The following is a 288358-nucleotide window of genomic DNA, read 5'->3' on the forward strand; positions in this document are numbered from 1 at the left end:
TCCGACCCAGAGAGTTCCAGCAACTCTCCCATTTGGTGGAATTCTAAGGCCGGATCTTTTATATACTAGTTGCTCTTTTAAACCACAGCTTTTTTCTGTGCCGTAGGGCAGACAGATCTGTTCCTGGCCCCTCAGTGCTGGCCTTCCCCAGTGCGGTTCACAGGGGTGGCGCTTCCTTTCATTACCACGTCTCCATCTCTCTTACCATTTTTATGTGCTCTGTTGTACAGAAGCCAGTCTGTCAGCCCTCAGTTCTTTAGGAGGAATTGCTCCATAAAGAGGTGTAGATTTGGTGTGTCCGTGGAAGAGGTGAGTTCAGGGTCTTCCTACAATGCCATCCTGGACCAGACTCAGTATTTTTATGAAACTCAAATGCAAAACAAGAAAAATTGTCAAGTAATCCACAGAATGTTCTATGTTTATGAAGAAAAAGAGAGCCAATGAATTCAATGTACATTTTAAACTATTTAATAGAGGTATTTGTTGTGTACATTGTTTTAGTTTAATATAAACACAACATTTTTTTTTTTCTGGAAACAACCTGAGTGGAAAATGAAATCGGAACTGAAGAGATTTTAATGCATAAAAACAATTCTCAAAATATAAGCAATGATCCCCAGCTGGGGAGTTTCTCTGAAGTTCAGGGTTCAGACCCAGGACAGGAATGAGGGAAAACTCCCTGTAGGTCAAAAGCTCTGCTGAAGTCATAGGACTGTATTTGTGGGCCCTTAATCAGAGTGAGCTTTCTCAAACACCCCCGGAAGGAGGTCTGGCTGCTCAGGCAGTTTTGCTTTACGTCAGCTGTCAAAGAAGAAAGCAAAAGTCTTGTTTAATTTTGTTAAATGGAATGGATAGCACAGTAGGAACAAAAATAACATCAAGTAGTCTCTCTATCAAAATTAGAATAATATTCTCCCATATCTGTTACTTCAGTGATAAGGCAATGAAAACAATTTTAGTCACAGCTGTGCCTTAACTGAGTCACAACTTCTTATTTATTTGTAATAATTATTTGGAACATTTGAAATGCATAATTCAAATCCAGAATCAGTGTGAGAAGTTAAGATCATGTTTGTCCCCTAAAATTATTTCCTTCTCTGGGGGTCACCAAAGATGAGTCACCTTGGTAAAGTCATCAAGCTTACTTTAGATGGCATCCAATATTCTCAGAGTCTTACCTAAGGGTGAATTTACACGTGTAGATGAATTTTTCTAAGACTTCCTAGGTATTTGAATGTGTCATCCAAACCATGTATTTTTCTTAATCTCTACTCTGTATCTACCTGAACTAAGACTTCCCTTAGTGACAATGCCGCTTAAAAGTGATCGGGCCAAGCAGACATCCATACGTACCAGGATAGCCACCGACATAAATAGGATTGCTGGTGTCTGCCGAGGTGGACTGGGTGTGTGGACTCTCAGCACGAACTGCATTCCCATCAACAGTCAGAACCAAGCGGTGTTTGCTCTTCTGAGCTTGAAGCGTGTGCCATTTTCCATCGCAGAGAGTAGTGGTAGCTTTGGGCTTGTATGTGGCTGTTATCCTACCGGCACCATTGTTAACATGAAACAAGATCTAAACCAGCAAGACACAGGCAAATACCTTGGTGAAATCTTCCATATTTAAGGAACATAATCCATTTATATAATGTTCTTGAAGCGGATAAAATCCAAAATTCTGCTAAAAAGGAAGGCAAACTATGAAAAACAGTGATTTTGAAAAATAGCCTCTTAAAGGATTCAGATTTTATTACTCCCCGAATTATAGAAAGGACCGATGACCACCTCCGTGGGAATAAGCCTGAGCCACTGTTTTTGCATTACGTCCTCAAATCAGTGGCTCATTTTCAGGATAGCAGAAGCTGACGGGCTGACTGAGGGGTCAGTTCGCAGCAGCCGGCTAGCACCTGTGGAGGGACATTTACTCGCTATCTTCCGACAGACTGGAGATACTCTACCACAGCAGGTGCTAACACAGAAAAATCTACGACCTGCAACAAAAGATGGCAGGGAAGACGTGCGAGTGTCCTGCTGTCAGGTTCTTATGCTGTACGCGAGGTGGCCCAGTGTACTGTGAGGTAGACTGTAACGAAGTATAGGTGTAGATTATAAGCCCTTGGGCGACAGCTAAGCAAAGTTTTAAAGGAAAAATAAGCTAATAATAGAGGTAAAATATACATCAGAAATTACTTTTTTGGGAACTGTTACACTTCTGATAATATTTTTCAGATGTCACATTTTTTCAAAATTCTTTTGAAGTACAGATGAGGAAGAATTTGGCTGTAAGCCACAGCGTAGAGAGGCAAGCAGTATGATGTAGAGGCAGCTTGGTGTAGACGTGAGGATGAAATAAGGGGGCGAAGAGGTGAAGGGGAAGGTATTTTCTTATATCCTCCTCATCCCCATTCTAGCGTGTCATGTCCTAGGAGCCAGAAACCCAGTGGGGAATAAGCAGAGTTACTAGAAACAAGCAAATGAGATTGGGAAAAATCTAGAGCACAAAGACTTGTTCCTCCTTGCAGGAGGCAGTAGCTTAAGAAGATTCAAGCATTTTAGTCCCAGAGCAACACAAGTTGACCACAGCGCAAGAGAAATGGTGCAAAGTGCAGTTAGGTAGAGAGGACTTGAGAGACCTCTTCCACCCCCATGGCCTAGGAGTGGTCTAGCAGAAACTCCCCAGTTCTCATAGGACCCTCGGGGGGACGAAGAAGATGGCTGAAGAGGAAGAGGTAGTAGTGCCCCTGACCGGTGCGAAGCCTGATCTTCAAGGGATGTTGGCCAGATCTCCAGGATCAGTCCCCACACACCGGTGACGCTGGACCTCAGACCATTCATTACAACTTGCCGGGGACAACTGGCCTAGTGCACAGAAGACGGAGGAGACTCAAGGCATACCTTGACTCCTGTCAGGAGAGAGCTTGCAGAAAAGAAAAAGGACAAGGAAGACTCTCTTCCTTCACATCTTGCCTGCACCCAGATGGCCCTAGCGGGGTGAGGAAGGAACATGAGAACCAGGAGAAACTCTGGAAGCAGTTTTGAAGCAAAAGAGACTAAGGTACTGCTAATTGTTAACTTTAGAAGGACTAGAGGCTGCAAAGAGCAAAATAGTTACAGAAAAAAATTGTTTTTTGCATTAAAAAAAATAGATGATGGTATATCCTTCCCATAGAATACTCTGCAATAAAATGAAATGAACTGTTGGTCCAACAACCCAGATCAACTACCAGGAAATGGCGGCTGCGTGTAAAAAGCCAATCTCAAGAGGATATAGCCCGCATCATATGGTTTATAGAACAGTCATGAAATAACAGAACTGCAGGACAGATTCGTGGCTGCCCAGGGTTAGGGAGCGAGTTGGTGTGGATATGAAGGGGTGGCTCCACGGAGCATGTGGTAATGGTACAGTTAAGTGTCTTGACTGTGAGGGTGGATACATAAAGCTAAACAAGATACATGTGATGACATTGTCTAGTGCTACACACACACACACGTACACGTGCAACTAGTATAACAAAAAAGTCTAGATTGTGCCGATGTCGGCTCATGGCTGTGATGTTGTGTGAGAGTTACGCAAGCTGCTGGTGCTGGAGGAGCCTGGGGGAGGGTGCAAGAGGGCCTCCCTGTACGTGTTACTGTACCTTGCTCTCAATCTATAACTATTTCCAAAGAACAAGTTAACAAATATTAGGGAGGGTAAGAGCATCAGGCTGGCAACTTTCAGATGATGTATTATGGCTGTAATGTTGCTTCAATTTCAAGTTTTGTTTGTCATTTGTAATCTCCTTAGGATTAGTTGAACCTTTTCTCCACTCCGTTGAAATGGATCACTGGAAATTTGGATCTGGTTATTTCTACTGTTTCGCAGTTGCTCTGTTTCGGACACTGGGGCAAGCGGGAAGCCCATCGGGATCAAGCACCTACCTTGCCATTTACCATCTCTAATCCAATGGCATCTACTTTGGCGCTGCTGATCCCCAGGAGGACTCCGTTCTCAGAGGTGGTACGGAATTCCAGGGTGATGTTTACATCTGATTGGACTTTGTAGCCTTCCTTGACTGAAAAATACAAACATAACCCCCAGTTAGGGGTGAGCCTGGCCCAAGAAGGCTCAGGGTCAAAGAGGTCAGGGGCTGGCTGGCTGGGTGAGCATTTGGGCTCCTGGCTCAGGAGGCCTGGCTCTAGCTCCTTCTCTGGATCCAGCTCCATCCTCACCAGCAAGTCACTTCCACCCTCAGAGCCTTGGCTTCCTCATCTGTAAGACGAAGCGAGGCTGTTAAAGAAGACATCACCATCCTCAGGGCTAAGCCAGACCGGAGTTGAGGCCGACCCATCCTCTCATCTAGAGCCACAGAGGGAAAAAGCCAGAAGGATTTGATCTGTATGATCCCATCGTCATCTGGCCAGGAATAGCGCACTCTGCGCTCCCAGTACGGGGCAAGTCGTCACTTACTGAGCAGATGAGCATCCAACTGGGTTTTTTTTAAAGTGGGAATTTAATGAAATGGATATTTTATTTAGGTGATGGGAAAGCTGAAAAAACAAACTAAGGGTATGTAGCAGGCAATCGTTCAGTCCAGGGTTAAAGGGGAATTGGGAGCAGGTGCGGTTATCAGAACTGGAAAACACCGAGTGAGAGATGTGTGCTAGCTGTTGCCCTCTGCCCGCCTGCCCCTGATCTTCCACCACGGCCTCCCTGTAAGCCACAGAAATGTGGTTCCCTGCGGTAGGAAACAGAACAGAGGGCGAGAGGAGCACGATCCCAGGGCAGATAGGAGGTTAAGAGCAAATCAAGGACCTTAAATGGAGAGGGAATGCCACATACATTACAAAGGCTAGTTCTAAGCCTTAAGGAATTTACATTCTAAGGCATTTTAGACATTTAAATTCCTCTACTTAGGGTCATTATTTTCAACAGTCTCAATGGGGTCAGTTTCTTCATCAAACCTGACTTGTATTTGGCTGGCTGGTCTAGCTATTTTATGCTCATTTTTGTCAAAGTCCGTTATTTGGCAGTGACAATATGCCTTACATACATTTAGGGGTAGGGGAAGCACAGATGAAACCAGCACCGCATGTGTGCCCTCTGCCGGGAGGTGCGGCCCCGCTGCTGGGAGCAAGCCTGCGTCAGGCCATCTGGAGAGCGGCGAGGGAGAAGGCTTTTATATTAGAAATTGAGAAATTCGGATAAACTGGAACGCTTAACTAATAGTGCTCTTGCTGCAGCCTTGGCCAGGAGTCCTGTCCTAGTATTTCATTCTTGGATCCATAGCCAAGTGCAGGCTAAGCCCAGAGTTCTTTCGTATTGATAATACGTACCAAGAGCTGCATATCCACTTCCATCAAAGAAAGTTCCTTCCTGGGCCACTGCATAACACCTGGTTACTGCAAATGCAGACACTGGGTTGTCCTTGTCCAGCTGTTTGCCATTCACTGTCACCTCCCCAATGCAGGCGGGGACACTGTGGGTAATCTAAACCAAATGACAGGACAATAGATGTCTAAGTATAACAAGAAGGGCCAGGGTCAGTTTTTCCTATACTTCAACAAAACATTAAAATATTAGCTTTTGGTTTTTAAAATCGAATTTCCACAATAGTTTCCATAAATATCCAACTGAAAGAAAGCTGCTCGCTAGTAGCATCTTGGCTAATAATGCAGTAAGGGTGTTTTCTATGATTTGGATTAAGTAGTATGAAAATCAAGAATGCTGGGTTTTCTAATCTGCAAATATAAATCCACTGGCTTTCCCGAATCGTACCAGGGCTAATGGCTGTGGAAAGGGAAATGGTCATTAACTAACAGGCAGGAAAGGCTGGCTGAGCTTCAAGGGCTTCCAGGCGAAGCCCAAACAGATAAGCTGGGGACAAGGTTTAAAAGGTTTCTATCAGGCAGCCAAGCCCCAGGCTCAAGCAAGATAATTTAACAAACATTTTCCCTTACTAAAGATAAAAAGACAGAAGCGCAGCCACAATAAAGGTGAAATGGGCCCCGTACAGAAAATGCTGCTCACATTTCCAATGTTCCTGGCCCTGTACTCCGAGGGAAGGCCTCCCAGGTACAGCTTTCCTTCCACATCCAACATGGTACCATCCCCCACAGCGGTCACCGTGGGGGATTCCTGGCCATCAACCGTCATGAAGCCCTTTCTTTTAAAGTGCTCTGTCTTGACCTAGAACGAAATGAGAATATCCAGTTTTTAAGGAATCTGAGAAAACACTAACAGATGTTTGTTTGCAACATTTGTTCATCATAGCTGTAAATAACATGAATGAGCTCCTAAAGGATGGCTCCGATTTTTACACAGTCGGTGCCGAGAAGCCGGAGCCTGGCAGGAGACGGGCAGGCACAGGTAAAGCGCACCTTAGAACAGCAAGTACTCCTGAGTCTTAGTTACAAGAAAGCAGACGCCACGGTCTAGGGGTTGGCTCACTCACGCCACAGGTGGGCTTCATTTATTTCTCATCAGGTCGAGAACATTTTTGGTACCTTTCACTCATTCCCCAGTGTCTGCCGGGTGCCTGTTAGGTGTCAGGCACGGAGGGTAGCCCTGGTGATACTTCAGGACGTCGCAAAGGTCCCAGCCTGCAAGGAGCTTATGTTCTACAGGGGAGCCACTGGACACAAAGCAAGCTAGGTCATCTCACGACAGTGAACTGGATGGACTAAAACTTAGCGTGAGCGATCACAAGCTTCCCGAGAGCGTACCGTGTGCCACCTGCCGTCACTGATCAGTGCAGGGTGGGTGACCTTTGTTCTGCCTTTCCCGAGATCGAACAGGAAGTGAAGGTGGCCCCCGTGCAGCTGGAGCGTGGCGTAATCAACCTGGTTCTGATGAGCCATGTAGTAAATCAGACCGCTGGAGGCAAATGTTCGGATCCTTAGCTGAACTGAGAGCCTGGAGGAAAACAAGAGCTCAGCCCTCAGAAAGGAATAAACTTTAACTTTTACTTTTAAAAATAGCTTCAGAGAGAGAACCCAATAATTGTTTCAACCTTTATATTGAACATCTCGGCAGAGAGTCATTCATTATTCGTTCATCCATCCGTCCATCCAATTAATGATTACCCCTTATGTATATGTGCCAGGAACGTTCTAGATGCTGAGGCTGAAGCAGTGAACAAAGAGGAATGTCCTTTCTCCCACAAAACTAATACTTGGAATCTGTCAGAGGAAGTTGGGTCACGAGAGGCGAACTGGTGGTTCCATTAAGTAGTCAGGCAGGCAGCTCCGAAAAGATGGTATTTCCGCTGAGCTCTGAATGACAGGAGCAAGCCCCACAAAGCCCAGCAGGAGAGACCTGCAGTTCGTTTTCGGACAGCACAGAGTCTGTGAAAGCAGTGGCCTCATTTGGCTGGGCGGCCTCCCACAGGAGCAGGCACAGCCTCACCAGAGCGCTCAGGGGCGGGACAGGAGAGTGTGGCTCTGCCCTCGTGGGTGAGGGGCTCCGGGAGGCAGTATTTAGATCTGAAGTGCAGTGGGGAGTCGGTACTGAGGGAGGTGGGCATGGCTTGAATTACATCTTCAAAGGAACCTGTGATGTGAAGAAGCCATCGATGAGGCCAGGGTGTCAGCAGGCTTTAGGCGGGCTGCTGTTGCCACAGTCCACAGAGGCCAGGTCGTGGTGCCTTCGACCAGGGCTTGTGGGGGATGTCGAGGGGATGAACTAATTCATGAAATGTTCCAGAGGAAGAAGCAATAGGACTTGCAGATGGGCTGAATTTGGAGAGGGAGGGAACAAAAGTAACCATCTCTAGGTTAGGGCCCTAGGCACTCAGGGCAATGGTGCTGATGTCTACAGAAATGGCAAAGATGGGGACAGTGGGTTTGGGGGAAGACTGAATTCTCTTTGGGTATGTTGGTGTGGAGAAGCCCGTCCCAATCCACAGGAAAGTGTGGAGGGGCCAGCCAGGTATACACCTCCAGAGTCCTAAGCAGAGGCCCGGGCTAGGCAGGTGGGTGCTCATGCAAATAGAGGGTATTTTAAAGCCACTGAAATATGGAAGTTCGCCTGGGAGAATACACAGAAGAGGCCCTGGGCCTTCTCTGATGGAAGAGGAGCCCGCAAAAGAGACTGAGCAGGGATGGGCAGGGAGAGTAGGAAATCAGGAGTGTGTGGGGTAAAGACAGCCAAGTGCATGGGTAGTGCTGAGGGCCCAGCAAGGAAAGCCTTGTGGGATGTGGGCACAGCAGGTCTGGGATAACTGTGGCAAGAGCAACCGAGAAGTGAGGGGAGGCTGACTGGGTGGGTAGAGAGGAAATGAGAGGGGAAAAGGCAGACTGCCACAGGAGGCAGGTTTTTGTTTTGTTTTGTTTTGTTTTGTTTTGTTTTGTTTTGTTTTGTTTTAAAGCAACTCTTTCAAGAAGTCTTGAAATACAGCCAGGATACTGTGGGGGTAGAGGGGATGTGGAGTTGCTTGGAGTTTTTTTAAGGTAGGAACTACCAGAGAGGAAATGGTTACCAGCATAAACACAGTGCTGGGGTTTAAATCCTAGTTCTGCTGTGTGCCCTCAGCAGGTGACTTAACTCCCCTGTACCTCCATTTCGTCATGTGTAAAATAAAGAGCACACCTTCCTCACAGGATAATTTTGAGGACTGAGTTGGAGTATATGTATTCGATACTGAGGCAGTCTGTGGCACAAATGTTTGCTCCTCTTGTTAACACTGATGCTGATGAGGGCGATGGCTCTGAGAGAGGGGATGGGCTCCAGAGGGCAAGCGAGAGGGGGAGTAGCACCCCTCCTCTGTGGTAGTAGGGGAAGAGGTGCAAGGGTGGGGACAAAGGCAGGGGGTGCTCTTTTTGGTAGCGGACAGATGAGGGAGTTCTCTTGTTCACTGAGGCAGTTATCGGCTGGGGCATGGAGAGAGGCTGTGGAAATGTACAGAGTTTTGACATGAGAGGTAAAGCAGCATGAACATATTAGAGAACTGTGTCGGCTGCCTGTGTCATCTGGAGGTTCCATCTGAGATCGCTGGCTTCACTTCCAACCAGGGAGGAAAGAGATACTTCTCCAGCCTTGACCAACAGTTTGGGTTCTGGCACAGAGTAGCCAAGTAGGAGTTCTACCCAGGGCCAGTTCACAAACGAACACCTGTAATAATGACTCTGAGCCCATCTGGGTCTGGGATAAACTGTGCTGGGGGGCTGCAGGGGGAGTGGTGAGAAAGCATGAGGGCTTTGAGGTCTTCATACAGTTGAGGAGCTGCTGGAATGGGAAGTAACAATAGAAGTGAGGAGGAGGGGGTTGATTAATAGAATGCTTCCAACAGAGATCTGGGAGGTGGGATGGATATTTACGAAGTAGGCCAGGGTGGGACCATGGGGAGAGGATGGCTGAGGAAAAGCCCTCTGACAGACAGACGCCAGAGGACTTGGAAGGTCAGATGTGGGGCGGCTGAATTCATGGAGAATGATGGCCCGAGCTGTGGAACAAAGACACTGAGTCAAGGTCTAAAGCCAGTGTGATGGGGCAGTGATCATAGGGGGCGGTAACAACGGGTGCAGTCTGAAGGGTTTGGAGAAGAGGAGGAATGTGGAATCTGGAGGAACCCTGGCCAGTCCCAGGCCTTCTCTGTGGGATGTGAGCTGGCTTAGCCTAGGAAGGGTCCGTGGGGCCAAGCAGGTGTGAGGGCGAGAAGGACCAGGCAGACTGGTGTGGGTGTGGCACCAGGGAGCTTGAGGGGCGCAGTGAGAGAGTCTGGGGGGGACAGTTTGATCAGATTAGTAAGTGCTTACAATGGAGTGGGGTTGAAAGTCCAGATGATGATAGGTCCAGAGGACTTAAGATTCTAGAACAAGAGTGATTTAGAGAGATACCTACCTGTGTTCTTTCCTACACTCCTACAGAGAGGCAGCAACTGGCCTTCACCAAGAAGGGGTAAGGACAAACCACAGGAACCCGACTGAACCACATTTAAGCCTCTGCTGTGCACAAAGGCTGCCTTCCTGTTCTCTGCCTTCTCACCGCTGGATCCCTCCCGGGTCCTTTCTCCGTGAGACGCCTGAGGAAGACTTTGGAACAATACCCACCTCTTTCTGACAGCCAGCTGATTGAAAGGCAACACGAAATGGCTGCTTTGCGTGAGGCCAAACTGGTGAGCATGGGGGATATACTCTGGGGCTCTGTCCACAGCACACTGTTCCTGTAAGAGATGCAGACGGACTCTCAGCCACACAGAGCCACGGCGGCCACGAACACGTACGAGGTTTTCCACGAAAAAAACATCTCTGCAGAGCATCAACAGCTACATGTGGGCACAGACTTAGTCTTTGCTTTAAATAATTTACTTGCTATCTCTTTATTTCTGAGAAGGCAATTAGAGCTTCTTTCTCCTCAGTCCCACTCAAGTTTGCTTAAAATTCCCATGCATTTTCATCAGGGGAAGGGCCGGAGGGTATCGGCGGCTGCAGGAGCAGCTACGGCACGTGCACCAGGAAACTGGCAGTGGCCACAGGCCCCTGGCCCTGCCGCGTCTCTGAGGGGGACGTCTCTAATTGCCCCCGGGTGGTAGCAAGGTACAGCGCAGAGGAGCCAGTGTGGGAGGGGTCTGCTCGGGAACCTGCGTGCGGACAGCGCCCTCCACACAGTGAGTCCGAACCACGTGAGGCCACAGACTCACGTTTCTGGCTTGGGGGGGGAGGAGGGGTGGATGCTACCAAGAGAGCTGGCTTGAACTCAACGATTGGCTCTGCTTGGAAGGTACTGCTCTTTGCGTGACTGCACCACCATCTACATAATTAGAGTGCGTGCTTTTAACCAAGGAAATGGACAAATCAGAAAAGGGAAAAGAGAATGAAAACCATTAACTGCCATTAAAAATATTTGGCCAATACATACACAATGGAACATTACTCAGCCGTCAAAAAGAATGAGATCTTACCATTGGCAATGACATGGGTAGTGAAGTAAGTCAGAGAAAGACAAATACTATATGATTTCACTTATGCGGAATTAAACAAAACATGAACATATGGGAAGGGAGAAAAAAATCATAAGAAACTCTTAATGATAGAGAACAAACTGAGGGTTGCTGGAGGGGAGGTTTGTGGGGGATGGGCTAGATGGGGGATGGGCATTGAGGGCATCTGATGTGATGAGTACTGAGTGTCATATGCAACTGATAAATTGTTGAACACTACATCTGAAACTAATGATGTACTATATGTTGGCTAATTGAATTTTAAAAAAAGTAAGGAAAGCCCCTCTTACGAGACTTGGTAAAGGCTGGGACTCCGGCGGGAGCTCACTGTCCTCTCCATGAAGAGCCAGCTTTGGCCTTTCCGAAAGCAAGCAGGTGTCCAAGTCCACCTGTTCGTTGCCAGCCGCGCTCGTGAAATCCAAATGTCTAGATACAAAGTATTTACAAAATTAAGATACTACAAGTCAACACGTGAACCAAAGTCACTTGATTATTGAACACTAAAATCCATGAAAAACCATTAATCTATTACTCTTAGGGTAACCAAACTGACCATCTTCCACAGCGACTAGAAGTCTGTATATCCTATCTTCTATATCCTGTCCTTTGATTCTTTGGCCCACCCCACTCCAGCCCCTCCCATGTTGTCCACCTGGCCACCATCCGGCAAGAGCTGGCTCAAATGCCGTCAGCTCCTCCTGCAGCCTGGGCTGGGCGTAGGGAAAGATTCTGGCTCTGGCTCTCACAGTAGTGCACACTGGCTTCAGTTAAACACTGATTTCTTTCTTTCTCACAGGTTTACATCTACCAGGAAGTCATGAAGTACACTTGTCCTAATTCCCTTTACTCTGCTGCCCTTGCAACACGTCCCGTCTGCATCTACCCCCTTAGCACTTTCTGAGGACATGGTCGTGAACAGAACAGAAACGTTTCTGCCCTATGGAATCCCCAGCCTCATGGCTTTCAGGAGGAAGAAGATGCCAAATCAGTTAGTGTATTTATAAACAGAGAACTGGGTGAATAAATAAATCAACTGTACAGATAAGTAAACCAAGGCTCTGACATTAGAATTGTGCTGCAATTCAATGCAATGTTTTATTCTTTTAAATTTCAAGGACACCGTGACCATCAAAGTTCCAAGTCCTTGTTCAAGGTCTTGAGGCAAAATCCGCAGCCCAGCTAGGAGGGGAGCTGCGGTCTCCTGATGCTCAGCGCATGGTCAGTTTCTCCCCTGCAGACTCTGGTCCCGCACCCCCCACCTCCAGGTCATAGCACAGCCTTTGTCCCAGCAGCACTCTTACCTAGGCACAGGGTGAGTGAGGAAGAAATAACTGTCCATGGGCACATGTCAGCTCTCTTCCTCACCATGAGCTCCACAAAAGAAACAGACTAACAGTTCTTAATTAGACAGTCATTGTTTCAGGAGGAGCCATTAATAATCTGAAGCCGCAAGGAGCCCAGCTGTAAAGGTTCCTTAAAGCAGTGAGCTCAAGACAGCAAGAAACTTGCATCACAAAACCTCTGTATTCCCTGGAATGCTTGTCAAAAGTGTATTTGACCTCTGATGTTTATTGATAGTCCTATGGAACTAATGTTCAATGGTTTGGGTTTTTAATTCTAGGATTACCAGATCTACCCCTCATTCTAATCCAATAAAATCCATTTGGGTGACTGTTGTGAATGGGGTTCACTTGTTATTCAGAAACGTAGGATTTTAGGCAACCTCAAAAGCAAAATCAGATAGCAGGCGAGCATCAGTAGTCCGCAATAAAACATTTCTAGGAAGTGCAAACACATGTCGAGAGCACAGTTACACTTACTCCATGTTAAAGATCAGGTTTTTGATACAGCCATGGAATGATCTTCTCATCTTGAGCACGGATGTCCCCTCCCCATCTGGAATGCCCCCTAAGTACAGCTTGGATACGTTTATTGCCCTGCTTTCTGCTGAGGGGCCCAACTTCATTTCTACAGGATTCATCTCATCCATTTGGACAGTGATAACTCTAAAAGGTCAAAAGAAAAAAAAAGCTTTTAAATATAATGAAACATAACTGCCTGTTTTAATATATAATTCCACAAGTTCATACTGAATGAGGAAAGTTCATACTGAAAGATAAATTTTAACATGACACTATGTGACTAAAAAGGTGAATCTTGAAAATGAAAACTTACAATTGAACATTCTCCCCAAATGAATGGGTGTTATTAAATACTGTTCAGTTCAATTGCTTTTTGGAAGGTATTGTTCTTTTACTTTATCTGTGATGAAATGTCCAGCATGCTTTTAAAATACTCAGTCTACAGTTTTGGAGGGAAATACATAGGTAAGTTGATACACCACTATTTTACTATTTTACTATTTGTATTTTACTGTTTCTTATGTTACTATTTTTCCATTTGCTATTTAGTATTAATGTTATTTACTAACACCATGGTACTATTTACCACAGAAGTAATCTGATCTAAAACAATGTATACTGGGCCCCAGAAAAGAGTAGGGTTAAGGTTTTTCAATTTTGAAAATTCCACAAGTATCTTATTTCAAAGTAGATGAAATTAATTTCCAGGGAGGTATTCTAGCAAGGTTCCAGAATTATTTTGGAGGTATAAAATCTCTGAATGCTCATGCCTTCACACTAATCATCCAATCACTTCACTGCAAAGAGTGTCCTAACAAGGCTCCCGTTGGTGAGGTCACCATGCCCTTGTACACAGATACCTCCCGGTCCTTATCAAGGAAATGGAATGCTCTCGTCCGTCGCCATATGTGCCCTTGGGAGCACGCAGGAGAGCTCTTCTCAGGCTTGTCCCATCCCCAGAGTTAACGTGCACTTCAATGTGGCCTTCAATCAGCATGATGGAAAAGAAGGGCTGGGAAGGTTGCTAAGAGATTTCAGGTAGAAAAAACATTACTATGTGATTTTTTAAATTATTATTTTATGAAGATAACGTGGGAATATTAACAAGTAAGTAATTTATTAAGAATATCACCATCTCCATCTAACACAACTCTTTTATATTTTGTATATGACTTCCTAATCTCTACTTATATAACTTATATTCGGCATTATGCTCGTAACACTAACCATATCAAAGATTTCATTTCTACATAGCCTTCATACTTTTTATTGCCACATTATGTGCCAACCAATAGATACATTGAGTATTGATTAATGTGTTATTAAAAATTTAGTTTCCAATTTTTTGTTACCATACATAACACTTTTTGCCTGTGAAATTGTTTTAAATGTTTCTAAAAGTGGGATTAAAAGGTTGAAGAGTTTGGAAATTATTAAAGCTCTGAGAACTATTTTGCCACATTGAAAACAGCTCCAGCAGCAGGACTGGAATAGGAGTGTTTCACAATATCGTTGTGAGCCTTGGGTGACAGAGCGGCAAACTTTGATTAGCAAATGCTCCTGTTAAGAATAGTGGAGGAAAAGTCCGTCCGTTCTTCAAAAAGTGAACCACAGAATTATTGTGTGACCTAGCGATCCCCTCCTAGGTATCTATACCCGAAAGAACTCCAGGTACTCAGACAACACTTGTACGTGAGCGTCCACAGCAGCAGCATTCATAATGGCCAAAGCGTAGCTCTGGCTCCAGCTGGCCATCGGTGAGCAAGCTATGTGACGCACACACAGCGGAGTATCACTTCGGCCACAGAAATGAAGTGCCGACACCTGCCAGTGGGGCTGAGGCTCCAAACACACTAAGTGGAAGACACGGAAGATCACATGCCGTGCGAGCCCGTTTCTGTGCCGTCTAGAGAACAGGGGGATTCACTCATAGACACAGAAGGAAGACCGGTTGTCACCAGGGCTGGGGAGGGACCGCTTCATGGCATAGGCTTCTGTTTTGGGTGATAAAAATGTTTTGGAACTAGACAGAAGAGGTGGCCTCACAACATTGTGAAAGCACTAAATGCTACTAAATTGTTCATTTTGAAATGGTTACTTTTATGTTACATGAATTTCATCTCAACTAGAAAAAAGGGAAAAGATGGGTGGAGTCCATACACCACTGTGTCATTGTTAGACCTCCACCAAGTGGCTTGGGAGACACGAGGGGTCTAGAGACCGGTGTTCCAGTCCTGGGTCTGGCCTAGATCGGCTGTGTGACCCTGGGCAGGTTAACAAAGTTCTCTGAACCCATCTCCTCAGCAGAACGTCGGAAGCAGCGTTCACCCCGTGGTGTGGGTGTGACCGTTGGGGAGCAGCGTCTGTAAAGCGTCGCGCGCGGTGGAGGACAGCGCGGGGTGGGCTGCGGTCGCGGGACCTCTACTTCGGTAACACAATAAATCAGCATTCAGTAAAGCCTCCTCGGATTACGTGATCTATGTACGCGCGAGCAGAGGAAAGAGTAAATATCATCTATGCTCTTAAAATGGAATCTAAATATGGAAAACCATCGACTTTTCTCTCTTCTCCTATGGCTGGTCCACCATGTTTATCACAGGCCACATTTCTCTTTCTGTCCTACTTGTAGATAAGGAGAGTTGTGCTTCATGGAGCAGTATGCCAAAAACCTCTACAGAACTTACGGATCTACTGTCGTGGCCTTAGAATAAAGAGTAACAACTGTAACGTGGAAAAAAAGCTCAATTTGTACTGTCTGGACGAGTTTGAAAAGAATTAGAGGTAGACAGCAAGTATCTTTCTTCTCAGTAGCTAGACAAGGAAAATGGATTGTGTCACACAAAGAAATCACCCATTCAGAGGGGAAAGACGTTCAGCAGTATAACTTCTGCGTATTGAAATGCACACTCATACAAACAAGTGGCCACACGGATACAGTAAATGTTCATGACTAAGTCATTTTCCATCTAGTGTTTCTTGAAGTCATTTCCTTCCTGAGCTCCCGGCTGAACAATAGCATTTGAGCCACTCACCCCATGGGCCTGCAGATGACCCTGCTTCTCCCCCTGCCTGCCCAGGGCAGCCAGGATGATGCCACTGCTGTTCTTGGTGGCAAACGTCGCCAACAATTCTGATTCTGGTGACAAAGACTTGGGTGACAGTTCAACGTAGCCGCCTTTCAAGAAGCTAACACTTCGGATAGGCTGGTCACAAAAGAGAGGAAGGAGCACCATCAGGCCCACTTGAAGGCTGAACCGCCCACCGTGGGGGTTACTGCCGGTCTCCCCGTCGTCTCTCTCCCATCCCCCCTGCTGGCTTAGATTTTGTTACTTTACTACATTGGGAAGTCAGTGGACATTTATAGAAACTCATTCCAATATTAATAAAATGTTTCCCACCTCCAGTATACAGCCTTTTCTCACTCCATAGGAATTTCTGAGTAAATCAAAGGTCGATCTGGATATTTCCAGGTTTTTGATACAGCCCACATAGCTTTTGCTGGTGACACCTTTCCTGTGGGGAGAACAACAAAATTTGGATTTTATAACTCCATTTTTGAAAGGAATAAAAATGGATCTCCAAGTAAAGAAAATCTTCTATTTGTCATTCTGCAGAAATGTCTAGGTCTCCCTCTAAGAAGGACATTGATGGTGAAGACATCAGGTCAAATGAATGCTCTCCTTAGGACCAAGGAAAGGGGTTGAATTTAATGAGTTAGACTAGATGACTACCTAGATAAAATGTTTAATATTTTAAGGGAAAGTAGTCACTGCAATTTAAATATGCTCAGTAAAACACAGGTCAGTTACAAAAGACAGTCCACAGTCATGAGGAAGCAATGGCACATAGACCGAAATCCAAGTTTCATGTAGGGTAGAGCATGGCCGTAAGCCTCCCATGGATGCAAGTGCGGGCAGTGTTAGTCCCTAGGACCACATGGCTACAGAAGTCACTGGCCGTTGTCCAACTACACAGTCCTACACTTTGTCCTGAAGGAAATAATTGCATTGGTGAAGTCTAGGATTATCCAAATCACTGTTTCTTTGACTCCATATCAGTACCATATTTTTCTTAACAGAAGTTGCCACACTGCTGGCTGGGGTGAGGCTGTCACGTGACCAAACTCTGATTTCCAAAATATGGAGATGACTGAACATCTCCAAGTTACACTCTGAAGCATCAGCTGGTCACAGGGAAACTCTGAAGTCACATGGTCTCCAGTTAGGTCCCAGCTCATTTTTCTCTCCCTCTGTGTTAAGCAATGAGCTGTAGACCAGTAGGCAACTACTTGATTGAGGATGGATTTCGACCTTTCTGGATCTCAGTTTCTTCCTTTGTAGAGGAGGAGGCTGCCCTTGATAGATACCCAAGTTCCTTCTAGCATAAAAGTCTGTGATTTGGGATATCTTCCTATAAAATGGGACCTCTTCTCCAATGTCTACATGGTGTCCATTTAGGTCCCGTAGAGATGAGCCGTGACACAGCTTGTTGCTACAGGAGTATCTAGTCCTGCTGCCACCATGTGAGGAAACGACATCTGAAATCTGGCTTCCAGTCCTGGCTCCATCTTGGCAGAGGGATAAGACCTCAGGGACAAGTGACCAACTCCCCTGAAGTTTAAGTAGAATTCATTTCCAAGACAGGGTAGGGGCATGGCGACTGTGGTGGTAAACTGCGTTCCTTGGAACTTTCAGAAATTTCTGGCCAAGAGAAGGGGTGAGGAGTGGATCTGGGGTGCTGAACTTATAGCATCCAGAGTGGCTGCACTTCTGTGTGGCGTATCAGGATTCCGTGCAAGAACTCGCTGAAGATGGGATAGTGGGCTGGGTGACTCAGTTTGGACATTTGATAATCCCACTCCCTGGAATCCATCTTGCCTTGACTGCTGGACTTTCATATAGGACTTTTTTTTTTAATGGTGTGAAAGAAACTTAGGATTTAATTTTATGTCCAGTCCAAAATTACACAACTGAGGACAATGACCCACAGACAGCTTATGTCAGTTACTAAAACTAGTCACAAAGCTAAACGTGAGTAGCGTTAAAACGATTTCATTGCCTCCTCTGCCATCTTTCTTCCAACTTCCTCATGCTAGTCTTTCAGCTTTCACATACATTATTCCCCTCATCACACAAAGGGGAAATCCAGATAAGTCTGCAGACAGCATGATTTTTTTGCCCTGAAAAAGATTCTGCTAAAATCTCTAGAGAGAACAACTTGTGATGGAAAATGAGGTCTCCAGATATTGTATAATATTAGTTAAAAGTAACGATTTCTAGGTGTTCTAAAGGCAGACAGAAAATCATTAATTTTACTACAGAAGGGTTTCTTTACATCCCAATTAATATGACACATAGTGGTTTGAGTCAAGGCAGATGTTACGGGTTAAAATTTGTCCCCCACAAAAGATGATGAAGTCCTAACCCCCAGTACCTGTGAGTGTGACCTTATTTGGAAATAGGGTCGTTACAGACGTAATCGCGTTAAGCTGAGGTCATTAGGGTAGGTCCAATATGACCCGTGTCCTTATGAAAAGGGGAAATTTGAACACAGAGAGACACACACAGAGGGAAGACAAGGTAATAAGACACAGAGCATGTTATCTACACGCTGAGGAAGGCCTGAAGTTGCCAGAAGCTAGGAGAGAGGCATGGAACAGATTCTCACAGCCCCCAGAAGGAAGCAAATCTGCTGACCGCTTTTGGACTTGTAGCCTCCAGAGCTGTGAGAGAGCTTCTGTTGTCTGTCCCCTGGCTTGTGGTGCCTTGTTAATGGCAGCCCTAGGAAACTAACGCATTCGGCAGTTACGGACATAATTATGCCATGGGATATACCTCACAGCTCTTGACCTAGGTAATCCACCCACATAAATTGGATCTTTATCTAGACGATTGAGGTCAGAAGATGCTCCTGGAGTTTCACCTTGCTTGGTTTCTCTGTAGCTGGTGTTATACGCATCAATAACTGCTAGGATTCCTAAAAAGAAGAGACAGGAAAATGAAAATCATTTTCTACATTAAGGTAAAAACAAAGTTCATTGATAAATTCTCTCTTTATAAATTCTTTCACATTCTGCACATCTGACCAGGGAGTATTCCTGGCTGTTAAAGGAGACATGAAAATCCTCTGTACGAAAGTCCATGAATCCAGAATACATATCGCTGAATGACAGCAGTTATGTGTGTGGCAGCAAAGAGAATGGACTTGATCTTTGATTCCAAATCAGTATTTAATGTTAGGTAATGCACTTGGAAACCATAAAAAAAAAATAGAATTATAAATTCCCCCAACAAAATGTGAATCCTGGCATTTAGTATTTCAAAGAAAACAATGGCTTTCCATTAGCATATCATTCAAGGGTCCCCAAGAAGCTAAAGTAAATAAAGACTGCTGATTTTGGAAGTATTTCTTTCTTCTCTTTCTCTTTCTTTCTCTCTCTAAAAAATTTTAGAGACAAGAGAGGAGGGGCAGAGGGAGAGGTAAAGAATCCCAAGCAGGCTCTACGCTCAGTGCAGAGCCCAACGTGGGGCTTGGTCTACAACCCCAAGACCGTGACCTGCGCCAAAATCAAGAGTCAGATGCTTAACCAACTGAGCCACCGAGGCGTCCCTGATTTTGGAAGGATTTCTGTCCCTGCGAGGGTGACCTGTAACATCTCATTGCCCTTCTGTGCACTTAACTTGCTTTCGGTTTCTCTGGAAGGCGATTTTGTACCAGGTTCCGCTGTTATAGCGTCTGTCTGTGATAAGGGCAAGAGGCCCCGAACCCAGGTCAACTGTGACTCTGACCCTGCCACGCACCAGCTCGATGGACAAAAAGTCTTTCTGCGAAGAAGAGAAAAGGGTTACCCAGGGCTACACTGTTCTCACAGATTCCCTTTGCCTTCAAGTTGCAGGCGGTGGAAACCTTCCAAAGTCAAACTCAGAAATGTGGATCTGGCCTAACTGTCAGAGGTCTCTGCTAGGAAACTGACGTGTCTGGGAAGACTTTCTCGAATACTACCTAGATATAAGGGAGAGAAAAACAATGTCGCCAAAATCTACAGTAAGAGAAGTGGGATCTTCGTAGCATTTTCATTTAGATCGACAAATGGGCCAGTACTAGATGGTGGAGAGAAATCACTCCCACGATAGGATAAAACTAACGCTAAATTCCTGTAGATGGAATTCAAAGAAGTGATTAGAGTGAACATGGAACACAATAGAGGAAAGTCAAAATTTAATAACAAATATCATTGATATCTGTAAGTGATAGGAAGGGTGTTTTCTACTTGGTGGTCTCCTGTATTTTGCAACGGGTCATCAGTGAATTTTTAACATAATATTTAAAATGGGGCAATATTATGGCATATGTATATCTTATATTCGTATATATGTTTAATGACTCATAAAGCAGTCAGTAAACATAAATCTCCTCATAACTATTGGACTGTATATACTTACAGTGCCATTTGAAGCGAGGTAGAGAAGAAGCCCATTGGGTGAAAAGGTACTAAACAGCATAATTATATGAGTCCCCGCAGCCCGGAGCGTTCTCTCCACAACCGAATACCCACTCCCGTCAAAATGGAAGGAAGAGTCTTCATTCTGGGGGCTGCAAAGCAGAGCAGATGAAACAGCATCTAGTCTCAGGAGGGTGGTCAAAGAGAAGAAAGGATATATTTACTGAGGTCTTCCCCTCACAAACATTGTGGGAGAGCTATTATTTCCATAATTTGATAAGTGTAAGTCATATCTTAAAATATGTTGCCATGAGATTACGCAAGGCAAATGCCAGTTGCTCTCTAAGGAAAAGAAAGTTAACGCGGTGTTCACTGTAGTTAGAAGAAAGGTCTTCACAGGATGGATAATCACTACAAATATTTCTACTTATCAAGATTTTCATTCGTTCTGATTTCCTTTAATGTCACTGTCCTTTCTTAATTCCAAAGCTTTCAGAGTAATTTTTATATTAACATTTTATCACCTTCTACTGGTTTTAAGCAATACATCAGCTAAACTGGAATAATGATGGAAAACAAATAGGTACCAACGTAGCAGAAGGACCATTTTACCCCCTCCCAAAAATCATCATTGACAACAAAAATCTCAAAAATCTGCAGGATGAGCTTACGACAAAGTTATTTAAAATAGGCCTCAGTCCTTCTCAGGTCAGTGTGTTTTGTGGCCACCCCCGTACCTCAAAAGACTGCCCTTATTCACTCTTCAAGTGCAAAGTGAGTTTATCTGGAACATCTCATAATACATTTATTTTATTTATTTTTTAATAATTTTTTATTATATTAGTCACCATACAGTACATCCCTGGTTTTTGATGTAAAGTTCCATGATTCATTACTTGCGTATAACACCCAGTGCACCATGCAATACGTGCCCTCCTTACTACCCATCACCAGTCTATCCCATTCCCCCACCCCCCTCCCCTCTGAAGCCCTCAGTTTGTTTCCCAGAGTCCATAGTCTCTCATGGTTCATTCCCCCTTCTGTTTACATTTTAAAAACATGTTTCTGGGCTTCAGAGTGAAATCTGGATTCAGGTGTTTTGCGGGGACAGGAATTTGCACTTTTCCCAGTTGAAGGGCAACTCGATTCCACATCTCCACGCAGGACACGTAACCGAACGGTGACACTGTTCCCATTAACAAAACAAAAATAGCAGCGCTTTGTGACGCCTGAGGTTTCAAGCTGATAGCTTCCCTCAGTCCAGCTTTTTCTAAAGATTTATGTCTTTTGACCTGTCTTAGAAGTGGAACTTACAGGAAATGCACTCTGCGTGAAGCAGCTGCGGCTTAATTCTCTATTCTTTCATTCTGAATCCTGTGACTTCCTGCAGGCATGTCCCATTGCTCTGTCTCTTGGCTGGTCCGTTTCATGCAACTAAGGACACAGACCCTAGAACCAGACTGCTGGGGTTCAAATCCCTGTCTCCCGATTCACTAGCTGTGTGAACTTGGAAAAGTTACCTAACATCTCTGTGCTTCATTGCCTTCCAATAAGGAAAATAACAGAAGCTCTCAGGAAGGGCTATACATGATTTAATGCATGTAAAGTTCTTTAAACAGTGCTTGGCACTGAAATGTTCCCTCCAGTTAGCTCTGATTATTCGGCTTTGTCCAGAAGTCTCTGCAGGGTCGCCTTTTGCCCATTAAAAGCTGAGCCTCAGAGATTAAGTATCTTGTCCAAGGCTACACCCAAGAAAATGGTGAAGCCGGGTTTCATACAAAACTCCAGAAATCTGTCCTGTCCCGCTGTGCACGCCCTGTCCCTCTCCAGAGCTCGGGAGTTCTCTGTTCTCAAGAATGGGAACTCTCTGCTTCTGGCTTCTCCCCATCAGCAGGGCCCGGCCACAAGAGGTGGCCACAAAGAGGGATGCATTCAAATGAAACCATGTTTGAATGTGCGTCTCTTGAGAAGGTTCTTGCCCAGGTTGATGACAATTTTCTGGGGCTTGTCCCTTTGTGGCCGAGGCTTCCGTTCTTAACCATGAGGCCCACGTGCCTCGCCAGTCAGCCCAGGTGCCTGTTCCCAGGTGGGCCCCTGCCCAGGCAAAGGATCCCGGGACAAATGAAAGCCAGGTTGACAACAGCAACCCTCTGTCCCCAGCTCTCAGCCCAGTGAGCCTTCAAGAATCACTAGGCCTCTGATGCAAGCTCTCATGACAGGGGGTCAGGCCTGCTGCACTACCCAGCAGCGCTCGGGGCAGCTGTATGAGAGTGAGTGCAGTGTCACGTGGGCCTCGGGCCTTTGATGCCACTTCACCTGTGCCTCCACGTGCCACAGCACGGAGAACGTCCTCTGTGCTTCCACAGGTGTCTCTCCTGGAGACCAGGAGACGTTGGAGGAGATCAACTCCTGGGACAAATGCTGACATCGCCAGCAGCTAGCAGGGGGCCTGGAACACAGGTGACTGGCTTGTCTCAAAGGTCCCAACACCACCTGTCCCAACATCCACTCATAACTAATACCAGAATAAAGGCCTACTAATTAAATAAAAAGGCTTTTTCCATTTTTAGATGATAACTGTTAGAATCAGTGGCTTATTGTATAATATGCTTTAAGAATTTAAGAGATCGTTCATAATTATAAACATATGCTGATAACATATAAAAAAAGTGTAAATATATCCAAAGAGGAATTAAAAAGCAAAAAAAAAAACAAAAAAAAAAACAAAAAACCACAACAACTCGATTTGTTTACTTGGTAATATAAGTCAAAGGTAAATGTCCTTTAGATTTAAAAAATAATTTTCTCAGTATGAGCATCAGTGGACCGCACAAATGATTTAATAATGGCAGATTACACATACAGGTCAAAAGCACATTGAATTCTCATCACCGATCTATAAAAATTGATTCGTTTACTAGAATTAGTTTGCTAATTCTTTGAGCTAAAGTCTCTGCCTAATAAGTAGGGAAGTTTGCCTAAAATGACGACAACGCAATTTACAAACATGGGCAGAAAGCACCAGCTTGCGTCTCTCTCTGCACCTGCCACTGTATGTTCTATGGAACATACACGACTCTGAAATGCTGCTTTTTAAAAAGTTGGGGATCAAGTGAGTTTGGGAATGCTGCAAGTCCAGCCTGTCCTGAGGACAAGGTTACTGCGTGTTAGCACATTAGAAGCTTCTGATGGCCTCATAATAAAGAAGTGCACTTAACTGTTTTAACCCAGTGTTTCCCAACCATTTATGGTCAGGAGACACCTTGCACCCTCACTTAAAAATAAGTATCCATTAATATCCTATCAAACTAGTATTCTTTAAAAAAACACACGTTAGATATGGTAGTCAATATAAGGTAGTCAGTATCAGCCAGCTGATTTGTTCAGCACCCAGAAAAACATTTAATCAAACCTTTGATTGAGCCCATGAGTCAGTCTGGTCCTAAGGTTCAGCTGGGTGGTCAGCCCTCTACAAAAAAGCCAGTTCTAGGACTCGGGTCAGGAGGGGGGCGGCACCTGCCAAGCCCTCCTTTCGGTCTGTAGCAACCTTCATCTTTCGCCGGAGGTCCAGGGTGGGTGGACGTGAGGTGGGAGGGTTTTCTTCAAAGAGAAGAAAACCGGTGGCCACAAAGAAAACTGACTTCCTCATTCCAACAAAAGAGAAGAGCTAGCAGGCATTTAATTCACTCACTGCTGCAGTTTAAGGCCGGGGGTTTTAAGATAACCCTGAAAATGACAGGTGAAACTGGGAACACTGTAACAGCTGAAGTAGGGGGACATTTTCCGTATCAGAAACGTTCGAGCTCTGTTAAGACTTTTCCTTTCCACAAGTAAGATTAATGATCTGGGGTCAATGTGGGGCCCAGAGTCCAGGGGTCAGAACAGCTTTCAAGTTAGAATCACTAAATTGCTGGGGAAACTTCCCTGCTAGAAAAACAGCACGAGGAAAAAGGGATGGGGATGTGATGGGGAGTTCTCTGCTCCCAGAGTTCTAGAGCTGGTGTCATTACCTCACTGGGTAATATCATTTTTTATCTTATTTGCCAGTTATAAAACCTTGGGTTTTACGCGTTTATTGTCAAGAAAATAATTCTGAGACATCCGCCTAAAAAGCAATGGACTGTGACAGGAAGATCAGAGGTGAACACTGGTGCAGTGTTTCACATTTATCTGGTATTTTCAAATACATCATGACATGTGTTCATTACCAGGGTGGGAGGTAGGACAACATACTTTTCATTTTCCTTTTCTGGAAGAAGAAACCAAGTCTCCACAAGGTGAAATGACTTACTACAAAGTCACCTAGAGGGATTTGGTAGGAGAGGAAGCCTGAGAAACTTAGACACCAAAGCTAATATTTTTTTCAGTCATAAGGCTCCAATAACCAAGGTTCTGGTCATGACTTTGAAAGCAAGTGAAATAAAGGGAAAGAAGCAAATAAAAGGCTCAAACCACAAAATCCCAAGTTACAAGCCCTAAGAGAAAACGGATCTGACAGTAACAAAATGAAAACTCGCCCACGAGTTTCTAAATGTAATGGGAGTTGCTTCCAACTGATCTTGTCTCAGCTCACTGTTAATTACAGATATCTATCTGGACAGAGCAGCCCATTAGACGACAGAATTATATCAGATGTTACATTTCTCTAATGGCAGAGGCAATCTATTGTCTTAATTACCAAAGCGCTAGTTATTTTTTTAGAAAGTAAAACAGGGGCTCTTGAGCTCAGTGAGAGTTATTAAATGCAGCTATTATGTCAATATCAGCCAAACGATGTCAGGTAGCTGTTCGCCATTGCCAAAGGCATTTAATTTCTCGAATTCTAGAATTTCAGAATGGGAAAGATTTATCTATAAAAACTGGCAGCACAAACAAAATTCTCATCCTTGGAGGTCTTTTCAGAATAACGATGTCCAGTGATTCACCAAAGACTTCCCTGTGGCTGAGACAGAGGTGGCTTGAGAGGGTGTGTGATGCTTCTCGGCGATAGGACCCACGATGAAAGCATACGGGCACAGTGAAAACTGCTTCGTAAAGGTTAAAAAGGATACCCGTGCTTCTGTTAGGAAATGACCTACGTCCTACCCTGTGGGGTAAGACGACCGACAGGACAAACTCTGTGCCACCTGTGATGGGCATGTGAATTCTCTAAGCAGCTCTCGGGTGTGAATGACACTGTGTATTAAATCGTGGGGCCCGTTACCTTCCAAAGCAGCCGTGACACTTGCCCTCCCGTTCAATGTAGTTCCACAGGCCGATGGACTGTCCGTTCAGGGAGGCCTCTCCCATGCAGCCTTTAAAATGAGTAACCTTCACAGCGGGAGACTTCTAATATAAACAAACAGAAGAGACATAAGCCGCGGGGGTGGGGGCGGGGAAGGAATGCACGCTCTACATGCACGAAACTCCTTCCTAGGAGCTTAAATCTAACACCCAAATTTTGAGAAAACAACATCCAGAAAAATGGCCAGGCTGTGATCACTGGATTTCCTCCCAATTATTAAGTGGAACCGTAGAATGAGTGATAACCAGACAGGATCTTAAAGATCACCTCGGTTACCAGGGTCCCTGGAGAGAAGCCCCTTTTACAGGCGAGGAAACAGATTCAGAGCATGTTGGTCAGTGGTGAGGGCCCAGCAGGGACTGACACCCTTACTGTCGGGGCACCGAACCAAATCCGGGTGACTCCGCTTGATCCAGTAAGCGGATAGCGGGTAGAGTAAAAGAAATCGCAGCGGCCTCCGTGCTAAACACGAGTTGGCATTATTCTGCCACTAGAGTTAGAACGGCAATAAGAGAAATTACAGAAATGAATGCAGAATACGGAATTTCTTGTTTCAGTCCTGGAAAAGGAACCGAATAGCAAAATGAGCCGCTGGCTTCTTTTCCATTTACGCTCTTTACTCGGCAGGGTCCTTTGCTTTAGAAAACCAGCCCAACTCTGCAAATTTACTGTCATTAAGCAAAATAATAGAAACAAGAAATAATCACCTGCCTAGGATATATGCAATAATTTAAGCATACCAGTTTTAGGTAAAAGCAGCCCGTCAGTCCTGTTCAGATGAACGTCTGGAATGTTACCTTGACCTGTCCTCCAAGCCCTCCAACAAACATGAGCGTTGAGTTGTTTATATCCAGAATGTTCGCTGTTCCAGGGGATTTACTTGTTTTTGTTGGTGGCTTCTGAGTTGCGCTCATTTCCTTTACACTCAATGAACCGATGTTTCCAAATCTAAGGGTTACAAAGAATTGCAAAAAGAACACTTTCGGAATTGCAAGTCTGTCAGTGCGTGTACACATCTGTTTCTAGACAGCCTCCAGCTGCTTCTCCCCGTGTTCCCTGCAGCGGGCCCCCACTGGTCTCCCTCTTCCAGTCTTGCCCACCCCACCCCCAGTTTACTCGCAAAACCTTGCTGAGAAGGTCTTCTAAATCGTAAGTTGCATCGTGCTACCTCCTTGCTCCGACCAGTTACAAATAATGAGTTGACTCTATTTGAAACAGTCTGCGGCCTTCAGTGTTACTCCATTTCCATAAACGACAGAGCAAAAGGCAAGAACACACCAGCAAGAACACACCACAGTATTATGGAAAAGTGGAAAGATACAGCTAAACCTTGAAAGAAGCTACTGCTGGAGAGAGGCTTTACAAGGAAGGATTTTGCTTTGTATCTGAATTTTAAGGAACCACGTTCCCCACTTAGACCCCTGCCTTCTTTCCTCTTCTGTGTGCACACCGCACCTGCCACGTGGAAGTTCTACCCTGCTGCCTCTCACCCCCTCTACCAGGGAGAACAAAGTTTACCGGGTTGGCCGCCTCACCTTTAGACCTAACATTCTAAAGGCAACAAACTTAACTTTTTTCTTCTTTTATTTTTGATTTTGGTAACAAAGCTTATTTCTTCTGTAATAAGAAAAAAAAAAAGCCCTTATTTCTATAGTGAATCTGAACCAACTATCCTTTTACTATAATCTGACTTCCCTGAAGTTTCAAAGATTATAGGGTGTGACAAATATGTTACAAATTTATAAGATACAGTTTTAAAGAGACCCTTGGAGAGAACTTTCTCTACTACCTGGTTACATAGATACTGTGCCATTTGTTGTCGTCAATTGGGAAGTCTGGAAATTCCAACCGCGTGGACCCGGAGCCCATATCCCAGAGAAAGGCCACCTTCCCTCGCCGCATCTCCACTGCCAAGAAATCAGACTGGGGCGCGGGCATGAGCTGGGATGAGTTAACGTGCCGACTGTTTGCATGACGACCAAAATATGTTAAAGAATGAGCTCCTGGAGCATTTCCTCTCTTCTTAAAAAACAAACAAACAAACAAACAAAACCTGTCTTCTGTCTTTAAATGCTCCCCTTCCTGGAGCTGGAGCATGACTCAGAGTACTGGAGACAGCTAAGCTTCGTTGGATATTAGTGTCCCACCTCCCTTGCCCCACATGGCCCTCCACAGTGCCTTCCAGAATGTTCCCCAGGAACACTCACTGGGGGTCACCAGTAGCTTACAGGGAACATGAGCGAAGGCGCTCTACTTGCTTGTTTGCCCAGTCTGAGAAGGCAGTGAGTGAACGTGAACGCGCAGTAAGACAGGAGCCAAGAGATGCCCCATCAGGGACTTGCGTGGGCTCTGCGCCTTAGCTCCCAAGAAGACATTTCAGAATTCGTGCTTGTTAACATTTTCTGCTCTCACACCCCCAAGGGTTCTGCCCCATTCCCACTGGCAACCAAGGGTATCAATGGTTTCCACAGGGGACTTGCCCCTCTGGGAGCCACCAGAATCTCGCCGGGTAGAGGAGCCTGGGTGAAGCTGGATGGTGCTGATACACCCGTTAGGGTGCACACCTCCACTCCTGATAACCACCACCAAGATCCACTTCACACACCCACGCCTACACCCGGTGACTGAAGAGGCTGCAGAAGCCATTAGGAAATGGTACCCACAGCGAGCGATGAAGATGGCAGAGGGAAGACCCCCCCTCAATATCGCAGTCCTCCTCACAGGCATTCAGTGTGTGTTTTTAATCTAATGCCCCTAGTTTAGCAAAAGCTTAGTCCCCTTAGAAGAATTAGGGATTTCACCAAGGCCCTATTTGTGTTTTTCACCAAAACCCCTGCCAATTCAGAAACTATACATGCTCCCAAGAGAGTCGTCGCTGCTCTCCGCGGTCCGTACTCACACTGGTGCTGCTCCCGAGGTAGAAGAGAAGGTTATCGGGCTCGCTTGTCTTCACGTTCAGCGTTACCGTGTTATAGTTAGTGGAAGAAATTGGAGGCTGGTAGGCCCGGATGCAATCTCTGTCTGCAGACACGGCAACTTTAATCTGTGAAAGGAAAGAGGAAGTGTCCTAATCACGCAGTGACACACGTTGGCAGCATGCCAGGAGAGCAAAAGTGCTGTTCCAGAAGCAATTTTCACTGGCAGGCAGGTTTCCTCTCCTGAGGGTGCATAATGCTTTGTGTTTCATAACGTGAGAGATCAGGTGGTGATGACGATTACTTTATTTGGTGAACTACTTAAAGATGGAAAAGTCAGTCTTGAAGTTTTAAGAGTATTTTACGTAGGAAACAGTCTCACTCATGTGAGACTTAATTCCTTAAGACAAGGAGCTTATCCAGATCACCCTGGAATCTTTACACCTGACACAGGGAGGATATTTGATGATCATGTGTCAAATAAATGAAGGGATAATCTATTTATACATTCAGCAAATATTTATAGAGCAACTTTTGCACTTACTACATGTTTCTCTAAGTAAGTATTTGCATATATTTCTTATATTAGCTTTAAAGATTATACGTGTGTGTTAATCAGAGCATTTAGAAACATCCGTCGGGCTTACGTTTACTTGGTGACTTTCTTGGAAACAAACAGAAACCAAAGCTCATGTCAACCTACAGCAATTTTCCAATATTGAGGCCACGGGTGGTGGGGGGCGGGGGATGACTGCAGAACTGATTTTTCTTAGCTAGCAGGGTTTGAGCAGATGAACATGAGACCAGAGGTCACATCTGTCCTCTGCAAGTCCCCAGTAGCGTGGCGACTGCATAGTCTCTCGAAAGTATTATTTCCCCCAAACGCCTCCCCTTTAGAGCACAAGCAATGCACGCGCTATGGATGGTCGTAAAACATTTTCTCCAGCTTGTATTTTTCCAGCTGTCAAGTGTTTGATGCATCTAGTGACCTGGATTTGTGAGCGTGTGTGTGTGTATCGGCTGTGTCGCCGGACTCCTGGACGATGAGGCTCACGGGCGCAAACTTTCTGAAGAACACTTGCATTACTGACAGCAGGCTGGGAAAGTGATGGCAGTAATGCCACACTCGGCCAAGGAAACTTGGACGTAAACACGTAGAGCACAGGCCGTACGCCACCTGAGCTAACAGCTGTGGACTGATGAGTCTAGGCTACAATTATAAATCTCCACAAAGACATGAGGTCTCTTCGCTAACATTTGGAGACAGGTTGAAGCAAAAAACAAAGAAAATGAGACTACTTAAGTATACGTAAGTGCACTGTCCCAGGCAGGAGAGAAGGTCTTTTCAAGACAAAGCATAGGCACCATAAATAAAAGTCATAAGTTGCTCTATCTATCTATCTATCCAGACATACGCACACACACCCCCCTAAGTGTGTGTGTTTGTGTGTGTGTGTGTGTGTGTGTGTGTGTGTGCTTAAGTAAATATACTTAACACAGAGTTTTAAATGTACTGTAGACAAGGCTGTGAGAAATGTGGGCGGTAAGAGCTGAGTCAGTAGACGTCCAGGGGGCTGGTGTGACAGTCCCCTCTGCAGGAGTCCCCTGAGATCGGGAGTTACCAGGAGACCCCACGAGCACAGGAGCCCACACTCACAGAAGCTGCCTGCTTCCGGGCCTGGCTGATGAGCAGTTTGATTTCTGACAGGTTTCTGTTCAGGTTTTCTTCTAATATCTTCAAAGGTTTCAACCGATCAAATAAAAGGCTGGCTTGTGCTTCTGCGTCTTTCACTCTTCTTCCGGCTAGCAGGGCTACCAAGTATCAGGTGGCGAGATAGTTGGCAGCAGGGAGGAAACAAGAAAAATGAATTATTTATTACCAATGCACTGAATAAAAGGATCAAAGCCTAGAAATTTGGTAAATACGGTTGACCCTCAAACGACTCAGGCGTGGGGGTGCTCAACCCCCATACAGTCGCAAAGCTGTGTGTCACTTCTGACTCCCCAAAAACTTCACTAGGAATAGCCTACTGTTGGCTGGAAGCCTTACCAACAACATAAATAGTCAATTAACACGGTTTGTATGTTACGTGTGTTATAGACTGTATCCTTGCAATACAGTAAGCTAGAGAAAAGATGATGTTAAGAAAAGCATAAAGAAAATACACGTTCTGTATCGTATTTATTTTTTTTTTTAAATCTGTGTCTAGTGGACCCGTGCAGTTGAAACCTGTGTTGTCCAAGGGTCGACTGTCTATGAGAAATGCGCCAGCAGCATGCACTACCCAAGGCCCTTCTCTTGCTTTATCAATGCCAATCTAGATATCAGTGCATTTTTATTCCTTAGGAATGCTGTTGGGCAACAAGACGCCATGCTACACTGGGCTAGTTGAAAATCTCACACCGTAGGCTTTCCCACTGGGAAGGGAGACCAGGACGTACTGGTCATTGAGGAGTCCTGTAGAAGTTTGTTGGTTTCTTGTAAGGTGGCGTTAACCCTGGAGAGGTCAGTGGATGTATTCAACAGCTTCTGGCTCAATCCCACGACGTCCTTTAGAGTACTTGCCGCGCTCTGATTTGCAGCTGTGGCCAACTCTTTGACTTTGGTTCCTTTGTCTCTGACACCTGAAATAAATTTATATGCAAGCATGCACTCCTGTGATCATACATGGGGAAAACCATAAACCACGATAAATGTAACTTCTCATGGGAACATATTACAGTATTTCTTATGGGATGCTGAACACAAAATGGGGCTTCTGGTTTTTAATGGAAGTAGTAAGACCACATGTCCTATGCCTTACTGCTCCCACTTAGGGACAAATGAAATAGTTTTGGTAACAATCCTCTGTATTGAAATTTCAATATGCAGTGAGATCACCTGCTAATCGTCATGTTCTCAGCGTCTTAGATATTAATAAGTGAAATTTCTTTACTTGGATTCCCTTCTATCACTCCCTTCTCATAGTCATTAAATACTTTCTTCATATAGGCCCATGTGGGGATAAGGAGGTTGGGGAATTTAAATTTGTAGGTAAGATAGGCATGTTGTAGGCTAGAGGAAGTGGTATTTGCCCACAACATCAGCTGGCTGCTAGATGGAACAGCAGCATAAAGACTGAACAGTCACTATAGATAAAATGGAATTCAGTTATTGTAGAAAATCTGGGTGATGATTTTTTTTAAAGACACTAGTATTTATGTTTAAAGTATCCAATCACAAACAGGACAGAAACGAACACTAGAAGAAGCCAGATAAAGAGTCTACAGGTGTCTTTTTACTCTTGCAACAACTTTTCTGCAGGTTTGAAATACCTCCAAATAAAAAGGTGTTTTTTTAAGGGGGGTTGTGGGGGAGGGTAGAGAGAATCTTAAGCAGACTCCATGCCCAGTATGGAGCCCGACACAGGGCTTGATCTCACAATCCTGAGACCATGACCTGAACCAAAAACAAGAGTCAGATGCTTAACTGACTGAGCCACCCAGGCACCCCTGAAAATGTCCTTTTAAGTGTTTAATCAACATAAATCATGTGTCCTTAAAAAAGAAAGAAAAGAAAAGAAACGTCCAGGTCAGAAAATGTTCCCCTGACTTAAGATTAGAAGTCAGTCCAAAGTGCCCCAAGCCCAGCTCCCCACAGCAGTTTCCATGCTTACAGGTGAATCCACGGACCTCGGGAGCTGTGAGGCATCTTGTCGGGCTTACTGAGAAAAGAAGAGAAGGTTGAGCGGGTGTAAATGATGCAGGGCTGCTGGACTCATTTGTTTTATACTTTTAAACAGTTATACTATTTCGGACTGTAATGAATAGTGCATTTCCAACCCATCCATATTAAAGTGTTTTCTGAGCTTATTTTAGAATGCTTTACTGCCTCCTGAAGGAAGAGCACCAAGCAAGAGTTCTTTAATTGCCCCCATTTATAACAAATCTAGCATTTTCCCTTAAAGCAGGAACATTCAGCTTCTTGCTGACTTCTTGAATGACCCTTTCATTGAAGCAATGTGTCAAGCCATTTTAAAAGAAATGGGGTAATTATTATGCAACACAGTACTAGAAGTCCTTGCAACAGCAATCAGACAACAAAAAGGGATAAAATGTATCCAAATCGGCAAAGAAGTCAAACTGTCTCTCTTCACAGATGACATGATACTCTATATGGAAAACCCAAAAGAATCCACGCCCAAACTATTAGAAGTTATAGAGCAATTCAGTAATGTGGCGGGATACAAAATCAATGCTCAGAAATCAGTTGCATTTCTATACACGAACAATGAGACTGAAGAAAGAGAAATTAGGGAATCCATTCCATTTACAATAGCACCAAAAATCATATGGTATCTCGGAATTAACTTAACCAAAGAGGTAAAGGATCTATATTCTAGAAACTACAAATCACTCTTGAAAGACACTGAAGAAGACACAAAAAGATGGAAAAATATTCCATGCTCATGGATCGGAGGAATAAATATAGTTAAAATGTCTATGCTACCCAGAGCAATCTACACTTTCAATGCTATCCCAATCAAAATACCAATGACATTTTTCAAAAAAACCAGAACAAACAGCCCTTAAATTTGTGCGGAACCAGAAAAGGCCCCGAATTGCCAAGGAACTGTTGAAAAGGAAAAACAAAGCTGGGGGCATCACATTGCCGGATTTCGAGCTGTACTACAAAGCTGTGATCACAAAGACAGCATGGTACTGGCACAAAAACAGACACATAGACCAATGGAACAGAATAGAGAACCCAGAAATGGACTCTCGGCTCTTTGGGCAACTAATCTTTGACAAAGCAGGAAAAAACATCCAGAGGAAAAAGGGCAGTCTCTTCAATAAATGGTGCTGGGAAAATTGGACAGCTACATGCAAAAGAATGAAACTTGACCACTCTCTCACACCATACACAAAGAGAAACTCCAAATGGATGAAAGACCTCGATGTGAGACAGGAATCCATCAAAATCCTAGAGAAGAACATAGGCAGCAACCTCTATGACATCAGCCACAGCAACTTTTTTCATGACACATCTCCAAAGGCAAGAGAAACAAAAGATAAAATGAACTTGTGGGATTTCATCAAGATAAAAAGCTTCTGCACAGCGAAAGAAACAGTCAAAAAAACTAAGAGGCAGCCCACGGAATGGGAGAAGATATTTGCAAAGGATGCTACAAATAAAAAACTGGTATCCAAGATCGACAAAGAACTTCTCAAACTCAATACGCGAGAAACAAATAAATAAAAAAATGGGCAGAAGATATGAACAGACACTTTTCCAATGATGACATACAAATGGCTAACAGACACATGAAAAAATGTTCAAAATCATTAGCCATCAGGGAAATTCAAATCAAAACCACAGTAAGATACCACCTTACGCCAGTTAGAATGGCAATAATTGACAAGGCAAGAAACAACAATTGTTGGAGAGGATGTGGAGAAAGGGGATCCCTCCTACACTGTTGGTGGGAATGCAAGTTGGTACAGCCACTCTGGAAAACAGTGTGGAGGTCCCTTAAAAAGTTACAAATAGAACTAACCTATGATCCAACAATTGCACTGCTGGGTATGTACCCCAAAGATACAGACGTAGTGAAGAGAAGGGCCATATGCACCCCAATGTTCATAGCAGCATTGTCCACAATAGCTAAATTGTGGAAGAAGCCGAGATGCCCTTCAACAGATGACTGGATTAAGAAGATGTAGTCCAGGGGCGCCTGGGTGGCTCAGTTGTTAAGCGCCTGCCTTCGGCTCAGGGCGTGATCCCAGCATTATAGGATGAGCCCCACATCGGGTTCCTCCGCTGGGAGCCTGCTTCTTCCTCTCCCACTCCCCCTGCTTGTGTTCCCTCCCTCTCTGGCTGTCTCTCTCTTTGTCAAATAAATAAATAAAATCTTAAAAAAAAAAAAAAAGATGTGGTCCATATATACAATGGAATATCATTCAGCCATCAGAAAGAACGATTACACAACATTTGCAGCAACATGGACGGGACTGGAGGAGATAATGCTAAGTGAAATAAGTCAAGCAGAGAAAGACAATTATCATATGGTTTCACTCATTTATGGAACATAAGAAATAGGAAGATTGGTAGGAGAAGGAAGGGAAGAATGAAGGGGGGGTAAACAGAAGGGGGAATGAAGCATGAGAGACTGTGGACTCTGGAAAACAAACTGAGGGCTTCGGGGGGGGGGATGGGATAGGCCGGTGATGGGTAGTAAGGAGGGCATGTATTGCATGGTGCACTGGGTGTTATATGCAAATAATGAATCATGGAACACTACATCAAAACCTAAGGATATACTGTATGGTGACTAACATAATAAAAAATTATTATTAAAAAAAATAAAAGAAATGGGGTAGCATCAAGTCTCCCAAGGTTTTTTTGCTTTTCAGAGTTTGATTCTAACAATCCAATACAGGCGTTCCTGAGTTACTTAAATAGTTATCTTCACTGCCAAATCATACTCCTCTGCCAGTAAAAACTCTATCCATCTTGGTCAGGATTTTGAGTGAGGGCTGTTATTCAGACTCACAACAGGACTTCCTTCTGCTCCTGTGTAACGGCTTTACAATGAGCAAACATTAATTAAATCAAGAACCCCCTTCCCACTTACCTCCAGGAATTGCTCTGAGTATTGAGAGTGATTCATTGGCCCGCCTAGTAATTGTATCAGCATTCTCTTGAAATCTGTTTGCTGCATTTTTCAATTCACTCAGTTTCAATGTGATATCTATTTAAAAGGGGGGAAAAGTGCCCTCTTAGGGTAGCCAACTCAATAGTTGCCTAGGCAACAGTTTCCTTCATCACTCTGACCCCTCTACAGAATCAACAGCTTTTTACAGACACCACCCCCCCCATATTGAAATTTTTCCAGCAAGACTTAGCACCACTCATTGTAGAAATTAAGAGTGTTTTTAGCTTACTAGATCTTTTTTTCTATTCTGCTTGTTGCCCTTCTCCCTAATATTTCTTCTTGAATTGCATGTCCAATTTAATTAGAGTTCAGGTGAAGACTTGTGCTTAAATCCCTCAGTCTTAATCATTCACTAACTTCCTGTCCACACATAAATTTTGTCCACCTCTCTTCTCTGGGTTGTAAAGCCCCAAAGATCGTCCTGCCCAGGAATCTTCCCCAGTGCCCCCCTGCTTCCTTGGCTGGGGCGCCTCCCCTCCCTCCACCCTCTCACCACAGGACAGGTGCTCAGCTCAGCCCCCGTCAAGTCTGATCAAAGTTGTTGGATTAAAGCGTTTACTTTTAATATTTCTGTGTGTAACACACAATCACGTCTAAATGCTGGACACATGGTTAAAAATGAATTATGGATAAGATACCTGATGAAGACGATGGTTCTGCCTAAGATTTTAATTGCCAGAAAAGTCACTATTTGGTGGCCCCTGACATACCTTTCCCCGTGTGAGCTGAAACCACAGCCCAACACTGATGCTAGAGTTTGTGTTTCATCTGCTTTATGATCAAGTGTGAGGGACTTTCTACTCCGTGAGATGATGACATCACATTTAAATTGTGTCACTCACAGAGAACCAAAGCTATGCACACATCCGGGCCCTTGGCTCAGAAAGGCATGGGAGGATCCAGGACTGGGCATGGAAGTGTTCTTAGAGGGGTGTGAGCTTTGTGTAGCCCACTGTCTACTCCTACAGGAAAGGACTTGATTAGAATATGTTAAGGTGAAAAGCGTATGTTTTTCTCACGCCACAAATCCCTGCTGCCATTTTGTGTTGTGTTTCCTGGACAGCCTCACATATGTGAAATCATTGCTTACTGAACCCTTCAGGAAAAACTCACTGCATAGGTATTTCTTGTAAAATTGATAAGTCTGTTACGATCTAAGTCAATAATGATTTAATGAGAAGCTACCATGACCCTAGCGTTATATTAGCCCTGTTTGTCAACACTGGCAAAAGAAATGCATCACACACAACACAACTCTTCACGAAACTGTGAGACAGTGCGAGACGAACAGGGCAGCAAGTGAAACCAAAGGGAACCTGACACACACTGCGAAACGGTGGCAGCCCACGAACCAAAACCTTGCATGGAGGATTCAGTTACCACAGAAGGCTTAACGAGACTTTGGAAGATTAGAGGTGCCCGCACATTAAGAGAGGTCATTAAAATAAAAATTTTAATTATGTGATGATTCTAGGACAGGAAATCGGAATGTCATTGTGACAAAGTGTTCATGTTCAGATTCCTCCAGGAAAGGAGAATGTTCCAGCAGTATGCTCAGAAAGTCTGCTTATCAGTACGGTCCAAGTTAGAAACATACCTCGATACTTTCTGCTCAGGCTGTTGCCTTCTTTTAAAAATCTGGAACTGCGCTGGAGAGCCACTTTTCCATTAGAAACAAGGGATTCTGAGAACTGGAAAACAGGACACCTTAAACATGGCCATGGTTGGGGGGAGGACGGGGCAGGCGGACTCCCGCTGGAGACGGGGCTGCAACTCTATCAGAACAGCCTCTGGTCTAGTTCCAAACATGGGAGTCCTCTGGATAATGGGTAGAGACAATTTAAATGGTCCTAATTCACGGGTGAGGAGAAAGAACACAAACTATTTTTAAATATATGAAGACGAAACCCGGACATTAAGCGAGGATTTCTCCAGAGAGAAGATGTCTCAAGTAGTATCAAGAAGCATTATCCTTTTTGTCATAAGAAACTCTGAGATTCTCCTCACTGGTCTTTGTAAAGAAGTATTTATGACCTTAAGGGGTGCCAGGGTGGCTCAGTCAGTTAAGCGGCTGACTTCAGCTCAGGTCATGATCCCAGATCAAGCCCTGCGTCGGGGCTCTCCCTCTGCCCCTCACCTGGTTCGTGCTCTCTAATAAATCAATAAAATCTTAAAAAGTATCTACGGCCCTATGAAATTAAAACTTCTATCACATGATGACAGAGCCAAACAGATCTCACCAGACAAGAATGTTGACAAGCATGAATTTAAGCCCCTGACTCTGGGCTCAGCACCTCTGGAACAATCTCCCCCAGTGCCTAGAGAAGGAAGGTGCACAGTGTGGCCCCTGGGGCAGCTCTCACCACGCTCGCTGTAGTCACCGTCTCGAGAGCATCTTTTGCCGCTTTCTCTGATTCTTCAATGAGGCTCCAAATGTTGGAATGGACGTGGCTTGTGCTGGTGGCATTCAGGGACACGTGTCTAACGCCGCCAAGGCTACTGTGTAATCAGCACATTTATAGAAGTCAGCACAAATTAAGTGGAACTTGCCCACTATTCCTGAAAGCTGCCTGGTTTCTTACGCTTAGAAAAGTTCAAGGAATAACAACATAGGGATCCCCCTCTAACTCTGAAGGTGATCTTTGAAAGCCCGTAGTTACACTGTCATGAGAACACTCAGAAGTGCTGTTCAATTAACACCCGAAGAAGGGACTATTGCTGGTTCCCCTGGTTTTAACCGTCCATCAGTTTCCACCAGCTGCCTTCAGCAGTCTCATTTCCGTTCAGACCCCCCGCGTATGGCTGGGGTACCACTGCGTGTTTGCTTTGGCTGTAATCTCTTCTTCTGCGCACTTGCTAATTTTCAAAAAGCTTCCCTAAGCATCTATAAGGATGCTGGATCTTGTTCCTCAAAAGGTATGTACCAATTTGATGAAATTCACTCGATTTTGGAAGGAGGATCAGATAATATTTCAATCATTCGAACTTCACTCTTACAAGTGGGCAAATCTCTTGTGAACTTGCCAGCTGGTAATGGTGCAATTTCACCCAGCTCAACTCTATCTGGAAAATGAAATCTGACAATTGACACATCTTTGCCTGCTGAGTAACTCACTCCATTTTCTTCCCAAGGTTATCGAGTTGAGGGATTCCCAAACCAGACACCAGTCGTAACTACTTGATTGGCAAAATCTGGTGATTTATAAGTAAAAGATATGATGATATGTAACGTCGTGTAGCATACCAAATTGCGTTTACTATTCCTACTGGGTAGTATGGGCTGTTTCTAGCTGTGTACGTAGGCAGAGGTTTTTTTTTCCTCTTTTGGGAAATAATGAAAGCTGATGAAAAGAGAAAAGCTGAGTATCTGATTCCATTTTCTATTACGGATTTCTTGGCATGTGTAGGCGGTAAGGGTCCACGTGACACGTGACCCACACGACATTCTATCATATTTTTAATTGCTTTCCTCGTGTGAGCTCATCTTTTATGGCAGCATTCCTCAAATCGGAAAGATATTTATTTTTCTCCTGCCACAAAACATACCCACACACTGCAGCACACATATTCCCAGTGGCCATGCTTTTTCTACCTATTATGGTGACAAAGTTAAAGAAATAAATTGACCAATTAAGTCACAATATTGTGTAAATCTCTGATGAGGCTGAAACACTGGCTCCTTCATTCGCTGTACATTCGATAACACGGGGATCTTTAAAACTGTGACAAAGCCCAGGTCACAATCTTTGAGTGGGAGGAGGACAAGGGGACAAAAGCATCAGTATTTTTGAAGTTCCCCAGGTTATTCCAAAATGCAGACAAGTTTGAGAGCCACTGTCCTCAAGTCATGTTTCTCCTTTAGAGCCGCTTTGTCACAAGCTGAAGACATATTTAACAAATGCTAAAAACACATGTTAAGATAACTAAGACAACAGTAGGCCTTCAGGAAATAGACAGTAAAGGGGATGGTGTCCGCCGGTGTGGGCCACCATAACCTCCATCCACACTAAGCCAACCAAATCATACGCTTCAGGAGAACAAGATTTGTAAAGAAATTAATGTCTTCATTCTGTCCAACCTAACAAAGCCCTGAGCATTTAATAGTTAATGGCTTAATACTATAGCATAATATCTGTTTTACTTCTATCCAGTTCAGTGTGCATTTTCCCATCACATGCGGAAGGATAACCACGTTACCGGACATGGGAGGAAGTCCTCCTTGCCACGTGAATAAACTAGGAGTCTTCGTTTGTAGGCAAAAGAAGACTGACTCAACATCGTGATCAAAGTAGCCACTCTTACTCTCTTTGCTCCATGGATCACCCGCCCCGGGATTCCTGCAAGGTGTGTTCTCACCTGTCCAGGGCACCTGCTAGTCTCTGGAGCTCAGCTGCGTGGTCCTCTGCTCTGTAGACAAGGTCCAGTGCTCTTCTTTGGGACATCTGCATGACCAGACCATCTACGTGGTGCCTGATTTTGGCAGTCCACAGAAGGAGCTCATCGCGGTGGCGCTCTAACTGCTACGTAGAGGGATTCAGACCGTGAGCATACATGCATCTACTGAACAATGTACGCATGTGCACGTGTGTGAGGGCTGTGAAGATTCTCCGAGCCATAACTTACTGCCAGAACATTCTGTGTCGCCTCTGCACGGGCTGTGACGGCAGCTAGCAGTCTTCTCCCTCTGGCAATGAGCGTCGAGGTCAAGTTTTGTTCTTCTTGAACACGTAGCTTCTTTTCCTGTGGCAAAAAAGTCACCTTTGAGGAAGCTTCACCAAAGCGAGCCAGCTTCTGCACGTTACTGCCGGACTCTACGTGCTTCAGTTAGTACTTGGGGCTTGTTTTCAAAGAAGCTAAAAATGGTATTATTGACAGAGGAGAGCTGGGCTCCCAGCCCTAACTGAGAAGGAAGGAGACGGTCTTTGTGAAGACTCACGTGGAATTCTTGCAGGTTGGCGTGGGCAATGCGCAGCAGGCGGTCGCTTTCCCGGGCCTCCGCCTCTGCCCCCCTCGCGAGGTCTCCCGCCGCCCGCAGCTCACTGTTGTGTTTTGAAAGGAGGCTGCTTGCTGCTGCTTTTAAGACCTCCAGCTCTTTCTGTGGCTTCCGGTAATTCTTCTGAATTTGTGACAATAAATCTTCAGCAGCCCTGTTAAATATAGACGGTGTAGGTAGTAAGTAAATGAACGACGGTGTTCCTATCGTGAACGGGCAGGGAAGGACCCTGCATTCCCATCCCTCGTGTCTTCTTGCCGTCGGAAGTGGTACATCGTCACCTCTTACAAAAGGAAGTGATTTTTCTAAGACAGCTACAGGCATGGCGTATTTACACTTTATCCTTAACAAGCAATCTTTATTCACAAAGTTCCTGACATGTTTTATTAAAGGAATTAAAAGAAATCACCTCTGTGGGTGGGGGTGCAGAAAATCGGGACCACAGTCTGTGGACGAGGACGACGGCCATCTTGCTTTTTAGTACAGCAAGAAATTGAAAAGAGGCTATTCACGGATTCGCTTCATTTGTTATTAAGTTACTGATGTATTTAGAGGACATAAGGGTTTTTCTGCAACTAGTTAAAAAATAGATTTTATAAAAACTGAAAATCCAAATGCCAGAAAGATCTAATTTGTACCACTGGAAAGAGCAAGCTTTAGGAAAGCAAAAGATAGGTTTTCTTATTCTTTTGTAAATATGCTATCAAATTACTTGCTTAGATCAATTTTGAATTTAAAGTTACACAAAATAAAATGTTCACAATATAAACCTTTGCAGGGGTTGAATATATCCAATTAACTTCCTGCTTCAATTTGTCAGGAGAACTTTGAAAAATATCAGGGAAAATGCCTTGTACGTCACCTTCAGCTTTCGCAGACATCATATTCCTGGCCTAAGACACAACAGAAAACACTTTCCCAAGGTACGTACGCTGACATCGTTGGAACACCACCAGGAATTCGAACAGTCTTACCATTTCTCATGATTTCTCATGATAATTATGATACAGGCAACAAGAACCAAAAGTACATGGGAAACATAAGTAAATCCAATATATTTCTGACGTCTGACCATGGATCCCTTCATACCATTAAAGAATCGAAGAAATTTTAAAACAGAGGTCAACTTTTCATCTATGAAGTGGCTTTACCACCTAGCCTGTGATCACAGGCAATGGCAGAGTCATCAATGACTTGATGCACATTAAAAACAAAGAGCCTCAGCAGCACTCTTCATTTCTTCCTGCAAAGGAACACATTCTTAAAAGATTTTATTTATTTGAGAAACAGAGAGGGTGCATGTGGGCATACAAGTTGGGGGAGGGGCAGAGGAGAAGCAGGCTCCCCACTGAGCACGGAGCCCCACACAGGGCTCGATCCCAGGACCCTGATATCATGACCTGAGCTGAAGGCAGACACTTAACTGAGTCCCCCAGGCACCCCAGGACACATTTCTTTAATGAAGTAGTTTTGGATAGTTCTGGGGACCCCAGCAAGGAAAACAGCTGGGAAACACAGCTAGGAATGATAAGGTAAAGCGTGCAATCAGGGGTACAGTGCACAGCCGGGACAGCAGGCTGCAGTCAGCTCTCCTTTGCCAGCCCTTGGCTGGTGTCTGCGAGTGGTCCCACTGTTCCCTAGCTGATAAGAGTGGCTCACTGCCTCGACCATTTGTGCAAGCAAAGTGGTTATGCTGAACACCTGCTCTCCTTCGCAGACTCTGAATTCGGTATGTGCTAGGTAGAGGGTGCATGTGGGGCCAGCCCCCAACAAACACCTTGGATGCTGAACTTCTAATGGGCTTCCCTGGGCAGAAACATCACACTTGCGGTACTGCATTTTCACTGCTGGGATGGAGTGTGCTGTGACCCCCCCAGGAGAGAGAGGGGGCTTGGGGAAGGCTGCATGGATTCTTCCACACTTTGCTGTGTCTCCTTCCCTGTGTATCCAGCTGTGCATCCTTAATACAGAACCTAAGAAACCTCGGCCAGGAGTCCTGAAGGCCCTAGGGAAACTCTGCGTGTGGGCGTGGTCCTGGGGACAGCAATACAAGCATGATAAGCAATTGGAAGCTGTGGTAAATAGTCTCACCTATAAGAATGCTGTACTTCAGGATAAACAGGCAGTTTTCCAAGTTATGATAAAAAAAGCAGATACATAATTCCTAAAATAATCCATGAAATTTGAAATGGCATAAATACACAGGGATTATCTATAGAAAATAGGAAAGAGGGGGCAGAGAACACATTTTAAACTCTTAATTTTTCTTTTTAAATAAAAGGTATCTTTAGTAATGATTTCACTTACAAGTGAAAGAGAGATCAGCAATCCTCTGGATAACTTTATTCCAAATAGAAACATAAGAGCTACAACAGAGAAAGGGTGGTAGAGGGCCTAGCAGGTGAGGCAGGTGGGGGGTGCGAAGGGAATATGGTGGGAGAAGGGCCACCCTGCCTTCTCCCCTTTCTCGCAAATGCTAGTTAGAAAACGAACTCCTGATGGGGAGTTAAGATGGCGGAGGAGTAGGGGACCCCTTTTTCAGCCAGTCCCCTGAGTCGAGCTGGATAGGTACCAGACCAGCCTAAACAACCACGGAATCAGCCTGAGACGCAGGAAGATGCATCTGGATCTCTACAAATGAACATCTCCAGCGCTGAGTATTGAGGTACGAAGCGGGGAGCCGTGAAACCGGGCACAGATATCGGAAGATAAACGGAAGGGGGAGGGAGCCGCCGCGTTCGGGCGCCGGGAAGCGGCAGCCACCTGCACGGGGGAGCTGGCGGACTCACAGAGGGCACCCGCGAGAGAGCGGACTGAGACCGGTGAGCCGGGAGCGCGCCACCAGGCATCTCGCGGAACACCGGAATCCCGGTGTGCTCACGGGATCCAGACTGAGACCGGGAACTCCCGGAGCGCGCGCGGGGCAGCTGGCAGCTCACCTGCACGGGGGAGCGGGCGGACTCACGGTCGACACCCGCGAAACAGCAGACTGAGACCCTGAACCAGGTGCACACGCCACCAGGCATCTCCCGGAACACCGGAATCCCGGTGTGCTCACCGGATCTAGACTGAGACCGGGAGATCCGGGAGCGCGCGCGGGGCGGCTGGCGGCTGGCGGCATTAGAAACACAAAGGACAGACACGCGGGCCCTGGAAGTGAGGGCTGGGACGCCGGGTGTGGGGCGCACATCCCGGGACGCTGCAGGGTTGAGCAGCACCAACAGTAACAGAGTTAAAGTGGCCAGAATATCAGTGGAGAACGGGCCGCAATCCCTCTGTTCTGTGACAATGCAGCCTCTGCTGCTCTGACCCTCAGCAGAGGCACAGCAAACTGCCAGAGAAAGCCGCCAGAGAACAAAAGCCTGGAAATACCGGCTCAGAGAGTGCCCATCCCCATCCCCCCTCGCAGGGGACACGGAGACTCTACCCAAACAGGGCTGCCTGAGTATCGGCGCGGCAGGCCCCTCCCCCAGAACACAGAAGGCAGGCTGAAAAATCAAGAAGCCCACAACCCAGGCGCCGGGGTGGCGCAGTCATTGAGCGCCTGTCTCCGGCTTAGGGTGTGATCCCGGCGTTCCGGAAAGGAGTCCCTCATCGGGCTCCTCCGCTGGGAGCCTGCTTCTTCCTCTCTCACTGGTTGGCTCTCTGCCACATAAATAAATAAATAAATAAATAAATAAATAAATAAATAAATAAAATCTTTAAAGAAGAAGCCCACACCCCTAAGATCCCTATAAAACAAGGGGCACGGCCTGGGACCCAGTCAATAATTTGGGCTCTGGACAACCCCGCAACCTCTCCTCATCAGAATGACAAGAGGAGAAGCCCTCCCCCCCCAGCAAAGAAAAGACAGTGAGTCTGTGGCCTCTGCCACAGAAATAATGGATATGGATGTAACCAAATTATCAGAAATGGAATTCAGAGTAACGATGGTCAAAATGATGAGCAGAATTGAAAAAAGTATTAACGAAAGGTTACTGAGAATATAGAATCCCTAAGGACAGAAATGAGAGCGAATTTGACAGAAATTAAAAATTCTATGAGCCAAATGCAGGTAAAACTAGAGGCTCTGACGGCCAGGGTCACTGAAGCAGAGGAAAGGGTTAGCGAATTGGGGGATGGGTTAATAGAGGAAAAAATGAAAATAGAAGATGGTCTTAAAAAAATCCACGCCCACGAATGTAGGTTACGGGAGATTACTGACTCAATGAAACGATCCAATGTTAGAATCATTGGCATCCCCGAGGGGGTGGAGAAAAACAGAGGTCTAGAAGAGATATTTGAACAAATTGTAGCTGAAAACTTCCCTAGTCTAGCAAGGGAAACAAACATTCGTGTTCAAGAGGCAAAGAGGACCCCTCCCAAGCTCAACCACGGCAAACCTACACCACGTCACGTCATAGTGCATTTTGCAAATATTAGATCCAAGGATACGGTATTCAAAGCGGCCAGGGCAAAGAAATTTCTCACGTACCAAGGCAAAGGCATCAGAATTACGTCAGACCTGTCTACACAGACCTGGAATGAGAGAAAGGGTTGGGGGAGCATATTTAAAGCTCTTTCAGAGAAAAATATGCAGCCAAGGATCCTTTATCCAGCAAGGCTGTCATTCAGAATTGATGGAGAAATAAAGACATTTCAGAATCCCCGGTCACTAACCAATTTCGTAACCACGAAACCAGCTCTACAGGAGATATTACGGAGGGTTCTATAAAAGTAAAAAGGCCTCAAGAGTGATACAGAACAGAAAGTCACAGCCAATACAAACAAAGACTTTACTGGCAACATGGCATCATTAAAAGCATATCTCTCAGTACTCAGTCTTAATATTAATGGCTTAAATTCTCCCATAAAATGCCACAGGGTTGCAGATTGGATAAAAAGAAATGACCCATCCATTTGCTGTCTACAAGAGACTCATTTCGAACCCAAAGATGCATTCAGACTGAGAGTAAGAGGATGGGGTACCATCTTTCACGCAAATGGACCTCAAAAGAAAGCTGGGGTAGCAATTCTCATATCAGATAAATTGGATTTTAAACTACAGACTATAGTTAGAGACGCAGAAGGGCACTATATTATTCTTAAAGGAAGTATTCAACAAGTGGATATGACAATTATAAATATATATGCCCCCAACAGGGGAGCAGCAAGATACACAAGCCAACTCTTAACCAGAATAAAGAGACATATAAATAAAAATACATTAATAGTAGGGGACCTCAACACTCCACTCTCAGAAATAGACAGAACACCCTGGCAAAAACTAAGCAAAGAATCAAAGGCTTTGAATGCCATACTCGACGAGTTGGACCTCATAGATATATATAGAACACTACACCCCAGAACCAGAGAATACTCATGCTATTCTAACAGAATAGAGAGCCCAGAAATGGACCCTCGGCTCTTTGGGCAACTAATATTTGATAAAGCAGGAAAAAACATACGGTGGGAAAAAGACAGTCTCTTCAATAAATGGTGCTGGGAAAATTGGACAGCTACATGCAAAAGAATGAAACTTGACCACTATCTCACACCATACACAAAAATAAACTCCAAATGGATGAAAGACCTCGATGTGAGACAGGAATCCATCAAAATTCTAGAGGAGAACATAGGTAGCAACCTCTACAACATCGGCCAAAGCAACCTTTTTCATGATACATCCCCAAAGGCAAGAGAAACAAAAGATAAAATGGATTTATGGGACTTCATCAAGATTAAAAGTTTCTGCACAGCCAAGGAAACAGTCAGAAAAACTAAGAGGCAGCCCACGGAATGGGAGAAGATATTTGCAAATGACACTACAGATAAAGGACTGGTATCCAAGATCTACAAAGAACTTCTCAAACTCAATACACGAGAAACAAATAAACAAATCAAAAAATGGGCAGAAGATATGAACAGACACTTTTCCAATGAAGACATACAAATGGCTAACAGACACATGAAAAAATGTTCAAAATCATTAGCCATCAAGGAAATTCAAATCAAAACCACACTGAGATACCACCTTACACCAGTTAGAATGGCAAAAATAGACAAGGCAAGAGACAACAATTGTTGGAGAGGATGTGGAGAAAGGGGATCCCTCCTACATTGTTGGTGGGAATGCAAGTTGGTACAGCCACTCTGGAAAACAGTGTGGAGGTCCCTTAAAAAGTTAAAAATTGAGCTACCCTATGATCCAGCCATTGCACTACTGGGTGTTTACCCCAAAGATACAGACGTAGTAAAGAGAAGGGCCATATGCACCCCAATGTTCATAGCAGCAATGTCCACAATAGCTAAATCGTGGAAGGAACCGAGATGCCCTTCAACAGATGACTGGATTAAGAAGTTGTGGTCCATATATACAATGGAATATTACTCAGCTATCAGAAAGAACGAGTTCTCAACATTTGCTACAACATGGACGGCACTGGAGGAGATAATGCTAAGTGAAATAAGTCAAGCAGAGAAAGACAACTATCATATGATTTCTCTCATCTATGGAACATAAGAACTAGGATGATCAGTAGGGGAAGAAAGGGATAAAGAAAGGGGGGTAATCAGAAGGGGGAATGAAACATGAGAGACTATGGACTATGAGAAACAAACTGAGGGCTTCAGAGGGGAGGGGGGTGGGGGAATGGGATAGACTGGTGATGGGTAGTAAGGAGGGCACGTATTGCATGGTGCACTGGGTGTTATACACAACTAATGAATCATCGAGCCTTACATTGGAAACCGGGGATGTACTGTATGGTGACTAACATAATAAAATAAAAAATCATTATTAAGAAAAAAAATAGCCTATTGGCTTTTAAAGAACTTAATAAAAGAAATAAAAAAAAAAAAAAAGAAAACGAACTCCTTCCAATTGGGCTACGAGCTCCAAGCGGGCAGGAAGGCTCTGTTCTCTTTTGTGTCCCCAACTCCTAGCACAATGCCTGTCACCTGAGGACTCAATCCATTTGATGAATGAATGAATGAATGAATGAACGCACAAACTGACTGTGGAAGGGTAATGGTAGGAGAGGACATCCCGACAAATGATTCCCAAGAATCTCCAGGGGATCTTCCTCTTTAATAAGCTCCTCCATCTTTAATTAGACTGGTGTGCAGCCAAGGGAAGGAACAACGAGAGGACACACAATGAGTGGGGGGCAGGAAGCAGTGGGAGCAGCCAGGGAGCCTGGGCAAGCTGGAGATGGATGGAGCTGGAATCAAATACACGACATCTATACGTAGTCCTGGAGGCAGCGGGGAGCCAAGGATGGTTGGGAGCACAGTGCAGCCGTGCTGAGCCTGGGGTAACCACCTCAAGAATGGTGGGTCCTGGGAAGACCTGCATGGAGGGGTGAACCGCCTTCCCTCCAGCTTACTTCTGTCATGCATTTCAGGTGAAGGGAGAGTGCCCACTAGAGGTCAGGGTCAGGGGAACATGATGGGGAACATGATTAGTGGAGGTCTCTGACCTGGCCACTGAAACTCTGCCCACCTGTCTTTTCTGGACTGGGTCTCCAGTGTTTCTCCCTTCTGTGTTGGGTTGGAAAATCATAGGGTTTAGAGTGGCACAGATTGAGGTGTGTGTTCTGGTTTCGTATTATCCTGGAGGTTTAACATCGGGCAAGGTACTTAGAGTCTCTGGGCCTGTTTCCCCGGCTAGCTCCTCCCCCACCTCCCAAAGCAGCTGAGAGGATTGTGTGTCAAGATGAGAGAAGTGAACCCTGTGCCCTCCCCCAGCCCAGAGCAGGTGCTCCAAGATGGCGGCCCTCTTCCTCATTTCCTGGGACCTTGCCCCCCTCTCATCTTCCCTTGTGGTGTTTCATGATTAGTTCTGGGCCCTAACCACTGTTCTAGTGATTATTTTACTAGTTCTCTCTCCATATGCCCTCTGACGTTTGTTTTTCACCTAACAAATCAACAACAATGTCAAAAATCATATTCAATGATGAAGAAAGACATAAGCTCAATTTGCAGTGTGTTGCCAGTGGGAGTGTAATGGAATCATTTTAAATCTTTAGAAAATAATTTGGAAACGCAAGTCAGGAGTCTTCAAAATGCAAATTCTATGATTTCACCTCTTATTATCTACCCTAATAAGATGATAGTGTAAAATAGAGGAAAAAAGACATTTTTGTCTAAAATGTACATCACAACATTTAAAATAGCAAAATATATTAATATAGGTTTAACATCACACTACAGGGAATGGAGCTATGAGGGCATATCGTATAACTGTGTAAACCCTACTGACGATATTTATCACAACCCAGAAGAAAGGCGGCTTGTGCTACGTTACATCAAGCAATAACTGTGAAAATACTAAGAGAAAAGCCCAAAAGGAAATACAAGCGCCTCGTGAGCATATCTCACAATTCTCTGATCTGTCCCTTCACCTGGTGGTTTTCCGTGAGAGTTTGAACAACGGAGCTAAATCATTCCGGCATAATGTCAATCTGTCTTAGAGCTTACAGCCCAGGGAACAGCCACTAAACTGTATTTTCTTCCATGACAATTTACTGCATTATGCTTGATCTTCAATAAATACAGCATCATGAGGTCCTTTTGTTTGTGCTAGGTAGAAATGTCGTTCGAAGTCACAGGGAAACCCAAGCCTATGGCACAAATATAGATAGATTGGCACCGACTGTATTTTTCTCTGTTGAGAGTGGCTTGCACCCATCACTTCATTTATTTGACAATCGTGCCTCTGTCTTTAGGACATTCTGCCCCCACTGAGAGTGTTCTTTCCTTCTGCTCCTCGCACACGACTCCCTCCCTTCAGCATTCAAGCTCCTACCTCTGATTGTGCCATGAATGGTATTCAGAAACTTACTTGAGTTCCTGTATGGCATTTTGGTGTAACTGCTTGAAATGCCTTTTCTGTATGATTTCCAGCAAAGATGTAATATTCCTTTGCATATTCTGAAGAGTGGAGCTGGGTAGCTGGAAGTCTTCATCCAAGGTCTGATTTAGAGTTGCTGCTTTTTCAATAATTTCTATGGAGACAAGTCATTAATCATGTAACAAGTCTCTCAAAAGTGGACAGCACTAAAATGGAAAAACTTAGAATCTTCTTCAGTGAGGCCAGCTTTGTTCACCCAAATTGGGTTGAACCTCAGGCCAGGCCAGGCCAGCCCATATATCCCAATGGACTCTGGTTGTCCCTTATCGAAATACTCATGGACTTGAGATTACTGGTTGATTTAATGTTGGTCTGCCCCAGTATCCATAAACTCATAAGGGCTGTGGTCGCCATGTTTACCTCAGCCTTTCCTGACCCTGCCACAAACATTTGCATATGGAAGTACTCGGTAAATACTTATGGCATGAATGAACCACCAATACTCAATACTACTCTTTTTAGTAAACACATTATTTGTTCTAATAATTTCCTTACCTTGGGCCCAAGAAAGCCTGATTTGTATTGGATTCTGTACCTTTTATATCCTTACACTAATCCAGCAAGAAAAACAAGGGTATGTTTCTGGGAGCCAGAAGCTGAAAATGGCGCTCTAAAAGCCAGATCAGGTGAGACATCCCAGTCGAGTAGGACTAAGTTACTCTAATACTGTGGGTATACTTTGGGACCACACTGAAGCCCCAAATCCTGTCAGCTCCAATTCTGGGCAAAGGGGTGGGTGTTGAGAGCTTAGCTCAGCTACACTCCATGGTGTCGCTGCCTTGGCGTCCATTTTGTTTGGCCAAGCATCCTGCAGTGACCTTAACCTGGGCAGTAGCTCCTCATGCAAGCCTGTGCCTTAGACAGCCATGGCAGGGTCACGAGCAAATGTCAGTTCTTGTTACGACTTCCCCAAGAGCACTTGTGTCCAACAGCCTCCCCTGCCCCCAGGGCCTTCTGACAATAAGGCCTCTTCGGTCAGACCTCTGTGGGGCTTACCCAAACCCTCCTGTTTTGGTTTGATTGACCAACCTTAGCCTGGGACCCCAAAAGACTCCACCAAAGAACCTCAATAAAGTCCTGTGCCCCAGGTCCCATCTTTCTGTCTCTCTCTCATTGCCTGCACCCCGCCTTGACCTTCCCTATGTGGCCCCTCAAGGCATGGCGGGTACTTCCTTCTGGATGTGTGAATAATAAACTTCCGTATTTCATTTTCTCTTGTGGTCTGTTGTGGGAGTCTGGATCACCATCCAACACCCTGTGCTCCACTTAATAAGTGTTAATTTGACAAATTCCTAGCAGATGGGGAGGCACCATGTCTACTTGATCCTTAGGAACTAAGTATAAGGCACTAGGAAGAAAATAAAGAAAGCGTCCATTTGTTGTAAAGACAAAACTCTCAATGCAAGACTATGATCCAGACAATTCGGGATCCCCAACTATGGAATATTCCAGGCCGTTGGCTCTGGGAAGTCTAGCGCAAGTCACACACATCTATTTCTATGTTTAATGAAGTGAATGGAGCTTTTCTTAGCAAAGAGGCCCAAACCAGACAGTGAGCCCAAACCAGACACTGAGCACACTACCTTGAATATTTATCTGCAGCTTCTCAGTAAACGTCATGAGGTCTTGACTCTTGTTGAGGATTCCTTCAGTCGCCCTGGTTACATTCTGGCTACTTGTTAACACTCTAGCGAGCTGACAGAACATAAAGGCCCAGGTTAGTCTGACTTGGACTAATATGCAAGCGTTGATGTTCCAGTTGTCTCTTGGAAGCAACAAAATACGTCCCAGCGTCTGGAGTAGAGCTTACGCTGCATCACGTAAGCCAAGGTGACTATTTCCGGGTGGAAATTGACTAAGGGGTTAATGAAAGAATTTACTACTCACTCTGTGTGAGAAAAGATGCTATCTTTTTTTAAAGAGCCTAACTGGCTATCAAACCACAAACTCCCACCATGTCTATTGTGAAGACCTTATATTCATTTTAGGACCCAAGGAGACAGAATATTGAAAGCACAATCTTGCTAATTTGTATGGAGCATGAGAATTTAGTCGAGGAGTGAAGAACACGGAGTCAGGCAAACTGGGTTTCGGGCCTGATCCAACCAGGCTGGAGACCTAGCAGCGCCTGAGCCTCATTGATAATACGGAGTAAGATCAACCCTTACCCCACGTGGCTTGAGGAGGATAAGGTGCCGTGATGTCTGTAAGGCCGGCAGCCCAAGGGCACAGCCTTAGCTGCCCTCTGCTGTTATTTTTATTCGGGATGTTGTAATTTGTAAAAGGAAAGGTTGTTTGTAATTTTCAGGAGCGTAAAGGAGCTAGTCTAGTTCTAAAAGTGTTTCCTAGTCAAAATCCAAAGAGAATCTTCTTTAATGGATAGAGATTTATTTTAATCAGCTTATCATTCCCTACCAAATGTTCACTCGCTGAGGTACTTAAAGCCACATTTAAACCCTTAAACTCTTTCCCCATCCTTAATTCTAAATTAACAGGAGCCAACCTAATACTTCAGGGTGTATGAGTGTGTGTGTGTGTGTGTGTGTGTGTGTGTGCATTGAGAGACAGAGACTAGATATATATAGATGCAATAGTATACATACACTATCATATATGTATCTACTTACACATAGGTGTGGGTGTGCGAACACACACGTGAAATTCAAAAGTGAAAATTATAAATTTGACAATAGGCCTCCCTTACCATCTGCGAATGAGGACATTCTTTTCTGGGTGGCAAAAACCATTCATCTGGCCTGGGCTGAACAGAATAAATAATTCTCTTCAAGTGAGCCAAACAGGCTCACTTGACATTCAAACTGCACGAATCAGCAGCATGTGGCCCGAGGCCTGAGTGTTGCTCAGAGACCACACACCCGCCAGCCCCTCGGTTCACGGGAGGAAACGGGAGGCTGATGGCGCACTGCCTGGCGATTCTTCCCTCGGCAGGTGACAGTAGAAATTAAGTCAGGATTCTCTTCCCACTAAAGCACAGAAACTGGCAGGGTGAAAACCAATTTGGTGACAAAGTACCTGGAGCATTGCTCCCGGGAGGAAGAGGCTGCCCTGATTTAATAGAACCTTCCAGACCGCCCCAATGCAATTGCTTTCAAGGGCTGGGTGGGGAGCGGGCCCTCTAGGTGAAGAATTTACCTCCCTTAGCAGATGGTCTGTTTGTTCTGCAACACCTTCAAGCTGATCTTTTGCCAGCTCCTTCTGTGGATTTTCTTTTAATAATGCTTCCTACAAAGAACAAAGCAAATTACAGCGCTTCAAAATCAATTTGCAGGCTCTTGACTAAGAATCACTTTTGTTGTTGTTGTTGTTCACAGAAAGAAATTCTTCTTTCCTTGAAATCGCATTAAGAAATAAAACGAATCACATTTACTTAAGTGTTGATTATAGTAATGTGTCTCTGTATTGCCGTTGTCTTGCATTACATTTCCTATACAGATACGAACTTAAAGTGTGGTGTGTTATGCACACCCTGATATTGCTGCAGTTCTTGGGTTTAATTTCAACATCAGAGTCACATAAGTTTTCACTATAATTGTTAACACCTTAAAAAAAAGTGCTTCCTGGGCTAAATACAAAAGTATCATATAAAGAAAAGCCTTTATGATTCCTAACAATTAAGTGCTTAATTTATGCTAACTCTCCTCTGATTTTGTTACTTATATGATTTTATGTAAGCCTTATAATGAGCCTGGGAAGGGGCTGTATTATCGTGAAGGGTCAGGGGAGTTAAGCAAGTTGCCCACGGAGGCTGTGTAGGTGGAAACAAGGGACAGTTTAAGAGTTCACCTGCATACTTCACATAAAGATAAAAAGTTGCTTAAAAAAATTTGACAAAGTGGGGGCACCGGGGTAGCTCAGTTGGTTGGGTGTCTGACTATTGATTTTCAGCTCAGGTCATCTTCTCGAGATTGTGAGATCAAGCCCCGCATTGGGCTCCCTGCTGGGTGTGGGGCCTGCTTAGGATTCTCTCTCTTCCTCTGTCTCTCTGCCCCTCCCCTGCTCTCAAAAAAAATTGACAAAGTGGTTTAAATATCAAAGAGTAAAAAATTGAATTAAGTATTTATCTTACTTGATAAATTTAAAATATAGTATTGTTTGAGTCCATAGTGAGTGGAAATTTAAAATTTAAAGAATTTTTTTTGAGAATTTTTTGTCTTTCAAAAACATTTTTTTCCATTTGAGGAAAAATAATATAAAAAACATCCCTAACCTTTCTTTATGGCCATTATGTCTATAGAGAAAAGACCACTGTAAACAAGAACGGATGGTTGAAGGAGCCAGATTCACACACCCACGCCAAAGGAAATGTTAAATCTAAGAAAAGCTTTTATCTAAAAAAAAGGCATTCAGGAATGACTACCCTTTTTATTACCACATGACACAGTGAATTGATTATCTCAAATTCTAATGTAAAGGTTTTAGGCAAAATTAAGAATCTCATTTTTCCAATTAGAAATAAAAATGCTTACAGTAGAATGCTGTCTACAAAGCCAATTTCTTACCTTCCCACCCCTTGTTTGGACCCAGACCCTGTGTGACTAAACATAAAACTATGATTTACCCCCAGAAAATTTTAGATGGACTTCTAGGGAAGAGAAACTTTCATGGCTTACAAATCCAGTTAAGAATAATGCATTTACAGAAAACACTTGATCTGTAGCATGTTCCAGCATTAAAGAAGATACCATCCGTGTTGTCACTTTTTCCCCCCTCCTGTGTTTGTATTAGGACAGCTGCTCTCAAATATCCAAAGGTCTGTCATAAAGAGGAGTGAGCGGACCCTGTCTTATCTCAAAGGCAGAAGGACAGTTGGGAGGAATTTACAGGAGACATCTACGGCACAACTCCTGAACAATTAGAGCAGTCCCACAGGGGAACAGGTTAGCGTGGGGATGGAGTCCCCAGTCACACTGCAGAGAAGCCCGGACACCAGGAATGAGGCTCCCACACTGGTGAGAGGACAGACAGAATGACAGAACTCTGCTCCTGCCCCCCCCCCCCCCATCTCTCAGGGACATAGGTTTCTACCAATCTTTGTATTCCCAATACCTACCCGGAGAGATTTCGTTGTATTTTCCAGGGTTGACAAAATTCCATGTGGGACAGGGATAATGCCAGTGAGGTTCACAGAGAGGATGGTGTCGTCAATATTCCCTAAGTCATTCAGCAGCACGCCTACACACTCATCATCACAAGCTAGAAGAAAAAGAAAGTTGAAGTCAATGCAAAGTGGTGTGCACATTTTCTCATGGATTTGCACAAGCCATTTTGCAGGAGTAATGTCCACGAGCAGAGCACGGAAAGAGGACTGCACGAACCATATCCGGTCTCATTCCCCCACCGCCTGTGTGCCGGGAGGTAAGGAGCAAATACTGAGCTTATTCTCAAACGATGACTGAACCTCAAATCAGATCGGTCACTTCCCCGGGGTCCCGCAGAAAGAAAGAACTGATGCCCAGCGAGGATCCCAGGCCTGGTGCGTGCTTTCTTCTACCGCTCGGACCTTCCCAGTGCATTCACTCTGGATCTTTGACTTGGATCAATGGCAATGAATTCCAAATACATTTCCTTTCAGAGCCTGGTCCGTCCTTTCCTCAGACAGTTTGCAGACACACCTACTTTGTCCTGCTGGTGCCATAACAGGAACACAACCGAGAGAGGGAAAGCTCTTTAAACATTGAGAGGAGGAGAATACCCACAAACGCAATCGCTTTCCAGTAGAATATGCCTCGGTTCGCATTCCTCGCATCGGAGCCCCGTGGCGCCCAGCCTGCAGACGCACTGCCCGGACCTGCGGTCGCAGTCCCCGTGCACAGAGCCTCGCGGGCTGCAGTCACACCTCTGACAGGTGCCACCCGGCGCTCGAGGGTTCCCGTGATAGCCTGAGGAGCACCTACAGAAAGGAAGATACACAGGTACGGACAGTAGTATCAACACCAGCTCCGGCCCAAGGACAGCGATCCTTTCTGCCAAGTGCAATACAAGGAACACGGGCCCATTGACTTCATTCTATGTTTTATGTAGATACTGGCTCGGAATAAGTAGTAAGATCCCGTATCCGTCAGGCACATCCAAACTGGTAAAGTCTCCCACATCAGGTTAGTAAATACGCCGGGTCTGTATGAACGCCGCGGAGGCTCCGCAGTGACTTCCGTGTGGCGCCCCCCAGCGTACCTTTCGCAGTACTGTCCTTCGTAGCCCAGAACGCAGGCGTCACAGCGGAAATCCGCATCACCTTCCAAGACGCAAGTGGGGCTGAAACTAGAAGGAAAAAAAATCATGTTTTGAATTCTCAGATCTACGACTTCAAATCTCCCTTATGAGACTTATTCATTACTGTTAGGATACACGATACTGCTCTGAAAGTGAAGGGATTACACCAGACAGACGGCCTTTTCAGGGCTGACAATCTAGTGGGGGCGAAAAGAAGGAAAACAACCACGTGATCCAGACCAGCATGTACATCTCTCGCATCCGAAAGATACTCACTGCACACCCGTCCAGTGACAACCGTGTGCACGCGGAGGGCTTGAAGAATCGACAGATTGTAGCTAAGCTGCACGATCGCACACGTGACAATGAATTAGTCGCCAACAAGAAAGCTTTCCAGGTAGAAAAGGTCTTGTTCTGCTATTCAGGGCATTATCACCTGGCTCATGAGATGGAAAGGGGACTGGCGAGCCGTACAAGACCATGAGCGAGCACGGAAAGGCGCAGCTGGACCCACGCTGGTGATTGGCGAGAGTGGAGGCAAGGAGGAACAGCGGGTGAACGCCTGCACATGGGGAGGCTGCGATCTGAAGATAAACGAATCTAAAGGCAGGGAGCCGTGTGATGCGCCATTAGAAGCAAAATGACAGAGCCACTCAAAATGTAATAGTCCTCTCAGATCCCCTCCATCAGGCATTCAGCTTTTGGCTCATTCCTTTCCACCACCTTTGCCTCCGCATTTTAAATTATCAATGCGCCTTGCGCCATCTAGAGGCTCCGATGGGTACCTGCAAGCCGCTGAGAAAAACTGCGGGGGTAGCCTGGTGTTTTGACCTGTGCGTGGATCCAGAATGTGTGACAGACAGGGTTCTCTATCAGCCCCACTTCAGTTCGGACTTTTTCTAACTCTTTAAAGACTAAAGGGACAGGCTTAGGGAAGCACAAGATATGTAGAAAGTAACGCGTGTCTGCTACGGTCTCCCAGATGCAGAGCTCACAAAGGGGTTTCTCACCCTCACAGTCGCTTCCTAACGTGTAAAACTTATTAGTGCACTTTGGGGGTGGTTTGAACCTTTTTTGATTGAAGAAGTAAAATATCCAAACAGTACACAAATGTGCAAAGTAGAAATACAAACATTTCTCCGGGCTCCTATAGCCATGGAGCTATGGATATGGATACACGCGGAGATATGAATTTTCACTGAAATAGCATATTATGTATTCAGTTACATGACTTAATTGGCCATTTCTCCAATTCTGCACATACAGATATACCTTATTCTTGTCTCGGAGTTTGTACAATCTTTCACTGTAGGTGTGCACTGCGATATATCTCAATCGATTCCCTGTATATAGGTATTTTGGTTTCCCCTGTCATTGCAGGTGAGACGAAGCAATGCGAAAATATTTCCATCTTTATACACAAATGCAAATATTTCTACCACTTAGATGACAGGAGTAGAATTGATGAGTCAAAACTTATCACACATATTTAACCCAAAAAGTTAAATAGTAGTGACTATAGATTTTAGGATGCTTGCTAGTTTAGAAGGAAGTTAACAGTGCCTCTCATTTGGCACTCACCGTCAGGTATCATTTACTTGGAGACAACAAAGGAAGATTCAAGCAATGATTACAAAACCTCCATTCAGTACACCAAAACTTGGTATACTATCTGCACCTGTTCAGAGCTTTGTCAAATAGTCTCGGCAATAATGAAATGTTATTTATGAATTACAAGTTCATCGAAACCAAAGAGGACTCACAGATATTCCATTCCACATAAAATCTCTGCTACTTTTTTGTGTCCAGATAACTCTAACTGAGCTTCACGAGTTCAAGGCAGAGCCTGGCCCCAAAGTCATCACTGTGGAGCATTTCTGCCCTTCAGCAGTCATCAGCCTGTAACAAATTCTAACCCCACTCCCTTACAGTAAACAGGAACTGAATTCTTTGTATCATTATTCATAAAATGAATAACAATCCACCTCCAGGTATGCTGGATGCAGAGGTTGGAGGGTAAAATTATTTTCTGAGAAATAAAACCTGAAAGTCCTTTCTTTACTTGGTTCCATTCAAACACCCCAATACCAATACACAGACTTTGCTTTTGAAAAGATTCTCTTCAAATGCTGTGAAAATGAGCACTTTCTCTTAAACTTAGCCTTTCTCAACACATGGAGAAGGTTAGTTAAAACTGGCCACCCCAGGAGCCTGGAAAATGAGGCCGAGGATTGGAGCAGCCCCAGCTTCGCTGGACGGGCACGCGGGCTCACCTGGCGGGGTGGCTGCGGGGACAGGCGCACGGAGAGCAGTCGCTGGGGGAGCCGGTCACCTTCCCGTAGTACCCAGGGGCGCACACGTCGCAGTGGTCCCCCGCGGTGCTGTGCCTACAGTCCTGGAGCCCGTGTTTCAAGAGGAGAGGAAAAAAATGGGAAACTGTTAGAAATCCCCTTACCCGATAATACCTAAGCAAGCCACTGTTCATGTCAGGTGGTAGCTTTTTCTTTTTTCTTTTCTTTTTCTTTTTTTTTTTTTTTTAATAGAGAAGGGAGACCTTTTTTTCCTGCATATTTTTTAAAAGAGGAAGCATTGCCAGTTCTGACCTTCATTCATTTTAATATAGCCTATAATACAGCCATTCTTCTTATGGAAAATATACACAGGGCTAAAATACATACACACCTATATGTGTGTATATATATAGATACATTATATATATATATATATATATACATTATATATATATGTGTGTGTGTGTATATACATATATATATAAAACTATGTGTGTGTGTATACACACAGGGCTCCTAAAAGCAGCCAACTTTCAGTTCCTTAAAATAGGGATCTAAAATCTATAGTAACAGAAAAATGATTTGAAGCACATCAGTTTTGCATAGTTGGGGTTCACTGATCACATGTGGGGTGTGAAAGAACAGAAGTGAACAGATAGATGATTTAGGAAACAGGGAAGAAAATGCCAGGTGTTACTGTACCATCAACAGATTTTTGTAATAATCAGATCATTTCTAGTTACGTTTGATGTCAGCATTTCCATGACAGGTCCTAGGATCCTGCCATTAAGAAAGTTTTGAAGGTAAAAGAGCAAGTTTTTGTTGAACACCTTTTCCAACGTGAAATCTGCTTTGGCCCAGTTGGGTCACTGTCCGCGCAGTCCCCGGGCACTTTATTCTGTGTCGGGTGTAGGGATAGAAAGACGGGTAACACTGGCAAACTGAAGCAGATGCTATCCCTGGCAGCAAGAGAGGCTACAGAAAGACACCTTTTTATATGTTTTATATGTTTGAAACACTATTTTTAAGTTCTTTTTGATTAAGATATATTCCAGTATTTTCTGTTTTAAAATTATATTCCTATCTCACCTGCTGGAAGTAGATTTTAGTAGGATCCCCATGGTCCCTAAAAGTGCTATCTCTTTAGAAGTAAAACTTGCAATCTCTCTCTCTTAAAAAGAGGGTTTTCAGGGCACCCGGGTGGCTCAGTGGGTTAAGCATTTGCCTTCAGCTCAGGTCATGATCCTAGGGTCCAGGGATAGAGTCCTGCATCAGGCTCCCTGCTCAGCAGGTAACCTGCTTCTCCCTTTCCTGCTCCCCCTGCTTGGGCTCTCTCTCACTCTCTGAAATAAATAAAATCTTTAAAAAAAAAAGTGTGTTAAATACTCATTTTAATGATATAATACAAATCTGATGAAAAATAAATATTAAATGAGCAAGGATTGAGCATAATTTCTGGCTGTCATTGCTAACACCAACTCCAGCATCAAAAACTCCCCAAATACACAACGGATTGTGGAGTTCCTGGTTTTCGCCATCCTGGAGAACTGAAGGCAAGCGGCCCCAGAGTGGCAGGAAAGAGGAACTTGTTAATGTGCACCGACCTATAGGATGAGTTCCTTGCTGCGGGAAGTACACAGAAAAGGCTTGTCTGTTGTTCAATTGTAAAACCATTAAGTGGTATCTCCTGGCAGGGGGTACCCAGGGATAGACACTCCAGGGTATCTTGGTGGTCCTGAGTCTCCCCACCCCTTTCCAGGTCACACTTCTGACCAATCATTTTTATGAAAATACCAAGCAAGTCCCAGTGACATGAAGCAGGGGGAACGACCTATATACTGGATGACAAAATCAGATCCAAAATGGTCTTGATGCCCACCTACATAATAATCCATAGGGAGTGCTTAAGGGACGTTGTCAAACAGAAGTGCATTGTTGCACTAAAGCACGAAAGAGACCTCACAAGTTGAAGACTGGAGAGGAAAGATAAGGTCCCCAGTTCAAAGGGCAAGGACTCAGGTGCTAAACGTGTGGAAAGAACGTAAGCGTCTTTGTGTCTAGTCAGCTCGTCAGAGGCGGCAGTGACCAGGCCGGCAGAACCCGCGGCTGTGTTCATGGCACACCTAGCGTCAGAGAGAGACCCCTGTCCACACCTGCAGTAAAGGCGCTGGGCAGGATACTTAAACAGCACGACGGTGCATGGACTCAACCATTCCAAAGAAACATCAGGCATATAAACTGAGGCTATCTGACCATGAGGCTGAAGATGCAGGGCCTGTGGATATGTGACGGAGGAATCTAACCCGTTTTGCAAGCTACTTAGTTAAGATACAGCCATTTTTCAGGCATAATCTTGACCTCGTGGTTTGTCTCAGTGGCTCCAAAGATTAGAAGTGCACCAATTCCAGGAATAACCAGGGCTGCCCAAAGATGAGCTGAGCTGCTGTGGGAGTGAGCTTCCCATGGCTGGAGGTGTGTAAACGTTCATGAAATAACTGCTTGGCGTGCTGTTGTAGTTCAGACGTAAGCCGTCTTGCAGCAGACACATCCACTGTTGTGTACTGTGAACTGTAACAGGCCCAGCTGAGAGCTCTTCTGTCAAGGTAACATCTGGCCAGCCTCTCCCCGCAGGGCTGGGAACTGTCCGACAACGCTCTTTGTTGATGCTAGGGAGACTCCTGGCCATAGTCTTTCCTGGACTGGGACACACAGGCTGTGTTCTTTCTTGGGTACGAATCAACAGGTCAGCTGCTGATCTTGGAACTTTGTTCTGGTGGATTTGGGCCAGGGAAGGCAGGGTAGTAATTTAACATCCTAGGAGTACTTAATCTCATTAAAATAGCCCACCAAGGGAAGACGCAGCATGAAAGAACTGATCAACTTCTTTAAGTGTCCATGAGACCTTTGTCCCCATGACTGGTCAAGAGACCTTCCCAGCTAATTGCATCTCGATTTAAGTTGCCTGAAATCAATTCTCCTTAAATCCTTACATGAGATTTTCTCATTTTCTCTACTAGGATTTTTTGCCTGGAGCCTGAGCTGATTAAGGCAAATACAGTTTTTAATAGTGTTGCAGCTATCTGCATCTTCATTAAGGCCATTTTCCCTGGTATGACTGGAATAATTCTTTAATTCCACCTATATAATGGAGTCAGCAAAGGTTAACACGTAGCTTTTTAAGGCAGGAAAACCACGCTGCGCTCCAGTTTCCAAATTCGCCTGCACACTGCCGTAGTTCTGCAGTGTCCCCGGCGGAAGTGACCTTTCAATTCCACAGATGAAAAACGCATCCAAATAGAAGAAGACAGCTCTAGAGGGGCTGCAGGCCCGTGGGGAACCCGCTGCCCTAATCCCCCATGCTATTCCCTGTGACTAGGCCGCGTCCAGGAGCTGTAAGCCTCCAGGGCTGTCTTTCTTGGCGGGCAGCTCATTTCCCTTCATTAAGCTATTTCACCTGAGGTGAGTTAGTCTTGGCACAATTTATGCAAGTAACCAATGTTTCTACAAGAGTTACTAAAAAAAAAAAAAAAAATTCCAGAGTAGGGAAAGAATATCAGATTATTCTAGGTTATCAGTAAGGCCTTGTCAACTTAAGCAAAATCACAGACATAAGGGTTTGTCCTCAGTCAAGGCCACAAGCCTTCCATCTGGGCCATTTGTTCCTTTTCAATGATCACAGTTCTCCTTATGTTCCTGAGACCAATCTTGGTCTAGGGTGTTAAAAAGAAAACCACAGGCCCAACATGGCAGCACTTAGGCCAAGACACCAAACCGGGGCTAAGACATAGCCTAACTACAGTTTCAACCTCCCCCAGAATTGTATTTAACCAGTCAGGGGTTTTCTGATCAGCATCAGTGAGGTAACCTGTCACATAGGCCCTTCATTCCTGAAAAGGAAAATGAGGTCATCCACCTAAAAAGACCCCTGCCATCCCCTCTATGGGAAGGTAATCTTGCCTGGAACAATCCTTTCTTTTCGCCAATAACCTCCTTGCCCCACCCTCCTCCCCCCCAAAATTTCTATTTTGTACAGCTCGTCAGAGCCCCCCCAACTTGATAGACGGGATGTTGCCCCATTCGTGAATCACTCAATAAAGCCAGTTACATCCTCAAATTTTGAATTTTGTCTTTTAATAAGGGAAAGGTGGCTGAGAAGCAAATGCATACTAAGACATCCAAGACAGTCAGTATTTTTTTTAAATGCAAGGAGAGAAATAAATTTGCAATATGGGCATTAACTTATTTTAAGACCCCCAGGTGACCCTCCCAATTCTATGACCTACATCATCTGGTTTGACCACAACCACCAATACTGCAAGTACACTTAACCCCCAAATCAATGCCCACAAATTCATGAAACTAAGACTTATAAAAGATTTTGCACTAACAACTGTCTAACCTCTTAGCCGAACCTCTCTGAAGCCTTTCTAAATGTGTATATTACATTTAGTTAAGTTTAGGCTCTAAACCAGGAACTGTATAGGACTCCGGAGCAGAAATTCAAAGGCTCAGTACCTCCTCTGAGAACCCGCACGAACCAACCTACCAGACACTTCCCAGTTTCGGGGTCACAGGCATCACTGTGGTTGTTGCAACTGCAGGGCACACAAGGGGCAAGCAGCGGGCGGGGTCCTCGGCTCCCACCTGGCGGGAGCCTCCCCCTGTGGTAACCAGGTGCACAGTCCTGAGCACATGCAAAAGGAAACGAACAAACATGATTAAACAATGGACAGAGGACTTGTCATGATTCTGACACCAGTTCTACCTCTGATCACCACTTCTGATCAATATATTCTGCGACCAGTTCTGTTGTGCCGGTGTTTCTTCCCCCCACACCAAGCAATGTTTGGACGCCAGCTGGAGGTCCCACAATTTAATTCTGACACTACCTACCCAGAGATAGCATCTGGTCTCACAGGTTAAGGGCTCAGTTCTAGAAGACTGGCCCTACCCTCCGAGTACAGGTGCCAATCACAAGTCCAGACTGTCGCCTGTGCTTCTGACAACTGGCTATCGATTGGGGGTTCCAATGACCCCCTCCTTGGGTTTGATTAATTTGCTAGAGTAGAGCTCAGAACTCGGGGAAACGTTCTAGTTCCTAGGGCACTAGTTTATTATAAAAGGATGTAACTCAGGAATAACCATGTGGGAGAGATGCCCAGGGCAAGGGAAGGGGAAGGGGCCTTGGAGCCTCCCTGCCCTCTCTAGGCATGCCATGTGTTCACCAACCAGGGAGCTCTCTGAACTCCCTTTCAGTTTTTATGGAGTCTTCCTTACATAGGTATGATTGAGATCATTGGTCCCTGGCAACTGATTCAACCTCCAGCCCCTTCCCTCTCCCCTGAGGTCTGGGGTAAGACTAAAAGTCCTCCAACCAAATGGTTGGTTCATTTGGTGACCAGCCTCCATCCTTAGATGATCTAGGAACTTTTCAAAAGTCACCTCATGAGTATAACAAAAGACACTTTTATAGATCTCATCACCTAGAAAATTCTGAGTATTTAAGAACACTGTGCTACGAAACAGGGGAATGAAGACCAAATATCGATTTCTTCTTATAAATCACAGTGTCACAACCTGAATAAACATTTCTCCAAAAAGATACATAGGCTGATAAGCACCTGAAAAGATGCTCAACACCAATGATTAGGGAACTGCAAATCAAAACTACGATGGGATCCCACCTCACGCCCACTAAGATAACTCTATGGAAAACAGAAAATAATCAGAGTTGTCAAGAATGTGGAAAAAGTGGAACACTTGTGCATTGCCGGTGGGAATATAAAATGGGGCAGTGCTGTGGGAAGCAGTATGGCAGCTACTCAAAGAGATGAAAACAGAATTACCACATGACCTAGCAATTCTTTTGAGCATAAACCCCAAAGAACTGAAATCAGGGTTTCGGTGAGATACGTGTATAGCTGTATTCATGGCAGCATTATTCACGACGGGCAAAGGGTCAACCCAAGTGTCCATTGATGGATGAATTAACAAAATGTGGTGTATACATACAATGGAATATTATTCAGCCCTAAGAAGGAAGCAAATTCTGATACATGCTACAACATGGATGAACCTTGAAGACATTAGGCTAGCCAGTCATAAGTGAGAAATACAGCGTGATTCCACTTAAATGAAGACCCAGAATAGTCGAATTCGCTAAGACCGAAAGTAGAATGGTGATTGCCAGGGGCTGTGGGGGAGGGAGACTGGGGAGTCAGTGTTTAATGGGTATAGAGTTTTAGATTTGCAAGATGAAGGATCCTGGAGATTGGTTGTACAACGATGTGAATGTACTTAGCACTACTGAACGATACACTTCAAAACGGTTAGGACCCTAAAGTTTGTTTATGCAATATTTAACCACAATTAAGTTTTTTTGAAGAGAAAACTTGTATAATTCATACAAACTCTGATCATCACTTGGGAGTTGCTCTAACAAGCCTATTTCAGCTCAGAACCAGGTAATGGATTTTTTTTAAAATTTAAATTCAATTAGCCAACGTACAGTACATCATTACAGGTAATGGATTTTAACCTCAGTCTCCCTACCTGACACGAGAATCCAGCTGTGCCAGGAGGACAGACACACTTCTCTAAGAGAGACGCCGCCTTCTGTCCCGGGTGCAACTCTCCAGCCTTCCTGCCAACCTCCATTGAAATATTTGAGATTCTGTGAAACCGTTAAGAAGTGTGAGAGGGAACATAAATATTGAGAAAGTCACTTTCTAGAAATCTAGCACATTACTTAATGAATTTGCACACACATTAAACCAGAGCTTTCCTGCCCGTTGGGGAGTAGCTCCTATCCGATTATGAAGGGAACGTGGAAGAACACATGAGTCCTGTCATTACCCAGTGGTGGGCCCAGCCCACATGTTAGGACTTAAAAATATTACACAAAGCACACCTGAAACAACTCCTGGAGTACTAGTTGGGCCATAACCTAGTGGCTTCCTTTGTGGGGTAAGTACGAAATGAGCAGCTGACGGCATTCTAGATGTGTCATGACAAAGAAATGTCGTTGAAATTTAAGGGCAGAAAACAGAATTTCTTTTGTTCCGTTTTGTTTACATTTTATCCTCATCTAAGATATCACCATTACGTACTTGTATTTTGGATAATCTAGGTCATTTTCCACACATTTCGTCATATTAATATTTAGTAAAGTTTTGGTAAGGAACCAAATATTATATTTATTACGCACACACACTAATAAAGATAGGACATAATAAGGGAGAATCAAATCTCTTTAGTTTGATTTCAAATAAAAAAAAGTTTTATATTCTAGAAGGTTCTGAGTACCTGCTCTGCTGTAATCCTTGACCGTAAGATGCTTTGATGAGGACGTACTCAATGTTGCTAAGAACAGACATAAAATCGGAGCGCGTGACAGGTTTTTCAGAAACGGAGTTAAAATACTTCCAAAAATTCTGTGGATGAGAAACACATTCAATTACACTCAGATTACAAATCCTCAGAGGCTTATGAACTTAGTCATTTTTAATAAATTTCTCTGGAAGGGAGCCCGGTCACGTGCATGACAGCGAGCGGAACCGAGGAAGCTCTCCTGTCACCTCCCGGGGCCGCAGCGGGGCCAGCCTCACGTAGGGGCGGACAGGTGTCACCTGCGCAGGACCAGCCGCACTGCCGACCGCCCAGAGTCCGCACACACTTGCCAGACCCAACAAGTCTAGAGACTTCGCACCATCACCTCCACACAGATGGAGACTTGGGCACCACGAGGAAGGATTTAAGATGCAATTTGCACCAAGGGTACATAAGCCTCGTATATGGGATGTGAATTGCTTTTACAAATCTTGCTAATAAGCCCACGGGAATTCTGATCCCCGGGTCGTCCCTCTCATATTGGCAGCGTCCAGAGCTAACCCCACACCATGAAGGGGCACGTGGGAAGGCCGACAGCCTCACCTCCTTCATCCCCACTTCCTGCTCTTGTCGCACTCCGTTCTCCGGGGCCGGCATGTCCACATAAATGACTTGCTTTCTGGTCCGGCCCCCTTTGAGGAGCACTTGGGGCTCGAGGTTGAAGGTGCCGATGCCGTCGGAAGAATAGAAGGCCACGCTGTACTTCAGGCTGCCGCCGTAAGCCAGGAGCTACGGAATCGTAAATGGTTTACTCTCGGACATGGCCCTGGTTTCAAACTATTTCATCAAAGCCTGCTGCCATTGGCAAGAAGTCCTGTGCCTTAAAAATACATCATGTGGGTGGAACCGGTTGTCTGGAATTTGTGTCTTTTTAATTCCACTTAATTATGGATTATTAGGTTGACTCAAGCCATAGGGCTTTTTTTAAGTTTTTATTTTATTTTTTTTAAGATTTTTTATTTATTTATTCAACAGAGATAGAGACAGCCAGTGAGAGGGAACACAAGCAGGGGGAGTGGGAGAGGAAGAAGCAGGCTCCTAGCGGAAGAGCCTGATGCAGGGCTCGATCCCACAACGCCGGGATCACGCCCTGAGCCGAAGGCAGATGCTTAACCGCTATGCCACCCAGGCGCCCCTTTTTTTTAAGTTTTTAAAATCATTTTTATGGAGGCATGTCTGGCACGTAAAAAGCTGTACATATTTAAGGTGCATAACTCTGTGACCCTGGGGAGGAGGCTACTCCGTGAGGCCCCCACCCCCATCAAGGCCACAGACATCCCCTGCCAGAGCTTCCTCTCCGCGGCACCGATAGGGGTCAGGGCAAAGTGACAAGTCAGTGTGGTAATGGCCCTGATTACTTTCAGGCTTCTTTGAATCTAAAAGGACCTAGAGCTCTGGGAACACTGGATACATATTGGCGTATTTTAAAGATCTGGGTAAGATTTCACACATAGATTCCAATGTTTATTTAAACAAAAAAGTAAGTGATGCCTTCAATACCCTGTTATAGTAGGTTTTCACTTTCCCCATAAATGCGTATCGATTTGTTGAGAGAACCACAGCACCTGAGCTTATATTAAGAAAAATGAAAAATGTCTGTTGAAGGACTGCATGAGGAAGGAGAAAAATAATTTGATTTGATTTTTTACATTTTTTAAGATTTTTTTTTTAAGTAATCTCTATACACAACGTGGGGCTCAAACTCATGACCCCGAGATCGAGTTGCATGCTCTTCTGACTGAGCTAGCCAGGTACCCCTAAAAGACTTCCAAATGAAATTTTAATTTTTTAAGTGTTAAACTTAAATCGGCTTTTTTCAGTGTTAAACTTCTCTACCCCACTTAGAAGAGGGACTATCCACCTCGGTTAATGGTCGGCTAACACAGTCCATCGTGATGTCAAGCGACACCTGTGTCCTCCGGGAAATGCGGACCGGCTCTGGGCCGGGTGGGGGCCTCACCTGGTCTCCCTGGAACTGGTCTGGCAGCCGCCAGTAATACGGCTCTGCGTGGACATGTCGCCTGACAGTCACGGCGTCCAGGAGGACGTCAGGGGCCTGGTAATACACCCCCTCGGTCGTGCCCCGGAGGTTGCTCTGAGAAACCACACGCAGGAGGGGCTGCCCTGCGCCCAGCGTTACCTGGTCACGGAAGGGAAGAACAACAGACCTGAGAGCACGAATTCACTCCTCACCTTTGATTCGTCAGACTCTACTCCTGTTTCACAGACGAGAGAGCTTCAGTATGAAAATGGGAGTAACAGAGACATTTCCTTCAAACGCCAGCATCTGGGTTACTAGGAAAACCGTGTGTTTTACACTAGTGCATTTAGGGCCAAACTATTGCTCTGTTGGGGCAGGATTCAGTTATAGGAAGGAAACCGTTGTGTGTTGCAGTTTTATCTTCTCTCCAAGTAAAGATTTTGATAGATTAGCTCAGGAGCCACCCCGAGGGCCCTCAGTTCCAGCTTCATGTATTTCCTCGGAAGGCAGAAGCAGAGCTCAGATTCATAACGAACCCAGATTAGCTTCCTGCAATTTCTAAAGCCGTAAGAGCAAAATTGAAAGTAAGCCCTTGACTATCTCCCCTACGGTCACCCAACTTCCATGGGGGCGGGGGGTGGGGAGAGACAGTTTAAAAACAGCACATTTCCCACGTGTGTAACTTACTGGTGTCCTCACATAACCCTCCAGCTCTGAGCAGGCTTGTGACAGCCCGAAGCAGAAGCAGGGGGTACATCCCAGAGGGTCATCAGCACGGAGGCCGTAGGTGCCAGCTCGACACTTGCTGCAATGAAGCCCAAACACATTTTCCTAAAGGAGAGAAAGCAATAGACTTGTTTATTTTTACCTGAAAAAAAGGGACACGATTTCCGAACAGAAATGAAATAAAACACAAAAATAATTTTGGACCCACAAACGTCCCTGAAGCCGCTGTTTCCCTAGGCAAGCTCCCTAACCTCCACGAACACCCACTCTCCTGGGCACCGTCAGTGATTCCCAAACGCGGCCGAGCATCAGAATCATCCCGGGAGCTTTGGGAATATATAGACGGCCCGATGAGCCTCTCCTGGAGCGAACCCGAGACGCCGCCCTGAGGCCCCAGGTGACTCTGATGACTGGGCAGGTGGGAGGCCACCAGCCAGGTGATCAGTAAGGCAGGCCCTCCTGTTCTGACATCTGTAATGAAAGCTGCTATCGCCGATGCGTAAGCCAAAAATACGTCCCCTGATGTTTCCATTACTCCCAGGCCACGGTGTCCGCATGAGCTTTCCCTCCCTCACCCCTAGTCAGTAATCCGCCCATTACTCTCTCTCTTCCGTCTCACCAGCACCTGGAAAAGGACCAGAGGAGGCAGCCGATGACCTCCTAATAACAAAGCACAATGGGGAAACCAGTGGAAATACACGGAATTAAGCATGATGTCGAATTCTTACATGCCGGGAAAATAAAAAACACGGATTGCCTTCATTCTGGCCAGCGCATACAAAAGAATAATTACTTACCAGTTAGAAAATCACAAATCTTCTTTTATTTATTTATATTTTTAAAAAATTGGGGGGGGGGGCAGAGGGAGAGAGAGAATCCCAGGCAGGCTCCATGCCCAGAGTGGAGCCCAACCTGAGGCTCCATCTCACCACCCTGAGATCATGACCCGAGCCGAAATCAAGGGTCGCACACTTCACCCAGGCGCCCCAAATCACAAATCTTCTTGAAGCCCTGCGTTATCTATTTTACCTGTATACTCGAGATAGACTGGCTGCTCAGCCGATGGGACACCTGACAGAAAACTCAGAGTGTTTTTTGATTCAGTTCTATCATCTGAAACTCGTAATAACCAGTTAGAGTTCCCTTAAAAGACCCATCCATTGTTCTAGAAGAGCTTACACAGAATTTAAACTCAAACCTAGAAGGTAGTGAGGACTACTATGAAAGTGTCTAAATCCTAGCTGCTGATTTCAGTGGTTAAATATTTCATGATTTATTTGACAGAAAGAGCGTGCAGAAGCGGGGGAGGGAGAAGCAGGCTCCCCACTGAGCAGGGAGCCCAAGGCGGGACTCCACCCCAGGACCCTGAGATCATGACCTGAGCCGAAGGCAGACGCGTAACGGCTGAGCCACTCAGGTGCCCCTGATTTAAATAGTTAAAAGCCCCAAAGTCGTAGTGATGAGTGTGAGATGGGGAGACAGCGGAACGCCGAGGGCTGTTACCTTGCAAGAGCAGCTGCCGGTTTCCTCTGCACAGCTGCACAGACTCTGTTCCTCATCACAGGTATCTGCCGATGTCCCTCGCGGGTCACAGTCACAGGCCACACAGTCTGGAAAGCCTCTGTACCCCAGGGAGCACTGATGACAGTTCGGTCCACCGAAGCCAGGCTTACATTGGCAATGGCCAGTGAGCGCATCGCACCCGGGCCTGGCCGACCCAATACCACTGCAGTTGCAGGCCTGGCAAGACAAACTCACTCAATAAATAGGTACCTTTTACATTTGCACACTGTACACATGTTGGGATTGCAGGAGAACGTGAACTGTGGGGACATTATGCAAATACGTGGGTCTCCATCACTATTGCACATGGATTCACTTTGCCGCGAGCCAACAGGAGGCAGCGTCTGCCAGGCCGGGCATCCCTGGGCACATGCACACGGGGCTGACCCTGTGACCTGAGAGTCAACCCAGCAGCAGCATCTTACAAGTCAAAGTCAAGTCTGTTTTTAAAACGCAAACTATATCCAAGTTCAACTGAGGAAAGCTACACTGAAAATAGAACCACTGAAGACTGGCTATACCCCCAGTAAAGCGACTTCTGCGCTCCTGGAAGATCATGCACATGGCAGGGTCCGTGTAAAGGGCGCTAAATAACGTCACCAAACCATCAATTCCGCAGCTGGGTTCTTGAAGAAAACAGAATACTGAGCGTTAGGGCGGCTGCTTCTTCCACCCAGATGTCTGAACCCGTACTGAGTTTTAAATATAAGCCGTGGAGCCGTTCAGCAGGTCAAGGTCAAGTGCACGGATGAAAGGGAAGGAGTGACACTTGCTCCGGCCAAGGGCTTCCCGGTTAAGAAGATGCAGGTGGCCATACGTACCTGGCATCCGAGCTCGAGGTCGTGGCCCCAGTATCCGTCCTCACATTCGTCACAGGCGGCGCCCCGAGTGTGAGGAGGGCAGATACACTCCCCCGATTCCGGATGACAAGTGTGCTGTGTGTGAGCACAGTCACAGGCTACAACAGAGGCACATGGCATTGTCAGGCATCGGGACCACCGTGCCATCGATGCTACAGGTTTGTTCCCTTTGATTAATTATCTAAACCATCCTTCTAGTTCCCAACAGAGACCTCGTGATTCCCAAGACCTGTCCATGCCTCTCGGGAGGGGGCTGTTCCTCCTTGTTGAGAGGTGTTGTGAGAAAAGGGGTAATGAGGACAGAGAAATAGAAATAGGTGAGAAGAGCAGACACGGCCGGGATTTATGGAGCATTTATTGTGTGCCAAATGGTAAGGACTCTACGCCCAACATGAAAAGTAACTTCTGGATGGAAACTATAACTAGCTTCTCTATTTTACAGATGAGGAAACTAGAGCTAAGTGAAGTAATTCATCCAGGTCCCCACAATGAGTAAAGCCTGACCAGAGAATACAGACGAATTAAGCACAGGGATCAGGAAACAGAGAAAAGGTATGAATTCCTACATGTTAAAAAGAGAAAAAGTAAAGGAACTTAACAGAATCAGAAGTCAAAGGAGAGCTCAGAGAAAAGTCTGGAAATCACTGTAAAGTCTCAGATGAGGAACTCTGGAGCTTACGTGTACAGCCACCGTCCTGGTAGGCATAGAAGCCGCGTGCACACCTGTCGCACTTCTCCCCAGCGACGCCCGGGACGCAGTGACACCGGCCTTCCGCGGTGCAGTCATCTGACACGGAGCCTGACGCGCTGCAGTCACAGGGCAGGCACCCGAGCCCCGCATCCAGCCCGTAATAGCCAGGCTGGTTCACAGGAGGGGCCGGAGCGTGGGAGCCAAAGTAGATTTTAGTTAGCCACCAATACTGACGAGCATGTTACCCAAATCAAACATCGATGTTTCATAGAATCATAAAGTGCTCATGACATCACTCCCGTCCTTTGTGAATCGAATACATACTCTGTAGGTCAGGACACCCGGCATTCAGGGGTGTTTGGGGCAGTAGCTCTTTTGGCGGTCATGAAGTCCATTTCATTTGCACCAAGGTCAAGGAATCAATTATAGACATCACTGACCACAACAGCCAATGGGCGTCTTACCAAGCACTGGTCACACTGCCGTCCAGTCACGTGGGGTTTGCAGTCACAGAGTCCAGTCTCAAGATGGCAGACATCAGACAGGGAGCCTTTTCCATGGCACTCACAGGCTAACACACACACAAGAGACATAGTTGTGCCCATTTCTGGGTATGGTTGTAGGAAGAGCCCTTAATCCCCAAAGGAAAAATGTTAAACATTCATGTTTCAAATCATAAAACTAAAAGAAAAAATTACTTTGCAATAACTTTAAATATAGTACTTTTCCGAAGAGTAAGCCAACCCAGGGTTGGTGGCAGGAACCATCACACAGAAAAACCACTGAAGCTGTTAAGATAACAATTAGGAAACGATCTTAACCAATTTCATGAATTCCTTGAAATTGTAAACACGAGCCACCAACGTTTATCAATGAATTTTCATAAAAGACATGCAGTGGAGATTTCAAAATCAATTTAGCTATCTGCTCTCATTCCAATCATGTTTGTATTTAGTATTTTAAAGCTCAGTTACAACAATCTAAATAGTTAAGATTACATTTCATAGTTTAATGTGAAACAGTTCCCTGTTCTAAGTCGTGAGTCACCTGCAGCTCCAATATACTCACCTTCAGGCCACACATTTCAGTTTTGTCTACGGTTCTAATGCTGATATTCGAAACTACAAAGTCCCCCACGTTGCAAAGTGATACAGTTTAACGGCTCCTGAAAGGTTTAATTGATCCTTACAGCACAGCTATAGATAGGCACGTCATAGAAAATATTTAAAAGCTCACTGACCAAATACCCCGGACGCGCACACTATCTTTGAGCGCGTGGACTCGGGAAACGTGCACGCTCTGTCGTCTGCTATAATGATGCAAGAAAAGAGGAGGACAACGCCACAAATTCCCTGAAGCCCAAGCACACTCCGTGGCAGCCATCTGCAGGGAGCAGCGCTGTGGTGGATGCTGGAAGGCTGAGGCCGTGGAATTCTGCCTCGGAAAGGCACTAGGTCCAAGACAGCTGCGGTGCGCTCCCTGGTGTAAGCGGACCATCTGGGACTCCCCCTGCAGGAGGCTGGGGAAGTGCCAGGGGCCCGCTCACCACTGCCCATTGCTGTAGCTTACCTTTGAACACTCAACTCACTTTCCTGTTAAACATGCCTCCTGGTGGGGCCTTGCCGACCCTGGACAGACTGCCCTTGCCAAGGCTGGTCAGTTTCTAGAGGGAGTGAATAGCTTTCATGCCAGAACTCCTATCATATGCAAACAACCCCATCCGGAGCCCACACCCACAAAGGCCTTCTTACTGGGCCCTCTCCTTTGGGCTTCACTTCCACTATCCCTGTGACCTCTCACCCCAGGGCCATGCATCAGACCATCAGGGACAGCTCCCCGGCCCCAGAGCCTGCTGAAATTATTCCAAGTAACCGATCCTAAACTCTAAACTCGTTTACCGGCCTTGCCCTTTCCTTCCTGAGGAAACCACAACAAAGGCTCTAGCCCACATCTCCCCTCCTGACCAACCTGGGGGCTTCCTGAATACCCTCCTCCCCCACCCCCAGTGCCTTGTGTGTCCCCTCCTCCTGGCCTCGGCTGGCCTTGCCACAGCTAAATAAAACCTGTATTGTCAAACACCCCTCAGCATCCAGCTATTCTCAGTTGTCCCCCGTAGAAAAGTCACACACGTTTACTCACACGCACGCGCACACACACGCACACGCTTAACTGTCTGTCCGAAGTCCCATCTCCCTGTGGCCCTCCCTTGCCCCTGGCACCTTCCCATTCAGCTTTCCCCTCCTGCCTCGTGGCTGCTAAAACCGCTCCTCCTGAGGCGTCTCCCAGGATGTCCAGGAGCAAATTCACATTCTGGGTCTCCATCTGGCTGTGTCTTCCTGAGAGATGGGCCCCGTGGCCACTCCCTCCCTTTTGAACTGAGGTGAGGGGCAACCTCTGGTTTCCTCCATCCTGTGTCTCTCCCTCCTCCGGTGCCCTACCTACCTCCCCATCTCAGGAAAAGTCAACGTTCACCATATAATCACCACAAATATTGACAATGATAAATCGTATTTATTGGACTGTCTGCGCCTGGGTCACATTCCAGTATGTTTCATTGAACCTTCATTACAAACTGAGGAGGGAAGCACTATAACTTTCTCTCTTTTTCAATGTGAAATCTGAAACTTAGAGAGATGATGTCATTTGCCACAGGTCACACAGCTATTTGTAGTTGTCTTTCTATGGTAACAATTCTAATGGTAAATAGTAATTATTACTAAAAAATTGTTTGCTGTAGGGGCGCCCGGGTGGCTCAGTCGGTTAAGCACCTGACTTCAGCTCACATCATGACCCTGGGGTCTGCAATCCGGATTGAGCCCTGTGCAGGGCTCCCTGCTCAGGAGGGAGTCCGCTTCACCCTCTCCCTCTGCCCTCCCCCCCCCCCAGCTCGTGCTCTCACTCTCTCTCTCTCTCAAATAAATAAAATCTTTAAAAAAAAGTGTTTGCTGTAAATAGTATTAATTTAAAATAGTTGCCAGTAACTGATGGCTAGGTGCTTTACATGTATTTTGATTCTCATTAGAACCCCACAATATAAAAATTATAAACCCTTAACTTATTTCATATAAGGCTCCTTTAACAGGAGAGCTTGGTGGGGTTCCTACAACCTCTCCTCTCTCGGTTGCTCCCTTGCCGCCCTGGACAACCCATTCCACATGCACCACACCCACTACCACACCGAAGCTGACGGTTCTCCGGGCTCCATTTCTTCGCTGATTCTGCTCGTCTGAATGTCCAAATGCCCCCCCAACTAACCCCTAGGAATTCCCGGGTCAGCCATATTGAATACTGGCACTTTCACTGAGGTTAACCTAGTAACATATAGTAGTATATTCACATGCAGGGCCTCTGGAAAGTCCATAGGAGGGATCCTATTATAGGCCTGACAGGATTTCTAGTGAAATATCCAGAAATAATAAGAATTCGTCTCATCAAAGCCGGGGGGGCGGGGAAGAGGAAATTAGAAAAGAATAAAACTTGTAAATGCTTGGCAACTAGAAAGAGCCTGGACAGTGTCAGTCTATACCCAGTCCAGCTGCCTGGCCACCAGCCTGAACCCAGACCCCAGTCCTGCCTACCTGACCCCTATTCCCCCGCCCCCCCAAACTCCAGTCAACATAGAGATTTTCTAGTTTCTTTTTTTGGTAAGACAGATTTATTAATAGAGAGAAAGAGAGAGAGAGAGGTAGGGAGGGGCAAAGGGAGAAGGAGAGAGAATCCCAAGCAGGCTCCCCACTGAGCACAGAGCCTGACACAGGGCTCGATGCTGGGCTTAACCTGGGGCTCAATCTCACAACCCTGAGATTAAGGCCCGAGCTGAAATCAAGAGCCGGATGCTCAACTGACTGAGCCCCCCAGTCACCCTGAGAGTTTCTAGTTTCTATCTTCACCTTTACCCCCATGACAAAGGCTTTTACTGGAAACCCCCATTAACTTTTCCAGCAAATTTCTTTTCTGGCCTTGTCTCTCCTCTAGTCCACTCTGTCCTCTGCAGCGGTTCCAGACTGGCTGTCCAACATAGATCTGGTCAGATCTACGATCAGGAACAGGGCCCCGCCCCTGTTCCAGTGACCTGGAGTCGGGGACAGACGGCGCAGCCTCCGCAGGCCAGCGCTGTCCACACCAGATGTGACCTGCTTTTCACCTGTGAGCCATGGCTCCTGCCCTGGCCCGACCCTGCCTTTCACATGGTAGCACACTCTTTCCAGACTCTGCACGTTGGGCTTGGACGACACTTTCCCACCACTTGTCAGCCCGTGGGGCATCTCCTACCCTTCAAGACTCACATCAAGTGCATTTCCTCCAGAGGCAGCCCCACACTCTCCTGGGCCCCTACGGAGCTTTGTGCAAATGCCAGGGACAGTCCTTCATCACCCTGCAGAGCTGCCCGTCCCATCAGCCCAACACTGCATGCACAGGGCTCCTGACCCCCGCAGATGCAACAGACGAACACGATCTCTAAGGTCACTTAAACTAAGACCTGGGCCAGCGACTCGGATCCAGACCCAAATCCTGTCTGTTCTGACCCTCCTCCCCCACCTCTGTTCATCACCAAGGTCTGCTTTCTACGCAAAATATGGAAGCAGTTTTGTCAATGTAGATACAATTATAAAGGAAAATGATTTTTTTGGTCATGATGAAAAGTTTTTGAATACATTTGAACAACTTGGGTATGTAAATTCCCCTTTGCAACTAATCTAAATACAGATCAAGCGTTTCTTATGAAAATTTAGCATCCTAATTAAAATAAGCTATAAAACATGCACTGAATTTTGAAGACTCAACATTAAAAAGGAAAGCAAATATCTCATTAATACTTTAAAAATGTGATTACATGACAAAATGATATTACTTTTATAATTGGGTAAAATAAGATGTATTACTATATTTCATCTTTATCTTTTTATTTATGTGGTGACTAGAAAATTTAAAATTACATGGGTCATTTACATTTATACTGGACAACATTTACATAGGAAAATAATAAACTATACTGTTTTTATTATTAACATTTAAAATAGCTATCATTTAATTCATTTCCAGAACTTTAAGTTTTTATCCCAATTACTTCTCACAAAGGCCTTCGTATATATATATAAATGTGTGCATGTATATATAATTATATATATATATATAAAACTATATCCATCTTATGTATGTGGAAATAGTGGCTCAGAGAGGTTAATAAATTGGCCTAATGTCACACAGTTGATTGTGACCAACCCCGAACTCTAACCCACATAGGTCAGACTCTGCAGCCTGAGATCCACATCCGTCTTTGCCTCCACTCCATCCCAGGTAGCCCCCCGATAGATCTGGGCCAAAATTTTTCCAGCTCCTCTGATGATACTTAACACAGTGCTTGGGAAGTAACAAATGCTTAATAAACGGCTAATGAACGAAGGAATGAATCATCAAGGTTTGCAGTAAAGATGAAAAGGAACGACATGAGTATAGTGAAAGCATTCCGTAAACTTTGAAGCTTTACACAAATGCCAGTTATCACAATTATCCTCCTATGATAACCAATTAAGGTGGCTGTGCTGCCTCCAGCTGACTGGCCGAATGCTACCAAGCCTTTTCCCTCCCTGGAGGTGTGCCTGGGAAAATACCTTTTCTGTATCGCTAGCACCCTCTTGTGTCCACATGTTGTAATAGCATATAGCAGGACTCTGCATTCATAGGAAATTATTAAAATAATGTAAAATTGCCATTTTTACTCTTTCACACCTTCAAGAGCTCTTCTTTGCATAAAAATCTGAGGGCCACATCAGCCCTAAGGCTACAAGTGTATCATCTCAGGTATAGGAAAGCCTGCTTTCTTCAGTGAGTGGTCCTAAGTGATACAGAATGTCAGGAAGGAAGGAAGCAGAGGTCTGTGGAGCAGTGGGAGAGTCAGGAGTTCAAGAACAGACTCCAGGTAGAGAGCCTTCCCATTTCCCACCCCATATCTTGAAATCCCATCTGACTCATGAGACCCCTGAGCCCGTCCCTCATAAACACTGCAGGCTCTGACCCCAGTCTGCCTTCGCCGGGTCCCGGGGAGCATGCTAGCACCCCATCATGAACCACTTCCTTCTGCAGTGGAAGGGCACCGGTATTTTCCAGGCCACCTGATCTGCTCTGTACCTAATGGATTAAGCTAAGGCAAGGCACACCAGCAAGAGTGAGGTCTTGGGTCTACCCTGGTATTAACAAAAGCACGGATCAAGATAAAGTTACCCCGCAGGCTGAGCCCTTTCTGACACGTGTAAGTAGATGGAGACTTCACATGGCCACTAGTAAGGGCTCTGACTTCACAGCCACCACACTTACCGCTGCAGTTTTTGGCAGTCACGGCGTCCCCGTAGAAGCCGTCAGCACACCTCTCGCAGTGGGCGCCATCCGTGTTCCCAATGCATTTCAGGCACTCTCCGGTGACGGAGTCACAGTGACCCTCCTCGAAGGGGTCCACATTGCCGCTGCAGTTGCAGGGAACACAGGATTCCCCGGGCACTGTTGGGTTTCCATAGTAACCGTCTGCGCATCTGCATGAAAGATTGACAGAGGGATCCAAAGGAATGCACTTCCTCTAGACATTACCCCCACCATCCAGGGATTCTCTGAATGGTTAATAAATCAGACGGAATTTTTTTCTATAAGATTTATTGGGAAGCAATGCAACAGCAAGTTGGGACATTCAGATTTGCTTCCCTCGTTGTGAAGACAGAGCGTATCCCGAATGAGCCATAAATCCCAGGGGTTGTGCACTCAGCCCCCGGGCCAGCTGGACCCGCAAGCCACGGGTGCGACGTGGCTCTCCCACGGACTTCAGCCAGAGCTGGGCACTGAGACTCACACGTGGGGAAAGACAGTGTTAGCTCTCGGGCGCCAGAAGACAGCTATTAAATCAACCCCCCCCCCCCTCACCTAGGGAACTATCCAGAGTAATGGGATATTTCAATGTGTGCACAGTAAACACTGGCTCCTCACTGTTTTCTATTGTCATCGATGAGAACTCACATGAGTTCAAGGAGCCCAAATGCTGTTCTTGAAAAATTCCCCGGGGGAGTTTTCACACCAGCTTTTTAATTGACATACTGGTTTTTCTCTATAATTATGTGAAATAATCATTACACACAAAAACTCTAAAATCACACTTATCTATACGTTTAAGAAGAAACACATATCAGTGATAATTAATTTTTTAAAAAGTTTGATGCAACTTTTGGAAATCATTTGAGTGATGCAGACAGAGTACCTCTCGCACCAAGCTCCCGAGTATCCCGGGGCGCACTGGTCACAAACCACTTCGTCCCCATCCTCTAGGTGGCAGGTGGGGCTGAAACTGTCAAAACATTACAAATGAATACAATTTTCCAATGGGTGGGGCAGAATATCTAAACATTTAAAATCCTTGTCTTTTACCACTCCTTACAAACATTCCATGGGTCTTCACTCCACAACCCCAGCCCCCAACCATGCAGCCCGCTTCACGAGCCTCTGTCCTTCCTGGACCCTGGATGCTCCCTGCTCCCTCTCCTGCTTGTCCTTCAGCCCAGAGGGTGCTTCTTCCCCTCTCTGCCTGGGTTCACCTTATCCCCTGTGCCCAACTCAGCTGCCATCTCCTCCAGGAGGCCTTCTCTGACGCTCTTCCTGGCCAAGCCGTGCTCCCATCTCTGGGTTCCCTGGCACGGGACTGCCTGCCTCAGAGCCCTGCCCACACTGGCCAGAGTGAGCTCTAGATTACACGTGACAGCCCATCGACATTCCTCAAAGGACCCCCCACTGCTGACTGAGGTCCCCTCAACCTCTATTCCTGGGTTTGGGGGGCCTGTGAGAGTGGGTATGGGGGCAATTGGGGGGCCCCTATGATTTCATCAGAGTAGCCCTGGTTGTGTTTGTTTTATACAGTGGAATTTCAAATAAAAATCCCCATGGGGGAGTTCTCTGGGCTGGGGGGAAGAAGAGTCTTAAAGGGTAAGCCTGTGAGAGAGAAATAGGTTTTCAAACCCGGGCCTGGGGGACACACAGGCCCCAGCATGGGAACAAGGCCTTGTGCATCCCTGGCTCCTTCCACCCCCTCCTGCCTTGTGCTCCAGGACCATCTGTGAGTCCACAAACAGGACCGGCTCTCTGATGCGCCGAGACTTGGCACACTCTGGTCCTTCCGCCCAGAACGCCCTTCTCTGTGGCCTTCATCCTTCCAGCCTCAGATCAGGGGCTTCCTGGCAGATTCCTACCCTCCTGGCAGTGGACATACCTCCACTGTAGCCACGACCACATGGTGGCTTCCGTGGGCCCAGCAGCCACGGATGACCACTCTGATACTCGAGCACCCACCACGACAGTGTGTAGCAGGCACTCGATACATAGCGGTTGAATCCTGAAATGAACGCAGCCCATTTTCAATGAGCCTCATGTTTACGTATTTTGGTCGTTATACCAAAAACGCCTTAAGGCCAGGAGCAAAGTTGTGTTCGTTTCTGTGTCCCCTAGTCTCCTAGCCTGCTGGCAGGCACACCAGATATGTTGAAAGAATTAATGAGCAACATTAGGCCAAGAAGAACCAAAGTATGTACACTTTCTTGCCATCATGTAACTTTGCTTATATAATTTAACACACCAAACTTGTCTTTTTAAACAAACTGAGGGCTTCGGGGACTGGGGGAATGGGATAGGCTGGTGATGGGTAGTAAGGAGGGCATGTATTGCACGGAGCACTGGGTGTTATACGCAAGTAATGAATCATGGAACTTTACATCAAAAACTAGGGATGTACTGTATGGTGACCAACATAATATAATAAAAAAATATTATTATAAAAAAAGAGAGAGAGAATTCACCCCTCCATTTTTAATCCTAATTAATTAGCACCGGGTAAGCACACTCTCCTCTCACACGAAGTCTGGCCACGCTGGGCGGCTCCACTGGTGGGCGAGCCACGCTTACTTGTTGGAGGCTGTGGAGAGGGGGCAGGCACACCGCTGGCAGTCCCCCGGAGTCCCTCGGGAGGGCAGCCCGTAGAAGCCGGGCGCGCACTGCTCACAGTGGTCCCCAGTGGTGTTGTGCTCGCACGCCTAGAACACACGCATGAAGAGAAGACTCAGTTCAGGCTTCCTTAAAGGATTCTCTGTTTCATCAAAAAACAACTTGAAGTCAGGGTGGAAAAAAAAAAAAAAAAAGCTCAAACAATTCACCAAACCCTGTTACATGAGGAGGGGTTGCCTGTTTTCAGATTCATGGAAAATTTTAATTTGCATAATCTGTATACATGGGAAGCTTTCACTTCTGCCCATGTTGGAGTAACTGCTACCAGACTTGTCCTTCTGTAGGAATGAACTAGAAAACTGGAAAACACATACTGAACAACTTCTTTCAGATGCTAGACAACAGAGGTGAGAGAAGGGAGGTGACAGGATGAAACCCCGGGATCACTTGTCTTTTTCCTGGAGACACTTAGCTTAAGTGGGCAGGGGAGAGGGGAGACCCAAGCAGGGTGTGGGGGCTCTTGTTGAGTTGAGGAGACAGAGGTCTGAGTTTGGGGAGACTAGAACTGCAGGAATTTGGGCAGAGAATCAGAGCTTCACAGAATAAGAACTCCAGAAGGCTGCACAGGAAACCCCTTCAAACAGCTACTGAATACAAGCTTCTCCTGCGTAGAGTGCATCTCCATGCGGCTAGCTGGAAAATTAAGAACTCGCGCAGAGCCCAGGGACTAGAATTGTAACCAGCCAGTGTGGGGAGTCTCTGTTAAACGCCCAGAGCACCCAGTAGAGATCCCAGAAGAAAAACCCATTCGCGCGAGGGCTACAACTGCCCCAGACTAGAAGTTACACTAGACCCACCCTAACAAAACTTAAAAACAAACCTTGAAACAATCCAGCTGACCTATGATCATTTAATGACCTGCCCAAACAAACTCAGATGTTCTTTCAAGGAAAGTAACAAAATCCAGAAACTTAGCAATGAACAGCATTCATCACACAATCAGAAACTACTGAGTATGCTTCCGCTAGTCACATCTGGGACAATTTGGATCCATGCGTCCAGACAGATAATAAGTAGGTACCTAAATAAACGTAAGAAAGGAGGCTTCTTGCTTACAGTAGAATGCTGTGTGCCAACCAAGGAGCACGGAGGACCTCATAGTAAGCGTTGGTGGGGCAAGATTCATCGGAGACTGCTAAATCTCAGGGGGAACTTTGATGATGGATATGATACTTGCATGGTCTGAAAGTGTCTCCCTCACCCTGCTTATTATTCGCAGAAGAAAAGAACAGTAAATATATAGTGGAGAAATTGACCAACAGCTGGCGTGTGTAATCAGAATTCACACCACCAGGAGGGGCAGTGGACACTGTGGGCTTCCCCCTGAGGCCACAGCCCCGCTACTGAAGGGTTCTGGCCTGAAAGGTATAACCTGAATTCACTCATGGACAAATAAGAGAAGAACCCCAAATAAGGGGCATTTTGTTTTAAAAAATTGTGTTCTTCAGGGTGCCATTATCCTAAAAGACAAAGAAGCACTGTGGGAATACTTCAGATTAAAGAAGACTAGAGAGACCTGACAATAAAATGTGATACCTGATCTCGGCGGGGGCCTGTCATGGCGGGAAAGATGCTACAACGGACATAATGGAGTCAAGTGGCAAAATGGAAAAATGGACGGTAGATTAGAAAAAGTAGTGATGGGTAGTAAGGAGGGCACGTACTGCATGGAGCACTGGGTGTTATACGCAAGTAATGAATCATGGAACTTTACATCAAAAACTTGGGATGTACTGTATGGTGACTAATATAACATAATAAAAAATTATTATTAAAAAAAAGAAAAAGTAGAATACCAAAGTTACATTTATTGAAGTTGATAATATACTGTAGTTATAGAAGAAAAAATCCTTATTCTCAGGACATACACACAGAAGTACTTAGGGATAAATGAATATAGTATATGTAACTTATTCTCAAGTGGTTTAGAAAAAACACTATGATTAGATAAACAGATAATGAGAATCACGCAGCAAATGGGGAAAATGTTAACAACAAGGTGAATCGGGTAAAAGGGGGGTGCTCTGAGTACTATTTTTCTTCCTACAACTTTTTCATACATTTAAAATGATTTCCAAATAAGTTTTTTTTTTAAATGCAGGATAATAACTACTAGATCTGAGAAGAAGCAAACAAATAAAAAGCAAATGCAACTGGTAAGGAGAAAAATCTAAAAAGCAGACAGGGGGAAAAGGCAACCCAGAGAATCACATGGATAGGAATTACTACTGATTTTTCATTTGGAATGACACAAGCCATAAGCAAACAGAACAACTTTCAAGTACTGAAAAAAAAATCTGCAAAAATCTCTTTCCAACTCAAAGGTGAAAGAAAGCCTTTTTGAGGTCAACAAAATGTGAGAGAATTTGTTGACCATCAGACCTGCGCCAAACAAATGCTAAAAACAGTTCTCTGGGAGGCAGGAACCCAGAACCAGATGAAATCCTGGATTTATACCAAGGATTGAAGAGAATCAGAAATGATAAACACAGGGAAAAATATACAAGACTTCTTTCCTTATTGAAAACATGTCTTTAGAAAGCAGAACGACACTGCATCAGGCATGCAGGACGTATGCAGGAGAAATGGGATGGGCACAGCGGGCCACGTAGGAACCGTGGCTGAGCATCAGGACAGTTGCGTGGCCCGAGGCAAAGCTGAGCCTCTTCTCCACATTCTTTCCTAAGTTCCTCTCTGGCCCGTGACTCAGTCTCCCCAGGTCCTCCCATGGCCCCCACCCCCAAGCTGATGCCACCCAGAGCTTTCTCCTGTGATCTGTACCCACCCCTGCCTGTACTCATTCACCCCACCTCCCACCTGTGGGTCCACCTTGCCACCCACTTCCCTTTACCCCCTTCTCTGAAACCACTCATTATATAAACTAACAGTTTTCATTCAACAGTTTAAATAATATTTCCAGTTTCTAAACTACATACTTTTCCATAATTCCTGAGGTTGATAAAAGTTTTCCCATAGGAAAACTTAATTTGACTTGGGACTTAATTTAATTAAAACTTAAATTTAATTTGGGACTATAAATATTTGTATTACATCCTTTTAAACAGGCTTTTACCAGTTTTTTTAAATTTATTTATTTATTTTAGAGAGAGAGAATGAGAGCACGAGTGAGAGGGAGAGAGAGTCGCAAACAGACTCGCACTGAGCACAGAACCTGATGACGTGGGGCTTGATCCCAGGACCCCGAGATCACCACCTGAGCCAAAACCAAGAGTCAGAGGCTTAACCAGACTGCACCACTCAGGTGCTCCAGGCTTTCACCAGTTTTATGTAGAGTTATCCTAGACCAGGGCTTTTACACTTGAATTGTTTACTGATCACCTGGGTTCAACGTCAATGCTGACTCAGGAGGCCTGATGTGCGGCCTGAGTTCTGCATTTCTAAAAAACTCCTGGGTGACGTGCAGGCGGCGGTCCTCAGGGGACATTTTGGTAAGAATGTCTTAGACTCTTCTTTTTCTTCCCCATTCCCTATATGACCTTGATTTTGATAATTAACCCAAATTAATTCAAAATGCAACTGGCTTTGGTAAATGGCTACATGGTTGAGCTAAAAGTATTATGCAAAAGAAGTTGTTTCATTAATATACATTTAAGTATGTCCACTTGCAAAATATCTATGATAGGATTTCTTTGCTCAAAGGGCCAGATAGGGTTTTCTTTCTCTTTGGGAAAGCCATTACTTGGTTCTGCTAAAAAAACAAAAAACAAAAAACAAAAAACTACCAAATCTGTCTCAAAGCTTTCTCGGGTCACCATCCCTTCAAGTGACCAGCCCTGTTGGTGGAGCTGGTACGTGAGGGAGAAGAATGCTCATCTCCTCAGAAGGAAAAACATTTTCTCTTGAATGAAAAAGAAGAAACATGAGGGTCCAAGATACACAACTGCCTTTTAGGTTCTTCTCTTTCCGAACAAAGGAAACTGGTCTCTCCTTGGGAGAAGAGCAGAAGGAGCTCAGAGAACAGGCGCTAATGTAAACCCTGGACTTTGGGGGTTATGATGTGTCAATGTGGGTTCCACGGCACCAAGGCATCCCTCTGGTGGGGGTGGGGGCTGTTGATAATGTGGGAGGCTGTGCGTGCGTGGGGGCAGGGATATATGAGAAATCCCTACACGCTCCTCTTGGTTTTGCTATAAACCTAAAACCATTCTTTAAAAAAGAAAAAGAAAGAAAAAAGAAAAAGATAGGTAGGGTACTAAGAACAACTGGAACCTTCTCTCTTATAACCTGTGAGTCAGGAGTTGACTCCTGGAAGCTGGACGGCTACGTACAAGGCCAGGACTAGAAATGGCTATCCAAAGGGGAGAATTCAAAGGTTTCATTTTAAAATACAATAGAAGAAAAAAAAAAGCAAAGTTAGAAGAAAAAAAAAGCAAAGTTAGATGAAACAGATAAATGATGCTACCAAGTTTTTATGTTTCCTTAAATTCCAATCTAAATTTTTATTGTTTTTGCCCCTTCAAATGTGAATGACTTAGAAAGGTAAAACTAATAACTTGACAGTGGGAAAAGCTGACAGACAGCGCCTCATCCCAGTGTCCCAGGCTAACATCCCCGACGGTGTGCACCGAGGGGCCACGCGACCTTCGCGTCTTCTTGCCTAGAATGCAAACCCTCAGGCTAATCAGGAGAGAACAGACACGCCTCTAGCTGAGGACATTCCAGAAAATGTCCAGGGCCTCTCAAAAGCGCCACATCATGAAAGACAAGGGAAAAGTAGGAGCTGTCGCAGATTCAAGGCCGCAGGTGCAATGCGGTTCTGGATTTGAGGCTGGAGAGGGGACACGAGTGGGAATTCTGATACGATCTGAGTGAAGCCCACAGCTCTGCTGACGAGATTGGACCTGCGTGAATTTCTTGATTTTGATCACCGTGCTCTGGTAATGGAAGCTACGAGCACCAGGGAAGCAGCGAGAAGGCTGCGCAGGATCTCGCCCTGCTATTTTTGTAGCCTTTCTGGAAATCGAACAGTATCTCCAAACATTTTTCAATTACAAAAATTATTATCATTTATTGTAATTAGAACTTAAAGGCCAGTTGCTACTTAGCATATTCACTTTAATGAGAGCATATATTTTTGTAAAGATATAGTAATAGCATGTACAAATACCCTTTTGCCATGGGTGCCACAATCCCACCCTGCCGACACCCCCAAGTGTTGGCAGACGCCCCTGGAACGCTGGCCTTGCAAACCCAAATGGAAAGGCACAGGCGTTAAAAAAAAGCAACAACCTCATCAGACGCTGGGAAACTGATCCCGAGGGACCAAGTGTGGGTGTAAAACATCACTTCATGTAATTCCTATAGACACTTGCTTTCTAGAACGATGGAATGAACCAAGAAAAAATGAAAGCTTTGCGTACAGAATCAAGAAAAACTAGGCTCTAGAGAGAATAAGCAATCCATGGCATCATGATGAGATCTTCTCCATGGGTCTGATAATTAATTTTCCCTAGCCCTGGGACTCAGTCAATCTCTTTCAGAAAGAGCGTGAACATTTCCCTGTATGGTGAATAGGACTCGGCCGATTAATAAAGGCATTCCCTCCATCTCTGTGCAGTAAATCCATTAGAACCCAGGAGTGTGGCCTGGCTTCCAGGCAAAAGAACCTAAAAGTATTCCTGATTGAAGTTAAAGAACAAGTCTTGCCCTGTATCTGCCCCAAAGTTCATTCTCAAGATTAATTGCATTTTTGTCAAGCCGCGTTTCAAATCCTGTTGCAGGAAAGAAGCACTTGTTTGAAGAGTTTACCCGAGCTAACAGCTATAAAGCATTATATATTGCACGAATGAGCGTATTAGAGGTTTTAGTGTTCCTTTGAGGACATACTGTGTAATACGTTAAAGAAATTTGAGCACTTTCATTTAAAAGACCTGATCCTTTTTAATCAGTGGATAATATTTTCTACCTTCATATGGCTTTCTAATCTTACCAAGTAATTTGCTGTTCTAATAAAAAAACCTGCGATGACATTATGTATCCCTTTTCCATTTTAACCAAAGTAACTTTTTTTCAAAAAAAGAGCGGGGGGGGGGGAAGCAGGAAACATATTATACATGAACTTAAGTCCGTAAATTTCCTTTGGGGTCTACAAGAGCTGGGATAATCTCCGATGGAGGGAGCATTTTTTTTTTTAACCACTCTGCACAGCACAGGGCTTTGGGATGGGGGGGGGGGAGCTCGAGATTTTAGCAACAAACTCACAAAGCAAACGCCATGGATATTACATTCAGCTGCATGGCCGTGGCATTCACAGGGTTGACAAATTCCTCCGAAGAGTATTCCATCCACGCGGTAATAGCCAGGGAGGCAGGACTGCAAGAGAAGGACAGGTGACACACTCGGGGGAAGGCGACCTAGTATGTCACGCAGATCATCTTCTTGTCAATAGGTTAGGAACGTTAACTGCTTCATTCTCTACAAGGAGAGAAACGTACTTCTTTTTCCCCCCAAACTTCTTTATCGAGGTATCATTTACATGCCATAAAAATGCACCCATTTTAAGGATATAGTTCAATGATTTTTTTTAGTAAACTTACCGAATTGTGAAACCATCACCATAATCCAGTTCATTTCTTTTTTCTTTTTAAAAGATTTATTTATTTGAGAGAGAGAGTGCACGAGCAGGGGGAGGGGCAGTGGCAGAGGGAAAGAATCCCAAGCGGACTTCCCGCTGAGTGCAGACCTCCCTACATGGGGCTCGATGTCATGACCTGAGCAGAAATCGAAAGTCGGAAGCCAAACTGACTGGGCCACCCAGGCACCCTCCTTCATTTCTTTTTGTATGTAGAAACACGCACCCCAAAGCGAGTGGCGATACACTGGGGCAGTATCCACCTGCGAGGTATCCTGCCACGGTAGCGTGAGAAATCATGGAACACTCAGCCACTCAACCAGGGTTTCAATCAAGAGGACATTTTCCTCTCAACTTGATTTTGTTTTCTTTTGGGTAAGATCCAAGTGCTCGAGTGTAGGTCCATGTCAAACTTCATCAGGTGAATTGAGCAAGCATTACAGGCGTGCCTTCCGTGGTATTCATGGACGCTGTCCCCTGCCTGGGAGGAGCGGGGGCCATCCCAGACCGTCATTCACGGCATTCTCAGGATGATGCTGAGAACCAGTCTCTCTATTTATAGACACGGAACCTGGAACATGGAGTGATTAGACCCCGTGCCCACTATGCCAATGGAAAGATTCAAAGCCGGGGATACACACCTCCCAGACCTGTGGCCACGGGGCCGCTCGGGGGCCACACCAGACATAAAACATGCCTGGAGTGTAGACTGGGGAGTATTACTTTGGAGGCCAGTATACACCCATGGGGCCATGGGACGAGGGGCGTGGATCTGGTTTTTACTCTTGTGAAAAATATTGAAATTGCATTTTCATTGTATGAGTAATATATAAATGCATTTATTCACAGTGACCTTGTGAAAGTCCCCTTAACACCTCCACGCACCACACTCCCATCAAGGACGATGGGCTAGTCTACAGATGCGCACTGAGCGGGAGCTGCCTGGGGGTCTGTGTGGTGGCTTCTGGGCTCTCAAGAATTCCAGGCCCCACAAATAGCTGCCTGATTCCTTATGTCAGCTTCTCATGAAAGAATGAGTTCTTCTGCCTGATAAAAACACTTAAAGTTATGTGTTAAGCTTTGCGCTCTTCCTTGAGCCTTCATCCCGAGCACATCAGCACATTGTCCTCTGAACCCAGCCGACCTGGAGTTCTCCAGCAGCACCTGCTCACTGCTGCCCCCTCCTGGTCTAGCTGGCCAGGGCTTCTCCATCTGCCAGCCCGCCCATTCCCACATCCCACATACTATGAGGTAGTCCTAAGGGCATTTATCCCATAAGTACACAGGACGTAGGTCCTACAGAGGCTTCCTTGGCCTAAAAATACATGTTTTAGATCTAAAAAAAAAAGTTCATGGGGTCAGAAAAGAAACAACCCTGTAAAATATTTAAAATAGAAACAGAAATATTTAATTAAAAATCTATATCATGAAGCACAGGCCAACTTTATTAACTGCAAAGTTTATAACGGATAAAAATTCATAAAAACAAATCATAAGTTACATGTTCTCACTTTGTAAAAATGATGGCCCAAAACTCACAGCCAATGACAAGTGTTCTTAATCATTGTCACGCTTAAACACGGGAGAGGCAGGACCATGTGGCAGCTAATGGCACAGATGAAGCTTGGAACCTGATATGACTACTTCTAGCTCTTTCCTACACAAAGAGGTTAGGATTGTGCCAAATCCATAGGAAGACCTCAGTAGGAGAGAGTTATTATCAATACTCATGTCCAAACAGTTTTTTAGCAACAGATTACTTTTACCGATGATTGCAAGCACATTCTCACACACTTCTTTGTGAAGTGGAGCTCACCTCAGTTACCGTAGCTGGGGGCCATAAAAAGTCTCAAAACGGGCCTGGCTTGTCTCCTGCTTTCTAGGTGGCACGCTGGTGATTTGTAAATGTCCAGATACAATCAAGTTCAATGCTCCTTAGAAATGCAAACTACGGCGAGGGCAGTGTAACTTTCCTTCCGGTTGACTAAGGCAAGAGGGCAAGACGGAAGTCGGCCATTTCCAGGTGTCCTAGGACCCCCTGGAAGAGGCACCAGATTGCCTTGAACATTGACTTCCAATATTCCTATAGCCCCCCGAACTCTGCCAAACAGGTTTTTAAAGTTAAAATTCAAGTGCGGGTCATTGTGTCACCTCTAATGTGCTTTTTTTCTGCTTAGGAAGGAACAGAAGGAAGGAGCTAGGAAGGGATGAAGAGCAGGCTTACCTCACAGGAGATCCCTGCGTAGCCTTGGGGACATTCGCAGTGCTCCACCTCGGTGGCCAGCGCCAGGTCTAGAACGTTAGGGCTGGCTGTATCCAAAGAGACCGAATCCAACCTACCGAGAGATAGGGGTCAGCACGTGACTTAGACGCCCACCTGCCAATGACATCTCACACCTTGATGAAGATGGACTCTTAAAGTTTTGTTTAAACAAAAAGGTGATGTGACTTTTGTAAGTAACTACAGATCTTCACACTAATATGATTTCTGAGAGCCGTCAGTATTCCCTGGAAGGCCTCGGCCACATTTGGTGCAATGAAGAGGAGCTGCCCAGACAGCTGTGGGAAGGGTCTGATGTTGCCCAGTCTGAGTTGAAGCACTTCAGGAAAACTAACCCGTTCAATCATCCTATCTTGAATACAGAGATTGTTCGTAAATTCTGTGTTGGCTTTAGCTGTGCATGCTTAGCGTGGCATTGCCGGAAACTGACCTTCTGGAAGTAATAACATGACCAAGGATGGGAACATTACCTTAAATAGACCATTAACCATTAAATCTAAGATCATTAACATCAGGAGGGTAAAAATCAGATGCGCGGTGGTCCAGACAATAGTGAACTTATCAGGCATTTCTCAGAAAACCACCCTGAAAGTTCCTGATCCTGGTGTCAAGACGATCTACTGAGGCACATTTGTCATGGACCACTGTTCTTACAACTTCGCTAAAATTATAGTAGTAAAAATATTTTCAAGACAGCCAGTTCCATTAGCTGTGCTCTTAAAATAATCAAGTAAAATACATTACACTGAAAATACATCATTATTAATAGATGAAGACGAGATTGAGGACTGTCAGCACGAGCTTCCCTCTCTTTCAATACACACCTGTAAAGAGCCATTTTTGCAGAATTGTAGTTGGCTCTAATCAAGAGATGTGTCACGTTGGCAAGGACAGTCATCAGCTGGTCACGATCTACCTCCCTTTTGTTATTAAAATCTCGGAAGTTCTCTGGCACAAGTCTGACCACGTTCAAGTACTCTTCATAGGGTTGTAATGACAGGCCCTCAGCCTGGGTGCTTAAAGTGAGTCCATTTCCCTAACATTTAAAACAAGAGGAAACATATTTGTCATTCAACTTCATGATCAAAAACTAAAAGCAAATTTGTATTCAGCAACACGGCTTTTCATTTGTGCTTCGGTTCTCAGAGCAAATATGTAATAGCATCATAACTCTTGGACCAGAACGATCAGAGGAGAGATGCTTTTGTTGTATTCCCCTCAGAGGGATTCAGATAGTAAAGCTAAAGGCTGGGTCCTGTGCTGGGATCTCAGAAGAGAAACAGCATGTATGTGCCCACGGTTTTCCTCGAAGCAACCAGTCCAACACCCCTCATCTTTCACTGAAGAGCAAAAGTAGATAAAGTATATAAAGATACCTCCAGCCTTCCATAAAATTGCCATTCACAAAAATGCTTTATGTCACAACTTTCCCACTTGCTGCAGGCTAGACAGGGGGGTGCATATCATTAAAGATGCCAGGAGATAGAGGTGCCTGGGTGGCTCCGTCGGTTAAGCATCTACCTTTGGCTCAGGTCATGATCCCAGGATTCTGGGATCAAGCCCCCGCTGAGTAGGGAGCCTGCTTCTCCCTCTCCTTTTGCCCCTCCCCCACTTCTTCCCTCTCTCTCTCCCTCTCTCTCTCTCTCCATCTCTCAAATAAATAAAATCTTTAAAAAAATTAAAAAATAAAGGTGCCAGTGGAGGGGGTTGGACACTGCAGACTAGAACCGGAAGTGGTTTCTTACCTTTGGGAAAATTTCTGGTGAAGCTGAGCTGGGTCTTTGAGAGATGGGGGAGGAGGGGAGTGAGGACACAGGGTTAGGGACAGTGGCTGAGGACAAAAATGGCAACCCATCTCCCGTCCCCACACTGCCAAGCACTTTTGCCTAAGCACATGTGGGAGGCAATGTGGCAGGAGGAGACAGAGGGACTCAAAGGGCTGACAGGGTACTTCCAACGTCAGAGCAAACTCCTGTCTCCCTTTGTAATGTGAAAAGATGGATCAGCTCCAGGGATTGAGGGAAGAGACGCATGTGCTGTCCTGAGGCAATTCCAGAAATGGGCCCAAAGAGAAACGTCACACTCAGTCTTGGTGGTGTCCAGATGAGGCAAAGCCCTGCTGAACGGCCACTTGACCATGTGCCCCTTGCCGCATGGAGTTGTAAACTGTCACCCAGCTAAGCCCTTCCACTCTACAGCAAAACAGTGTGAAAGCAACTACCTTAATGATCACATCAGCGTGAGACATGAGGTCGCCATCCACTGTCTCCACGGGAATAGCATAAGACACCGTGTACTTGAGGAAGCCGCCAAACGCAGTCAGCTGAAACAGGTAAGCGAGAGTGACCACGGAGGGCCCATGACCACAGCCCCTCAGTACGAGGAAGTGGTGGCCAGGACCCTTTGGGAAACAACCCGGCTGCAAGGTGTCCGGGTGGCCACGGTACATAAGGAAGTCCACAGTAAGGCAGTGAAAAGAAAGCATATTATACGAATATGTTATTTAACCAATATTACAAAAATGCAGGCTGTGATTTAAATGTACAGAAGAAAGAGGTACTCCTTCTTAGAGAGCCCAAGGTGAGGAAGCGTCAACTTCTGTGAATCACACAGGGGACGTGTGTTTCACTTCCATCATGTAGGATTTAGGATTTAGACCCATGATGATAATCCCAACATTCTGATCTCATTGCCCTGCTTGTAGGAGAACAATAAGGAACATGACTCATCAGCTAAAAGAAGGACTAAAGGCTTTTCTTCCTGGTCATATCCTTTCATGTAAAATGGAGATTTTCTTCGTGACAGGTGTGTGACAACAATATCAGGTTCAGAATCCAGTCTTTGCACCATAAAATTGGAAAAGTGATCTTAACAGAAAAAGAAATCATTGACCTTTGGTGATAAAATCACATTATAAATAGAGCACATCTTCTAGGATTATAATCTGATGGGGGAAAATAATCATTTTCAAAATAAACATTACTTAAACCTAAATCTAAATAAAATAGTTTATAAAATTAAAATATAGCCAATAAATGAAATAGAAACTTCCCAAGCTATAAGACCTGTACTACGATGAAACACATACCATTACTTCAAAACAACCAAATGCACAGGGAAAGTGAGCACAGAGCTCGAGTCACTGAGATAGATTCCACTGAGTAGATGTTCAGATCATCGGAATCTGGAGAGAAGTGGCAATATTGGGGGCACCTGGCGGCTCAGCTGGGTAAGCCTCTGCTTTGGTTCAGGTCATGATCCTGGGGTCCTGGGATTGAGCCCCGTGTTGGGCTCCCTGCTGAGCAGGGAGTGCGCTTTTCTCTCTCCCTCTGCCCCTTCCCCCTGCTCGTGCTCTCTCTCCCTCTCTCTTCTTCTCTCTCTGTGTCTCAAATAAAGAAAAGAAAAGAAGAGAAAAGGAAAGGAAAGGAAAGGAAAGGAAAGAAAAGAAAAGAAAAGAAAAGAAAAGAAAAGAAAAGAAAAGACAAGAAAAAGAAGTGGCATGATTGGTGAAGAGGAAGGGGACAACAGCAGGTTAAATCATATTAACCAAAATTCCACTTTGTAGAATCACCATTTTGCATTTTCTTAAAATGGGGAGTATTCTATCTTTGCTAAATGTGAATGTTGAGTGAGAAACAGTCCATCTTGATAATGAAACTAGCAAGACACCAGCCCCAACGCCCAGCCTGTCCCGTCCGAGTGCCTTCTACGTGCCAGGCCCTCTACCGGGCCCTGGGGCTAAGGTAAGCACAGGGCTAACTACACAAAGCAGGAATGCGCCCGACGCCTCACAGAGGCCCAAGTGATCCAGGAACGCAGAGGAAAGTAGAGAGCCTGTCATGGGAGGAGGGGACAAGACTTCCTACAACAGCCTGCCTATGACCAACGTGGCCAAGAACAAAGTTCATGGTTTAATGATGTAATGAAGTCACCCAAGGCTAAGCAAGACCATGTGAGTCAGGTGTAAGTAAATGCCGTATAATTATCTGTCAAACCCTCGAGTGACCCTGAGACGACTTAAACTGCCGACAGAAGTTCTTTCTTAATGTGCTCTGAGATCTTTGCTCAAGATGTCACTTCTGGCGATGGCCCTACCTTATTTCCGAGGTAGGCCTCCGGGGCCGACCAGTAATACTTGGAAGTCAGCCTCTGCATGACCAAGGTGTTGTTGATGCTGATCTGATGGCGTCCACCCAGTGCGTCTTGCTGAGACGGCACCTTGCTCGGACTGATCAGGTCGGTGACCAGCCACCCAGACATGTCTTTCACCTTAAAAAAAGATTCAGAATTTCAGAATATGAAATAGAAGTCCTCTGAGCTTTCCACCCAGCCCAGAACCAATCCCTACAATGAAGAAACAGACCCAGAGAGCTTAGCTAGGGACCGAGTTAACACATTGTGGCCACCAGAACCACACGACTCGTGACCCTTCTACTTGTCAAAGGACCAAGAAAATCTGAGGACGAGTCAAACACTCCCCACGTCCTCAGATCAATTATAAGCAAGTAGGCGAGCGAAATTGTCAAGGCCACGAATATATATTTTAGATTTAAAAAACAGCAAAGACCTTAATAGATGCATTGAACAAAATGTCTTTGGCTAACTCTGGTTTCTTCATCATTGTTTCCTGTTTTTTACCAAAAAGCTGAAAAGTGTATTAAAAATAACCTCCAGATCCTGTTCTCCTAATTTGTCATCTATAAGAAGATGACAAGCCATCACCCCAGCATGGTGGTCACAGGGGTTCACCTTCATTCTCAGGTACTGATTGGGATTCCCACTCCCTCCCCCATGTTGCTCCCACTCTTCACCAGCCTGCCAGGGAGGGAGGGAGGGAAGGAAAGGAGAGCCAGGGACTAGCAACCCCCTACCCTGAATTCAGCTCTCCCGAGTTGGCCTTGGGGGGCCAAGTGGTTACCATGGATGAGTCCTATGCCCTGGGTCCTCCCTAACCTCTGGCCATCACACTGGCCTCCCAGGCATTACTTGGCATCCCCCTAGGACTCCCCATTCCCAGAACAACTGAGGATACCCTGCCTGCCCTCATAATCCCTATGTTACTTGCTGTTGTTGCTACCTTCACCAGGTTCTCTGAGTTAGAAAATTCTGCATGACGTCATCTCCTGATGTGCGTCCTGGCCTGAGACCAGTGTGGAGCAGTGGGTCCCAGATCTCACCTCTGACCCCACAACCAGATGCATTTCCCCACAGAAGAAATGGAAGCACAATACATCCTACAATACCGTGACATCTATTGTTTGGCTAGGGAAATGTATGTAGGAGCAAACCCATGACCAAGAGAGACACTTTTGTGACACTTAGTAGCGGACTGCCTCTGATCTGTGCCACTGTCATTCCAAACGGCCGGGAGCAGTCGTACGGGGAAAGGCAGCCCCCGCGCTTTAGAGCACAGCTCCCAGAGAGCTCATTTGAGGTGGCACAATCTTAAATCTGGGCTCAGGGAAGGTACGCGCACCTGACTGATGGACCAAGAAAGGCTGTCACAGACATCAGAAACGCCGAAGCAGAAGCACTCTGAGCAGCCCTCGGGGTTTCTCTCCTTCAAGTTATAGAATCCTGGCTTGCAGAGGTCGCAATTGTCTCCCTCAACATTTTCCTGCATGGAGGAGAGAGAAGATTAGCTTAGAAACCAGTGTGTCTAGGTAGACAGAATAAAGTGACATGAACATGACATTAACCAGATAGGGGCTTGGTGGTTCAGAGAAACAGGTAAATAAATAGATGCTCCAAGGGGATGCAGAGCCTCATGAAGTCATTATCTCCAGAATAGATATTTCGAAATTATGACCACTCAATTTTGTGGTCAAGCATGAAGGTCAGGATCCTAGAGCTAGGTCGTTTATATTGAAATGACTTCTTTCATATTGCTTTGATCTAAATCTTCCAGTTTTGCTGATCTTTTGAGAATTTTAAAACCTGAGAAGGGCTATGTAATTGTTTGTCTTATTAATAAATGCTCAAGTTTATTTTCAGTCACTTATAACGTGCTTAAGGCTGCTTACATGGGGAGAAGCACAGAAGATATAATGGGAAGTCCTACAAATTGCGGTTATTATGGGGAAATGGATATTAATATCAGATAGCAACCCCCCCCCCACCTCCCTGGTACCCAATGACTATGTTTTTTATCATTGTCTGATTCCTTTTTAAAAGAAATCCAAAATAAGAAATCTGCCTTTAATTAACATTTCTACAAATTTGGGATTTACCTGATTCTCCTCTAAACATTAAGCTAGAACAGAATGTCAGAGAAGGGGTAATGGCCCAAGCCTAAGAAATGCGGTATTTGGTTTCACCTTGGAAGTCACAGAAATACCTCTGGGATAGATGGCCATTGCCCAGAAGGCACCCAAAAAGCAGATGGGTGCCCATCTCAGGAAGGTGTAGGGAAGCCAAGTTGTACTTAAACCTTGCTGCTTTGCTCAAGAACTGATCGCCTGAGCCTATGGAATGTGTTGCTTTCCTAGGACACCTGAAAGGAAACTCAGGGTCATCTTTAACCCCCCCCCCCCCCCCCCCCACGTACCTTACAGAGACAAGGCTCTGAGCATGGGTCCTCATTCACGCTCCCGGCCCGACTACACTCACAGCGGGTGCAGGCTGGGTAAGCCTTGTAACCAAATTGGCAGCGATCACATTTTTCTCCTGCGTAGCCTTCCTTGCATGGACATTGACCTGGCCGCTTCCCTGGGAAGAAAAGGATGGTGATGGCCCAGCAGGAGGGTAAACAGGTTAAAGCAGGGGTTGGCAAACTATTTCTGTAAATGGCCAGAGATGAACTAGTTCAAGCTTTGTGGCCAACGAATACCTGTTACAATTATTCAACTCTGCCCTGAGTGCTTGGGGGTAGCACGCAGAATACAGCAACAGATGGGCAGAGCTCTGTTCCAATAAAACTTTATTTACAGGAACAGGTGGGGTGCCAGATACGGCACACGGACCACAGTTTGTCGATCCCTGGTTTAAAAAAAGAAAACAGACATGAAAAACAGAGGCTGCAGGGAATGTCCAATGGTGCTGTGACTTTGGAAAACAGGGCACGTGATGTGATGAGCACTGGCTGTTCTGCACAGCTAATAAATCACTGAACGCTGCATCTGAAGCTAGTGATGCATTATATGTTGGCTAATTGAATTTAAATAAAAAATTTTAAAAAACAACAAAAAACGGAAACCAGTTTGGCGCTTCTTCAAAATATGAAGCATGTTACACTATGACCCAGCAATTCCACTCCGCACCACTTACCTAAGAACAATGAAAACATATATTCACAAAAAAGTTACACATGAATGTTTGTAGCAGCATTATTCATAATAACCAAAAAGTGGAAACAAATGAAATACTCATCAACTGATGAATGGCTGTATAAAATGTGGTACAAACACGATAGAGTAGTATTCAGAAAAGAAAAAAAAAGGACCAAAGGACTAATGGAAACTACAGCATGGATAAACCTTGAACACCTGATGCTAAGTGAAAGAAGCCAGTGTCAAAAGACCATACATTGCATGGTTCTATTTACATGAAATGCCCAGGATAAGCAAATCCACGGACAGAAAGTGGATCAGTGGTTGCCTAGGGCTGGGGCGGAGGGCATGGAGGGAAGTGGGGAGTGATTACCAACGGGGAAGGGGTTTCTTTATGGGATGATGGAAATGGTCTCACAGTAGGCTGTGTTGATGGTTGCATCCAAATATACCAAAAAACATTGACTCATATACTTTAAATGGGTGAATTATACTACAGTAGTGAACTGTATCACAAAATACAGCTTTTTTTTTTTTTTGAAAGCACATGGGAAGTGGTAAAGGGCAATGAATAAATGAATACTCTCTGCTTTTAATGGCAGCTCTGAAACTGTCTAGTTATATAACCTCAGCCGAGTTTCTTAACTGCTCTGAGCTACAGCTTCCTTGCCTATAAAATGCATTAAATAATTTCTATCTGCTACGGTTGAATGTTTAAATGATGTATTTCTTAAAATGCACCCAATCAAGGGTAATTCTCACTACAATCAACATCACCCTCATTCTCATTAGCATCCATTACCAGTCACGTGTAAGGATTAATTCAATTGTGTAAATTACCTTCTGCATTGTGGCTGGGCCCCACCCTTGGCACATCCTTCCCTGCTGATCAAATCCGTTTTAACTGCTAGTGACTGAGGATTTGATGAGGTCACAGAAGTCTTTGAACAGATGCGACCTTTTCAGAAGATTCTGCTATTTGCATGTCCTTTGCCAGTTTTTGAAACAGAAAGCACTCTGACATTTACAAAGTTAGCAGGAGAATTTGTTTGCTTTGTGAGATGATGTATGCAAAAGCCTTGGGAGAGCTCTTAGAGAGCTAAAGACAGGGATTGCTATTTACTGTGTCCCCATATGGCTTTAAACTGAGCCTTATGTCTTCTCTCATCAAATGCTCAATTATCTGATCAAATGTCATGTCATCACCCCAGCATTGCCCTCTTTGCACCCCATCTCCCTCCAATCACAATTCCTAATTTTGCTTCATGCCCACAGCACTCATCCCTACCCAGAGTTATATTACACATGTACTTGTTTGTTGAGTGTCTGCCTGTGAGTAGGAATTTTGATCATCTTGCTCAAGTACATATTCCTGGGCCCTAAAAAATTGCCTGACACACAGTAAGTGCTTGATAAGTATTTTGTAAACAAAAGAATCAATAGAGAATCATATCACCCAGTTTCTATCCAATGACGATAGTTCCACCAGGTACAAATCTTACACACACACACACACACACACACACACACACACACACATCAATTCAAGCACAAAAACGAATCAAAGACTTACCTTTGTGTAAGCCAGATTGGAGCTCATCTTTAATACAGACCGAACTGAGGGACCCGAAAGGGTCACAGTCACAGGGACGACAAGGGTTGTCCTCATAAGGAGACACCTGAAAGGTAGTGTTTGTCCTAGATTATCTTACCAGAATTAATAGCAATATTAGCAATAATATCAACAATAATAACCAATGACAAGGTATTGGCTTTTTATTCAAATGTGATTATTATAATGCTTTTGTATACCCGGGGAGTGTAGGTCTCAGGAAAGTAATGTGAGCTCAAGCCAGAAAGCCCCAAAAATTTTTTTGATGGGACAGCAGCTAGTATCATTAGCAGAGTGTCGCCCTTTCCCATGACCACGGTCATGTGGCTCCCCTCGCTCAGCTACCTCTCACAGCCATATAGAAGCATCACCTAGACCAGACCTCCACAGGGAGCCAGGTGACAACTACATATTAGGTCAGCTGAGGACAGATTGAGCACTTCCTACAGACAGGCAAGATACAGCTGCAATAGTTTTTGGTCACTCTTCACACACAGTATTACACAACCAAGATTACACAGCCAGTAGGGCCCCAAATCCAAGTTAAATAACAAGTGAACATCCTACTCTGAGCAAGAAGATAGGACAGATAGAGGGGGAAATGGATATCTGAAAAATGCTACTAGCAGAATAAGAATATAAAGGAAATATTACAAAAGGAAATGAGTTTCTAATATTGAAGTTGACCACCGGCGAAATCTCTTTTCCACTTTGAAAAGGCAATGAAATTCACTCTCACCTTGTAAGGTCTGTAATATCCATCAATACAGGTTTCACAATTGATTCCCATGGTGTTCTGCAGGCAATTGATGCAAACCCCCCCTCCTCGGAACTGTCCAGCAATGTTCAAACTCCTCCTCTGATTTGCAACATTTTCATCGTAGTAACAGTCTTGGGCTTTATTGTGACAATTACATTCTAGGAGGATTTTAACAGAGCAATGAATATATTTATTATGTCCTATATAAAGAAAACCCTTCCCTCCCTAAGTAAGTTTCTATGGCCATAAATTAAATTAAAATTCCAGAATAAGTAAATTGAATAGGATATGGGCAATCTTATGGGGGACAATTGGGAGTAGTCATCAACATTATACACATGCATACCCATTTGACCCTTCAACCTATCTTCTGGGATCATAATCCCGCAGAAGTACCTGCACTTATGAGTGATGTGTACAGGCTTAAACATCACATCGCTGTTTGTGTTAACAAAAGACTGGGAACAACTGAACTATCCATGGATCGTAGCCATTTTAATTATATTGTATCCATTTAAAGGAATTCAGTGGTACTGTGTTTAAAAACAGCATTTCAATAGAGAACAAACTGGTGGTGACCAGAGGGGAGGTGGGTGGGCGGGGGGTGAAACAGGGGAAGGGGATGAAGACACATTCATCGTGAGGAGCACTGAGTCATGAATGTACAGAATTGTTGAAACACTACATTATACACCTGAAACTAACATGACAGTGTGTGTTACTTATACTGGAATTAAAAAAAAAAACAAATAAATTTAAAAAATAAGAACAGCCTTTCATAATTGCTAACATGGGAAGATTTTCAAGACATACTGTTAAATATAAAGGCGATGTGTAGAAAGACATGCATAGCTTGTCAGGTTCTATGTACGAACTATGTTGGGGGTAGGAACATATTGATGTACGCTTTGTTTGCATAAAAATTTCAGGAAGAACATAGTAAGAAATAGTAAAAAGTGGGAAGGATGGAGACAGAGTGGAAGTAATACTTTCATTACATATTTTTTATATATAGGTGGATGTTGGAATCATGTGAATATATTGTCTACTTAAAAATTAAACCCAAATTAATAAAGAATACATTCATCTATGGGAAGAGCAACCCGAGATAAAATAGCAAACCCCTAAATATACAGGTGGGCCTTAATACTTTAAATCGTATTCAGGTAATATGTAACTTTGGGAACTCTTTGAATACTTAAGAAAACAAGTTACGCACTAGTCACAATGTTAAGTCATCATCAAGATAAGCATATTAAGAAGGAAAAGCACTGCATCCTTCCATCCTCAGTGGACCTACTTTCGCACGTGTTCCCAGCAGAAACAGTGCCGGGCCTCCAGGGCTGCTGGTGGTACCCAGGACAGCACCTACTGCAACTCTCTCCGCAGGTGTTATGCTCACACTGACACTGTAGTTTCTAGAAATGGGGAAGACAAAATGACATTTGGAAATTAACCTATATATTTTTCGTAACTTTATTTTTAAAAGAACTGATCACAGTCCCATATCCAGCATAACGGTACACCTGAGGACATATGGCTCCAACAAAGCAGAGGCATTATAGAGAAAAATATACACACATGACCTGGTTACAAACTGAAGTGAGGAGGAATAAAACAAAACTCAAAATAGAATGGGTTCATGAACAAAACGTTTTCCAAATAAGATGCACTGATATTCAGGGTTTATAAGCTCCTATTAATAACTTTCCTGACCTTCCTAGGTTTCAGCCTCAAAAGAGGATAATCCTATTCAAGAGTCAGAGAAGTACAAAGACTGGGGGGGAATAGCAAGTCGCTTCATATAAGTGGTTTAAGAGGAGACAGGGTGTCATATTATTCACTTAGTATTATGCTAAAATGGGTAAACTTGATTTTCTCTTGATTTAGTACCAAAAACATGGAAGAGGGAGAAAATGGGGAACCATTCTTCTAAAAAATACAAGCATAGTTTATAGCTGTGCATGGTTTTTGCTTGTCAGTCTTATAGAGAAAAGGGTTTCAAAGATCATAAGGCCACCAGATTGTATACTTGAAAATGGTTAAAATGGTAAATTTTATGTTATGGGTATTTTAACACAAAAAAATTCATAGTAAATACTTAATTAGAAATACATCTTCTTTTTTTTTTTTTAAGATTTTATTTATTTATTCGACAGAGACAGAGACAGCCAGCGAGAGAGGGAACACAAGCAGGGGGAGTGGGAGAGGAAGAAGCAGGCTCATAGCGGAGGAGCCTGATGTGGGGCTCGATCCCAGAATGCCAGGATCACGTCCTGAGCCGAAGGCAGACGCTTAACCGCTGTGCCACCCAGGCGCCCCTAGAAATACATCTTCTAAACAAAAAAAGAAATAAAAGGCATCCAAATTGGTAAGGAAGAAGTAAAGCTCTCACTATTTGCAGATGACTTGTTACTATATATGGAAAACCCCAAAGATTCCACCAAAAGACTACTAGAGCTAATAACTGAATTCAGTTAAGTTGCAGGACACTAAATAATGTACAGAAATCTGTTGCCTTGCTATAGAGTAATAAGAAGCAGCAGAAAGGGAAATTAAGAAAGCAATCCCATTTACAACTGCACCAAAACAATAAAACATCTAGGAGTAAACTTAATCAAAGAGGTGAAAGACCTATACTCTGAAAACAATAAAACACTGATGCAAGAAATTCAAGATGACACAAAAAAGTGGAAAGAAATTTCATACTCGTGGATTGGAGGAACAAATGTTAAAATGTCGATATCACCCAAAGAAATCTACAGATTTAATGCAGTCCCTATCAAAATACCAACAGCATTTTTCACAAATTAGAACAAACAATCCTACAGTTTGTGTGGAACCATTAAAGACCTCAAACGGCCAAAACAATCTTGAAAATGAAAAACAAAACTAGAGGTCTCACAATTCCAGATTTCAAGTTATATTACAAAATGGTAGTAATTAAAACAGTATGGTACTGGCATTAAAAAACAGACATATAGATCAATGGAATGGAACAGAAAACCAAGAAATAAACTCACAATTATATGGTCAATTAATCTTTGACAAAGGAGGAATGGATATAAAATGGGAAAAAGACAGTATCTTCAACAAATGGTTTTAGGAAAACTGGTCAGCTACATGCAAAAGAATGAAACTGGACCACTTTCTTCATCGTACACAAAAGTAAACTCAAAATGGATTAAAGACCCAATGTGAGACCTGACACCATAAAAATCCTTGAGGAGAGCACATGCAGTAATTTCTCTGACATAGACCATAGTAACATTCTTCTAGATATGTTTCCTGAGGCAAGGGAAATAAAATCAAAAATAAACTATTGGGACTACATCAAAATAAAAAGTTTCTGCACAGCAAAGGAAACAATCAACAAAACTAAATGGCAGCCTACTTAATGGAAGAAGACATTTGCAAATGACATATCCAATAAAGAGTTGGTATCTAAAATATATAAAAAACTGATACAACTCAACACCCAAAAAACAAATAATCCAATTAAAAAATGGGCAGAAGACACGAACAGATATTTTTCCAAAGAAGACATCCAGATGGCTAATAGACACATGAAAAGATACTCAACATCACTGATCATCAGGGAAATGCAAATCAAAACTACAGTGAGATATTACCTCATACATGTCAGAATGGCTAAAATCAACAACACAAGAAACATCAGGTGTTGGCGGGGATGCAGAGAAAGGGGAACCCTCTTGCAATATTGGTGGGAATGTAAACTGGTGCAGACACTGTGGAAAACAGTATGGAGGGTGCTTAAAAAGTTAAAAATAGAACTACCCTATGATCCAGCAATTACACTACTGGGTATTCACCCAATAAATTAAAAAATGCTAATTCAAAGGATACTCACACCCTATGTTTATTGCAGCATTATTTACAATAACCAAACTATGGAAGCAGCCTAAGTGTCCATCAATAGGTGAATGAATAAAGAAGAAGTGCTATGTATCTATACAATGGAATATTATTCAGCCATAAAAAAGAATGAAATCTTTCCTTTTGCAACATGGATGGAGCTAGAGTATAACACCAAGTGAAATAAGTCAGCCAGAGAAAAACAAATACCATATGATCTTGCTCATATGTAGAATTTAAGAAATAAAACAAAGGAGCAAAGGTAAAAAAAAAAAAAAAAAGAGAGAGAGAGAGAGAGAGGCAAAGACAGAGACAAACCAAGAAAGGAAGAGGTGTGGCATAGTCAGGATGGATGAAATAGGTGATAGAGATTAAAGAGTATGCTTATCATGATGGAAAAAAAAATCTGCTTTGTGCTGGACATACCAGGAAAATAGAAAGAGAGAAACAGATCCTCCAAAGAAAGTGGAATAAAATTGTTCAAAAAAATGAAACCAGTTAAATAATCTGAAAAATATTTCTTGTAACATAATTTTATACCTTTCAATGTCTGACTTGAATAAAACACAGTAAGGCAAACACTATAGCTATAACTTCTGTTTTAAAGTTTTAATAAACTGTAAAATACTAGAACTCACCTTTGTAGTTTCATCCCATGGGCAGCTGCTAGCATGACCGTAACAAATACACATTCCTCCAACAGATATGTCTTTGATTGAATAGTAATACTAAGGAAAAAGAAAGTGACAAACAAAAATTAAGGCCTCTTCTATTTCAGATCAAAGAAGATGTTGGGCTCTCCAATATATAGCTTAGCCATTATTGGTAACCTAAAAAATAATTAGATATAGGGGCGCCTGGGTGGCACAGTGGTTAAGCGTCTGCCTTCGGCTCAGGGCGTGATCCTGGCGTTCTGGGATCGAGCCCCACATCAGGCTCCTCCGCTATAAGCCTGCTTCTTCCTCTCCCACTCCCCCTGCTTGTGTTCCCTCTCTCGCTGGCTGTCTCTATCTCTGTCAAATAAATAAAATCTTTAAAAAATAATAATTAGATATACATATTCAATTATATTTCATGCACAAAGAATCCTTGTGTTGATCTAAAACAAATAATGCCCAAATGAGTTCATCAACAGAAACCAGAGAAGTCTAAAAGAAATTCTTAACTTGGCTGTACCTTATACCAGGCAGTCATATTCAACACCCATAACTGACAACCCTAAAAAACATTGCTACATTGAATATGGCACTATATAATTGAATATAGTACTTTATACAAAGGATAATAACTCATGACCAAGTAGAATTTTCCCCCAAAACTCAAAGTTAGTTCAATACACAAAAATCAGTAAATGTAAATCAACATATTAACAGAATAAAGGAGAAAAAAATCATTTGATCATTTCAATAGATTCACAAAAAACGTGTTACAGAATTTACCACCACTCATTAAAAAAATGGCAAGCTAGTAAAAGAGAATCTGCTCAGCCCTAGTAAAGGGAATCCATGAAAACCCAAGAGCTGGAAGTGAAAGATTAAGGGCTTTCCTCTTGCCTTCTGCTCTCACCATTTCCATCCCACATCTATGGGAGGTGCCAGCCAGTTCAATAATGCAAGAAAAAAGAAATCAAAGGCAGAAAGAGTGCACAGTAAAGCCAAACTCTCATTATTTGTAGATGATATGATTGTATACTTGGGAAAATCTATTAAAACACACACACACACACACACACACACACACACACACAAACCTAGTAGAAATCATCTGTGGCTTTAGCAATGTCTTAATATGCAAAATCAATAAACAAAAGTGGACTCTTTCTATACACTAGCAATGAAGAAATGGAAAATAAAATTTAGAAAGAAACCTATTAAGGCTCACAGGCAAAAAAATTAAGAATAAATGAATAATAGATGCATGAATAAACAAATAATAAAACTTCACTACAAAGAACTACAGAGGACCAAGACAGGTGGAGAGAGACAGCATGTTCATGGATTAGATGATCCAATATTATCAAAATGTCTTCCAAAATCCTTCCCAAATGATTTATCAATACAGTAGAATCCCAGTGAAAATGTTAGCAGGATTGGGGGGGGGGGCAGAAATTAACAAATCCATTCTAAAATTTATAAGGAGACAAAATGAACCCAGAATAGCCAAAGCTGTTGAAAAAGAGCTCAGTAGGATTATTATAGTACCTGACTTAGAGACTTAAGTCTAAAATCTACAGCAATTGAGGAAGTTTGTTATTGGCATAAAGACAAATGGTGCTAGAACAGTTGCACGCATATGCAGGGAAACAGACAGCCTTGACCTCTACCTCACACCAAACACAAAAATTAATTTGAAAGACAATAGATGTAAAAGCTAAAACTATAAAGACTATACTAGACAGAAGCATAGGATAACATCTTTGCAAACCTGGAATAAAAAAGTGGTTTTCAGAAAGGACACAGAAAGCATTAAGTATAAAAGAAAAAATAATACATTGGACTTCATTAAAATCAAAACCTCTCAAAGGTCATGGGAATGTAAATAAGCAAGCTCCAGACAGAGAAGATATTTGCAATGTTGATATCTGACAAAGGACTGTACACAAAATATATTAAAGTCTTTCATAGCTCTGCAATAAGGAGACAAATGACCCAAATGAAAAATGAACAAAAATACTCGATCAGATACCAATAAGCACAGGTTCACACGTGCCGTCAGGGAAATGCAAATTAACATCACAAGGAGCTGTCACCAATGCACACCAGAATGGCTGGTGTGAAAATGGGTTGACAACCCAAATCTGTGACGGTGTGTCACACAACAGCACTCCCACACGTTGCTGGTCTGCAAAATGGTACAACTTTCCACAAGGCTTCACAAATTCTTAAATATTAAACACACAGCTACCCTACAACTCAGTAATTCCACTCCTAGTTTATCCAAGGGATTTGAAAACATTTGTCCACACAAGCCTTGTACATTTACCATACACTTAAAATCTGTACATCTTCTCGAATGTAAATTAAAACTCAAACTTGACAATTTCCTTTTAAGTGAAAACAGCAACAACTTACTCGCTGAAGATTGGATGTGGGGTCAGACCAGTGAAGAGCAATACTGCAACATTCACTACAGAATGGCATTATGCTGGGGGGGGGGGGGGGGGGCGAGGACACGATGTCAGAACTATCCCCTAGTTTGGAAGTGCCCTTCTAAACAAAGCATATATACTGATCTTCAATGAAGTCAGAAAAAAAAAGGGCCAACCTGGGAGGACGAAGCCAATCAAAAAGAAAAGTCTATTTTCCTTAAACAAAATAAACTTCACAGTGCACAGGAGCCCTGCCATAGACTTACTCGTCGTGTAACAATAGGATCAAGGTCTCTAGGGTCACGGTGGCTGAGGGTCATGAGATCGGCGTGGAGGGTTCTAATGCGCTGTAATCGAAGGCGGATGTATCGCGCGGAAGTGAACTCCAGCAACTTGGGGGAAAGATCATCAGCGCTCGGTCTGCCGTTGATCAGTGACGTATGAATCTAAAGATGAAGACAGCAACACGAACAAATGTCAAGTTGAAGCCTGCAGAAATACAGCCCTGATTGTTTAACTTCAGGACATAATCGTTACTGATACCATCTAGTAGCAAACCAAACAACCAGATTCTTATAGAAACCCAACATTTGTTAATTATTACTTGTGAACACCACGATCACAAAATACCTTCAATTAATTCAAAGTTATGCATTCCGGTATTTCAGACAGTGCTAGAAAACTTAACGGGACCACTGGTCCCAGTGTTGAGGGTATTTGAACATGCATCATTAGGTTACGACTCCTCTGAAACAAATTCTAAATGCCCGGAACAGACTTGGGAGAGTGAGAGAAGGTGCCAGAAAGTTTTGTATACCCACTTTCTTAATCTCTGCTCCTGAAACAATGCAGGCTTGCTGCAGAATTCCTGCTGTGAAGAGTCCTCAGGAGAGCTTTTGTAGTTTTATCTCATCGAGCCAGGCACTACTAAAGAATGACTTGTTCTTTGGGGGGGCGCCTGGGTGGCTCAGTTAATTAAGCTTCTGACTCTGGATTTTGGCTCAAGTCATGATCTCAGGACTCTGAGATCCAGCCCCTCACTGGTCTCTGCACTGGGTGTGGGGCCTCCTTAAGATTCTCTCTCTCTGCACCCCCCACCCTGCTTCCTCTATTAAAAAAAAGAAGAAAAGGGGAAAAAAAGGAAAAAAAAGGAAAAGAATGCTTGTTTTTTATTGTACTCTGACTTTAACGAAGTGTGTCTGCCACTCTGGGAGTGGTGAGCTCTGAGCTGGGATACTTCACAAGCCATTTCCAATCCTCAACACCTCCAAAGGGGAGAACTTCACAGAGAAAACTAGAAACTACATCTTTTAGAGGCATTTTAGCTCCCCCTTTACTATTTCAACACATGTTCTTGCCCTCGTGTCATGGGAGAGATGCTTTAAGAGGATCTGATACAGTTACTGAGGCACAGCAGACGGAAGGCTGAAGGCTCTTCTCAAAAGGAAGAAATCAATAAGGTGAAATGTATGGGTTATGACATCAGTCATCAGGAGACTCCCGTCGATACCTTGAACACAGCTAGATGGTTAGATTAAAGAGCTCCGTAATCTGTACTAAGAGAGATCGACTTTGAGTGGTCAACGTTGGCTCTTACAACGGCTATCTTTACATCTGAGGTGAGGGCTCTGCGGTGGGCACAGTACCTCTCCATGCTCAAGCGGTACCAGTCTGGAATAGTAGGAGGTGCAGATCACTTCGTCATCAGCCCTGTAGGTGGGCGGCCCCCGTCTCGGAGTGATATTGTAACGAGTCAAGCACTCCGTGTCACTAACTGCATAATACTGCCAGGGGCTGAACGTGGTGCCGTCCAGAGAACGCTCCAAAATCCAGTTTCCAGGTCGAGGGGCGTTAGCAGCTTTGATGATGACGTAGGCGACTTGAAAGACCTGAAACAAAGAGAGTGAGAAATCTCAATCAAGAATCAGTAGCGACTGCTCAAAAATCCAAAGGCCTCTTGGCAGAATGACTGTCTGATGCCTCACTAATGCCTCCTCGTGCCTTTGAGTGTAGTTGTGTATAAATGTTGATCAGAAATAGGTCTTGTGTATGTTCTCCTGGCAGCACTGCTTTTCAAAATACACTCAAAAAAGTACTCTTACAAATACATTTGTGTTATTACAATCATCATTCACAGTTTTAATATTAACATAAGTGCTCGTTCTCCTGTTTCCAGCGTCTTTCCATCAGGATTCTGAATGATTATAGTGACATCACATTACACCAATGGCAGCTTAAGTGTATTTCTTACAGTAATTTGGAAATACGGCATCTGAATATGAGGGGGGAAAGTCAGTCCGCTATGTGTGTGCCTATTTGAATGACGTCAATCCCAAGTACGAACAATACAGAGAGCTGACAAGGATGTGGAAGAACAGGAACTCCCATGAATTGCTGACAGGAATGCAAAATGGTAAAGCCTCTTTAGAATGCAGCTGGCCGGTGTCTTTAAAAGCTAACCATATTCTTCCCATACAACCCAGCAACCGCACTCCTTGGTATTTACCTAAATGAATGGAAAATTTCCAAAGGTGAATGGATGGACAAAGTGTGATACTTCTGTACACTAAAATGTCATTCAGTGATAAAAAGAAATAAGCTCTCACACTACAAAAAGATACAGAAGAACCTTAAATGCATGTTGCTAAGCGAAAGAGCCAATCTGAAAACGCTACATACTATATAATTCCACACATACGGCATTCTGGATAGGGTAAAAATACAGAGACAGTAAAAAGATCAGTCGTTGCCAAGGGTGGGGGGAAGGAGAGATGAATAGGGGACCACAGAGGATTCTTAGGGCGGTGAAGTTATTCTATACGATATGTAATTGAGGACACCTGTCATTATATGTTTGTTAAAACCCATAGACTGTGCAACACAAAGAGAGAAACAATGTAAATGAGGGACTTAATTAGTAACAATATATCCACATGGCCTCATCCACTCAAACAAACGCTCTACACTAATGGCAGAGGAGAATAAGAAGGGGAAAGGATGCCGAGGGGTGAGGGGGCTATGAGACTGTACTTTACACTCGTTTCTCTGTAAACATTAAACACTGTTCTGAAAGATGAAAAACTATTCATTTAGAAAGAAATAAAAAGAAAGTGTAGAGCTGGCATACAGGAGGAAAGGGGATGTACTAATGGTATGAGGAGACTAGCCAGGTAAATCTTGGATTTGGAAGGGACTCTTGTCGCTATGCAGCCCCAAATTCAGCACCAAGAAGGAATCATCTCTCCACCAACCAGCCCCTCTTGGCACATTCCAGTGACAGGAAATTCGTCTGCTCTTAAGATAGTTCTTTTGTTTTATGGAAATTTCCTCTGTTAGGGGGATCTTTCCCTGAATTGATTCTCAAGGTGCCTTGTAAATTCCATTCTCTGGAGCTGCAGAAAAGATGCTGATTCCATTTCATGCAACTCTCCGTCTATCATTTAAATGTAACAATCATATATCACCCCCAGAACCCAAAGTTCTCAGGTTCAACTCTTTATCTGAAAATACTCATTATTTCACAAGACCTCATTGCCTTGTCATGATGCTCTGAACACAACCTAACTTAAAAATGCAGTTCCCATGAACTGAATATAAAACTTCAAATGTTTTTCTGAATTGGGAAAAACATAGTAGAAATACTATGTTTCTCATTTCAGTAATTCAGCCTTAGCAAACGTTCACTTTTCTGTTAGTAAATCTAGATTAGGTTTAGGGTTGCAAACAACAACAATACAAGAAAATGCCTTTTCCCGTGTGAACTGCTATTTACTCCAGATTTCCTATAACCCAAATTAATAGAGGGGATTTTTTTTAAACCAAAGTCAAATTTTTTTTAAGATTTTTTAAATTTATTTATGTGACAGAGAGACAGCCAGCGAGAGAGGGAACACAAGCAGGGGGAGTGGGAGAGGAAGAAGCTCCCAGCGGAAAAGCCCGATGTGGGACTCGATCCCGAATGCCGGGATCACGCCCTGAGCTGAAGGCAGACGCTTAACGACTGCGCTACCCAGGCACCCCCAATTATTTTATTTTTAAAATACATATGTAGTATATGTATATAGATGTGTGCACACATGTATGTGTTTATTGTATGTCCGCCTGTGTCTGTATACATATGTGTGTGTGTGTTGGGAAGGAAGTTATTATTCACTTATTCTGAGTCTTATTGCTTCTGGGTTTTTTGTTTTTGTTGTCTTTGTTGTTAGCTTCTCCCATCTTAGTCCTCTCCAATTCCAGGGACACAAGAGTACCTTAATGTTAACCCACCATAAGCCAAATAATTTTACATTCACCTACGGAATCATTCTCTGGGAGAGACAACTATATTTCATTATCATAACTCTATTCACCTACAAGAAACAGCCTCCAACCAAACTTAGTCTGCAAGCGATAGAGGTGTGTCTGATATTTGGACAACCCAGATTCATGTGCTATATTCCTTTAAAATGCAACCACTGTTTCTAAAGCACATTAGAAGTAAAACAGTGTCCTCAGGTTTCAGTAATGAGGAAAATGAGCAACCGTGTACCTGCCGACGTAGAACTGAACAGACCATGTTTAAAAATCCAGAACCATTCTTGTCCATTAAAACCACTTTTAAAAATTAAAATAATGCAGGGCACCTGGGTGGCTCAGTCAGTTAAGCGTTTGCCTTTGCCTCGGGTCATGATCCTGGGGAGCTGGGATAGAGCCCTGCATTGGGCTCCCTGCTCAGCTGGGAGTCTGCTTCTCCCTCTGCCTGAGGTTCCCCCTGCTTGTGCTTGCTCTCTGTCAGATAAATAAATAAAACCTTTTCAAAAAATTAAAATAGGGGCGCCTGAGTGGCTCAGTCGTTAAGCGTCTGCCTTCGGCTCAGGGCGTGATCCTGGCGTTCTGGGATCGAGCCCCACATCGGGCTCTTCCGCTGGGAGCCTGCTTCTTCCTCTCCCACTCCCCCTGCTTGTGTTCCCTCTCTCGCTGGCTGTCTTTCTCTCTGTCAAATAAATAAATAAAATCTTTAAAAAAAAACTTAAATAACACAAAGACTATTTTGTCCTGGCATAAACATCTCCAGAAAATTCTCCCATGAACATAGTTACATGAATTTTATTTTTCAGTGTTTATTTTAAAGAACCTTGTCCCCCAATTTTACAATTCATAGATTTCTTAATTTATATGTTTCCCTGATTTACCAAATTTTAATGTTACTGAAATACTGAACACTTGTGAGAAGTACTTGGCAGTTAATCTTACTGTCTCCTCTAGGACTGACCCCGAAGTACACACAGAGTTTGTTATACAGCTTGGTGGTGCGATACTTCCGCCTTTGCAAAGATCCAGGGCTGTCCAGGGGGCATGTTGACAGACTCCAACCTTCATAGTTTTCCACTGGCTTTCATAGCGATGCCCAAACTAACTGAAGAGAGAATATCCTCATCTTTGCTCATTGCTTGTCCAATTGCTTTAGAAATATTTTCATCATAGAAGTAGAATTCCATGATCATGGAACCTTGATCATTCACTGTTGGTGAATATGTTAAACCAGACTCTAAAACATGGAGGTGCCCAGGGGCACCTGGGTGGCTCAGTTGGTTATGCATCTGACTCTCAATTTCAGCTCTGGTCATGATCTCAGGGTCGTGGGATTGAGCCCCACGTGGAGGTCCAAGATCAGCAGGGAGTCTGCTTGAGATTCTCTCTCTCTCCCTCTACCCCTCCACCCACTTGTGTGCTCTCTTGCTCTCTCTCTCAAATACATAAATATATCTTTTTAGAAAATGGAGGTGCCCAGTGAGACAGCGCAATGGGGCAGCCCATTAGAGGGGTGGAAGGAAATTCACAAGGACGGCGGAAATGGAATGCATGCACCTTGTTTTCCAGTTTCACATTTGAAATGGAAAGAACTAATAGGATGACTTCATGCATGTTAAGAACTCTATGTATATCATTTCATTTAATCCCAAACAACTCCTTGAGTTCCAAATGATTATTGTGCCCGTTTTATATATTTAGAAGCTGATGTATAGAGAAATTAAGAGACAAACTACTGAGTGGCAGGTCCCAATAAGAGCGCTGGCCCCCAATGTCCACATACACCTAAGGTCGCTGAACTTCCTTTTTGTGACACCAAAATAAAAGACTGCTATGTTCACTTGAACACTGGATTCATATCTAAACAAAAGCAGTGGCCGCTGTTCCAGCCAACTCTGGACTTTCTACGGCGAGAGCCTGTGATGAGCAGAGGGGTGGCAATAGGAGGGTGTGTAAGAAACAAAAAATGAGTAACAGCTAATGCTTATGGAGCACTTACTGTGGCCAGGGACAATGCCAAGTGCTTTATTAGAACTATTAATGCTTCATTAGATTTGTTGGCTTTTCTAATTCTACCACTAAATTCTTCTTATGAAGGTACATACTGTTTTCTCTGCCACTTTACAGATGAGAAAATTGAGCCATGGAAAGGTTATGTAATCCCAGGATCTCACAGGTACTAAAATGCATGCTATAGGGCTTTGAGCCCAGCAGTCTGTCCTCAATCACTATGCCACACTGGTAGAGATGGCAAGGAAAAGGAAGGGCCAAGTTCCAGGCTGGGGCAACTGGTGGGTACTAACCCAGTTTTTCCATTATTGCAATACCATGTTCTTGTATTTTCCTCAAACTGTTGTCAGCTTTCATACTGAGAGTTTAGCCATCTATAAGAAAATAACACCAAATGGAAGGACAACCATAGGGGAGAAACTTCAGGACAATCCCTCAAGGAAGGAAATGTTTAACTCATATCTTGATCAAGACCTTGGGCTGTGAAGCTGGGCATTGTTCTCACAATCTCTCAATAGCCCTCAAGGTCCCCAAATTAAAAGAGACTAAAAAACAAACCAAGAAAGGGACTGGGGGCTGTAAATCTACGAAAGAGGAAGAGGAACATATGAAGCATCTAAACATAGTTTGTCCTTACTTAAGCCACATTGTGGACTGAATTGTGTCTCCCCAAAATTCATATGCCGAAGTCCTAACCCCTTCTACCTCAGAATGTGACTCTATCTGCAGACAGGGTCAAGAGGTAGTTCAAGTTAAATGAGGCCATGCAGGTGAGCCCGAATCTAATATGACCGGGGACTTCAGAAGAAGATTCAGACACGGATGCACACAGACCTAAGGGTGACCATGTGGGGACACAGTGAGAAGTCATCTGCAAGCCAACAAGATAAGTTCCAGAAGAAATCAACACTGCCAACATGTTGACCTTGGACTTCTAGCCTCCAGAACTCTGAGTATATATACATTTCTGTTGTTTAAGCTGCCCAGTCTTCGGTATTTGCTATGGCAGGCCTAGCAAATTAACGCAAGCTGTGATTCACCAACTGTGCATTGATAAGTAGGTCTGAGCACATAACAAAAGAAGTGAGGGACTCTATGTTAGTATATAGAATCTTAAACGTTTGCCCAGATGAAATCCATGATATTTCTGTTGCTCTGTGTGTGTGTGTGTGTGTGTGTGTGTGTGTGCATGGTTGACTGAACCGCCTTTTCTCTCCATGCAAGGTTGGCTGAGCACAAGCTGCTGATGCAGTTTTCACTAGACTCAGAGTCACTGCAGTCTTGCCAGACCTGCAGCTGATACAGCCGTTTCAAAATCCACCTTCATCATGGTTTTCCACCAAGTGGCCTTTGTTAATGATCGCTGGAATGCACATAAACAGTGTCACATAAAAAGGTAGACGTACACCAAACACCACTTTCTACAGAGGAATCCAGACAGGAATTTCCGTGCGGGCTGCTGTCTTAAATACATTATACCCACCTCACGCACAGGCATCTGAAAAATACAGATCATCTAATTCTCCAACAGTGGAGGTTAATTTCCAACGTCCATGGAGATGTCAAGTCTCTGCTCTCTGCAGAAAGCTCAGCTCCTCTCTGCTGGACCTCGGCGTGTCATCTGCAGGGGACCCACACCACATGGGACCCCTTCTGGAAATTCTAGGTACAAGCACTTACGGCCTCTGTGAGTCACTCAACGGTGAACAGAAGAATATTTTCTCTCTTACGTGATGGAAAAGAGCTTTACTCAGACAAAAGAGTTTTAGGTTATGTGTCAAATTACATTTACAAAGAGTTAAGTATATTTGATAAGTAATATTTCTTAATTATCCCCATAAAAGTAGTGAATTTGTGCTTCAAAGCTTTATTTCTTATGACATTATTAGACAATAAAATTCAAAATGATCATTTGAATTAATATTTATTACTCAAGATTATGGAAGTTATTATTTACTAGAAGGCCAATTACTACACAGACACGAGTCACTTCTGATTTTAGAGTATCCATCACTCAAACATGCAGGCAGTTGATACTCTTGTGAGGTAACAAGCCAAGTTTGGGGCATAAGAAGATTCCTTGGCACACAGGAGACATCTGATACACATTTTAGGTAGGCCTCTATTTATATAGACAATGACCGCAAAATGCCATTTCTACCATATTTTAGTTGGCCGTTTTACTGTTGTATCCTCATTTTAGGAACCAGGGATACAAAATTAACAGACAGAAGGAAACAGCTTTGTGAATGAGAAGAGAACTCTGGAATAAAACTAGATTTGTTTTTCTTTAAACTCGGTGCTGTCATTAGAAGTGCAAAATAAACATGTCAAAATCTAATCTCCCCCCCTTCTTTTCTTTTTGTCTTTTTATTGGGGAGAGGAAGAACTGGCTACCAGTAGTGACAATTTAGATCGAGTCAGTTTCTTTCCTTAAATTTTTTAAGATTCACGTCTCAGAAAATCAGGAATGGCCACTTTGGAAGCAAGCTCAGAAACTTCAAGTAGACACTGAGGAGAAGCAAAAGTGTAAAGATGATCACCGATAAAAGGAGGGCACAGCCGCACGAGCCTGGCTTAACAGTAAACAGTCACCCATAACCAGCCATCTGAAGATGGGAAAAGGATATTCAAAACATCTGTCAGAGGCAGTTCTGTTTTTCGTCAACTAGAAAAGCTATTTTAAAAAGGACCCACCAGTAAGCTGTCCCATGGGCCACATGCCACAGTTTCCATTTAAGGATGACTAGCAGTATTTCAAAGGGAAAGTGTCAAACCACTTAAGAAGTCAAAACTGAAAAGGAAGGGGTTGGTTTTCATTCCTGTCCCATGTATGTCTCCACATAACTGTTACCAGAGCTCGATCTCGCGAGCACTCTGGAATGAGTTTGCTGAGTTTTATGGAAGATAAGTTGGAACCACGATGAAAGCACCAGCAGACACGTCACCCAATGCCCTTTGGAGGCATCGCCACCTTTCTTCCCCATCCTGTAAGCGTCACGTGACAGCCCAGCACCCCTAGTATAAGTCCGCTTGTGAACTGTTTTTAGAGACCACTCTCGGATCTAAGAAATACGAAAGGCACCTTTCCTATCCCCTGACGCCTAGCCTCCACCAGTGTTTCACCTACGAATATCTTAGCCTTTGAAATTATATTAGGCATCTCCCCAAAATGCAGCCTTCCCTTTGTCAGGTTGGAGCAGAGGTGACAATAAATAACTTTCCTTTCTTCCCCTACTAACTGTGGAAGTAGACTCAGAAATCTGTCACAGAGACTGAAGAAAGAAGTGAGCAATACTCCAGAAAAAAGGAAAAATGGAAGTCGTGGCTTCGATGAGTGACATACGGCCTCTGTGTCACAGGCTGAGCAGACGTGTGCACACCTGCTCAGTGACCTTGGCCTGTGGGTCAGGAACCTGTGTCCTGACAACAATCTGCTCAGTGAAAGAAGAACAAAGATGTGACTCCAGGGAGCTCAGGGGGTCAGCTCTTCAGCCAGCTAGGAAAATGACTGCTCCTTTCCTGGGGAGGAGGAGGGATGGGCAGAGAAGCAGAGATGTTACTCCTGGAGCTGCACCCCGTAAGGACACATGAGGAAGGGAACAAGGCATGTTCTCTAACAATTTTTCACTTAAGGTTCATTCAGTAAACATTGTTTGAGCATCTGCTTTGTAACAGGGACGGTGGCAGGTGCAACCAATACAGCAGCGAAGTGGAGGACACAGCGTGGGCCGGATGCCCTAATGGAAAAGACAGTGATTGACCAAGTTCCCAGGAAGACTAAAGGTGTCTGGGTGTAGTGGGGGAGGCCAGCCTAGTCTGGAAAAGCTGAGATGGTTGCAGAAGGCTTCTCTGGAAAGAGAAGAGGACTGAGGAGGAGATGTTTAGGTAAAGGGAGAGAAGGCACCGAGGGACGGGGAGCGAAGATCCCGCAAGGCCAGAGCACAGAGCATATAGATATGGCAGGAGGCCAGGCTGGCTTGAGTGTAGACAGTGGGAGGGAGACTGGGCAGGGCGTGGGTCCATGCACCATGTTCAAACTTTTAGATGTTTAGAGGACCTTAAACTAGGGAGCTGTGGGGTCAGTAGGGATGAAAAGATCACGCAATTGGATGTGGGTGCCAGGAAATTGGGAAAGATGGCGATGTTGACATAGTGAAGACCAAGACCTAAGCACAGAAAAGGTCAAGAGGGTCTTAAAGAGTTTTCTAAAAGGTCAACTGTGAGTGAGGAAGAAAACACAAAGTGGCCAAGCAGAGCTCTCAACTTCTCAACTTCTCGACTCAACTTCTTTTTACTTCATCTGCTAGAACTCCTGTTGGCCCATGATACCCCAGCCACTCTAACGATGGTTAGGGGCCTGTAGCTTCATATCCCTTCTTCTCCCCCTTATCTCACTCTATGAAAGTAAAAGGAGCCCCTAATCCTCAAGCTTCAAAAATCCAGCTGGCGATACCATCCAGAAAAGCTGTGCAAACCTGCACTTGACTAACTGCATTAAACATTAACCGATTCGTTATACATTTACAACTTCTAGAAACAATAATTATGTGTTTCTTTCCTTTGGTCACGAAATGTAGCCGAATCATTTATAGTTTTAGCACTAGAGAGATTAGAAAGCATTTTTTATGTGGAAAGTTGGCCTATGTCCTATTTAAAGATTCTCCTTTTTCTTTAGATACAGCTAACTTCATCGAGCATCTATCACTTGTCAGGCATCAAACTGACATTTGTCACATTTAAGTCATCACACTTAAAGCTGTTTTTAAAAAAATAATATCTAAATAAGTGCCTTATGTAGGAAGCCTTTTGCTTACTTAAAAATATGTGGTGGAATGTACAATGGTACAGCCATTATGGAAGACAGTTTGGTGGATCCTCAAAAAATTAATCATAGAATTCCCTTTTGAGCCAGCAACTCCACTTCTGAGTATATGCCCACAAAACTTGAAAGCAGGGACCCAACCAGATACCAGTATATCCATGTCTACAGGATCACTAGTCACAGCACCCAAGAGATGGAAATAACCCAAATATCCATCAATGGATAAATGGGTAAACAAACTTTGGGATATCCTTATAATGGAATATTATTCAGCCTTAAAAAGGAATGAACTTCTAATACATTCTACAACATGGATGGACCTTGCAGACATGATACTAAGTGAAATAAGCCAGACACAAAGGACAAATAACTATTCCACCCACGTGGGTTACCCTAAAGTAGTCAAATTCACAGAGACTGAAATTAGAGGTCTGGTTAACTGGGGCTGGGGAAGGGCTGGAGGAATAGGGAGTTAGGGTACAAAGTTTTTTTTTTTTTAAAGATTTTATTTATTTATTTGACAGAGATAGAGACAGCCAGTGAGAGAGGGAACACAAGCAGGGGGAGTGGGAGAGGAAGAAGCAGGCTTCCAGCAGAGGAGCCCGACATGGGGCTCGATCCAGAATGCCGGGATCACGCCCTGAGCCGAAGGCAGATGCTTAACGACTGAGCCACCCAGGCACCCCTAGTGTACAAAGTTTGACAAAGTTCTAGAGATGAATAGTGGTGATGGTCGTACAACAGTGTGAAGGTACTTAATGCCACTGAACTATACCCTTAAAAAATGGTTAAAATGGCAATCATATGTATATTTTCCTCAAGAAGTAAAAAGATGTGAAAATAGGAAGAGAAAAGTAAATGACATGAAGATTCAACTTTTCGTGGAAGATGGAGATTTCTAAATGGAACGTGAGTGGGAGCGTGATACTTCCAGTCAGGGAACCCTGGAGAAACCACTGAAGCCACGGGGAGGTCAAGCAGACAGCGCAGAGGGCATGTCTGGAATCTTACCTTTCCCACAACCCTATTTCTGTCGTGTTCTCATGAAGCTCCGGTAAGGCGTGATGGTAGTTCACTAAATACAAAACCCGAGCCCCAGACCGTTAGGGTTTGAAAAGGAAAAGGAGGCCGGGTGATACCTTGTCTGGGGATCCACAGTTCAGGTGGGATGCTTTCCTCCCTGGGGCTACTTCCTAAACCTTGTGCTGACCTCTGGGCAGCCGCTGCCTGCCTGGCCCCCTGGGTCATTCCGGTGTAAAGCAAGACATAACCCTCCATGGTGGCCATCTCAACAGAGGCCTACCACATGGTCATCTCTCTAGCTTTCTTGTGCTTCTATCGTACGAAGAACAAAGGAAAATACGCTCTGATAATATGCCATAAGATATTAGAGAAGAAAGAAAATGTTAAATTATAGGACAGACAATTCTCAGTCACCTTCTAAATATGAGGGGGAAAGGTCTCAGAAACTACTGACTCTATAGATCAGTCACTTGATGATTTTCTTTTGAAAATATGATGAATGCCCACATATGATCAAAAGCTGGTCTAGAGGGGGTATGTGGGAACGCTGGGACTTCCCACTCAATTTTTCTGTAAATCTAAAATTTCTCAACAAAATCAAGTCTATTAGTTTTTCAGCAACAAGCAAACACATTATTATCGTAGTTATCAGTTACTCAAAGAAACCTTACACCACCCCCGTTGGCTAATGAGTGGTTTTAAGACTTCACCAAACTTCTCAGGATGTCTTGGTTTGGACAGCTGCGGCTCCCCAGCTAATAATCTGCAGGTTTTAATTTGATCTCACAGCTTTCCCAGCCTTCATTTCCGTACCTTATGGTGCATAAAGGGCAGGCCAGAGCAGGTCAGTGCCCTCCGAGTATCTGCGAAAACATTTCACAGGGCTCCCAGGTCAGAGGAAATGTGCTGGCATAGACTGTCATCCCAGCCACTAGAGAATTCCTACCCTTCTCACTGTGACAGTTTTGTCATCTCACCAAGACTCATACTTACAGAGTGAGACTTCCAAAATCTCCCCACCCAATCCATAAATTTTTAATTTCCTACCAGAATCACTGCACCCAATTAACAAATATTTAATTTCCTACCGTCTAGAGAATTATAAAGCTAAATTTGATGTTTTGCACAATTCAGGCTTAAAATGACATATCCAGAGAATGTTTTCTCTACCTTCCACTGCATTATTCGCAATGAATGTGGATCTGAACCAATATGTTCTTCACTCATCTCACCTTGTAAGCATAGTGTGAAATAATATTTGGGGGAGAACACTTTATAAAATGTTCAATTTTAGAAATGGATGTAAGGTACCCGTATCAGATCTTTAGTGATTTTCCTCAAGTGCAGTAGTTATTCTTGGCACCGCTAAAAATAATGATATTTAGAGTTCATTTTTTTCTCTTGTGTTACAATATGAAAATTCTGTCCTGCTTCTCGCACTGATATCCAAATATCCAAAAATGTCACCACCACGTTACAAACAATTTGACTGCTCCCGTAGAGATTAATAATCATGACATAATTTATCCACGTGAAGATTATAGACAAGAACAAATCAACATTGCTTAGGCATCTGAAGTCAGCCCAGCAGTGACGTGAGTCACTCAGTATCTGTTACAGCTGAATAAGCGCATGAACAAATGAATAAATAACTAAATAAACAAGAGATGCTCTGCTGTTCAATTAGCAGAGAACAAAAATTGAAAGGAAATGTCCATCTCTGTGCTCCTGAGGGGTTCTGAGACACACACTTCCATTCGCTGTCAGTGAGTCTATAAAGGGAACAATATTTTTGAAAAAATAAGGCAGTACAGATCACATTTGAAAGATGGTTAGGCTCTTTGACCCAAGAATCCCAATTCCTGGAATCGACATGAAAAAATAATCAGCACTGCAGTCACAAAAATATTTAAATATTTGCTGCAGCCTGATTTTATAAAATTGGAAATGCCTCACATGTCCAACAATGGGAACAGGTTGAATAAATTCTCATGTCCCCAGATGGTGACCTACTATTCTGCCATTAGAGATATAAAGATATAAAAGAGTGGTTCTAAAATATTGGACAGCAGGCAGCACAGGACGGTGATTCTGGGGAGAAGAGCTTTTTGCTTTGAGACACTTTCTGGACAGTGGTTTGTCAATGTCTGATAAAGTTAAATATTGACATATCCTTTGGCTATGCAATTCCAACCCTAGAGAAATAAAAACATATGTCCAAAAAAAGGTTTTTGTAAGAATGTTCATGGCAGCTTTATTTACAACAGTCAAAAATGATAGCAATTAGTCAATAAATAAGTTCTTGGATCTAATGCATAACACAGTGACTATAGTCCACAATATTGTATAATAAATTTCCAAGCTGCTAAGAGACTAGATCTTAATTGTTGTCAACACAAAAAAGATGTGATAATTACATGACATGATAGAAATGTTAGCCGAAGCTACTATAGTAATCATATTACAATACATAAATGTCTCAAACCAACAAGTCATGCATCTCAAACTTACACAATGTTATCTGTCATCACATCTCAAGAAATTAAATAAAATCGTCCTTCCTTGAGAAAAAAAATAAATAACCCAAACACCGTAACAAGAGGATGGAGAAATGAATGTCGGTACATTCATGAAATAAAATACCCAGAAATTAACAAACAAGACCCTAATACAAGCAACAGTGGATGAATCTCACAGCTACAAGGCTCAAAGAAGCCAGACACAAAACGACACACCGTTTACTCCCATTTCTATATTATATAACAGGCCAAGCTAATTTCACGTGAGAAACATTCAGAACAGTGGTTCCTCGGGTGGCGGGAGGGGGAGGGGCAGGAGGAGCGCTGGCCAGGAAAGGCACAGAGGGAGATTCCCTATCTGGTCTGTACCTCCATAAGGCTGTGGCTTACACATGTGTCTATATTTGTCAAAACCCACCCAACTATACCCTTAAGATGGGTGTATTTCACGATGTGTAAACTGTATCTCAATCAACAGGAAAAATGAAAGAAGACATTTATTATAGGACTGGAAGCACTCTTTTAGCTCCATAAACATGCCATTCCCTAGCTGCCCTGCTATGTACCTTTCCTCATTGCCTGCCCCCTCTCTTCACTCCCTACCTTTGGGTTGCCTCCCTGATTTCCCTAAACTGCCCTTCCTATGTGTTCTCCAAGCATCCTTAACCCCTGCACGACTTACACCACTGGACCAAAGAGGTCTGCTTACTTGCCTGTTTCCCCCACTAGATCTGAAGGCCTGAGGGCCAGGCTCAGCCTTACATAACAATTGGAGCGGCCGTGATAATAAGCAACATATATAAGGAAGCTCCTGGTTGTTGCACACTTCCCTGGGCTAAGGGCTTTCCCCCATGTCGTCATTGTCTTGTTCATTCAAGGAATCCTGAGACCCTGGTAGCCAAAAAGCAGAGAGCATGAATTATTAAATATATGCAGTGTTCTCAGATATGATGGAATAGATCAAAAGGTAATTCCTGGCAATTAGAATCACAAATGGTTGTGGGTTTTTTTTTTTTTTTTAATTTTTTCTCTTATGGGGCTCCTGGGTAGCTCAGTTAGTTGACCGTCTGACTCTTGATCTCAGCTCAGGTCTTATCTCAGGGTTGTGAGTTCAAGCCACACATTGGGCTTCACGATGGGTGTGGAGCCTACTTAAAAAATTTTTTTAAATAAAACTTTCTTTCTTCTGTTTTTCCTGTATTTAAAAAATCTCTGCTTTTATATAAAAATAAAAGACATTTCTGCATAGAGAAAAGGTCAATTGAAGACCTTAAGCTACTTTGCTTTTTTATTATTTGTTACAACTTTCTAGAGGTAAAGATGTTGCAATTTGATCAGACTGTTAAGCAAAAAGCAAAAAAAAAAAAAAAAAAAGCTACAGTGGATTCCAACTGCACTATAGTTTTCAAAGAAATATTTCTTCAGGAATTAAAACATCTTTTTTTAGCTTCAATATAACAGGAAGAAATGATGATTTCAGAACAGACCTTCCTTTCTTTCCATACATACACACGACAACTTTATTTTGAAGCCAAAACAGTTGGGGACAAGAAAAGTATGTTTTGACAGGGTCTTGAGACTGTCTTTGCTGATTTCCCAGAATCCTTCCCAAGGCCCAGTCTGAGTAAGACATATACTGTCATGGTAAGGACAGTACCCTGCCACTCAAAACAGAAAAAGGGGAGGGGGTTGAAAACGGAACTGTGCTAACTGGAAAAATGTTTATGCTTGACTGTTTGGCAAACTATTGGTGGTAAGCTTTATCACTTAAAGCTTAAAAGTAAGTCTTGTCAAGAAACAAAACTCCACGTAGTTCTTAAAGCCTGGACTCAGCTATTCGAATTTACTCAGCTCACTGGTCACGAACATTGGACGATTTAAGGTACGATATTTGTATCCCCATTTGGTCCTCTAGCTCTTTAGAATTCCTAAAGATAAAGGTGTGGCACCTCAGGATAAGCTGTGGGAGGCTGGTAGAAGGCCCTCAGAGAGAGCCATTTTCAGAAGGATGAGACAGTGATGGTTTTACAACCGGTATCCAATTGTTCAGCCCTCCCCCACCGACAGGCTGTAGTTGTTTCCCATTTCCTCTACTGGCATCTCTGCTGACCTCAGTGACTTGGACCCACAGTGCACAGGGAAGTGATGCTGCATGACTCTGGAGGCCAGGTCTACACGGGGACACAACTTCTGCCACTTTCTCTGGAATACCTGTGTTGGAGCTGTGAATTGTCATATAGGCACTCTGCCTTAAGGCCCCCATGCTGTGAGGAAGCCCACACAAGCCCAGGTGGAAAGACCACCCAGAGAAGTCTTGGCAGCGCATGAAGGAAGAGACTGACCAGCCCTCCCTGGCTGCCCCAGCACCCCCTCAAGCTGCCCCAGCACGCTCCTCCTAGCTGCCTCAGTACCCCCTCCCCAGCAGTCCTGGCCCCCTTCCCCAGCTGCCCAGCACCCTCCCTAGCTGCCCAGACTTCCTTCCCCAGCTGCCCCACCTCCAACCCCCATGGACTGAAACCTTAGGCATACACCCCACTCAATCAAGCCCCTCCTGAAATTTCGGCCCACTAAACCGGGATAGGTATAAAATGAATGCTATTGTTTGAAGTCATAGAGGTTTGCTGCGATTTCTTACACGATACATATGCAGTAGATAACCGGAGTAGTTGTGTGTGAAACAACAGCATGAGATAAAAGTGTGAAAACAGGGGCGCCTGGGTGGCACAGCGGTTAAGCGTCTGCCTTCGGCTCAGGGCGTGATCCCGGCGTTATGGGATCAAGCCCCACATCAGGCTCCTCTGCTATGAGCCTGCTTCTTCCTCTCCCACTCTCCCTGCTTGTGTTCCCTCTCTCACTGGCTGTCTCTATCTCTGTCAAATAAATAAATAAAATCTTTAAAAAAAAAAGTGTGAAAACAAAAGAAAGACATATCTATGAGAATAGCAGCTTTGCAGAGAACAGGACGAGAAAGATAAAAATGTCTGAAGGACAAGAATTTAGTGTGGCTTACTTTCAAATCACAATGAAGAGCTTAAGATTTCTTCCAATCTATTCTTATTGCCAAACAAATTCAAAAAAACTAAATATCTGAAATTCATTGAGACCAGTATAAAGTAACAGAAAATTGAAACCGAATGAATCATTTTGAATACTTTCAAGGATATGGTAACAGTAATTCCTACCACAGTTTCCAAGAAGGGTCTCTGCCTGACCTCGTTTAATGAATAGCCAAGACTCACTTGTAATGAGAAGCTCCAATGTACATGCAGCTCTCGTTTTAAAAATCTTCCAAGATTTTCCGTCTTAGACTTTGAAATCTGTCTGTTCTTTTCTTACTTACCCAGTCAAGTGCTTAGCAAACACTTTCTATTTGGATGACACAGTAATAAACCTCAATCTAGTTCTGGTCCATTTTTCAGAAATTTTAGGGGGAAAAAAACAGACATTCAAATTAATGAGGTTTTAGAAAACCCAGTAAACAAGCAGCTATTGTCTCAAGGTTTGAATAAAACAAAGGCCCTTCTGTGATTATGTTCCCTCAACAAAGTGCTACTTCCTAATTAAACCTACACAGAAAATCAAGCACTGTTTCAAAAGGCAGCTTTATTTTCAGTGCCATAGGAAACATTTCCTTTTTTTATGAAACATATTTTATCTTCTAAAGGAATGTTACCAATTTTTACTCACAAACCTGACCACCCCCAGTGAAACTGCCCAGGTTTCAACATTTCCAAAGGAGAATACAAAACATGGATTCATTTTCCTGCTTCTTGGCCAAAAAGCACATAGTAGGTAGCACCCAAATCTATTAGTCAACCCAGGGAAAGGACCCGGCGAGGAATAGCAACGTGAGCAAAGAGAACGGGGCGGGTTGGGGGGGGGGGTGGTTAGGCAGAATGTGCACTATCCCAAATTAGGAGGAAATTGTAAGAGATCCGGCCAGTCTCCCCATAACGCGGAGGAAAACAGCAATAGCAGACCAGGAACAAGAGAGGTGAGAAGATGCCGCAGAGTACGGAAGGAACCCGAAGTCCCGGTTTCTAATCCCAGCTCCAGCGCATAGAGCCACATGACCCTGGGCAACCCACTCAGCTGCCCTGTGCTGCAATGTGCTTGCCTCTAAAGAAAGCATCTGTATTCCAGGATTGTTGGGGAGAGCAGATAAAATCATATGGATGAGGGAAAAAATGCTGTCTATAAGTCTATAAGCTATACTTATGTACTTAGGTATATGTCTGTGTATATAGATATAGATACAGATATATAGACTTCTATATGTGTTCATTGTATATGAATATACAATATGTAGATTGTATGTTCACATACATAGATTCCATACCTACTGTATATAATTCTACAACACTATCTTACTAAATTCTATATTATTTTAAATTCTATAACATCAAATTCTATATATTACATGCATACATTATATATAACGTATATATAATATATATACATTATATATAACACATAATTATATATACATACTATATATAATCTGTATACTGCATAGTTGACCTTTGAGTAACATGGGTTTGACCTGCATGTCCACTTATACGTGGATTTTTTGTGATACAGTACACGCTGTAAATGTATTTTCTCTTCCTTATCATTTTCTTAGTAACATTTTCTTTTTCTCTAGCTTATGTGATTGTAAGAATACAGTATATAATACATATAACATTAAAATATGTGCCAATTGACTATCTTATCGATAAGGCTTCCAGTCAATAGCAGGTTGTTGGTTGAGTTTTGGGGGGGGTCAAAAATTATACACAGATTTTCAACTGCGTAGGTGATCAGTACCCCTAAGCCCCATGTTGTGCGAAGGTCAACTGTATAAGTCCTATACATACACATTATATATACATGTTCATACATGAAGTATATGTATAGATCCCTATACACATACAGGCAATAAATGTTCCTTTTTAATGTGAAAATCAAAATAAAACTAACGACAAACTCACAGTATGAACCTTGAAACTGATACGCATTCACTGCATTACTTCATTGACATACATATGACGTTAATCCCTTTTTATTGCAAGCTCCGGTTATTAGCTGTAACAGAAAACAACTATGATGTCAGGCATGAATGATGCAAGTGAGGGGTAAGCCACGTAGAAGAATATTATTACAGCTTTAAAAATTATATGAGTTTTAGTTACGTTTGGAAATGCTCATGCTACGAAGTTAAATAAAATATCGGGACACTACAATATACATCAAAAATCTCAGCTGAAGGGGTGGGATTTCCCAGTGAGGCAGACAGAGCCCCGGCTCTTGAACCTCAGGGAGTCCTACCCTTGAGTGAGTTACCTGAACTCCCTGAGTCTCAGTTTTGTCATTTGTCAAAAGGAGATAATAATAGGACCAAACTCATAGCGTGAGTATGAGGATTTGACGATGTAACACCCGTAATAAATATGTAATACATGATAGCATTCTTGCAGCATTATTAAATATACAGAAATGCATGCAAAAGTGTAAAAGCAATATGCTGATGTTATTCATGGCTGCTTTGGAGTGAAGGGATTGTAAGTGCTGCCGCCTCTTTACCCTTACCCGAACCTTCTAATTTTTCTACCATGAGTCCATGTTGCTTTCCTAGCCAGGAAAAAAAAATAGAATTATGGACTTATGAGTTTATTTTTCAACATCTACTTAATTGCATCCCTTGACCTAATCCTACTGGCTAACTCCAATTAGATTATATCAAGGTCTTGGTTAACGTTACCCTCGGTGATATCTAAAGATCTTTGGGACTTCAAAGTCATTCGTGGACTATAAATGTGACAGAAGAAGAGGGAGTTCACGTTTATTTAGCATGTGGAATTTGTCAGGTGCTTGACTAGGAGCAATCCTTCATTCTTCATGCCATGGCCTTCCACTTCATAAATTATGAAAGCATATGGCCCAACTACACACATCAAAAAGTAACAATAAATACATCCATAAATAAACAGAACTGCCCCCCTTTTCCTCCACCACTGTCCTTCTTAAAGTCACAGCACCAAGGGGTCACCCTAGAGGGTCTCTCGGCCCAGATCTAAGGCCATACCTAGTTTGTCGATGTTATCAGAAGGCAGAACATGATTTCACCTTGAAAATTCTAAGTTTTGCATCTTCATTCCAAAGTTGTTCTAAAAACTTAATATAAGCGTATTTAGGATCTGGCCAACCATGGTATAGCGCAATTCTGTTCCAGGATTTCAGGCCAGTCTCTGTGTTTACAGGGTCGCACTGACAACGGGATCACCTACCGAGAAGACAGTTTTGTGCCTTGTGGGGCAACTGCAAATCCACCTTTCTATAGTGGGCTTTGTGGGGCTTTGAGTGGAGGCACTAGCAGGAGGCTGAAAGGCTGGAGGAGGGAGGCAGGGAGATGAGGCAGCCTCCTCCAAGCTTCTGGGTGCAAATAACCCAGTACGTCCCGAGGTTCCCCCGCAGCCATCAGCAACCCTGAGTTCCCTTGGTACTCTCTTCCCGGTTCTCCACCACCGTTTAACCTGTGCCTCGTGCTGACCCATTCCTCTAAATAACTGGTGTGGCTTCTGTCTTCCTGAGTGGATGGACCCAGGCTGATACAAATCAGTATGTACGTCACAGTAGCCGACTTTTAAAAATTGCGGTGAAATGTACGGAAACATCCAAAATGACCATCGTCGTCATTCTAAGTGCAGTCCAGTGGCATTAAGTGCGTTCGCACTGTTGTGCAAGCATCACCACCATGTGCCTCGAGAACTTTTTCATCTTCCCAACCTGAAGTTCTGCACCCATTGAGCACGAACTCTTTGTTCCCTCCTCCCCTCAGCCCTGGCAACCAGCGTTCTACTTTCTGTCTCTTTAGACAGGACTATTCTAGGTACGTCGTGTAAGCGGAATCATACAGTATTTGTCCTGTGTTGGGTTTATTTCACGTAGCATGTTTTCAAGGTCCATCCGTGTTGTTGCGGCTGTCAGAATTTGCTTTCCTTTGAAGGCAGGAGTATCTTCCATTCTATTATGTACCATCCTTGTTTATCCATTCACTACTGGCAGACACTGGGGTTGCTTCCATGTGTTGGCTACTGTGAATAATGCCGCTCCGAACACGGGTGTGCAGCGATCTCCTTGCATTCCTTTGGAGGGTGGGTATATATCTAGACGTGGAATCGCCGGATCACGTGGAAAAGAACTTCTTGAGGAACCACCATCCTGTCTCCCACAGCACTGTGCCATTTTACATTCCCACCAGCGAGGCGCAATGATTTCAATTTCTCCACACCCTTACCAACCTTTGTTATTTCCTGCTCTTGTTTAGTAATAGTCATGTTAATGGGTGTGAAGTGGTATTTCCCTGTGGTTTTGATTTTTAAATTTCTCTAATAACTGAAGATTCTGCCTCTGCCTCGTGTCTTAACTTTGAAAGTCCTGTGCCTCACACTGGAAATCCTTAGGTTTCCCTATTGAGAAACTATCCTAAGGAGTATATTTTCATATAATTAGCAGGGCCTAAAAGAATGGTGACCATCATTAAAGTCACGATCCAGCAAATGTGCATGCTATCCCTCATTCAAAATGATTTCTTTACAATTTTAAGTTGTCACAAAAGACCCCTGACTCACTTCCGGGGTGTAGTGCCAGGGAGCAAGCTCCTAACTCACTTGACAGTGAGTAGTTTGTTGTGTAGACTACCCACATAATGTGCTAGCCTTACATGTGTTAGGATGACTCTTCAGTTTTATTTTTCTTAAAACGAAAGTACCACTCTCATTTAATTCCCATGCATTGTTTTTTACGGTAAGATACTGCTAAATATCTAACAGCATAAATTCAACAATTCTGTGACTCAATGCCAGATGAATAGCAGGCATTATTTTAAAGAAGTAAAAAATAAATCTAATCATTCCTCTGGTAATGTGTTACTAAAGCAAACACTGAGTAGTTAAATCCTTTTGCAAACTAGACAACATTTATGGACTTTCTGATAACACCACTTTTTCTCATATCTTTCATGTAACCAAACATGATACATGGAGGTTACAAATGATAAAGGGGCACCTGGGTGGTGCAGTCGTTAAGCGTCTGCCTTCGGCTCAGGGCGTGATCCCGCCATTATGGGATCGAGCCCCACATCAGGCTCCTCCGCTATGAGCCTGCTTCTTCCTCTCCCACTCCCCCTGCTTGTGTTCCCTCTCTCGCTGGCTGTCTCTCTCTCTGGCAAATAAAGAAATAAAATATTTTAAAAAAATGATATAATTTCAGCAGGGTCATCAGCTAGAGAATCAAGAATGGGATAGAAGTCTTTAGTATTTGCCAACACAGAATGAAGCTGATAATTTGGTCATAAAATCTCAGAGAGCTGACATGTTTATTAAGTTACTTGACCACATTTCTAATATGATGCTGCTATGACTCCTGACGATATTAAGGTCTGTCTACAATTGTACTTTCGAAATCTATACTATAGAATTTACATTTTTACGGAAGTGAAACAAAGCAGTTGAAAGGCTTGTTTGCTGATTATCATCTTTTAACCAGGCTGTGAACAAAAAAGCGGAGGGGAATGTGGGAACAAAGCCTGGATTCACAGTGTAATTATTTAGTCAGAGCCTCAACTCTGCCGAGGCCTGGGTGTGCAAGAACGAACACGGCAAGCCCCAGTGAATGTTAACAGGCCAGGAAGTCAAAGACAAGAAGAGGAGGAAGAGGCAGAATACAGCTGGGGGTCCCTGCCCTCATGGAGTGTATTATCTAGAAATTAACAAGTAGCTGGATAATGGCTGGCTTGACAGGGAAACACACAGATTCTGACAAGGGAAAAGAGTCATCAGCAGGCGTAGCCATGCTCTAGATCTGAGTGTCAATAAGACCCAGGAAACAAGGGTGAAATGCGGGGGGAAAGGCGAGATAACTTTACAAGGGAGAGACTGACCATCAATACCTAATGCATTAGCCTCCTTACTAGCGGGACAACCAGCCTTGGGAGCAACAGAAGGAGCCAGGACCACAGATCATGTGTTTGGGTCATAATTATTTAACTGGAATTGAATGAAGTCTTTAGAGCTGAGTTTAGGTTATAGGAAATAGAGAGCATAAAAGAACATGTTAACAAGACCACAGTGAAACAATCCAACAAATCTAGATTATGGGATAGTCTATAAGACAACTGGCCTAGTCTATTTAAAAAGTCAATATCCTTAAAAAAAGAAAAAAAATAGAGAGCAATTTAAAGATTTAAGAAGTCTAACAATCAGGTTTTTATGGATCCTGGTTTAAAAAAGAAAAAAAGCTACAGAAGACATCGGTGGATAAATTGGGAAAATTCGATACAGATGGTGAAATAATATTAGGAAATATTAGGAAAGTGCTATTAATTTTGTTGGGGCTGCTGATGGCGTGGTGCCTATTCAGGACAGATCTTTTTATTTTTTGAAGATACAAAAAATACTGCATTGGTACAATATCACAATGACGGCCATTCACCTGGAAACTCTTTGGGAAGACAAAACCAACGTTGCAAAATGCTTAACAATCTCTTAATCTAGGGGGTGGGTTATGTATGCCCACTGGAATATGCTTTCTACATATTAAAAAATGTCCATAATAGAAAGGCTCAATAAATAAACAAATCTGCGAGATTTGCTCGGATACAAGCATAATGTATTTTTTTTTTTAACTGAAAGCATGACAAAAATTTTACACCGTATAAAAAGTAAAGACATTTTGGAGTACCAATTAGTTTATGTAATCTTAATTTGGAAGCTGATCTAAAAATGCTAAAAATTACCAAAAGGTCTATAGCTATGCATACATGCCTATTTTTGAAATATGCCTTCAAGACCTAAAACTGATGTGCCCCTGGAATTTCTCAAACTGGCTCAACTCAACCTAAAGCAAAAGAGTTCCCTTCAGAAGTCAAACTTGACACACTGCGAGATAAATGATAGCTCAACATGAATCTGAAATCTACATGGAAACTGTCCGCTAGTAGTTTGGCTCTAAACTCCTATCATATCACATTCCTGATGGTGAAATGGCTATATTTTTTTCCTTAAAAAAACAGAAATAGAAATAGAGAAAGTGATGGATAAAACCAAAATCTTCTGCAGACACTTTCTCACCATTGGAATAAAAACAAAGGACAGGCTAAAAGGGGGGTTCTTTTCTCTTTTTCTTTAGGGAAATTTAAAAATATGAAGACATGACCTATTGCGTCAAGACATATGGCTGAAAACGATTGAAAGTGTTATTTTACTTAAATAAATACTATGAACCTTAAGGTGGGAAAAAAGTCTCCTGAACTTCACGTTTTGCTTCCTGGTTTACTGTCATTATTAGAGATCAGAAGTTCCTGGTATGTGAATGTGCACAGTATTGCTTTGTTTTCTACTTAAAACCCTGCACGTTTTTAAAACTATCACTTATTCAAAGAATTTTAATTATTCCCTATTAAATTTCCACAATTCCTATTTCAATCCTACAGGGCAGATTTCAACTATTTGTCTTTTTCAGCTTATATTTAGCATGATATTGATGAGTTCTAATGTAAGAGAAATTGAATGGAATAAATAAGAATGTCATGCAATGGCTTTTCTGGAGAACTCAAATGAGAAATGTTGACAATAGCTCCAAAATACCTGCCACCTCTCTTTTCGTTCTATCCACTCAGATTTCTTTCCTTTTCCTTCCCTTTCCCAGAAATATTGGCACCAGTGGGACCCAGATTGTATTTCTCTCCATTCTCCTATGTGGTTTGGAAGCAAAGCAAGAGGACACAGGTGTGGCCGCGGCCAATTATACCCTGCCTTTGCCCGCTCATACTGAAGGCTTGCTCACAGAAGTACTGGACCACTCCAGCTTCCTCTCAGCCTCATAGACGCCATGACAGGGCGGAAGCATGGCCAATAGGCTTAACGCTATCCCTCTGTTTCCTAGCCGTATTACCTACATACAACCCTCCTGTAATAACTTTGTACAATGATAACAGAAAGACAATAACCTCAAAAGGAACTGCGTGTGTGGTCCCCAACCCCCAGGGTGTCTGATGACATGTGACACACAGCCTGACAGAGAATCCTGAAGAGCTGAGCATGCCCTGCTGACACAGCTTCCCAGAACATCAAACCACATGCAAACAATGTCACTCATCTCTTCACAGATACCTGGGAATGATAAATGTGACAAGAAACGGTACCATGGACTACTTCCCTGCATCGCTTGAATTCACCTGGTGGGAAAACAGTCTGACCAGAATGGAAACATGTTCAGAAACAAGCCAGACTCTCCTGAAGGTCATCAGAAGAGTACAACTCAGCAACCCAGAGACATTCTTCAGTGGTTCCGCCTGACTTACCTGTCTTAGGTCCAGAGTGATTGTGACCCAGTGATATTCTCTCCCGTTTTGAATACTGGGACTTTGCCACCAGTTATTGGTCCCATCGATTGCATTTGATATTGGATGGCGTTCTGTGAAAAGAAAACACACATGGGTTCCTCTCAGCTCTTGCTTTCAAGTTTTTGACTTCCCAGCTGCAAGGCTAGTGGCAATAAGGAGCAGGGAAGGTGAACACAATGTTCGGGACTCCTAATAGAAGGCTTCAGTCATCATTTCAAGATGTATCAATTCCCAAGGGTCCTTCTGAATAGGAGTGACACTTGCCTTTGGGGTTGGCGCTGTTGGCATCACAGATCCGGCACTGGGCGTTGCGCACGGGGCGACCGGGCACGTGCTCCACGAGCTTGCAAGACATCTCGGGCCCTTGCTCACCACAGGTCGCATTGGTGCTGATGTGAGCGTTGCTGGCAAGATTGAGAATGGCAGGAAACAGCCCTGAAAGTCAGGATTCACCAAATCAGGTCAGTGACTTGAAATCAAAAGAATGAGATTACTTCATCTCACTTTGCTGGTGAATCAAAAATATTTTTAAGTCTAAGCGCTAAGTGAAGGAAGCCTTACACAGAAGCAGCACATAACAGTGGTTTCATTTCTACGAAAACTCTAGGACAAGCAAAACTCATCTACCAGGAAACACACAGAGCAAGAGTTGCAGGGGGTGGGGATTGCCTGTGAGGGGATACGAGGGGACTTTTTGGGGTGATGTTACATTCTATATCTCTCTCTTTTTTTTTAAAGATTTTATTTATTTATTCGACAGAGATAGAGACAGCCAGCGAGAGAGGGAACACAAGCAGGGGGAGTGGGAGAGGAAGAAGCAGGCTCATAGCGGAGGAGCCCGATGTGGGGCTCGATCCCATAACGGCGGGATCACGCCCTGAGCCGAAGGCAGACGCTTAACCACTGTGCTACCCAGGCACCCCACATTCTATATCTTGATGAAGGTTTGGATCACACAGACATAGGCTGTTATGAAAAATCATAGAAGGCGCAAATCTACAGTTTGAATAGATTTGAGTACTTCACTGTATGTGCATTCTACCTTGGAAACAAAAAAAGAATTACAAACAAATATTAACATAAATGCTTAAAAGTTTAGGAGCAAAGTGTACTGATGTCTAAACTCACTTTGAAATGCATCCAAAAGTAAGGCGGGTTGATGGATAGAGATGGAACATGGATACGCAGGTGGTAGAGAAAGAATTAAATGTTCATTGTAGGGTCTAGGTGGGAAGAGAGATGTTCATTGTGCAATTCTTTCCACTTTTCTGATTGAAAATCTTCATAATAAAATGCTGAGGGGAGGTGCCTGGGTGGCTGTTAGTTAAGGTCTGACTTTGGCTCAGGTCATGATCTTAGGGTCCTGGGATCTCGAGCCCCACATCAGGCTCCCTGCTCCGTGGAGAGTCTGCTTCTCCCCCTCCTTCTCCCCCTCACCCCACTCGTGCTCTCTCTCTCTCTCTTTAATAAATAAATAAAAATCTTTAAAATAAAAAAAAGTTGGGAAAATAGGTTTTAAGACAAATTTCAAATAGTCCAATGCATGTATCTGCCAATGAAATTCAAACACCTTCCACTTAAAAGAAAGACATCCATTCTCTGCTCGCTTTGTTGCAGTTATTTCTGCTAGGACTCACAAGGTCTTTCCTATAATTTTCTAGGATTTTTTTTCTCTCTCTCTCCTCTTTCATTACTGCCTGTTTTTATTGGTGAATAAAACTTTAGAACACAATAACCTAGGTTTCAAAATTATCTTCAATTCAGTATTAATCTTTGCCTTTGTACATTCCTTTTTGTCTTGAGTGATTTTTATCTCTCAGCAGCTGGTCCAAACTACTCAGAAAACAATTTTTGGATGACTGCGAGAAGCATAACTCCTTTAGGTTCTTTAGAATTTTGGCTTTATCCTGGTGAAAGAAGATAATAGCTGTGAAGGTTCCATAAAGATCCAGAAACGGTGGTGTACTTGACACTGGAGAGGCATTCTACCTAAATGGACCTTGTGGACTGAGAGAGAGCAATGAAGGGGGGAGTCTTAGCTAAGTGGGGTTTCTCTAATTGACTCGAATTTGATCTTCCAAGATCACAGAAGATAATCTTTTCTTTATAAAGAACATAGAGTCAATAGTACTTCTGCAATATTTTTTTTCCAATGAAATCTGAAAAAGCACAAAGTAATCTTAGTACTATAGAAGGAATTCATGTTCAATTTTTATTTTTTAGGTACTGCCTCATGTTTTCAATGATCTTTTCTATTACAAATATTTTAATCATTGAAATTACAAAATAAAAATGGTTATTTTTGTAATGCTATTCTACTGCATTTAAAACAACAACAACTTCCCATCTATCTATTTAAAAAACAACATTTAGGTAGTCTTCCAAAGACTTTCCACATAAAACAGAACTCTCTATTCGTAGTGTCCTATCCCAGCAGAATGACCCTTAGCCTCTCAATGGAAAACAGTAATTGAGTATTTGTGTTTTAAAGCATTATTCCTAACTGTGAAACACAGCACACACTTACGACACATACAATATTTAACGTAACATTATATATATTTTCACTTTGAACTTAAAGTTGGTTATTTTTATCATATTCCTTTAAAGGGAATTCTTTTTTAATTAAAAAGGCTTTATGAAAAAACAGATGAATCATTATGTGTAATTATGCAGCTCTGTAAAGGATTATTTTTATCAACCGGTAGTTAAACACTTATATTTACTATACAATCTAGTTCCTAAAGGGACATGTAATTTTGGGGAGTGGCACTTAGATGGCAGGAGGAGCTGATATTTATTCTGTTTGGTACTGAGGTAAATACTAATTTTCTCCATCTTTTAGGACCACACATTATTAATAATCTGGTTCGAATGTATCTTATGAGCCAATTATTTAAAATACAATACGGTTTCAAGCTTTGGTGTTTAATCCCCATAGTTAAAGTGATGTTTTTCTGGCTCCATAGCACATGCATGTATTTAGATTGTAGTACAACCAATTCTATCCATTCCCTTCGCACAGATCAGTCAAGCAAGAGAAAGAAACCAAGGTCATGGGAATTGATTTAGCAATGCATTTCTCTTTCAACAAATAATTTACATGGTAACCTAACAAGTGCTCCCACTTCTTCTTTCCTCTCCCCCTCCAGTTGCTCCCCATCAAGGGAACGCCCCGCTTCCTGCCCAGGGGTCCCTCCCACTCTGGAGAACCTCAATGGCCTTGAGTTACTGGGGGCAACTGGGAGTGGTGAGGGCGCTTGCTCTCTGTACTCAGAAGTCTCTGCCCTGAGTCACCGGGAAAAAGAAGCTCAAAGCTCATGACATAAACTTAACATAATTTGGTTGAACAATATCTCAATTATACTAATCAGCACCTGGTAGGTCTTTGCACTAGACAGGCTTTAAAGAACTTCTGTATTTCCTTACCCTGCTGGTATCCTAAATATATTTGAAAAGAAAAGAAAAATAAATTCCTTCATTAGCATGGCTGAATAGAAAAACCTTTAAACAGCTAATGTCATAAAAATATCCTGGTTGTCTTTCACTAAGACCGAATCTTTCTTCTCAGATAAGCCAGTGTTTAAAAAAAGCTATTTACTAAACATTCTTCCTCACATAATACATTTACTCTCACTTCAAGGTTATAGAATAATCACACTTCCCTGTGGCATATGGACCATATCTGCTAGAAGATGAAAGAAACGCAGAAATGCACACCGGAAAAAGCAGTGTTAAAAATATTCTTTTTAGGGCGCCTGGGTAGCGCAGTCGTTAAAGCGTCTGCCTTCGGCTCAGGGCGTGATCCCGGCGTTCCGGGATCGAGTCCCACATCGGGCTCCTCTGCTGGGAGCCTGCTTCTTCCTCTCTCACTCGCCTGCTCTGTTCCCTCTCTCACTGGCTGTCTCTCTGTCACATAAATAAATAAAATCTTTAAAAAAAAATATTCTTTTTAAAAAAGCCCCTCAGGTTGTTGAATCATTTCAAAGACCACTGAAATATTTCAATAAAGGGAAACTACCGGAGCTTCAAGTTAGAGGAGGGATAGGAAATGAAAGGGTAAGAAAGGGCATTGGGATCAAGAACCCAGCAAGAACAAACGTTTGATTTTATGCATAAAAATCAAAGGCAGAAGGAGGGCTTCATCAGGATACATATGTGGCACATTTTCCCCCTGTCTGGCCGTGCGCTTAGTAAATCAGACTACCCATTTTTGTTGAGAGATATTATTTCCTGTGGTTAGTGCCTACTGTAACACTAATCTGTGTCTTTCCCTCGCTCAGAACCCACAATGGAATCATTTCTCCAGCAGTAGCTAAAGGCTTCATGAGGCCAAACTCCACTGAGCATGAAATAAATTCCTTCTCATTCACCAGTAGTTTTTGTTTTAATCCCCTTTCTTCGCAGCCTGAGTACATTTGGCCTTCTTAAATGCATTTCAGGACCATGTTAATCTACTGGAAATTCCCTTATTAATGGGAGGTGAACAACGGCCACAAAGCCGGCAGCCAACAATGCTACTACGCATAATTGCCGAAGTGTTCATCTGAGACACTTCCAGATAGTTCAGGAAGTCATTTTTAGAGGTTCTAGATTTTTTTTTCTCGGCAGAAAATATTTTTGCTGCCTTAAAATGGGAATACCTAAAATGTTGAATAGCTCTAAAGCCAATTGCAACAACTTTTTCATCAACATTTCTCAAATGATTCAGGGTCAATGGTTGAGGGCCTTAATGCATTTGCGTGGAAAAGAAGCATGAGTTTTTCTAATGAGGTTTTTTTTTTTTCCCCATTTTTGGAAGAAAAACACTTTTTTGAGTTCTATAAAATGTTAGTGTATCATGGTATACTAAGCCATACTCAAAATCAATGCAACATTCTGAAAAGAAAATGATTTGCAATTCTTACCTAAGGGATCTATGGCAATCTTGTCAGATCATTTTATTCCCCAGAATAGAATTAAAAATGATGACTACTTTATAGGGTTGAGTAATCAAAGTGGCTTCTGCTGTCAGGAGGTTTTATTTTGAAAAACAATCAAAGCCACTTATTCAATCTTGGAGAAATTTGGAAAGAAAGGAACGTAAATTTCTGAATTGAGAAATTTGTGATTTTTAAGAAGGCATTCGAATTCATTTTGTTCTCCATTTACCCACCTCTCACTTCCCTAATCTTGCCCATTTACCCAACTAAACATCTGTAAATTCATTAGAGAACGCTTGTATTAGAAAGAAACTACCCGGTTGGCCAGCACTCTCTTTGAAGCACGGTAGTCACCAGGGTGAACAATAAAAACCCAGCACCTCTAACAACTACAGATGGCGTTATTCAGAGAAAAACCCTGGGAGCATTTGACGCTATTCCAGGATAATAACATCAAGGTATTCTAATAACCTAATATTCTGAGTTAATAGTATTAAAGTATTCTAATAACTTGAATTTTAGGAAGGTAACATGAATTCATACTCAGTAATGTATCCACATGAGTCCAAAAAAGCAGACGAGAATGTCTGATTAAGTTCAATAAACTTCCAGTGAAAATCTCTTCAGTGCAAAGCACCAAAGCCAGGCACCTCCCTGAGACACCAGGGTGAATGAGCTGGGCTGTTCCTAACCCCCGGGCTCTCACATCAGAAGGGAAAGAGAAGCATCTACTCACAGATTCCAGGAAGCATAATATTTCAAATGCAGCAATATTTCAAACCATATTCAAGGAGAGTCTAGAACAAGATAGGCAGTTAGGGATAAGCCAGGCCCACGGATGAGGGTGTGTACTCGGGCAACGACGGGTCTAAAATCCTTTCAGGATTTTGCCGGTCTTCAAATCAATTTCAATTTCCTTCCCTTTGCACATTTCATGTAACCTTGCATGCCCCACTCACCCTTCAGGCTAAGCCCTGGTCCTTCCTGAACCCCAGGCTAATATAAATGTTCTTTCGTCCTGCCCTTAATCAGCAGGCCCCTTCCACACTTCGCATTTATACCAGCTCCCCGCCCCCTCCCATTTTTCTCCCCTTGGTATTCATCTCTGAAAACTAAAAACAACTCTGATCAGTCTGTGAATTACTTCAGGGCAGGACCATATTCTACTTGCCCTACGTTAGCATCTGGCTCATGTGAATGCCCAATATAAAGCCTGAATGGAAGAGTAGATAAACGCATGAAGGAATGTTCTCTCACTTCTGGATTACTACCAATTGCACAGAACCAGGAGCCTAAATCTAGACTCTTCTCCTGGTTCTACGGCTAACTATATGTCTTCAGGCAAACCAACCTCTCAGAGCCTCTATTTCTTCAACTGTTAAAAGAGAATTTTTAAGAGCCCTTTTTTTCTAAATTATTGTGATTCTGAAATTTTACCTTAATGGGTTATCAGGTAAATTTGTCCACCATTATCTCCCACTATTTGGAAAATGAAGTAAGAAAAACTCTTCTCCATTCAAAGTACAGAAGGGCAAAGAGAAGCAATTTGGTAACTCTTTTATCCTTTTGGATAAGAGAACCAAATAGAAATATAAAGTGACTTCCTCCCTCCCTCCCTCCCTCCCTCCCTGCCTCCCTCCTTTCTTTCCATCCTTCCCTCCCTTTCTCTTTCCTTCTTTCTCTTTCTTCTTTTACTTCTCTTTTCTTTTTTCTTTTCTTTCTTCTTTCCTTCTTTTGTTTCTTTGGGAGTCACCCCTCAGAGCTTCTGGCTCCCAAGAGGAGTAGGAGAGAAACAAATGATGCTTCATACAACAGTTCTCACAAGCCAGAGAACCCTCAGAGGTTGGCTTGGCTTCTGATCTACGCCTATGGTGGAGTGCTTCCTTGACTCTTGCCTACTCCCCAGTGTATTAATAACAGTTATACAAAAAACGAAGAGTTAGCCATGCAGGGGCAGCAATGTATTTCAATATATTAGGGTTTTTTTGTAACATATTTTTTATACACTTAAAAACATGCTAAGAACAGGTCTGTGAGCTTTGCCAAAGGGGCCCATTGATACCAAAAGGTCAAGAACCCAGGAAGGGAAAGAGCTCTGGTTAAAGAGTTGTGAATCGGGAGCTGATGGCATAAGGGACTGTTGGTCTCCTCCCCCCTTCCCTTCCTTCCAGGAATCTAGTTCATCCCTGGACAAAGGCAGCCAGGAGGCCCCTGACCTTCTGATCCCAGGGGGTTGTGAAGGTGAAGTGAGAAGGGCCCTGTCCAAGCCAAGAGTTAATGTCCTGCTCAGGTGCAGTCTCAAGTGACCTGACTGGCGGGGGGTGGGGTGGTGGCTGGTGCAGCTCGGGGGCACTGAGTGCAAAATGAGCTCTTAATGTCACCCAGGTTGCCTGGGCCAGAAGGGAAGATGCCTTGAGGAACCTAATGCAAACTTTCATGACATCTTTATCTCCTCCCTCCAAGGGAAGAAAATCACCCTCATAGAGTTATCATGTGATTTCTTACATTGGGAGCTGATCTTTGGAGCTCACATCGGGGCTGAGGGACACATTCATAAATGCGGAGGACTGTGGGCATAGATGAAAGGCAGGGGGAAAGACTGAGGAGGGGTTAAGTTGAAAGTACTTACAGCGGCACATCCCCAGTTCCGAAAATTTGTTCAGGAGGCTGCTTACAAGTTGTGGCAAAATGCATCTTACCTCAATTTTTTTTTTCTAGAAAACAACAGAAACCTACCTATATATTATGAATTACGTGTACATGAGAAATAAGCATAAAGGAAACCGTTTTCCCACTTTTGCTTCTGACTGACCAGCAATTGACAGACGCTTCTTGCAGCAACGTTTCCTTCCTCTTCTGGTCCTTTCCAGGGAGAAAACTGCAACTATGTTACGGTAACAGGAACACACTATTTAAAGCAACTCTATTTCAAGTCATTTGTCATAAACTAAAAATCATTTTGATCACTAGTAAGTGAACTTGTTTTGTATGTCAAATACTATCATTCCCAGAATGTTTAAATAATATACGATCAAGGCTAACATTGAAATATGCACAAGGCCTGCTTGCTTCGTGTTAAACAGGGCTTTCGTTTCCAATGAGACTTACTCAAAAGTTACCAGTGAGTTATTTTATTTCTCAAAAATCTAACACTTGGGAGTGCTTTTAAATGAAGACAACTTGGGGTCCTCCCTAGGCTTGGAGCCCTTTCAGCTCAAGGCAGCAGCCGGGCACCAGGGAGGGAAAGGCTCCCCGCCCACAGCTCCTCCTCCCTCAAAAGCAAATACTTGGTTTTTGGACTAAACCAATTTAATCATTGATGGCTGTTAGTAAAAGAAAAGCTTTAAGATATTCTAGAGATTCCAAGGCCCTTTCCAGCACAGTGGGGGAAAAAAGGGGGAGGAGTGGGGAGAAGGAGAGAGAGAGAAAGATCCCACGTAATCAGTGAGGGAAAGTCAAACCAAACTCCCAGGAGTTTGACATTTAACACAGTTGACTTTTTTTTTTTGTCTCATGTGGGAAGATGAAGAGAAGTTTAATCTCAGAAAAACCAGAGGGGGTGGTGACCCAAAGACCTTCACAGGGTTTTGCTGAGTTCCATTTCCATAGCAATGGATTCAAGGTGCCCTTGACAAAGACAGAGGTTTTCACTGTAAGATGAATAAGCAGAATGAACCAGCTAGCCACAAATATTGTCAGCAGAAAACAGCACCTCATCAGGATCCCCCCACTCCTCCCACAAAGGCTTGTTTAATGCTTATATTCCATGACACTGTGGGTTTCATTCAGCATAAAAGTTGAGATGCAGAGCCAAAAACTGTAATTCATTCATCAGGAAGTATTTTTCTCTTTTGCTGCCAGGGGCAACCATTTAAATACTCTACCTGTTGAAAACATTACTGCATTTAGGCAAAACACAAAAGCTCCTCAAACAAGTATTTTGAAAATTTCATATCATTCCCACTGCCCTGGAAAGGCACTACCCTTCCCCCCTCCTTCCAGAGCCTTACAGGAGTGAACTAACTTGAAGGAAAGTCAAAAAAGCAAGTATGCTTTTAAGTTGAATATTGACAGCCTGTTGAATTAAAATGCAGTCATATTATATTTTGCTTATATCATGTATAATGTGTATAATGTTTATATCATTTGTTTAAATACCGAAAAACATCAGTTAATTCAACATTTCCCTAAGCAGCCAAACATTTCCAAAAACCATCAACTTTTCTACAAACCCTTCAAGGTCTTCATTACTTCTTCCTCTTTCTTCTGCCTATGCTCTCTTGTAGAGATTTCACTTGCTTCTGCTTTAAAACTTTGGCTCCCTGTTGAGGAATGTGCCTGCAGCCACTTCAAGGGTGTGAAACCAGCGCCTTCACTCTTGGTTTAATTGCTCTGTTGAAACTGTCCTCAAAGTTTTCATGATTTAAAAGAGGGCCCCTATTTTCATTTTGCCCTAGTTCTTCATGTGCCTAGTAGTAGCTTCAATCAAGGACTGTCCTCCCAAGTGTCCCATGTCCCTGATCAAATCATTTGGCATTCAAGTCACCACCTGCAACTGAACAACAGTACAATCACCCCACAGTGGCTGGATTCACCAGATTACAGCTCCTTTTATTCCAGTACATTCCTACACGAACATCTTACACACAAAGAAATCATTTGAGATATCTCCTACCTTGGAGACCAACCGTAGACAAATACATTTAACAACTAGAGTAAACACTCAAATCAAAAGTACACAGACTTAAATTATCTCGGTAGCATTCCCGCTGGGATTGATAATACTGTATTTTCTCGGTTTCAGTACCATTGTTTGTTTCTGAAATCAGGCTACCTCTTTCAATAGATGTATACATTTAATGCGATCATTTCTCTCTTTTTTTTTTTTTTCAATAAGCTGTTCCTATGTCGAGGATGTATATAAGAATTTCATTCACTATCTTTCCAGTTCCTTGCCTCACATCTGCTCTTCGCTCAACTTCAACTGGGATTCGGTTCCCGTAAGTCACGAAAAATGCCCTTTTCAAGGGCATCAGCTTCCATGTTACCCAACCCAACCTGCAATTCCTTCAGTTTACTTGACCTTGCAGGAGCTTCTGTCAAAACTGACCTTTCTCTCTTCCTTGAATCGTACCTTCTTTTGGCCTCCATCCTACTACAGACCCTCAGTTCTCCCTCTGTCACAGTTACTGGGTTACTTTCTGCTGGTTATCCTAGAGGTCCCCTCAGGAACTGATTTCCTATGGAAAGCTCAAGATGGCCCTGGTGCATTCTCTTGGGGAAAAGGGGGAAGCAGTGTACTTTCCCAAAAAGTAATCTTGAAAAACAAGAGGAGTAACCTAAAGTATAGTGAACTGAGGGCAGACACTTGGGTTTTCTACCTTGTGCGCTTAATGCTTCCTTGTTCAATATTATTAATCCTAATTTAGATATAATATAAAAAGGCATCACATGTATGGGGCATGAATACATGGGGTCATGGAATTAGTGGAAGCCCAACGTGGCCAAAATAAAACCAGCAGAAGTTTAACAGGGATAGATGCTGGACCTCCACTTCCCCCCACCCCCAGTCCATCAGCAAACACAGCATAATCTTGGCGAAGGTAGAGAAGACATTATGGTCCCTTGTGATAAGTATACACAATATGAAAACAGTACTATGAAAAAAGCTATCATGATCACAGGTTGAAGTAATAATGCCATGCTATTAACGACAGAAGATGACCCTTAGCGTCCACAAATTTGATCATTACTATTTAGCTCTGCACAAGATATTCGACAGCCATTCTGCACTCAACTGTTGAGGGTCACAACAGTACTTTTCCAACTTTTGCATGCACAGATCACCTGGCGATCTCATCAAAAATGCAGGTTCTGACTGCAGGTCTGAGGTGGGACTGGGATGCTTCACAGCAGAGCATCTCCCAGGGGCTGCCAGCTTGGATTTGAAAGATTAAATGATCTCTTGGGTTGTTTCTAGCTTGATTACCCTGGGGTTGGCTAGTTCAGCCAAGCCTTGGCACAAAGATCAGCAGACTAATTAGTAAGATCACGCCTCCCCCAGCACTTTTCTGTCACTATTTAACCCGAACTCCGGACTCCCCATCCGGCATTCAAGTCTTAGAGACACTGGGCAACTATTTCCAGAGGAAATGGGGTGCTTCAGTGAAACAGAGGCTTTTGGCTTACTGTAAAGAGGGGAAAAGTCTTCAAGAGTTCCACAACTAAAGACATAATGGAAGAACAAGGTCAACTGAGCATCAACCAGGGAAATCTATTAAAGCAAACCAGTGGTTTGATTCCTCAGCCCTGTTCTGCCCAAATGATGGTGCCACAGGCCTGGTTCAGTCACGGTGAAAATGCTGCTGTTGAAAACACAGTGAAATGCTTACAACCTAATGTTAAAATTTAAACGAAGGATATTTACACAGCACAGGCTAATTCTGACGGACAGTCACACTTTAAGCCTGAGTCCCACAGGATGCTGGCATTCTGACCAGGTGTCTTCACAGAGGCCTGCGGGGAGGGCTTTGCACAGGGTGGGAAGAGGTGGGTTGGAGAGGACAGCCTGGCATCTCGTCCCTGGCTGCCTTGGAACCTTGCATTTGAGCTTCCAGGAGAGGGTCCAGGTGACAGAAGGAGAAGGGAGAGTTTTTAGAGCTCCTTTAAAGGCAAAAGCAGGGCCATTCACAGAAGGTGGGGCCAGCTCCCCAGTCTGGTGAAGAAAACAGCTGGAGAGAGGTGGGGAAGGCCAAAGAGACACAGTTCATCACCACGGCAGTACCCTTGAGGCTCTCTCTTTCTTCTGTGTCTTATTAAAATAAGATTTTTAATATCATTATTCTTCTACTTTTTAAGTTCTTCTCCATATCATATTTTATTCTGATAATCTAGGCAAGGAAAGTTATTTGATTTCCACACGTTAGTAATGAAGAAATCAGAACCCAGACTGAACCACATTAACAGATTACTCTCAAATAAACCACATTGACGTAAACCCTCCATAGCACATTTTTGTTTAACGAACCAGTAAAAACCCAACGGCCCGTCTTTACTACACTCTCCACTACAGTTCGCACACATTGCTCATTCTAAGGTTTTTGGTTCGAGTTCAGGTTGCAGGTTCCACACAGAGAGCTTTCCCCTTCCTCAGCCCACCCTTCCCCTGCCCTTCCCTCCCCTTCCCACACCTTAGCACAGACCTCGCTCTGTGTTTCCCCCACTCCTCTGGCTCTCGCCCCGAAGAAGTTGGCAAGTTTAGGGGCCTCATTTGTTTCCAGGAGAATGTCAGCCCTTCTTCCAACTTCTGGGACCATGCTCCCAGGCTGCCAACACAGCACTTCTTTAAATGTGGTGTTCATTTCCTCATGGGGACTGCATTTCCCACAGAGTTCCCTTTCACTTGCCTGTGTGGACAATCACTCAGACTGAGGATGTCCACTGCGATTTGACTCACGAGGAGCACATACTTAAGTATACATGGTAACTAGTATAATATCCGAAATTTACTTTAAGATACTTCAGTATAAAGAGTGATAGTTTGTGTGTGTGTGTGTGTGTGTGTGTGTGTGTGTGTGTGTGTGTGTCTTAGGTTAAACTACCCAGATGCTACTAGTGTTAAAACTGGTGAGGTACCTCCCAGGGGTAATCAGCTGGTACTCCGGTCAGGAAGACTGCTCATACTCCAGACGTGCCCACCATACTGTCTGTCATCTCTCTCCATCAATACCAGCATTTTGCTAATTAGCAAGAAGAGTATCAGAAATGGGTATTAGGAAACCTACTGACTTGTTAATGGCATGATAATAGGTAATAGAAATGGACTCTCACTAGAGACATTCATGGTGGTCAAGGTAGCCCTATATACATTAGAATCTCTTAGAGAAACTTCTAGCTATAGCACAGAAAAGAGGTTGACAAATCCTCCCCCTGAAAAAAAAAATTATGTATTTGCACAAAATGCTTAAAAATAACCATTTCAGGACTCTGAAATCAACCAAAGACCAACAACACATTCAGATGCCGTTCTTTACGCAAAGCTGCCCAGGTTTCAGGTAAGTGGGTGAGATCCCCCCGCTGCCTGGGCTGCTCCAACCTGACCCGGCTCCACCCTGACCCGGCCCCCAGCCGCTGCATGGGATTACAAGGCAGCGCCAGCATGGGCTTCTGCAGGCTCAGGGCAGGGGCCTGACCACTGCCTCCATTTGGAGCAGAGAGTGGAAACACAATGATGTTGTCAGAAAAGTAGTAAATTCAGTAGAAAACGAATAAACGAATAAATGAATGGGGATCACTTAAGGCTCTGCTGGCCTGTCCCAGGGGGGCAAGTCCCAGAGGGGCAACCTACAGACAGCTGACCAGCCAAACACATAATAGTGATGTTCTGGAAACATGAGTGCCAAACAAGGGCTTGATCGGCTCTCCATAGGTCCCCGGTTTTTTTTATTGGAAAAGAAGAAAACAGGAAAGAATTTAGCAAAAGAATTAAGACCAAACACACTGAAAACTACAAAACACTTTGAGAGAAATTAAAGGAGACCCAAATGAATGAAGAGAGCTCTTTTTTCATCGGAAGGAAGACTCAGTACTAACAGACAGCAATTCTCCCCGCACTGTTCTTAGATTCAGTCTCCGTCCTATCAAAATCCCAGTCGGCATCTTTGGTAGAAAGTGACAGGCCGATACTAATGGAAATGCAAAGGACCTGGAACTGTCAAAGCCATTTAGAGAAAAGCAAACAAAATTGAATGTCTTAAATTACAGATTTTAAAACGTACTGTAAAACCAAAGGAATCCAGACAGCATGGTGTTTGCATGAGCAAATACATATCAATCAATGGAACAAAACAGAATCCAGGAATACACGCTTCCGTTTATGGCAAATTGATTTCTGGCAAAATGCCAAGGCAGTTTTGTCTTTCCAACAAATGTTTGGGACCACTGTATGTCTACGTGCAAAAAAATGAATTTAGGCCCTGCCTCCTCACCATGCATAAAAGTTAACTCAAAATGGATCACAGACCTAAATTTAAGAGCTAGACTTGAAAAGTTCCAGAAGAAAATAGAGAATAGAGGAGAAAATCTTTGTGACCTTGGATTGGGCAAAAAATTCTTAAATATGACACCGAAAGAACAATCCATAAGGGGAAAAAAAGTTGATAAGATGGACTCAAAAAAAAATGGTGATACAAAACACACTGTTAAGAAAATCTAGGGCGCCTGGCTGGCTCAGCTGGTAGAGCGTGTGACTCTTGATTTTGGGTTTTAAGTTTGAGCCCCACATTTGGTGTAGAGATAACTTAAAAATAAAATCTTAAAAAAAAAAAATCTTAAGACAAGCCATAAACTAAGAAAAAATACTTTCAAATCACATTTCTGATAAAAGACTTATATCAAGAAAATATGAAGAACTCTTATAACTCAATACTCAAAAGACAGAAAACCCAATAAAAACCAGGCAACATATTGGAATAGGTATTTTTTAAAGATTTATTTATTTATTTGAGAGGGAGAGAGAGAGTGCACAAGTCGGGGGGAGGGGCAGAGGGAGAGGGAGAAACAGACACCCCGCTGAGCAGGGAGCCTGATGCAGGGCTTAATCCCAGGACCCATGAGATCATGAACTGACCCGACACCAAGAGTTGGACACTTAACCAACTGAGCTACCCAGGTGCCCCTGCAATAGATATTTTTACCATGGAAGATATGTGAATAGCTAGTAAGCATAGGAAATATGCTCAATAAGTTATTAGGGAAATGCAGGTTAAAACTCAAAATGCCACTTAACAGCCACTAAAATGATTACAATCAGAAAGACAACAGGTCGTGTTGGTAAAGATGTGGGATAACTGGAATGCTCATATGCTGCTGATAGGAATGTCAAATTGTACAGCCACTTTGGAAAAGAATCTCATAGCCTCTTTAAAAAATTAACATAAGGGGCTCCTGGGTGGCTCAGTCCCCTAAGCATCTGACTCTTGATTTCAGCTCAGGTCATGATCTCGGGGTCATGAGATTGAGCCCCATGTCTGGCTCTGTGCTCAGGGCAGAATCTGCTTGGGAGTCTTTCTCTCCCTCTCCCTCTGTTCCTCCTCTCCCCTGGCTCTCTCCCTTTCTCTCTCTGTCTCTCTAAACTAAAATAAATAAATAAATAAAATCTAAAAAAAAAAATAAATTAAATTAACATAAACTTACCATAGGACCTCTATTCCACTCTTAGGAATTTCACTCAAGAGGAATGAAACACGTCTACAGCAAGACCTGAATGCAAGTGTTTATAGCATTATTCCTAATAGCCCCAGAATGGAAACAATCAAAATGTCCATCAACTGGAGACTGGCTCAAAAAATGGCTATCTACACAATGGAATAATATTCAGCAAAAAAGTATAACAAACTCCAGATACATGGCACAATCTAGATGAACCTAGAAAATATTATGTTAAGAGAGAGAAGATAGACACAGAAGAATACATACTGCACGGCTCCATGCATATGAAATTTCCAGAAAGGGCAAATCTAAAAGTACAGAAAGCAAGAGCCGAGGTGAGGGTGGAGGTGGGGGCTGAGAGCAAATGAGCATAAGGAAGCCTTCTGAGGTCTTGGAAATATTCCACACCAGATTGCGGGGACAACTGTACAACACTCTAAATTCACTAAAAACCATTGCACAGTACACATCGAATTGGCAGGATTTTATGGTATGTAAATTATACCCCGATAAACTGTTAAAACACGTCGGAGTTTCTCCTCACCCTTACAATGTACAGGATATAAAATCATGCAGTCTGCAGCCTTCATTCTGACGGATGGGGATGCCACCTGAGGGTTGATCCCTCAGATGTCCTGGATCCAGACACGTTTAAGGCAGGGTGCGTATTGCCTGATGCTGATTCAAGGGAGAAGTCTGCACACCCAGAAGGACAGAAAGCTGCAACTCTATCAAATTCATTGCATATGGCCTATGACCTCTTTTGGACCTGACTGCTGATTAAGGTGTGTTAATAATGTGTAATGTGTAAGCTATGCACTTGACATCACCTGGTGGGTTAGGTTATAGGGGAGCAGTGAGTCCTCATGAACCTCAAACCTCTCAGTGGGTACCATCATTCACCAAAAAAAAAAAAAAACAAAAAAAAAAACAAAAAAAAATAAAACACTAAGCATTTTGTATAACAAAATTGGCTTAAGTCAGTTGGTAACAGAAACAAAGTGATGTTTATTTTCTTTACTAGCTGATTCCTTCAAATATCATTTTGGAAATATCTTCCTATTCAATTTGAAACTATTTCATTTACAGAAGACTGTTGCATGTACAAATTTTCAGGGACATCTGAGCACCTAAATGAGGCATATCTTAATTCAGTCAATTCTAATAACGAAAAAGAAACCAACAAAGTTGGAAACCACTAAAGACACAGGAGATGTTATGCTCATATTTCTAAGGAGAATAGGCCATTCTTTCACTCAGTAATAAGTGATTTTTATCAAACAAAAATCCATCTGTAACATAAATTCTGTATGCCTTTGTTCTGTTCCTGAGAAGAGAAGGACGGCTTAGCTCAGAATGCCTGCAGGAGAAGAGCTGTTCTTCCACTTAAACAGAGTGCTCGAACGGCTGGCAGGTAGAACTCCTTTAAAAAAAAAAACCCTCAATTATGAAAATACAACTACAAGAGCTAGTTAACAAATGCCAACAAGGTAAAGTCACGCACCATACAGTATCCCGAAGTCGCTCTTTACAAGGAAACCCCACTGCAGTAGAAATGTAGAGGTGAATCCGAGTTCTCGTCCTGTTTACAGCGATATTACTCTAAAGCAACAAGCAGAATTGTATTGGTGTTTGAGGCCTTCAGAAGCAAAAATCTCTCCCAGATCGGAACCGGGAGCACACTTAGTGGGATTCGTTGGGTATTTCTCATGCTCATTTGACTACAAGCACTGGGGGTGCAAAAACCACTCATCACCAGTGTGTGGAACATTCTAGAAATGTAAGTACTTGTTGACTGTGTGCATGAATACATTGCTGCCTTGAGATGCTTAGATGTTAGTGGCTCCAAATCCAGAAATAAGATTTTGTTCAATAAAATCAGGGTTTTAAATCTGTATTAATATCCACCATCAGCCATTGTTTTAATTATAAAAACATAATCCATGTTTTCTTTGTGCTGAATTGTAGGTGGGAAAAAAAACCAAATCAATAATCTTTTCCAGTTATTCAGCCCCTCCCGATTACCAGACTCTGCGGCTCTTCTCTCTCCATATTTGGATGCTACCTGTGAGCAGGGAAAGCATCTAGACTTCTCATTTCCACCGCTAGGTGGTCCCTGATCACGTGTTCTGGAATGTGAGCTAAGGTCTTGATCCCAGAAATATTGGTCCACCCTCTGGCCTTGTTTAATTACCTGAATTCTTCCTCGTTCCTGGTGCTGGAATCCCGTCACCTGGCCTTCCTGAGCTGGCACCCTGTCCTCTCCCTGCCACTGCTTCCCAGGAGATGATCACTCAGCTTAGTGACTTCCTTGACCCCAACTGCCTATCTGCGGGGATTCCCTCAGCAATGCCCACTGGATTCCTTTCTACTCCTGTTGCTTGTCTGCACTGGGCCTTCCATTCACACACCCAACTAGTATTCACAAAATTGACAGGAAATTCCAGGCACTGTGCAGGCGATTGGAAATAAGAACTCTCTGCCCTCAAGGAGAGATAGGCAAGTTAACAGTTACAAAACGACGGACGTGCTGCAGTTGTATAAACAAATTGCTATGGCAACAAGCAGGTGGAAAGCCCGAATGATGGGGTGGAACAGAGCACGTCAGAGGGCCACAGGGGAAAGAAACGATTTTCCATGGACTGTGTGTTCAAGGCTCACAGATGCAGCTACCACGTCGCATTGTGGGAACCGGATATCTCAGAATGGACAAAATAGGGTTGGCAGTGGGAGAAGAAGCCATGGAGGGGTCTGAGCACAGAAGGCCCTGGAAGTCCTGCTCACAGAGAGTGAGAAGCCGTTCAACAGGGGTGGGTGACACGGTCAACTTCATGGTCCCTAAATTCTCGGGGACTCTGGATACCAACAGCTTTCTGGGCTCTTACCGGTCACATGAGACTTCAACTCAGCACCTGCGGCTGGGCTGGTGCTTCCAGCAGAATTCTGCCCCCCCACCCCCGCCCCGAAGATGAGCCCAGGTCCAGACTGGTTCTGGTAGTCTGCGGTTAGTTAGTACAATTCCTTCCAGGTACCCTGAGCTGGGAGCTGGTCTGCAAGGTCAGTACAGGGGTGTGTGTTTGGCATGCATATATGTGGGGTATGTGTGGAGGGAGTGTGGTGGGGGGGGGCAGTGCTGGGGATGGAGAAGGAAGAATGGCTCTTATTTTTTTGGGTGGGGCCAGAAGGGAAATAATAAGCCAAACATGGGGGGGGCAACTTCTGAAGGAAGGCAGGAAAAGCAGTGCACAATGGATCGTCAATTAAAGACAAGATCCGAGGATAGGAGAAGTAGGTGGATAAGGACAGCTAGACTTTGTAGTCACCCGACCTGAGGTGAAGATTAGATCCATAGAGAAGGAGGCAGCCCAGATAAACCGAGAGAAAAAGATACTGTGGCGTGTCCCTTTAAAGGGGTTGGGAGGCAGGGACACGGCACCGGATAATGCCTATATACGGACTGGATTTACTAAATTTTGGACAAATCATTTAAAGAGTGAAGAGTAATCCAATCGACCAACCACTCAACCCTACAAGGCCAGATCTTATCCCCAGATAGGAGGGACTGTAAATGTCATATTTCCTCAGAAGGGGTTTTCATGAAAGAAGGGTGTTTATAGGAGCCAACGTCAGCAAACAGAGGTTGAAACCGCGCTCACGTAACCAGAATCGCAGCAGTTAATAAACATCAGCTGAGCACTTGCCAGTGACAAACACCCGTCAAGGGACTCCTGAGACACAAAGAAGGACCTGTCTTTCTCTGAGCCAATGTTAATCACATAGGCTGAGAGTCCAGGGACCCCTCACAACTTTGAGGTGTGTAGAAGCACCCCCGCTTCCCAGAGGAGTGGGAATGGCATGAAACAGACATGAGGCGAGCAAGAAGGGTACTTGGGTCTGAGCGCTTGGTCACCGCACAAGGCGTTAGCCTCCAGGCGACAGCAGGCTCAGTGGGTCAGCGCCCCATTCTGCCCCCATGGGTAAGGTAGGGGCTACTACCAGGCACTGCATCTTTTCCAAGTCTGCGTTGCTGGGTGATCGCATCACCGACACAGCAAAGTTTATGATGTTCACTTAGCGGCTCTCAACCCTGGCTGCACCGCGGAATCTCCTATGGGGAATTTTTATAAACTAATTTCTTTAGATTTATTCATTTACTTTAGAGAGAGAGAGCATGCAGGGGGTAAGGGCAAAGGGAGAGGAGAGAGAAACCCAAGCAGACTCTGTACCAAGCCTGGAGTCCGATGAGGGGCTTGATCCTAGGACCCTGAGACCATGACCTGAGCCAAAACCAAGAGTCAGAGGCTCAACTGACCACACCACCCAGGCGCCCCTCCCGTGGAGCATTGGTAAAGTGCAAATGACCGAGTCCCACCGCAGAGCACATAAATTCTACTCCCTGGGGGTGGGAACTGGGCATTGATGTTACTAAAATCAAATGTGCAGCCTGCAGAGGGAGCCTCTGTACTAACTGTGCCTCTTCCCCGGGGAGCATGCTAGTCCAGCAGGTGAGACCCGCGTTTCCCAGAAAAGGAAAGAAGCCCAAGGAAACAGACATCACCTGACAGGGTGTTTGGTGTCGAAGCTGCTGCTGTCACTGCAGCTACTGCTGACCAGCTCTGGGCCTCCCCACCTCCTGCCTTTCCCTGCTCCACGACTCGGCCTCCTCGGGTCAATGTGAATCTACACGACTATAAGTAAACAAAAGATGGATGGTAACGCCCATGATTGAGACTTTGATCCTTCTATTTCTGCTCTGCCCCTATTTCTCATGGAGAACTTTTTTTTTATATGCATTTTTCAATTCTGTGGACTTCAAAAACAAGTCCACCAAGAATGCAAGGAATGCAGCTGAGAATGGGGTCTTTAAGACACACTAGCATTTGTACATCTCTGACTCAGTGTCCCGAGATATGCTCCCTGCATGACGAATGAATGAGCAAACACAGGGACAAAAATTAGAAAGATGGAACAGAAACAATCTCACAAGAAAATACCACGCCCAACTCGAAGAAGGTATTAACTATTTAAAATGTCAACTCTCTTTAAGAAAAGCAATGGAAGCTTCCAACGGCATTTCACATGTTAGTGTATATATCGAACTCCCTCCACCTGATGCTTCTAGGACAAAAGGATGCCCATGAATCCAGGAGTGCAGTTGCTAAGAATTGGAAAAAACTAGATTGTGTATAAAGGTAGTGTTTGGGTGAAGGAGGTCAGAAGGCACAAACTTCCAGCTATATTTATATAAATATTATATATTTATTATATATAATTACATACACAAGTCCCGAGGAGGTAATGTGCTGCGTGGTGACCACAGTTAACAATACTGTGCTGCATATTTGAAAGTTGCCATAAGGGTAAATCTTAAAAGTTCTCATCACAAGAAAAGAAAATTGTAACTACATATGGGAATGGATGTTAACTACACTTATCATGGTGAGCATGTTGCAATATATACAAATATTGAATGATTATTTTGTACACCTGAAACTAATATAACGTAATATGTCAGCTATACCTCCGTTGAAGAAAAATGCCAGAATTACAAGTTCAGAATAAAGAAGGGGCTGGAAGGCTAGACAGGGGAATTTATAGGGTAGGAAATGAGTGCTAGCCCACCCTAGGACACAGTTAACAGGAACAAAGGTAAGCCAAGTGGCAGAGAGAGCTGTGGAAATAACTATTCCAACTAGAAACCCGAAAGAGTCGGCTTGAAGACCAACTAGGAAGTTGTGCTTTTCAAGTCCTTGTGCCTCTGGTTACCAAAATGGGAATAAGGGTTTTTTGAGACACAGATTCCAGATCCTATGTTGCCCTGGGAATGCTGGTCCCCTCGGGTGAAATGAAATATAGGGGGCTAGGGGAACTCACACCCAGAGCAGGGCCAGGACCCAGGGCTGGGGTGGCAATGCAGGGGCTGGGTAAGGCTTTAATGGCTGTCAAGCTCTGGAGCCTTTGTGAGCGGGACCACCCTCCTCCTGCCAATGGCTCAGGTCCGAGCTAAAGAACCCTCTTCCCTCAAGTTATCTGTGTATTACTAGAAATGCAGGGAGCTAAGGTTTTGGTCTTTGCAAGAAAAATACCCTTCTTTTGGACCTTGACTTACAGAATTCTAAGCAAGCCATCCTAAAGAGGACCAGACAGCATCTTCTTTATTGTTAGAGAGTATTTCCTGAGGTTTCGGCAGGAAGTTAAGGAGCAATGGGACAAGATGCAGGAAATACTTCAGGGAACGAGAGCATTTTCTATACTTGCTCATGGATCTAAATTTGACATTCCCACCAGCACGCAGGAGGCTCTTTGGCACAAGAATTTGAGCCACACTGCCTGCTGGGCCGACAGCTCAGACTTCAAAGCTAGCTCAGGAATGAAGAGATGCAAACTTCAATCCCTGACTTATCACAAAAAACAATGCAAATACAGAAACAGGCCAGTTGGTTGAGGCCATAATAACAAGGCTGGCCCGGGGCAGTAAGCTGCAGGCTTGGCATGGGTGGTCAGGCTAGGTTCTAGGTAAGAAACGGGGGTGCAATTCAGGTAAGGAAGTAACATGGACAAATCACGCAGCTGGAAGTCCATCTACCACTTGCAGTCAGGGAGGAAGGAGGCGCTCCGGATAGAGAAAGGCGTGGCTAAGGCTGGGTAGTCCTGACCGAACAGGAGGGATACTGGAGGGCCACAGCGGTGGCAGGACTAGAACTGGATTGGATGAAACAGGGGGCCCAGGATGAAGGCAGAGCTCCAGCAGTATTGGCCTAGCTGCAGTGTGAGACCAGATTAAGAGAAAGCGTGCGAGCATCAGAGACTTATTACAAGTGGCTGGTTATAGGGGCGCCTGGGTGGCTCAGTCAGTTAAGTGTCCAACTCTTGGTTTCAGCTCAGGTCATGATCTCAGGGTCCTGGGATCAAGACCTGGGCAGGCTCTGCACTGGGCATGGAGCCTGCTTAAGTAAGATTCTCTCTCCCTTTCCTTCTGCCCCTCCCCCTTTCTCTCTAAAAACAAACAAACAAAAAAGTAGCTGGTTATAGTCAATTCAGACAGCAGGTGACAGTTGTCATGGTAACAGGGAGAAACAAAAATTTTAAAAATCAGGGAATTTTTTTAAAGGAAGGAACAAAAAATCAGGGGGACAATTTGGATAAGGAGACAAAAAAATGTAAAGGAAGACAAAGCCAAGGGAACAGAAAGAATGTCATGAACTGGGGGAAATCTGGAGGGAAGGGTTGGAGCAAGTTCCCCTGGCTGGGCCCGAGGTAACAAGATAATCACTTTTTGTTAGTAAAATTCTGTCACTACAAAAAGCTTGGAAGACATTTAAATGCATGCTATATAATAATCAGCATTGTTACGGGAGGGTTTTTTCCCCCCCGAATGTTCTTTTCTAACTACAAATGATGTGCTGGAATGCAGCATCTTCTTTATTGTCATGATTTCCTGAGGTTCTGGCAGGAAGTTAAGGAGCAATGGGACAAGATGCAGGAAATACTTCAGGGAACGGGGAACGGGCAACGAGGGCATTTTCGACACTGGCTCATGGATCTAAATTCGGCATTCCCACCAGCGCGCAGGAGGCTCTCCGGCACAAGAATCTGAGCCACACTGCCTGCTGGGCCGACAGCTCAGACTTCAGAGCTAGCTCAGGAATGAAGAGATGCAAACTTCAAGTAGTAAATTCAGAAAAGCAAGAAAAACAAAAAAGGGCACATACAAGCTGAAGCCAGGATCTTACGTATTTCCACACACCGAAGTTTCTGGATGAACTCTCTGAGATAAATGCTTACCTAGGCAAGAATGTCATCCATCGGGCTGATTGGGATTCTCACCGCCTCCATTGTCTGTCTCCTGCCCCCGAGCAAGACACACAATCGCTGGGAACAAGTTAACCCGAAGAGAGCTCTCCTGAGCCAGCCTTGAAAACACAAAGACTCAAGTGGAGGGATTCCGTGCTCTGGGCACGGACTGTCACCCTCAGCATCAAGGACAGGAAAATCCAGTGAACCCAACTGTCCTGTCGCGAGGGGCTCCGGACTGAAACAGCTCCTTGCCGGCGTATTCCAACAGAGCCCAAGTTCATGACCTTAACTCAATTACTTCTTATAAAGGATTGTTTTTCTCCTCATTAATTTTGAAATGCCTGTATTTATTTACTCAATTGTCCATGGAGACATATTAGTATTTGGAAAACAAAACAAGCAAAAGAATTATCTGTAAGCATATAAATAAGTTACAGACATCTTTTTTAGGAAACTATAGTTTCTCTTGGTTGTCCAAATATTTCTAAGGAATGTAACTAAAAATGTCATCTAAGGTCCAAGATGGAGAGTTCTCTCTGGTCGTCTCCAGTTAATCTCTGTATTCAAAGTGCAGACTTAACTTTATTCGCTGGGAATTATTTTTAAACATTAAATTTTCTGTGTCAGCCATAAGTGTTCTAGTAACAAATCATATTAGTTGGTAAAACAACACACTATCCTAAACTTCTAATAGAATTATTCTCAAACCTGACTTCTCTAGATCCTAAATCTCCTAAAATATATTTTTAAAAAGTATTTGCTGCGTAAGGAATAGCTTGTTAATGCACAATAAACAAAACTTTCAGAATGAGTATAGTGTCATGAAATCGATTGGTGACCTAGTTTTTAAATTCCGTAAGATCTAGGAAACACTGCCCTAATACCTTTCTGTCAAAGACCATGTTGAAAGGACAAGTTGAAGGTGACAAGTTTACGAGTATGTACGTTCATTAAATGATGTATTCATTCCTTGCAACAGGTCCACTGAAGTATTAGAATGGGGAGGGGGCAGTGGAGAGAGGAATATTGTTCCATGTTTTGTCAGGAAATCGGTGGGACCTCCCTTATACTGTTACAGAAGAAGTAGATTCCATAAAGTAGCTTGCTTTTAAGAGTCCCAGGAAGAGACGTCTATGCAAGAATACACAAGAAACCAAAAGTAGTGTTTGCCTCAAAAGGTGACACAAGTCAAGACTGACCCTTTTTCTATAGACCCTTTAGTACCCTTTGAGTTTTGTACTGGGCATGGATTACCTATACAACAAAATGTTTTGACGTTACTTGATTCATAAGCAAAGATATTCCTTTCAATTTGGCTCAGCAAAGATAGGTGGCTATTCACTGCTGGGAACATCGCGAAGCAATGACGGCGCAGGCATGGATAAACAGTCTTTGCTCAAGTCAGTGGGCGAGACAGATTGGCCAGCCAATTGTTCACACCACCGCCACCGTGATAAGGGGATACGTTTGACAATAGCATTACGTGGAGATTAGGGAAGAGAAGCTAATAAATACTTCAGTATCAGAGGACCAGGAAGGTTTTCCAGGGCATTAGAACTGAAACAGCAGACTTGGCTGGCACTTCACAGCCTGCGTGCGAGGAAATACTGGTTGCCTATGAGTACGTACAAGTGTGCCTAAAATAGTGCCCCTCAGCTCTGGGATAAGGTGCCAGCTGGAGTCCCAGCCTCCTTGGTTTACCCCCAGTGTGATGCACGTCACTGTTATTTTGTGTACACACGTGAAAAAGTGAGGGGTGTGGGTGGCACCAGTTCGAGCCCATATGGTGGTTTTCTAGAAAAATCACAGAGGTGGATGAGCTGAGAAGGGAGAGGAGGGGAGAAGGGAGGTTTGACGAGAGAACATCACAATATTTCATGGGAAAACAAACAATTCCTGAGCCTAGTCATCAGTGGGGACAAAAAAAACGGACAAAGATCGCACAGATTTTCAGGATGTAAAATCGACAAGCCTTAACGACCAAATGAATGTGGGCAATGAAAGAGGGAGGGGTGCCCAGAATGGTGAGCTCACATGACAGGCATAACAGTAAGGGCCATTGCCACTGACGCTATGCCTGTGACACGGTGTCGTGCCCAACACCATGCCAATGTTTTCATGTATTAATCATGTGAATCCTATCCATTTTATAGACAGGAAGCCTGACGTTCAGAGCTGCTAAGGTGTTAACCAGGGACAGACCTGATTCCAAGTCCAGATTCGACATTTTGAAACAATTATGCATCCCAGAGACTATAGCTCAGAGGAAGGCCTCCCCCATCGTTCTGTGTAAAACAGTAACAAGGATGCTCGTAGATAATATCCTTTGAGGGCTAACCCTGTACTAGATACCGTTCTAACACTTTCCTTGCATTGCTGCATCTCATCGTTAACATCTTCTCCAGGGAGGCCCCATTATTATTCCCAGTTTGCAGACACTGACACTAAAGCACAAGAAAATTAACTTGCCCAATTTTTCCCAGCTAGTAAGGCCAGAGAATAAAACGTCTGATGCTTACAGATATATCTTGTCACCCCTCCCCCAAACTTACCATACATGGTAACGAATATCCATAGGGCTTTATGAATGAATTATTATAAAATGGTAGAGTGTTTCAAGGATGATTACCTTGAAATAAGGGTGTCTATAAACATTTTATGATACTTGCTTATACAGCCGTGCAATTCTAAGAGTGGCACAAGACTTACAAACAGCATATATGTTTACTTCGTATCTTTGTGGCATTTGAATTCTTTATGACGTCGTATTAACTACAGTGGTAGGCTTCACATTTAAAGTCTGGAAAAGAGGAAGGGAAAAGCAGTGGGCAAAGTCCAGGATATGCAGGAGGTAGGCAGTGATGTTTTTATTACACATATCCTTGTTTCCAACTGCTGAGATCAATATTTTTTTATTGGCCCTTACATGGCAATACAGCTTACAGAAGAGAAAACTGTGCCTTTGAAATCCCTTCAGACACACACATGCTACTGTGAGTGCATACAATACTATGCCATGTCGAGAATGAAGGAAATGCTCTTCTATTCTTATGGTAGAGTTTTTCTCTATACTTGGAACTATCTATTTTTACTTTTAAAAAAGAAAGGCTGATTTAAAACAGAAAAGCTGATGAGCCAACCTGTGAAGCAATTATAATTCTATGTCATTACTAGCTGTGGACTTAACGCAACACTATTTTAAGAAACATACCACCTCTTATTCTAACCTAGGAATAACTCACTTTAAACAGGTTACACTTCAAGGTCAATGAACCGCTGGGTCCTCTACTGTGAGTTGTAAGGTAATCCAGAGAGACACAGATAGTATAGAGAACTGCTATTAATCTGAGTGCTGTTACATAACGAGATCATTTTCAAAAACGTAGGCACGACTCAGCCAACACAGCAGTGCTCCCGATCAGGACGATTTTATTATGACCAAATCATACCATTTCGCTAATCATTTATGGTATATATGTAGAGCACAAATTATTTTTTTAAATGGAAACTCCCTCAAAGGTACTAGTTAGGAAGCATGGTGTTGGCTGACGGGGTGGGGACCGGCAAATGTGGAAGGCGGTGTGAGAGATTCAAAGACTCCCGCGGTGGGTGGTTTTCCACAGCATCTTAAGCAGGAAAGCCCCAGGTGGTCCCACTTTCTCCAAACACCATTCATAACCTCCCACGCCAAGTGCTCAGCTCCTAGGGGCAAGAAAAACATTCGGGCATCTCCTCCACCTAGGACTTTCAATTTCTTAGAACAATAAAGCTGAGCCAAGCGGCTCTCTCCCCACCCTGTGGGAAACTGGGACTTGTTCGCTTTCAGCAACCCCAGAGAAAGGAGCTGGGCGTGCAGCGCCAAAGCCTTCCCTCCCCGAAGGGCCGGCTCCTTTCTTGCACGCATAACTATGTAAATTCCCTGTATATCCCAGCCCAGCTGCGCGCGGAGCAGGCGCCGGGTATTCAACGCTGTGTTGCCAGCTCCGGTCGAGTGCGTTCATCACGAATGCCTGAATGAATGAGACCGACACGTCTCCGTAGAGTTCACAACTCAGCACAATGCCCAAACACACAGTTTTCCCACGAGGGTATTTCACATTCCGCCTACCTACTTTTGACCTATTTTTTTTTAATGAAATGTGTATTTGTGGGAATGTGCCCACGGTCATATGTTGCACCCATTACGATGCAGTCAACAAGTATTGTGGCCCCCTAGCCAACTAGAAGCCACGCGGCAAGACTTCACCGAGTCTCCGCTTAGTCGCGAGGGGAATGGAGTGGTCCGCAGAAAGGGAAACGGGGATTCTCTTTCTCTCCCGGCATTGATAGAAGCCTTGAGAATTCGCTTGGGGTTTCCGTTCTCCCCAGACCTTGCCAGGAGAACCCCTGCACCCGTGCAGGGAGCGAGCACGCGAAGTCGTCCCTTCGCCGCCGGCTCTGTCACCCCGGGGTGACCGCGGTCTAAACCTGCACGGGGAATGAGCCGGTTTGGCCACTTCGGGGGCTGCACAAAGAGTGCCGTTTCGGAAGGCGCATTCGTGGCGGGGCCGCCGATTGCGGGGGGCTGCGCGGGCGAGGGCCCATGGCTAAGGACAGCCGGCCAGGGGCGCACTTCTCACCACGGTCTGTCCCCGCTAGCCCACCTGGGCCGCGAGCGGCCCCGAGGAGCCCGCCCTTTCCCCGCCGCGGACAAGCGGGCTTTCCACCGCAGGACAATGAGGGCGGCTCGGGAGGACGCCTTTCCCATTCATTCCCCACGCTGGCTCTACAGCCCGCACCCCCGCCAGCCGCAGCCCGGGGACTGCAAGCTGGGGACCGCAGCGGTGTCGCAACCCCCTCCCGCACCCCCGACCCCCCGCTGCCCCCACCCCGCGCCGCTCGCGTCAGCGGAGCTTCAGAGGGCAAAAAAACCGGAGTGGAACACCCCCCCACACTCTCCCCCGAGCCCGAGGAGTTTCAAGCCCAAGGGTCGAACGAGCGGGCTGCGTCCGTCTCCGGTGGCGTCCCCAGCCCTCTCCGGGCGGGCCCGGGAGACGCGTCCCAGGGGCCACGCGGGAGACCCATGTGTGCAATTCCCCCCCCCCCCCACGGTCCGAGGTGAACGAGGATGCGCGCACCGACCGAAAAAGCGGCAAAGCGGCCGGCTTTGTGCCGCAGCTGCCGCCGCCCGCCGGGAACTGGGAACCGGGGCTCACCTCTCTGCTGGCACCGCGCGGCGACCCAGAGCAGCGAGGCCAGGAGCGCGACCCCCGCGCCGCCGCCGCCACGCATCTCGCCGCCGCCGCTCGGGTGGGCTCTGGGAAGAAAGGCACTGCCACGCGCGGGGGCTCTCCGCAGAGCGCGAGTCCTCCCTTCCCAGCCGGGCTCCGGCCTCCAGCACGCCGGCCCCTCGGACACACCCCCCCGACCTCCGCCGCTCCCGCCCCTCCCCGCCCCGGCCCGCGCAGACCCCTCCCCCACCGGGCCCCTCGCTCGGCCACTGCGACCCGCGGGGACCCGCCGCTCCAGTTGGCCGCCCGCCCAGCGCGGTGCTCAGAGCGTCCCCGACTCCGGGGGTGTGGCGGGGGTGACCCTTTCCGAACCGGGGCGAGGGCGGGGGTGGGGGGTTGGGCGGAGAAAGTGGCTGGGAAGGAGGAGAAAATCTGCTGAAGTTGGCCCGAGCTGGTGAATTCCGAGAAAGCATTTGCCCTGTTGACCCTTCCGGCCCCACGGCGGCTCTGCGCCCCGGCCGGGCCTGGAGCCTGGAGGACGCGCCGCTGCCCACACCCGCCGCAATTCCCAGCCCGCGCCCCTGGCGCCCCTGGCGCTCCGGGGCTGGCCGCGGGCCTCCGCCTTCAGAAGGGGACCAGGGTGTAGCTGACCAGCGTCCCTCTCCCTCGGAAGGTGGCCGGGCCTCCTGCCTCCTGGCCGCCAGCCTCCCGTCTCAGGACGGGACTAGGGCTTAGCTGACCAGCCTCTCCCCCTTGGCTGTTGGCAAAGGATTTTGTAAAGATTTTTCTTCTGAAAATGAGTTGCAGCTTGTTTCTCACTTTGTCTAAGGAAGGCAAGAAGGGTCACTTGGACTTAATTATTAGCTTACCCTTACAGCTGAAGAAGTCCCCTTCTTTTTTTTTTTTTGGAAGTTAGTCTTAACAGGAGAGTTCAACTGCTTTGTTCTTTTTTTTTTTAACCACATCTGGTCCCTGTTAAAGAATTTTTAATTTCCTCTGATTTTTTCTATTAAAAGTAGTCATAACACTTTGTAGATCTCATTTTCTAACAATGTAAACACAAGACATACTAAAAGCCACTTAGTACCCACCTACGTCCTCATTTTGTGTTTTTTTTTCTCTATAGGGAGATAATTTTATCTCATTGTGTCAGTCAATTTGACAACTCTAGCAATTCCAGTTTTACTAAAGATACTTCTTTAAACACTTAATGAATAAAATATTATTATGTTAGCAATTATTTTAAAAAATTATAGAAGTAAGAACAAAAAGGTAGAATTGGGGCCTTTAAAAAGGGTTTGCTGTGGGGCGCCTGGCTGGCTCAGTTGGTAGAGCACGTGACTCTTGATCTTGGGGCTGTGAGTTTGAGCCCCTTGTTGGATGTGCAGATTACTTAAAAAAATTTTTTTAAACAAAGAATGCAATATGGTTGAGTGAGAAAGTGTTCATCACAGTGTCAAATTTAAAATACAGTTGTTTTTAACTATTAAAATATTTAGGTATTATTGAAGTATTAAGTATCAACTGATTCAGCAAATTCGGTATCTAATAACTAATCAAGTGTTAAATCTTTAAATATTAAAATGCAGAATTGTAAGTATTTCTGCACCGAAACAACTTTGTGCACACACACATTACACACATACACGTATGTCTTTTAGCGTGTCTTCGGCGCATTCATATTGGTTATCTTATGTGATATTCCCAATTCTGTGAGTTTCTGCAGAGCCGCAGTGGGGCCGAAGGGTCTGCCTCCTGTGAGCTGAGGAAATGAGCTCAGGGGGTTAAGGTCCCAATGTAAGCAAATGTCCAGTGGAGAGCAAGACCCCAGGTCTGGTTTCTGGTCCAGACTTTTCTACATCACTGCACTGAGACCATGGAGAATGAGGTCAAATGCAGCAGGAGCAATCATAAGGGGTCATCTCTCTCCCTTATGTCCCAGGTTCCTAGAAATTCAGTGCAGACTCCAGCCAGACCTTATCTTTGAACTGCAGACAAGGAAATCACTTGTGATTTGAGGAAGTAAGGGGTCAGCACACTTGGGGAGTGAATAGGAGACGTCAAAATTTGCAAGTTGGCACCATTTGTCATTCCTCAAAATTAAGCAGAAATAATCAAGGGGAAGAAGAATTTCCAAAGCCGGTTGAATGAACAAGCTTAGATAGGATGGAACAATAAAAATGTCACAATTCTATGTGTCTTATAAAAATGAAAAACAACTGCAGTACAAATTTTCCCATTCTTTAGCATGCTTAGATAAATTAGCTACAACACCATGAAAGTTCGGGGGTGGCCCGTTCAAGGTGAAAATGAGATAAGAATGTTAATGTTTGGTGAGAAAGTAGAAACTCAGTTCAAGTAGGCCCACGAAGATGTGTGGCTCAAAGTCACCTATAAATAGCGACCAGTGAAAATGCCTAAACGCTAAGCAATAGTTACATGGTTAAGTAGTTTATAGTAAATCAGTGGGATAGGCTATTACATAGGCATTTCTAAAATATAAGACTTAAAGTTTGCAAAAAGCATTGTGATATGTTAAGTGAGAAAAGCAAAATTCAAGACAATATGGGCATTTTAATTGCCATGAAATAAAATAAGCACTCGTGCAAATAAAAAACTAGAAGGCCACATACAGGAGACACAGCTGTGTTCAGCTGATGAGAAGGTAAGTGGTGGTGTGGAGGTTAGAGGCAGTGAGAGAGGGCTTGGACTGCACTCAGAGGAGGCTCACATTCCTCCCCTCCACTTACTGGAAGCAACATCTTGGGCCAGTTCCCTCATCTGCAAAGTAGAGATAATAGGAGATAGACACACTGTGCTTTTCGTCCTTGTTTGTGGAACGTTCAGCCTGGCAGTTAGACAGAAAAAAGTAAAGAAAAGAAATATATATATAAAATAAAAGTTATATAAAGAAACATCAGGTTGCAGAGAGAGAGGATGGGGAATCAAGCACTGACTGGGCAACTTGGGAAGGTTTCACTGAGGTTTGTCCCAAAGATTGAATGGGCCAGGGCGCCTGGGTGGCACAGTGGGTTCAGCGGCTGACCCTTGATTTTGGTTCAGATCCAGATCTCAGGGTCCTGGGATCGAGCCCCGCTATAGAACCCCCTTTCAAGGCCCAGGCTCAGTGGGGAGTCTGCCTGAAATTCTCTCTCTTTCTACTCCCCCTGCTCACATGCTCATGCACTCTCTCTCTAATATAAATCTTAAAATAAATAAATAAATAAAGATTGAGGGGCGCCTGAGAGGCTCCATTGGTTAAGCATCTGCCTTTGGCTCAGGTCATGATCACAGGGTCCTGGGATTGAGCCCCATGTCTGGCTCTCTTCTCAGCAGGGAGCCTGCTTCTCCCTCTCCCTCTACCTGCTGCTCTGCTTGCTTGTACGTTCTCTCTTTCTCTCTCTGTCAAATAAATAAGTAAAATCTTAAAAAAAAAGATTGAATGGACTAATGTATGTAAATCACCAGCACTCTGCCTAGCTCATGTTAAGTGCTCAATAAATATGATTTATTTCAATTTTTTCTAATACTACTGTATTTTTCAATTAAAAGGAAAAAACAAGCTCAATTATGAACGTTTTCAGAATGAGAGCTCAGACAGAGCGGGAGCTTTTCAAAACCACTTGAGGGGTATTGTTGACATGCAGATTCTCATGCAGTAGGCCTGGGGTTGGAGATTTGAGTTTCTGCATTTCTGAAGGTGCCAGCTGATGTCGATCTGTTGGTAGGCAGAACACACTTTGAGCAGTAAATTGCTGGTTTGCTTGTCCTTGATCTCGCCTGCAAAATGGAAGCAATGGAGTTGTTAAAAATTTGCTGGTTCACACTCCCCAGGGATTCTGATTCAATTGGTACCAGTGCACAGCCTGGATATCGAAATATTTTAACCCTCTCCAGGTAATCCTAATCTCCCGCAACAAAATTTGAGAAACACTGAGCTAGATTTGACCGACTCCTGCATGAAAGGCAATCCAGGTCTGATTATTGGTGGCTGGGCCTACTGGATGAGCCAGCCCAGAGGAGTATGGTCCCAGGCAAGAGGAGGAAGCCCAGCCTGGCAAGTGTTTTCTGCGTGGTCTGACATCCACATAGCAGACACCCAGCCATGATGCCCAGAATATGGGGCAGGACTGTTTCTCCGGAGGCTTGCTGTAAGCCCGACTATCCCTTAGCTCTAAAGGAATTGAGGTTCCAGGCCGGGACTTGGGCCCGGCAGCATCATGCCAGGATCCAGGAAGTAGGCCTGGAGTACAAAGCTGGGAGCTTGGTTCCAAGGAAAGAGGTGAGATGTCAGTTACTAAAAGTGGGTTATGGTGTCAGAGTTTGATCCAAGGCTCAAGAGGCTGAGTACAAGCTAAGCTCCTTAAGGGCCCGTGGCAAGAGGTAAGGTGACTAGGAGACTCAGCCTTAGGCACAGTGCTGGTGGTGGGAACCTGAGAATATGTTACATTACATGACAACATGGACTTCACAGATGTGATTTGATAAGGGTTTTTTTTTCATAATTATGTATATTTCTTCATTCATAGCCCCAAACTGAAACCAAGCCAGGTGATGTGTCCATTAATAGGAGAATGGACTTCAAAACTGTGGTACATTTTACAATGGAATATTACTTGGCAATAAAACAGAATGAACCATTGATTCGCACAACATGAATGAATTTCAAAAACATTATGTTAAGTGAAAGGAGTCAGACACAAAAGGGTATTATATAATTCCAGTTATGTGAAGTTTAGCAACAGGCACAACTAGTCAAAGGAAAACAGTGGCTGCCTATGGAGAACATGAACGTTGACCGGAAGGGGACAGAAGGGAAGTTGGGGTAAAGGAAATATTTCGTGTCCCCAATGGGGTGTTGGCTGTACGGGTTTAAACATTTACCAAGACTCATTCAATTATATAGATTTAGGACCTTGCATTTTTCTGTATTTTTCTTTAAGATTTTATTTATTTATTTGAGAGCAAGCGCATGAGAGAGCAGCAGAGGGAGAAGGAGAAGCAGGATCCTTGCTAAGCAGGGAGTCTGACTCGGGGCTCAATCCCAGGTCTCTGGGATCATGACCTGAGCTGAAGGTCAGACGCTTAACTGACTGAGCCGCCCAGGCGCCCCTAGGACCTTGAGATGCAGCAATTTTTCTGGATTATCTGGGTGGGCCCAGTGTAATCCCAGAGGACCTTATAAGTAAAATAAGAAAGCAGGAGAGCCTAAGGCATTTGGTGTGAGAAGGACTCAAACTGTCATTGCTGGTTTTGAAGACAGAGGGATGGGGACCACTGGTCAAGGAATGTGGAGGCTTCTAGATGTGGAAAGGCAGGGAGACAGATACTCCCCTAGAGCTTCCAGAAAGGACCAGCTCTGAGAACACCTTGATTTCAGCCACTGAAAGGCCATGTTGGACTTCTGACCTCCAAACCTGTTGGATAATCAGTGTGTGTTGTTTAGAGCCGGTAAGTTTGAGGTAATTTGCTACAGCAGCAATAGGGACTAGTGCATTAGATTAACACCGTCTCCCAGAAGTCAAATGGAGATGGTGTTGGGGGGAAAGTAGCTATATTACAATCCTAGCAGATACTGAAGATTTGCCTTGTGTTAGTGGTAAAGGAAAGGTCAGGAAAAGAAAGAATTTGAAGAAATGATGTGAATTATTAAGGAGAAGACCGAAGGGCTCAGACAGCAGTGGTAGAGGAGAACTTGGGGCTGGGGTGGGACAGGATTAGGATTCTGAAGCACTGAGAGGTTTCTAAGCCTTGGTCTTCTTGCAAGGATCGATGTGCTATAATCCCTGGAACCAACCGGGCAAAGCAGCTATAAAGAGATAGGCAGGACTCTGTTTATGGCGTTGGTGACACATGGCTAGTTGCCCCCTGGAATCCAAGCTTCTTTCCTTCTAAGCACTTGGTGCCCCTGCTGGGGCCTGCCCTTCTGGCCTTTCCTGCAGTGAGGCATGAGTCTGTATTAGTCTACGTGAGCCGCTACAACAAAATAGGCTAGGTGGCTTAAGAAAGAGAAATTTGTTCTCTCATAGTTCTGGAGGCTGAAAGCCCAAGATCAAGGTTCCCGCCTGTTCAGTTCTCTTCCTGACCTCCAGACAGCTGCCCTCCCACTGCGTCCTCAGATGGCCTTTCTTCTATGCGTGCACAGAGACAGAGAGAACGCTCTGTGGTAACTTCTTATAAGGACACTACTCCTATTGGATCAGGGCCTCACCCTTAGGACTCAATGAACGTTAGCTCCTTCCTTAGAAGTGCAGCAATTTTTCTGGATTATCTGGGTGGGCCTCCAAATACAGTCATGCTTGGGGGTTAGAGGTTCAACATGTGAATTTTGAGGGGACACAAACATTCAACCCACAACAGATTCTGAAAAGTCCAGGCCAACAGGATAAGAACAGAGGTGAAAAAGACCTCCTGCCCCACATGCTTCAGCTCACATGTTCCCCCAGGCAGCTTCAATCCCGTAGGAGTGAACCACTCAGGGAGCATGGCAAAGCAATGAGACAGAGGCTAAGTGAATATTTATTGAAACAGAGCCACTCTGCTGCCTGGACTGCACCGCGGAAGCAAGAAATACAATATTGTCTAAGTTAAGCTGTTCTGTTTTGGAGTCCTTTATAAAGACAACTTAGTCTTCCCCTAATAGATCCTATAACCTGAATAACCAGGCTCTCCTCTGTGCAGTTAACAGACGTAAATTATCAGGACTTGCACCACATTATTTTGAAATTAAAAATAAAAGCTTATTTTAATTTTATTTTTTTAAAGATTTTATTTATTTATTTGACAGAGAGAAAGAGACAGCCAGCGAGGGAGGGAACACAGGCAGGGGGAGTGGGAGAGGAAGAAGCAGGCTCCCAGCAGAGGAGCCTGATGTGGGGCTCGATCCCAAGACTCCGGGATCATGCCCTGAGCCTAAGGCAGACGCTTAACGACTGAGCCACCCAGGCGCCCCCTAAAAATAAAAGCTTATTAAGATGGCTTAGCTTGATTGATGAAATTACAACTCTACAAGAGTCAGTGTCAAACTAAGATCAAATAAATACTGGCTCTGAGCTGAATCTTACCCTGAGAGGGCTCCAGGCCTGAGTAGAACACATCCTTCTAACTCATTTAGAATTTAACTTTTTAAAATTTCGGTTCACATGTTATGTCCTTGCTTCAGTACTTCTTACAAGCTTGCTTTCTTTCTTTCTTTCTTTCTTTCTTTCTTTCTTTCTTTCTTTCTAAACATGGCTTTTTTCTTCTTTTTTTACCTCAAAGATAAAAGAGATAGGCAGGTCTTACAGCTGCTTGCATGTCAGGGAAATTTTTACTTTTCAAAATCTTCTTGCTACCCTTTGTGTGTAAGCACCCAGACCCACACAAGTAAAACATGACGCACGTCAGGAGCCTATCATGCCTCGCCCAGAACTGCCTTGTCAAATGAGAACATTTCTTACCCTTCAGTTCAGGCCTTTCCTTTGACAACATTTCTTAAAAATGATTTCTTAAGGAAACTTCTTAGCTTCTCCCTTGTACAGGACATTTACGTCCCACACACTTTCTGAGAATTACCTTTCCATGGCTCTGTGGCTACCACAGGAAGACCCAGTTTGCGTGACCTCGTCCCACTCCACCCACACCCAGGCCACCACCCTCCGTGGGTTGGCCGATCGCGGTCATTATCTAAGACGCTGCCCAGGTGGCATAGCTGACACTTGGCACCATCTTGGCTTTTCAGCCTTCCGTACGTCCACGTGCCAATGAGCTTTCCTCTTTCTGTAACCATTTTAAGTTGAGTTTTTGTCACTTAAAACTGAGTCTTAATGCACACATTTTATCTTTCCATTATCGGTCACAGAGAATGTTGGGTATCATCTACTTTCTGATGCTCAATGGTTTCTTAAAGAACATAGAGTATTTTATATTTGCAAGTCTAAGTTTCCAGAGTATCACTTAAAAAAAAATACATTTAAGTAGAATTTAACAAGGATTTCACACAAGAAAAAGTAGTGGCAAAACAATGAAGGAATCAGAATGGGACCAAATACCAACTCCCACATTTACTGGACTTGGTGATCTTTGGAAAATGACTCAACTTTCCTGTCCTCACTGTCCTCATCTGCAAAATGGGAAAAAATATAAGACCTACACCAAAAGTGAGAATCAAGATTCTTAGCATAGTGCCTGGCATCAAGTAAATATCCAGTAATTATATTCTTCCATGGCGATCACTAGCCTCACACATGAATTAGGAAGCAATACTGTACAGCTGCTGTGAGACAAAGATGAACAGATTTGTCACCATCTGCTTATAAAAGGCAGCTAGACACGTGTAAAGAGATATACCATCATCCACCTTCTTATTTCTATGGAAGAAGCACAGCAGACCCTGAGGGGAAATGCAAGCCAGGAGAGGACACCTTCCTGAAACCCAAGTAGCAGTTAGAGATTAAAATAAAATAGCAACCCCAAACCCAAAAAGATGTAGCAAAACCCAAAAAGATTTAAAAAATATATTTTGGCAGGAAATCGGGCATTTGGGAACTTGGCAAGTGTGTTTTTTCTTTCATCAAGGAAAAGGAAGCCAAATTGGGGAGAGTCTGGAAGACAGCTGTTCACAAGGACAAGTAAACAGCATTTGTCCCTGGGACCCCGCAGGATGTCCTTGCCTGCTGTGTATTTGTAACAATAAAACCCTTCAACAGGAAGGTTAGACTTTGAAATCAGGGTTTTCAATGATAGCAGCACACAAGAAATTTATAGCTGGACATTAATTATCTAAAAAGTAAGACATAGATATTTATAAACAGACTAGTCACTGTGTCATTTTCATCTACCCGCCTTGGAAGAAGATATTTACAAACCAGCACTATTAATGATGCTTCCTCGTGTGTGTGTGTGTGTGTGTGTGTGTGTGTGTGTGTGTGTTTAATTAAGTTCTCCTTCTCTTCACTCTGGATAGAGGCAGAAATTCTACACTAGTATGCATTTTCAGTTTTCCACGCCCTTTTTTTCTCCATGTCTGCTTCCAGATCCCCATCTGTTGTCATTTTTGACACCTTCTCCAGGTTTTTCATCAAGAAGACAATTTATAATCAAATAACTTATAAACCTAACTATAGTTTAGTGGCAGAGATAAAATTCAAATTTAAGGAAGAAGACATTACTAAGAAATAGGATTTGTTGTAGGAATGGACGGCATTCTTTTATCAAAAGATCCTTTCCAGGATATGGTAGTTAATCCTGGATGGTGACGTTGGATATCAGAAAATCAGAAGACCTGAGATTAAAATTGTGTTTCTAGAAAATATCAGCTACCTGACTCTCGGATGGACCAATTGCCTTCTCTGAGCCTCAATGTTCCTCCTCTATAAAATCTGAATAAGAACATCTCTTACTAGAAGTGGTAATGACCTTAATAACAGTAACAGCTGCTAAGTGTTGAATCTTGAAAGTGTACTGTACATCGGTTATCACATTTATTCTACTTAAACCTCCAGCTCCCCCTCTCCCAGGACTGCATCATGGCTTCTGCATGAGGCTGGAGAACCATGCTGACCAGTCTCTCTTCAACTCATGCCCACACCCATTAAAATTGGCCTTTTGAATTGCTGGGCAATCACACCACCTGCTCCAAACTCCTCTCCACTGAGCAGCCCACCATTCCAGAGCGCAGCTACAGCTCCCTCCGCCAAGGATGCCCATCCCTCCCCCTTCCCACCTGTTGAATTCCCGGGCCCCCTTCAAGACCCGATTCAAACATCTCCTTCCCTCGGTGGCCTTCCATGATTTGTTCCAGTACTCACCGGCTGCTCGCTCCTTTGTGCAATGAACGTACTTTGTATTACAATCTCTGTTGTTAACTGTTCTGTTGATTTTATTGACGTATTTTTCACATTAAACAAGGAACTCGGACACCTGGGTGGCTCAGTCGGTTAAGCATCTGCCTTCGGCTCAGGTCATGATCTCAGGGTCCTGGGATCCAGCCCCACATTGGGCTTCCTGCTCAGTGGAGAGCCTGCTTCTCCCCCTCCCTCTGTTTCTCCCCCTGCTTGTGCCAGCTTTCTCTCTTTGTCTCCCTCTCTCTCTCTTAAACAAATAAATAAAATCTTTTAGAAAAATAAACTAGGAATTCATGGACCTTTTCATTTTCTTCTGTCTTAACACTTCCCACAGCGCCTAACACTTGACAGATATTTGCTGAATACAACAAGAATGTGGTATTGAACAGTATGTAGTAATGTTGTTGTAATCAACACACGTAATAACATGGTTCTATTCTTGTGTATGTGCTATGTTCCAAGCATTATGCTAAACATATGACAGAAATTATCTCAAGTGCTGTGAACATCGCAAGGTGGCAGAAGTTAACGTTAGCTGCTAGGCATAAACAAGGCTCTGAGTTACAAGCAACAAAAGTTGACACTGGCCACCTTTAAAACAGGCAGAGAAATTGGAGAGATATCAGTTGGGCAGGGAGAATGGGATTCACAGAATCCACAGGAACACGGAAAACAGGGCTTGGAGAACAAACAGCAACCAAGAGAGTTCCAGATGTTAGGCAGCAGAACTGCAGCCAAGGTCATCCACCCAAAGAGTAGAGCTGAAGCAGACTACAGCATGGGGAGCCGTCTGAGCCTCAGATGCTCACTTCATCTTTGTCTCACTAGCTCCAAGTCCAAAGCCTGGGGAGCTGGTAACTGATGGATTGAGCTTAAATCATGTGTCCAAAGTGGGGATAGAAGGGGCATTGACCCCTTCTCTTCCATTCCATAGTAGGAATTGTGAATGAGGAGGGGGGGGGAAGAACATCTTACAAAATAGGAAATCACCCCCACCCAAGGAGAGAACCGAGTCCTAAGAAAATAAAAACCAAAATAGCAAATGTCAGGAAGAGCTTTATGGAGAGAGTGGAACTTAATCAGTCGCTGAAGAAACAGTATGACTCAGAAAGGCAGAACAGAAAGTAAAAGATGGTGGAGAGTCGCCCAAGTGAGGAGACAGCGTCAGGGTTGGATATGTTTGGATGGGTAGGGCCTCCAGCAGACTGTAAGGGACAAAAGCTGGTGGGTCTCCTCAGATCCCCTCTGTGCCGGACCCACCAGGCCCTAATCGTGGCTTTGGACCCTCCACTCTGGCCTCTTCTACAGCTGCTGGAGTTCTGCTGCCTCCTTAGACCTTCTGGCCTTGGCAGAAGCCACACTGCACTGTGCCAGATCTGGCCCCCAAAGCAGCTCCTGAATGGGACAGAAGATGAAACCCAGAAGTGGGGGACAGTTTACTCCCTATGGGGGCAATTTTGATGGATGAGAACTAGTAGACAAAGGAACCAGACAGAAATTCCTCCTGTTTCTCTCTCCATGCACTGCTGGAAGGCCCGGCCTCTCCTCACTGCCGGCCCAGAGGAGTCCAGCATGTGGACACACCTGCCAAGCCCCTTATGAGCTCCTTTTGGTTCATCATGAAACAGAACCAGCTCCTAACACCTCACTCTGCTTTGCTTGCCTCTCCCCTTCTTTCTTTCCACATCCTCCTCTTCTCTGTTGCCATCCATGGATTTCTCTTTTCAAATAAAGCATCAGCATTTTCATCTTTGCCGATGTCTGTTTGTGGGACATGGGGTTCATACCAGCCACTCTCGGATGGAGCCATTAGTGTGGAGTAGGAAACAGGTTGAGATACTGCTGTGAGGCCACAATGTGTGGGAAGAAACCGGGGTGAGGAATGTGACCTTGAATCACTGGTGATGTGAATTACAGGTTCTTAAAAAGAGAAACAAAACAGCAAGACCAAAATCTTAGAAAAATCTATCTGCTGGCAGTTAGCAGAAAGAGTAGAATCAAGAGACGTGGAAGGCGGTGACTAGGATAGTAATGGGGGTCGAGGTGGGGAGGACGTAGAACAGAGGACTGGCAGTGGGAACGGAGAAGAAAGAATAAAATGAGATTTCAAAGGAAGAAACATGACTTAGTAACTAATTGGATACAGACAATAAAGGAAATTGGGGATTTAAAAATTTCTTTCTAAGAATGAAAGAAAAAAAAAACCCCCAAAACCAAACCACAGATTAGATGGGAAGGTGAGCCAATGGGAGAGGAAATAATGAGCGTAGTGGATTGTTGTAGTTCAGACTTTACCAAATAGTGAAGTGGGCATGTGAGAGAAACGGCTGGAAATGCAAGACAGACCAGGAGTTGAGTCTTGTCTGCTTGATCACAAAGTCCCAGACACAAGCAAGCTCACCAAGTGCTATTGCTCAGAGAGGAAACCAGGCAAGGAAAGAGCTCCTGGCAGGTGGGGAAGCCTTCTGTGGAGAGGAGCTGCCCAACTGGTGACGGTGAGAGTGAGTAAGGACAAAGAGTGAAATAGCGGAGACAACTCCAGGGAGTTATAGGGAGCAACACTCACTTTACTGAGCATTTACTGTGCCGCTGCTTAACCCCCATCTGCAAGATAAATAGTATCTCCATTTTACCAGTAAAATGATAGAGGTTCAGAGAGATTAAGTGACTTGCTCAAAATCACACAGCTAGAAGATGTATCAGTTTTTTGCTATGTCATAAATCACCCAAACTGAATGGCTTAGAGCAATAACCATTCTTTTCCTCGAGGTGATTCTGTGGGCTGGAAGTTGGGCTGGCTCCGCTCCGCGCTTTGTCTGCTGGCCTTCCCTGGGCTCATTCACGTGTCTGTAGTCAACTTGAGGTCAAGAAAGTAGGGGAGGTTGGAGGTGCCACAGCTGGGGGGTATGGAGTTAAAACCCAGGAGTCCACCAGAGCCAAAGGATGCCATGGGAGTCAGTGAGTTAGGAATTAGGACAAAGTCAGAATTAGAACAAGATATTTAAAATAACAGGAATGGAGGGCAAATCTAATGACCGTAGTAGAGAGCGCTTGCCCACAGCATGTCACAATGGCCACTGTTCGAGCTAACTGCTAGGAGCTGTCGCAGTGGGCTGGGCACTCGCTGTTCTGAGGGCTTTTGTGCATTATCTCGCTTAATCTCCACAACAACCCTGTGAGATAGCTGTGGTTCTTAGCTTTATTTTTCAGTGAAGAAACAAACACAAAATACTTAAGTAGCTTGACCAAGATAAATCTAAGTAGAGGGATTAGGGGTTTGGAATTTGGGAGAAAGGCTGGATTTGGTGAGCTCGGTCTTGGCATGGATGCCTTATAATAACGAGTTTCAGGATACCATCCTGCCGGGTGCTGGGTAATATAAAGATAAAAGCTCTGAAGACCAGGAAGGCAGGCTCTACAGGTCTAAGATGCTGAAAGTCACAAGCATGGCTGTTGAAGTCAATGAGAATAGTGGGGGATGATATGGCATAAAATAAAAAGAGAATGCAAACCAAGTCCTAAGAGCTCCAGCAAAACACAGGATGTAAAAACGTTGTACAACACTAAAGCAGAAAAATAAAACACAAACACAGAAGAAGACACGCCGTCAGGATATGCTAGGTTATGTTGCAATAACGAACAACTCCCAAACCTCAGAAGCTTCAAACAACAGAGGTATCTTTCTTGATCATTACGGGTTAGCAGTGGGCTCTGTTCATTTTTGTAACTCAGGGACCCGAGCTGATGGAGGCTCACTGCAACACGTGCTCCCGTACTCACTGAGGCAGCAAAGGAAGTAAGCCACATTCTGATGCTGAAACTTTCACATTCCATTCTATTGGCCGAGGCAAGTCATCTGGCCATACCCAACCTCAGTGGGATCTTGCTGTGTGCCTACCAGTAAAGGAGAACTAGGAATATTGGGAGAAATGGTGCTAACAACAGCTCCAGAGAAACTCTTATGTAGTATTCTAAGACACGGTGGACAGACACAGGAACAACACAGGTCTAGGGATCCCAGCTGAGTGCATAAATGAAGTGAAAAGCGAGAGAGCCAGAGATGGGTGGTGAGGCCAGGTTAGGGTCTGAAGCACGGCTAGGATTGCTCCCCAAAAGGGGGTTGTGCAGATGGAGGATGCTGTAAACATGGGAGCTTATCGTGAGAGACCCCCCAGTCCAGGAAACTCCATCCATTCCATGCTCGGATGGGGAGGCTCTTTTCATTCTGGTCTGGACTCTGTCCCAGTCTGTCCTGGGACACAGTCCTACCAATACAATGGGTAGAATGAGAACTTTACTGGAGGCAAGAAAGGCCTTAAGTAACAGTAGGGACTGGAGTGGAGTTGTCCCCAGGGCCGGGCAGTCTGTAGCTGGGCATGTGATCTGGGCAGCGGCTCTGACCACGACCCTTCGAAAAGCCAAGTACCCCAGTTGTTAATGGGTATCTAAGTTAGGCTCATTGTTAAAATTCTTCAGAAAGTGTAGCTTTTACATTTCCTAAGACAAAAACGAAAGTGCCAATGGCTACGGAGTTTTTGTTCTCTAATAAAAGAAATCTGCAGAGATGGACATTTAAGTATAAAGAAAGCATTAATATATTGTTTGTGAACTTTAGAACATAATGGACAATATATTTAGTTACAGCCAGTGCTGTTCAGTCTTCTGTTAACCTTCTCAAGAGCCCAGGGCAGAGCCTCACATCTGTAACTCAGGCAGGGCTTTCTTGAAAGGAAGGGTTACAAAGATAACGAGCTCAAGTTTGTTTGTTTTTTGATTACCTACATCCCTAAAGTATTTAGGACCCAAAGAATCTAGAAGAATGCACCGATTTCTTTTCTACTTGATTGTCTTACTTAAGTATCAGATGTTTCAAGTGAGCTTGTACCCGATGTGTCAGTTTCTGCCTGAGTCCTCTCCCAACTATTGGCAATTCATCACCACCAGCAGAACATGAGTTAGGCAGGGCTCTCTAACTCACCCATAAAAAGCTATGGTCCTGAAATTGGGATAGAAACAGGGACCAGCCCAGGCCTATTTTAATGAGAACCACTGGTGCAAGGCAGACTTCTTACATTGCGGCACAGACATTAGAGAGGGAAGCAAAACATATGTAGTGGGGAAAAATAAACAGATTTCAAGAGCAGAGCAGCATATGTCTTTCCTCTCTGAGGGTTAGGCCAAAAATGTCCTCCCTTCAAAGCCAGAAGGACAAGCTAAGCAGCCAAGGATGGAAAACAAAATAACCCATACGAAGGGACGGAAAAGAGGAGTTGAAAGAAGGTCACATACCACATGTGCTGGTCACAATATCACAGAGCATTCAAGGGGGAGCTGCATTTAGTCTTCCCTAAACTGCCAGCTCACTGAGCCTGCAAGATTTGCTTGATTTGGAATGTACGTTTTTTAACTGAATAGCTGTTTTTCAGTAACATTCTGCACAGTTTTGGTCATCAGAAATGGTTCAATAGGTCATTACTATTTGTAAACGGCTAGATTCGAATCCCAGAATGAGGATTATTTATGATTAACTTAAATAAGGACATTAGTGTTCTCCAAAGCTTGTGTATATGACCCTGGGTAGAAGAAGCTGCTGGATGTAACGCCACCTTTCTTCTTGCTGACAAACCCCCTTTCATCCAGGTTTAAGATGGTCTGTGCTTGACAGAAGGTGGCCCTTTCCCACCCGAGTGAACCTGGATAAATGCAGATCGAGCAGGTTAATTCTACTCTGAGCACCAGAGATTGGCTTAGACACGGGCTCTGGACTCAGTGTTTTCTTCATCAGCATTACGGAAGTATATTTATCTGTGAAATAAAATCCAGCGATTTTAAGTGTACAACCTGGTAAGATTGGTGACTCTAAACAACCACGTAACCTCCCACTGCATTCATGACAGAATACACTTCCTTACCCCCAAGAAGTCTGCTGCTGTTTTTTTGCTGTCATTTCCTTCCCCCACCTTCTGGAAACAGCTGTTCTGCTTTCTTTCACTACAGATCAGCCTTTTCTAAGTTTTCATACAAATTAAAGTATACAGTGTGTAGTCCTTGGGTTTATTTTCTTTCTTTTAACATAACCCACTTGAGATTCATTCATGCTGTGTGATTCAGCCGTCTGGGTGTTTTTAGCCCAATAGCTTTCCATCGTGCGGGTACAGCGTGCAACCAATGCATCCATTTGGATGACTTACAGATCTTGACTCCAATGCAAGAAGTTGCTGAACATTCAAGTAAGAATCTTTGTGTTGTCATTTTCTTTTAAAAAAATTTTATTTAAATTCAACTAATTAGCATATAGTGTATTACTAGTTTCAGAGGTAGAGGTCAGTGATTCATCAGTTGCCTATAACACCCTGTGCTCATTCCATCACGTGCCCTCCTTAATGCCCATCACCCAGTTATCCCATCCCCTCCCCTCCTCCCCTCCAGCAACCCTCAGTTTGTTTCCTATGATTAAGAGTCTTTTACGGGTTTTGTATTTTTCTTAAGTAAATACCTAGAAGTGGCGTTTCTGAGCCATACGATAGGTATATATAAGTATATATAAGCTTTCAGAAGCTGCAAACGTGCTTTCCAAAGCAGCATTCCCATCAATAATATATAAGATTTCCAACATTTCTAGTTGCTCCACCTTCCTCACTTACATCTGGTATTGTCATCCTTCTTCATATCAACACTTCTAGTAGTGGAATCTCTGTGTAGTTTAATTTATATTTACCAATGATAACAAATGATCGGATATAATGATCATCTTTTTATGTGTTTATTTGCCATTTTTATATCTTCTTTGACAAAGTGTGTTCTCTTGCCTTTTTTTAATTCAGTTTTTGTCTTCTTAATATTGAGTTGTATCAGCCCTTTATATATTCTGCATATAAATCTTTATCAGATATGTTCTAACAATATTTTTACCAACAATGCTTGCCTTTTCATTTTCTTGTCTTTGAAAAAAACCTGAGGTATAATTGTCATGTAACATTTTATTAGTTTCAGGTGCACAACATAATGATTCAACATTTGTATAGATTGCAAAATGATCCCCACAACAAGTCTAGTTAACATCCATCACCATACATATTTATAATAACTTTTTTTCTTGTAGTGAGAACTTCCAAGATCCACTCTTAAAGCTACTTTCAAATACGCAATATAGTATCATTAACTATAGTGGCCATGCTGTACATTACATCCTAGGACTTATTTTTTAACTGGAAATTTGTACTCTTTGAGCCCCTTCACCCATTTTACTCACTTCCTGTCCCCTTTCTCTGGCAAGGCAACCAGCCCCAGTCTGTTTTCTGTATCTCTGAATTTGGTTTTCTGTTTGTTTGTTTTGATTTGATTTGTTTTGTTGCTTTTAGATTCCACATACATGTGCAATCATATGGTATTTGTGTTTCTCTGGTTTTCACTTATTTCACTTGGCATAATGCCCTCAAAGTCCATCCATGTTGCCACAAATGGCAGGATTTCCTTATTTTTATGGCTGAATAATATTTAATTGTACATATTTCAGTTTGCATTTCCCTGCTGATTAGTGGTGTTGAGCACCTTTTCCTGTACTGTTGGTCATCTGCACGTTTTCTCCGGAAGAACGTCTATTCAGATCATCTGCTCATTTTTTAAATCACATTTTTTTAACTATTGAATTTTAAGAGTTCTTTATATATTTTGGATATTAATATCTTATCAGATATTTGATTTGCAAATATTTTCTCCCATTTGGTAGGTTGCTTTTTCATTTTAACATCTTACATTAGCGTGGCATATTTGTCGAAATTAACCTATATCGACATATTATTATTAACTATAGTCCATACTTTATTCAGATTTCTCTAGTTTTTACCTAACGTCCTTTTTTCTGTTCTCTGATCCTATTCAGTATGACACATTTTGTTTCATTATCATGTCTCCTTAGGCTGTGGAAGAATTTCCTTGTTTTTGATGACCGTGACAGTTTTGAGGAGGTCAGGAATTCTGTAGGATATCTTTCCATTGGAATCTGATGTTTTTCTCATGATTAGATTGTGGTTCTGGGTCTTGGGGAGGAAGAGCACAGAGGTAAAGTGCCATTTTCATCATATCACATCATATGATGATGTTATACACGTGCATGATTGATGACTATTCTAAGGTTGACTTTAATCAGATGGCCGAAGGACTGTCGGTAGGGTTTCTCCAAGTAAACTTATTCTCGTTCCCCTTTCCGTGTTGTACTCTTTGCAAGACACTCCTCACAGCCTACACTTACAGCGTAAGATTATGCTTCCCCTTCTGTGGAATATCAGTATGTTATTCTTTAGGTTGTAATACAGCCTTTTATTTATTTTATTTATTTATGCTTTTTCCCAGCTTTGGCCATCGAGACAGCTCTTTCAGTTGACCTCTTTGGCATACCCCTGCACCCCCCCCATCATGGTGGGTTCCTTGTTTTGTTTTGTTCTTTGAGCATTTGCTTCGTTTTGGGCAGTACAAAGTACTCAGGGCTCATCTCATAGATTTCCTGACCCAGACCTAACATGAGCAATTTCTCCAAGGAGCCCTAGTTCCTTTTATTGGAGAATGGTATTAGAAACTAAGATACTAACCTGTGTAGATACACAAGTCTATAAATAGTTCTATGTATAACCATTTATATTTATGTCAGGTTAAATATGAGTTCTTACCAATGTCACCAATTTTAATCCATTACCAGATGGATCATTCTAGCTTTCTCCCCTCGATTCTCCCCAAATTCATACTCCAACAGTTAGAAACCTGGCTACCACCATTCACCATTTCTTTACTTAATTGTCCAACTCCAGTTCACATGTGTCAGAATGTGTAAGCGTATCAGCAGTATCAGAACTGTTAAGTCCTACCTGCATGGGAAATAACTGGGTCACCTAGAGTTTGTGCGAAACTCCTTTCACCCTTACAAAACATTCATGTCCAAAGTTACTTAGGTCAGTACCTTTGTCTCCCATACCCTCCATGAGGTTGTTTCATACCTATAGAGTACATTTGATTCTCTTGTCACACACAGTGTATTCTTTCTCAGAATCCCCCAACCTACTAAAGAATTATTTAAAATTTTTGTAAACTAAAGTTAACCCCTTGTGTTACACAATTGTATGGGTTTTCACAAATGCATAATGGGTTGTCACAAGTCCATCGTTACTGTATAATACAGAATAATTTTATCATAATGGTAATTTCTGAAGAGCAAAAGTTTTAACTTTTAATAAAGTTCAAATTGTCAATTTTTTTCTCTTAACAGTTTGAGCTTTCCGTGTCCTGCCTGTGACACCATGCTTAACCCAAGGTCACAAAGTTTTTCCTATGCTTTGTTCTAAATTTTACAGTTTTATTTCCTGTATTGGGGTTTATGATCCATTTAAAGTTACATCTCATGTATTTTATGAGGTAAGAGTTGAGGTGCATTTTTAAAAATCTGGATGTTTAATTGTTCTAGCACTGTTTGTTGAAGAAAATATTCTTTCTTTTTTTTTTACATTATTTTTTTTATTATGATATGGTAGTCATTAGTTTTTGATGTAGTGTTCCATGATTCATTGTTCGCGTATAATACCCAGTGTTCCATGAAATACGTGTTCTCCTTAATACGTTTCACTGGGCTAGCCCATCCCCCCACCTCCCTCCCCTCTGAAACCCTCAGTTTGTTTCCTGGAGTCCATAGTCTCTCACAGTTCATTTCCCCCTCTGTTGACCCCCCCTTCATTTTCCCCTTCCTTCTCCTAACGATCTCCCTGCTATTCCTTATATTCCACAAATAAGTGAAACCATACGATAATTGCCTTCCTCTGCTTGACTTATTTCACTTAGCATAATCTCCTCCAGTCCATTCATGTTGATACAAAAGTCTTTCTGATGACTGAGTAATATTCCATTGTATATATGGACCATATCGTCTTTATCCATTCATCTGTTGAAAGGCATCTTGGCTTCTTCCACAGTTTGGCTATTGTGGACATTGCTGCTACAAACATTGGGGTCCATATGGCCCTTCTTTTCACTACATCTGTATCTTTGGGGTAAATACTCAGTAGTGCAATTGCTGGGTCATAGGGTAGCTCTATTTTTAATTTTTTTTTCTTTTTTCTTTTTTTTTTTTAAAAGATTTTATTTATTTATTTGACAGAGAGAGAGACAGCCAGCGAGAGAGGGAACACAAGCAGGGGGAGTGGGAGAGGAAGAAGCGGACTCATAGCAGAGGAGCCTGATGTGGGGCTCGATCGCATAACGCCGGGATCACGCCCTGAGCCGAAGGCAGACGCTTAACCGCTATGCCACCCAGGTGCCCCTATTTTTAACTTTTTGACTAACCTCCACGCTGTTTTCCAAAGTGGCTGTAGGAACTTGATTCCCACCAACAGTTCCCCTTTCTCTACATCCTCTCCAACATTTGTTGTTTCTTGCCTGAGAATATTCTTTCTTCATTAAATTCCCTTGGAACCTTTTTGAAAATCAATTGACCATATATGGATGAGCCTATTTATGGATATTTTATCTTGTTCCATTGGTCTATATCTCTATCCTTATGCAAATCACAGACTGTCTTGAATACCATAGCTTTATGTTAAGTTTTGCCATCAGATGAAATATATTTTGTGAATTTATTCTCCATTTTCAAATTTGTTTTGACGGTTGTAAGTCCTTTACGTTTCCATATACATTTTAGAACATGTTGGTCAATTACCACATATGTACACAAAAGCCTACAGGGATTTTGATTGGGAATGCATAGATCTATAGATTAGTTGTAGGACAATTAACATTTTTAGAGTTAAGTCTTCCAATCCATGAAGCAGCCTATCTCTCTGTATTTACAAAGGTCTTCTGCGATTTCTCAGAGCAACGTTTTATAGTTTCAATGGATAGGTTTTGCACATAATTTTTTTGTTGAATTTATCACCAACTATGTCATGGTTTTTCAATGCTATTATAAAAGGTTTTTTTTTTTTCAATTTCAAACTATTTATTTCTAGGAGCACATATGATTTTTATCTATTAACCTTGTATCTCATGACCTTTCTAAACTTACTTAATACTAGCAACATTTTGCAGATTCCATAGGATTTTCTACATAAACTGTCATGTCATCTTAAAAAAAAAAGGGTTCTGCTTCTCTGTTTCCATCTTAAAGTCTTTCATTTCTTTTTCTTGCTTTGTTGCCCAGGTTATAAGCTCTAGTATGATGTTTAATCGAAGTGATGAGAGTGGACATCTTTGCCTTCTTCATAATCAGATTGGGAAAGCAGTGAGCATTTCACCATTGAGATCAATGCTAACTGCAGATTTTTGTAGAAGTACTTTATCATGTTGAGGAAGTTTCTTTCTCCTCCTAGTGTGTTGAGTTTTTATCATACAGATGTTGATTATTCTGAAATACTTTTACTGTAACTATTGAGGTGATCACATGGATTTTTTTTTTAAATCTTTCACTGTATTAAACTGACCTTGCATTCCTTGGAGAAACTCCATGTAGCTACACTGTATTAGCTGATGTGTCACATTTTATCTATTACTGGATTTAGTTTGCTGAATATGCTGAGGACTTTTGTATCTATGCTTTCAAGGGACATCAGCAGGTAGTGTTCTTTTACTGCAGAGGATTTTTATGGTTGTGGCATTGCGGTAATGCTGGCCTCCTCCTGTCTAGAACCCTATCCCACAAATCCTGGCAGGCCTGGCATCTACACCCCAATGTCCGTCTCCTCAAGTCAGCAAGGCCAGCAGACCCCGTTACAGTTGCCTTCCTGTGCTGTGTCTTGGAAATTATCTCCATGCAGTAATCCCGAGCATATGGAAGGCTCACTTCATTTATTTCCCTCCCCTCATGGACTCCAGTTCTGCACTGCCTGTTGTTTAATGTCTGAAAATGTGGTTTCATATATTTTGACCAGTTTCCTAGCGTTCAATGTGGGAAGTTAAATCTAGTCTCTCTTACTAGATCATGGCCAGAAACAGAAATCCTGAATTCTGGCTGAGACACAAGGAAATCTCTGCCATAAGTGTAACCTGGTTTTCCTCCGTATTTAGAAAAGGGACAGAAGGAAGGGGTGTCATCTATTTCAGCCTTTAGACATTATTGTGTGAGAATACAGTACCTAGAATTGTGTGGCCATCTTGTGACCCCAAGGGCTAACACACTGTGGAAAGCAAACAGAAATAGGCCTAGAGTCTGGGTCCTTGGTGATGTTGCTGGGTTACTGAATTAAACAACCTGGAGCCAGCCGCTTCCAGACTGTTCCACGCGATCCATTTCTGGAAAGATCACTGAAACAAAGTTTAGTTGTCTTTTCTGTTACTTGCAGTCAAATCCATCCCGACTGACACGTTCTTTTAAATATATGTATCGCCAGATTTGTGCCAGCCTGGTTCCTTTAGGTGGTTTGGTGATTTTGATTTTTTTAAACACCAGACTGGATAAGGATCTATTGAGTGAGACACTGTGCCAAGAATCGCAACAGGGACAGAGATCAGTATGACCTGGTCCACACCTTCAAGGCACTTATGTCCTTATACAGGAAAAAGCAAGGGAACAAAGCAGGATCTACACTAAAGGACAGTAGAATACATGTCATGAAAGGAGCAAAAAAATAAAGTGCGTAATAAACCTTTTGAGTGAATACTTAGATGAATCCAGTTCAGTTTTCAGGAACGGCTGCATGGGTCAAAATGTTAGGTGACATAAATTGACCTGACTTCTAGCAAGCCCCCTTTTGTGTTATCTGGCACATTCTATTAAATACTGTGCATATTTAAATTTAATGAGGGCCAAAAATGAAACAAAAGAGCAAAATCTTCCCAAATAATAAGTGTAGTCATAATAGTATGTTTTCACTTCAAATATTTGCTTAATAATAGATTGAAATATCCATATAGATAAAGGCAGATTATCTATCTATCTATCATCTATCTCTCTATCTATCTACAAAGAGAGAGAAAGTGAGGGGGAGAGAGAGAGATCTGGTTCAAATACGTTTCCTTCTGCGGCTACTACCTTTTTTTTTTTTCCCAATTGATGGAAAAATACTCAAGAGATCCTTCACTTTTTGGAAGCAAGTACACACATTTTTATTTCAGAAGATATTACTGTTACCCTATTGTTTCCTAAAATAGGTCTGGTCAAGAATGTAATGAATTCCTTTTTTGGAAAAAAAAGCTGCTTGACAAATATGCAGAGCTTGGACTTTGCTTATCCTGAGAACCTATTTGTAACAATGCTGCTTTTTATCCCACTTACGTGCACAACTGGCCGAAACATGTCTATGGGTGTGCGTTAGATGCTGCGGAGAATGTGACAGGAAAATAACCAGAGTCATAAGTTCAATAGGGCTATCTCTGAACACCCCAGAGCAAAGAGAAAGAGTAACTAGTAGCCATGAAACCAAGGGGGCCCTGGATTGAGACACAAGAAGGCCTGGTGATGCCGAAGGGGGAGATTTGGGCAGTAATGCCACAGGGCACATGGAAGTAGATGGCCACGAAGATAGTCTTCAACACACAGACAATTAAACTGCGAGGAGCAGGACAACCTCCCTCCTACATTTTTTTAAGGGGAGAAGACAAACAGTTGAGAACAGTGTACTTGCCAAAGATGCTCTCGTTCTCTGAAACGATTTACATTCCAAATACCTAGAAGAATGGTCTGCCTTTGGAAACAGCAAAGAGAAATGAGAATGCAGGATGGGTCGTCCCTCACCTCCACAATCTACACACTGCCCTATTCTTCCTTGGAAAAGTGTTGACACCAGGCCATCTGGGCCCAGTTCAAGTACTTGCTCAGTAATGTCAACAAAGATTTTTCACATTTTCGTGTACTGCTTTGCAATATGTGAAGTTTCCCCCATATGCACCATCTCTTTTAAGCCACAACAAACCCATCTGGCATCATCTTCTCTATTTGGTAGATGAGAAAACAGAGTCTTAGTGGAATCCCACCGGAATATGCTCTTTGGATGGTAAGATCACTATATTAGTTTTCTATTGCTGTGTAACTCATTATCATAAACTTCTCAGCTTAAAACAACACTCATTTAAGGCACAGTTCTGTAGGTCAGAAGTCTGGATGGGCTCCAGTGGATTCTCCGCATAGGGTCTCAAAGACTGTAATTGAGGTGCTGGCCAGCCTGGGCTCCTCTGTGGAAACTCTGGTGGGGAAATTCACTCAAAGGCTCATTCAGTCATTGGCAGAATTCAGGTCTATGTGGTTGCAGGGCTGAGGTCCCCATTTCCATGCTGGGCATTGGCATGGGGTCACTCTCAGTGCCAGAAGCCACTCTCTGGTCCTCACACATGGTCTCTTTCATCTTCAAGCCAGCGACCTGTGCACCATTTTCATGCTGCAAATCCTTCTGATTTCCCCTTCTATGTCCAGCTTGAGGAGACACTATTTTTACATTTTTTAAAAGATTTGTTTTTTATTTATTTGAGAGAGAGAGAGATGGGGAAGGGCAGAGGGAGAGGGAGGGAGATAATTTCCCACAAACTCCTTGCTGAACCAGGAGCCTGTCACAGGGCTCGATTCCATGACACTGAGATCATGACCTGAGCCATAATCAAGAGTCAGACAACCGACTGAGCCACCCAGAGGCCCTGAAACTCTACTTTAAAGAACGTATGTGATTAGATTAGGCTCACGAGGCAATTTATCTTTGGTGATAGAACATATTATCATCACAGGAATAGTATTTCATCATATTTATGTTTCCACCAGCAGGGGCAATGGTCACTGAGGATTATTCTTAGAACTCTGTATGCCACAAGGTTGAGCACGCTCAGAATGGGATGAGAAAGATGAAGAGAGAAGAACTGACCAGTCCTTGAGGACACCTAGGCTTGGATTAGCTTGCTGATGGAATAAGCAGAGAGCTCATACAGGAGAATTAGCACAAGAGAAGGCCAAGTAAGAGAGAGAGAGAGAGAGAGAGAGAGAGAGCAGAGAGAGCAAGAGCTAACTGGGTCTTCCCTAAAACAATTTTAACAGCTCAATCCCACATAACTATAGGCCCTTTTCATGCCCAGTGTCTCGCCTGAGCAACACACGTGACCTCACCAATGCCCTGACCTATGGGATTAGCATTTCCTGTTCTGCGAGGAAAGGTGTAGACAGACATGTGGATGGAGAGGAAAAAATGCTCCATTTCCGTAACAGAGGAACCCAAGCTTTCTAAGCCCCATTTCTTCTATAGTCCCTTTCACCTGGAAATGTAACTTTGTGTTCAGGATCCTCTAGAGATGGGCTTGCTATTTGTATTTCTTCAAAAGCCATTGCTTGCCTACGCTCCCATGAACGGACATGTAGATTGTTTCCAAAACTTACATCTTAAAGGAGTCTATGATGAACATCCTTAAACACATATATTTACAGACTTTTCCAAATACATGTTACTTAGGGGTAATCTACACCTGAAATTTAAGTGTTTGCAAGGAAATGTTAACCAGGAAAAAATTTCTCATTATTCTACTATTTCTTATTATATGTCAATACCAAATGCCTAACTGCTTACCAAAAATAAAACTAAAAGACAGTAAAATTACTGCATTAAATGATAAAGTACAGTAGCACCTGGAATGAGGCCAAACTTCAGAGGTTAAGGGCACCATCCTCCAGAAGACAGCCCTCACTCCCCATACTGGCCAATTTCCACAAGCTTGGAAACAATCCAGATGTACACTGATGGATGGATGCATAAACAACATGTGGTCTCTACACACAGTGGGACATTTTTGAGACTTAAAAAGGAAGGAAATTCTGACACATGCCAGAGCATGGATGAACCTCGACAAACCTATGCTAGGGGAAGCCCCAGCCAGACACAGAAGGACAAATATTACAGGGGTCTACTTCAATCAAGTATGTTGAGGAGTCAGATTCGTAGAGGCAGGAAGTTGAATGGTGGTTCCTAGGGGCTGGAGGAGGAAGGACGGGGAAGGCTTACCCCTGCTTTTTCTCAGGGCCTTCCCTGTATCACTGTGTTCCTCTGCCTGCAACCTCTTGCCCCCAGGGGCCTGTGGGTCTGCATTGCTTCTGTGGTTTTCATGTGCCCTGGTCCTCACCACGCTGTTAGTGGCCTCCAGACTGATATCTGAACTATGCCACTGTTCCCCTTTCCTCTTGGAGTCAGTGAAAGTAGAAATCAGTTCCTCCAGAGGCTCTCTGAGAAGCCTGAACTTTACAAACAAGTGCAGCTCTCTTCCTTCTTTCGCAAGGGAGTGAGGACACAGGAACTGGGAAGCTCCCCTCTAAGTGTGCTACCCTCTGCTGGGCAGGGGCAATAAAAAAAATCCCACAGAGTTTCCTACTGTTTTGTGTCTGCTTTTTCTTCATTGGGTATTTGGTTCTAGTTTTTGAGTGAACATTCACTTTCAAATGAGTTGGGTAAAAGCCTGGGACCATGCTGGTTGAGTTGTATGGTAGGAGCATGTCTAGCATTTTTTTTTTTAAGATTTTTAAATGCATTTTAGAGAGACAGAGAGAGTGAGAGCACGTACACGAGTGGGGAAGGGGCAGAGGGAGTGAGAGGGAAGCAGACCCCCTGCTGAGGGGGGAACCAGACATAGGGCACAATCTCAGAACCCTGAGATCGTGACCTGAGCCAAAACCAAGAGTTGGATGCTTAACCGACTGAGCCACCCAGGCGCCCTGAGCATGTCTAGCATTTGAAGAAACTGCCAAGCGGTCTTCCATAGTGATTGTGCCATTTTGTCTTCCCGGCTGCCATGATTCAGAGTTCCTGTTGCATCTTTGCCAGCATTTGGTATTGTCAGTTTTGCGGATTTTAGCCATTCTAATAGGTGTGTTGTGATAGCTGGTTGTTGTTTTAATTTGCATTTCCCTAATGATGAGTGATGTTGAGCGTCCTTTCATCTGCTTATTTGCTATCTGTGTATCTCGTTGTGTTTGTGGTCCATTGAGTTACTTGACTCTTGGTTGATATCTCCTCAGCGTTAGAAAATTTTCAGGTGTTATTTCTTTGAATATTTCTTCTCCCCCAGTCTCTCTCTAGTCCTTCTAGGAATCTAGTTACACATTATTTTAGAACATTTGACTCTGTCCCCATGTTTCTCATGTTCCATTCTGTTATTTCTACTCTTGTTGCTTGTTATGTTTCGATTTAGATATTTTCCACTTACTTTTCTGCAAGTTGACTACCCCGTCCTTTGCTATGTCCAGTTGCTTATCAATCTTACCCAATGACTTATTAACTGCAGTTTTTTTTTAGTTCTAATATGACCACTTAATTTTTTATAAATCTGGATTCTGTTGAAGATTTTCAATTTTGACCATAATTTTCTCTGTTTAAAAGAAATGTGTTACTTGTATTAGACTCAGGGCACCTCTGGTTTCGGGTGTTTCCTGGGTGAGATCTGTTGCATGTTCCTTGCAGGCTCTTGCTCCCAGTGGAACCTGTCTCCCAAGCAAAGTGCGACTGTGGGAGAGTCTGCTCTGCCTTTCCTGCTCAGCCCTATAGCCTCACATGCCAGCCTCACACTCAGGAAATGGAAAAGCTGCCACTCATTGTGTTCTCTCCAGGTCTAAATCTGTCAGGCCAACTCAAATGGCCATAAAAACTGTGCTTCATTTCCTTTCCCTCAGTAAGTCCCTCTGCCTTGGCCAGTCCTGTGCCCGGACTTAACAATGCACCCTGTTAAGAAAATGCAACAATCTCAGCCTGCACAGATGGGATTCTTTGCTCTTTAGAATGTAGTTCCGTTCATTTTGTCTTTTATATTTATAGCTCTCCACTTCTGGAACCAGACTGATGGGGTTGGAATGTGACTCTTCCACTCACTGTCTGTGTGACCTCTGCAAATCATTTATTTTTCTGTGCCTTACGGTCTTCATCCAGAAAATGAATATAATAACCATGCCTGCTTCACATGGTGGCAGTGGTGAGTGTACATGAAGGATTTAGAGCTGTGCAAAGCTCTCTACGTGTTGATCATGAAGATGATGACACAGCCCTCTCTTTGCTTTCAGAGGCCAAGCCAAAAGACTTCTATGAAGATGCATCTCCCTAGCTGGAGCTTGGAGACCCTAACTGGGGCCCCAAAGAGTTATAGCATTTTCAACCCCGCACACAACCCCTATCCATCAGGCTAGATACCATTCCTCTCCATCACCACGCTCAGGTGCTGAGTATGAGTTCTCTTTTGGGATCCCACTGTTTCTTCTACACTCTGGTCTCCATCAAAGCCCACTGAGCCCATCAGACAATTTTGTCTCAGTTTGAACTCCAATGATGGAGTTCAATACTTTGGCCAGGTGGCTCTGTGGCCATTATGCAAATACAGGGGTGCAAAAGTTTGTCCTGGAGAAAGAATGCTGGCCAACCTCACTCTTTAAAAGCTGTACTACAAAATTGGAAATTGCAGGAAAATGGGAATAGAGGAAGGTTCCACTCATCTAAGATGTTCTGTTAACAGAAGAATGTGGTTACTCGGTCTGTGAATCTTGCTGGGGGCATTGAGCATTTCAGCAACTTGCACAACATTCTGGAAAAGCATAGATACTAGAAACCATCTGAGCAGGCTTCTGAAGGTGTCTGTAGCTCTCCAGTGATTAGGGTGATGGGTCTGGGCTGACATGAGTTGATGTGTGCTAAGTGCGACAGCACTTAGCACAGTGACAGGCACATGGTAAGAGCGAGCTCAGTGCTGGCTACCATCATCATTCCTTGTCTGGACACAGTGGGAAGGCACATCAACCCCACCACAGCCTCAGTCCCACTGCCAAGGTGCTTCGGTTTTCAGGCCTGTGTCAGACACTGGTCATGTGTCCTCCTTCCTCAGGGAACACACTTTAGTCTCTAACCATGGGAGTCATTAAGGGCAGTTCTCACATATTCCATTTCTTCTTCTTCAGGGGCTACGGTGGGATTACAATTCCTTATCTCCTTGATGTGGGCAATGAAACATGGCAGAAGTTACTTACCACTTGCAGGGGAAGAGGCCATGCATGAGTTGGTATAACGCTCTGCCCTGCTATGGTGATTGTGAACCTATGCGTCCAGCAGCCAGAATCCTGAGAGATGGCAGTGAGCTGAGCCCCCAAGTAACCTGCACTGGACATGCAGTGTGAATGGAAACAAACCCTTATTGTGGTATGTCACTAAGATTTAGGGATTGTCCCTGAAACATAATGAGCCTGCCTTGAATGCCATGCCCCCTAACCAGGCTTGAAATAAATATGGCAGCACCCCATACACACACCTGGGATTGGGGAAAGGTGGAAACTCTTTGTAGTTTTGTTCATGTCTGCCTACCCTCTACCACCATTAGCTCCTAGAAAGGAATAGTATATATTTTTACCTGACCATCCAATGAACTTTAAAAAAAAAAAAAGTTATTTATTTATTTGAGGGGGAGGGATGAGGAGAGGAGCAGAGGGGGAGGGGGAGGGACAGGCAAACTCTGCGCTGAGCGAGGAGCCTGAGCCTGCTATGGGGCTCGATCCCATGACTCTGAGATCATGATCTGAGCCAAAACAAAAGAGTTGGCCGCTTAACTGACTGAGCCACCCAGGCGCCCCATCCAATAAACTTCCAATTAAGTTTCTTAACACCTTTGTGCCCCTGTTTCTTCCTCTATAAACTGGTCAAATTAATTGTACTTAGCTCAGACTTGTAGTGACAATTTGATAAAATTAAATGAGCCAATACATTTATCTAGTGTTTATACCACTGTTAGAACAGTGCCTGCCACATAAAACCCACTACGTAAGTATGCGCTCTTATTTTATTTTTCTTGTGTGGGGTACCCTGCTTCTGGAAACTATCCCTGGAAGTTGAGGAGAAAGCCCTGATTTGTAGGGTTTGCCAATTTTCATGTGTAAATGCTTGCACAATGATTGATTTCAGGCTACCGGCATGATGTCCCTAGAAGCAGAATCGAGAGGAGATGCTCAGTGCCACTTTCTACCACACAATGCAGTAGACACAGTAACTCCAAGTGGTAGATAATACATTAGGAAATGGTAAGTTGTATTTAGTATCTCTGTTTTTAATGGGATTTATCTGATTTTAAGTTTATATAGTTTAATCTTTAATAAGGGTCATGTTTAACAACTCGCTTGCAAAATTCCAGCTTGAGCCAGCTTCGGCACACTGAATACATATTGCCGCCCCCCGCCCCTTTCCAAAGAGGACAGTGCAACTCACGGGGCTCAATCACTCATGTAACAGGACATCAGCCTCAGAACCCTCGCCAACACCAAGTACTACACAGCTTCTGCCCATCTACTGAAGTTGGCAACCTAGCTAACACCTATTTCTTTTCCCCTGTGTTGCCTCCCACATTAAAGAGATCCACGTTTGTAAAAATTGAGATGGTATGTTTTGTTATGTTACTTTTGAAAAGTTATTTGGCCACGATTCGTTCATTTAATTTGTAATCTGCTCCAATTCCTCACAAATCATCCCCCATATTTAGGAATTCTTACAAAGAAACTATTAAGAAGAACTAACTTATAATGTTAATGTAATCAAATATTTATGAATCCTAAATATAACAATTTCTGAAGTTAACGTGATCTAAGTTTGATAATCATTTACACATTTATTCGTTTCTATTTTGAAATAACTTTGTTGTTGTTTTCAGCAAACACACCAGCTGGAATCCTGAATTATTTGTGTGAGACTTTACATTCCTTGAGGTTCCAGGACGGTGCCTAATGGTTGTAGGAGGGACACAAGTTAAGGAGGAACAGGGCCAGGATCTCTGGCTCAGGGGAGATGGTGGACGCTACATCATGAACCAAAGAGAAAACGGAGGAGGAACAGATTTAAGAAGAAAATGAATTTGGTTTGGGCATGTTGAGTTTTAGGTGCCTGCAGGTCATGGAGGGGGAGATGAATGATAGGCATCTGGAAATGTGGATTTGCAAGAAAGACGCGAGATTGGGGAGGAGATGCAGATATATGAGTCATCGACACAGACCCAACAGTTAGTCATGGGGCTTGAGGGACAAGGACTGAGGAAAGTCCCCAAGGGGGTACCTATAGTCAGGAGAGGAGGGAGGAACAGGAATGAGCCTGCCATTGGGATGGCAAGGGTAATGTTTACTAATACCTCAAAATTAAAAAGTCAAAAATAAGAAGTTCCTCATCTATCAAAAAACAAAGATTTTTGAATGTTCTAGACCTCAGTCTTCTCTTCCTAAAATTTCCTAGAGTACCCATGTGTGGAACAGATTCTCTAAAATATCAGGGTGTGCACAAATGACCTGAACGTCCTGTACTACATCCCATGAGGGCAGGGATGTGCCCGTGCTGACCCCTGGGTGTGCCCAGGGCCTAGTGCATGGTAGGGACTCGGTAATATTCATCAAATGATAAAATGTTGGAGCTAAAGATATTGTTTCCTCCTTTCACTCATCCCAAAAGTTTTAAATTAAAGGCATTATAGCCATGTAAAAAAGTATTTTCTCATTCAAATTTTATCCTAGCCTGGAATAAATTATATCAAACACGTACAAATGGAGTTTTTGATGTGAAAGAGGATGTGGCTCTTTGTGTCCCAGACCGCCAACGGTTTGCTCAGAGAGCCACTAGATGGCGCTGCTTATCCATACAAGCTCCTGGAGGAGCTAGTTTCCAAACATCCTATTCAAAAGAGACAAGTGTGAATTTCTATAGGGAATCATACAGTGATTCTGCCATTTCATTTGTCTTTGTAAATACTCTATCACTAACCGAAGGACACTCTCTCCGGATAAAGTGTAGCACACTTAACATGCTCAAACCCCATCCCCTCCTTGGGTCCTTCTAAGGATTCTAAGAAAACAGTAGGAGCCAAAGGGCTCGCCTTCCCCTCCACTAGCAGACACCTAGAATTTCCTTCTCTGCCTTCTTTCCCACCTACTTCCTCCTTCTCACAACCCTATTATTCTAAAGTAGCCAGAACCCTGGACCTCTCATTTGGGGGGCCTACACTTTTCATTGGCTGCCTGCCAGACCCCACTTGCTGCCCCCTGCCCTTGCTGTGGAGCCATCATCAGAGACCTGGAGCTGCAGTTCAGCCCCTTCTCTTTACCACGTGGGAGGGAGGTGCTCCGACCCTCTCAAATGTCCTTTCAGATCAACATTGTTTGGCCAGTTGCCAAATGCGGTGTTTTACTTCAACCAGACCAGGTTAAGATTAAATGGGTTTTGAGGAGCTTGTGGAGACTACAGCTACCAATCCTCACAACCGTATCGTTTAAGGAGCCCCAGATCTGTAGGGGATGATTAACAGAGTTACGAGGGGATCACAGCTACCACGGAGCTCTGGAGAAAATACAGTGGAGCAGAGGTGGTTCTTCCTGATGGTGCAAGGCTGGAGGAGGTCCTACAGAGGAAGTGATTTTGAGCTTGAAATACAAAGAGTTCACGCAGCTGAGGGGGTGGGGAGGCACGGAGAGGCCCCCAGAGACCCTCACGGGCTGCCCACTAAAAAGTTCACAAAGCTTGAGTGGAGGACAATTGGCGACCATAAGCCTGGAAGGGAAACCTGAGGATGGACCATGAGGGGGGACCATGAATGCCCCGCTGATACTTAGACTTGATACATGAAGCTATGAGCAGCTGGCAAAGGTCTTCCAGGTCTGTTATGGGTTGAACTGTGTCTCCCCAAAAACAAATGAAGTCTGAACCTCAGTGAATGTGACCTTATTGGGAAGGAAGGTCACTGCGGGTGTGATTGGTTATGGTAAGATGAGGTCATACTGGGGCAGCACGGCCCCTAAGGCAACATGGCTGGTGTCCTCATAAGAGAAGAGACAGGTGCACAGGAGAATGCCATGTGACACAGAGACCGAGTCATGTAGCCGACAACCACGGGGCACCAAAGATGGGCCTCCACCACAGGGCTGTGAGAGGCAGGGCCTCCTACACATACACCTGCCGACACCTTGATTTTGGCCTTCTGCCCTCCAGAACTGCGAGACGGTACATTTCTGTTGTTTTGAGCCCCCAGTCTGGGATGCTTCATTATAGCAGCCCTAGGAAAGTAAGACAAGGTCCTTCCTCTGCCCCTGCCTTGTCTCGCTGGAGCCACCTGAGCCTGGCCTGGAAGGCACATTCTGGGCCTCACCTCGTTGGGCCCGTCCTACCTGTGCTTCAAGGACTGACTCAAAGCCTACCTTGTCGTCGCCCCCTCCGGAGAGCAGCAGCGTCCGACACCCCCAGCTGGGCGTGCGTGTACCTGAAGAAACCACAAGAGCAGCCTGAGAGCCACATGGTGGTCATGGGACCACAGCCGCATGGGGTCGGCCCTTGATACCACGTAAGCAGGGCCTTTCAGCCTTCGGTCTCCGTCCTAACTCCTCGCACCTGCCCCGGGGCATTGCGGCACCTGCATGAGGCCCCAGCTCTGGGGAACTCTGACTGGACGAGAGAGGTGCCTTTGAGTCCAGAAGGTCTGGACTTTGCAAGGTCTAATGAGACGGTTCTAACCCTTGAAAGTGATAGGCTTAAGTGAAGGCTTAAGGCATCGTTCAGGCCTTGGAAATAGAGATCGGACGGTACAGGTGTAGAGAGAGTGAGAGGCGAAAAATACCTTGTTCCTCACAAGGTCAGCTCATCCAATAAACCAGGTAAACATATAGAGTGTTTTCTCCCTACCGACTCGAGTATCTTCAGTTTTTGAAGAGTTGGCATTTTAAACGATCCTAGTGACACCGAATCTATCTTAATTATAAACTTTCCTCTCAGGGACGCAGAGTTGTCTGTGGAAGAATTTTCTAAATTTCTTAATTAACCTGCAGTGACTTTATTTTGCCAAAGATTGTGCTCTGAAACCATTAGGAGATATTCTCCACAATGCAGTCCCAGAATAGTTAAAAACAACAGCAACAACAAAAAATTACGCCATAAAGCAAAAAACCTATAGCACTAAACTGCTCATTGATGAAAGGTCAGAAAGTTTAAGAAAACAGGCAACGACTAGATTAAGAATGTAAAGCTCCAAGGTTGCGGAGATTAATGTTCACTTTCTGCACACATCATTTCCAATTTAATGTTTGAAGATAAATTGTATTTTTTTAACCTGCTTCAAATCTAGTTTTTGATGATGAGGGTTTTATAAGTGAGCTTTAATTCACGAATATGTGGCTTCTTACTATCTGCTTTATCTTTCGGAGAGAGTGGTTAATCCTTCCTCTACACAGAGACTGTATCTCAGGTCTAATAGAATTGAGCCAAGATGTAATTGGGAGGAAATTCATCATTTCCCCAGCTTCCCTTTATGCTTCCGTCCCTTGCAACACAGGGGGACGTTCCCGGAGACGAATGGAACTCAGGCTCCCTGCTCAGACCCCTTGTAAGGCCGTCGAGAGACTCACAGTATCTCCACATGGCCATAAATGGCATAGCCCGTGGACAGGATTAAAAGATGCAATGGGTCAAAGCATCCTATCTTTTCATTCTGACTTGTCCTTTCCAGAACTTTCTTTGGGTCAGGTGGTAGTGGGGAGGCTGTGAGCATTTTGGGAGCCAACTAAGGCAAAGTCAAGCTGTTCTGGGTTCAAGGGATACACGTCTGAAGTATTAGAAGCCTCTGCTTCAGGCTGGTTCTTGGTGGCACCACCGCCCCTCAGGCGCTGTCCCTGGGCTGCTGGGGTGCCTGAGGCCCACGCAGCCTGCCTTGCTGGGCTTGGGGGATGCCCCAGTGTCCTGGCACCGTCAGCCCCCACCTCCTCATACACACGCACACTGGGCCTGGGCCTCTCCCACCAGCACGGCTCCTAGGCACCTCTCTTCCAGACCGCTACGGGAGGTCTCCTTGCTCTGCACCAAGCCCATGGCAAGCCTCCGGGGCCGACCACCTGGACCCCTGTCTGGAACGGCCACCACAGCCGCACCAATCTGGAGAGTACCACTGTCAATGCTTTCCCGTATACGCGTTTTTGGAACTCTCCCTCAGAGGGGCAGGGGTGGGGGGTGGGAAGAGAGCAACAGTGCCTTCTTTGCTTTCTGAGCTTCCCTGACGGAGGAAATTAGGAGATGTCTTTTTGCTTCTTTCTAGATGTCTCTCTACTAGCTCCCCTTGGAATAAAGTGTAGCTCTCCCCCTACCTCATGTAATGAGGGCTGACATCTATTAAGTGCTCACTGGACAGCCTATATTAACCCATTTAACCTTCACAGATATTTTCTCAGGTGATTGAATATCATCCCCTTTCTATGGATGAAGAAACTCAGGCACAGAAGCCCAGGGGACCACTCGCCGTGGGGCAGGCTCCCTGCAGGTTCTGTGCTAAGACTGAGCTGGAGGAATTTGGAAACTCCTCTCTCAAGACAATAGTCTGGCTTTCAAGCCTCTAATCTTGCTGGAGAATGAGACCCACCCTCTAGAGACTTTTGTGGGTGGGAAGGGAAGGTGCCTATAAGCTCTCGGGGGAAATTAAAGCATCAGCTTAATATTTCCCAGGTTCCAAAAGCTTTGGGGGAAAAGTAAAGCCAAGCTGAATTTTGGAATATTGCGCTATTTTAAAGGACAAAATCTTTTGGGGCCCAGATCAGTTTGGGCGAATCCTGTTGGCATCGTACTGCAGCTGATCTGGCTCCGAGCTCTTTGATACTCTGCTGAAGGAGCGGTGGGCGCTTAGAAATCATTCAGCTACCATGAAATACTGAGATTGGCATCCCACCACTGGCCCCAAACAAAAAGGGGACTTAGGTGTGCGATGCAATGCTGGGGAGGCAGGATCCTAGGAGCCCCTGCCCCCTTAGCTTCTTGGAACAACTGACAGTGGATTGTGTGTGTGTGTGTGTGTGTGTGCACGTGATGGCTGAGTTTTTACCACTAAAGCTTCACTCTTTGGGTCAAAAAGAAAATGAAATGGTAACACAACGGGGGCCCTTCATGGTACTTATTAGACCATTGGCAGCCTGAGGCCCAGAGAAGGGCAGCTTTGTAGGGGGCCCTGTGAGGTGCCTTTGGATTTGGGGAGTGTGGGCTGAGTGAACTGCTGCCATACAGGGTCCTGGGAGGGGAGAGCAGGAGGGGGTGAGACTGGAAGGGGGCTGGGGTCCCCAAGGTCAGCATCCACGCGGATGGGTGCACTGGTGCAAGAAACTCCCTCATTTTCCTAAGGGAAATTATTATTTTTTAAGATTTTACTTATTTATATTAGAGAAAGAGAGAGAGAAAGCAGGAGCAGGGGGAGAGGCAGAGGGAGAAGGGACATGGGACTTGATCCCGGGACCCTGGGATCATGACCTGAGCTGAAGGCAGACGCTTAACCCACTGAGCCACCAAGGTGCCCCAGAAAATTATTATTTTTTTAAATAAGATAGCCTTTTATTGTTACAAAGGCTAATACATATATATTAGAAAACACAGAAATAAGGAACAAATGAGCAGAAATAAGGAAATAAAATGGCAAGTTTATACCAATCCAGATTCCTACTATCAATGCTCTAGTGTGGCTCCTTTCTACAGACACCAATTTTTACCCAAACGAGCTGGTTGTATCCATGCCATTTTGTGACCTGCTCTTCTCAACGAGCGGTCTCCACGTCTCCAGGGACTGTCACCTGGTCCACCGGCCTTCTGCATGCCCATTTCCCAAGCAAACCCAAATGTCCTTCACAGCCATTTCTCCTGACAGGGCCCGCTTCTTATGTTCCTAGGTCTCTTTTAACCTAGAATATGGAGGGGCCCTGTCAGGGGTCCTGTCGCACGTCCCGCCAGGATGTGTCTGGGTGGTCACTCCACGGAGATACTTTGCTCTCCCCCCGCCACCCCCGACGTTTCCGGTAGCTGACAGTGTGATCTGAAGGCTTGGTAAACTCAAATGAGCCAGTTGGGCTCACATGGGTCCCAGCCTGAGCCTGGGACCCCCAACCTCCGTGTGGCCCCCTTACTGACTAGGGCCTGGCTCCTATAGGTGTGTTCTCGGTCTTTTGAATTTTTTCCTTTAGAAAAATGTTTTTTCAGATGAGAGGAATGAGAGATCTAAAAATCTGTTCAGGCCGCGCACGAGGCCTTGCAGCCCGGATCAAACTTCCTGATCTGCGATCCTCTCACCTGATAGGATTCAAGTCACTTCGCATTTCAGAGACTTATTTTTTATCCGCAGTTAAATGACAACAGCAATCCTGATCTCCCACATGAAAGGGAAGTTTTGAAACCAAAGCAGGGAGAAGTTGTTATGAAAATGATTCCTGAGGTTAAGGCTTCTGTACAAACAAAAGCTCTTGGCAATTGGTGGGATGTTGTGAAAATAAAGAGGAAATACAAGGATGTTCCTGTTCGTGGTGCTAGTTTGGGCTGTTCTGCTTTCTCATAATAGAGGAGGAGACTTAGGGGCCGATATAAACTTGGGGTCCATCCTCCCCACCTCACCCCTGTACCACCAGGTGCGGGGACAGAAGGAAGGGCAGCGCTCACAGCAATGTGTTATAATCCTGAATGCGAGGTGGCGGGAGGAGGAAGAAAGGAACGAGGTGGCGGGAGGAGGAAGAAAGGAAGAAGGGCAATGTTTTAAGACCTGTTGCTATATTTTAGCATCGAAATCAATACACCTTTGGCCCTTCCTGACGGTCTGTGCATCCAGACAGATCTAAAACAAGGAAGGTCCCGGATCAATCGAATCCTGCTGAATAAAGTGAAAACCCCTCTCCTGTGGGAAAAGACTTCCAAGTGCATCACCAGGCAGCTGGCACAGAGACAAGGAACAGAAAGACTCCCTGGCTACTCGGGGCTACGTCAGTTTTACACCCAGGACAAAGAGCAGGGAGAAAACAGAGACGGGTGCAAGTGGGGTGGAGAGCCAGCCCCCGACTCCTGCCCCCTACCACCCCACTGCCCCTTTATCTGGGGGGCCTTGGTGGGGTGTCGTGTGGGTCTGGGGTCAGAGCAGAGTTGGGGAGCCAACCCATACTTGCTGCTTGACAGAGACACAGGGACAGCTCGCCACCAGGCAAAGCCGCTTGGGCAGAGGCCCGGGGAAGCCTGTGGGCCCCATATGCCTCCTGAACACGGAGCCTCCTGATGCAAGGAGCCTTGGGAATGATGGTACCCACCCAGCCCCCGGCCTCTCCCCGCCGTGCTTCCCACACAGATGCCCGCACTGCTGCATGTACACCTGTGCCTCCCAAGCCCCTTGCTTCCACGGTCAGCTTCATCCTTGTGTTTGTTTCTCTTATTTTCTGTAGCTGAACTATCTTTATATCCTACAGCAAAGATGCCTACAACCCTGACTCCTAGACTGGATTTAAGCCCGCCCAGGCTCACATCCCCCCTGCTACCCCTCCCCAGTCCACACCCTCCCCACCCCTCCCACGTCCACATCTCCCCTCCCCACCCCTCCCAGGTCCACATCTTCCCCCTCTGAAGCCCACCTGGATCACAGGCCCTCCTACTAGGCCTCCTTTGGTCCTGTCTGCTGAAAGTCCTTTCTGCCTTCCTCCTTTTGCAGGGAGTGCTCACCAGTACCTCCCCTGGTTCATAGCCGCTGCCTCAAAGAAGGATAGCTCGCCTAGAGGGAGGCTGCTCACAGCAAAGACAGAGACTCTCTGAACTCTGCCCTCCCATCAGAGCTGCCTGCGCCGTCCTCGTTCCCTCCTGAGCGGGGCCTTGCTGGCTGAGTTTAACCCAGGTGAGAACTGAGCTCCGGCAGACGCTGATGATATCAATCAATGAAGCTCAAAATGCTGAACGAATGAATCTTCTCTCTGCTTCAGGCAATCCTTTCTTAAAACGTCCCTACTAGTACACTTGCGGAAGATTATAAAAATCCACCCAGGAAACATTTCTTACCATAGGAGGAAGTGCTGTTGGTCCACCCGACAGCCTGTCCCCTCCTTCGCGGTAGCAGGATGCCAATGTGCCCCGGCAAGGAGCAGGGAGGGCCCCCTCCACCCACCTACCAACTCAGCGTAGTTCTGGCAAAGGACTGCAGTGGTGGGCAGGGGAGTGGTGGGCAGGGGAGTGGGGGGCAGGGGTGGAAGCTCTTGGCGAATGGCTGTGTTTCCCAGTAAGAGGGACACTCAAAGAAGGCAGTCTACACCACCCCCAATGCATACACGTACACACAGCCACACAATACACATGACACACACCACATAGACCGCACACACCATATACAACACCCATACCACAGACAACCCACACCACACTCACAACACATCTATGGAACACATGCCACACACAACAGTCACACACGCACACATGCCACACACCACACAGCCACACCATTACAACACACATACAACACATACCACAGACACAGCGCACAGTGCACACACAACCCACTATGCATGCAGCACACATGTATACAACACATACCACACGCAGCACACGCTCACATCTACACAGAACACACGGTACGTGCCACACACAGAACACACAGAACACACGCCGCACATACACGGCAGCACAATACTGACCACACAGACCACACGCCGCACACACAAGACTCACACCGCACAGAGCACACATACACTGATGTGTATGCCCCCCCCACTGCCCCCCGTCCTCCTGCTTCCGGATGCTGGCAGCTGAGGCCGTGTCTGGAGGCTTCGCTGCCGAGCCACAGACTCAGGAAGCTGTCCCGAGCCCCGATGCTACCGATCTTCCGGACTGGACAATTCCGTACCCCTCCCTGTCTCCAGACTCTGGTTCTGTAAAAAAATAAATCTCTACTTCCTAAGTAATGTTTTCATCATGTCTTCTGCGAGTTGCCGCTGAAATCAGCCTAACTGCATCAGTGGACTAGATTATAAATTTGTAGGAGCACGTCTTACCCATGATCCAATCCTGCACGGCACCTAGTGGACTGTCTTCTACAGACTCGATGCTAACGAGCTGCTGCTTGAGTAGGTAAGTGAGTGAAACAGGGGATGGGTGCAGAGCAGTGGGAAGGGGTCACCTCAGGCGCAGGTCACCCGGGAGGAGAATACTATTAGTGAGGGCGCGGTCACGGCTGTAAATGCGCTACACTTGCCAACGTATTTGATCTTCACAATCGCTCTGTGAGATGGGTGCTGTTACCGCCACCCCCATTTGACATAGGAGGAAATAGATGCAGAGAATGCAAGTGACCTTGCAGACATGACACAGCCCAGGGACTGGGGGCGCAGGGGCAAGTGAGGCGCTCACCTTGCACCTTGCACTGGGTGCAGAATGAGAGGCAACGCCCCAAACACTTAGTCATCAAGACAGACGGAGTCTTAATGCAATCTCACCAAAATAAACATTAACATACAAATTCAGGATGGACAAAAATATTGAAATTGTCAGTAAAGACAGATTTCGACTCTGTACTTGTACCACCTGGCCTCACTCGCCTCACCCTGATCTCAGCTCTGAAATAAAACATTATTTACAGAACGAAGAGGCCAGCCTGGGGGCCATAGTCTGCTGATATGATTTTTTAAAAATACCACATCGAAATACGATTTATCCTGATTGGTGAGTTTTTTGATGCCCCTTTAAGTTTTGTGCCCAAGTAGAGCGCCCCACCCCTCTAGCTTCCGAAGCAAAGATCTTCCCATGGCCTCTTGGAGTGTATACATGGGAAGCAGATTTAGTGTTTGCTGGAACTAGAATTGAAACTAGACACATATAGGCCTGGGACAAAGATTTTAGCCTGGACAGAAGCCAGAGACACACGAAGGGGTAAACAGAAGCCCCCCCGGGGGGGGGGGGATTGGGGGAGGGGGTGTGTGGGAGGGAGGGGTCAGGGGCTGGCGGAGGAAAGGAGAACGCATTGCATTTTGCAGGGGACGCCTGAGGGATGCGGGGACAGGAGAGAGGGCGAATTGCAGGGGAGGCCCCGGCAGAATGCTCTCATTAGCAGAGTGCTCTCATTAGCAGAGTGCTGTAGAACTGACTGTAAATGGACCATCGATGACGTACCCGGAAGAGCTGGCACTGATGAGAAACGAGAGGCTGGAGGGTGAACGACCTGCGTGCCCAAGGGCACGTGCTCTCAGCTGTGATGCCAGGACCTGCCCGGAGGTGAGCCCAGTGCTCCTCACCCTGCATCTACTGCTTTTCCTATTTTATCAGGTGACTGCATTTGGGAAGGAGCAGAGTTGCAAATAGGTATCCAGCAGGGGCTTAGTTGGAGCTTAACATGACAGGCCACTGAGGAAAGAAGGTATAGTGGGGTAGGCAGTGGTGAATCCCAAATCAGGTAAAGACACGCCGCACCATGTCCCGCCTTCTCCTCTTTCTGTATAGCTCAAATCACTGGCCATTGCTTCTTAGAGCTGCTAGAAATCCCTACGCCCGGCCCTGGCTTCTATTTGACATGTTAGGCCCATTGTGTGCATATCTGATATATCTATGAATGCCGAAGCCTGAGGAGAGCTTCTGATAACATGAATAGAAAGAACTTTCTAACCCCCGGGTTCTCGCTCCAAATCCCTTATACCGCAGGCACGGAGCCAGGGCGCGTGCGCGGAGCCTCAGGGCCTTGCCTGTGCGGATGCTGTTCCATGCATAGGCATTCCCCAGACCGAAAGGCCGGATCGCCTACACACGGCAGCACAGCTCGTTGTCTGACTCAACGAGACTTCACCGCTCCGCTGTCTTCCTCGAGGTAATGACTCTTCCAGAAAATTCTTGCCCAGGAAGTTGCAAATTACTTTGTCATTCCAGACCCTTCCTGAAAGACCTGTCAGCTTTTCAGTAGAAGGCATCTTAGATGGTTTACACCTCTGCTTCAACATCATTGCCTTTCCGTGCCCACCAGTCCTAACCGTTGCCTTATTGATGTTACCCCGTCCTAATTAAGGACCCTACGCTTGAAAACCAACCGTAAGCCAAACTTCAGAATCCTGATGAAGATTCCTGGCTTTGGCCTCCTCCCTCGGAGTCTCCTCCCTCAGCACAGTCGGAGAAAACACAGCTTCGTTTGTAAATCAGCAGATTATTTGGGTGATATTTTTCAGGGAGCTGGAATTTGATAACAGAAAGAAAAAGAGGTGAGAGAGAAAAGACAGTCACTAGGGATAGGTAATATCATCACGCAGCAGTAGGGACATTTCAGGGCCCAGAACCTATGTGGTACATGAGACTTTTGTGTACAGCGGGAGAAATGGTGGCCAGCTACGTGTCCTGCCGAGGTTAAATTCCCTGCTCTCACGCCTATGCAGGTTGTAAACTTTGTTCCCAACCCTCAGGTTGAAGGGAAGTTTACATTGGTCTTTCAGTTTCGTTATCCTTTCGGGAAAAGGCTCAGGGTTTCAGATTCTATGGCCCACCTGTCATTCCCTTCCCAAGATGGTGTCTGGGTGAGCCAATACTGAGCCCTCCGGGCAGCATTCAGGGTACCTGTGGCCTCTCAGCAAGGGTCACTTCCCACTTACTGGCCACTTCAGCTGGGCCTGGTGATGCTCCCTGCCGGCCTTGCCTTATCTCTCTCTCCAAAGAACAGGGTCTGCCTGTGACCCCCATTCGCTCCCCTGCAGGGTGCACAGTATGGAAGCTTACCAGCCAGGTCCAGATTTCTCCTTCACAGTAGCCACCGTCAACCCAAGGAGTCCTCTGACATGTAAGTGACCTTCTGCGCCCTCCACAAGGCCCACACAGGTGTGAGTGACCTCCTAGGCGTTTGTCCTTCCGTGCCCAACTTCACTACTCATTGCACACAGATGGGACACCCCATGTTGGATCCAGGACTCCGCCATGTTTTCTGCCCAGAATCCTGCATGGGCTGTAGGGCTGAAAGCCTGCTCTCCATGTCCCTTCGACCTCTTCACACATCAACCCTTCTCCAAAACATCAGCCCAGAGAGGGAAGTCAGCGCCTCTATGGTTACCCCAGGGCTGCTGCAACCAAACATCACAGCCTGGGGGACTTGGCCAACAGAAATATCTTGTCTCAGAGTTCTAGAGGCTGGAAATTGAAGATCAAGGTTGTCAGTAGGGTTGGTTTCTTTGGAGGCCTCTCCCTTTGGCTTGCAGATGACTGACTTCTGCTTGTGTCTTTACACGGTCTTCCCTCTGTGCCAGTCGGCATGCTAAACTCCTGTCTTGTAAAAACACCACTCGCGTTGGATTAGAGCCCGCCCATATGACCTTGTTTCACCTTGATTACTTCTTTAGAGGCCTGATCTCCAAAGACAGTCACAGGCCAAGGTCCCGGGAATTAGGACTTCCACATAGGAAATTTGAGGCCACAGGGAGGTGAGGGGACACAATTCAGTTCCTCACAGGGCCCTTCTCTGCTGTGTCCCACGTGCTCCATTCTGGTTTCTGTGCAATTCCCAGAGGCCAGAAGCCCCAGCTGTGTGCTTTCTTTTCCTTTCCAGATGGGGATTTTCCTGTTTTCCCTTTCTGGTCTACCTTCTCCCTTTCCAAAATGGCAAAACGCTGCTATGGGACACAGTTTCCAGGGGAAAGAAAGGAGGGATCCATTAGTTTAATATTTTCAAAGTATTATCTTCTTCACCTTTATGTGGGGTTATGGATAAGTCTGGCAAACTGGGTGAGGAAAGGAGGCTGAAAAATCTGACTTGCAGAAGGACCATGAAGGCACCTGGGGGCCAGGATAACTCCAGAAGGGAAGGGTGTGTGCACAGTGGGCTGACCAGGGCTCCAGGGATGCCATGGGACTGAGGCCTCAGCCTTCACATCCTGGGCAAGAGAGATCCTGGATTATCTCAGAGAGTTTGCTCCTGGACTCTCCAACCATTCAGAACCGTAAGAGAAGGGGCCTTTTCCCCACTGGAGAGCCTCCCTGGGGCTCTGAGATTCCAGAACAAAGGGACAACTTCTAAACGGGCCAAGATTCTGCAGTGACAAAGTGGGTTTAGCAAGCTAACAAACATTCAGATCTTGGTGATAATAGGACCTCTTTTGTACCCTTAAGCCATGAGGGCTAGGAATCCCCAGATTCTTTGAGTTGGATTGAAAAAGAAAAAAAGTAAAAAAAAAAAAAAAAAGAAAAAAAAGAAGACCTGGTTAATTGACAACATTTTCATGGCCGTTTGTTCCTAAATAAGCAGTTTTGAGACCACTTATCATGTAACTTTTGACCTACAATCGCTTTCAACTTTAATGAAATGTGTTTCTTGTGTGGAATTTTTAGAATTTTACTTTCTGTGTTAGAGTAGTTGTCAGTATTTGATGTTGAGCCCGAAGCCAGCTGAACATTCTTTAGAAGTTTTCAAGGTATCTGATTGAGTTTATCAGCTTCTTTTTCATAGCTTCTTTACTGCCTCTCTGAATGATTAGAGAGTTCTTTCAAAATTGTGCTGAGCTCAAAGTGATAATGAAACACTCCTCATCAGACAGGAGCTCTACAGGCAGGGTAGACGCCTCGCTGGTTTCCTGAGTAAGGACGGACCAACAGCTCCCCCTAGTGAAATAACAGGGCTACTAAATGTGTGTGCTTGCTAAGCGGAACTCAGGTCAATCAGCCCCAATGCGGGTGTAAGCCTCATTTTATTGCAGATTTTTACAAGGTGAATCAAAACCTGTAAGTGAAAATTCTAATTATCAGGGTGCCTGGGTGGCTCACTCAGTTAAGCATCTGCCTTTGGCTCAGGTCATGATCCCAGGGTCCTGGGAAAGAGTCCCGCATTGGGCTCCCTGCTCAGCAGGCAGTCTGCTTCTTCCTCTGACCCTCGCCCCCGCTCATGCTCTCTCTCTCTTTCAAAAATAAATAAATAGAAAAGAAAATCCTAATTATCAGTTAGGAGTAAGTTAAACAATATATCAATTATTCATTTTGTCACTCAAAGCCTTTATGATATCATGCATTTGTTTAAATAGTCTTAAACCTGGAAAAACAGATAAAAGTGAATCTAATTATTCAGAACAATCATTCATCTTAGCTTATCAAAACAAAATCATAAGGATTTATTAAAAAGAGCAGATGTTGCATTACTATTGATAAGACCGTAATATTTTGACTGGATTTTCGTGAGAAGTTAACAAATATGGTTAATTTGGGGGAACTTCGGGAAAATGTTAAACTGCCAAGAAAGAAATATATACTCAATTTTTCTTTTCAGAATTTTCTCCAAATATGAACAATGCTTAGTAGAGATTGGCGACATTCATTACTGTCTTTTCTACTTGCCTCATTCAGCTAAATGGAAAATTATTCTGCATAATTTTAAGTTAATGTGCAATGAGAGAGAAGAGATTCCCAGAAGATTTTGAAAATTAAATGAAAGAGACCCAAAGGCCAAATTTACACAGAGCCACAAATTGCATAGAGAAATCAAATCAATAAGATTTGATAATCTAATGGAAAAGGCTTGACAGAAGAGAAATCTTCTTTCAGAAGAAATCACTTCCTTCAGACTCTCCTGGTCATTGAATATGAACACATATTGGTGGCATTTATTCACAGTCTAATTGCATTCCCTGACGGTTAGAGGCAAGCAACTATCAAATTAAATTTTAAAATGTAAGCCACATAGAGTTGGTTAACATTTAATATACCCATCATTTTTTTGTATTTAATAAAATGAACAAAGAGAAGATAAGCTTTGAACCAGGAAGTGAAACACTCAAAGTTGTTTGGATTTTTAGGCAGAAAATCCAAATCTAATAGTTCATGGTCAGTTACAGAGTTTCTGATTTAAATACCTAGAAAAACGAATTTCAGAGAAATCAGTTTTCATTAGCAGAACTTGATGGGTCAAAACCCAATATGTCTTCATGTGTATAATTTCTGGAATGGGATCTAAATTTAAAGTCCTGGTTTTGTCCAGAAGTGGTTACTTGGGCTGACCCAGGTCTCTCTTCAAGTGCACCTGTCCTGACCACAGACCACAGGACCGCACGGACAGGAGCTGAGCTCAGTCCTTCCGGCTTAGGAAGCAGGAGATCCTATGTCCCATTTGCCTACTTTTAAAACCCTCTATGCCTCCTTAGTGACCTTGTTTTTTTGATTGTTTTTTTTTCTCTCCCTACATATATGCTCTCAAAAACTTAGCTATGAGGACAAAATAATAATAATAATAATAATAATAATAATAATAATAATAATAATAAAGAAGTGTGTTTTCCAAAACTAACGTCTTTTCAATCATTGTAAATGAGACTATGTTGTCATAATATGACAGTTGTTAAGAATAAGGCGAAAAGACAGTAGAGAGTTTGTGATTTTGTGATTTCAATAGTCTGGAAACAGATACCCTGACCATTTTTTCTGCTTACTTATGCTGAAAATGCTAGGCTACGAGATAACTATAACGTCCCGATATGCCCACGAGCAGGTCAGGCAGACAAACAGGCCAAAAACAAAGTGAAAGTGGAACCTGAAATAGAAAGTAGACAGGAGGCAGGGTTTAGCCCTGAGTACATTTGGCAAACCTGGTGCCTTGGTCCTTGGTTTTCATGGCTGGTCCAAGAAGAAAAATATAAGAGGAGAAGCCCTTGTTTTAAGCTGGAACCTCAAACAATTGCCCACGTGGTGTTAGTGTGGACTAAAAGTACTGACCCCCGACCCCCAGGGGATGGCAAGGCCAACTGACTAGCTTGAATCCGGAACTAGAGAGGGGAACAAATCTTCCTGAAAAGCGATCACTACCAGGAGGCCTTATGCAGGTTTGCACCTTGGATTTACTCCGTCTTGGTAGGTCCAGAATTTTTTGAACCATAATTTAGTTTTATACTCATCCAGGGCTGTTGGTGGCCTGAGGTAACTGACAAAAGCAGACCGAAGTGATTTCTGGAAGCATTTATCTTCAAGTGAGCCCTCCAAGAATTGCCTCAAAGAAAATTCCAGAAAATATGACTCAACATTAAAAATGACCAAACATACAAGGTGTCACGGTGCCACGATCGAGAGCCGGCAGAGAGCAAGTATTGGAGTTATCAGCTACAGGATGTAACATAGAATGTTAAATATGTTCTAAAGAAATACAAGTGAGAGCTCAAAATAATAATAAAAAAGCAGTTTTAAAAGTAATTTCTAGACAGGATATGTATAATAATTGACATGAAAACGGTTGACTGGGTTAGCAGCACTGTATACTTAAAGAGACAGCAAAATGAACCCTAATTCTGAAGACATTATCCAGAGTTCAGGGCCTGGGACAGGCACCTGCTGTCACATCTGACGGACAGGTTAAGAGACCCGGCAGCTAGAAGATCTAGGTCCACTGTAGGAATGCGTCCCAGGCAATACCGGACAAGCGAATAGCTGTGGACTTCTCCAAAGCTGATAAAAATCTTCAATTCACAGACCACACCCAACAATTTTCAAATAAAATTAAGAGAGAAAGAAAAAGACACGCACATCTGGTTGTAGCGTGGTGAGACGATCGCGTCTTTGGAAAAGCTAGAGAGGAAACACAGACTAACTACAATTGAATGACATTTCGTCTGAGATCTGATTTTTCCACAGGCCACAGCGGGAGGCCTGGGACATGAAATGGTATTTTTAGTGTGCTCAGAGAAAATAGATGTCAACTTAGAATCTTATTCTTGGCAAAAATTATCTATCAGAAATGAATGTAAAATAAAATCATTTTCAGGCTGATATAAACCAACCTTTGTTAAGGAGATTCTGAAGGATGCATTTCAGGAAAAGGCAAGTGACCCCAGATGTAGATCTGAGATGCAGAAAACGGATGCTGAGAAAAGATACATCTGCATAAGCTGTGTAAAATGATAGCAATAAATCCTGCAGGATTAAACAAAAACAAGGAAAAAATGCACTCCAAAAGGAATTCTCAAAATTACACTGTTTCAGATTCCTTGTATCATTTAAGAAACCCAGAGGCGCCTGGGAGGCACAGCGGTTAAGCGTCTGCCTTCGGCTCAGGGCGTGGTCCCGGCGTTATGGGATCGAGCCCCACATCAGGCTCCTCTGCTATGAGCCTGCTTGTTCCTCTCCCACTCCCCCTGCTTGTGTTCCCTCTCTCGCTGGCTGTCTCTATCTCTGTCGAATAAATAAATAAAATCTTAAAAAAAAAAAAAAGAAACCCATAAAGATATCCACTGACTTTAAACTTGAAGTTAAAGAATATATCAAAATTTCTGGCATGACTACTATGTGCCTTCCAAATGCCAAGGCTCCAGTGTTTGGTCTGCCCAGCACTCCAGGTGCACACATCACACTGTTTATTTGATGTCCCATCTTGGAGGTCTACTAGATAACCCAAATCTACCGTGTCCAAAAGGTACCTGGTCATCTGCATCCCCCCAAAACCCCCAAATAGCCCCGATTCTGCTCGCAAACTTTCCCGTCTCCTGTGATTGCAGCTCCATCCTGCCACTTGCTTAATCCAAACCACTTCTTCAATTTATCGGGAGGACTAGGTGACTCTCTGTTAAAACTGTTTCCAGACCACCTTCTCTACTTCCCAGTGCTAACATGCTGCGCTGAGCCCGCATTGCTTCTACCTGGATTACCCTGATAGGCTTCTGTCTCCCCACTTCAACCCTGGCATTTAGATTCTGTTTCTCCTACAGCATCAGGGTAATCGTTTCAAAATATTAAGTCAGGTCATAACAGTTCTCTGCTCAAAAACCTCAAGCGGCTTCCCATTTCAACCTGGGGTAAGAGCCCAGGGCTTCAGGGCCATCCTTGCAAAAGCCCCCGACCTGCTCCCCTGCTCCTTTCTTCCCTGGCTGCTCTGACTTCACTTTCCGCCCTCCCCACCACGCTCCCTCCTCTTCCTGGAGTTCCAGGCACACACTCTGGCCTCCTGCTAGTAGTTCCCACGGCTTTGAATGTTCTTCTCTCAGACAGCTATGGGACTAATCCCTCACTGTCTTCAAGGTTTGCTCAGATGTCCCCTCGTCTAGGAGATGCACCCTATCTGATATTGCAAATCCCTCCCGCCTCCTGCCATCCCTCACTCTGACCTCATTACCCCGCTCCATTGTTTCCTTTTCCCTGGTACTCATCACTTCCAGTTTGCTGTTTAATTTGTTTATTTATCGTGTCTACTGTTGATCATTTCTCTCTCAAGTTCTCTCTCTCACACACTGAAATATAAGATCCGTAAGGCTAGGAACCTTCTTTCCTTCCTTGCGTACCGGTCTACCCAAGCACCTATGACCGGCGGCTTACCTGGTGGTGTGAGACTGCACCGTTGACCAGCACCCTTTCTCGGTTTGAGGGTGCTGCACTATCTATCCACCGTCCCGCTGGCCAGACAGGACTCCTGGATCACGCGCGTTCCACGCGGTTTCCTTCCCGCCCCCCCGGGTAAGATCCGCTCTCATTCGGCCAGGCAGTCAGGCGTTTCCTCCGCCGGCCTGCTCGTCCCAGGGCACAAGGAGCCCGAAGACGGGTCCTGCAGCAATTCTGACTCGCAGTTCCAGGGCACCCCTGCTCTGTCTCCTGGTGTGCGTGTTCACACGAGCAGCAACACGCATAATCCTCAAGGACACAACTTTGAACAAAAAAAGGAGCGACGACAAAATACATGCAGTGTGATTCCAATGTTACATGAAGCCCAAAACCAGTTTATTATATATAGTATGTATACAAATAATATTTATGTAATATATATATATATATCATACACTATAAAAAGATATTTGGGAATGTGAACGTATATAATAAAATTAGGTATAAAAGCACTGGGAATTATCAATTGAAAATGAAAAATCACCGCTCCCTCAAAGTGAAGAGGGAAGGCAATGGGACACATGTGCGACTTCCAAGGTCATGGTAATGAGCCATTTCTTAGTCTAGGCTGTGTGCACACAATTAGAATTATCTCCATATTCTTTTCCCTGACCCATCTTTGTATCCACCAACTATTGTTGAATTGCCCAGGTGGGAGGTTTCATGTGACATAGAAAGTTGAGTAAAATACAATAATGCCCTCAAGGTGCTTGCCGTCCAGTGAGAGAAGTAGACGTGTCCTTAGATGATTATGGTGCAAAGCAGAGATTGAAAAGGACATGAGAATCTTGCGTATCAAATACCATGAGGACAGAGAGCTAAATGGGGCACATTCAGTGGTCAGAGGTTTGTGGAAGGAATGGCACTGGGAGTGGAGCTTGGAGGAAGAGTGCATGGTGATTGCAGGTGAGTCCCGGTGAGGAGACCAGGGGTGGGTCAGCGCAGGGACCAGAAATCATGGGGAACGGGCAGACAGCAATCACTGCAGACGCGATTCCAGCTGAAACGTGGAAGGGATGGACGTTTTGTCTAATTCTCAAATTTTGGCTGTAAGAGTTTAGGGTAAGAAATTGAAAATAAAAGCACCAATTGTGAGTGGTAATTCACACACATTTCTTTCTTTCTTTTTTTTTTTTTAAGGATTTTATTTGTTTATTTGACAGAGAGGGAGGGAGGAAGGGAGAGAGCAAGCACAAGCAGGGGGAGTGGCAGGCAGGGGAGAAGCAGGCTCCCTGTCCAGCAAGGAGCCCGATGTGGGACTCCATCCTGGGACCCTGGGATCCTGACCTGAGCTGAAGGCAGCTGCTTAATGGACTGAGCCACCCAGGTGCCCCCACGTTTCTCTGTTTCTTTGCAAGACTCTACTGAGGGCCAACATTGTTGCATCCTCACACATCCCGTGGAGCAAGCAACCTGGCTTTAGCCACAACTCGAAAGCTGGTGCTCTGGTGAAAGTCGCACTCAAGACCTATGGCTGGTGAGGACACGGCATGTTATGCTTTCCGTATGCTTCCCAACCTTACAGCGCAGACCTGTGCACTGCGGAGCAGCCCATGCCCTTCATTGGCTATCAGATGTATTTTAGATTAAAGAAAAAGTCAAAGATAGGTATGGCCTTGTCACTAGGAATGAGATTGTCACTAGGAATCTGAGAGTCCACAGAGAGTGTGTCATTTATGAAGAAAACTCTTTTATGGACTCCTTCTTCTATTGGGAATTACTTGTGCTTCAGAGGCAGTTCTCCGTCCTCGGGCTTCCAGGGATTTACAGTGATTACCCAGCATGATCAGTAAACTGGCCCATAACTCACCAGGGTTGGCTGGAGTGCGATGTACTTTGCATTTTGTGATTGAAAATCCTCTCAAACTGTCACTTGTAACTTTGGTTTTATTCTAATTCTGGTAACCTATTAAAGTGCCTTGATTTGGGGGATTTATTGGTTGAATTTGGGCCGATAGAAACAGAATCTCTAATAGGCCAATTGCAGTGTTTCCCACGAGACTTGGATACTAAACAGAGCAGGTATTGTGATTGGTCCAGTAGTCAGACGGCCGGAACTCTAACTTTGGATCCAGCACCGCTTGGGGCTGGGAACTTAGAACACCTCGTCTCTCCGAGGTCAGAATCATGTTCTAAATAATGGAAATGGCACCACTCCGTCTCCCAAGTTCACAGGGCTCTTGCGAAAATCAGAAAATGAAAGACGTATTTATTTGAAAGTTGAAAGGTCCAACCAAAAAATGTAAATATTATTTTTTCCTAATTAAACAATTTAGAAAATGAATGAAAATTTTCAGTTTTATTGAGGTAAACTGATAGGAAATAAAAGTGCATGTTTAAAAGATGATTTGATAAATTTTGGCATTATATATATATATACATACACATACTATATATATATACATACACATATTATATATATATACATACACATACTATATATATACATACACATACTATATATATATACATACACATACTATATATATATATACATACACATACTATATATATATACATACACATACTATATATATATACATACACATACTATATATATATACATACACATACTATATATATATACATACACATACTATATATATACATACACATACTATATATATACATACACATACTATATATATACATACACATACTATATATATATACACATACACATACTATATATATACATACACATACTATATATATATACACATACACATATTATATATATATACATACACATACTATATATATATATACATACACATACTATATATATATACACATACTATATATGTATACATACACATACTATATATATATACATACACATACTATATATATACACATACACATACTATATATATATACATACACATACTATATATATATACATACACATACTATATATATATATACATACACATACTATATATATACACACATACACATACTATATATATATATACATACACATACTATATATATACATACACATACTATATACATATACATACACATACTATATATATACATACACATACTATATATATACATACACGTACTATATATATATACATACACGTACTATATATATACACACATACACATACTATATATATACACATACACATACTATATATATATACATACACATACTATATATATATACATACACATACTATATATATATATACATACACATACTATATATATACACACATACACATACTATATATATATATACATACACATACTATATATATACATACACATACTATATACATATACATACACATACTATATATATACATACACATACTATATATATACATACACATACTATATATATACATACACATACTATATATATATACATACACATACTATATATATACATATACATACACGTACTATATATATATATATACACACATACTATATATATATACATACACATACTATATATATATATATACACACACACACATCCCCAAGCTTTCTTCATACCCCGTGGTAATCTTTCTTGCCCCTCCTCTCTGCCACCATATCTCCAGGTCATCAGCGATGTATCTTCTGTCCCTATAGATTAATTTGCATGTTCAATTGTTTATACAATTGTATATACGTGGGATCACAAAAGTCTGCTTTCCTGTACGTGTGTGGCTTCTTTCGCTCAGCATCATTGTTTTCAGATGCCTCTATCTTGTTATGGGTATTCATAGTTTGTTACTTTTTATTGCTGAGAATTATCTTTATTGCTGTGTATTATTCCATCCTATGCATATACTACAGTTTGCTTCTCTGTTCACTTATCGGTGGACATTGGATTTCCAGTTTTTGGCTATCATGAATAAATCTACCCTGAATATTCAAGTATAAATCTTTGTGTAGACACATGCACTCATTTATCTTGAGTAAATACCTAGGAGTGAGACGACTGGATGACATGGTAAGTGTATGTTTATGTTTTTAAGAAACCATCTGGGTGTTCTGCAAAATGTTTGCACCATATTACAGTCCCACCAACAGTGTATACAAGTGCAAGTGGCTCCATGTGCACACCAGCACTCAGCGTGGTTAGTTTTCTGAAATTCAGCCGTTCCAGTGGTTGTGTAGTGGTACCACACTGTGGCTTTGATTTGCCTTTCCCTGATGACTAATGACGTTGCACATATTTTGGCATGTTCATTTATTATGCACATATCTTTTTGGTGAAATGTCCAAGTATTTTGCCCATCTTTTCCTGGGTTGTTTGTTTTCTTGTTATTGAATTCTAAGAATCCCTAGATAATCTGGACCCAAGTCTTTTACTGGATGTGTGATTTGCAAATATTTTCTCCCAGTTTGTAGTTTGTCTTTTCTGTTCTTTTAATAGTGTCTTTCAAAGAGAAGATACTCTTCATTTTCATGGAGTCCATTTTATCAGTTTTTTTCTTTTATGAGTCGTGTTCTCCGTGTTATCTAAGAAGTCTGTCTAACAGGATCACAAAGATTTTCTTTTATGTTTTCTTCTAAAAGTTTTACAGTTTTACGTTTTAAATTTGAGTCTATGATGCATTTTTATATATGGTGTGAGGTATGGATAGAGGTTTGTTCTTTTTTTCCTTTCTTTTCTTCTTCCTCCTCTTCTCCTTATACTCTTCTTGCTCTTGTTCTTCTTTTGCATAATCAGTTGAAAAGATTATCCTTTCACCATTAAATTGCACCTTTGTCAAAAATCAGTTGAATATACGTGTACATATTTGGAATACTTTTGGACTCTCTATTTTTATGCCAAGACTACACTGACTTATTTACTGTAGCTTTATAACAAGTCTCAAAATCAGTTTAAGTCCTCCAACTTTTTTTCTTTTCTTCAAAGATGTTTTGGTCATTTGTATTTCTGTACAAATATTAGAATGAGCTGGTCAATTTCAATAAAATAAGCTTTCCAAGATGCTTGCTGAGATTTATCAAATCATACATCATTTTGGGGGACAATTGACATTTGAAAAATGTCGTGTCTTCAAATCTATGAACATCATTTCTCTTAGCAACATTTTGTGGTTTTCAACATATAATTTTTGTATACTTTTGGTCAAATTTATCCTTAAGTATTTCATAATCTTCATGCCATTGTAAATGGTGTTTTCTGCTTAAATATCTGTTTGTTGCTACGCTATAGAAATAAACCAATTTTTGTACATTGACATTGTATCCTGGAACCTAGCTAGACTCACTCATTAGTTATTTTAGGTTCTTATATATTTATAGAATTTTCTACCTGTTGTTTGTGAGTTAAACTGTTTCCCTTCTTTCCTTCTGATCTAGAAGACTTGTCTTTCTTTACCCTCTCTTACTTCGTTGATGAGGACTCTAGTACAATGTTAAATGGAAGTAGTGAGAGTGGACAACTTTTCCTTGTTTCTGATCTTAGGGGAAAAGGATTTAGATTTGGTATTAAGTTTGATGTTAGCTGTAGGTATTTTGTAAATATTCTTTATCAGATCAAGGAAGTTTCCTTCTGTTTCTAGTTTGTAGAAAGTTTTTTTTTTTTAATCAGGAATGAATGTTGAATTTTGTCAAATGATTTTTTTCTGCATCTATTGATTTTCTTTTTTTAAGATTTTCTTTGTTAATACATGTATCAACATGTAAATATGTAACATATATTATATATGTAAAACATGTATTACCATGTAAATATGTCACATATGTTACATATGTTACATATGTGAATATATTTTCAGAAGTGAAATCAATTTGCATTTTTAGCATAAACCCCACTTGTACATGATACATTATCTTATTTATTATATTGCTTGGTTAAAATTATTACAAATTTGTTAAGGATTTTTACATTTATATTCTCGAGGGATATTGGTCAATAGATTTCTTTCTTGTAATACTTCTTTCTGGTTTTGGTATCTAAGTAATGCTGGCCTCATAGAATGTGTTAAGTATTCTCTCCTCTGCAGTATCATTGAAGAGTCTGTATAGAACTGGTATTATTTCTTCCTTAAATAGTTGATAGATTTTAACCAGAGAGGTGAGTGCTGCATAGAGAGCCCTGGAAAGCTGCAAAGGGGCCCCCTCCAGGCTGCAGCTGAGTCATATTTTCTTGCTTCTCCTCTACTGCATTTTCTGATTGGATAACAGGCTGAACTCTAAGAAACAAAGGGAGGATTGCTGGATTGTGGATGGGGAGAAGGGGTAATGGGGTGATGGACATTAAGGAAGGCACTTGATGTAATGAGTACTGGGTGTTATATGTAACTGAGGAATCACTAAATTCTACCTCTGAAACTAAAAAAAAAAAACAAACAAACAAAAACCAACCAACCAAACAAACAAAAAAACAACAAAAAACTCCAAGACCCCCCAGAACAAACAAACAAACAAACAAACAAACAAACAAACAACCACTGTGTACTTTACCTTGTTAGAGTCTGGCTATCTTGTGTTACTGCAAATGTTTTTGAACTTTGGAATGCCATTTATTTCCTTGAAAAGGGTTAGATCCTTTCGTGGCTTGTTTTTAAGCTTTGTTGATTAGATCTAAGCAGATCTCTATTATTAAAAAATTTAATTCCAGTATAGTTAACATAAAGTGTTCTGTGAGTTTCAGGTGTATACAAACAGTTCCATGTATTACTCGGTGCTCATCAAGATAAGTGTTCTGTTAATCCCCTGCACCTATTTCACACATCCCCCCACCCACCTCCCCTCTGCTAACTATCTGTTCTCTATAGTTAAGAGTCTGTTTCTTGGTTTGTCTCTTTTTTTCCCCTTCGTTCATTGGTTTTGTTTCTTAAATTCTGCATATGAGTAAAGTCTACATATGAGTAAAATCATATGCTATTTCTCTTTCTTTGATGAAAAAGATTTCATTCTTTTTTTGTGGCTAAAAAATATTCATATATATATACACACACACACACACACACATATATATCTATATCTATCTATCTATCATCTATCTATCTATCTATCTATCTATCTATCTATATATCACATCTTCTTTATCCATTCATCTATCAATGGACAATTGGGCTGCTTCCATAATTTGGCTATTGCAAATAATGCTGCTATAAACACAGGGGTACATATATCCTTTCAAATTAGTGTTTCCCTATTCTTTGGGTAAATACCCAGTGGCAATTACTGGATTGTAGGATAGTTCTATTTTTAATTTTTTGAGGAACATCTGTACTGTTTTCCACAGCGGCTGCACCAGTTTGCATTCCTACCAGCAGTGCAAGAGGGTTCTTTTTCCTCCACATCCTCACCAACACTTGTTGTTTCTTGTGTTTTTGATTTTAGCCATTCTGACAGGTGTGAGGTGATATCTCATTGTAGGTTTGATTTGCATTTCCCTGATGATGAGTGATATTCAGCGTCTTTTCATGTGTCTGTTGGCCACCTGTATATCTTCTTTGGAGAAATGTCTGTTCTTGTCTTCCACTCATTTTTAAAAAGAAACAGTCAACAAAACTAAAAGACAACCTATGGATTGGGATAAGATACTTGCCAATGACATATCCATTAAAGGGTTAATATCCAAAACATATAAGGAACTTAACTCAACACCAAAAAAACAAATAAGCAGATCTCATTTTAAAGTGTTTTTCACTGCTGAGGCAATATCTAATGCACACTCTACTTGACATTGTAAAAGTTACAAGGTTTTTCCACTCTGGAACACAAACTCTTGCTGGTCCTCTGTAAGTTGATGCAGTTGTTCTCTTAATCCTTTTGGGGTGGTTCTTTTCCTGGTCTTGGGTAAATTTATCACGTGCATACACTGATCAGAAGTCAGCTGCAGGGCGCCTGGGTAGCGCAGTCGTTGGGCGTCTGCCTTCGGCTCAGGGCGTGATCCCGGCGTTCAGGCGTTCAGGGATCGAGTCCCACATCAGGCTCCTCCGCTGGGAGCCTGCTTCTTCCTCTCTCACTCCCCCTGCTGTGTTTCCTCTCTCGCTGGCTGTCTCTCTGTCAAATAAATAAATAAAATCTTTAAAAAAAAAAAAAAAAAAGAAGTCAGCTGCAGACTGGAGCGGGTCCTTTGTAGACTTCCAGAACTCTCTCTGTATATAGCTCCCACCTGTCTGGTTCTCTGCTCTGCAAAATCCAGCCCCTTTCATCTCCCTGTACTCCCAGCATCGAATCCTGAACTCAGGGAGGCTACCCAGCTATTTCTGGTTGCCCTCCTCTCTAGGAAGTGAGCAGGCAATGAGTGGGCTCTCATGTTTGTTTCTACTATCTCAGCACTTGTAGTCCTGCCTTAATGTCCAGTGTCCAAAAACCATTGTTTATGTATTTTGTCCTGTTTTTCAGATATCCCATCTTGACCAGAAGTGAAAATCTCACATTTACTATTTATACTAATTTTTATTTCCATGATTCTGTCTTTTTTGCTTGCCTTTCCAGTTCTATGTTAGGATTTCATGAAACCAAAGCCATGTTAAATGGGAATCCAGGGTTTTGAGGAAAGAAGGAACAGGGGGTTAATAAAGTTAAACACAAAAATAGAGCAAGATGTGCTTCACTGGGTTCCTTCTACCTGTGAGGCACTGTGCTTGGTGCCACTCAGATATTAGATGTTTGCATAAGCCACAGCCCCCCCCCCCCCATAGGGAATTATAGGAAGGCTTCGGGATTTCTCTGTGAAACAGAGTACTCTTACCCATTACTTTTGTTTTTTGCTTCTCCCTCCATTCATTTCCTAAGCTTCCCATATAAGTATTTCCTCAACCAGACATCCCGTGTTTGCTGCTTGGAAGTTGTGGGTATCTGTGATCTTTCCCTGTTGCTATGGGCTTCCTACGGCTGCCTACTCATCCATTCAGCCCTGATTTGAGAAGAAACGATAAAGCCATTAGCTGCACCCACTTAGGGATGATCTTACAAAACCTGACTCTTGTCCTCATCTCGGTTCAATTATGTGTTCTGTTTTCCTGAATTTGCTGATGCTTTATTTATGTTGGGCGCACGGGCGGCTGCGCTGGCCTTGTTAGAGCAGTTTGTGCCCTTGCAGGAGCACTCCGTTCTGCTACATTTGTGTCACACATTTGCTACACAATGAAAGGCTGGAGCTAGGAGGTTCAAGGAAATGTCAGCCTGTGATGGGTGTGAAGCTCTGCTGTGCTCTTCCATCTTCTGGAAGAAACATTACTTTAAATTGATTTGTCATTTGCAAAACCACAATCCTAATAAATATTTCATTAGAAGGTGCTACCAGCTTTTACCAGGACACTGATGATCTCTGCAGACTCCAAATCTGATCTGAGTTAATTCGTAGACTTTTGTCTGTTTTTTAAACTGCCAACAGAATCAAATAGCAACTTCTTCTTAATAGAAGTCTAGCCAAAGAAAGGGCTATATATTCCCTGGAGGGGTAGGCTATGCCCAATCAAGCCGTCCCATGTGAAAGGGAAACCCAGGAAGTTGTCTAGAAGTAGAGACAACCATCTGTTAGTAAGAACTTACTAAGTGTATGGACCAAAGATACAAAGAAGAAAATTATTTCCTTCACCATCACTAGGAGATGTAGTTCACATCGGGCTACAGTCAGGACTTGATCTTAATTGCTTTCCTTTTGTTTATGTACCTTCTCTGTCTCTTCCTTGAGGCTGAGACAAGACTGTGTGGCTGGATGTGACTGGATGTGACTAGTGAGGTCCCAGAACAATGGCTCACACACAGCATTGTTCAAGGGTGACCCAAATGGCATCCTCTCATCTTTCAGGCATCTGTTTGCACGTGCTGTCTCTATCCGCTGAGGCGACCCAGGCACCCATTTCAGCTCTTCTTCAAGTTCAGGTGCAAGCACTAGTGAGCATCGTCAGCCTCAATGAGCATTGGTTGTTGGAGATGTAGGAGGCAGGTCGGATCACATGCTCCTCAGCAAACAACTTGAAAATCCTGCCTATATACTGGTGTTTTCCAAAGTTTATCTCTCTGGCTGCAGAATTGTCTCTCATCTTCCCACCAACCCATATCATCCTCTCTGGCTTCTCTCCCCTCACGCTGAGAGCTCTTCTCAGAAGGAGTTTCAAATGCCTTTCTCTTCTATTACGGAAAGGACTTCACACTGTACCAGCAACTGTCTTCCAAATTTGCACACACAGACCTATTCCTGTTGTTGCCCCAAACTGAGCTCCCCAGGTAACAGATTTCAGCTTCTTCAGAAGGCATTTTGGTGGTCACTGTTTGCGACTTATTCTTTCTCTTTGAGTCTCACTTTTATTCCAGAAGATTTTCAAAATATTCTTTTTAATGCATGCGGTGATTTTCCCCAACAGAATTCTGATGGGATAAATCTCTATCACTTTACATCAGAGTTCAAAGTACCAGGGCAGATCACTAAGAGATGGAATGATCAGAGGAGATTATAAAGAGAAGGTAGAAATGGAGTTGGACCTTGACACAAGAGTAGACTTAGCATGGAGATGAAAAGGGAGACCATTATAATCTCTTTTCTGAACTTCCAAGCTATTCATATGTGAACTCTTCTTAAGTAAAAGCATGGCAGAAAGAGCAGGATATTCTCATCCCATTCTACACAGAAGTTGGCTATGATGATATCTAAGTCATTTAGGAAGATGTAAAATCTGGACCTGGAACAGAACATGGGAGAGAAGGCATGGAGGCATGGGTGTGTGTCATGTGATAGTGGTCACTGCAGTGAAGACAGTCACACCCATGTGCGTGTAACATAGGCAAACGTGAATTAATATCTCCTGGGGGTGTAAGGCACAGAGTCCTGAGCTGAGATATATATTTATAAATCAGGTATAAATTTCATAAAATAAAATCCACCACCTGTCAGTGAATATGGATAAATGTATATGGTCATGTAACCACCATGGTGATCATGATATAGAATAGTGCCGGAACCCAAAAATACTCCTTTGTGCCCCCTTATAGTCCATCTTTTTCCTGCACACTCTGGGCCCCAGCAATCACTGATCTGTTTTCTATCACTATGGTCTTGCCTTCCAGATAAATGGAATTATACAGTATGTAATCTTTTGTGCCTTCTATCACTTAATGTAATGCTTCTGAGATTTATCCATGTTAATTTGGCAGCTCTTCAAAGGATGGATTGAACAGTTCAGATATTAGTGGCAAGGAAATGAGATAGTTGACTATAGCTAAGGCCCAGGCATGAGATAATAAGAACGTTGGAACCAATTTGTTGAGGGAATGACAAGTAAGACTAAAAAAGAGAAAGAAAGAGGAGTGAATGGAAGAGTGAAAAGAAGAAAAGAGGGAAGAGGGAAGGAAGGAAAAATTTACAGAAAGAAGGTTCCAGTGATTGCTTAATGAAGGGTGAAGAAGATGGAAAACATAAGAACCGCTCGTACTTTGCCAGCTTCAGGTTCCATTCCCAATAAATTGATGACTGAAAAATAAAGAAATCTGGGTTTAGAGAGGGGAGTGGAAAATAAGTTCAATATTAACTATATTCATTTCAAAACGCTTCTGTGAAGTCCAAGCGGACATCCAGAACTGAGAGCTGAAAATGCAGTCTTGAACTTCTAGGAAGTGGCCAGGAAGAGGGTTGCCTTTCCGAGTCATGCATGTAAGCACTGACAGAAAAACCCCAAGAGAAAAATGGAGACAAGAGCTCTTACCTGGAGACTGAGAGCATCACCAGGCTCACCTCCTGGGTGTGAGAGAAAAGCCAGAACACATTGAAAAATGAGTTTCTGGGGGAGTTAGCACAACCAGTATCATTGTGGAAGCCAAAGAGTCAAGGAGAAGGAAGAAATTACAGTATCAGGTACAAAAGAAAATGAGCCTCAAGAAATGGCCATTGAATTGAGAGAGCCCAGAAGTGTCTGACCACGCACTTGCTCTGCTCTGAAATAGGTGGGGTAAAAGTGAGTTTTAAGCCAGTGATACAAACTGGAGCCAGTCTTATAGGTCATAAGTAGTCCAGTAGTTTAGTAAGGAAAAGAAGGTAAAAAGTAGGATGGGATCTGGAGAGCCAGGAGGCCAAGCCAAAAAATAGGAAATGTGCCAGGGAGGAGATGTGAGTCAGAAAGAAAGGGAAAATTCTTGAAGTAGCTGGCAGAGCTCTTTGCTTTGCATGATTAGAGCAGGCCACAGGCATCACGCTTACAGAGGGAGGATCTGACCGTTGTCAAACACCTGTTCTACACAGGAGCAGACACGCAGAGAACGGAAGTGACCTGCCCCTGGTCATTAAGAAATCCATGGAAAAAACAGAAGGATTTCGAAGGGTGAAGAAGATGGCAAACATAAGAATGGTCACATTTTCTTTTAGAGTCTGACAAAATTATTCTTTTTTTAAAATAATTTCTATTTTGTTATATTAGTCACCATACAGTACATCCCCAGTTTTTGATGCAATGTTCCATGATTTATTATTTGCATATAACACCCAGTGCACCATGCAATATCTGCCCTCCTTAATACCCATCACCAGACTATCCCAATCGCCCACCCCTTCCCCTCTGAAGCCCTCAGTTTGTTTCCCAGAGTCCACAGTCTCTCATGGTTCATCCCCTCTTCTGACAAAATTATTCTTAATTCCACCTATAAAAAGTAAATGCTCTGCAGTAAATATCTGTGCCACGTAAGACAAGCTATTTGATTTCTCTAAGTCTTGGTCTCCTTGTTGGTCAAATAGAGACAATTGTATTTAAAGAAAGGGTTTGTCGGTATTAAAAGAGGTAGAAACATAAAGTTCTTGGCTCACGGTAAACAACAAATACATGTTAGTTATTCTGTTACTAACCATTGTTATCATTCAAATATTCCAACCATTCCAGACTTTTCAGGTTTCTAGAACATGACATATTCTCTCATTTCAAGTTCTTACGTGGCTTAGTCAGGAAAGTTCCGCCTCAGCCCCTCATCTGGCTCAGTTCTTCATATCAGCTTCATTGCCACTTCCAACAGAAGCCTCCTTTAACTTCATGAAACCAAGTTAATACATACCTGTTACTTCTCCTACCATATCGTAGAATCATATTATATATGGGAATCAAACTGTAAAGCCAGGCTGCAAAGGAAAAATTATACAAGTAAAGCCAAATAACATTTAAAATCACACACACACACACACACACACACACACGCACACACACACACTTTAATAAGGTACCCTAAATGTGTCCAACATGCCTAATTTTTCCTGCAGCATTGGAATAGCAATTCCAGAAGGCAAAAATCAAACATATGAATTCCAAGCATGGGGGCCAGCTAGTTACCATGCCTTACTCTCCTTTCTGGTGGCACAAGTGTCCTGAAATTTATGCCAGCACATTCAAGTCTAGTTAAGACAAACATCTTCCACCCTACCTCAACTTAACACATCAACCAGGTGCATGAGCCTAGGGAATTTGAAATTTCTGTTTAATGGACTTCTCCCATGGGGAACATGGAGAGATGCAAAAAGCCCAGATCATTTTGAATCAGGACAAATTGTTTTCTGTTTATTAAATTGTATTGGGTTAACCAGATAGCTATTTGGAAAAAAAAATTACCAAGTTTGATCCTTACCTCACACCTAACAAAAAATAACTTGCAGTTGGATCCAAAATTTAAAGGTTTAAAAAGTTAAAACTGAAACCTAAATGTGCTAATATTTTAGAAGAAATATGTGAAAAAATTGTGTGGTCTCCACAAGGAGAAGGAAATCATACAAAAACAACAATAACAACAACAAACAAACAAGTAAACATAGGATCCCAAACATGGAAGCCATAAAAGCGAAGATTGCTCTAACATGCTACCTATCTAGAGAGAGGTGTCATTTTTCATGTTCCTCTGTACTGCTGCTTTGCCTTTCCCTTCCCATTTCTTTTATCACAAGTAGTTTCACACTAAAAAAAAAAAATGTTTGCTTCTTGGGGATTGTCAGGGCAAAAGAGGTAAAAAATGGGACCCCTGAGTAACCTAAGGCCACACAGATCTCCTGGTGCCCACCATCTTGTAAACAATCAGTGCAGATTAGACCATTGTTCAAAGGATTCGTTTTCTCAGCTTTATTGAGATATAATTGACATACAACATTGCATAAGTTTAAGGTATGCAGTGTATTGATTAGATATGTCTATATATTGCAAAATGATTACCACCATAACGTTAACTAAAATTTACATCATGTCACCTAATTACCATTTCTTCTTTTTGTGGTGAGAACATTTAAGATCTACTCTCTCAGCAACTTTTAGGTATGTAATAGAGTATTGTTGACTATAATCATCAGGCTTTACAAAAGAGCCCCAGAACTTATTTGTCTTATAACTGGAAATTTATACCCTTTGACCAACATCTTCCAATTTCCCCCACCCCCAACTCCTAGTAAGCAACACTGTAGTCTCCATTTCTATGAGTTTGGCTTTTTCAGATTTCACCTTTAAGTGCTATTGTACAGTATTTGCCTTGCTGTGTCTGACTTAGTTCACTTAGCATAATGTCTTCAAGGTCCATCCACGTTGTTATAAATGGCAGGATTTCCTTCTTTGTCATGGCACATCTTTATTTATTCATCTGTCAATGGACACTTTGGCTGTTTCCAAATATTGGCTATGGTGAATAATGCTGAACATGGGTGTGCAGCTATCTCTTTGAGATCTTGCTCTCATTTTCTTCAGAGAGACACCCAGAAGTGGAATTGCTGGATCATAGGTTATTTCTATTTTTAATTTTTGGGGAACCTCCATGCTGTTTTCCACAGTGGCTGTACCAGGTACATCCCCACCAACTGTGCATGAGGGGTCCCTTTTCTGCATCCTTGCCAACACTTGTTACCTGTTATCTTTTTTGGATGCGTGTGAGGTGATAACTCCTTGTGGCTTTGATTTGCATTTCTCTGATAGCTGATGATGTTTGTCTGAGGACATCTAGGCTCCGTTGTTTTATTTATGGCTGATACTCGGTGAACTCATCCACTTAACATTCTGAAGTCCATGCAGATGCTCTTCTCCTTGTTTGGTGCTGCTTTGCCCTCTTGTCCATCATTCTGATTTCCAGCCTTGCCCCATCAACCACTATTTATTTATGCTCTTCCTTCCTCATTTCCATTTCATAAATTTTTAAAATACTGGCTTTGACATCTGACCTCTGTTTCACACCCCCAAAGCCCTTAACTGATTTTTTAGAAAGGCAGTGAGGAATATTAAAAAAAATAACATTTCCAAAGAATGACATAAAATATAAAACAATTACCAAAAGCCAAACAACTTTAGAGATAAACCAAACCAGATCATGTAATTTCTAAAATACGGATAACCTGAACTTGGCTGCTTGGGTCTTCAGAAGACTACAATTTTGGGGGAAACCCAACTGAAAATGCCAACATTATTGTTCAGGGAGAGACCTACATGTTTGGTGAGAGTAGCCTACGAGGAGGCATAGTGAGGAGAACCTTCTGGGTGGCTGGGGTTGGGAAGGGCATGGTCACAGAAGGAACTGGATGACGTAGTGGAGAGAGTTGGGGGAGAGGGTGGAGGGACTTGCAAGAACCAGCTCATGTGGGCCTGGTGAAGGACTTTTGTCTTGATTTTCAGGGCACAGTTGAGACTTGGAGGCAGGAGCAGCTTTGCGATGAGCACATCTGGGCTGCCAACGCACCTTCACATTCTATTCCAGCTGCCCCAGCACACTCCGACCATTGCTCCCAGGCTCCCACAGCAAAGTGCTAGCGTCTTTTCTATATGAAGCAGAAGAACAAGCATGCATGTGTGCATGCATGCACACATACATGGGTGGCCCAGAAAATTAGAGTGACAACTTGTTAACCTTTCTCAAAAAATTCCATTCTTAACCTGGTACCAAATATTCAGATTAAAATGTCCAGATCATAAGCAAGGATTGACATGTCCATGTCTGCATTCCCATCTTTTCCCCTTTAAGACTACATTAATTTCTAGAAAAATCATTGAATAATGCTTCATTTTTAAATGCTGCCTAGTCTAAGAAAATAAGGAGGTCTTTCCATTTAAATTAAAATCACCAGGTAATAAATCTCCAAGCTAAAGAATATAACCAATCAAATGATAGGAATACAGCTTAATTTATATTCCTAACTTCATTTTATCAATTCCCCATTATACTGTACAGAGGTCCACAAGACCCTGCCCTGTGTTGAGAAGTGAGATTGAGAGGGAAGATTCTAGAGGGAACAGTACACATGGGTGGGTTTTGTCTCCAATCTTGCAACTTTCACAGTGTGTGCCAGAACAGCATCCTATTCTAGATGCGTTGGAGTAGCCCAGAGCACAGCCCACAAGCATCTCCAGACTCCCATCTCTTCGCCCTATGACCAGCTCAGGCAAACATCCCCTTTGTATTGTAATTCTCAGGACGAAATTTTCTCTATTAACTCCACAGGGAAGAGAAATCTTAACTTCTTTTGCTCTTAAATTTAGTTAACATTTTTAGGGCAGTTAAGCATATGGCAGGCCTTGTATGAAGCACAGTGCATGTATTCACTCCTTTAGCCATCACGCTGACCTGATAGATAGATGTCTTTGCCATCTCCATTTCAGACAGGAGGAAGCCAAGGCTGAGAAAGTAAATAACTTGCCCAATGTGCTATAGGACAAAATATGGTAGAACCAGTATTAAAATCCAGATTCGTCAAATGCCAAAGTCCATTCTCTTAACTATTAATTTAGACTAACCCAGTCAAACTGAATAGGTCCATCTAAGCATTTCCTAACTGGCTAAGTAGGAAGGATCAGACTAATGAATTTTTTTGAAAAAGGGCAATAAGTAATGATAGTAATAATAACTTAAATCTGTGTAGTGAAGTCTGGTTTGCAATGAGAAATCACACCTGTTATCCCACTGAATCACTTCCACAATCTTCTAATGTAGATGGCGTCTCTACTTGAGGTTTAGAGGCTGAGCGAGAAGGCCAATTCCCCGGGCAATCAATGGAAAGAGCTGGTTCTGAAAGCCAAGTTTCCCCACTATGAATTGCATTTTCCGTCCAGCCCCCAATGTCATGATGACACATTTCCTCCAGTGTCTTCTGTGAGGGGCAGGGAGGTTGCGAGGTTCCACATTGATACTGGGTATTCTGCGTGCCACCCAAATTTTCCTTTTCCTCCCCTAAAGCTCATCTTTTTTTTCTTAATATTTATTTACTTATTTGAGAGAGAGAGAGAGAGAATGAGTAGGGGAGGGGCAGAGGGAGAGGGAGAGAGAATCCCAAGCAGATCCAGAACGCTCCTCCCCCTGCTGAGTGTGGAGACTGACTTGGGGCTCGATCCCAGGACCCTGGGATCATGACCTGAGCCAAAATCACAAGTTGGATGCCTAACCGACTGAATGACCCAGACACCCCTCATCTTAATTGTATGGAGAGCAGGCAATTATTCTCTTCAAGGGGTGATCTCTGAGGCACACGGAGGGCCATACTAGTGACCCGAATGATTCTACCTACCGACTAAAGACTGGAAGTCAGCCAATAACAGTCTCAGTCCTTTTATTTTGAGGATACGATTCTGGCTTAAAATATAATGTCCCCAGGAAAGCTAGTCCTTCAAGGTGTTTTCGGGAAAGGGCCGTGTAGGAGAGTGGGATGTCGCTGAACCTGAAGTCAAGACACTGGGGTTCAAGTTCAGCCCAGGCTTTGCCATTAGTGGGGATCAGGGGGCATCCCTCATGGCACCAGATCTCAGTCCAATTATCTACAAATTCAGAGGCAGGAGACCAGAGACCTGAGAAACCCCCCTGCTTTAGCATGGTAGATATTTAAGTTTTGTTGTGTGTCCTTTGTTGATGCTTGGACCTTTCAACTGTTTTGAATTATGAGATTAGAATCAACAGTGGAAGAGTACAGACTCCTGTTGATGACATACTTTAGGGAGTCTTTAGTGTCTACTGGTTAAAAATACTTTGCTTGGCTCTAAAAAGATAGTTGTGAAACTTTCTGGCAGGACTTTATGTGGAAGGGCCTGACTGTGGTTAACCCGTTTCAAATGATACGTGTTGAAGTTGCTGAAAACAAAATCTTCCTTGAATACTCTTTTAGAAAAAGGTGACACCGCGTCAACTCGATTCAGTGAGCTGTCACTTTCCTACAATAACGTTCAGAAAGGGTAACCTTCCCGAACTCCTTCCACCTCTTCTTCTCAATAGTCACTAAACCCTATGTTCTTTTCGTATTTTCTCCATGCACGTTCTTTCTTCTTTCCATTTCTTTTTTCTCTCTGTCCGTCTAGTTTCTATTCCATTCACTCTCACTATCTATTCTACTCTTTGGAAAAATGCCTAGAGCTCAATGTCCTATAGACTTTCAGTAATCTGAAGAGTTTTATGGTATAATTGGGGCTAATCTAACTGGTTGATAGATCTGCTGACTCTGTTAAACCTGCAAAATGTCATTCTTGGGATTATGGTAAACCTTATAATTAGTTGATAAAAAATCACTACACTGAAGAAAGTCTACTCAACCTTCCAGCTGCAAAAGCCCTCCCCCATCACCCCCCTCTTTCTCTGGGCAGCGACTCAAGGACAGTGTCCATACCTCGGTGCCTTCCCCACAGCAGATGCCAAAGTGTCTCATATATAGTAGTAATACTGGATTGAATAAGAGACAGAGAAGCAGAAACACTGGTATTTCATGTAAATATACACAAACAGATTGGGAAGGGAAAAGTAAGGGAAGGTGAAGCAGATTCACTTTCTTTTTTTTTTTTTTAATTAAGATTTTTATTTTAATTCCAGGGGCACCTGGGTGGCTCAGTCGTTAAGCATCTGCCTTCGGCTCAGGGCATGATCCCAGGATCGTGGGATCGAGCCCCACATCAGGCTCTCTGCTCCGCTGGGAAGCCTGCGTCTTCCTCTCTCACTCCCCCGGCTGTGTTCCCTCTCTCGCTGGCTGTCTTTCTCTCTGTCAAATAAATAAATAAAATCTTTTAAAAAAAGATTTTTACTTTAATTCCAATATACTTAACATAGGTGGACAATACAGCTATTCCAGGTTCACTTTCTTTGATGCTGACTGCCTGATTTTCCTAACATGCTTCCTGTTGTCCATTACACCTGCCCCGATTTCATTTAGATAATGGATTTGTATATGGGAAGGGAGAAGCAAGACGCTGAAAATGACAGCAGCTGTCACTTATGGGTATATCCTATGAGTCAGACTCTGAGCTGAGGCATACCCAGTTCTTACACAAATTCTCGAATTTGCAGAGAGAACCCAAGGCCCCAGGATGCAGGGCCAGTCCCTGAAGGGCAAAGTCACTTCACTTCTACTTTTTTGGAAAAGAAGTAATTTTTTTAAAATTGGGAATCAATTTATAGGGAAGTAATTCTCAAAGGAGAGGAAGAAAACACACACACATTGTACATATTTCAAAAGAACCAGGGTCTTAGATGAGTGTAACAGAAACAGAAATGTAATTCCCAAGCTACCGCAAGAAAAACACTAGACTCCCCAGACTGGAAAGAAAACTTTTCAAATTATATGTGAAGAATATTCCCCTGCTATCATCTCTAAACCTTCTGTTTCCATCCCTCCTCCACACCCTTCTCACTAAAAATCAGCACAACTCTTTGGGGGCAAACATGGTGACAAGGTGAGGGGCAGTGGGGGGTGGGAGGGTAGAGGAGAAAGGAGAGGCTCACAAAGTAATGTCAAGTTGCTGTTAATAGCAGCGTTGCTTCCTAGCAGGACATATCGGAATTTGTCTGGGACCAGAGTGAAGAAATGGTGCAAGCTGGTGTCCTGGTGAACCAATATCCTTCACATGTCAGTTGGACGTGCAGCCTCCCTTGCTGTTGCGGCTCCAACATCTTCCCATGGGGTATAGTCTCTGGGTCTGCTGCTGAACCTTCACCTGAGATTTTACCTGGAAGCTTTTGTACTTAGCAGTAGGGTTCCCCAACTTAGCAAATTAATCCTTCCAAATTACCGAGGAAAAGTATGGCCCTGATTTGAAGCTCATACAACATCTTCCTTCCCCCTCCCCCCACGTCCTCCTCCTCCTTCTTCTCTGGGCTCTGTGGACTCACTTTTCAAATCTTTTCTCTAAGTTTTATTATCTTACCTTTCTTTGTCGTTTTATGGTTCTATATGTCAAATGCTGTGTTTTTTACAGAAAATGATCGAACAAAAGCAGAGGAAACAAACTTATAGAAGTCCTTTTACAAACGGGTGCGTGGCTTGAAATGCACTTGGAGCAGCACAAGGGTCAGGTGCACAGCGGAGGCTCTTGACTCTAGGGCACTGTCAAGGGCTCTGATGACGGGTTGGCCCCTGGCACCTCCTCCCTCACCGCTACACACTGCTTTTCAAGCTTTTCCCTCAGCCCATGGGGAAAGGCAGCTCTTGTGAGACCTTGAATACCATGTACTCAAGGGCAAAATGCACCCGATGAGGTGTCTAGAGCCTCACGGTTTTGACCCAGCTTTACCTCTGCTGACCTGTTTGACCTTGAGCGAGTCACTTAATTTCTCTAACCCCTGTGGTTCCTCAGTTTAGATGGATGGTCCCTAGAGTTCTGCCAGCTTTAAAATCCTCCTCATCTGGGGTCTCTGATTGAATCCTGGAGACGTGAGGCAAACCGAATGCTCTATTGCCCAAGGTTGATCCGTCAAATAAAATAATGGACAGGAGAGGAATTGGCAGCAAACTTTCCTGAGGCTGAATGTGCATTTCCTAGCAAAAGGGGGTTATAGCACTCTAAAGAAAGAGGTTCCTTGAAAAGAAGAAAATTTAAAACACTAACAAAGGCCATTCAAGGAAAGGAGAGGAAGGTAAGTTTTCATGCTGTGAAGAGATGGTTTCCGTGTACTCTCTCTGTAAGCTCTCTGCTTTCCTGGTGCCTCTAGCATCCTGATTCTCGAGTCTCTTTGGGTCACAAAAGTGAGATTCGTGTATTGAACAATCTGAGCTTGGTACAAAAGTGAAATGGTTTTATTTTTTCCTACTGCTGCCTTCAAAGATACTTCCCCTTTCCTGTCACTTAAGCACAACTTGGGTGAATTCTTCAGTTATTTTATTCAGTTTAGGCATTAAAAAATGTCCACTCCAACTTAAAGCTTTAATTTCCTATCCTCTTGCCTCCAACCACTGTGTGATTCTTAAAATTTGCTTCTCATAGACAGAATAATTTTGAATTACTTCTTCATCTTTGATCATTTTTGTTTCACATTCCATTATTTAAAAATTTTAAAAATATTTTATTTATTTATTTTAGTGAAAGACTGAGAGAGAACCAACAAGTGGGGCAGGGGAGGGGTGGAGGGAAAGGGAGAGAGAGAATCTCAGACTCTACACTGAGTGTAGAGGCTGATGTGGGGCTCAATTTCATGACCCTGAAATCATGACCTGAGCCGAAGTCAAGAGTTGGATGCTTAGCCAACTGAGCCACCCAGGTGCCCCTCCATTACTTTAAAAGAAAACCTTTTAAACACTTCAATTGAAATAATTTCAGACTTAGAGAAAAGGTGCAAAGTCATAGAGTTCTTACATATCCTTAACCCAGATCTAAAATGGTAATATTGTACCTTATTTGCCATATTATTCTGTTATATATACAAATTATTTAATATATACATTTGCACACATTTTCTTAACAATTTCAGAATAGGTTGTAGACATAATATCCCTTTACTCTGAAATATGTTGGTGTACATTTCTTTTAAAAACATGACATTCTCTTGGGGCACCTGCGTGGCTCAGTCGGTTGAATGTCTGACTCTTAATTTCAGTTCTGGTCATGATCTCAGTGTCACGGATCAAGCCCCACAACCGACTCCGTGCTCAGAGGGGAGTCTACTTGAGATTCTTTCCCTCTCTCTCTCCCTCTCCTTCTTCCCCTCCCCCTGTGTGTGCACGTGCTCTCTCTCTAAAATGAATAAATAAATCTTAAAAAAACCCCAAAATATGACATTCTCTTATATAAGCACAGTATGGTTTTCAAAGCATAAAATTAACATTGGTGAAATACTATTTTATCTAATCTACAAACTTTACTCAAATTTCAGATTTATCCCATTAATGTCCTTATATTAAAACAAGAAAATTAATTTTTTCTGTTCCAAGATTCAGTCAAGGATCACACACAGCAATTAGCTGTCATTTCTCTACAGGCTCCTTTTATCTGGAACAATTCTTTACTCACTTTTCACTTTTTCTTTATCGTAACTTTCATGATCTTGACATTTTTGGAGAGTATAGGCCATCTACCTTGTAGAATGGTGCTGAATTAGGGTTCAGCATTCCATTTACATTTATCTGAATTTTCTCTGTATTCTCTAGGAAATAGTTAAAGACAAAAAAAGGAGGTACTCCTCCTATACATTAAAGTCACGAGTCTGTGAATTCTTGTTATGCCGACACTTTCTAAAACTGCTTTCCAAATTGCATTTTAAAAAGCTTATTTGAATTTTTTCAAATATGTAATTTCATGAAACAAAAGGGAGAAAGAAAGAAAGAAAGAAAGAAGAAAGAAAGAAAGAAAGAAAGAAGAAAGAAAGAAAGAAAGAAAGAAAGAAAGAAAGAAAGAAAGAAAGTAATAGAGGAAAATCTATGACTCGTTCGTAATTTAATAAAGCGCTGCATTACTAAGTACATTCCTGACGGGAACCAAATCCACTGGGATGACTTTACATGTGTGTGTCAGTTATCTGTTGCTGAATAACAAAACACTCCAAAACGTAATGGCTTTAAATGACAACATAAATACATCTCACTCAACCCAAGCAAGGTGCATTCCTTATCCAAATCCCCCTCCTCTGGATCCCAAAAATGTTTGACCACTTTAGTGCCACTTCAAATGGGAGGAAGTACAATGGAGGGGAAGTCAATGGACTGTAGTTAAAAGGCCTTACTTTTATACATTTTGTTTTTAAAAGGCCACAGTGTCAACACATCACTAGGTCTCAACTAGTGCCTTGGAGGCACTCTGGGCAAGTGAGGAAAGGCTAAGCTGTGCCAGCTCCACAGGAAATCCCCCTCTGCCTGAGAATTCACCAGAACACCTGAGGGGAGGATGGAGACCCAGCTCTTCTAACCACAGGTTCGTGCACAAGCAGCCCGAATCCCTGAGAGACAATTAGACTCTATACCTGGGTATTTCACACGCTTACAAACAGAAGATTTTGAGAGGCATGAGGAACCATTCTAGACTTACTCTTTTGGAGCATATTTGCTTCTCAAAGGGCAAATATATTTACAGGGATGTGACCTGAAACAGAAGCCAAAATAAACTGCTCCAATTTACTGAACTGCAGAACAAATTGAATCCAAAAACACACATTTTTATAGAGCCATGAACCACAGAAAAGGTTGATTTCTTTCCGTTTCAAAAAAACATGTTTTGCTTTCTTTCCCATAATGTTTTCATTAATTTTGTTTTTGAATTTTAAAAAGTTCTGTAGGTATAGTATGATTTTCAGCCAAACAGAGCTATGCAAAAAAAAAAAAAGGAAAAAAAGAAAAGAAAAGAGTAACTTTCTTGTTTTCTTATAACTAAACTCAAATCTTCCCTAAGACCTCATAGCTCCCTGGAAACTGAAAACTCACACAAACCCATCCATATAAATGCAATTTAAGTCAGTGATTTTGTAGTAATTTTTGGTTTAAATTCAATTAAATTTTAAAATTTCTCCTTCCCCATCCCTTGGTTGGTTCTGAGCCAGCTGTTAGACTTAACCACCTAATTACCTCGCAGGGCAACCAGACCGGAAGCTGGGCCACCCACTCTCTGTACTTCCAGCATCCGGACTGGGTGGTGATTCCATCAATTCTCAGGACCCCAGGCAAACCCCACGCTCAGGAACTGAGCTGGGGCAGCAGGCACTATGCAGGGATTTGCAAAGATGAGGGCTCCAATCAGTGTCCCACGGGCCTGGATGTGGGGCCAGCCTGGTGAGCGTGAAAGCATAAGCCTGCATGCCTGAGTGGAGCTCTCAAGGGGACAAGCACAGGAGACAAGAATATGCCACCACAGGAAAGGTGTTAATGTAGAAATAGAGTTTACTTAGTTGAACATGATATATAACTGCAAAACTTGCGAAGCATTTGTAGTACTTAAGACTTCTTTCTGTGGGGCGCCTGGGTGGCTCAGTCAGGGTATTATGGAGGGTATTATGCTGAGCAAAATAAGTCAATCAGAGAAAGACAATTATCATATGGTTTCACCCATATGTGGAATATAAGAAACAGCACAGAGGCTCATAGGGGAAGGGAGGGAAAATTGAATGGGGAAATTAGAGAAGGAGACAAACCATGAGAGACTCTTAACTCTAGGAAACAAACTGAGGGTTGTTGGAGGGGAGGTGGGTAGGGGGATGGGGTAATTGGGAGATGGATGTTAAGAAGGACACATGACATTAAGGAGGACACGTGATATGCAACTGATGAATAGTTTAACTCTACATCTGAAACTAATGATGTACTGTATGTTGGCTAATTGAAGTTAAATTAAAAAATAAAAATAAATAGACTTCTTACTATTCCTTTTAATAATTTTTAAGAGATATTTAAAATCTATTACAATATTAAATCATTAAGTGTTGCAAATACCCAATGCATGCTCATTAGACCCTTGGGGACCTATGGTCAAAACCACGTATTTTTTTTAAAAGTATGACACCAGAACAATGAAACTCTCTTCAAACTTACGTTGAGCAGAATAATCATTACACGAAGACGGGTCTTTAACTCTGAAGTCAAGTAACTCTTCAAAGATGATTTATTCTGAGAAAAGCGACCCTGTGGGGGTGTCGTTCCCACTTCTTTTCTGTGTGAGTCATCTCCCTACCGTCTCTGCCCCGTCCGCTGCTGCTCTTCTCCCGTTTGAGTCTGAGCCTCCATTGCAAAGTGCCCGCACCTTCTGCTCCTGCTAGTTCCTCTCCTCGTAGCTCGGCCAGCCTGCATGTGGCCAAACCAGGCTCCTGCCTCCCCTGAACCTTCCTGCCCTCCCCCATCCCTCACACAGCTTCTTCCTCCCTCTGTCTCTTCCTATCGCACCTTAGACAGACTTCAGTTACGGTGCTTGTAACCGTGCACCAAAGTACTGTGGTAGGCAGAGGGCAGGGATCCGGTAGGAACTCAGTGGAGTTGGCTCCATTTTGCTGCTTCCCCAGTGGCTTTCTCTTCTTTGCATTCGTAGGACCTTTTACCCGGCCTGGTAGACAGCAAGCGCTTCATTAATGCTAGTCAAATGAAGGCCAGGGATGATGTGGCAGGAACGCACTTGAGCTTGATGCTGATGACTTTGAGCCAGCTGGAGTGAAGTTTTCAGTTGAGCCAGACCCTTTTATTTTCTATTCGGTATCCCTTACCTGCTTATTGCAGGACAATCGTATTGTCTGGTTTATTGTGAAAGTTACAACTGGCAACAGTGCTGACTTGAATTTTCCTTCATGATTTAAAAAGGCATTATTAATTGTTGAAAGTGGCTGATAGGTTTAGGGGGGTTTATTGTGCTTTTATATAATAAACTTTTTAAAACCATTATTATTACACAGTTATAACATTAGTAGAAATCAAAGAAAAAGGAAAAACTTCATCCACGTTCCTGACACTGCAACCAGTCAGTTTCTGTTTTTCCCTCCTTTCTTTCAATTCCTTCCCCTGTGCCTATGTAATTTTTGTGCAGTTGCAGTCATTTTTGCAGATGTTCTAAGCATACAGGCATCTTGCCATAAGCCTAATTCTTTCAGCTTCCATGCAATCACTGAGAAGTCGGGTAACTGCAGGGCAGTGATGTCCGTGCTGATGATGGTAATGACTACCACCTAATGGAGCTCCAGGTCTGGGCCACTGCCGTTCACGTTCTATGTCTAATCCCAGAACAAACTCAGCGAGGCTGAGAGCTTGTCTAAAGTTACAAAACAAGTAGAAGAGAAATAGTACTTGTCATCACTAATACTTACCAATTACTCTACTCTATGCCAGGAGCCCAGCTAAGCAGGTTACCTGCTTCATCCCATTTAATCCTCATAGCAATGCCACAGTATTATTAATCCCATCCCCCAGAGGAGGAAACTGAGGTTTAGAGAGCCTAAGCAATCAGACTACTTCGCACCGCTAGAAAATGGCAGAGCTAGGAGTTGACCCCCAGCCCTCTGACTGCAAAGCTCGACTTGTAACCAAGGATTTGAAACTGGCTGTGGACTCCCTCAGATGCAGGGCTTCCGCCCCTTTATACTCTACCTTCTTGCCTTGACAGGGATGGGGGTGAAAATCTGAGATGAAAACAGTAATAGAACACTGGAGGAGTGTGTGTGTGTGTGTGTGTGTGTATATATATATATATAAAGATTTTATTTATTTATTTGAGAAAGAGAGACAGAGTGAGAGCATGAGAAGGGAGGAGGAGCAGAGGGAGAGGGAGATGCAGACTCCCCGCTGAGCAGAAGACCTGAAGACCCTGGGATCGTGACCCGATCTGAAGGCAGATGCTTAACCAACTGAGCCACCCGGGCGCCCTGTTGGAGGAGTTTTTAAACAAGATTTTAAACTTTTAATTTATCAATTGTATAAGTTAAATACACACCCATGCATATTTTAAACTTCCTATTGGAGAAGCATGTGTCTCAGATCGGGACTGAACGCTTCACTTCACTGAACTTAGTCTCTCTGCTTCAATTTTTTTTTAGCCATTTTTAAATTTACTATCCTAAAATACCCCAATAGTTTGAAACTTCTTAAAAGGAGACTTGATCTTTAATGAGCTCTGCTACTCCGGACCGAGGATATTATATAGCATCTCATTGCTCTTAAATTCATGACCTTGCTTTCTGATACAAACTTAACGTGCAGAATGCTGATTTGGTGTTTGATTACTCCCTCGGCTTTTAATCAAAACATCTTTTTATTTCCTCTTTCCTTCAGTGCCTTTTAAGCATGCTTTGATGGGCAGGCCCAAGTGGGCAAGGACTATAAAAGCCTTCACTGTCCCTTGGCTCCGTGAGGACGGGCAGGAAGACGCTGGGAAGACTGAGCTGGGAGAACTGGGGTTACTTAGCCCGGTGGAGGGATATCCTGAGAGGAAAAAGTGTGCAATAACAAAATATGTCTCTTTCTGCAAGCAACCTTTTTTAAAAACTCAATTTTAATTTGTTGGGATGATCTAATAAAATGCAGCTGGCCAGCAAGGTAGACTCCGTGTTTTCTGAGAATCGCACAGTGCTTGGTTTCTGTGACAGGCTGGAGCTGCTGACATCCAGATCCCGGAGTGGGTGGCCTTGCTGCGGGCTCCCTGTTCCTGAATGGATAATGTGAGCAGTGTAACTCCGTAGAAATAGAAGTTGGAGACCGGTTGATAAACAAGGCGGGTTTTATTTATGTTTCTGGTCACATGGGTCACATAGTAGTAGAGGGGCTGTAACCCTCTCAAAATAGAGTGGGCTCAATTCATGAATAAGAAGACTTAGCAGGGGAGGAGACAGGAGTCACCGAATAGGTGCCCTTCATTGGCCAATCTCCTGCCCTCAAGGGCAGCAAACAATGAGGAATAAGATTTAGCTCCAGCCCTCGCAAATGTATTTATAGTCCAGAGAGGAGACAGGCGTGGAAGCTGATGATCCCCAGGTGCTCAGGGCTCTAAGCCCCAGTACTATTGAGGTTTGGGGCCAGATAACTCGTCACTGTGGGGCTGTTCTCTACATTGTAGGATATTAGCAGCATCCCTGGCCTTTACCCAGAAGATGCCAGTAACACCCCCACCAACCCAGTGGTGGACAGCCAAACCTAGCCCCAGACATTGCCAAGAGTCCCCCGAGGGGCAAACTTGCCCCAGTTGAGAACCTCTGCTGTAGGGGGTGGTGAGCACTGTGTGTGGCCAGGGATAGGGCAGGATGCTTTAGGAGGGGAGGAAGGATGCCCAAGTAAGCTTGGAGTCAAGAGGGGTGGTCATGAAAGCCCCGTTGAGGCAGTGAAACCGTGTCTGGTGTGTAGCGTGAGTGTGCTAGCACGCAAAGTAAGGGACCCACGTCACAAAGGAACCGCGTCCTGAACATGCAGAGGGCATGCGGGGCAACCAGTCGCTCCCTCGGTATTGCTGGCAAGTCGGGTGTGTGTGTGTCGGGGGGTGGATGGTAGGACACGAGACTGTGATGGGGACTGTGTGTGGGACCGTGGGCTGTGAGGAACATCTGTGGGCCCAGGTGTGTCATTGCCAGGCCTGTAAGCTGCCAGTTGTTAAGAACAGTCTTCTGGAACTTTCTGGCCACAGTACCGAGGATGGATTACGGTGGGCTCTAGATGGCACCAGGTGCTGTGCTACTCACTTCACTTACTCCAGTCGGTCCTCATGACAGGCCTGGGAGAAGGAAGCACAATGATCCCCTTTATAGACAAGGATGTAGAAGGGCCAGGCCTCCCCACTCCATGCCGCACATCTCATGGGAGAGCAGGATCAGGACCTTCTGTGAGCAGATATGGAGGCCTCTTCTGCAAGATGAAATAGGCCTGGCTTGTCTGACAGAGTTTTGTGTGGCACGTGCTGTGATGGAGGTGACATTAGGGCTTCTGTGATCAGCCCATGCACACAGGAGGTGAGGAAAATCCTCAAAGGGACTCATTAGGCAAACACAGGTCAATATATAGTCACAGAGGAGCAACTAAAAACAAGCAGGACAGCCAAGTGGCTTCTGCATTGATTTTTCTTCACATCAAATGTCCTTCAGGCCCCAGATGTTTGTTCATTTCTGCAAACATTTATTGGGCACCTACTATACCCTCAGAATTGTTCCAGGGCTCTGGGGGAGACAAGGAGCTTGAAACCTGAGGATGAATGCTTTTTTCAAGAGGAGCTTTGTATCCCGCCACATTACTAAATTGCACAAAGATAAACTCTAAATGGATGAAAGACCTCGATGTGAGACAAGAATCCATCAAAATCCTAGAGGAGAACATAGGCAGCAACCTCTACTACATCGGCCAAAGCAACCTTTTTCATGACACATCCCCAAAGGCAAGAGAAACAAAAGATAAAATGAACTTGTGGGACTTCATCAAGATAAAGAGCTTCCGCACAGCCAAGGAAACAGTCAAAAAAACTAAGAGGCAGCCCACGGAATGGGAGTAGATATTTGCAAATGACACTATAGATAAAAGACTGGTATCCAAGATCTACAAAGAACTTCTCAAGCTCAATACACAAGAAACAAATAAACAAATCATAAAATGGGCAGAAGATATGAACAGACACTTTACAATGAAGACATACAAATGGCTAACAGACACATGAAAAAATGTTCAAAATCATTAGCCATCAGGGAAATTCAAATCAAAACCACACTAAGATACCACCTTACGCCAGTTAGAATGGCAAAAATGGACAAAGCAAGAAACAACAATTGCTGGAGAGGATGTGGAGAAAGGGGATCCCTCCTACATTGTCGGTGGGAATGCAAATTGGTACAGCCACTCTGGAAAACACTGTGGAGGTCCCTTAAAAAGTTAAAAATTGAGCTACCCTATGATCCAGCCATTGCACTACTGGGTATTTACCCCAAAGATACAGACGTAGTGAAGAGAAGGGCCATATGCACCCCAATGTTCATAGCAGCAATGTCCACAATAGCTAAATCATGGAAGGAGCAGAGATGCCCTACAACAGATGACTGGATTAAGAAGTTGTGGTCCATATATACAATGGAATATTACTCAGCTATCAAAAAGAACGAATTCTCAACATTTGCTGCAACATGGACGGCACTGGAGGAGATAATGCTAAATGAAATAAGTCAAGCAGAGAAAGACAATTATCATATGGTTTCTCTCATCTATGGAACATAAGAACTAGGAAGATCGGTAGGAGAAGAAAGGGATAAAGAAAGGGGGGTAATCAGAAGGGGGAATGAAGCAAGAGAGACTATGGACTCAGAGAAACAAACTGAGGGCTTCAGAGGGGAGAGGGGTGGGGGAATGGGATAGGCCGGTGATGGGTAGTAAGGAGGGCACGTATTGCATGGTGCACTGGGTGTTATAAGCAACTAATGAATCATCGAACTTTACATCAAAAACCAGGGATGTACTGTATGGTGAATAACATAATATAATAAAAATATTATTATGAAAAAAAAAAGAGGAGCTTGACTTTGAAAGAAAAGCAGCTCAATTTGAATGTCCCTAAGAACCTGCCCCTGAACTTCTCGCTCTCTGAGAAAGCCTGTTTTCCTCTGGGAAGAGCTGATGGCTGAAAAGTTTGGCTAAGGGAAGTTTCCAGGGGAGGAAAGGAACCAGGCTCACCCTGTTCTGGTGAAGTTCCTCGCACTCAAACCCCTGAAGGAGGCAGTGGAACTGGCCATCTTCCCCTTGCTCTGTGGAGCCTCCATTCAGAGGCTATGCACGGAGCCGTGTTCTATGTGTCTTGGGTGTATACAGGCGTTTAATTCCCATAGCAACCTTCTAGGTACTATGACTGTCTCCTCTTCACATATGAAGACATGGAAATATTGGCAAGTTAAGTAGTTTGCCCAGGGTCACATGGCTTTTCAGTAATAAACTCAGGATTACAACCCCAGGCGGTCAGCCACAGCAACCAGGGCCTGACTCTGACTGCCAGGCTCTGCTGCCTCCCGCTGAGCTGGCTGTGGGCTGGAAGGCTGGGACACGTTCTAATGGGAAGAGCAACAGGCCGCTTTACTAGAAAACCATGCAGAGGCGAGCAGGTAGGCACGTGGTAGGAAGAGAACAGAATTTAGCTCAGACAACCCAGGTGTTGACGGTAACTGACACTAGTTTTGTAACCTGGAGTGTCAGCTAACCTCGCCAGAGCTCAGCCGTCCCATATTGCACGTAAGGTTAGCAGATGACCCTCTCACGTCGCTTAAATATCAGGTAGACTATAGAATAGTGTCTAGGCTCCTGACACTAAGTACTCTGTAAATATAAGGTGAGTGAAAGATGAAACAGGGGTACTTCAAGGATACAGGTTTGATTGGCCTCGAAATAAGAGTAAAGTTCGTGAACAAAAGCATAATAAAGATCAAACACACGGGGATGTTCAGTAAATGGATCTAGAGGCATGTGTGCACATGTGTGTGTTGGGGCCATTTACACGGAGGTCGTACCATGAGCCATCACTGTCCTGTGGGTCACAGACCATTAATAACTGTGACTTAGGGAACTGTGCTACGTACGTCGGGTTTCCCCTTTACATGCATCTTACAGATGCTTAAGCACGGACTGTTCTGAGACACGGGCTCTCCGTGGACGGCTGCAAAACCTAGCAACGGGCTCCGTTTGACGCAGAGTGTGCCGGGCTCAGAGTGAATGCAAGGCTTGACTTTGCTCTCCCTCCCTGGCCTACTTCCCAGGCTCCCCTTTACTTTCCCTTGCCTGGGTTGTACTCCTCAATAAAACTTTAGCCCATAGCTTTGGCCTCAAGCGCGGCTTCTGAGGAAACCTGAACTAAGACAGAATTTTTTTTTTTAATTTTTTTCAGTCAAAGAAAATACATGGAAGTAAATATGCGTGGGAGAAGGAGCTACATTTCCATATGCGAGAGGCTAACCCCATTGTCTACACTCTACAATATTTTCTTTTTTTGAAATTTTAAATTAGCAAAGCAGTAGTTTTAATATACTATTTAAACACACACATTAGTTTCTTCCAAAATTAATAGACGTGATGTGTAGACACGAGCTGAAAAGCCACCGTGAGAAGAAAAAGTATTGTTTTCAGTAGATATTCCGTTAGTGTGAACTCAGGGGGGGCTATAGGCGCTTTTGTAACCTACTATTTTATACTCTCATCATTTTGATTTTATTTTATTTAAAATTAAAGACATCAGGGGCACCTGGGTGGCTCAGTCGTTAAGCGTCTGCCTTCGGCTCAGGGCGTGATCCCAGTGTTATGGGATCGAGCCCCGCATCAGGCTCCTCCACTAGGAGCCTGCTTCTTCCTCTCCCACTCTCCCTGCTTGTGTTCCCTCTCTCGCTGGCTGTCTCTATCTCTGTCGAATAAATAAATAAAATCTTTAAAAATAAATAAATAAAATTAAAGACATCATAAATGTTGATTTTCATATGTTGGAAGAGGAATCAATTAGAATATATCACAATGTAGTAAACACACTGAGAGCACTAAACACATTTCAATTATTCCATAACTTCCTTAGGTGTTAAAGACAATCACATGACTTACCACGATTTGGAATTGCAAAAATCTGTTCAACAAAGCTTCATTCTGAGACTATTCCAAACTGAATTTCATTTAGGGAGCCTTGGGAAGTCTCTTTTGGCCCAAGTCTGATATGCATGCTGCATAGTGAATTCTAAAGCCAATAGCACTCCCCATTACTGTTTATTCTCCAGGGACCAATATTAATGCAAGCAAAAAAAGAAAGCTGCCTTGGAATTTGCAGGCTTTCACCAGAAAAGAGGTTAAATGTCTTTCACTTCCCTAGGGTGGTCTGCTTTGCAGTGAGAATCCCACTGGACTAGTGAGAAGGAGCTCTGGGAAGTCTCCACCTCCCCCAGTGGCCCATTTCACAGATGAGGACACTACCCAGACACAGTGACCATCCTGGAGGTGAGCCATTCTCAGACTGGGTAGCCACGGTTGACTATGTGGGCTCTAACTACGTTTCAAAAACTTGGAAGAAACAGTTATTCACGTAGCTCATTGATTTGATAAGTAAGAACTTTGTTAGAGAAGAACCGAACTATTTTTGGAAGGAATTAAATCCCTCATGCCAAAGTCTTCTGGAATGACATTTCAACTTTGCTTCTCCTGTTTCTGCTGGGGTACAGTGAGAAGGGTTAACGCCAATTTATGTAGTTATTTCTATGCGTGTAATTACATAGTCATTTCTCTACCCATGTTCCCTTCAATCCTACCCCCTAACAACTTGAAAACAAAAGTCCGTATCCTGGCCATATTGAGTCCATCTGTCTACAGGGCTAAGCCGAGAGTCTTCTTATGGTTCCAGCTTGGGCTGTGGAGTTGGACTAACTGAGTTTGAATTCTGGTTCTGCCATCACCAGATACTTGAATTTGGGCAAGTGACTTGATTGTGCCTAAGTAACCTCCCTATCCTTGCTTCTTCATCTGTAAAATTGGGGTGATTTTAATGCCCATCCTGCTTGCACAGTGCCTAGTGTCATGCCTTAAAAAAAAAAAGGTTTTATTTATTTATTTGACAGAGAGTGAGAGAGCACAAGTGGGGGCGGGGGGCAAAGGGAGAGGGAGAAGCAGACTCCTCACTGAGCAGGGAGCCCGATGTGGAGCTCTATCCTGGGACCCAGGGATCCTGACCAGAGTTGAAGGCAGATGCTTAACCGACTGAGCCACCCAGGCGCCCCCCTAGTGTCGTGCCTTTCACACTGTAAACATTTGATAAATGTTGGCTATTGATAAGTACTTAAAAAGTATTTATCTCGGAAAAGAACATGTTAAAGGAAAGAGGGGATTACCATAAAGAAGAAAGCTGTCGGTTCTTGCTCCGACCATCTCAGTTCCCATATTTTGGGAACTCTAAAATAATTTCTCATGCTAATGGAAGGAAAGAGGGAAAGATGCATACCCAATTTTTTTTGTAACCGCAGAACCCTGTTGTCAGATAAAATTTACATATATAAGGCATAATATGCCCCCCAAACTTAGGGTAGACATTTAGGCACATTACCTTTCCTCCCACCACCCCTCGGCACCCCGGTAATAGCTAGAACACTCAAGTACTCCATTAAAAAATGTCCAAGGTATCTGCCTTGACCCAAGAATTCCCGAGAATGCCAAGCGGAGGGAGAAACGGCCCTACCTTGTTTTACACGCCCTGCTGCTCCTCCTGCCCAGACTGTGGAGGGACCTGCAGATTCCCCAGGGGGCACCCAGCTGGGGCTCAGCTCCTGCTCCTGGCCGGTGGTCACAGCTCTGAGAGCACGGTCAGAACCCGCATCGCTCTCCAGGATATGCAGCTGCTGTGTCGAGGGCTGCCAGCAAAAGCCACAGGCTTGCCGACCAAGCCAGCCTTCGCTCCAGCCCGCAAGCCCTTTCTCTGAACGTGGGTCCTCACCCTCGCTGTCTCTTCTCTCCTTCATCATTACCTATTTTTAGGATTCTTCACCTATGCAAACGGGTCTGCGCCTCCTCCTCCACTATTTGCCGGGGCTGCCGTAACTAAGCACCGCACACTGAGTGGCTTAAACAGCACAGGTTTATTTTCTCAACCTTCTGGAGGCTACAAGGCCCAGATCTAGGTGTCAGCAGGGTTGGTGGTTTTTGAGGCCTTTGTCCTTGGCTCACAGATGGCTGTCTCTTCCTGTGTCCTCACATGGCCCTGTCTCCAAATACAGTCACATCTGAGGTACGGGTGGGGTGGTGGGGTTAGGACTTCAACATTTGAAATTTAGGGGGACACAGTTTTCAGCCCACGATGCCAATAATTAACTCTACATACCTCAGGGTATAAATTAACTGCTTTAATTCAAGAAGGAGGGAGGGAGGGGTGGGTGGGAAGGGAAGGACATTGATTGATTGACTGGTGTGTTCCAGGGAGGTGCTCTACACTGTTCTTCAAGGACAGCGGGCACCCCGTGCTAAGCTTACGAAGGCAGCCACTCAAGTGGCCGTTCAGACATTTAACGCGTGCCTTACACCAGCCGGAAGCCCAGAGTGGAAGAGATGACGGCGGAGCGTCTCCAGTTGAAGTGAGCATGGGGGGTCTGGGCCCCTTCACTCTCTCCTCACGGAGTCCTCAGGAGAGGAGAGGAGTCACCTGTGACAAGCACCGTGCAGAACCCTCCGGCCGGGAGGACTGCAGGTGTCCAGGCTCCTCCCGTGACTTTTTCACAACTACGGAACTCATTGGAGTTTGAAACGGGTGTGTACCGTATCATCTGACCCTCCCCGGCTTGGGAAGCATACCTCTGTCGCTAGCATTCATGGAGCTCACGGTCACTCTAACGGGGTCCGGGTGAGTTCCTGAGACCATGCACACAGTCTGGCACTTGTACAGCCGGCTTTATTCTCCCACTTTGCTGCTTCTGGGAGATGGGCTGGTTTATCACCTGCTCAGCTCTGATACCCAAGAAGAGCTGAGAAGGGAAAGTTAGATGCAGCCTCCCTGTGACCTCTTTGCACACACCAGGCCAATAAAACTGGGGCCGAATGACAGTGACAGCTGCCTTGTGGCATTCAGAGGGACTTGAGCGGTTCAGTTCCCCAGTCTCAGGGACAAGGATGTCATTACAGCCCTGCCGCTCCGAGAGAAGCCACCTAAACCCACCCTCGGGGCCGGAGCACAGCGGGGCGGCTCGGGTCTCTGCAAGGCCCCACGGACACCCCTCCTGAGCTCCCTGCTGGCACCAGCTCAGCTTTCAGCAGCTGAGGGACCCCCTCCCGGCCTCAGCAGAGGCCAGTGGGTGAAAAGGGAGGAAGATGGGGGCCAAGCAGTCAAGTGCTCACTGCAGGGACAAGGGCCCCAGGAGGATGGCGCTCCTGCGTGGGAGGCAGCCCTTCTCCCCGTGGGATGACAGCCTGCTCTCAGGAAAAGACCCCCGGGCCCTGCTGAAGCGGGGCATGCGCCATGTCAGCTTCAGCCTGGTCACCAAGGGAATGACGGACATCCCTGACTTTCTGTGGGGCTTGTCTGAGGTCCAGAAACTCAATCTGTCTCACAACCAGCTCCGGGCTCTCCCGCCCGACGTGGGGAAGCTGAGCCGGCTGGTGGTCCTGAACCTCTGCGGCAACCGCCTGCGGAGCCTGCCCCGAGAAATCAGCCTCCTCAAGAGCCTGAAGGTCCTGTTCGTGAACATGAACTGCCTGACCGAGCTGCCGGCCGAGCTGAGCGCTTGCAGAAGCCTGGAGGTCCTGAGCTTGTCCCACAACTGCCTCGCCCAGCTTCCCGCCAGCTTCGCCGACCTGTCCAGGCTGCGAAAGCTGAACCTCAGCAACAACTACTTCGCTCACATCCCCATCTGCGTGTTTGCGCTGAAGGAGCTGGATTTCCTGCACGTGGGCTCCAACCGCCTGGAAAACATCGCCGAGAGCATCCAGTGCCTGGTCAGCCTGCAGATCTTCATCGCCGAGAGCAACAACATCCACTCCTTCCCGAGGTCGCTCTGCCTGCTCACCAGCCTGGAGCTGCTGAACTTGAACAACAATGACATCCAGACCCTCCCGGACGAGCTCTACCTGCTGTGTAGACTGGGGCGGATTGCTTGGAATCCCATGGACAAAGGGCTCCACATTTCCCATAACCCGTTATCCAAGCCTCTGCCGGAGCTAGTAGAGGGGGGGCTGGAGATGCTCTTCAGCTACCTGAAGGACAAAAAGCACAACTGACTGGGCCCCAGGGGCATGGCCAGTCGCCAGCTCGTGGACACCTGTCAGCTGGGTACTGCTCCAGTCTCAGCCTTCTGCCCTCACTGTTCATGTCGGATAGCGTTTGCGTTCACATCTGCTGAATGGTATTGAACACGCCTACGGAGGTGTTTGCTTTTACCTCCGTATGTGCCTAAGAAGCCCCCTGATGTGATGTTCATCTCATCTCAAACGTCAGTGGAAACAGGTCTTTGGTTCTCTTCGAAGAGAAACCATTCCGATTCTTCCTAGGAGCAGTGGAATTCAGCCCTTGGAAGTGTGGGTAGCAGGTCTGGTTCAGTGACACTCAGAAGGCAGATATTTGCTAAGGATGTGCTGTGGGCCAAGTGTGGTATGAGACACTGCCGCCATCTGGTTTCAAGCCTTGAATTGGCAGCCAGCGCTCAGGAAGCAGCAGCAAGACGTGCTCCTACGTCAGCCTCGAGCAAGCATTACTGGGACCAAAGAGCAAGCTGGAGGACTGCTCTGCTGGCATCGACCGGGTCGGGCAGAACCTCCCCCCAGCCGCGTTCTGGGGGAAACAATCATAAGAAATCTGTCTCTAAAATGACTGTAGAGTAACGCTCCAGCTGCTCGTGTTTACGTCTGCTGGTGAGTGACGGGAATAGCATGATGGCTTTCGGGTAATAAATACAAATCAATCTTAATGCACAGTTTCGACCTTCTTTCCCCATCCTCTGGCACCCCTGCCCGTCATATCCCTGAGCTTTTCCAGAAACACCAGCCGATGGTTAAATCATTCGATTCTATTTTCTCTTCTCCTCCCTTAGTGGATGTGCCCTCTTAGCGGTGAGGCTAATAATTGGGGGAGGAGATGGCCAAATGGCAGGAAGGAGGAGGTAAGGCACAGGCAAGTCACACACAAAAAAGTAATTACCCTTTTCACATTCAAAGGAGGGCGATATTAGCACTTGGCTTTTACACGTGGACATTTATAAAATGAGTTTGGCAACATTTAAAAGCTCTTTGGACAAAAGGCTCTGTAAAATATTGTTTGTTTTGCTTTTAATTCTAAGAGTACACAGCTGTTAGTTAAACATGGACATTAGGATGAGCAATTACAGAATTCCTGCCACCAGGGTCATTAGATCTTACTGCCGTCACAGCAGCCAAGAGCCCCTAGGACATGACCATTTATTCAGAGGTAAAGAAATTCCAATGAAAAGATGGCAGTGAAGAAAGAACAGTCCCTTCAGATCAACGGAGAGCTAACTGCTCAGGTTTGGGGGCTGATTCGTCTACAGAATATAGCAAACGGTATCAAGACGTGGGATTTTGGGGTTGCTGCCAAGACTTGCCTAATTTCTTAATACCTTTAGTTTAATTTAGTTTAATTTAACTTATATTTCTTAGCACCTTCTGTAGGCTGGACACTGGGCTAGGAGCTCGAGAAGAATAAGGCCCTGCTGCTTCTACCAAGGAACTCATGGTCTGGTGAAAGAGACAGACCCACGTGGGTTTCTACAATGTACGGCAGGTCCTGATCCCTGGTGAAGGGAAATGTAAGCAGAGGCCACAGCAAGGATGACACACTGGACAGTGTAGACTAGATTGAGCCCCGAAGCCTCAGTAACTAAAGAACAGTGACTGAAGGACACAAGTGGGGTGAGCCAGTCAAATCCTCCGTTCACTCCAGCTATCTCATCCCAATCCCCCACCCCACACCCCACTTGGCAAAGAGTGGCAAAGCACCGGGGCAGTGGGTAGCACCCTCTCCGGTTCTGAACTCAGGCACCTTTAGCGTGGTGCTACTCAACAGGGTCCGCATAACTCATCCATAGGAGAAGTGATGTTCCCAATGGACCCGCGCATCAATTTTCCCATGCCTAAAAGAGGGAAGCCAATTCCTGCTGCTAGCATCAGATACCAGAATTCCATTAGCACGTTCGTGCATGAGCTCTTCTGTTGAACCACTGCAAACAGATCTTACCCGTGTCGCTGGGAGGCAGCTGAAGAAGTTCCCTCTAAACGCCCCCTCCTGCAGCCCCGAGATGTGCGTGTCCCTGCCAGGCACACACAGGCACACTCCAGTAGCCTCACCCCCGTTAGCTTGCTGGAGCCAAGGCTATTTAAAGACTTCAGTGGAATTCTTCCTTGACCTCATGACTCAGTGGGACATTGTAGGGCGAGCCTTCCTCCGCAGAGCAGAACTGGCAGATTGCTTACTGCAGCCTTTTGGCTGGAGCACATGCAGCTGTCAGACAAACACCAGCGTGCGCCAGGATCACGCCCGTTGCTGTCTGCTGCTGAAGAGCCACTTGGGCTCACACTGAATTTCCATGACCTTGCACTGGGCACAGAGGCGAGCCAGGACAGCAGCACTGCGCTTTTCCCGCTGAACCATCCTTTTATTTCCTCTCCTCACTTTTTCAGTCACTTGATCCTATAGTAACTTGACTCCAGGGACCACGGGATCATATTTTGAAGGTGACCCAAGTGCTGATTATACCTTCTTATAGGAAAAAATTGGTATCGATTTGGTTGCCCACTGCCATGCTGCCGTTGGTACCTTTCAAAAGTATAGTAGCAAGGTTTTCTTCCTTAATGCTCGGCGTTGAGGAAATCATAAAAGTAATTGTAGTTGCCCGATATGCTTTAGATATTGATTCTTTGTGAATGCTCCTTTTTATTGATAAAGGGAAGTGCCAAACCAAAAAAAAAAAAAAAAAAAAAAAAAGGTAAACGTGCTTGGTTATTCAAAACACTAACGTGGAGGGAATTTGATACAACCTTCAGTGTCTTTGCTGTCAAATTCTGCAGTTTGCTGACTGACTGTGAATGCTTCTTCCTTCTCTTTTGTGGTCTAATACTGCCACATTCGAATAACTCCCAGGTATTTCGAAGGCTTTGGAAATCAAAGCACTGAGGATGGCAGCACTGGCTGCAGAATGGATTTAGCCAAAGAATACACACTAATTGGGTGCTTGATGTGGGGAGCTGGCGGCCCGCATTCCCGATGATATTGTGGTTTTCATGTCACTTGGCTCTCAGTACGGAGCAATCTCAGCGGTGTGTTCAGAAACACCTTTTGAAGCTGTTGCAAACTACAAGCATACAATTAAGAAAAAATCCTACGTTCATGGGAAAGTAAGACGACTTTGAAAAGACACATCTGTTTGAGGAATAATACTGCTAAATGCATAAAACTGCTGCACATTAGAAGGAAAAATGAAGCCATTTCTCAGCTTGTTGACTTAATAAATGGTTAATGGAAGAGTTGTGCTCCATTCTCGGGCTTTAGTTAATAGACTGCCTTTCCGTAGTTACCTAAGATAGAGTGACTTCAGAGCAGCGCACCTGTGTCTCACAATGGAGTCACGCTGGCAAAAGGGAAAGAGGGAATGTTGTTAATATTTGCAGGGACACATTAAACCCCTTTCTCGTGGTGATGGGTTATTATTTTTTAAGATTCCACTTCATATGCCTCAAAGCACGTACTGAACATGCATTTTGGTGGCTCTGCATGACAAACCGAGGCAGATTAAAGGACTCGGGGCTCGGTCTCTGGAAGACACAGGCAAGTAACAGCAGCCTGAGATTATGGGTGCGTGAGGCTGGGCTGGGGTGCTTCTTTTCTGTAATACGGATGGGCTAGGGAGAGTCTGGACAGAGTTCCTGAGGTGCTGTTACAAATGATGAAAGACAGGAGGTAAATTCAGAAAACGGTGTAAAAACCAAAAAAAGGCAGAAATTCAACATGCCAGATTTAGCTAACGTGAAGGTCCTACTCGATTGTTTCATCAATACCTATTTAAGTACCTGTGTGTGTGTTCTATCTTATTATTCTGCCAAGGAATTATTTTCAGTACTATGTGAGATATACTTGAAAAACACAAAATACCCAGCCTGGATGAAATGTGCAACTAAATACCAGTATCCAATGATTATAATTCATCCAAGAACACCAAAATACAACACCTCCAAATATTTTAAGAAAACATAATACAATTCAGAGAACATGAAAGCTACTATAAACAATAACGGGAACAATCTTGACCTTGTGGAGAAAAGAACTTTTTACAAATGTTCCTTTAAAGTTACCTGTCAAGTTATGCATTGAATCCAGAGCATTACTAATTAAAAAGAAAAGGACAGCATAGTAATAAAAGGGAAGCAGAGAGGGCTCATAATGAGTTTGTAAGAGCTTGGGTGTCATTAGACAAACATCACTGAAAGCGATTAGCATGAAGCTTGCTATGCAGATTTTTAAAGTAGTGTCAAAGGAATCTACTTGCAAGGAGAGGGCTTATTTTCTGCTGCTTCTAGACTCGCTTCTTATTTCAGCCCAAGACAGAAAAAAAAAGCTGAACCAGAGTCCATCCCCAGAGTGTCAGAGTATTTCCTGATGCCCTGGAGAAAAACATACATTGTGAAAGCTACAGGACAGTAATACTGGCTGCCAATGGAACATTATATCATCACCCATGTTCTTTGGTTTCTGGAGTTCCCCAGAAGCCAGTGCGCCAGGACATGCCACTCAGGAGAAGTCTGTGTTCTTCTTTCTCCTGAACGCCATACCAGTCTCTCTTGTGCATGCACATGGGGAGAGGCCTTGCAAGTGGTAGGGAGAGCTCTGCACTGAGAGCTGGACGTGTGAGTTGCACAGCACTTACTGAGCATTGCTGCGTCCTAAGACTGTGCAGGTGTTGGGGACATGACAAAGGAATAAGATCCCCACCCTCTAGGGCTCCCATGTCTGGGGCCAAGAAGATGAGGCTCAGCTAAACAGCTAAATCCTGGGAGGAAAACTGCCTCAGTAGATGCCTAAGTGAATACAAAGACATGTGGGTGAGATTATAGGAGGGGCAGAGGTGTGATGTGATTACAATAGTGTGAGGTACACACAATCTGACATGACAGTTATTGAGCTTTGTTTTGCTTTGTCTTTTGGAAAATTTGGGAATCTCACTGTCCCGGAGCGGTCTGCTTTGTCCCACCTTTGTGGCATTTGTTTTTCCTACCTGAATCTAAGATGTTGGGTGCCCACATGGCCCGAGAGAGGGCATATCATGATAATGGGGGCACCATGTACTGGATTCCAGAGATACCCCCCAAGCCTCTCTCCCACCTCGTCATGGGCAAGGAGTGTTCTGAAAGGACCCTTGTTGGCAGTGGTCCTCCACACTGATTGCTCAACAGAATCGCCTGCAGAACTTCAAAAAAAGAAAGGCTCAATTTCAGAAATTCTGATATAGCTGGATTAAATGGGGCCTGTGCTTCTTTCTGGTTTTTTTTTTTTTTTTGGGTGTGTGTGTGTGTGTGTGTGTGTGTGTTTTAAAGCTCAGTTGGTTAATTCTTTGGCCGACTCTATGCTGAGAAACGCTGATGTAGGCTCTTTCCTGAGCGGCGTGATGTGGGACTGTTAAGCCAAAGGTGGAAGTGACCCACCGAGAAAGGGCAGCCAGAGGTGAGAGATCCCGGACCCCGGCTGGCCCGGGGAAGCCCTGCTGGTGCTTTGTGACTGGGTTCATCTGGGCACTTGTGAAACATTTATAATCCCAGGTCCTGTTGGTGTACCTTGAGATTCAGGAGGTCCAGGGCAGGGCCAGGCATGGGTACGTCTGACAAGCACTCCGTGTGATTCCTATCACATGGCAGACTGGAGAACACATGGGCTAGCAGAATGTGTCCCACTGGAAAATGGGAAAGGCCTTCTATTCCAGACTCAGCCATGACTTGGGTGAAGCTGATTTTCCCGACTGCCTCTGCCGTCCAACTTTGAACTCTTTGCTGACTCTTACCTTTGCATCCAGGATGCAGAAGATACTCAGTGATAACGTATTGAATGAATGAATAGCGAATAAGGAAGTGAACCCCGATACACAGATGATTTATCCTCTCCAGGCCTCAGTTTTCTGTGAAGTGAGGTAATTAAACTTATTTTGACATGAACTCACTTCAAGCTTCCCTCAGTTTTAAAATCCTGATTGTATTGTTTGTTTTTTTGCTTTGTCTTCCCCTTATCAAACACCTCAGTGAATGGACAGCTGAGCTTATAATCATTGTGATTACTCAAGAAAAGCAAAAAAACACTGAGGAGCTTGGTCAAGATCAGTATGAGTGTTTTAATATCTCCTTGAGGCACCATAAAAAATATCATTTAATTTTGATGCAAGTTTGCAGACCTCCAAATTGTCTGGATTCCACCTCTAACTTTTTATTGGATTGGAGGCTCAGAAGACATAGTCCTGCTTGGCTTTGTTGATTGGTTGATTCAAAACCCCTCTTGTTTTTCTGGAAGAGAAAATAATTCGTAATTATCCATTTTCCATTATAAACAAAAGCTCATTGGATTTGGTTCAAGAACATGATTTGGGCACTTAGAGTGGAAATCTTTCCTCTTAAAAAAAAAAGCATTATGTGTTCCGAAGTGTGAGTTGAACCCCTGGGATACAGTCCATGCCTCCTCCACAGCACGTCTGTGTCTATATACGCAGATGAGTCAAACTTGAATTTTGGTACAAATTTTCAAAAGCAACTTCCACAAATGAACCCACATAAGGCTGCAAAATAGCTCTCCCCTTATTTCTAGGCTTCTTCGTAGTGGTCCTCTCCCTCTGCCTCCACTGCTTTAGTCAAAGCACAAATGGATAATATCTACACTGTGGAAATTGGAAATTAAGAACCTGAATTTCTTTTTGAATAACCTTCCTTATAAGAGTGTAAGTTAAGGTTGTGTTTGATAAGAATTCTTTTTTTTTTAAAGATTTTATTTATTTATTTGACAGAGAGAGAGAAAGATAGCGCATAAGCAGGGGGAACAGGAGAGGGAGAAGCAGGCTCCCCACTCAGGAGGGAGCCTGATGCGGGGCTTGATCCCAGGACCCTGGGTTCACGCTCTGACCTGGAGGCAGACGCTTAACCCTCTGAGCCACCCAGGCACTCCCCAATAAGAATTCTTGAAAAATTTTTTTGCCATCAGGACTTAGAGAATTCAAAGGGCAATTTGGGTTTTATTGTCCCAGGACAAGATACAGAGGACAAGGTTAGGGAATGTTTTCATTCTGGAAATCACAGAAGTAGTCTAAACAAAGAGTCTAGCCGAGAACGATACAAGTCTTCTTTATGTTTTCATATTTTATATTTTCTTATTATCAAGATTTAAATGTCTATTGTAAATAATCTAGAAATCTGTTTAATCTGCCAGAAATGTATATAATATGGTTGTTACAGAAAACTTCCGTTGTTCATCTGACCGTGTGGTATGCTGGCTTTAGAAAATCGAGTTTAATCACTTGGTTTGTGAATGAACTTGCCAGGCTCTTATTATTAAGTCACTACTACAAATAGCATTTTAGTGAAGTCTCTCCTATGGCCGAAGGAGGAAACCAACTCTGTTTCTGATAGGTCAGGAGGAACAGACGCATCGTTTTACGCCCCGTGAGGCCAGTTGCTTCACAGTCATCACCCATAGTGCAAAGGCCAAGGATGAATTCGACAAAGGCACCTGGCATGTGTGTGGTAAAGTGTCCACTCAGCAGGGCTAGGGTGTTCAAACTCTGCACATTTCAAAGAAAAGCCTGGCCGCTGACCAATTCCTGGGAAATAACCTCTAAGCCCTCGGAGTACCCTGTCTGACTAGTGTCTTTGTATATACCAGGGCCACACCCGATAGTCTATGCCCACAGTGTGATTTATGGTGCAGCCATTGGCAACACAGTGCCACTATGACCTCTGGAGAGGCCAGAGACAGAGGAGCTAGGTCAGCCACACAGGAGCACCGTGCCTACATGACAACTCCCACGAAAACTCAACCAATCACCAAGGCTCAGGTGAGCTCCCCGGGTCGCGGGTACTCTGGATGTGTCACACATCTTTGCCGGGAGAATTAAGCACTGTCAAAGAACTGTATAAGGAGAGGATAACGGGGACCTTGTGTCTGCTCTCTCCTGGATTCTGCCATATGCTCTTTATCTTTGCTCATTTTGACTTGTGTCTCTTTGCTATAATAAACCATACCCATGAGTATAACAGATTTTCTGAAGTTTGTGAGTCCTTCCAGCAAATCATTGAACCTGAAGGTGGTCATGGGGATGCCCCCAAAGCATGGGTTAGAGAGTAGATTTTATGAGGAAAGCAAGAGAAGAGAGCCAGAGGCCCTCAGATGCCACCTCCATGCTGGCCACCTGTGGCAGGGATGCCTTTCTGGGAGAGAACTCACCTCCTTGATAGTTCTCCCTTTTTAGAGGGAAATCTTGAGCACAGTAATCTGACCCTTTGGTCCTGTCTCTCTGGTTTTGATGCTGGGAGCTGTTTAAGAAAACCAGCAACAGAGCACCAGAAATCCTTGGCCAGCATGGATTTGCCACAAGGAGGGACTTTGCTGTTCCCAGAGACGGCAATCTAGTGTACCGTTCCCTCCACTGGAAAAAAGGTGAGGCCCTTGTTCCAGTAAATCATTGTCCAGGCCAGCTAAAGGGAGCTCCCACATGTGTTTGTTTGTTTGTTTGTTTGTTTGTTTTTGAGAGAGAAAGAGAGAGAGAGACTGCGAGCAGGGGAGGGGGAGAGGGAGAGAGAGAATCCCAAGCAGGCTCCATGCTCAGTGCAGAGGACGCAGGGCTCGATCTCACAACCCTGAAGTCATGACCTGAGACAAAATCAAGAGTCTGAGCCACCCAGGCACCCCCCATATAATTTTTAAACTTGCTTGCTCCTCAAACAGCCCTTTGACAAGATATTAGACATATCACGATGTACTTTCAAGTGGAATAATGTTACTGTGTTAGAAGGCCATTTATTGGTCAATCTCAGTTATTCAACGTATAGCTGAGATCTCAGAGTTAATATATATTTTATTCATTTATTCATAGGTGAGACCTTAACCATCAGATAATGAATGAATGCATGCATAGACACACACACACATGCACACACACGCACATACACATGCACACACACTGTGTTAGACAATGGTAAATGTGTGGAGAAAAACAAAGCAGTGAGAAGGAATAGGGCTGGAGAGGTGTTTATGATCAGGTTGTTAGGCAAGTTGCAGAGAAAATCATGTTGGAATGGAGACTTGTAGACATAAGGCAGGTGGGTATTTTAGCAGAAAATATTCCAGAATGGAGAGAAGGCGTGTGGAAAGACAGAAGTGTGCCTGGCATGTCCATGAATGGAATGGGTGCCGGGAGAACAGTCAGATCATACCGCCGGCGTCAATAGCTCATGCAAAGCCTATTGGATTAACTTCGGCTTTTGCTCTGAGTGAGGTGGGAAGCCATTGGAGGTTTTTTGTTGTTGTTGTTTTTGTTTTTGTAAAGATTTTATTTATTTATTCAACAGAGATAGAGACAGCCAGTGAGAGAGGGAACACAAGCAGGGGGAGTGGGAGAGGAAGAAGCAGGCTCCCAGCGGAGGAGCCTGATGTGAGGCTCGATCCCATAACCCCGGGATCACGCCCTGAGCCAAAGGCAGACGCCTAACCGCTGTGCCACCCAGGCGCCCCAGCCATTGGAGGTTTTAAATAGAGAAGAAACACATACTAACTTAACATTTTATTTTTTAATTAATTTTTAAAAGATTATTTATTTATTGGAGAGAGAGAGCAGAGCAAGCGAGAGAGAACATGAGTGGGGTGGGAGGGGCAGAGGGAAAGGGAGAAGCAGGCTCTCCGCTGAGCAGGGAGCCAGACATGGGACCTGATCCCTGGACCCTGGGATCATGACCTGAGCTGAAGGCAGACGCTTACCTGACTGAGCCACCCAGGTGTCCCCTAACTTAACATTTTAGAGGAGTTACTTCAATTCCTGAACTGGAGAATAGACCACAGAGGCAAAGTAGACTAGCTAGAAATCTCTCCTGGGCCTTTGGGTGGCTCAGTTGGTTAAGTGTCTGACTCTTAATTTTGGCTCAGGTCATGATCTCCAGGGTTGTGAGATTGAGTCACAAGTCAGGCTCCATGCTGGGTGTAGAGCTCTCTTAAGAGTTTCTCTCCCCCTCTCCCTGTTCCTCCCCTCACTCCTTCTCCCATTCTCTAAAAAAAAAAAAAAAAAAAAAAAAAAAAAAAAAAAAAAAAGGAAAAGAAAAGAAATCTCTTCCAATATTTCTTTTTTTTCTCCAATATTTCAAGTGACATATGATGGTGGCTTGTGCCAGGCTGGTGGTGGAGGAGGTGACCCAATTGTGGAGATATTTTGATGATCACCCCAGCAGAAAATGTTGAAGGGTTGAATGTGGGGAAAGAGAGAGAGAGAGAGGGAGACACAGAAACAGAGAGAAACAGAGATATAGATCCAGAATAAATTCAGTGTGTTTGACCTGAGCAAATGGAAGGTTAAAGTTGTCATTTATTGAGAAAGAAAGGGTTCAGGGGAGAGGATCGCCATGCTAAGTTTGAGATGATAAACAGATTTTCAGTTGGGTCTGCTGAGGAAGCACCAGGATAGAGAATCTAGGGTTCGGGAGAAATGTGTCAGTTGAGGATATATATTTGGGAATTAACAGCAAAATATACAGGAAGAAGTCGGGAAAACATGCATTCAGTGTGAAGGGTTTCCGTCAAAACTGGCAATTCTTCTCTTTTAACTTTTAGTACTCTAAGTGCTATGCGTAGTCATCTGGAAAATTCCTATAGGTGATAATGCTAGGGTTTTTTTTCCCCAGATGTTGGATAAATGGAATATTACTACGTCTAGATCTCACACTTGTGTTTGTAAAACCCCTGCAATTCTTGGTTGATAGGAAGAGAGGCGTTCTCTAATCACATAGAAATTAGATCGTAGAAGGGCAAATGTCCTAAGGGGACACTTACGCTCCATCTGCCTTTGTCTGCTTCCTAATTGGCAGGTGATTTTAATCCATCACCAAGGAGTGATAAGTATTGCTATAGCACAAGTTCCCCTGAAATACAGTTGGACAGTCTCAATTCATCTCCCTTACCTCTTTTTTCTTCTCCTTGTTGTTTTAATTTGTTTTGATCTGAGGGAATATCAGTATGTTTGCAAGCTACATGTTTAAAACCAGAACGAGGGATAGCAAATCCACATTCACACTGGATTTTATCTTTGAACTTCGGCGTTTGCCCCTGCAGTTTCTCCTACCTACACACCCGATTCATCCCCAGGGCCTCTTTTTTTTTTTAATTTTTAATTTTAATTTTTATTTTTTTAATGATTTTTTATTATATTATGTTAGTCACCATACAGTACAACCCTGGTTTCCGATGTAAAGTTTGATGATTCATTAGTTGTGTATAACACGCAGTGCACCATGCAATATGTGCCCTCTTTACTACCCATCACCAGTCTATCCCATTCCCCCACCCCTCTCCCCTCTGAGGCCCTCAGTTTGTTTCTCATAGTCCATAGTCTCTCATGCTTCATTCCCCCTTCTGATTACCCCCCTTTCTTTATCCCTTTCTTCCCCTACCGATCTTCCTAGTTCTTATGTTGCATAGATGAGAGAAACCATATGATAGTTGTCTTTCTCTGCTTGACTTATTTCACTTAGCATTATCTCCTCCAGTGCCGTCCATGTTGCAGCAAATGTTGAGAATTCGTTCTTTCTGATAGCTGAGTAATATTTCATTGTATATATGGACCACATCTTCTTAATCCAGTCATCTGTTGAAGGGCATCTCGGCTCCTTCCACGATTTAGCTATTGTGGACATTGCTGCTATGAACATTGGGGTGCATATGGCCCTCCTCTTCACTACGTCTGTATCTTTGGGGTAAACACCCAGTAGTGCAATGGCTGGGTCATAGGGTAGCTCAATTTTTAACCATTTAAGGGACTTCCACACTGTTTTCCAGAGTGGCTGTACCAACTTGCATTCCCACCAACAATGTAGGAGGGATCCCTTTTCTCCACATCCTCTCCAACAATTGTTGTTTCTTGCCTTGTCTATTTTTGCCATTCTAACTGGCATAAGGTGGTATCTCAGTGTGGTTTTGATTTGAATTTCCCTGATGGCTAATGATTTTGAACACTTCTCCAAAGGCAAGAGAAAGAACAGATAAAATGAACTTACGGGACTTCATCAAGATAAAAATCTTCTGCACAGCCAAGGAAACAGTCAAAAAAACTAAGAGGCAGCCCACGGAATGGGAGAATATATTTGCAAATGACACTACAGATAAAGGACTGGTATCCAAGATCTACAAAGAACTTCTCAAACTCAATACACGAGAAACAAATAAACAAATCAAAAAATGGGCAGAAGATATGAACAGGCACTTTTCCAATGAAGACATACAAATGGCTAACAGACACATCCCCAGGGCCTCTTGATGGGTCCGTGGGACAAGGGCCCAGAAGGCTTTCTGTTACTCTCTATTGTATTGTGTATTCTTCTGCTTTCCTTGGTCTGAATTACTAATGTCTCTCCAGTTTAAGTAGAAGCAAACAGTTTTGTTTTGGAACGCCAACGAAATACCGTCTTCTATTTGGCCTCATCTTATATTATCTCTCCAGGCGTGGAAACACCATAAAGTCCTGCACAAGGAGGAATTATGGAGCTTTAGATTTTTATTCTTGCATGCGGGGCAGAAAAATTGTTCCATGCGTTCTAATCTGTTTTTACACAAGTCACAGAGAGGGGGACTTTGGGATCAATGCAGGATGTGATCTATTATTTCCTCTTTTTTCTGAACAGGATATGGAGAGAAAATAAAACAGCTGAACAAGTTTGAAAAACAAAGAAAAAGTTCTACCAGCATGGATGCGTGATTTTTTCCACCCATTGGTTAAATAATCTGATTGTCATTTATATCTTGCTAATACAAGTTCTTTTGAACAGATCCTACCCTCCGAGCTCAAACTGCAGAGACAGCCCACAGAATTTTATCTTCTCAGTGGGAAATTATTTTCTCCAATGTGTTTTGATGATGACAGGCCTTTTTCCATCTCTCAGTACCTCCTCCTCGAGGGAATAGAAATGTAAGGAATAAATTCTGACTTGATACTTGCTGTTCTCCCCACATATCATCGAGGTTTAAACACCATCTACAAAACTTGCTAACAACCTACTTTAAATCTACACTTTGGGAAAATGAGAAACAAAGGGGAAGAGAAGAAAGATCCTTTTTAAAAGAATACATTTGAGAGTACGTGTGAAATATTTGGAAGGAAGGATGATTCACTAATTCTCCTGACTGCATGGCATTGTATAAGTCTGCATCTATGGGGGGCGGTGTAGGGAAGATCATTTCTAAGTTAAAATCCTGTAATTCTGTTAGATAGAAAATCTCACTGCAGGTGGAGATGCTTTCTTCTATATCTTAATTCAAAACTTCATAGTTCATCACTAACTCTAGAAAAGAAGGATCAGTGTTTCTGTTTACCAGCTATAGGAAAGCAATATAAACACATTTCAAAATTCACAGGATTTGTCAGCTTTGAAATCACAACTCTTGATTTTTTTAACTTAAAGGATTGACATTATTTTGAATTTTGTGCAAAAGTAAGACTTTATTAACAATGTTACCCCATTATTTCAAATCTTGAAAATGCAAATTTCCATAATGTAACAATATCACATAATACAGAGACGTGTCAGTTCTTTTGCTATCAAAAGGCAATAAAAATTGTACATTGTACCCAATTCCATAGTTCAAGGGATGGCCAAACCTTTGTCTGTATTCTCGTCTTAATCTTCCTAGGCTAACATCTATCCAGTAGTTGTAAACTCTAGATGTAGAACAAACAAAACCTAAAATTCGTCTAATCTGAACTTCTTCCCCACACATCTTTTTAAGAAACATTTGTGCTCAAACACATCCAGGAACTGGGGGCTCACCCATAGGTAAACAATCCAGTCTATTGATTTTTTTTTTAAGATTTTATTTTTATTTATTCGACAGAGATAGAGACAGCCAGCGAGAGAGGGAACACAAGCAGGGGCAGTGGGAGAGGAAGAAGCAGGCTCATAGCGGAGGAGCCTGATGTGGGGCTCCATTCCATAACTCCGGGATCACGCCCTGAGCCAAAGGCAGACGCCTAACCGCTGTGCCACCCAGGTGTCCCCAGTCTATTGATTTCTTGATATTTTTCTCTTGAATACGATCCTCATGCCTTGTTCTCCATCTTAGCAAATGGCGCCTCCATCCTTCAGCAACCCAAGATTCATTCTAGCCATCCGACTGTCTTAATCCTCTTATGTAATCTACCACCCAGTCCTGAGAGTTCACCCACAAACATTTCTCCCAGTCTCTGCTGCTATCCTTCTGTCCACACCATCATCATGCCTCATTCTGATCTCCCTCTTTCCTTCTCTTGGCCCCTTTTCCATTCTCCACTCAAGCAATAAGAGGGATATTTAAAAATGTAAACAGGATTGTGGCAGGCCACTGCTTGAAGTCCTTCAACATGTCTTTGCAATAAAATCCAAACTCTTCAATAGGGTCTACAAGGCCCTGCAAACTCTGACTCTACCTAGTTCTTCAGACTCATTGCCTACCCTCTGTTCTCTCACAAATATGCACCCATGCTGGCCTTCTTTAGTTCCCGAAGGGGCCAAACCCTGCCCTATCTTAGGGCTTTCAAACACATTGTTCCCTCCCCTGGGAATGATCTTGCCTGGCTACTCACCCTTCAGATTTTAGCTTAGATACACTTTCTCAGAAAAACTTTTTCCTGACCTTTTCCCTCACGGCTTTTTCTTCATAGTCCTCACCATAATCGAAAATACATGCATGCGTGTGTGTGTGTGATTATGTGCACATGTAATGTGTATATGTAATTACACATATACCCGCACTGATGGGTAACGTGTACAGTATCTCCCACCCCGGGACAGTGGGCAGCATATCTGCCTTGTTTCACTGATGAATTACCCCACATGCAACTTCCTTCCTGGCCCAACTTAAGCACTTGGTACGTTGTCCAGAATATATTCACACTTAATTATTAGAAATCATTAATTTAGAAATTGTGTCTTAGTTGAAATTTGTTAATCAACCAAATGATGTTTGTGTATCCCTGATTAGGAAGTGCATTTTCATATAAAACAAAGTTATGCTCATTAAAGAATATTGTACTTGAGAAGTAAAAAGTAAACATATGCAGTGCTTATCACTTATTTAGGTTAACTTTAACATGAACAGAGCATGCATAATTAAACTCACGAGTCATGATATAATAAATAAATGATGAGCTCCGGGACAGAATGTCCAGCATTGGCAGTATCATTTCTTTTAGTGTTTGTTTGACAGAGGATATTATCCAGTTGCTGCAACTTAGCTACATAAGTTTCTAGGTGGAATGTGGAACACGTAATAATAAAGATTAACTATGATCATAACACAGCATAAGTAACATTTTTGGAGTACTTACCATATTTAATTCTGACAAGATGTCTTTCTATTATGTAGTTATTCTTATTACCCCATTTTACAGGTTGGGGGGCCGAGACTTGGAGAGCATAAATTACTTGTCAAGTCATCAAAGGAGCAGGGCATTGACTCTGGGTGTGTCTGACACCAGTCACCTTGCTTGTAAGTGTTGTACTGTGTTGTCTCCCAGCTATGCTGTCCTGATCTGCTCACAGAGAGCACCGGGATCATGCTGGCAGGGGACCCCCTTCCTTTGTGCTTGGATATCTCCCCTTACTAGCACACGCAAGAGTTCTTAACTCCCAACTTTATAAGAAAAGACTGAATTCAAGGGAGCTCTGCAGTTTACTGAAGATTACATTTAGTTTGTAACCCGAGTGTGCATTTAAGAAAGAGATCATTAATATTCTAGTGTGTCCATGATAGTATTTGTTATTACTAAGAATTCCCCCAATATAGGAATTGGGGAATCCTCATCTAGAAACTGATCTACATTGAGTAACTATGTAGTGATGCATCTCTCCTAAATAATTTCTACCACAGCCCTGTTAATTGGTTATTTTCCATAAATGAGGAAAGTGGGGTGCAGAGCGAGCCCATGGTCATGTCCTCAGGAGCAGCAAGCCTGGAGGAAGCTGATGCCTCTCCTAGCCTGGGCTGTGGCTCAATGAATGCTATCAGAGGGAAATGTCAGGATCCACTTGAACCGGAGGCATCATTTAAGGCCATAGAGGCAGGGACGCTTGTAGAGAGAATTGGAAGTCAATGTAAGTTGAAGCTAGAGAAAATAAGAGAAAAGAGGGGTGGGTGGGAGCAGAAGAAACCAGACTCAGGCTGAATTTCACAAGTTTCCAGAACAGGTGTGGGGTGGGGGCTGTGGGGTAAAGGACTCTAAGGATCTGGGACAGGTGGGCTGACCCCTGCCTGTTCTTGTTCCCCCAGCTGCCCAGCAGGGAGCCTTCGAGGCAGTCTCTAGTCCTGCTTCTGGGAAGTCCTCCTCCTTCGACATTCTGCTTCTTCCCTTCTCACCTGCATTGTCCCTGTTGTCACCGTTAGAGCAGCCCCGCCTGTAACAAAGCCCGTGCGTTCATCTAAGACAGCCGCAAGCATTTGTGCCATCATGGCTAGCGGTTAAGTCCTCCAAGCACAGACCTCGCACTTCAGCTCTATGGTGCGCATCCCCTCAGTCACGTTTCTCCCAGCAACGATCTTTGCCTTCTAGTGGTTGATGCCCACACTGGTACCACTCGGGAGTCAGGGTGATTCCGATGTGTGCTTTCCACTCCAGGCTTCAGAGCATCCACGGCTCTTGTGGGCACATTCCCAGGCTTCCTTGGTGTTTGCTGGAAAGGGAATTCTCACATGGGATGCATGCTGTCATTGTCCAGACAGCCTGTCCTCTCCTCGTCTCCTACTCTGTGTGACTCTGGGCTGAATGCCGTCCCTGATGTGCTGCCAGACCACACTCCAGGCCAGACAGTGCGGCTAACTTCGTCCCTGACTCCGGAGCTCGGAACACACCAACCTGTCCCGATATAATAAGTCTATCATTTCCAATTCAAACAAGTCTTCAAACATTGTGGAAGTATTTTGCTGATTACTTTTTCCAATAAATGAATACAAATATTTTTACACTCTGGTTTCAGTTGTAGCAACTCTTACAATATTGGGCTGTGAAAATCGAAGACAGTTTAAGGAGTGTTTTAGACATCAACTCAGCCCTTCGATAATGCGTTCAATACCTCTAAAAGTGACAGCAAATCAAGGATGAAATGAAACAGTAAACAGAGCGAAGGCAGATTTCACGTATGGTGGCAGCTCTGTCATTTCAAGCCGCAGACGGAACACTGGATCAAAATGCCGAATGTGATGGATGACGCTTGCACGTCCCTGATGAGTTGCTTTGGCTGCTCACAGAGAGCATGCTTTTTGCACTATGTGTTCTAAGTCAGAAGGAAAAAAAATTAAATGTAGGGCACGGTTTAGTGTCATCCCACGGGAACTTCCATGGCCCGGGGTATCCTTGTGAGCGGTGCAAATCCAGGCACGCTATTCCGCAGTTTACCCCTCTCCGGGAGAGAACAACAGTGAACAGAAAGAGGTCAAGGGCTCCACCGGGCACCTGGCGAGGGCGTGGCCTGCTGCAGAATCCCATGTGCCAACCCCAACTCTCAGCCCCTTCCTGCCCCCTAAAGCCCAAGGCACTTTCCTCCAGGGCTAGCACTCATCCTGTTTCCTAAAGGTCTCCACGTCTTAGGGCTTCACTCCTCCGCCCACCGCAACCTCTCCCAGTTCCTATCTGCCTCTGCTTTCCATTCAGACGCCTCTTACTTCACTCCGCTGGGTGCCTTTTTTGTTGAGGCCCGAATAAGACACTGCCTTCTCTGATCCCAGGGTGCTCCATGGGATCCGTCTTCCCCTTTTCTGAGCTGTACCCATAGTTCTGGGATAATGTATCCCCATAAGCTGCACATTTGAAATGCTGTTCTGGAGTTCCTTGTTAGTGGTTGAAGGGGATTAGTGTTACTGGGCTCTTAGCCTCTGGCTGTGCTTCTAATTTCAAGAGTCATGAGGGAGAACCAACTGTCCTCCACTATATTAATCAATATATTTAGACAAGGTTAATCCGTCTACTGTACTGGGACATCCCCCAGGGGGTGTCCATAGCCTCCAGGGCTGACATCATAGCGTCACCTTAGCACAGTTGTGGGTATGAGTCTGTGAGATACATGTGGCAAAAGATGGCACTTAATTGAGAGACCAGATCCTTCTATGCCTTCTCTGGTGACAGTAGCTTTGTGGCATCATGAACACCAGAGGGCAGTATTTGAATTACCTGGCACAGCCCCACTACTGCCTGAAGTAGTCCTTACATGTGGTCCGCAGCGCCGGTTGCCACAGAGACCGTACTACAGGACGGACTTGCCAAGTCTTGAAAAGCTGGAATTAATTCTGTGAGATGAGGTAAGGCATCTCCTCTTATTCCTTTTAAACTAAGACAGGGTCAGTAAATTATGGCCTATGCATCAAATCTGACTCACTGCCTATTTGTGTAAATAAAGTTTTATTGGAACACAGCACACCCATTTGTTTCTATATTGTCTCTGGCTGCATTCACATTACAACAGTAGAGTTGAGCAGTTACAACTAGAATCCTGGACTGTGTCACTGAGGTTTGCTCCTCGGTGAACGCGGATTCCCACAATGTTGTAAATGCATTCACAGGATGTCTTCTTTGCTTCAGTAGAATTTTGTTGGTAGGGTGGTTGTGAAGATTAATCTGTCCCAAGGAGACAAACATTCCATCAATCAACTATCCAGCAATGGCTTGAAGAAAGAAGGTAATGAACTTCTGATTTTTCCATTTACTTGCACGTCTAAGGTTAATAAGCATAGTGCTCCAGAACGGATGCTCTAAATTCCATGTGGAATTGAGATTATCTTTTTCTACCATCTATTTGGTCCTACACTTCATTTTATTGTGCTTTATTTTATTTTATTATTTTTTTATTTTATTTTATTTTATTTTATTTTATTTTATTTTATTGAGCTTCACAGATATTGCATATTTTTTTCACAAATTGAAGGTTTGTGGCAACCCTGTGTCGAGAAAGTCTATCTGTGCCATTTTTCTCCAACAGCCTTTGTGCTCACTTTGTGTCTCCGTGTCACATTTTGGAGATTTTCTCGATATTTCAAACATTTCCATTGTTAGTATACTTGTTATGATGATCTGTGTTCAGTGATTTTTGGTGTTACTCTTGTAATCGTTATGAGGCACCAGGAACCACACATGTATAAGATGGTGAACTTAATTGATAAATGTCGTGTGTGCTCTGACTGCTCCACCAACCAGCTGTTTCTCTATCTCCCTCCCTCTCCTCAGGCCTCCCTATTCCTTGGGACACAACAATATTGAAATGAGGCTAATTAATAACACAAAATGGCCTTCAAGTGTTCAAATGCAAGTCAAAGCTAGAAATGATTGAGCTTAGGTGAGGAAGGCATGTCAAAAACTGATATTGGCTGAAAGCTAGGCATCTTGGGCCAGACAATTAGCCATGTTGCAAATGCAAAGGAGTTCTTGAAGGAAATTTAAAACACTACTCCAGTGAACACATGAGTTATAAGAAAGCAAAAGAGCCTTAGTGCTGACACAAAGAAAGTTTGAGTGGTCTAGATAGAAGATTAAACCAGCAACAGTGTTCCCTTGAGCCAAACAAAGCCTAATCCAAAGCCAGGCCCTGACTCTCTTCAATTCTGTGAAGGCTGAGAGAGGTGAGGAAGCTGCAGGAGAAAAGTCTGAAGCTGGCAGAGGGTGGTTTGTGAGGTTAACGGAAAAAACAGCCTCCATGACATCAAAGTGCAAGGTGAAGAGGCAAGTGCTGGTGGAGAAGCAGCAGCCAGTGACCCAGAAGATCTAACTAAGGTCATTGCTGAAGGTGGGTACACTGAACAGCAGATTTTCAATGTAGAAGAAGCAGCCTTCTACTGAAAGATGATTACATCTAGGATTTTCACAGTTACATAGGAGAAGTCAGTGCCTGGCTTTAAAGCTCCAAAGGACAGGCTGACTCTCTTGTTAGGGGCTACTGCTGCTGGTGACTTAAAGTTGAAGCCAATGTTCATTTAGCATTCTGAAAATCCTGGGGCCCCGAAGAATTATGTTCAATCTACTCTGCCTGTGCTCTGTAAACGGAACAAGAGTCTGGATGACAGCACATCTGTTTACAAGATGGTTTACTGAATATTTTAAGCCCACTGTTGAGACCTACTGCTCATTAAAAAAAAAGATTTCTTTAAAAATATGACTGCTCACTGACAATGCACCTCGTCACCCAAGAGCTCTGATGGAGAAGTTCGAGATGAATGTTGTTTTCCTGCCTGCAAGCAAAACACCCATTCTGCAGCCTATGGATCATTTTGGCTTTCAAGTCTTGTTATTTAAGAAATACATTCTATAAGGCTATAACTGCCATGGACTCATTTCTCTGATGGATCTGGGCAAAGACAACAGAAAACCTTATGGAAAGGGTTCACCATTTTAGATGCCATTAAGGACACTTGTGATTCATGGGAAAAGGTCAAAATATCAACATTGTCAGGAGTTTGGAAGTTGTTTCCACTTCTCATGGATGACTTTGACCGGTTCCGGACTTCAGTGGAAGAAGTCACTGCAGATACGGTGGAAATAGCAAGAGAACCAGAATTAGAAGTGAAGCCTGAAGATGTGACTATTTGCAGACATCTCATGATAACATTTTCACGGACGAGGAGCTGCTTTTTACGGATGAGCACAGAAAGGGGTTTTTTGAGATGGAATCTACTCCTGTAGAAGATGCCGTGAAGATTGTTGAAATGGCAAAAAAGGGTTTAGAATATTCCATAAACATAGTTGGTAAAGCAGCGGCAGGGTTTGAGAAGATTGACTCCAGTTCTGAAAGAAGTTCTACTCTGAGTAAAATGCCATCAAACAGCACTTCCGGCTACAGAGAAATTGTTCAGGAGAAAAAGAGCCAATCAATATGGTGAAGTTTACTGTTCTCTTATTTTAAGAATTTGCCATGGCCCTCCCAACAGTCAGCAGACACCACCCTGCTCAGTCAACAGCCACAGCATCAAGGCAAGACCCTCCAACATCAAAAAGAGTAAAATTCGCTGGAAGTCCAGATGATGTTAGCATTTTTTGGTAATAAAGTATTTTTTAATTAATGGTATGCATATCATTTTTTAGACATAATGTTATTGCACACTTAATAACCACAATATAGTGTAAAATAACTTATATGCACTGGGAAATCAAGAACTTCATTTGTCTCACTTTATTATAATACTCCCTTTATTGTGGTGGTCTGGAACTGAACCCTCAATATCTCTGAGGGGTGCTTCTACTTGTCCCGCCATCTACATATTCCTTCTTTCCTTTATTGCCTTCTTTTAATTTGATTTTCCCCCTCATTTCACTTTCCCTTCTACTAGTTGGGAAGTTATGCAATATATTTTTCTAATTAATACTTATCAAAGTCTATAGTTAATTTATATCTCTACTGTCTGATACAAGGCCTTTAAAATAATTCTGATTACCTCTGTCCATACTTATTACGCCCTGCTTTTCACATTGTGTATTCTAGTTTTCTCTCTTCTTAAAATAAATCACTAAGAGATTTTTGTTATTGTTAAATATAGTCTATCATTAGTGTTGCACCCATTTTAGCCCCCCCCCCTTTTTATCTTTCTGTTGTCCAGCTTAGATCTCCCACCTGGCAATCACATTTCTTCTTTAGCTACTGTACAACCTTCCAAGTTTCCTTTGGTTAGAGTATGTTAGCCATTATTTGAAGCTATTAGTTTTTATTTATCTAAAAATATCTTTGTTTTGTCCTTATTACTGAGTGACTTTTTTTTTTTTTGCCAGGTATATAATTCTAGGCTGATTATTATTTTATTTTAGCACATTGGAATCTTTTTCCCCACTGTAATGTTGTCTTCTATGGCTTTGTTTTATTTTGTTTTGAAAAGTCAGCTGTCAGTCTAATTGCTGTTTTTTTAAGGCAATCCATCTTTCATCTGTGACCGATTTCATGAATTTTTTTTCCTTCTATCTGTTGTTCTTCACTTTCATTATGATGTGTCTTAGTGTTTTTATTTCCCAGGCTTGGTTGGGATTCACTAGCTTCTTTGTTTTTCCTCAGTTCTGGGAAATTCTCAGCAGTAGTAAGATTGTCTCTCTCTATTCTAGTCACTCTTTCTGAAACTCCAGAGTTTGTTAGATTTTTCTCACTTTGTCATAGATCTTTACCTCTTTTTCATATTTTTCATCACTTTTTTCTCACTAGGTTGAATTCTAGAAAATTTCTTCAGATATATCTATCTCCTACTTAATTTCTCTTCAGCTAAGTCTTGATTACCTAAGCAACATTCACTGATTTTTTTATTTTAATTGCTATATTTTAATTTCTAGATATTCTACTTGGTTCTCGGTCCAATCTCCAAGATCTTTCTTTCTAATCTTTTCCTTATTACTATTTTTGATCCTTTTCCTTTCCACATCACTTAACATATTAACCATACTTATTTTTTATCCATCGTCTGGCCAGTTTCATATCTAATGTCCTATTTCAGTTCTGCTTTTTGCCAAAGGCAACAGAAACGATCATCGTCATGATTTTTGACCGTGGAGTTTCGTCTGAAGGAACTGGATGAATCCTTTGAAACCTAGGTTGGATCTGGGGAAGAGATTACTCCAGAAAGAATCTGCATTTGCTTTTGCTGTTTCTTGCATGCCTCACTTGCCTGGGGTGGCTTTCTGCTAATGTACAGGATTAGAGCTTTACTCATACTGTGCAAATTTGGGCTGCACACCTGCTGGAGACCTGGCATGTTGTTATGAATCCAAGGTGGGCATATTTTTTCACTACTCCGCCCAAATCTTCAGGACAGGATATCTCTACAGCTATCCCCTCGGAGAGGAATATGGGTTTACTCCCAGTTCGCCTTTCTTGAAGATCAGCCATTTGGTTGGAGTTGACATTTTTTGCAGGGCAGTGGACAGACTTTTCACTTTGGGCAGACCCCAGGTTTTGTCTCCTTTTCCTCTTGCCCTAAAAACTATGGAAATTGGAGCTCAGGTTCCTCTAGGTTTGGCAAATACTTTGGTTTGAAATACTTGCCTCAGTAATTCCTTTCTCTCTCTGAATTCCCACTCCCAGGTCACTGCTGCATCAAAAAACAATTTTTTTTTTAAATACGATACCCAGAGTTTTTATTTGTTTTATGTAGGATTGTCACTCAGGCTTGTCATGGATACTTGTAACAAAAGCCTGGAATTGAGACTTTACGGAAATGTCAACTTACAGCTGTAGCTGTCCTCTCAAGAGATTTCATGTGTGTATAATATACATTTTAAATGCAAATGCTTTTGGTAAAATTTCATAAATAAGACTTACCACAATGTTTATTGTGTTTGTTCTGATTAGAATATTTTTACCTGCTTGTTACAGACACTGAATGAGATGGGAAAGTATCAATGAGAAACTTGATATTACCCGTCATCTCACCATTCAGAAGTGGCCACTGTTCATGTTTTACTAAATCTACTTTTATCCAGCTTTTGGTATGTTCTCCTGTTATTTTAAATGGTTGGGAACACATTGTTTTAAATGGATTTGTTATTTGGAAGATGATCATTCTTTTTTGAGATGTAAGTCACAGGACAGCATTATTTCTCTCCCTGTCTATTCTAAGGTCACAGCAGATCAGTTAACGGCTTGTAAGATATACCACATTGCTCTGCGTAATCTATCCTGGTGGGTCTAATCAAAATAATCCACTCAGGAAACCATGAGGGAGCAGTAATGGAAGAAACAGTGCCACTGGGGGAGGGGCAGAAAGGCACCCAGCTACAGAGGACCAAGGCCACGCAGAAGTGGTGTGGCCATCTTTTACACGCTGCTGCAGGCTGTCTTTGAGCTCCATTTAACAGAAAAGGTTGCATGATGAAATTGCAAGTGGGACTGAAAGGGTCATTTGTACTTTAAGAATAAAAATGCTTCAGTATAATAATGCAGTTACAGTCACAGAGGTTTCACATAAGCTCAGACCTCTGCAGGCCTGTGTCTGGGACACAGATAGAATTGCACCCACCTCATGCCCTGTGCAAAGGCTTGAACATGCCCATCCTCAATCCCGGTAGGAGATAGGGGCTTTTTATCCGAGTTACTAAAAGACTCTGAGAATGACAAAAATCTGCAGTTAATCTGAAATAATTTGCTCTATAACCATGCTTTCCTCTTTACTGAAGTCTGGGAAAGAGCCTCCTAGAGTGAACATGGACCCAATTTCCTGACAGGCGGAGGTGCAGGGGGTACAAAACACCATGGAATTGGATTCCACCAGAAGAACCCAAGGACATAGATGTGAGCAAGGCCAAGGAAACCCTGAACACCTTTTTGAGACCTCAATGAGCACAAAAGATGGTGTCATTTTTTAAATTTCTTCAACAAGAAGTCCTAGGCGAATATACACTGTCCTTTGACTCTGTGGAGCCAAGTGAAGGATAACAGTCATTACACTTTACTTTGGGTGAGTAGGCGCTCCTTCCATGACAAAAAACACAGGCTCTGGTGTCCCAAAGGTCTGAGTCTAAATGCTAGGCCAGCGGCTTCCTGACCGGGTGAACTCACAAGGGGGATTTAATGTTTCATCCATAACATAGTGATGATAGCATCTATCATTGCAGGGTTGCTGGAAGGATTGAAAATGATCTCTCTAATGAAGCTGGCACAAGGTACAAGGCAGAGATTTCACCAGGCCGTGTAAGTCCATGAGTTCTGGGACCATTCCTTGATCATTATAGCTTCTAGAGTAGCTAGCATATAGTCGGTATTCTACAAACAGTCATCAAATGAATGGGCAAAGTACTCAGGTGTAGAATGAATGATCTTGGAGGACAAAGGTAAAATTTGCATTGCTGTCCTATCAAGAAGCTTTCACGGGGACCAACCTTGTTGATGACTTCTGACTGGGATGTCCTGACAGCTCCACGGATGAAAGTTGTCCATTCTCTGCCTGCCTGGACCTACGGGTGGCCCCTTGGTTCCATGCTTATTGCCTGAGTCCTGACTCTGTCCGACGGAGACCAGATGTTCATCCATACCAGCTTTGATGTACCTTCACCCCCCTTTGCCCCTTCCCATTGACTTCTCGACCTGTCCATCTGCTCTACTCATGTAGCCAGGATTCACCACCTCCTACATGCTGCTTGTGGGAAATAAGAACCTTGATGGAAGCAAAAGGGAAGAGAAGTGCTTGCAGGTGTGGCTGGAGAGGACATTGAAAGTCGAGCCCCGCCGCGAAAAACGATCAAATAGTTTTACCAGGAGGCAGATTTAATAAATTATAGCACTGAGTCAGTAGGGTGATGTCAGACAAATGAAATATTTAACACGATGTAATAATCCCTCCAGTAATGTTAGAATGTTTGCATTTGTTAATCTAAAGCACTCCCTGATGAGCCGGCTGAATGGTGAACATGCTGGAAGGCTTCTCTCTAAATCATGGGATCCCCTAGAGTCAGAGAAGGGATGTCCGCTTTCCTGGTCCTCTCAGCGTGGTGGGTTTTATCCCTCAATGTGGCATCCTTTCTTCTAATTAACAAATAATGAGTTTAAGGACACCTAGAAAATTCCTCTCTTGCTCTCTCCCTCATGAACAGAATTCGCACATGCCTCCTGCCTGCTCCCTTCTCAGGGCAGGGAGGCTGGGAGAAGTGCCTCTGCTTATCCCCCACCCTGTACCTTGGTGTCTGCTCTGAGCAGAGGAGAAATACAATAGGCATTCCCCAGCCTGCTGGCTGGTTTGCTTGTTGACGAAACTGGGATCTGAGGAGGATTTGTCAACTTTCAGATGTCTATTTAACGGCATAAAAGAAAAAGAGAGAATGAAAAGGAAAAAAGAAGCCTTTATTTAAAATTCCCAGGCTCACATAAAATAGAGTTGTTATTTCAAGACCAAACTGCCTAGATAATCAACTCACGGCACTGTTATTAATTTATGTATTAAGTAGTTGGTATCCATTTCTGGATTATTTTCGTTTGTTAATTAAACAGTACCTCTAAGGGAGACAAAGACAATTGAATTGTCACTATGTCCCAGCGGCCCCCTTTGCTGGCTGATAAGTCTTTCCACAGTACAATTGCGAACTCACCGAGGGCCAGATTACTGCATGTGACAGGGACAGGTGCTGCTCCTGCCACCTGCCAATCACTCTGGGATTCCTCTGCCTGGCCCTCCCCACCTCCGCTCTGAACTCATCACTGATGTCTCCCACTTGCAAAGGAAAGCTAGAAACCAAACCGAATGAGAGGCCAGCCAGAGATGTGGCTCTTGGCACAAACAATACATTGATGAATTCTTCCAAGCCTGAGGTGAATTTTTGGGTTATTGGTCAATGCATTTAGGTTGTGAAAATTATCTAATTAGCCAGACCCAGAAAGCATACACCTCCCTGTGTGATAGTTCCAGCGCTTCATCTGTAGTATTTCTGGCTGATAGAAGCAGAGGATGCCAATTATACGGTTTGGGGCAGTGGCCAGATATCCATCAGAGGCTGGACACTAATCAGCTCTGTTATTTACAAGCAAAGCAGGTTTCGTCCCAGCCTCCAGAAGTCAAAGGCTACCGATTTTACTGGCTGCATCACTGAAATGTTTCTATTTAAACAAGGAGCTGGCAAGAACTGTATTCCCTTACTTCGCGGAAGTGGCTAAAACAGCTGTTTTAAGATGTTCTTCTGGAATGGCAGATAACGACGAACTATCAGCCGCCTCGTGGCTTCTGGGACCCTCAAGGCATGCAGGCATTGGGAAGGCTGTAAAATGAGCACATATGTGGGCCCTTATGCCCTTGGGCACTTGCTTATTTGTTTGTGTATCTGTTGGTTTATTTCAAGATCACCGGACTAAATAAAGAAGGTTCTTTGGTAACATGTATCTTAGGACAATTCTGATACAGTATACACAAAATTCTTGAACATTTTTATTTCTGATGCACAATTTATCCCTGATTCAACGACCTATTGAAGACCTGTGTGTTCTTATGTCTTATGCTACAATTTCTCCTAATCTCTCACTTTCTCTCACCGTTGGCTCCTTCCTGTAGCAGGACACCCTGCTCTGTTTCTGAACTCCCAGTCCCCAGTGACCTTATTCTCTATCTTTTTGGTGGTTTCCCCTTTATATTTCCTCCAGCATTTGATCTCTTCTTGAACACATCTCAACAACAGAAAGCAGTGAAGGAAAATTCCAATAGGAAAGATGAGAAGTTTGATATATTTCTAAATAGTGACATACTGCCAGTAAGTAGCAGAGAAAAAGGTCAGTTAATATTCTTCATCTCTGGACTGAGAAGGATGGAGCCTTGACTTTTGAAGAGGACCATGTCTCCCAAAGGTACAGGAGCCACCGGGCTCTTCTCCCTGGCAGCTGGTCTGTGGAAGTGAAGTTGAGGGGCAGGGAAGGAATGGGGCATCCTTGGTTTGCTCCAAGGGTCAATCAGAAAGAACCATTACCAGATCCAGAATCCTGGGACGCCCCCCCCCCCCGAGCTCTTTATTAACACAGTCAGCCCTGAAGGCTGGCAGAGGCCTGCCTCCCAAGCTCTTTGGGATGGAGATCTCCTGAAGGTACAGTTCTATCCCATTATCTCCCAAGCCTCCTGGGTCACCAAAGACATTGAGGCAAGTAAAGGATCAGGGGGCTGTTACTGGAGATCTTGTTTGATAGGTTTTCTTCTGCCAGAAGATTTCTGGGGTAAGGAGAGAACACAGTCATAATTCCTACCCCTTTGGCCATTTGGCTAGACTTGTTGGCCCAGTTTTTATGCCAAAAGCGAAGCAGAGAGGACAAGCAGCAAAGCTGGCATTTCACTCTGTGCAAGGCCCTTCAGCACTGTACCTCCATTTCTTCACCGTGCTGTCACAATTTGGCTACGAGTAAATGCCAGAGCTGAGAGTTTTAACCCAGGATTTCTTGCTCCCAACGTCCCTGTTTTTCCTTCCAGTAGTGGGTGGAGCCCTTCATGTCCAGAATCCAGGTCCTGAGGGCACAGGGCACAGTGAGAGAGACGTTGGCCCCATGTGGGGTTTCAAGTCAGTTTCTCAGAAGGGTTGGCGGCTGACTGGGGAGGGGCCATCTCATGCCCACAGACAGACCTAAAATTGCTGAGGTGCAGGTCTCTCCACCCTCCCCCACTCTCCTGTGCTCTCCCACAGGGGCAGGCATCTGGGCCGCAGGGAGCCCTGACCCCAACCAGGGAAGGAAGCAGTACTCAGGCAGAAGCTAAGGCCCACCGGACAAGCCACGTTATTTGCCTTTAAGGATCCAGAAAGTTCGATAAGAGCTGGTGATAAAACCCAGATTTCTGAGTAGCAGTTCATTGTCATGACTGATTCTCTCAGCAGTTGAAAGATTTTTTTTTTTTTTTTTTAGAGAGAGAGAGAGACAGCGCATGTCCACGGATGTTGGGGGAGGGAGGGGCAGAGGGAAAGACAGACTCTCTCTCTTTTTTTTAAGATCTATTTATTTATTTTGGAGAGAGAGCATGGGGTGGGGTGGGGGACAGAGGGAGAGAGAGAATCTTAAGCAGGCTCCCCACTGAGTGTGGAGCCCAATGAGGAGCTCAGTCTCAGGACCCTGAGATGATGACCTGAGCCGAAATAAGTATCAGACGTTTAACCGACTGAGCCATCCAGGTGCCTCTCAGCAGTCGAAAGATTTTGTTTTGTTGCCGTTGTTGAAATAGTGTGTTTAATTCAAATTACAAATAGTGTGAGTGCTTTTTGCTGCTTCATTTAATCTCCCTTCTCACCTAAACTCCAGAAATTTCTAATAACCCCAATTATGTGAGGGGATAAAAGGAATCTTGAAGCTATTCCAGGCAGGTGTTAACCCTAGAGCCTTCAAGGACTGAGGGTGCCAGGCCCCAGGGCCCCCAGGGCAGGCCTTTGCATGGGGTCATGGTGTGGGTGTCTGGGACAGCATTTGATGTGGTTGCTGATGATGATGACAGTGGGGGTAGGGAGGGCCTGTCTTCTCACTAACCAGGCATTCTGCACTCTCAGCGTTACCCTGGACTCCCACAAGGGATCAGGACCAAGGGAGACACAGCATCAGTTTCCCTCTGGGTCTACTTTCCAGTGGTGCCCCAACCACAATTAGGCCTGGATGAAATATTCTTATGGGGCAGTGAACACTTTATCACATCATTATCGTTCATTCCCTTTTATCTGTTTGTTGATTAGATACTTAAAACCTTCAATGTTCAGTTCTTTCGGAGTTAGACGGTAGTGCAGTAATTTTTATACTGGGGGGAAGGAAATGCCAAGGTTTCTAATTGTAAAAGGTCATCTGTCCAGCAGGCCTGATTCCAAATCCCTAAGCTTGCCTTAAAATAATTATCACTTTATAAGAAAAAAATATCTATTCACAATCCCCTCTTGCCACAGTTTGGAAAGACTTTCCATAAACCATAGCACTAATGTGACTCAGTGGAGAAGGCAGGAGCTGGCCCATCCTGGGGGGGCCCAGGAATGAGTCATCCTGCTGCCAGGGGGGAGGCAGGCATCGCGTTCATCCCTCCCCCAACTTCCACCCTGGTTCAGACACTCTGCCTCCACAACAAACAGAAAGTGTAATGCCCTGACTCTCTGATGGTCCTTTTTGACACAATCAGAATCTGTCTTCCTTCTCCCCAAAAAAGTACTTCCGTTATTAGAAAATTCTGGGGCAACTAAGGGAGAACGCTACATTCTGGAGGAGATAGAGCACAGATAAAGCATAGTTGCAGCACAGTTAGACCTAACAGAGTCCGGAAGAGCCCTGGTGGCTACGTATTCCAAAGACTGTTACTTTTTAGGTCCTCACATTTTACAAAAGGTCAAAAATGTCAGGCAGTGAGGCTAGGAAACGTAAAGCAGATGTGAGCTCCAAGGACACTGGGAACTGAGAAGAATATGCATGTCCCTTGCTCTTTCAAGACAAAGAGGGGACAGAGGCATGTGGCATGCTTGTTCTCCTTCTCCCGTGCTGACAGGAGCTCTGTGTTCCTAGACACGGAAACAGGAAAAGGGGGAGTGTCTTTGAAAAAAATCTTACAGACCAAAGGAAGGGAGCCTCATGCTAAAATTTCACTGGCAGCAATGTTTTCCTAAACCACTAAAACATTTTCATGAAAAATTATTGAACACTACACCTGAAACTAATGATATACTACATGTTGGCTAATTGGATTTAAATAATAAAAAAAAATAAAATAAGAATTGTAGGAAAGAAAGAAAGAGAGAAGGAAAGAGAGAAAGAGAGAGAGAGAGAGAGAAAGAAAGAAAGGTTATCATTCTTCCTAGGATGAAAAACCATGTCGTCTTTTTAAAACAAGAACAAAATGTCAAAGGGAGATGAAGCACCATGGAGCCAAGACAGAAAAGGAAAGAAGACGATAAAAGAAGGAAGTATTACTAGTACAGAGAACTAAGAATTCAATGCTGGATTTATCCACCTGGATACAGTCAAGAGCAGACATGGCACCTTGGAAGCAGATCAGTAGTGAGGGGGACAAACCTGAGATGCGCCCCCACAACCGGGAAAAAAGGAAATCACACATGAAAACTGGGACCGAGGTGGGACTGGCAGGGAAAAAAAAGGAAGTGCGGTGTGGGGGTCAAGAGCACGAGTTTCAGGGTCACAGATGTGCACTTGGAGCTCAGCAGTACTTACTATGTGTGTGGACGTGGACACATCTTTCACCTGCAGAACAGTGGCAAGGAGAGTTTGACCCAGGACCTAGCATTTTATTAGATGTTAAATCCTAAATTAGGAAGATCAGTAGGAGAAGAAAGGGATAAAGAAAGGGGGGTAATCAGAAGGGGGAATGAACCATGAGAGACTATGGACTCTGAGAAACAAACTGAGGGCTTCAGAGGGGAGGGAGGTGGGGGAATGGGATAGGCTGGTGATGGGTAGTAAGGAGGGCACATACTGCATGGTGCACTGGGCGTTATACGCAACTAATGAATCATCGAACTTTACATCAAAAGCCAGGGATGTACTGTATGGTGACGAACATAATAAAAATATTATTATAATAAATAAATAAATAAATAAATAAATAAATAAATAAATCCTAGGTTTGGGATGCTTAGTCGGTTAAGTGTCCGACTCATGATTTTGGCTCAGGTCACGATCTCAGGGTTGTGGGATTGAGCCCGTGTTGGGCTCCATGCTCAGCGGGGAGTCTGTTTAGAATTATCTTTCTCCCTCTCCATCTGTCCCTCCCCTGCACTCTCTTTCTCTCTCAAGTGAATAAATAAAAAAGACAAAAACCAAAAACCTTAGACTTATTACTAACCTGGACTGGGTTTTTTAAATCTGCAAAATGAGGATAATATTTATTTTTAGAGTTTTTGTATAGTTAAGATGAGACCTCTACAAGGAGCTGGCATTCCGTTGGCATACGGTAGTCACTCAATAAATGGCTACACAGAACATGATGAACATATATGTCCAGGACCTGACTTATTTCAAATTAATATATCTGGAGTTCATATATTTTAACGTGAAAGGCTGCAGTGACCGGAAGGTAAAAGATACTTGTCAAAAGGATGTGTTCAATAATGTGAGACACATAATTTGGCAACAAATGGATGAGTTAGGAAGGTATATATGGCTTAAAATATTTCATTTTCATAAATAAATCATGCATAGCAATTAAAGCACCTACTAAATTACAATCATCATTTTGTATAAGCCAGAAACATTTGGGTTTACTGAAAATGGAAAAAAAGAAGCCAGTATAAAAAAAAACCCAAAACATAAATTGACATAGACTTATTTGATCATTCCCGAGTCAACAATTAATTATTGGACACTAAGTTTGTGCTACTAGTCACTGAGGATTCAGTAACAAATAAGACCAAGTCTTCCCCTCACAGACCTTTCCTCCTCCTGGAAGAGAGAACCGACAAGGAAACAGCGCCATAATAACGGTGTGTTCATTACATTATTTTGCTGCATTTCCACCAAATATTATTCTAGATAGTATTAACTGTTATGAAGAAAAATAAATCCAGGTTAATGGTATAGATAGGAATATGGGGTGGAGGGATTGCAGAAGGTGACAATTTTTGGCTAAGTATTCAGAGAAGACGAGGTCCCATCTTTTTCGCTCTCTCTGAAACCCCCACAGTGCTGAGGACAAAGTGGACGGCACTGCAAGGCTCTGCAGATAGTTTCACGAAGTCAATGCTATCACTGCCACGAAAATATCTATTATGACTGACACGCTTTGATATTCCTTAATAATTTTTTGAGAATTACCTTAAGGTATATTTCTCTCACCCAGAAAGCCTCCAATTATCATGGTAATGAAACTGTTTTATCAGCGTAGAAACTAATTTGACTTGATTGGCTCCTCTCTGCAATGATGCATAATGCACACTTGGAAGGGGAAATCTGGTTAACAGTGAGTCACCAAATGTCACATGGAGCAGTGTTGGTGCTCGCTGTTAGGACCCTGCCTCATAGGAAAATACACTTGACCCTTCAAAAAAATCACTGAGCATAATTCCATCATTGCTGATTCAGAAGCTCCTTATTTGGATCTTGTGGTGTCTCTCTGTGAATATCACTTGATGCCATTCGTGTGCCCGGAGTAGAAAGTCATGACAAATTACATGGTAGATAGCAGAGAGAGGCCATGAATACCTGTGGACCAGAGCAGGGAACTTTAGTGATGACAGGACAGGGGATACATCACGTATCTACCACAAAGTTGTGAAATCAGTTCCACATGAAACACAATGAAGCAGTAAAAAGATGCGAAGAGAGAACAGAACACCTACCTTCTTACCATAGTATCAAGTTATCCTGCGGCTTATGTACAACCTTGGTTCGTAAGCAGGATCGGGGCTGCCAGGGTCCCCTTCTTGCACTTTCCTGGCCTATGGCGCAGAGGGGCTGAGCTAGCAGAAAAACGAAGAGGCGTGTCCTCCTCTGATTATACGTATCTGAGATCGCCTCTCCTGATCACAGCACAGTGAGATGAGCTTGGACTGATGCTGCCTCAGTCTTTTGCCTTTCCTCTACCCCCTTGACTTGACTGCCATCGCCAATCCTTCCTGTTTGTTTTTTTAAATCTCTAGTTCATGCGTGCTAGACGCATGTCCTCACACCCCCATGCCCTCCAAAACGTGTTTCAGGAAAGAACTCCATTTAAAAACCTTTGCTCTTTGGAGTAACACAGGTGAGTCTGTGTTTTCTTGTTTTCTGGGGTATTTGCATTTCACTCCTCAGCTTTCATTTTGTCTAGAAGAGCTATGTCTCTCATTAAGGGTTTTCAGAAACTAATTGGGAAAGGTGGTCTTTTCCCTTCATCCAAGGAGTGGGTAACAAATAATAGTTATCGTCATCGTCGTCGTCATCATCATCATCGTCATCATCATCATCATCATCATCACCACTATGTACTTTCAAAGCTCTTTCATAGCTGGGGCGCCTGCGTGGCTCAGATGGTTAAGGGTCTGCCTTCCGCTTGGGTCATGATCCCGGGGTCCTGGGATCAAGCCCCACGTCGGGCTCCTGGCTCAGCGGGGAGCCTGTTTCTCCCTCTCCCTCTGCCTCTCCCCATGCTCATGCTCCCTCTCTTTCTGTATCTCTGGCTCTCAAATGAATAAACAAAATCTTAAAAAAAAAAAAAAAAAGAAAAAGAAAAGCTCTTTCACAGGCACCAGCTTCCCAATATCCTAAGGTGGCATCTCTAAGCTGTCCACCACTTCACCTTCTTCTAAGGCTTGCCACGGCTCTTGTCAAAAATATTCTGAAGTCCCTCCCTGTTCCAACGTCGTACGGTTCATCAATTCCGTGGAACAATTTCCTGTAATCTTACTCTATCTAGTGCACAACGATAACTACTTATTTCCATACATTAACTCTTCAGTTTAAGTTTCATCTGCCAAGGATTTTGCTGGAAAGTGCAGCAAACTTCTGATGCTCGGAAGAGGCACTTTTCAAAGACCTGGATGCCCGAGAATGCACTGCCCTGGCATCACTCTGGACGTGTGGTAAGTTCACCTGTCCTGAGCAGGGCCAACAATCCTGGGGAGCTCTGACTTGGGCAGGCAGACATGCATGCCTTCACACAACGTTAACATAGGATGTTTGTCCACACTTGTACCATTTCGGGCATCATCTGTCCGCTTGGAAATACCCACCACATTCAGGTCTGACAATGGACAGGAGGTGGCGCTCTCGATTTAGGATTCCAGCTCCAGAGCAAGGTAGTAACAAGGGAAAATTTCAGGTGCATTTAAAATTTTATTTATATATATTTTTGTCTGCCAAGCCAGAAATGTACTCCATTTTCTTTAATCAGCTTTATTTGCTTCCCACTGTGTTACTTCAATTGGGTAAGAGTCAAGCCGACATTTCCCCTGGCTTTCCTAGAGCAGACTATGATGTGTGAGGTTTACCAGAGTTTGGGAGTTGAAAGTGCAGGTCTGGCAGAGGACAGAAATGCCGTATGCACACGCAAAGCGGGTTGTCCCTGCTAATCGCTCCAAGTGGCCTCGTGCGGACACCTCCTTGGCTGGAGGCATGTTTACATTTGGTGCAGAGACAGCTGGTGTCCCTATCTGAGGCAAGGGAGCCCAGAGGAGGGATCCAGAAAAGAGTTTCCCAGAAGCCTGGGTGGGGTTGGGGTGACAGGCTTGTCCTGAGATCGAGCCCCACGTTGGGCTCAGCAGAGAGTCTGCTTCTCCCTCTCCCTCTGCCTCTCCCTCTGCTCGCGCTCTCTCTCTCACATGCTTCCTCTCAAATAAATAAATAAGATCTTAAAAAAAAAAAAAAAAAAAGAACCAAAAACTGAATCCGGCCACTGCAACAGAGACTTCCCATCCGGGATGAAGGGTAGCTTGGGAACCTTCGGGGGAAGGAGGGGCAGGCAGGATGATCCAGTCCCTCCTTGCTGGCTCCCTCAAGCAAAGCCCACTGGCACAGCCTGGCTGGGAGTGGGGCGGGGGAGGGGGGCTTGCAGTTCCAGTCCCTGTCCCACTGGGCAGGGTGTAGACAACAGCTGAGTTGCTGGCACACTCACAGAACTTCATTCCCCCACCCTAGGGGCTCACCAGGTGTGAGCAGGATGTACGTGCCATGGAACTGATGTATTGGTTTTCTGTCCCATGGCTTCAGCCTAGAGGGGAGAATGTGGTCAGTCGACTCGTTTCTTTTTATTGCTCTAATATGACATAAAATTTCACAAAAAGTAGCAAAACTTTTTTTCGCTTGGAGAATCAAGTAAAATTTTCTCAATCTATCGCTTCCCTCCACCCCACCCTCATGGTTACATTCTCATGTTTCTTAGCATGGTTTCACTTTTCATGAAAATCAGATACAAGAGTAGGAAAAGTGTGTCAAAATGTCATCGTGGGTCTTTTGTTAAATGGAAATGGAAATGCTGCATCGAATTAATGCACTTTTAAACTAGACATAGCTACTACACTTTCAACAGCTTTCATTATGATGGTAACGTCTCTGTCGTCAGATCCCATAAATCTGACACACATCGGCATTCTTTGTTAGAATGTCGCCTTATGCAATTTTTTCTTTTTTTAAACCAAGAAAAGTAGAGGTGGAAGGGACTAGGGAGGTCTGGGTCCAAAGGAGAGAAAATAGAAGTGAATGGAGAATTATTTTGAAGATCACTTGGTCACTGTTTTCATCTAGGAAATGCATTTATCTAGGACAACAAGGCTCAGTGGGCAAGCACCAATCAGAACTGTGTGATGGCTGGAAGTTAGGAAGGCGGGTGGTTGCTGCAGGAAAGATAACAAACTAGAAATACTTAAGATGGAGGTTGGGCTGGGTATTAACCATCGGCACTATGTCTCCTGCTGTGTTCTTTCTCATGTTTCCCGGGCCAGAAACTTGGAAATTACATTTCCCCTTCTCCCTTGCTAGGAGTGTTCTTCATACAATTTATCTATCTATCTATCTATCTATCTATCTATCTATCTATCTATCTATTATCTATCTATCTATCTATCTATCTATCATCTATTATCTATCTATCTATCTATCTATCTATCTATCTATCATCTATCTATCTATCTAGAGAGCAAGAGTGGGGGAAGGGGCAGAGGGAGAAGGAGAGAGAGAATCTCAAGCAGACTCCATCCCCAGCACACAGCCCAACATGGGGCTCGATCCCACAACCCTGAGATCATAACCTGAGCCAAAATCAAGAGTTAGATGTTCAACCAACTGAGCCACCCAGGCATCCCTCTCCATACACATTAAAGATTTATTTATTTATTTATTTATTTGAGAGAGAGAGAGAGAGAGAGAGAGTAGGGTGGGAGGGGCAGAGGGAGAGGGAGAGAGAATCCCAAGCCGACTTTGTACGGACCTTGGGGTCCAGTGGGGCTGGATCCCAGGACTCTGAGATAACAACCTGAGCCGAAACCAAGAGCTGGACACTTAACCAACTGTGCCACCCAGGAGCCCCTCCATATATTGTAAATTCCACCAGTAAGATGAACTCACTTGGTATTTGGAAAGTGGAAGGGTGACAGGAGCCATTTCATGTCTTCCTTTGGAAGTCATGGTTCTGGTTTTGCCCAACATGTGCTATTAGCAGCTTTCAGCCCTGACATCATTGCCTCAGATCTATGAAGGATCATCTAGGAGACCTGTAGCAGTTGTCTGTAGGTTCTTGACTCAGGGCAACCTCAGCTCTTAACTCTCTGGCTGCAAGCCTGACAGTCATGGTGGTCCCCGGACTTTCTTTCCTTTGGATTCCACTGGTTTTATAAGCACCTACTACTTCCCTCTCTCCAGTCCTTCCTGCTTACCCTGCTAGAGTGGTCTCTGCTTCCCTGAGCAAAAACATGATGGTTCAGAGGTGTGGGGGAGCACCAGTCCATCATTAGGCATGTTCTGCCATGAAGTCATTGTCTCCGACACATTGTCTTATCTCACCATGTTTACCAGCTATTCAAGTTTCAAGAGGCGCAAGAAATTATATTCTATTTCTTGATAACCAAATTTAGGTTGACAAATTTGAGAGATTCAAAAGCCTCTTGATCCTGGTGCAGAAATAAAATATCCTTATGATATCTTTAATATACAGCTGAAGTGACGATGAGGAAGAAATGAATACCTTTTTCTGCTGGTGTGAGCCAGGCAATCCAAGTCAGAAGCAAGGAGAGGCTGCTTCTTGCCTGCAGATGACATTAACTGAGAGTCACTTTTTATGCAGTAGATCTGACTCAAGTCCTTTATGAAATGTGAAATTTAATATTCACCCCTGGAATGAAGATTCATCTCTTTAAAAGCTGTTCACTATCTCACTCAAGGTGTTAGTACTCACATGGGATGGATTGAGATGGCTACATCCATTCCGTCTTCCCAGGGGCTCTTGATCTGTAGGAAAAGAATTTAGTCCCTGAAACTTTAAATTGTTTTGAATAGTACTTGTCACAAATGGACTTTTTCTCTTTTCTCTACTTCCCACTCTTTATCCTTTTTTAAAAAGGCTTTAATCTGTCTTAAATATGCATCATTGTATGAATTTATAAATATAAGATAATTTTACAAATTGCAGATGGTTAAATGGGTGCTTTCTTGTTATTTCCCATTCACCATTTCTTGAACAAGTTCTTCCCTTGCTAATGCTGAAAAGTAGGAGGATCTGTTAGCATCATTCACTGGAATAACAGTCTGGATGGAGGCCACCTAGTCTATCTGGTTATGGCATTTCTGGAGCAAGAACTGTACTGAACCGTGCAGACCAGATCTGCAAGGCTATGGTGCATTCATTTGGGTAATAGACTTGGTGTCAGAGCTGAGAGGTATTGATTGATCATACCTACTGTCTGCTTTTCTTCTCTTAAGTGTTATCACCAGGTTATCTTATTGGTTGGTCGCGATAATTCCATGAGGTAGTTAGAAAAAGTCGTAGCATGCCCCCATCTGACCACATTGGAAAGAGACACACTTTTCTCTACAGCCGTGAGAGCTAGGGTATCAGTTTGGTGAAGACCAGAGTTAATGTGGAGTCTGCCCCGCACTTTCAGCATGGCCCTGACCATCCTTCGGACAAGTAGACTAAGGCAAGAAAGAGAAACCTAAAATCTTCAAGAAAAGTGGGTATCGAACATTTCCCCAAAATTCTAAAAGTCTAAAAAGCAAAGAGAATAATTTTATCTGAGCACTTAAAGAGTTATTTAACTATAATCTCTACACAGCCTTCCAAGCCCCTGATCAAGGACCACAGCTACCAAGAACCCTCGGTGACTCTGCAAGCCCCACCTTTCTGCTCCTCTTCACAGCCCCTACAGCACCAACGAGCACGCCATGAATGTTGGTGGGCTGATGCGGGGTGCTCCAAATGGTTCCTTACTTTTCTGAGTGTCTTGTCTCACTACCTTGACTAAGCCGAAATAGGATTGGACAGATACTATATGCTGGAGAGCCACACACGACCACCATGGCCATCCTACCTGGCAGCACAGCTCCCTTGAGGCTGACTCAGGACACCGTGTGGCCACTTCTGATCCTTTCAAGCTTTCCCCAGCATATCCAAGGCAACTCTTCCTCAGGGAAGGCCAAGAGACAACCTTCCTGTGAGGCAGTGTCCCCTGTTTCCACACCCACAACTACTACCCTCTTCAGTCTAACAGCACACATGAAAAAAAGAGGATTGTCCACTCTTGGACCTGGGTAGACAGTAGGAGAAACGGCCTGAGGGAAGTCTGGATACAGTGATGAAAATAATCTCTCTCTTAGTCATTCTCTCTTTTCTCTCTCTCTCTCTCTCTCTCTCTCTCTCTCTCTCTCCAGTTTGTCCTTGCTTATCTTGGTAAGTTGTCTTCTTCTTTCTTTTCTAACCCAAACAGATTATGTGCAGTTGGCAAGGTTTACGTCAGGTCAGTGTAGCAACCCCAGAAGAAAGGAGCCTCTCCCTCCTGTGACAGTGTTATGATTCCCAAGGAAGCTCTCTCACTGGCCTGGTGTGGGGGACACACTCACTGTTGTGAGTCACTGGATACGGGACTGGTGCAGTGATTCTCCAGGCAGGTTCTCAGGAACCATGATTTTTAGCCCCACCAGAAACACGACTGAGGCAAAGCGGTTCTCCAAAGGAAGAGGCTGCTGTTGATGCCCACATCAAGTGTGTACTATGGTGATTTTTCTGAAGTGTCAACATATCATTTGTGCAACAGACTTCCTCCTACTAATAAAGGAAACAATGAGGAGAATGAATATTTGACCCTGTGTGTGTGTGTGTGTGTGTACACCCCTCTGCACAATTATCTACTGGCAAATTCTGTCAGGGTGAGTAGCGGAAGTCAGTTCAGAAGTCATCCTCTTTGACAGAAACACACAGGGAGCCAACCTACATGGCCATTTCAGCCCTTGGTATTATGCCTGATTGAAGCCAACATTATCTGTCACTCAGTTTCAGGAACATCTGACACACCTTTTCATGCTGAGAGCTAATTGTCCTATTTTCAAACCTGGAACTGTCCCTCTTGTGATATTTTTCCAATCGCAGTGATATATTTGTCTAGCCAGCAAGCACTGCCAAAGCCATAGCTATTCTGGAGAGGAGTCAGGGTGGGTAACAGGGGAATTATTCAGCAATACAGTAAACAAAAGGAAGGTCTCTCTGAATCAAAAGTTCCAAAGCAATAGCATACTTTCTTTAGTAACATATATAATAATAAAAATTGTTTGCTATCCATTTTTAATCTTCGTGAAATGAATCCACTCAGTCATGGAAGTTATACAGAAACTGCTTACTACAAATAATGCAATGAATACATTACAGAAGTAATTAAGTGAGAAGCCAAGTGAACTAGAGCAGTATTCTATACCAATGCTTCTTCACAGCCAGATTAAAAAAAAAAACAAAACAATCCTTAGGTAAGACACAAGAGATAGAGAAATAAAAACCAAGACAATAAGTACATAAAAATAAATAAGGTTCATTGTAGAACATTGAGCTACATCCCACATTTCTCTACCCCTCAAAATAGTACTTCCGTTACCTAGGAATGAGAAACAATAGGTACTCATTATCATCTGTACTTTGACTTGTTAATTTATTACTAATAGTTACTGATCACTTGCTATGTATAAAACATTCTGGCAAGAGGTATAAAGAATACAAAAAAAAAAAAAAGCATGAAACATTAATCCTTATCGTCCAGGAGAGTACAGTCTAGTTGAGGGGTGAGGTTATATCCAGTGTATGTATAATTATAAGGTTAGGTAAGGTGGGTTCTGTGTCATATAAATAGAACAGGAACGATTTTCCTCTGGAATTTAGAAGAAAATGAAATTAAGGAATGACTTTTTGGAGGGTCCAATTGGCCTTGGCCTTGAAATAGGGATTCCCTTAATGGAGATATGAAGGAGTAGCAGGGGAGGGGTACACACAGGAAAAATCATGGTGGGGTATGGAAAACAACTGAGTTGAAGGAAGGAGATAATTCAGGTGGGAAGTTAAGGAAGACAGAGCTAGAAAGGGAGATGGTAAGATTGTGGGAGCCTGAATGTTAGGATGATTTTAAGACTTACGCTACAGGTAGAAGGGGGCCATTGGAATTTTTTGAGAAGGGAAGTGCTGTAGTCAACACAGTGATTTAGGAAAACTATTCTTGGTCATACAGAAGGACATTAGCATTGGAAGGGAAGAATCTGGGTGCATGGGAAGCGGTTAGTGAGCTGATTAGAACTTGGGGGGTGTATTACTTTTCTGGGACTGCCGTAACAAATTACCACAGACTGGAGAGCTTAAACAAGAGATACTTATTTTCTCTCAGTTTTGGAGACTGGAAATCTGAGATCACAGTGTAGGCAGGGTTGGTTTCTTATGAAGCCTTTCTCCTTGCCTTGTAGATGGTTGTCTCCTCCCTCTGTCTCTGTGTGGTCTTCCCTGTCTGGGTCCGTATCCTAATCTCTTCTTATACAGAAGAGTCATACTGTGTTAAGACCCCCGCCCAATGACTTCATTTTACCTGCATTACCCTTTTAGAGGCCCTATCTCCCAATATAATCACATTCTTCAGGATTGGAGTTAGGACTTTACCATATGAATTTGGCGTTGGGGGACACAATTCAGCTCATAACATAGGCAGTAGGGGCTGGAATTAGGATGGCTTCCTTGGGCATGGGGAAGGAGAAATAAATCTGGAACCATAAGGAAAGTAGAACTAACAACTCTTGATGAGAAGTTGGGTGTGTGCAGAAGGAGGAAGGATGCTTGGGAGAGATTGCTTCCTCTAAAAGATAAGGGATGGAAGGAAAAGAAGAGAAAGAATAGGATAGTGACCACAGATAAAAGTTTTGATTTTTGTATAGAGACAAGTTCAGCACATTTGGAGACAGAGGGGAAGGAGGAGGGAGACAAAGAAGCCAGAGATGATCTAGGGAGGCATAGCAAAGCAAACAAATTAACTCTAGATACTGCAGGGGTTATCTTTCCCCTTTAGTTAAGACTAGAGAAAATGGAGAGAGCACAGATGATTCCAGAGATCCATTAAAATGTAGAGGATGGAAAACAAGGGAACTCACCCCTACTGGTCTCAATTTTCTTGGTAAAGCTCAAGGCAAAATGTACTGGAAACATTTGGATTAGTTAATAAACTCGAGTTTTATCTTTGAGAGTCAGAAAAGCTGTTGGAGTCCCAGCTCTGCTGTGAGACCCTTACCTGTTTGCTTCTCTAGAACAGGAATGCCACCTCCCCGGAGCGCAATGGAAACGTGTTTTTTAAAGCATCTTGCAAACTGGAAAATTCTCTAAAATCATTGGCTGCTATCATTATTTTATTTCTTTATTATGTGAGTGTGAAGACCACCCATGGGTCTTTCAGGACCATCCTGGATCCAAATGAATCTGTCTTTGGACATCCTGGGGTCCCCTCCTCAGACCAGACTGGGCTGAAATAGACCCACTCTCCACAGACACGAGGCAGACTCAGAGCTGGGCTCAAGGCCACTTCTGACTGTTGGACCTTGAACCTAGTGCTTTCATAACACAACATACTGAAACATCTCACCACAGTGTCCAAAGTAATTTAGTGCCCACACAGTGAGATTTAACATGAAGCTAGTTGCTAGCACTTCATAAATTACTTCAGTGTCTTGCATTTTTATATATCAGGGTGTCATATTCCCTTTTAATCTAATATATCACTTCAGGATACAATGTCACTCTCAAATTTTTGAAATATTATGGAAAAGATTCTCCACTTCTTTGGTACATATCAACGACTTATTATTTAAAAATTGCCAGTATTACTTTAGAATTGATGAAGGGGTTGGTTTCTAAAAACTTGTTTGAAGTCAGCTATTTCTCCCAAGATGAAAGAAATTCTTATTATGAAAATGATATACATGTTGGTGAGGTTTCCAGGTCAACCTACAAAAATCTATATAGCCCTAAAACAGATGGGATATCACAGCCTTACACCTTCCTGGCCAAAGCAAGTGGAAGATTCTTTCTCAGACACACACATCTCATTGCTCCCAGTTGGGTCGGGTGTCCATTTTTAGACACTCTGTCTGGGATAAGATGTGTTCATTGACTTCAGCCATTCAGAGGGTGGGTGAAGTAAGGTCTCTCTGAAACTCCCAGACTGAAAGGCAGAAGGACCAATACCTCAATAAAAAAGGAAAAGGAAGGGAGGCTGGAGGCTGGACAGTCAAGCACAGTGCCCCTATTCACCACGCACATGCTGGAGAATGAAGGGAGAGTAGGCAGTGTGCGCTCTCCACTTTCTGTAGAAGGCCAGCTTCCAAACCTCCAACTTCCTCTTCCCTATGTCCTTCTGTCCAGCACACCCAGGCTTTTCACTAAGGCCACATCAAAACTGTGTTTTGAAGACTAGAGCAGAATAAGCCATCCAATTCCCCTGAGTTCTTCACACCGTGCATTCCTCTCTCCTAGGAACCCCCACATGGGTGTTACTCTTCCCAGTTGACTTGCAAGAAGGAGCTACATAGATGAAGGGGCCCTAAGACTGACAAGACAATAACTCAGATATTTGTGGTTTTAGATAATTATTTCTACCCCTGACTTTCCAATTAATCACAGATTGGTGAAATTTCAGGCCCTATAAGCATAAAGAAATAGTGAAGGGAGGATAAAATGGAAGCAGAGATGACAAGCAGACCAGCATGACTGAGTGTCTTCCTCTGCATACACATGCCTTATTGTGTCTTTTATTTATGCAACCTCCGCTTCCTCCAGTTCTGGGTGCAGTCACACCCTAAAAGCTCTAAAGGGACACCTAAGAACATGCATGACAGTGGCTGCGAGGTAGGGGACGGTCACATTTGATGTAAGTTATGGACTCCGTCCACATTCATTCAACAAGTAAAGGCCACTGCGTGGAGTTATAGATGAATTAGTGGATAGACACATGACAAATGATAGATACAAATACACCGTATTCTATTAGCTTTAAATCATCATCCATTATAAAAAGCACTATTATTTTATATAACACTAAGAAAAGGAAAAAAATACTGCCAAATACAAAAGCCATCAGTGTTAAAAATGAACTGATGGAATACAGTATGCACATCCTTTCCAAAATTAGATTATTTTGTAACTAAGTGCAGTTTATAATAAGTAGATAGGAGTCATAGCATGCCAAGAAGGTGTCAAAGGAAAACTCTCATTGCAATTCAGGAGTAGCCTTGCAGATGAAGATTTGAGGAGGTCATTTTCTTTTTTTATCAAAAGTCCAAGGTTTTCCCATTGCTGGGCCCTTTAGACCATCCATACAAAAATCCATTAATAGCATCTGGGCACATGCTGTATACAAGTCCCTGTGCTAGGTTCTGTGTAGGGTACAGAGAAATATAAAATATGGTGAAAGCCCTTAAGATGTTCGTAACTGAGTTGAGAAATCATCCAGAGCAACAATAAAAACTTAAGAATCAGAACA

The 288358-nt window shown here is 43.8% G+C and overlaps 2 protein-coding genes and 2 long non-coding RNA genes across 5 annotated transcripts; 2 read left to right on the forward strand and 2 right to left on the reverse strand.

Moving 5' to 3' along the window:
* Positions 1-445: 445 nt before the first annotated feature.
* Positions 446-159572, reverse strand: LAMA1 (laminin subunit alpha 1). 2 transcript variants are annotated; one of them, XM_057313235.1, is made up of 64 exons: positions 159421-159572; positions 131562-131732; positions 131256-131368; positions 106888-107130; positions 105508-105687; positions 102792-102881; positions 99578-99695; positions 98257-98435; positions 97479-97584; positions 95185-95345; positions 94114-94254; positions 92733-92906; positions 90859-90960; positions 89462-89673; positions 88581-88692; positions 85987-86097; positions 79666-79793; positions 77975-78061; positions 77050-77261; positions 71199-71305; positions 70723-70903; positions 70005-70141; positions 69124-69360; positions 67582-67725; positions 66874-67053; positions 65457-65642; positions 64830-64957; positions 64077-64197; positions 62071-62208; positions 57507-57628; positions 55195-55281; positions 54720-54913; positions 54074-54216; positions 52156-52245; positions 50586-50697; positions 48934-49096; positions 40053-40263; positions 39740-39856; positions 39473-39636; positions 37480-37615; positions 36714-36807; positions 35036-35152; positions 32078-32125; positions 30864-31046; positions 30079-30233; positions 28406-28549; positions 27296-27429; positions 26304-26454; positions 25426-25550; positions 20224-20374; positions 19461-19605; positions 18616-18757; positions 16180-16294; positions 15814-15984; positions 13642-13805; positions 12740-12925; positions 11210-11345; positions 10030-10142; positions 6706-6895; positions 6011-6169; positions 5317-5470; positions 3922-4055; positions 1354-1576; positions 446-801 (listed from the first exon to the last, which is right to left on the reverse strand). In XM_057313235.1, the coding sequence occupies exons 1-64, from the start codon at positions 159494-159496 to the stop codon at positions 641-643; spliced, it is 9309 nt and encodes a 3102-aa protein (XP_057169218.1). In that variant the 5' UTR covers positions 159497-159572; the 3' UTR covers positions 446-640. The 2 variants fall into 2 exon arrangements, with proteins under 2 accessions (XP_057169218.1, XP_044239068.3); XM_044383133.3 differs by lacking the exon at positions 32078-32125.
* LOC130543941 (uncharacterized) lies at positions 8818-12594 on the forward strand. The gene is made up of 2 exons (XR_008959738.1): positions 8818-10094; positions 11716-12594. It is a non-coding gene; the product is annotated as an uncharacterized LOC130543941 (long non-coding RNA).
* Positions 159573-212828: 53256 nt separating the features above from the next.
* On the reverse strand, positions 212829-246708 carry LOC130543942 (uncharacterized). The gene is made up of 2 exons (XR_008959739.1): positions 246508-246708; positions 212829-216283 (listed from the first exon to the last, which is right to left on the reverse strand). It is a non-coding gene; the product is annotated as an uncharacterized LOC130543942 (long non-coding RNA).
* LRRC30 (leucine rich repeat containing 30) lies at positions 243234-245224 on the forward strand. Its single transcript, XM_026495938.4, has one exon. The coding sequence runs from the start codon at positions 243633-243635 to the stop codon at positions 244536-244538; it is 906 nt and encodes a 301-aa protein (XP_026351723.1). The 5' UTR covers positions 243234-243632; the 3' UTR covers positions 244539-245224.
* Positions 246709-288358: the final 41650 nt, after the last annotated feature.

Source organism: Ursus arctos, unplaced genomic scaffold, assembly GCF_023065955.2.
Source record: "Ursus arctos isolate Adak ecotype North America unplaced genomic scaffold, UrsArc2.0 scaffold_17, whole genome shotgun sequence".
Taxonomy (NCBI): Eukaryota; Metazoa; Chordata; class Mammalia; order Carnivora; family Ursidae; genus Ursus; species Ursus arctos.

What these genes read in the sequence shown, in the direction of transcription:
- LAMA1 (XM_057313235.1), bottom strand. Translation starts at nt 159,496, where the DNA reads ATGCGTGGCGGCGGCGGCGCGGGGGTCGCGCTCCTGGCCTCGCTGCTC. An exon ending in CCAGGACGGTGGCTGTACAC is followed by an intron (nt 70,142 to 70,722) that starts GTAAGCTCCAGA and finishes CCTCTGTTGTAG; the next exon opens with CCTGTGACTGTGCTCACACA. An exon ending in CGGTGACTACAGCGAGCGTG is followed by an intron (nt 36,808 to 37,479) that starts GTGAGAGCTGCC and finishes CCTGTTTTCCAG; the next exon opens with TTCTCAGAATCCCTTGTTTC.
- LRRC30 (XM_026495938.4), top strand. Translation starts at nt 243,633, where the DNA reads ATGGGGGCCAAGCAGTCAAGTGCTCACTGCAGGGACAAGGGCCCCAGG.